A 269,344-nucleotide genomic window follows, 5' to 3' on the forward strand; every position below is an offset into this window, starting at 1 on the left:
GGGCTGGGCACCTCCGCTGGTGGCACTGTCGAGGGGGGAGCGGCAGTGGTTGGTCACGTTGAGCCTGTGGGCTTGCCGTCCCTACTCCCTGTTTTCTCCCAGCCCTGCCCCTGCCCAGGTGAAAGTTCTTGTCCAGTTAGGCGCGAAGGCCCGACCCTTGCGGAGGGAAAGCCTCTGCACCGCCGCCTCTCCACCTGGGCCCGAGACTCCCGGTGCTGGCGTGGCAGGGGTGCCCCCGCCGGGACAGGACAGCTGGGACCCGTGCAGCCGAGCCGGGGCAGCCACGTGGCGGCGGGGCGGGGCGGGGACCGGGCGGCCCGGCGCTGGGAGCTGGCTGTCCCGGGAGCAGGTGAGGGCGGAAGGGCTGTGGGGGGTGGAGAGGGTGGTCTCGGGACAGTTCCTCTCCCCGGCCCGCAGTTGGGAGCCAGGTCTGGGGTCACCTTTGCCCCCACCTCCCCGCCCAGGTGGATTCTCCCCTACCGCCGGTCACCCGCGCGCCGGCACACGGGCGTGGCCCCAGTACTCGGGGTGGGGGTTCGCGTCTGCGTGGGGTACCAAGGGGTCCGGGTCCCAGCGCGGCCCAGACGTGAGGGTGGGGGCTCCGCGGAGGAGCGGGCTCTGCGGGGCGGCGGGAAGGGCGGGTGGAAGCTTGGGGTCCCTTGCTCTGTGCGGCGCGGGCAGCCGGGGTCACGCGGGTGCTCTGGCCCCTTACCTTTACCTGTCACGCGGCTTTTGGCAGGACTGCAGTCTACGAAGTCCCCCAGCCTTCCCAGCTTCCCACTGGGCTAACCCTGTTCCCCCAACCCTCCACTCTCAGTGCCCGGGCGCCTTCCTTCCTCGCCAGCGCTGGCTGCTGTCCTTAGTCGCCTTCTTCCCAGGATGACCAGCTCTACCCTTCCCTCTTGCTCTCGTCCTACCCCTTCCTCCTTCTTCCAAAAGGTCCTGAGCCCCGTCTACCTTGCAGCACTGTGCTGGGGAGAAGGGCCACACAGATCAGGGGTACAAACTCCCCCCTCCCCTCAAGGAAAGCCAGGTCCAGCACGAAGGGGTGGGTGCCTGGGGGTGGACTGAGGAGCTGCCCTAGTCCTGTCCAGCCTTTTCTCACCCACCCTCTTCACTCCCCTACCCTTCTCTGGCCCTGCTCCAGAAGGGCCCCAAGACAGCCTCCTCATGGCCGCTCTCCCCTCTGCTCAGCTACATTCACTTACCACCTGCAGCCAGGTCTAGTGAGTCATGGTGCCCTCCGCCTGGAGAGAGGGGTTCACGAGGCACCTGAGGGCAGGAGAGGAGTGTGACTCTGTGTCCTCAAGGCTGGGCAGCTGGGCTGTGACCCTCACATATTTAAGGAGCTCAGGGAAGAAGGAGAGAGCTGGGAGTGCCTGAGGCTTTAGGGCAGCAACGCTTGAGCACAGGTGGGCTCTGAAGGACCAGCAGGATCTACTTGGGTACCAAAAAGGTAACCCGGCCAAGTTTTCAGATGAGGCAGACAAGGCTTCTTCCCCGGCCAGGGCCTCGCCTGGTAGTTTGAACAATTCTAGTAGAGGGAAAGGATGGACAACAAGAGCAGAGGAGAGGAGGAGCCAGCCTGACCAAGGATGCTGTTACCTTCCAGAGCAGTCTCCCTGTCCAGATCACCAGGATCCCGTTTGCTGGAGAATGACCCAGATGTCCCAGGTGCAGGAGCTCTTCCACGAGGCAGCCCAGCAGGTAGGCTCCGGATGTGCTGGGTCTGTGATGGAGGCCTGTGAGCACCGGGATCCCCAGAGGGTGGGCTGGATGCAAACATTACAGTGCACTCTTTAGACGTAATTAACTCCAAAGTCTTTTTTGGTCATCCAGTTTAATGAGAAAATATAGCCAAAATATTATAGCCGTTATTAACTGTTGATGTACAGAAAACTTTTGGCATTATCTGTGGTGGATTTTGAATCCTGAGATCTCGCACAACTCCAAACCCCATCCTGAGACGCCTTCCATGGACAGTCACAGTGAGGACTCACATAATATGAACTCATTTTAATTCTGGATCAAACCAATGTAAGAAGGTAAATTTATTTCTGAAAAAAACTCTTATGTTCTGAAGCCAAAAGGATTTCTGGATGCCCTAGTGTTTGCTGTTTGTTTGTTTTTTTTTTCCTTTATCTTCTTCCTGCTGATCATTAGTTATAGCAAATATGCATTCTGTAGATATGGAATTGAAGTGGCTCTCCCCAGAAACAGAGAACTGGTCCCTGAAGAAATAATAATAATAATACTAATACACCATACTAAGGTGTTTATCCAGAAACTACATGCACCCAGGGTCTTTGCCATCCATGATCACTCAACATGAATTTTTCCACTATCTCTTGGGCTTCTGCCCTGCTTTCTAGAGAGGGGCAGGAGGGTTTCCCAGCCTTATAACAGGGGAACAAGCCCCACCAGTGGGGAGAGAACCAACATGAAACAGAAACCCAGATGGAAAACGTGAGGCCCCAGGAATTCCCAAAGGAGACAAATAAGACATTCTGGGCTCTCCCCTGTGAGAGCATCTGTTCCTCTCTCCCCTGTTAAAAACCTTTGGTGTCTCCTCATGTGCACCACTCAGGGCTCAAACTCTCCAGCCTCAGCCCTACACAGTCTGACCCCGCCTGAGTCTCAAGTTGGGTTCCCCACGTCGTCTTCTTCCTGCCACACCTTCCAGCCAAACCACACCATTCCCCAAGGCTTATATCTTTCCCTTGATCTTTGCTGATGCTTCTTATCGACAATTTGTCATTGAAACCTTCACCCAAGGTAGGACCTGGTACTTAAGTGGACAGTAAACGTTAGTTGATTGACCACATGAACAAACAACAGAAAACTACAATGCAAGTTAAATTGTCCTCAGTGCCCTGAGAGAGTTGATTTCTAAAATGTAATGGATACAGTGACCTCTGTGTTGCCTCCTTCTCTCTTAATATCTAAACATAGAAGGATTGGACACTGCCCAATGCCCAATTTTAAGGCCTTCAGTGTTCATGATCTAGAAATCCATCCTTTCTTTCTCTCTCCTTCCCCTGCACTGTCTTGTTAAGGATACCATTTCTTGATTGGATGATTCATACTCTCTTAACTTCTTTTTCCACATTGCTACTAAAGCGATTCTTTTATGAAGCATACATCTGTACATTTGACCCCTCTGCTTAAATTCCTTCAATAGCTTCTCACTGTCTTCAGAATTCAGCTCAGACTCCTCATCTTGGCCCCCAGGGCCCTCCGTGGCGGTTAACTCACCCCTCCTGCTCCACAGCATCCTGTGTCACTGCACTTACTAGGTAGCATTGAAATGGGCTGTTTCTTTTCTGTCTCCCTTAAGGCTGTGAACTGAAATTCAAGGGCATGTCTTATTTATTTCTGTATCCCCAATACCTGGCGTGGTGGGTTGTGCGTAGAAGATGCTGCATCAGTGTTGCTTCTACTGAACTGAACTCACCTGGCTAGGAATTGGGTGAGCTGCCATTTGCATTAAGTCTTAAAGTAATGGTGGAAGTGGAACATATGGTGGACTTGGGAAGCATATTCCAGGTGGGAGGGTGAGAAAATGATAATAGCTACCAATTAGTGGGCACTTACTGTATACTGAGCACTTAATATGCATTACCTCATTTATCTCCACTATAACATTCTGAAGTTGATATGATTATTTTGGTTTGACAGAAGAAGAACTGTAGCACTGTAAAGCCAGGGACGTTTGATGCCAAGTCCCAAGCTTTCATCCTTTTTGCTATGTGCCTCCTGCTCCAAATGGTATAAGGAAAGCCACCCAGATGGTAAATCAAGGACCTCTGCGGGGGAACAGAGTAGGTTAGGTGGCTAACATGCTGGAAGCTGAACTCTAGGAGTGGCTGACCCTCAAGAAATTTCCTGTGAACCTTTGAAAAATTGTATTCCAGTCTTGGGGATCAGAAATTCTGCTAGGAGATTTGGGGCCTGCAGAACACAAGATGAGGAGGCAGTGCCCAGTGGGAAGACAGGCTAGTGAGTGTCATGCCACCTTCAGTCTTGACCTGCTCTTCTCTTGGTCACGGTGATTAGAAAGTAGCTCACAGGAAGTTTGGCAAGGGTGGGGACACTTGGAAGTTAGGTGGAGGGCGAATGAATTAACTCTTGGTTTGCTTTAATCATTTTAGGACCAGATAGGGTAGCTCTGTCTCTGTCTCTCTCTCTCTCTCTCTCTCTCTCTCTCTCTCTCTCTCTCTCTGTGTGTGTGTGTGTGTGTGTGTGTGTGTGTGTGTGTGTGTAGACTGGTCAGTAATAAGTGAACCAGCTAGGAAGGAGCTGTAGATCTGAATGTTAATGGTGTGGTGGTCGAGGGGGCATGTGCTACCTGGGTCAAGTCCTGGCTCTAATGCTTTGTGACCTTGAACAAGTTTTGTAACCTCACTAAGCCTCCATTTCCTCACCTACAAAATGACTGCCCGGTGATTGAAACTACTGTAGAGATTGAAGACAATTAAAAGAGATAATTTGCATAAATATTTGGTATAGTGCTTGGTTCCTGGTCAGCATTCAGCTTATGTTATATAAATGGCTAATAATAAAACTAAGGTGGGGAGTATGTATTTAATCCAGGGGGTACTGGTATAAATAAGCAGAAGAATCCATTGGCAAATAAATGCATGACTCAGCACAGCTGAGTCAGACGGAAGACCTAAGGCAGAAGTCTCAAACCCAGAATCATACCTTGAACCAACACTAGAATGTGGGACATTGTTCTGGACAACCTGCTGGGTGGGCAGTCTATTGAGGATGGTGGGTGCTTTCTAGGCCTGGGTGAGTCTGGAGTGGTTTGGGAATATGAGTGTGTGTTTGGAGACCCACCGAGCTGCTGGCAGGCCAAGTCTTGTTCCAGGGGCCTCTGTCCGGAGGCACTTTGTGTGCTTTGGTGGTAGACTCAAACCTGGGTTCTGGGTTTCCCATTCTGACCATGCTGCTGGATAGGCTGGGCCCTTGGGCAAATTACCCACGGGTTCCCAGTCTATTTCCACAACTATGTGATGGGGTCAGTGGACCTGATTCTCAGGGTTTTTATGAGATTAAAGGAGATGCCATATGTGGAAGGGTCTGGGCCAGTGCCTCTCACATGACAAGCACTAAGTAAAATGCTCGTTTGATGATTGGATGAAGCCGATTGCACACGGAAACCCAGCGGAGTAGGCTGTGAAACCTGGGGCTTAAAAACTAAGAAAGAAACAGCCGGTGCAGAGGGAGGTGAACGGAAGGCTAACGAGCCATGATTGGGTGCTTGTCTCTGCCAGGTACTGGACAGAGAGAACTGTTGCAATCTGGTTGTTTCAGGAAGACTGAGTTGGCAGGAGAAAGCAGGTAGCCTGAGACAAAAACAGATGGCAAGCTGACAAGCTGTGTGGAGGTCTGAAGTCCAGCAGAATCTCATGCTCTTAGCGTCAGGAATAGGGAGAAAACTCGGTTTCATTTACCAGGTGTTTATTGAATGACAGTTCTTGCCAGAATCTCCAGCTCCTGCTGGAGATATTAAAACAAACACAAAACAACAGCAATCTCCTAGTTCTTATGGAACAAGAAGTGCCTGCAGCTAGACTGAGGCTTTTGTCTTCCTTCTCTCAGGGTTGGAGAGTCTCAATAGCAACTTAAAAGGGAAGCTGGCCTGAGAATAAGTCACCAAAAGCCAGTTTACCTAGTATACCAGATTCATGCTCTTTCTTCTGCATTCTGCTTTACCACAGAGACTTGAAGTGTGGCACTAGTGGGTCCATGTGGACCCTTTTCAAGGAGGTCTGCAGGCCAAAGTCTGGCTAATTGTTCTAGGAAAAAACCCGCTGCCGGCCGTGGGAGTAGGCTCCCCATCAGGACCATGGTGTCTGGCCCCAGCGCAGGAGGAGGAGTTTCCAGGTCGCTGAGGCCTGCCTGGGTTCTGACTCTGCTCCCTGTCTTCTTGTGCAGCGTCCCAGCTCTTTCCCTTCTGTGTCCTCTCCTCCCTTGCTGTCTCATGGTTTGGATCTGTGTCCTCACCAAATCTTATGTTTCATTGTAATCCCTAGTGTTGGAGGTAGGGCCTGGTGGGAGGTGATAGGATCCTGGGGGTGGTTTCTCATGAATGGTTTAGCACCATTCCCTCGATGCTGTTCCGATAATGAGTGAGTTCTCATGAAATCTGGTTGTTTAAAAGTGTGCAGCACCTCCCAGGACCTCTTGCTCCTGCTCTGGCCGTGTAAGATGCCTGCCTCCCCTTTGCCTTCCACCATGATTGAAAGTTTCCTGAGGCCTCCCTGGAAGCAGAAGCTGCTATGCTTCCTGTACAGCCTGTGGAACCATGAGCCAATTCAACCTCTTTTCTTGATAAATTACCAGTCTCAGGTATTTCTTTATAGCAATGCAAGTACGGACTAATACACACTTTTTCTCTGTCTTTTCCTCTTTAATTAGATGGCTTACCCGAGTTAGCTTGACGTGGTAAGATAGAGTCTGGTCAAGTTTTGGGGCAATGGTGAATAGGGAGGTGGCACCGGCAAGAGAGGCAGATAGAAACAGAACCAAACAATCAAGACACAGAGGAGTCCTCAGAGATCCTCTGGCCTAGTCCCTTTGCTTGCCGTGTCAAGAAGCAAGCCCAGAAACTTGAGTTCCAGCAGTAGTGGGTCCAGGAGGACACAAATGTTGAATGACTTGCCCAGAGCCACACACAAACAGTGGCAGAACCAGATTAGAAGCAAGGCTACTGGCCCCAGAGCATAGCCCTGAGTTGACCCTGACACACCCAATTTTGAGTATGGGTGTCAGGCTTCATTACAAAAGCTTAGCTCTTATTTTCTGAGTGTTCATTAGCCAGTGTATGGTTAAGAACTGACTTTTATTTTTACGATGCATTTTTCAGGGCTTTTTAAACATCTTTAAAAAGCCATTATGCAAAGTGAGCCTCGGTAGCCACATGCCAGGTAATAGCATATTGCTTTATTAGTAGATGTAGAGAAATGAATGCAGCTGAGGAGGAAGGAAAAGGGAACTTCAGACAAGACGGTCTTGTTAGCCCCTCTTTTTCTTCTTTAAACATATTTCTATCTCTTGAAGCCCCTCTTTTTAAGATGAGGACACTGGGTCCCAAATGGTTGGGTGGAAGAGCAGGACTCGCTTCTGGGATTCCTAGGGCCATGACCCCCTCACTATCCCAGGTTTTGTAGGGCATGAAGCTCATACCATTTTTATGGACTCTCTTTAGTAGAAAGGATACAAATTGCAAATAGAAAATTTGGCATAATCTTTGGAAGGGACCAAATGCCAAGTGATGCGTCCTGAGGCTTAAGCTGTTAGCTTCACCATAAAACCACCTCTGGCCAAGGGACAGAAGCAGCTTTACAGGCAGCAGAAGACAAGAGGCTAATGCTCCTGGAGTTGGAGAGAAATGGCAGATCCTGTTCTCAGGATTGAGATGCGGCACAAGTATTTCATGTGCACACTGACATCCTTTCCTCTCTTTCTCCTCTGTCTTTCCCCCTTTCCATTTTATAGCCCCGTTGGTTACTTTGCCTGAAAATGACAACTGGGCCCCAAATGCTGCATATTTGTAAAAAATAGAGTGGGGACATTTTCTGGATAAAAGTGTCCTACCTAGAAACTGGAGTGACAGTGTTCTTCACTGAAATGAGTTAGGCAGGGTTCTGTGACTCATTTGTACCTGCAGGCTTTTAACTTACAGAGGTGAGAACATGGAGAGGTCAATGTCACTGAAAGAAGATTTTTATTACTTACCTTGCTTGAGAAAAGAGAATACACTATGCCACGCAGGGCCACAGGGGAAGCACTAGGGATGCTCAGGGGGCTGAAGACAGGAGTGAGGGGAATGCCCAGCCCAAAGCCTTTATTGGGTTTTTTTCAGGAGAGGAAAGGCAGGGCACGGTGAACAGCTTAGGATTGGCAGTTTGAACAATTCTAGTGGGCTCTGGGTTGTAGGGGTGGCCTCTGGTTGCCAGATGCGTGGCTCTGGAATGATTTGGATCAGGAGAAATCTTGGTGTGGTATGTGAGTTAGATGAGGAGGTGGTTTTTGGAGGTATAGACTCAGCATTGGTTATTTTGCTTAAGAAAGGTATGTTCATGGCTAAGCCTTTTGCTATCTCTGAGAATTGGCTAGGTCTGGGAGGGTCAGTCTTTCCTAGGCCAGCAAGATTTTAAAACATTTTGAAGTTGATATATAATAATTATACATATTTATGGGGTACATGTGATATTTTGGTACATATATACAATGTGTAATGATCAAATCAGGGTAATTGGGGTATCCATTGCCTCAAACATTGATCATTTCTTTGTTTTAGGAGCATTTCAAATCTACTCCTCCTGTTTTGAAATATACAATAAGTTACTGTTAACTATAGTTACCTTACTGTGTTATAGAACACTATAACTTACTCTTTTTATCTAACTATACAGTTGTACCCATTAACCAACCTCTCTTTATCCCCCAATCCCCTTCCCACCCTCGGATAACCATCATTCTACTATTGACCTCCATGAAGTCAACTGTTTTAGCTTCCACATATGAGTGAGAACATGTGATATCTGTCTTTCTGTTCCTGGTTTATTTCACTTAACCTAATGACCTCCAGTTCCATCCATGTTGCTGACATGATGGGATTTCATTCGTTTTTATGGCTAAATAGTTTTCCATTGTATACATTTACCATATTTTCTTTGTCCATTCATCTTTTGATGGACACTTAGGTTGACTCCTTTTGCTATTGTGAATAGGGCTGCAATAATCATGGGGGTGCAGGCATCCCTTTGATATACTCATTTCCTTTTCTTTGGATAAGTATATACAGTGGGATTGCTGGATCATATGGTAGTTCTATTTTTAATTTTTAAGGAGCTTCCATATTGTTTTTTATAATGCCTGTAATAATTTACATTTTCACCAACAGTGCACAAGGGTTTCCTTTTCTCCGAAGCCTCACAAACACTTGTTATCTTACATTTTTTGGGTAATAGTCATTCTAACAGGTGTGAGGTGGTATCTCATTGTGTTTTTGATTTGCATTTCCCTGATAATTAGTGCTGTTGAGCATTTTTTCATATGCCTGTTGGCTATTTGTATGTCTTCTTTTTTTTTTTTTTTTTTTTTTTTTGAGACGGAGTCTCGCTCTGTCGCCCAGGCTGGAGCGCAGTGGCCGCATCTCAGCTCACTGCAAGCTCCGCCTCCCGGGTCTATGCCATTCTCCTGCCTCAGCCTCCCGAGTAGCTGGGACTACAGGCGCCCGCCACCTCACCCGGCTAGTTTTTTGTATTTTTTAGTAGAGACGGGGTTTCACCTTATTAGCCAGGCTGGTCTCGATCTCCTGACCTTGTGATCCGCCCGTCTGGGCCTCCCAAAGTGCTGGGATTACAGGCTTGAGCCACCGCGCCCGGCCTGTATGTCTTCTTTTGAGGAATGTCTATTTAGATGTTTTGATCACTTTTTAATGGGATTAGTCATTTTATGCTGTTGAGTTGTTTGAGTTCCTTATATGTTCTGGATATTAGTCCCTTGTTGCATGAATATCTTGAAAATATTTTATCCCATTCTACAGGTTGTCTTTTCACTCTATTTACTGTTTCCTTTGCTGTACAGAAATTTTTTAGATCAATATGATCCCATTTGTCTGTTTTTGTTTTTGTTGCCTGTGCTTTTGAAATCTTAGCCATAAAACCTTTTCCCAGACCAATGTCCCAAAGCATGCCCCCTATGTTTTCTTCTAGTAGTTTTATAGTTTGGATGTTACGTTTATGTCTTTAATCCATTTTGTGTTGCTTTTTGTATAGGTCGAGAGATGGGGGTCTAGTTTCGTTCTTCTGCATGTGGATATACAGTTTTCCTAATACCATTTATTGAAGAGGGTGTCCTTTCCCCAATGTATGTCCTTGGCATCTTTGTTGAAAATCAGTTGGCTGTAAATATGTGGATTTATTTCCAGATTCTCTATTCTGCTCCTTTGGTCTATGTGTCTGCTTCTATACCAATACCATGCTGTTTTGGTTACCATGGCTTTGTAGTATATTTTGAAGTTGGGTGGTGTGATGCTTTCAGCTTTGTTCTTTTTGCTCAGGATGACTTTGCCTATTCTGGCTCTTTTTTGTTGTTGTTCCATACAAATTCTAGGGTTTTTTTTTTTTTTTTTTCTATTTATGTGAAGAATGTCATTGGTATTTTGATAGGGATTGTATTGACTCTGTAGATTGCTTTGCATAGTATGGTCATTTTAACAACAGTAATTCTTCTCATTAATAATTCTAAGCATGGGATGTCTTTCCATTTGTTTGTGTCCTCTATTTCATCAGTGTTTTGTAGTTCTCATTGTAGAGGTTTTTCATGTCCTTGGTCAGCAAGATTTTTAAGTTGTCATAACATCATTAGATACAGATTAAAAAAACAAAACAAAACATGGTTAATACATTCTGCCTAGCTATTAATAGAGGGATTAGGTAACTTCAAACCTTCTCACTGCCTTAAGGTAAATTTCATCCATAGTCAGATATAGACAAAATACTGCATTAGCCATCATTTAATCTTCTGGGCTTTGCAAGGAACACCTAGATGCTATGGTAATGCCTCTGAAGTACTATTCTTGTAATTTGAATAAGGTGCCATTAGGTGGTGCTTTTACTCTGGCCGCCTGGCCTCATTGAACACCCTAGCTTCCTGTAGGGGAGAGTAACTGAGTTTTAGCTTACTTTTTCATTCATTTTATACTTTCTCTGACCAAAATATCTCTCTTCAGAATAACAGTTAAAACATTAGACAGTTCTGTATTCCTAGAACATTATCAATTAATTGTAGTAGGATAAAGAGAAATATGCATATGGCTGGGCACGGTGGCTCACGCCTGTAATCCCAGCACTTTGGGAGGCCGAGGCAAGCAGACCACCTGAAGTCAGGAGTTCAAAATTAGCCTGGCCACCATGGTGAAACCCCGTCTCTACAAAAATACAAAAAAAATTTAACCCGGTGTGGTGGCGGCTGCCTGTAATCCCAGCTACTCAGGAGGCTGAGGTGGGAGAATCACTTGAACCCGGGAGGTGGAGATTGCAGTGAGCTGAGATCAAACAACTGCACTCCAGCCTGGGTGACAGAGTGAGACTCCATCTCAAAAAAATAAAATTAAATTAAAAAGAAATACACATACTTCAGTATAATTCAATTCAGTATCTCTTTTTGCTCTTCAATAATTATCAAGTATAATCGAATTCCTAAATTGTTTCTTTCTGAATTTTAACACCTTAATCAAAGGGTGGGTGTGCTTGACATGAAAAGTCTTTAGAGGTAGTACCTAGCTTTGATGCTTCTTCTTCTTATTATTTTTTTCAATCATGGCTTACTGCAGCCTCGACCTCCTGGGTCTGAGTAGCTGGGCCCACAGGTGCATGCCACCATGCCTGGCTATTTTAAAAATATTTTGTAGAGGCAGGGTTTTGCCATTTTGCCCAGGCTGGTCTCGAACTCTTGGGCTCAAGCAATCCTCCCACGGGCCTCCCAAAGTACTGAGATTACAGGTATCAGCCATCCACCCAGCTTTGATGCATTTCTAATACAATAATGCTTTAACATTTACCACTGCTTGGAAGAAAGGTCTTATTTACATTCCCTTTGTTTTGTGTTGTTTTGTTTTTAGAGACAGGGTGTCACTCTGTTACCCAGGCTGGGGTGCAGTGATGTGATCATAGCTCGCTGCAGACTTAAACTCCTGGGACTCAAGGGATCCTCTCGTCTCAACCTCCCAAGTAGCTAGGACCACAGCACGTGCCACCATGTCTGGCAAATTTTTAAATTGTTGTAGAGATGGGGTCTCACTATGTTTCCCAGGCTGGTGATGAACTCCTTGCCTGGCCTCAAGTGATATTCCCGCCTCAGCCTCTGAAAGCACTGGGATTACAAGTGTGAGCCACTGTGTCCAGCCTGTTTTTGATTTGCTGTGTGAATGTCTTCTTCCCCACATGAACAGCCAGAAAGAAAAAAAAAAGGGTAGTGTGGTAAAAATCACTCACCTGTGTAAAAATTCTAGCATGTTCTTTTCCCAATCTGCAGATATCCTGTAAATAACATCACTGTCCCTGGTTACAGGCTTTAGGGGCTTACTGATTAACTTGAGGCAATGGTGGCCGAGCAACCCTCACTAAGCCAAAAATAGTTGCGTTCCTGCTCTGCCATGAGTCTCTGCATTCACAGAATTTAACTTAAAACAAAAAGCCATGACTCATTTTGAGTCACTTTCCTTTTTAATTTTAGGTAGTTATTAGTAACGAATAACACAAAGCAAAAACAAATTTAAAAACTTAAAGATACACAAAAAATGTTGAGGTAGGCATTGATTTTACAAAAGGATTCACCATCTTTAAGTATTCCATTCATTCAATACATTTTAAAATGTGATTGAAATTACAGGAATCTTTTGGTGAATTCATCCACTGAATGAAATGACATATAGCCATAAATGGTATCCCTAATGCTAGGTCAGCCAAAAAACCCATTCTGGTTTAAAAATATTTCTAATAATGTGGTAATTTTTTCTTTAAATATAAAATAAGTTAGTTGTTGTTGTTGTTTTTCTTTGAGACAGAGCCTCTTTCTGTTCCCAGCTGGAGTCCAGTGGCACGATCGTGGCTCACTGGAGCCTTAACCTCCCAGGCTCAGATGATCCTCCCACCTCAGCCTCCTGAATAGCTAGGACCGCAAGGGCACACCACCATGCCTAGCTTATTTTTTTGTATTTTTAGTAGAGACGGGGTTTCGCCATGTTGCCCAGGCTGTTCTCAAACTCCTGGACTCAAGTGATCCACCTGCCTGGGCCTCCCAAAGTGCTGGGATTCCTGGTGTGAGCCACTGTGCATGGTCTAGGGTTTTTATCATAGAAGTACTACATGCATGCAGTGAGAAGGATTCACACAATACCGCATGACATGAAACGAAAAGCCTTCTTTCCCTCTTCCTTCACTTCCATTCCCCAGTGGCAGTCATTGCTAATGGCTTCTGGTTTTCATGTCTTCTAATTTTTCTCATTGTAACTTTAAATAATATCCTTATACCTCAGTTTCTTAGGTTCCTAATTTGTTATCATTTTACTTCCTATTTCCCATATGAAATATAGGACATTGGCACACATACACTTCCTTCCATTTCTCTCATTTCATTTCCATTTTTTAATAGTTGCTTTATTATTTTTACATTGTCAAGGTTTATACCATTTTTTTCTGTAACTGTATTTTTGTGTTTATTATAGTTGGTTATAAAAATTTATTTTATTTTATTTTATTTTTTGAGACAAAGTCTTGCTCTGTTGCCCAGGCTGGAGTGCAGTGGCGTGAGCATAGTTCACTGCAGCCTCGAACTCCTGGGCTCAAGCAATCCTCCCACCTCAGCCTCCCAAGTAGCTGGGACTACAGGCATGTGCCACCACACCTGCGTTTTTTCTCTTCTGCAGAAAGGTTCTGATTATGTTGCCCAGGCTGGTCTCGAACTCCTGGCTTCAAGTGACCCTCCTGCCTTGGCTTCCTAAAGTGTTGGAATTACAGGCATGAGCCACTGCCCCAGGCCTACTATCTTAACTATTTTTATGTGTAGAGTTCAATGGTATTAAATACATTCATAATGTTTTGCAACCTATTTATTTATTTTGACAAAATTTTACATTTATAGAAAAGTTGTAATAATACAATAAAAAACCCCACATACTCTTGACTCAGTCGATTCGAATTGACCACTTGTTAACACTTTGCCTTTTTGCTTTATCATTAGACCATTCTCTCTATACATATGTATATATTTTCTCTAAACCGTATAAAAATGATTTGCAGACATCATGTCCTTTTATCCATGAATACTTCAGAGTCTATTTCCTAAGAACAAGAATCTTCTTTTACCTAACCACAATATCTGTTTCAGGATCAGGACATATAACATTCAAAAATCCTATTGTCGGCTGACCGAGGCGGCTCACGCCTGTAATCCCAGCACTTTGGGAGGCTGAGGCGGGCAGATCATGAGGTCAGGAGCACAAGACCATCCTGGCTAACACAGTGAAACCCCGTCTCTACTAAAAATACAAAAAATTAGCCAGGCGTGGTGGCATGTGCCTGTAGTCCCAGCTACTTGGGACGCTGAGGCAAGAGAATGGCGTGAACTTGGGAGGCGGAGCTTGCAGTGAACCAAGATCATGCCACTGCACTCCAGCCTGGGTGACAGAGCGAGACTCCATCTCAACAACAAAAAAAAAAAATCCTATTTTCTAATCCATAACTCTACATTAAAATTTTGCCAGTTATCCCACTAACATCCCCTAGCTTCTCCGCCAGACCTCCTTCCAGGATCCAATCCAGGATCATACATGACCCTTAGTTGTGATAATTTCTCTCTCTTTATTTTATTTTATTTGAGACAGAGTTTCACTCTTCTCGCCCAGGCTGGAGTTCAGTGGTGCGATCTTGGCTCACTGCAACCTCTGCTTCCCAGGTTCAAGCGATGCTTCTGCCTCAGGCTCCTGAGTAGCTGTAATTACAGACATCCACCATCACACTCAGCTAATTTTTGTATTTTTAGTAGAGATGGGGTTTCACCATATTGGCCAGGCTGGTTTCGAACTCCTGATCTCAGGTGATCACCCACCTCAGCCTCCCAAAGTGCTGGGATTACAGGCGTGAGCCACCACACCTGGCCAGTTGTGATCATCTCTTTAGTCTCTTTTAATCTGGAGCAGTCCCTTGGCCTTTCTTTGTCTTTTATGACCTTGACTTTTTTTTTTTTTTTTTTTTTTTTAAGAACACATTTTGGTTATTTTGTAGACTGTCCTCAGGTTTTCTTATTTTTGTTTTTTGGTATTTTATAGGCAGAACTGGGGGTGATGTCCCTCAGTTTGGGGCATGATCTGTCACAGGTAGATTTAGGTTTTCTATTTTTGGTAGGAACACCACAGCAGTGATGGCGTGCTCTTCCCAGAACATCATAGTAGGAGCTACGTGATTTCCATTTGTCCCGTTGTTGGTGATGTTAACTTTGGCTATTTATTTAAGATGGTGTCCACTAGGTTAATCCACTCTAAAGTTACTAATTTCTCTTTGTAGTTAATAAGTAATTTGTAAAGGATGCTTTGAGACTATAGAAATACCCTGTTCCTCATTAATCCTTCACTCACTAGCATTAGTATCCATTGATGATCCTTGGCAGAACTGGCTATTGCTGTGATGGCTGCAAAATGGTGATTTTCTAACCCCCTAATTCCTTCCATATGGATCAGTTGGCTTGTCACTGTAAGGAAGGGCTTTCTCTTCTTGCTGCCACACGGGAATGATACCTTGGCCAGGGCCACATCAACATGAAAGGGGATATGTTTGGGACTACAGCAATTCCAGTTGCTCTTCCAGCCCTCAGCCTCCAGGTCCACTCAGTGACAATGAGCAGAAATAAATATATTATGATTAGTCATGGCCAGGTAGGGTGGCTCACACCTGTAATCCCAGCACTTTGCGGGGCAGAGGCAGGAGGATCACTTGAGCCAGGATTTTGAGACCAGCCTGGGCAACAGTGCAAAACTCTGTCTCTACAAAACATATAAAAAAATTAGCTGGGCATGGTGATACACGCCTGTAATCCCAGATACTCAGGAGGCTGAGGCGGGAGGATTGCTTCAGCCTAGGCAGTTGAGGCTGCAGTGAGCCATGATCACACCACTGTACTCCAGCCTGAGTGACAGAGCAAGACCCTGTCTCAAAGAAAAAAAAAAAAAAAAAAAAAAAAACCAGTTAATTTATTTATTTATGTCCATATGGACTCAGATTCTTATTCTATTCCTTGAATATTCTATTGCTATTGTTTACTTTCAGGACCAAATTGTGCCAGATTTGGCTAGTGGGAGCCCCTTCAAGTGGGCTCTTGTGTCCTTTTGACACATCCTTGTCATTTTTTTTCTTTTTAGCACTTCCCTACTTTCTGGCACAAGATATTCCAGACTCATTTTGTACGTTCTCCGCCCTAGCCTTGAATTAGTAACTTCCGCAAGGAGCCCTGGCTCCTTAAAGTGAAGAATGATAGATCATTCTATCATTCTTAGAAATCCTTCATTCTAAGATAGATAGAAAGATCTATCATTCTTAGAAATCAGATCTGGGTGCTAGGTACGTTCATTGCCACTGGGATGTCTTGGCTTATAGTCACTTTTTTTTGTTTGTTTGTTTGAGACAAGGTCTCCTCTGCAGCCCCGGCTGGAGTACAGGAGCATGATTGTAGCTCACTGTGACCTTGAATTCCTAGGCTCAAGCAGTCCTCTTGCCTCAGCCTCCTATGTAGCTAGGACTACAGGCACGCACCACCACACCTGGCTAATTTTTCTATTTTTTGTAGCGGTGTGGTCTCACTATGTTGCTCAGGCTGGTCTTAAACACCTGGCCTCAAGCAATTCTCCAGCCTCTGTCTCCCAAAGTGCTGGGATTACAGGTGTGAGCCACTGTGCCTGGCCTTATAGACACTTTAAGTGGGCAGAGGGAAGGAATGTAAATATAAATATGTACATTGATCTATCTGGGTCTCTGTATATTAAAAACCATAAATTCATACTAATACGTCTCCAATTCATCACTACGGGGGTTATTCTTCTCTTCTTTCCTTAGTTGGAATTCCTTCTCCAACCATGAGAAACTTCACTCCTATTCAATATATTTTGTTATTCGCTTACAATTCACAGAAAGCAGATTTAGAATTGGTAATTCATACTCCTACAAATACTCACATTTTCGATCCGGCCTTTAATATTAATTGCAGTTGTTTTTATTTTAGACTGTGATACATAGTCAAAGTACTATGTTCATAAGTTACTCCGGTTAGTTCTTTTTCCACTTTAAGTATGGTTATGGCATTCATTGGAAATACAGCTAGGATAATTTGTAGCTCTTTGCATTCTATTTAGATTTTGAACTCTCATCTTTGTTGATTTAATTGTATTTGATGTTGAGTATGTAAAATATTAACATGATTCCCAAAATTTTAACTATATGGATGGGTCTCCTCACTCCATACGAATTCTTAAATGTATAGAATATTGGCTGATCCACTGAAGCACCTGGAAGAATAACCTTTTTGCAGCTGATGTTTCAGTGGTTCGCCTGTTACTAGGGGGAGGGGGCATTAGGGTCTATGTTGCTCCGCAAGGTGGACTTCCTTGCGGCAGCCCGAGTCCAGCAGGAAAAGCTCTGCCCTTTTGCCAAGGAGGTTGGGAAGGGCAGAGGAAGCCCTTGTTTAGGTGGCCTTGGCATGGCTGCTGTGGCGTTTTGTTGTTTGCCAGATGACATCAGGTGTCCAGAGCTCATCTCTGGGCTCTGAGTTCTGAGGCTGCTGTGTGGTTCTGGGAGGCAGAACTTCGGCATCAATGTTTTCACAGCGTCTGACGGTCTTGCCACCTCGGATGCTGAGCCATGTGTGACCAGGTCATGCGCTTGTGAGAATCCCAGCCTTGAACAAGTGTGAAGATGCACAGGTATGGAGAAAAAAAAACAGATTGAGTCTGTGGGAACGACTAGATTTTGACCACAGCTTTCATACCCGCTCGGTGGTAGAAGAGACCAATACAGCCACGAAGATCTCACATTCCTAGGAATGACTAAATCTATACAGACCAAGGGTGCTGCCCAGATCCTAATCCAGGGAAATAAGACCTTGATGGCTCCAACTGGATCCTTGCTTCCTTGGCTGCAGAGCCATTTCATTTCCAGCATCAGTCGCGTGGCAGAGCACTCACTGGAGGTCCATTCTGGAACTCCCACTACAGAACAGAAGGGATGGGCTCTCTTTCACTCAGAATGCCTGGGCTGGGCAGGGGTTAGAGACACAGCTTTCAGGGCTGAGCTGTAGAGCAAGGATTCCACTTTAAACGTGAAGACAAGTTAGCAGGAGAAAACAGCAAATGCAGTCAAAAGACCTCTTTGTCTTCCTTCCAACTTCCCTGAAGAAATCCTCGTATGTATTTAAAATCCTCTGTTGTGTTTTGTGTTTACACAAGCTTTCACAACTATCATCTCATCTAAACTTTACAAACCCCTCCTGAGGCAGGCATGTAGCTGCACATATGGGCTGTAGCCCATGGAGCCCACGGCCATGCTGGCGCCCGGCCCAGCTCTCAATCCCTGTGGTCCAGCACATGGGGCCGGTTCAGAGGCAGGGGAAAGGAATGAGGCTCCTCAGTCTGCCCGTTGGATTGCAGTTCAGCAGCAGCTTGGGCATATTCTCTGATGTTTAATTAATAATCCAATAATTAACTTTGAGGAAGCCATCTGCTGGTTTGCATGTGTGTGTAATCCAGGTGGAACCAGTCTCTGCAGGTGCACTTGGAGAGAAAGGGGCAGGCCAGGTCTTGCTTTGACCTACCCCTGACCTGCATGGACAGAAGCAGAATTTCTCAACTGATTGCTTTTCCTCCAGCTCCCAGAAGGGAGAAAAGGTGTCATCTCACATTTCAAACGCGTTCATGAAGACTTAGCTGGTGACTGAGGCAAAAGGCCTCTGGGGCTGAGCTCATGTCACTGCCTCTGGCAGAACTTTCCAGCCTCTTACTCAGCTCTGCTTGCTGGATGCAGGATTGAGATACTTCCCACTCAGGTGCAACTTCCCCGCCTTTCTAGACAACCCCCTATCCCCCTCAACCTGCCCCCCACCTTGCTCAAGTATGGAGATTATTCACAGGAGAACGACTTCCCCTTCTGAACTAAAAACACCCACCAAGCAGTCATGGTTTTTCCAGCATGGGGCGCAGGCCCCCGGGCTTAGACGGACAGGAGTCTGGCTTCTTGTCCTGGGTGCTTGGGTAGGAAGACCCTAGCAAGGAGGAGCATGGCGGAGGGATCATCCTGGGCCAGGCGCCAAGTCGCCACACCGCTGGAACCTGTCAAGCTGGCCCTGCCAGGCTGAGGGTCTTCAGGGAGGAGAGGACTCTTGCCCTCAGGCATGTTTTATGCTGCCCTTTCTGAGGGACCGATTTGCCCCTTGCTTTTCTTATTTCCCTTATCCTCTATCTCTACTTCACAATAGACCCAGTGCTGAGTATAGGGGACATTCCATTTCCCCAGCCCATTATGTCTATGTAATAGGATGTTGAATGGGATGCATGTTATGCTGGAATTGATGACTGGGGCTCAAATCTGGGACACTAGGTCCTAAAGAGAGCAACCCATGGTTGGGACCAGACCTCTCTCCTGGTGTTTCACAAGAGAGCCTAGAACTGGCCTAACCTTCAGCAACCATCACCCCAGCCCTTCCATCCCCTCCTCCCCTGGGCGACAGAAATGACTGGGTGGTGGCACTCAGAGAATCTTAGCGTGGACTTCGCGGGAGGGCCTCTTTGGGGTGAGGCGTTCCTTCCTTCTGCCTTAGGGGAAGGAGTTGGGGATGCAGACTCAGGAGAATCCAGTACTTTGTGTGTATGTGGAGGGGAGCTGACGTTCTGTCTTCCTGTTGCATGTCTGCCCGTACTGCAGACTGTGGCCCTGCCCCTCAGCCTGTCAGAACAGGAGCTGAAGAGAACGGGAGAGCACGCAGGACAGAGCCAGAGCTCTCATGATGCAAGGGAGCCGCTTTGAGTTCTCCAGCCAGTCCTCTCCCGAGAGGCGAGCTCTGGGCACTAGCTAAAGTCTGAATGGCGTCACGAATGTGGCGAGGCTGGACAAGGGACCTGTGAGAAGAGCTGAGACACACAAGCTGCTACTTCTTTTTTTGAGACAGGGTCTCACTCTGTCACCCAGCCTGGAGTGCAGTGGTGAAATCTCGGCTCACAGCAACCTCCGCCTCCTGGGTTCAAGTGATTCTCATGCCTCAGCCTCCCGAGTAGCTGGGACTATAGGCACGCACCACCACGCCTGGCTAATTTTTGTAATTTTTAGCAGAAATGGGGTTTCACCATGTTAACCAGGCTGGTCTCAAACTCCTAACCTCAAGTGATCCACCCACCTCTGCCTCCCAAAGTGCTAGGATTACGGTCGTGAGCCACTGTGCCCAGCTCCAAGTTGCTACTTCTATGCGGATGCCTGGGAGGCAGCGTGGCATCTGGGAAATATCCCTTGGGGGACTATTTGGTATTTTATTCTGGGGCTTTCCATCTCATCCTCTTCCCCTTTCTCTCTGTTTTGGTTTCTTCTTTTTCCTTCTTTCTCTCTCTTTTGCTGAGCTTCCGTAGTGTCTCTCTCTTTCTCCAAGAACATCAGGGTTACTCCCTTGGGGTCAAACCTACGCTCTTCCCACCCAGTCTCTGATGAGCAGACTGTGGGAAGACTTAGTTATAGTTTTTTGTCACATGGTGAGAAAAGGTAGGCACACACCCCTAAATATCCTGAAACAAGCTGCCGGGGCTCAGTCACCAAACCCATTTTAAGTCAGTTATATTTTCATTCTCTGGGTAAAGGGTTTCCTGAAGTTTCTACCTGCTCTAAGTTTCTACCCTTGAGGCTGATTCACTAGTCCAGTAAGATCAAGGAAATGAAAGGCTTTTCATATACCAGCAGGTAAACAAACGCATATGCAAACCAGCCTTCAGAGTAGGAAAATGAAGGCGCGCATGAAAGAGGAATAAGGTTTCTATCATCACAAAGGCATTCATGGGTAAGGCAGATGTATTTGCTGTTATGCAAAGTCCAGAGTGTTAGAATTTGAAACCTGAAAGACTTAAATTTAGGGGCAAAAAGGGCAAGTAATGTTTAGCTGAGTGTGGTGCAGGGAAAATCACAGATCTTGCAAGTGCTAGGGGAAGCCCTGGCTGTGAGAAGCCCTAGCTGTGAGATTGGGCTGTCAGGTTTCTTCTCTCAGCCTCTGTCTCCTCAGCCCTCAGCGGGGCCCCCTCCCTGCCTGCCTCACAGGGCTGCTGTGAGGAGCAGAGCAGAGGGCTCCTGATGGCACTCTCTATAGTATTAGTCTTTCTATTGCTGAGAGTCACTGTTATTACTGAGGAACAGTAGGCCTGTAACAAGACACGATAGGAAGTGGAACACAAGCAGAGACAGGAAGTTGGGACCTATCCTGAATTTCGAGATTAGGATCCTGGGAAACAATCCTGCATTCCCCAGACAGGTCCTTTGGTACCATTTGCTCAAGGGCAAGCCTAGACTGGCAGAGTCTTTGTTCCGAACCCCGAGGACTGTTCTGACATTTATTGACTTTCAGGAGATTGCTCATTTGTGGTTTGCGAAGGACAGGCAAGCAGTCATGTACATGCATAAATGAAGCTTACGGAGTTGGAGACTGATGGGGACACAAGGGGTCCCCGGACTCAACAGTCCCATGTGGCTGAATTGAGATCCCTGAGTATTTCCCGAGGCCCCTTCTTGATCTGTGGATGTGTGTGTGATACAGGAGGTGGAAGAGGAGCTGGGATCCTCCCTTTTGGTTTTGAGCATGTGCCGTTGGCGTCAGCCTTTGGTCCTAGATCCTGGGCGCACCCATTGTACTCAACCATTCAGCAGCCATGCCCCGTGGACTCTGGATCTTAGATTTTCCCCTAAACTCTTGATTTTTCTGCCTTTTTATTGTGTTTATGGATAACATTTGCTCACTGGTCCAGAATCATTGCACATGGTGACTCCTAGCTTTGGATGCCTCCCTCTCCCCACCCACCCAACCCAGCTGAGAACAGTAATCACTCCTGTAGTCGTTTGCCGTCACTGGAAGACTCTGTTCATGCCTGAGTTTAGATTAATTGCCAGATCTACATAAGAGCGTTCACAGTGTGAGTTGCTACTGGTTTTGTTTAAGATCATTTTAGTATGTCCACAAAGTTATGGTTTTTTTAGTAAAGGGTTTCCATTTGAGTGTTTATAAGTGCCTTTGTTATTTGTGAATTGGAAAAACGAGCAAGGAATCTGTTGATGTGTTATTCGCCTCTGATTCCAATTGTCCAATAATGCTGTAGAATCCTGGGGTATCAGCAGAGATCACTGGTATCAGTGCTCAGTCGGAAAACAACTCCAGTCATTTTAAACAGGGAATCTCATCGACAGGGCTGATTGCAGAGGTGTTAGAAGGGCTGAAGGAGCAAAGAGCACCCAGTAAGGTTGGCCATAGGTTAGTAACTGCCGGAAGCTGCTGTCCCTGCTAGGACTGGAGGATGAAGAGGGCTCATGACCATGAGCCCCAGGAGGTGAAACCCAGAATCTTACACTCACTTAGAAGCATCATCTAGTGCTTCTGCCCGCATTCCATGGGCTGGAACTCAGTCACACAGCCACCTCTAGCTGCAAAGAGGCTGGGAGTCTACCTGACTCCCTGGCTACTTGAATGATGACTAGAGGGAAAGGACTAGGTTTGTGAACAATGAGTCTCTGCTACATGTGGGTACGGGAATCACTGTTGTTATGAGAGAACAGTGACCCTTTTGTAGAGGTATGCTTCAGGATATGTGCGCGTGTGTGTGTGTGTGTGCATGTGTGTATACACACACACTTGCCCTGGCACAATAAGACAGGATTGTTTTTAAGCTGAGTTCTCTGACCTCCCTCCTCCTGTTCCACTCTCACTCCCTCCCCATGCTATCCCTGGCCCTCCCCTCAGCTGATTTCTGTGTGTTCTGTTTGCAGGAGGCCCTGGCCCAGCCCCAGCCCTGGTGGAAGAGCCAGCTGTTCGTGTGGGAGCCTGTGCTGTTTGGGACCTGGGATGGTGTGTTCACATCCTGCATGATCAACATCTTTGGGGTTGTGCTCTTCCTGAGGACAGGCTGGCTGGTGGTGAGTGCTGAGCTAGTGGCCTGGGGCCTCTCACGGGCCTGAGACAGGAAAGCTCTGCCCCTCTTGGCATTCTACAGTGCAGGCCACAGATTCCTGAAGCACAGATACTCCTGAAACATGAAACAGAAGCAAGCACAGTGAATAGCTAGCATTGCTTGTTAAATGAGCATCCTACGAACATAGGCTTCTGAGGTTGCGATGGAAACCTCACGCTGTAGATTTAACTGTGGAATAGGAGCACAGAAGTCAGGGGTCATCATGGGCGGGACTCCAGATGGGTCAGAGAGATCATTGATGGCAATTTTGCCTCCAGCTTGTGGCCCTCTGTAGTTTTCCTGGTATTCTTCACTTCATCTTGGGCCCGCCCACAGGGTTGCCTTCCCCCACTGTACCGCAACCCTGTGGGTACGACTGTGCATGAGGATGCTTGGTCATAGGTGTGGGCCGCCTACCTCTAGGGATGGATCGCCTAGGACGCACTCTGCTGTGTGAGATCCTGGGGGTCAGTTCATCTCCCTCTGTAGAAGGAACAAAAGGCCTCTTCTTTAAGTCTTATGCAAAAGCATCCTAGGACCTTCCAAGCAGATGTGTGCCTGGAGCAGGTGTTCTCAGTCCCACACACAGTGCCATCTCATGCAGTGGGACTTCAGTAGACCACACAGGTGTGCAGAACAAAAGGCAAGCCAGTCACCATCTAAACATGGCTGAGCGCCTGCTGTGGGCCAAGCACTCCTTAGTGCTAATGGGATTACAAAAGACAAGACATGGCCTGGGGCCTCATCCCCTCTTCTCCTCCCCGCCCCGCCTCATGAGCTAACAACCATGATGGGTAGATATCACATTAGGAGAGTTCTCAAAACAGCATTAAGTCCCTTGGGGTGGAACAGGCTATGAGTGCTGCAGTCACTGAGGTGTCCAGGAAGGCTTCCTGGAGGAGATGTGGTTGAGCCAGGCTTTGAAGGGTGAGCTGGACTAGATGGGCGAAAGAGAGGAGGCCATTCAAGGTGTTGAATCTACTAGTCAGGATTCTCCAGAGAAATAGGCCAATGCCAGCAGGAGTTGTAAGTATATCAGGTATATATTAGCAGGTAAGGATTGATGCTGCAGTCTTGAGTCTGAAGGCTGGAAATGCAGGAAGAACTTCTGTGTTGCAGCCTGGAGGCAGAATTCATTCTTCTTTAGGAAACCAGTCTTTGCTTGTAAGGCCTTCAACTGATTAGATAAGGCCCACCCATACTATGGAGGGTAATCTCCTTTACTTAATTAAGGTCAACTGATAGTAAATATTAATCACATCCGAAAATCACTTTTACAGCAACATTGAGACTAGTGTTTGACTAAACAGTTAGTTGCCATAGTCTAGCCAAGTTGACATATAAAATTAACCATTACATGGGCAAATTTCGGGAGATATAAACTCCTTTATAGTGGGATGTACAGGATTCTTAGCCCCCATAAGAAGTCTGGGCAAGGTCAGATCTTCCTAAGCTCTCATTCTATGCCACACTCAGATCCTCAGCTCAGGGTTCAGCCTTAACCACAGCCAGGGTGGGTCTCAGATCAGCAGTGGAGCCCCTGAGCATTATATTATGAACACTGGAACAGAGTACAACTGACTTCCAGGGCAATTTTCCAGCTCATGTTAGGTCACCCAGCTCTTGAACTGGCTCTGCTCACTCCTAGTTCTCTCTCCAGCACCTGCAACACGTGGAGTCTTGACTATCAGGAGTCTTCCTTGCTTCCTATTGCAAAATATGTGACGTTACAGCTCCTTCTTAGATGTGCTGTGTCCATTTCCTCTCAGGAACTCTTGCTTTTCACACTGAAATGTATCTATCTACATGTGTTCATCTCCAGGCGTGCATGTGTTTGTTTATTCGCTCAACAAGCATTTAATGAACACCTATTTTGTGAAGGTTATGCTAAGCACTGAGAATATGAAGGGGAAGAAAACATGATCCTGCTCCGTATTAGTCCATGTTGCATTGCTATAAAGGAATACCTGAGGCTAATTTATAAAGAAAAGAGGTTTATTTAGCTCACAGTTCTGCAGAGTGTACAAGAAGCATGGCACCAGCATCTGCATCTGGTGAGGCCTCGGAAAGCTTTCACTCATGGGGGAAGGTGATGAGGGAGCAGGCGTGCCACATACCCAGACAGAAGGCAAGAGAGGTGCCAGCCTCTTTTAAACAACCAGCTCTCCTGCGAACGAACAGAGTGAGAACTCCCCCATTACCGTGGGAGGACACCAAGCCGTTCACAAGGGGTCCACCCCCATGACCCAAACACCTCCCACCAGGCCCCACCTCCAACAGTGGGATCACATTTTGACCTGAGATTTGGAGGGGATCCAAATCCAAACATCTAAACCATGCCATCCTTACCTGGAGCTCACAGTCCAGACGTCAAAACCGGCTTGGAAACAGACTCAGTTTGGCAAGTCCTGTGAAAAGCACTAAGCCCCGGCACTGGAGGAGCCCAGAGAAAGGGTTACAGGGCCAGCTTCCTGGTGAGAAATCCTAAACACAGGCCTAAAGGATATGCTGCAGATAACCTGACAAAGATAGAGAATGAGCAGGAGAGGCCTTCCAGGCAGGGAGTCAGCATAGGGAAGGGTGGGAGTGGGGAGAGAACTTGCCGCTGCCTGTTAGGCACAAAGCGAGATTAGGAGGCACCTTGTGGGGGCATCGGCAGCTCTGACTGTACTCTACAGTGCGAGTAGAGTGCGAGAGTCATTGAAGAATTTGCAGCCAGGACACTTCCCTTCAGTTAGAACTGCTTCCTGGCCTTGGCTCTTGTGGTGCTTGCTTTGTCCTTTTTAGTTGTCCTGACTCTGTGCCCTCACCCCCGGCCCCCATTCCAATGCTGTGGGAGGAGGGGAGGTGGTCAGTGCTCCCAGCAGGGAGCTGGCGGGGCCTTCTCGCCTAACCTAGTCTCGCTCCTTGCTATTCTGCTGCAGGGAAACACGGGAGTGCTCTTAGGCATGTTCCTGGTGTCCTTCGTCGTCCTGGTGGCCCTCGTCACGGTGCTGTCTGGCATTGGTGTCGGGGAGCGCAGCAGCATCGGCAGCGGTGGCGTCTACTCCATGATCTCCTCGGTCCTGGGTGGGCAGACGGGAGGCACCATCGGGCTGCTCTATGTGTTTGGCCAGGTGAGACCCGCGCCCGGGACACTTCCCCTGCCTGGCCCTCTGCCGCTTTCTTGTCCATTTCCTCACTTGACCTGGTGAGAGGCGAGGGTGGGGACGATTGCTCCATGTGACAGACGAGCAGGCTGGGGCTCTGAGGGGAACTCAGCAGAGAGCCAAGTCACCATCTGGGGCCTGATCCATTAGTCCAGCACTCCTTTCCCTCTGCCACTCCCGCCTCTGGGATGCCTGATGTGACCGCGGGGCAGGGCCTGGCCAGCACATTCTCGCTGTTCAATCTGGGGACCAGCGTGTATGACAGTGGCTGAAGCCCGGGTGGCAGCCAGGTGGTCTGGGCCCTGGGGTGCTTTTTTACTGAAAGCAGGTATTTTGCCTGTGCCAAAGGGCTTTGCTAGAAGCAGGCACTTCTCAAATGAGCTGGAGCTCCCCGACAGCATTTGATAGCTTGGGTGGCCTTTACAGGGAGGCCGGCAGCCCCTTGTGTGGACGCCCGGTCTGAGAGGAAGAATGTTAATGAGGAACCTGCTTCATCAGAATGGACGAAGGCACTCCGAAAACAAGCGAGTAGGGGGAAATCCTAAGGCTTTTTTAGCTAAAACACAGGCATGGTGACTTAATGCTGAGGGAACAAAGTACAGACATTAAGAAGCAGTTCTTTGTCAGCATTTCTTGGATTGAAAAAGGCTTTTATGAGAGTGCAAATGGTGGTGGGTGGTTGAAAAAACAGTTTAAAGAGAAGAATTTGTCTAAGTAAGAGTGTGCAAGAATCTCCCCAGAGAAAGCATCGGTTTTGTTTCTTTTCTTTTTAGGCAGCAGGAGCAGGGTGCTTCAGCATAAATACATCTGATTCTCAAACGGCACAGAGCCGCGTGTGTGCATGTGTGGGTGGTGGGGGTGCGTGTGTGTCTAGGACAGTGCAGGGAAGGCAAATGGATGGCCTCTGCACTCTTAAAAAGCACTTGCCTTGACTGCAGAAAGTTCTTTAAGTATAGTAGTTGGAAAGGGGAGTAATAAATGGTCAGTTTACTTTATTACCCTGGGGATTTGGGGTGTGTGTGTGTGTGTGTGTGTGTGTGTGTGTGTGTGTGTGTGTGTATATATATATATATTTTACTTCTCTGCTATTTTATAGCCAACCAGGCTGCAAGGTAGGCAAAGTCCTGCTTTCCCCCTCTCGGTGCAGACACCAAGTGAGCCTCTAGAAGCAGATGCCATGGGTGGACACCGGCGTGAACACCCCTGGACAAAGAGAGGGAGCTGGGCTGCTGAGAGTCCTCCTTATGTGGGCTGATTTGGAAAAAAGATGTTCACAAATAAGATGTTTTCTAAGCATTGGCAGCCACAGCCTGAGACACCATTGCACCAGCATCCCAGCTGTTTTGCCGCCTTTCCACTTGGGCCTTGGTCCCAAACATTAGAGTCCCCCGGTCACTTTCCTGGAGTGCCTGTGCTTTTAGCTGACGCAGGCCGGGAGTCCCTGATCAGGGTGTGGTTACTGTGTAATCCTTTTTATAAATTGCCGAGTTTGGATTGTTAACATTTTGTGGAGGATTTTCGTGTATATATTTATGAGGGATACTGGTCTGTAGTTTCCTTGTGATTCTTTGTCTAGTTTTGGTGTCAGGCTAATTCTGGCCTCACAGAGTGAGTTGGAAGGTGTTGCCTCCTTCTCTATTTTTTGGAAGAGTTTGTGAAGGGTTGGTGTTAATTCTTTAAACATATGGTAGAATTTTGCCATGAAGCCATCTGGTCCTGGGTTTTTTTTTGATAGAAACTTTTTTGGTTACTAATGGAATCTCTTTACTTATATAGGCATATTCTGATTTTCTACTTCTTCTTGATTCAGTTTTGATAGTTTGTATCTTTCTAGGATTTTGTCTATTTCTTTTTTCTTCTTCTTCTTTTTTTTAATCTGGGGGTTTTTTTGTTTTGTTTTTTTGAGACAGAGTTTTGCTCTTGCCTCCCAGGCTGGAGTGCAATGGTGTGATCTCAGCTCACCACAATCTCTGCCTCCCAGGTTCAAGCAATTCTCCTGCCTCAGCCTCCCGAGTAGCTGGGATTACAGGCATGCGCCACCATGCCCAGCTAATTTTGTATTTTCAGTAGAGACGGGGTTTCTCCATGTTGGTCAGGCTGGTCTTGAACTCCCGATCTGAGGTAATCCGCCCACCTCAACCTCCCAAAGTGCTGGGATTACAGGCATAAGCCACCACACTTGGCCATGAATTTGTTCACTTCATGTAGGTTATCTAATGCATTGGCATATTAATTGTCTATGGATTTTCTTATAATCCTTTTTATTTTTGTAAGGTTGGTGGTAATGTCTCCCCTTGCATTCCTAATTTAAATAATCGTCTGTTTCTTTTTTCTTGATCAGTCTAGATAAAGGTGTGTCTACCAAGAACTAATTATTGGTTTGCTGATTTTCTCTATTGTTTTTCTGGTCCCTCATTCATTTCTACCCCTAGACTCATTTTGAGAAGATGGTTTAATTTTGGGCTGTTATTGCTTTCCTTAAAGTAAGTCTCTTTGGTTTCAAGCATCCTTATTTACAACTTATATTGCAAATTTCCAGTGATGGTGCCATCATCTATTTAGCATCAACAAAGTATCTTATGATATTCACAGCTAGCTGCTGCTTCCTCTTCTTCAGCTGTGAATAATAACAAGGTCATAATGATAATGATGGTAGCTATTATTATTATTATTATTTTCTGCCCAGGCTGGAGTGCAGTGGCGTGATCTCGGCTTTCTGCAACCTCTGTCTCCTGGGTTCAAGTGATTTTCCTGCCTCAGCCTCCCAAGTAGCTGGGACTACAGGTGCGCACCACTGCGCCCGGCTTATTTTTAGTTTTAGTAGAGATGGAGTTTCACCACATTGCCCAGGCTAGTCTCAAACTTCTGGCCTTAGGTGATCTGCTCACCTTGGTCTCCCAAAGTGCTGGGATTACAGGTGGTAGCTATTGTTTCTACAACTCTATCAGTCAGATATTGTTCTAGGACTTTACATAAATCATCTCATTTAGTTCTTACAGTAACCTTCTGAAGGTTACTATCATTATCTGTGTTTCATGGAGAGGTTAAAACGCTTTCCCAAGTCAGCTAGGATTTGGCCTTAGATATTTTGGCTTCGCAGTTCATGCTCCTAACCACCATGCCCTTACAAGCCTCCTGAGGAGCTTCCCCTGCCCCCTACCCTGCCCCATCCCCTGTTGCTGGCATCTTTGGGCTAAAAAGCAATTTTAGATACAAACCAGAAAGATGAGATCCACTGGAGTTACTGGGAACAAAAGGCAGCATTTACAGCTTGGCTCACTTTGCATGAGCAAATTGTTCTACTGCTAGGAAAAAAAAATCAGTTTGGAAGCTTCAGATGCAAATGGTCCCATGGCATCATCCTCTGCATGTCAGAGGCGTCAGGTACCTGGGAAAATGGTGCCCATATTAATGGTATTCATTGCTACATTTTTGTCATTTCTTTTCTTTCTTTTGCTCAGATAATTTTGACCATGAGGAGTCCTGTTGACCTGGCCAAATACTGATGAAATAACCTCACTATCACACATCACACTCTTGGTGTTTAGTAAAGAGGAAGTTTGAGTTCTGAGATGAATGCAGGAAAATATTAGTCTCTCTCTCTCTCTCTTTCTCTTTCTCTCTCTCTCAGAAATGATTGTCATTCCTTCACATTTCTTGGGCTTTCCACCTCACCCTAATATGGATAGAAATGTTTGTCATTATGGGATGCTGGAATAACTGTTAAGCTAAGTGTGTAAATTTGGGGGATGCTGACAAACAGGACATGTGCCTAGTTGCAAAGTGAGCTGATCTCACTGAAGAATGGGGCTTTGTTCACAAGCTCCTCTCAAATCCAGAAGTTGTATTACTCTCTTGCCTTTACATGAAAGTGCTGGAACTCATGGAGCCTGCTTCCCAGAGCACCTTTTATATGATCAGCATATCACAAAATATTTATCGAATGCTTGCAACATACTTAGCAAATGCAAGTACTTGAAGAGGTACAATCAGCATAAACAATTTTTTAAGATATTTGCATTCTTGGTGGTGGGGTGAGCAGACAAACTTATGTGCATGACATGATAATAGAATATGGAACCAGATAATTAATTGTATGGCCCTAGCAGTTTGCTTACTATTTATTCAGAGGTTGAGGAATTCATGGAAAAGGAGGGACTTGAATGCATGAGGCCCTAATAGAATTTGTTCCCAGAGAATGGCAAGGGCAGGGCTACAGTGATAAGAGTGACCAGCTGGCCCTGGGGGCAGTGAAGGACAAACCCGAGGAGAGAAGGAGGCTGAAGCTGAGGAATTAGGAAAAGTGAGACTGATGTTATTTTCAACAATTTGATTTGAAATGATCTTTCAAATATTTCCTAAAAGATAAAATCATGACACTCAGGCAAATATAAGAAAAACATGTGCCAAGGATTTCATTTCATTTTTATTTTTTTAAAAAGATTATATAACAAATATTCATAGGAAGCCTCACCTGGACCAGGGATTTTATTTATGAATTAATAGAGGAGCCAATAAGATGTTAAAGAGCAGTTGTGAAGGATGCTGGGTGGATAGAGGTCAAATTTGTAAATTCATAGTTAGGCAGTTGAATAAATAAATGTTAGGATAAGATTGATGGGTTAGATAGAAAACCAGCTAATGTCTTACAGGACAACAAATCCTTATCTTTTGGGTTATATGTTCCACTGGACAGAAGTTATTTGCATCTGTACTGGAAAAAATCCATAAGGTAACATGTAACTTTATTAAATCTGGGGCATATAATGCATTTAATCAACAGCAAATAGTAAGTACAATGAAGTACATTCACCTAGATAGTCCTTGGGTAGCCTTTGTCACATATGACATTGAAAAAGATGTGCCACTCACTTTTTTTTTCTATTGCTAAGTTTTAGATAATTTTAAAAATAATACTGACCTACAGAGAAATGAAGAAAAATCTGGTTTACTGCAGTGCCCTTTTAAGGCTCTGTAGATGGGACCTCCTGTGTGTTCTTGTTCTATATTTAGTACTTGAATAACTCGGACCGAGAAATCTGGAGGCCTCTTTGGCCCAGTGTCCCATCTTCTTCCTCCCATAGTCTTTTCATCTTTGTTACCACTGACAGCCGGCTCTCAGCTTGGGTTCCTCCTTCATTCTTTAGTTGAGATGTAGACAAGCAGAAATGGGGCCTGAGGCAAGTTCACAGGTGGGAAGGGCTGCTTTAACCCCGTGCTGGTCCCAGGCGCTGAGCCTCGGTGCCAGTGAGCGCATCCGATGGGGGTGCAGGGTTCTCAGCGCTGAGTGGTTCTGCCTGTGGGCCCATGCCTTTCTGTCCTGCTGACTCTTCTACCTGGAATCGCGTGTCAGTGTGTTGCAGGTGCCATGTACATCACCGGCTTTGCTGAATCCATCTCAGATTTGCTGGGCCTCAGGAATATCTGGGCTGTGCGAGGAATTTCAGTTGCGGTGCTTCTGGCCTTGCTGGGCATTAACCTCGCGGGTGTCAAATGGATAATCCGCCTCCAGCTGCTGTTGCTGTTCCTGCTGGCTGTGTCCACACTGGACTTTGTGGTGGGTTCTTTCACCCACCTGGACCCAGGTAAGCCTTTCGGAGTCCAGTATGTGGCCTTATATATCTTCACTGCTTTATAGATGTTTGTAGGGTGAATTTGCCAACCCCATCTCCCCCTAACCCCCATAGGCTTTACCTACAATTGCTGTGGGCTGTTCCTGGATCAGGTGAGCGGGTGTGTCTTAGAGCAGCTTCATGAGGTTGGAAGCTCCTCTTCACACAGACGTCGCCTAGCACATTTTCTATGTGTCCTTTTATTTTCTTGCTATTAAAAAAACCAGGCCAGGCACGGTGGCTCATGCCTGTAATCCCAGCACTTTGGGAGGCCGAGGCAGGTGGATCATCTGAAGTCAGGAGTTTGAGACCAGCCTGACCAACGTGGTGAAACCCTGTCTCTACTAAATAAAAAAATATATATATTATTTAGCGAGATCTGTTTGATGCTAAAGCTGTTCCCTGAGGTGAGAAGCGGGGCCTGTTTTTGCATGATGACACGGTGTCTTTCTGTGACAGCAACTCTGCTTTTCCCTTTGGAGGCCACCCCGATGTGCCTCTACACAGTCCTGTCTTTTAGAAAAATGTTGGTTGTGGGAAGGTCAGCATTTGGTTGGCATCCACTCATCTGGCCTTATTACTTCTGAGCATGTTAAAATCTTCTGTTGGAAAATTGTCACTCCTCTGAACTCCCTGAGTATCCCCTACTCTCTGACATCCTAGTCCCTCCCCAGGAACCTTCAGACGGCCCAATGATCCGGCACCTAAAGGGTTAACCCTGGGGTCCACTCTTTGCTCGGGGCCAATGTGATGTCCATGCTGATCACCTGGAGCCCAGGCCTTGCAGCTTGCTAAATATTTGACGCATCTCCAGGAAGGAAACGGTGATTTTTTTTTTTTCCTGGCCGTGTACCACCCTGCAGAGATGGCCCATATATGGAGGGAGATTGCTGGCCTTTGGCCCATCAGACTGTCAGTGAAGGAAAGACAGAGTCCACTCAGGGTCCCTGATTCCTGGTACTTCCCCCTCCAGTGACACAGTTGCTGGAAGAGCTTAATTAGTTAAATTGCAAGGCGATACTACTGGCTTCTTTGAAACCTCACACTAGCCTGATGTATTTTCCTTCTTCTTGATTAGAAGTTTTCTTGGCTGCTCTTCTAAGTTACTCCAAATATTTTTCCTTCCTTCTGGTCAATACATTAGTAGAGTGTAGTGTGAAATGAAATTTATTTTCAGTCATTCCCATAGCAACTGGCCCCTCAAGAATCTGTTTTTGGTATCACTGATGTTTCATATGGGATATTTTCTTTGTGGTTAAAAATCCAAACTGAAACCAAACTATAAACCTTCAGAATGAATTTAGCAGAGTGATTTCAACTCTTAAAAAATGAGGACATATACATAGACATTTGAAAAAAAGACTGGAAGGAACTATGCCTAATAGTGACTATCTTTCTGTTGAGATTCTATGTGGCTAAATTATTTTATTTCTACTTTTCCTTCCATTGACCAGCGTTACTATTTTTTTTTAATTAATAGATTTACTTTTAGAGCAGTTTTAGGTTTATGGAAAATTAAGCAAATAGTACAAAAGTTCCCACATACCCCTTTTCTCCCTCCCCCACCACAGTTTCCCCTATTATTAATATCTTGTATTAATGTGGTACATTGATGGGAAGTGATGAACCAATATTGATATGTTATTGCTAATAGTTTAGGGTTCATTCATCGTTACACAGTCTATGGATTTTGACAATGTACAATGTTATGTATGCAACATTACAGCATCATACAGATGAGTTTCACTGCCTTAAAAATTCCCTGTGCCTTGCCTCTTAATGCTTCCCAACTTCTGGCAACCACTGATCTTTTTACTGTTTCCATAGTTTTGCCTTTTCCAGAATGTTGTATAGTTGGAACCATACAGTATGTAGCATTTTCAGTTTGGCTTCTTTCACTAGTAATATGCACTTAAGATTCCTCCATGTCTTTTTCTGGCTTGATAACCCATTTCCTTTTATTGCTGAATAAAAAGAAACTGGATGTAGCACAGTTTATCCATTCACCCACTGAAGGACATCTTGGTTACCTCCAGTTTTTGGCAATTATGAATAAAACTGATATAAACATCCATGTTCAGGTTTTTGTGAGGATACATTTTTAATTCATTTGGATAAATACCTAGATGCATCATTGTTGGAGCATATGGTAAGACTATGTTTGCAAGAAACTGTCAAACTGTCTTCTAAAGTGGCTGTACCATTTTGCATTCCCACTAACAATGAATGAGAGTTCCTGTTGCTCCACATCCTCATCAGCATTTGGTATTATCAGTTTTTTTGTTTTTGTTTTTGTTTTTCAGTAATTCTAGTAGATGCCCAGTAATAGCGCATCATTGTTTTAATTTGCAGTTCCCTAATGACATATGATATTGACTGTGTTTTTTATGCTTGTTTGCCATCTGTATATTACCTTTGGTGAAGTGTTTGTCAAGATCTTTTGCCCTTTTAAAAAACTGGTGTTTTTTTTTTTTTTTTTTTTTTCCTATCATTGAGTTGTTTTGTTTTGTTTTGAGACAGGGTCTTGCTCTGTCACCCAGGCTGGAGTACAGTGGCATGATTTTGGCTCACTGCAACCTCTGCCTCCCGGGTTTAAGAAATTCTTGTGCCTCAGCCTCCCAAGTTGCTGAGATTACAGGTGCACATCATCACACCTGACTAATTTTTTGTATTTTTATCAGAGATGGGGTTTCACCATGTCGGCCAGGCTGGTCTTGAACTCCTGGCCTCAAGAGATCCACCTGCTTCGGCCTCCCAAAGTGCTGGGATTATAGGCATGAGCCACCATGCCCAGCCACCATTGAGTTTTAAGAGTTCTTTGTATATTTTGGATTCAAGCCCTTTATCAGATGTGTGTGTTTTGCAATTTTTTTCTCCCCAGTCTGGGGTTCTTTCATTCTCTTAACAGTGTCTTTTGCAGAGCAGAAGTTTTAAACTGTAATGGAGTCTATCTTATCAATGTTTTTCCATGGATCATGTCTTGGGTCCTTGTGTGCTATACCTAAAATCTCTTTGCTAAATTCCTAGATTTTCTCATTCTAGAGGTTTTGTTTGACATTTAGGTCTATGATCCAGATTGAATTAACATTTTGTGAAGGGTGTAAGATGAGTGTCCTGATTGTTTTGGGTTTTTTGTTTTTTGTTTTTTTTGGCACATGAATATCCAGTTGTTCCAGCTTCAGTTGTTGAAAAGACTCTCCTGTCTCCATTGAGTTGCTTTTGTGCTTTTGTCAAATATCAGTTGACTGTATTTGTGTGTTTCTGGGCTCTCTTTTCTCTTCCATTGCTCTGTTTGTCTATTCTGTCTCCAATACCATACTGTCTTGATTACTACAGCTTTATAGTAAGTCTTAAAGTTGGTTAGCATCTATCCTCCAACTTTGTCCCTTTTTGCCAGTGGTTTTTTGGTTTTTTTGGTTTGTTTTTGAGACGGAGTTTCACCCTTGTTGCCCAGGCTGGAGTACAGTGGTGCAATCTTGGCTCACTACAACCTCCGTCTCCTGGGTTCAAGCAATTCTTCTGCCTCAGCCTCCCAAGTAGCTGGGATTACAGGCATGCACCATCACATCTGACTAATTTTTGTATTTTTAGTAGAGACAGTGTTTCACCATGTTGGCAAGGCTGGTCTCGAACTCCTGACTTTAGGTGATCCACCCGCCTCAGTCTCACAAAGTGCTGGGATTATAGGTGTGAGCCACCACACCTGACCAGTGTTACTTTTAAAATCAGAAAAAAAGTTTTTTAAAGTACACTTAAGCCTAACTTTATTTCTTCCCATTTCTTTAAATATAAAAAATGAAACAATTCCAAACAATCCTGAAATGTATAATGTATAATGTAAAAATGTAAAAAGTAAAGTAAAGAATGAAAGTCTCCTCCTTCACTCAGTTTCTCCACTTCTTTCCAGAGGGAGATTGGTCCATGTATTAGTTACCTATTATTGTCAAACAAATTACCCCAAAATTTAGTGGCATAAGATAACAAGAAACATTTGTTATCTCTGGCCTTTTCTGTGGGCCAGTAATTTGGGTGTGACTTGGTTGGCGGCCCTGGATCAGAATCTCTGGTGAGGTTCAGTCAGATGTCCTCAGGGGTTGTGGTCATCTGAAGGCTTAATTGGGGCTGGAGCGTCTCACTGGCAAGTTAGTATTGCTTCTTGTTAGGAGGCCTCAGTGGTCCATGTGGTCCTTTCCTGAGAGCTGTTTTAGTATCCTTAAGACAAGGGGTAACTGACTTCTCCCAGAGCAAACAATCAGAGAGAGAGAGAGACAGGCAGAGAGAGAGAGAGAACAGAGAAGATGAGAGCTTTTTTTTTTTTTTTTTTTTTAAAGAAGGAGTTTTGTGGTTGTCACCTGGGCTGGAATGCAGTGGCGGGATCTCAGCTCACTGCAACTGCCACCTCCCAGGTTCAGGTGATTCTCCTGCCTCAGCCTCTGGAGTAGCTGGGATTATAGGCACTTGGCATCATGCCTGGGTAATTTATATATTTTTAGTAGAGACAGGGTATCACCATGTTGGCCAGGCTGGTCTTGAACTCCTGACCTCAAGTGATCCCCCTGCCTCTGTCTCCCAAAGTGCTGGGATTACAGGCTTGAGCCACCATGCCCGGCCTAATTTTCACCTTTTCAATGGAAAAGTGTCAAAGAATTTGAAGGCACATTTAAAAACCACAATAGTTAATTTTAAAATCAGGAAAATGTTATAAATACACTTAAGTCAAACTGTATTTTTCTCTTTATTTTTATTTTAAAGACAAAATCAACGTCTTTGTTTCATAAAAATGAAAAAAATTCTGAAATTTTTCAAGTGAAAAGTGAAAGTTTCTTCCCTTCACTCCATTTTCCCACTCCTACTCCCCAGAGGGAGATCAGCACATAGCTTCCCAGTCTATTTTCTATACATGCACAAGCTCACATGCACACGTGCCTGTACCTAAACACACGCAGCACGGCTCTTTGTAAAAGTATAATTAAATTCCACATTGTTTTGCTACTCCCCACTCTTTAACATATCATGGATATCCTTCAATGTCAGTACATTTAGGATTTCCTATTCTTTTAAAACACCCACATACCATTCCATATTAGAGGTTTAAAATACTTTACATTTAAAGATTAACTTACTGATGAGTATTTAGATTTTTCCAGTTTGTTGCTGTCACAAATATTGCTGATGTGTACATTCTGTACAAAAGTTTGAGCTAATTGCTGCAGGATCTTTGCTTATAAATGGAATTCACAGGACAAAGGTCAAACACTTTTAAAACTTTGTTAGGTTCTACAAGATTGCCTTCCAACAAAGTTGTTGCATTCTGAATGACCACTAACAGGAGCTAAAAGTTACTGATTCCCCATACCTTGGAAAAGATTGAAGGGGCTCAATTTTTCAAGTTTCTGTCATGTGATGGGCAAAAAAATGTAACTTTTTCTTTTAATTTGCCTTTCTTGAAACATTAATGAGGATTTTTTTTTTTTTGTATTTTATTCCCACTTGTATTTTTTTTTTCTTTGAATCATTTATAATCTTTCTCTGTTTTTGCTTTCTATTTCCCTATTTTCTTTTCCAGATTTCTTTTTCTACAATCTTGTTTTGCTCTCCCTGTCAGGTGCTGCCAGCTTTCTCCAAATGTCTGGTAGTCCTTGGCTGCCCATCCATTGTTGGTAATGAGGCACCACAGAGCTGATTGGGAGTTCCATCCACAACCCGAGTGGGTGGCAGTTGTGACAGGTGGGCATCACAGTAGGGTGATCGGTGGCAAACTGCGTTGTTTCATTGGAAGTCTCGCAAATGTTCGTTTCTGCAGGTCTTTCTCTGGTATAGTCATATTCTCCAGAGAAGAATTCTCTCATCTCCTGCCAGGGACATGCCCAGCTGCCTCAGTTCGGGGAGCAGAGTGGAGGTGGGTGAAGGGGCTGGCAGCCTCATAGTCAGGTGCAGACTGTCATTCGTTAGATGCTTTTCCCTGGCACACCCTTCCCTCCAGTGTGTCCTTCCATCTCAAGTTGTCTTCCCCTGTCACCCTCACTCTATGTCTTGTCTCTCATCTCATCTCCAAACTTCCCATAACAGTGGGTCCTCCTCATCGCCCTCACTTCCTCATCTCCTGACTTTTTGATCTGCAGCCTGGCAACCTGGGCCCCTCTTCCTTTCTTCACCTCCTGTCCTGTCCTTCCAAAAACAAGCATCATTGCATAAGGCTCTCTGAAGACACAGAGCTTCTTCACTGTAAAAAGCTAAATAGCATGAAAACTTAATTTAAACAAGACCCTCTCAAGAATTTGTTTGGCTTAAAGCTACTAAAATGCCATTCTGTTGGCTCATATTTTCATTTATGTAAGATGAGTGTCATGCCAAAATGATTTTATTGCCATAGAAGTCAGGCAAATATAGAGGAAATACATTTTAGAAAATAAAGTGACATGTGGCACATTTGAATTCTATGTTCTGCTTTTAAAAATGAAATCATGCCTCTCCAAGCTTAAGTTTTTGGTTATCTAGGAAGACGGTAGCCTGGTCTCTACAGGGTTCCACTCCAGAGCCCACATTGCACACTCTCTGCCCTGCCATGGCACTCTGCCATCTGTGGGAAGTGGGTCAGTTGGGCCAGGCCAGGCACAGGTCCATCTCACGCTGAATGTAGCAGACGGGAGCTGCTTCTGCTGGCTGAGGGAGGGGGCTTGTGCTTGGCTGTGAGGACAAGGTCACTGCTTTGGAGCTGTAAAAGGGGTGGGGCAAGCATGACGGCCTCTGCTGTCTGCTGAGATTCCTTTGTCTCAGGTGCCCATAATCTCCTGATCTTCAACCCCCGGACCTTGACTCATTTCTTATTCTTGAAACTTTTTGCACTGTTGACCACCCATGCTAATTTGAAATGGTCTCTTCCTATTTATTCCACAACACAACACTGGCTTAGCTCGCTTCTTGGTTTTCCTGTTCCCTGATGTGGGCAGGGAGGCCACGGGGCTCAGTCCTCTGCTATCACAGCATTGTTTTTGTGCCTTTTTCCTCGGAAATAAACTTCCACCATTGCTGCACCAGTGCCTCTCCCCTGCTTCTCCAGCTTTCTTCAATATAGCTCTCATATCGCCAGCTCCTGTCGGATTTCTACCTGGCTGTCTGGTCACCATCTTGAATTCAAGTTTAAAATTTAAAAAACTGAATTTCTCACTCCTCTCTTTACTTAGTCTCTTCTTCCCCAACTGCCCTTTCACCAGTTAATCAACAAGCCAAGAATCAGCTCATCATCCGAGGCCTATCACCATTCCCCAAGCCTGGAAAACCTGGAAAAGAACTTTCATTTCTCTATCTAGTTTAAGCTCTTCTATCCTTTACAACCCCACAGTTCTCACCTTAGATCAGCAGATGTCATTTCCTCTGTGGGCCGTTTAGACAATGTCCAAATCCGAATTTATCCCTTGAGGATCTTCCCTTTGGTTGTCCCCAGCCATTTCCTAAGGGTGACTGACACCTATGCACTGAAGCCAGGTCAGTTTTCCTACAACAGTACTTTGTCTCGGTCACTCTCCAGCTTAAACAGCATCAGTGTCTTTCTATTGCTATAGGACAAAACCCAAACCCATTCTGTTTGCATTCAAAGAGCCACGTGGGCTATCCCTAAATTAATTACCCATTTGGTTGGATCTCCAATTCAGGCCCTTTCTGAACAATTCCCCCCAAAACATGTTTATTCACTGATTTATGAAGCATATGAATACAGCTCTGCTTCTAATTCTGGAATTCTCTTCACCATGCTCTGTTGGACCTAAGTTCTTGCTCTTGGATGAAGTAGTTCGGGAAATTGTACACGAAGAAGGCATGGTCTAAAATCCCGGATCCCCTGTGTGGTCTTGAGCCACGTTAGATGTTCTGAGCCTTGGTTTTCTCATTGGTTAAAAACAAGGATGAAAATCATATTTACATCTCCAGGCTGCCTTCCTGACTGCGCATGGCTGCCAGGCCCAAGGCCCGTGGAGATCCTTTGGGTGAGGGGCTGTAACAGTCTGCTCGGGCCACCAGGGACTTTAATGAGGACGTTTGGGACTCTGGTTCCTTGTTAAAATTTTTAAGGCTGGGCACAGTGTCTAACATCTATAATCCAGCACTTTGGGAGGCCGAGGTGGGTGGATGACCTGAGGTCAGGAGTTTGAGACCAGCCTGGCCAACATGGTGAAACCCTGTCTCTATGAAAAATATAAAAATTAGCCAGGTGCGGTGCATGCTTGTAGTTCCAGCTACTTGGGAGGCTGAGGCAGGAGAATCTCTTGAACCCAGGAGGCGGAGGTTGCAGTGAGCCAAGATTGTGCCATTGCACTCCAGCCTGGGCAATAGAGGGAGACTCTGTCTCCAAAAAAAAAAAAAGGTTTAAAAATGTACTGATGAACACTTCCAAGTATATAGGAAAGAATGTAACAGATATTCATTTCTCCACCACCTGAATTTAATGGATATTATTTTGCCAGTTTTGCTTCAGAGCTCTATTTAACATAAAATAAATAAAGTATTACAGATGTAGTTTAAGCTGTACCTTCACTGACCCCCTGCTGTCCCCCAAGGGACCACTGTCCGGAGGCTCATCTTCCCCATGTGTTTTTATTTTTCTACCATATGTAGATGGCCCTAAGTGCTGTCTGCTATTGTTTAGTGTTTGAAAATTTCATATACATTGTATCATACTGCATGGATCCTTTCATTTGATACATAATTTGAAAGGTGAATGAATGATTTTGCAATTTGCTTTCTTTCACCCAACGTATCTTTGCAATTTATCCATGTTAGTGCATGTCATGGCGCTTCATTCATTTTAACTGTTCTTCGTGTAAGGGAGACCCAGAAAAGTTACTGAGTGGTGAAGGTGGTGTGAGAGGGGTTTGCACAGGGCACCGGGGCTCCTGGCACTCCCCGTGCAGTCGGAGAGGCAGGAAAGACTTTTTAGAGGAGATTCCCTGGGAGCTGTTAAGGGGGACGGAGGCAGAGGCTTTGTCAGCCACCCAGCGGGGCTTGGGCTTTATTTTGGGAGCAGCGGGAAACCTGACTCAAGTTCACATTTAGAAAGATTGCTCTGGTCCCAGTACAGAAACTGGCCTTGGATAGGGATGAAGAAAGGAGGCAGGACTCACTTGAGAGGCTGCTACGGCAACCCAAAAGAGCCGGGCAGGGCCTCTGGGGTGGAAAAGAGATGAGATGGGGGTGGGGCATGGGGTGAGGCCAGGAAAAGGGATAAGGCTGACACGTGGCTGGCTGGCTGGTGGCTTCATGTTCTGGGACTCGGGAGGAATATGGCAGCTGGAACAGGTGTGGGGGAAATGGCGAGGCTAGTATGAGAGGTCAGCTGAAGATGGTGGCCCAGAGCTCGGAGGTGTGGTCACGGCTGGGGTGAAGCACCCTCAGCGTGGGAGCAGTAGAAGCGCTGGGCTGGGCGAAATGCTTGGCAGCGTGTGCTGGTTTGGAAGCGGAAAGAGCCATATTTGTTGAGTGAATTTGATTTACCAGAAGAGGCGTTTTCAGTGTTCTATATATTTTTTAAAAAACCTCTCTGACAAAATTCCAAACATACAAAGTGGGTAAGCTAAAAATTAATATTCTTTACCCAGAAACACACCCAGAATCTCCCCAGGTGGCTGTTCCATTCGGGATGCAGGGAACACATGGATGTTTTGGCTGCTCTCTGGGCCTCTCAGTTGGCCTGCACTGTGGCTACGGAGGGCCAGGCCTGGGGTCTTCCTTCCACGGTGCTGGCCTGTTGTAGGTATTCAGGAAATATTTGTGCAAGGAGCGAACACACTGCATGGAAGACTGTGAGGCCTGACTCAGCGGCCTCTTCTGCCTGGACAGGTGAGGATGGCTCATCCATGGGTGCCTGGAGGGAGCCCTCCACGCCCCCGTGGGGAACACCTGCCTGGGTCCCCCTTCGCTAGGGCTCTGTTATCCTCCTGAGATGAAGCGCCAGCAGTTAGCTATCACCAGAATTGTGTCCTCCCAGCGGGGCGTGTCCCTGAGCCTCCCTTGCGGCTCCCTTCGCTGTGTGATGGAAGAGCATCTGCGTGGCTTTGCCAGGAAGGGTCTTCTGGGCTCCGGTGAGCTAGAGCAGCCTGGAAGGGCCCTGCAGTGCCCAGGATGGCCTCTGTGTGGAGTAGTGATTCTGACTGTTTGTTTTCTGGCCTCTGATGGCTGGAAAGGCTCGTCCCAGGACAGCTGGCTCAACCCTTCCTCGCTGCCCACAGAGGTACTAAGAGGAAACACTCTTTTGTGTGAAATGGCTGTGGGATCCTGGCGTTCACACTCTGCTTCTGGGCTGGCGGGTGGGTGGTGCTACACAGCAAGGCCTTCCGCACGCTCTCATGTGACTTTCGTGATGACGGTGGCAGGGAGGTGTGCTGGGTTGCTCAAAGAAGCAGGACAGTGACTTAGAGAGGTGAAGTAACTTCAAAGCCCAGGCTTAGTCTCCAGCCCCTTTCCTGGCCCAGCAGAAAGGAACAAAGTCTCGGAATAGCTGATGAACTGTTTAAGTGGGGGCCCCAGCTTCGCAGCCTGGCCTCCATCCCTGGGGTTCTTAACCCTGTCTGCACATCAGAAGCACCAGGGAAGCCTCAGGTGCGGAGAAAAGAATCCCAAGCTCCACCCCAGACCAAGTAAATCAGCACTCTGGGGTGGGCCTGGTGGTCTGTATTTTCAAGTGCTCCCGGTGCTACTGTGCAGCCAGGGTTGAGAACCTTTGCCTTTCAGCCTCTACTCATGCAGGCTCTGCTCTGTTATCTGCAGAGATGGGCACCCAGGCTCAGTGGAGGAAACCAAAGCAATCCAGGCCAAGTACCTCATAGCTCAGGCTGGCAACACCCTGGAGACAAGACTGTCATCCCGTTTACACTGGACACGGGCTCAGGGCCGGGACTGGAACTCTTCTTCAGTTAGCCCCTGATGTAAGGACTGACTCCTTTTCCTCCTGTGTTTCCCACTCGACCTGCACTCAGCTGAGGGCCAAAAGTACAGCAAACACCTGCTTAGTTTTGGATACGGATGTGTGCGACGAACTGGGAAGGAGCGCCAACTCTGTGTCAGGCACTTTGCATAGATTATTTATCTTTGAAACAACTGAGTGAGATGGGTGAGATGGTTATTGCAGTTTTACAGACAGGGAAGTCAAAGTCCCAGAGAGGTTATGCAACTTTCTCGAGTTTGCATAGTCCATGGTTCATCCAGGATTGAAACCCAGAGGCACCTGACTCCAAAGCACCTGCTTCCCTGGTGCTCCCTGGCACCTGCTGGCTCTGGGGTGCCCTTGGAGGAATGTGGTGAACTCCTTACTGCTTCCTTTCTCCTTTCGGATCAAGGGGGTCTGAGAACCTGCCAGTCTCTGCTGGGCCCGTTCATGCCTGGTTAAAACTATTAGGGGTGAGCTTCTTGAAGGGAAAGCAGGAGATGAGGTGTGGACTGTGAGGACCAGCAGCTGAGGTGGCTAAAACATACCTCCCCAGTGCCACCAGGAACAGAGGCCATAGACACGCTCAGTTCAGGACCAAACTCAAGTCCCAAGTCAGGCAGGGAATGGTGTCCGGCCGGGCAGGGGCGCTCCTAGTTCAGCCCACCGGGCCTCAGCAGCACCTCCTCCTGGAGCACACAGGGTAAGGCCAGCTTGGGAGCCCAGCCGCTCGGCCCCAGCCCTCTGCATCCTTGGTCTCAGGCAGTCTGACCCCAGCATCACGGAGAATTTCTGCCCCTTTTTTGGATGATTCCTTGGAAGGTTGTGTTAATCAGAAGTACAAAGGGATCACAGGGCCCCTAAAGAGGCAGCAGACCTGCTGGAATTTGTGGCCACAATGAAAGAGATGGGAAGCACCAAGTAGCATTTCTTTTTTCTTTTCTTTCTTTTTTTTTCTTTTTTTTTTAATTTCTGAGACAGGGTCTCACTCTGTCACCCAGGCTAGAGTGCAGTGGTGTGATCTTGACCCACTGCAGCCTCGAGTTCCCCTTAAGCGATTCTCCCACTTCTCAGCCTCCTGAGTAGCTGGGACTACAGTTGTGCACCACCATGCCCAGCTAATTTTTGTGTCTTTTGTAGAGATGGGGTTTCGCCATATTGCCCAGACTGGTCTCGAACTCCTGGGCTCAAACAATCCCCCTGTCTTGGCCTCCCAAAGGGCTGGGATTATAGGCATGAGCCAATGTGCCCGGCCCCAAGTACCATTGCAAACCTTTATTAGGCTTCTCTGGTTTTGTTTTTTTTTTCCTTTTTCTTTCTCCCCATCCCTTTCTGACTCTTTTTCCTCTTCCTCTTTTTCTGGTTCTGATCTCTTTCCCTCTGCCTCTATTCCTGGCTGGACCCTTGGGATGAGCTACTGGGTGGGGGTTTCTGGCCAGGCCTGGGATGCTTCCTCTTACTGCCCTCATTCCTCTTTGTGAATCACCATTATGTGTATGTTATTTACTACCTAGGTAGGTTCTTCTTGTATTGCAGATGCCGATAATGAGCAGGTGTTTGGAGGATCCAGAGTGGGTAGCATTGATGGTTTAGTCTTGTAAAGTTTACTCATTCACTTGGTCCAAGCGCAACATAGGCCAGTCACCATGTCCCGCCTGCCACTTGGCTGTGGCAAGAAAGTTCTTAAGACCCAAAACAATCTGAATCTGGAAGTCCTTGCTGGTGCTAAGGGAGGGATGAAACCCAGGAGGTAAGGTTGGGCTGGTGGATCCACACCGTGCTCCTGTTGCTTTCACCCTCTGTTGGCTTTGTCTCTGGTGACGTGATCTAAGGGACGCTGCTGGTGGGATCGATACTGGGATTGTAGAAAGGTGGTTTCACTGGGGGTTCCAGGCTGTGGACACCAGGAAGCCATGAGGAGAAAGACCCCCTCAGCAAGGCCCAGGACTTGTGGACTTTTGGATGGAAAGAACTTCACTTGCAGATCGTTATCATGTGTAGTCAGACGCTGCTTATCTGTAATAGTGAGGACAGTGGTAGCTAACCTTTACTGAGCATTACTATATGCCAGGCACAGGTTTTTTGTACTTTATATGTATTAATTCATTTAACTCTTACAAAAGAAGTAGATACTATGATTCCCATTTTACAGTGGGGAAGCGGAGGTGGTGAGAGGTGAGTACCTCACCTACCATAGGTAGAGTTGAGAATCAAGTCACACTGGGTGCAGTGGCTCACCCCTGTAATCCCAGCAGTTTGGGAGGCCAGGGTAGGAGGATCACTTGAGCCCCGGAGTTTGAGACCAGCCTAGGCAATACAGTGAGACTTCATCTCTAGAAAACTTTTTAAAAATTAGCTGGGCATGGTGATGCACACCTGTTGTCTCAGCTACTCAGAAGGCTGAGGCAGGAGGAATCACTTGAGCCCAAGAGTTTGAGGTCACAGTGAGCTGTGTACTCCAGCCCGGGTAACAGAGCGAGAACCCTGACCCTAAGAAAGAAAGCAAAAAAGAAAGAAAGAGAGAAAGGGGGGGGGGGAGAGAGAGAGAGAGAGAGAGAGAGAGAGAGAGAGAAAGGAAGGAAGTAAAGGAGAGAAGAGAACATACCAGGAGTCCCAGGTGTCAGGGTTGCTCCCTGAGTGGCCTGTCTCAGCAACATGAGAGCCTTGAGGACAGGAATTTATCTCAGTCAACTCTGTGTCCCTGAACACCAGCACGGGGCTTGCTGTGGGCAGGAGCTCAATAGGTTTGCTAAGTGAATGAATGAAGGATGAATCAAAACCAGTAAAAGAAGTACAAGAGAAAGGCTCTGAAACCCACATGGAGGTGTGGAGAACCCTAGCCCCTTAGCTGCTTATCTGCAGTCGCCTGGGCCATGGATACTCCCCAGGCCTCCCTCCAGAGAGGCGCCGACCTTCCTGTGTTGGCAGCAGTTTGCAGGTATTCTGTCTGCACAGAATGGCAGAGGATCGCACAATGCCTGTGTGGAGGCCCAGCCCAGGGTGGGGCCAGCTTGCAAGCCCAGTCAGACCTTCTTGGGAAGAAGGAAGGAAGGAAGGGTTGCAACTGAGAAGAAACTGTGGCTTTGAAAGTTTTCCTCCAGGGTTTTTTTGTTTGCAAGGAAAGGAGATGCTTAGGGAGGCGTTATATACCGGACAAAAGAGTGCGGCTGGGTCAGTGGTAAAATCAGAGTGCGGGTCTTTCCCACAGCAGGTCGGCGGGGATAGCTTTGTCTGCGAATGCCCATGTGCTGGGAAGACGTTGCAGCCTCTGGTGATAACAGCTCTGTGTTTCCAGATTTCTTTTTTCTTTTTTGAGAAAAGTACATGTGCTTCATATTACCTGTGTCCACAGCGCAGATATAAGTGAGTAAAATGTAAACAAGGATCCAGATAGCTGGGACGAAGAGTCTCCTGACCTGTTCTTTCTGACTGTGCAGGTTTGAGAGAAAGACCAGGGATCTGGCAGTGTTGGCCAGACATTCCTGCAGGTCAGTTGGAATCCGGTTGGGGATTTGCTGATGTGAAACATACGTGGACACTCACACAACCCAACATATGGGGCCGAAAAGCAAGACCGACTTGACCTTAAACAAAATCCTCCTTTGCTTCTGAACTATGCATCAGGCAAGACAAATTCAGGGAAATGGGAGTATGGATTTCTATTTGTTAAAAAAGATATAGTTGTTTCTCATCAGGCTTTTCCAGTTATAGCACATAGGATTGCAGTGACCTCATTTTTGATCAATGGCCAATGCATTCAACTGTCTGGTGGAATAATCTATTAACTGGGCACCTGCCAATTGTCTAGAATAGGAACTAGTTTAGGCATATGCTTTAAAAAGTGATAACATTGTTACGAGCCCTGCCGAGACAAGGGGATGGGAAGCTCAAGCAGGTCAGCACTGGCTTTGAAGTCGGTTTGGGATGATGGACTGCGTTTTTCAGTAGACTCACTGCCCTGTAACTGACCTCCCTCTCTCCCTGCATTAATTACATGGTATTTAAAGGCAAACCAACAAACCACTTAAGAGTGCCAGAACCCGGGCGTGTGGAATCTGGATGAGTGACCTTCGCTGGGTCACACACAGCCACTGTTAGAACCCAGTTCTCCCAGTTCCCCACCCAGTGCTCTCTGCCCTGTGCCCCCGTGCAGCTCCCTCCGAGTCCCATGTGACCACCTGTGTTTATGATAAGTCATCACTCACTTCTGTGTATTGATTCTGCTGGGAAGAGGCCCCTTGTGGCACTGGCTGGTGGAGGAGGCAGCTCTGCAGTCTGACAGGCCACCAGCAGGCTAAGTTGGCCACTTTCAGGGATCCATGTCTTAATCCTGAGCGTGAAAAGACTTAAGGTGTTACAAGTGTCACCTGCTTCATCTAAACTCGCATCTGCAACCAGTGGCTGATTGAGAGATGGCAAAGGCTGTGGACACCAGGAAGCCATGAGGAGAAAGACCCCCTCAGCAAGGCCCAGGACTTGTGGACCTTTGGATGGAAAGAACTTCACTTGCAGATGGTTATCATGTGTAGTCAGACGCTACTTATCTGTAATAGTGAGGACAGTGGTAGCTAACCTTTACTGAGCATTACTATATGCCAGGCACTGGTTTTTTGTACTTTATATGTATTAATTCATTTAACTCTTACAAAAGAAGTAGATACTATGATTCCCATTTTACAGTGGGGAAGCGGAGGTGGTGAGAGGTGAGTACCTCACCTACCATAGGTAGAGTTGAGAATCAAGTCACACTGGGTGCAGTGGCTCACCCCTGTAATCCCAGCAGTTTGGGAGGCCAGGGTAGGAGGATCACTTGAGCCCCGGAGTTTGAGACCAGCCTAGGCAATACAGTGAGACTTCATCTCTAGAAAACTTTTTAAAAATTAGCTGGGCATGGTGATGCACACCTGTTGTCTCAGCTACTCAGAAGGCTGAGGCAGGAGGAATCACTTGAGCCCAAGAGTTTGAGGTCACAGTGAGCTGTGTACTCCAGCCCGGGTAACAGAGCGAGAACCCTGACCCTAAGAAAGAAAGCAAAAAAGAAAGAAAGAGAGAAAGAGAGAGGGGGAAAGAGAGAGAGAGAGAGAGAGAGAGAGAGAAAGGAAGGAAGTAAAGGAGAGAAAGAGAACATTACCAGTACTATTGCTTCTCTCCAGTTGCATCTCCACAGCAGTCACTCTTAGACTTTTGGTTATTTATTTACCTACTTTCTGTTCATAGAGTCAAATCTGAGTCCCAGGAAAGGGCATGTGTCTGGGCAGCTGGAGGGGCCGTTATAGGCCTGGGGTTCTAGATGACTGAAGGGAGTGCTTGGGAGAGCGAGCTGCTCTGTATTTTGCTTCTAACCTCCTCATTGCCTAGCTCTAGCCCTCGGGAGTTGGTCAAACCAGAACACTGCCTGGGGGCCAGTGGCTCACGCCTGTAATCCCAGCACTTTGGGAGGCCAAGGCCTCCATCTCTCACACCCACATCCAGAAATACCTGGTGCTGTCAGCTCCTGAGACCTCTGAGAATTTGGAGGGCTAAATCAGATTGGTTCTCAGATTTTCCCTCTGCTGACTTGACATTCCATTTTCTTGGGTCTGATATCTGTACCACTGGACCATCTACTTTTTAACTTCCAAAATTTTGTTGCTGTGTTCTCCTGTCTTCCCCATTCTTATGGATTTATATCCTTTAAAAAATGTCTTTGATGGGTGCAATGACTCGTGCCTCTAATCCCAGCACTTTGGGAGACCAAGGCGGGAGGGTTGCTTGAGTCCAGGAGTTTGAGACTAGCCTGGGCAACATGGTGAGACCCCACCTCTAAAAAAAAGTTCTTTGATATACATTGGTGGATGTGGGGAGGGAACAAAATTAGGTTCATGTATTCAGTCTGCCATCTTAACTGATAAGTCTGGTATTAATATTTTTCAATGACAAACTAACCATACTTAAAATTTTTTTAATTAGATAATTTTATTATTTTCCCTCCAAAAAGTATTATTTTTCATTTAGAAAGGTTTAGTAGTACATCTCTTCGTGACACATCATTGTCTATCTCGCTCTGGCAAACTTTACAGTCCTAGATTCAGGACTGTGATCACTGCGGATTCTACCCCTGATTCTAGGGACCGTTTGTGGAAATCTGAATAGTGCTTTGTAAACAGATTTCTGAGTCTTTTTGAAGTCATTTGGGATGATATCATGGAAGAGATATGAAGAAGGTATTTTCTCTTGGTGGGTTGCTGCAATATGATTTCTGACTTAGTGTCATAATAAATATTTGAGGCTACTTGTTATTTTCAGTAGGTGTTACCTTATGGGCTGATACTTAATCACAGCAGTCAGAAACTGAATTTGCATGGTGACACCCTTCCAAAGTGACTGTAAGAGCTTTCCTCCCTGACTTTTGAGGATATGCAAACAGCAGAGAAGCAAGTTTTAGGTATCGCTCCAGGGAAAATAGTGATTTCATGCTTGAAATATGTGGGAACAGTATCTAAAGAAAAAGCTTAAGTTGTCTAAAGAGGATCTTATAGTAGTTGGATACACTTATGATTAGAAAAGCCCACTGGGGGTCCAGGTACTGTGGCTCACACCTATAATCCGAGCACTTTGGGAGGCCAAAGTGTGCAGATCACTTGAGGTCAGGAGTTTGAGACCAGCCTCGGCAACATGGTGAAACCCCGTCGCTACTAAAAATACAAAAATTAACTGGGCGTGGTGGTGGGTGCCTGTAATCCCAGCTACCCGGGAGGCTGAGGCAGCAGAATTGCTTGAACCTGGAAGGCAGGGGCTGTAATGAGCCAAGACAGCGCCACTGCACTGTAGCCTGGGCAACAGAGTGAGACTGTCTCAGAAAAGAAAAAAAAAAGCTGATTTGACATTGGGGCTTACTAGGAACAAATAAAAGCAGAGAAATGGTCTACTTAGAAATGAAACCTTAGATTGAAACAAGAAAATGTATTTATTCCTGAAAAGATTTCCCACAGTGAGTCGTCAAGTTGTGTCTTACTAACATTCAGTCCCAGACTCCTTCATTTCCACTGTCCTTCCTTGGCTCGTTTGTCTCTTCATCTCTGTATTTCTTTGTCTCCTCCCCACCTTGATTTCTTTCTCTCTTCCACTCTAACCAGTTCACTGGAAAACTTTTCCTGAGTCCCACTGTGTGCAGACCCAAAGCTAGAAATCGAGGATACACACAAGAATAAGGCACAGTCTCTCCCCCAGCCAAACAATCACCATTTCCTGGGTCAGTATTTTAAAGGAAAATATGCAAGTTGCAGGTGGAGGAGAGTGGAAGAACCTTGACCTTGGGGTTTCAGAGAGGTCTTCAAGGAGAAGGTGATGTGAGTGTACCCCAGAGGTCACGCAAGGGTTCACCTGGTAGTAAACTGGGGATGGTGATCCCAAGGAATGGGAACAGCATATGTGAAGACTCAGAGTGCATGTAAGAGTTCAGAAAGTGCAGGAAGGTAGGTGTGCTGGAGCTGAGTGTGCGGGGACAGGAGGGTGTGGGGACAGAGGGCCAGAAGGGTACAAGGCCTTTTCAGGTTCAAGAGAGAGTTCTTCCCAGTTCCCTGAGGTGATGGTGCTTCAAAGCAAGGAGGCGGAGGGAAGCTCAGGGAACTCTCAGCTTCTAGGGCTTCCAGGACCGGCTTGTATCACAGACCTTGGTGAAAAGTGGAAGAGTAGCTTGTCTCTGTTCAGATCATAGCCATTATTTTTCATTTATCACAGGTTTATCGGGACATGGCCCCACTGAAGGTCAAGGAGCATCTGTATTTATAATTGGTATATTTCCTTCTGGTATTCTTGCCTTCCATATTTGTATTCATATTTGTGAGTAGAGAGTACCTACTAAATTATAATTTTAACTTATTTTTATTAAGAACAATAAATATTTAATTTAAAAATATGTCTAAAAGCTATTTCCTTATAGCTTTTTTCCATCCTTTTTGCTTTTAAAACATAATTGAGCTCACATAGTATATAATATTTTAAAAGTTAAAACTAATGTAGCAACATTCAGAAGTCCCAGATGGAATGTACTATAAACAGAGGCTTGATGACATATCTTGAGAATTTTCTTAGTCTCTCTAGTTAGAAAAGTAAACAAACAAACAAAATAACCAGGAATAAGTTTAAAATTCAGCATGTGTTTTAAAGATACAGAAATCATAAAAGCTGAGCAAAAGGTCAGTAGGCTTTTCTTTGAAGCAGGGAAGGGGTTGAATCAGATTTGCTCTTTGGAGCCCTGCCTAGGGTTAGGGTGGGCACACATGGGGAGGGACTGAGGCTGGGGACCTTCAGAGGTGGTTGCAATTGCCCAGTCTAGAGAAGACACAGCCTGGACTGATGCAGTTGAGGTGGGGTAGAGATGAAGACCAGACGCAGTTGGGGAGACAGTTTCGTGATCTCATGCTCTTGGTTTGTTTGTACATGCCTCTTAATTGTTTCCATTCCCGTCCTTCTCATCCCACCTCCCATCCTGTCTTTGGTCTACCATCGCCATTGGGAACATACACTCAGTTGTTAAACTCAAACAACATGTATTTTAACCAATGAGAACTTTGATTGATTTTTTGTCTCATTAGTTTAAAATCCAAAACATTGATGAAAAAATTAAAAAACGTCCAAGATCCTGCCGTAAGTATTTACTTTCCTCGCACCACTGGCTATGTGAGTGGGTGCACACATAGACCCATGCATGATCACACACACCGATGGCATGGCCCAGAGATACTGGAGAGAAAGCAGCCGGCACCATGTCTGGCGCATGAGCGCAAACACTTCACTTCCTCTGGTAAACCTTGGCCAGCCCCATCCATGATTCAGTGACGAAATGCCTTCTCACTCTGAACTAAATTCATTTGCATGGTTTCTAGTGTACTTTGTATTTTTAGTCTTTTTCCACACATGGCCTCTCCCATTGGATGGCAGACTGCCTCATCGCAGCACTACAGCTCAGCCACATGCCCCGTGAGAGCATGATGAGGCAGCCGGCCGGGGTCTGTGCCTGGCCCGGGGCCTGGATTATCTCTGTATGTGGCCACCATTTGCATGTGAAAATCATGTCTGGCTCACAAGTCTGTGGCCCAAACAATAGTCTCTTTCACCCTGAGCATACAGTCTAGGGATGTGAAGGGAAATTTCCCTTGCTTCTCTGAGAATATGTGCCACTTTTCTGAAAAATTAAAAATAATTGACTTATGAAGTTGAGATTTTATTTTTTGCAAGAGTAAGCAATACTGATTAAGAAAAGTGGTTCATCAACTGTTACCCAGCTCTTAGTCCTTTCAAACTGATTTCTAATAAGCCATCAGAAAATTATGTCAGATGTCTACATCAATTCCTGCATCAGAATCTCACGGTGTCCTTATCAGACATTCTTTACCAAACGGTCTGGATAAAATTAATACTTTTTGAAACACTGAGTATATTTCTGCTGTAAGCAGAGAATAAAGTTAAGTGGAATAATTTATTGAGATGAGAAAAAAGTCCTGGGTCCATTCATATTGCTATACATTTCTTGAATTTAAGATTTGAAGGTGGTGAGGTGAGCAAGGAAAGTAACACAGTAGCCCCCTCCCATCCACGGCTTCACTTTCCATGGTTTCCATTACCCGTGGTCAACCACAGTCTGAAAATACCAAATGGAAAATTCCAGAAACAAACAGTTCATAAGTTTTAAATTGCCCACCATTCTGAGTAAGTAGCATGATGAAATCTTGCACCATCTCACCCGAGAGGTGAACCCTGCTTTGTCCAGTGTGGCCACACAGTACACACTAACTGCCATCAGTCACTTAGTACCTGGCTTGGTTATCAGATCAGCTGTCAAGTAGCAGAGGACTTGAGCTCGAGGCCAGTAATAGCCAAGTGCTATGATGCCTGCATCATCCGCCTCACTTTTTCTCGTCATGTAGGCATTTTATCTTCTTACATCATCACAAGAAGAAGGGTGAATACAGCATGGTAAGCTATTTTGAGAGACAGATGTTCACATAACTTTTATTATAGTATATTGTTAGAGTTGTTCTGTTTTATTGTGAATTATTGTGGTTGATATCTTATTGTGCCTAATTTATAAATTAAACTTTACCCTAGGTATGTATATATAGGAAAAACACGGTATATATAGGGTTAGGCACTATCTGTGGTTTCAGGCATCCCCTGGGGGTCGTGGGATGTGCCCCTGATGGATAAGGGAGGGGGGGATACTGTAATAGCTAATGTTTATTGAGCATTCTCTATGTGCCAGGTGCTATACTCAGCATTATACATCTCATTATATCCTAACGATATCCACAGGGTCCCTATGCTGTTATTATCCCTATGGTAAAGATGAGATAACTGAGGTTCAGAGAGCTTATCTTGCCCAGCAGTTGTCCAGCTGGTAAGCAGTGGAGCCAGAATTTGAGCCCTGGCTTCTGACCTCAGGGTTCATGTCCTTAACCATCAAGCTCACATTGTTTCCAGCCGCTGGGGCCGCCTGCTCTTCACTGACTGAATTAGAAAACAAGCAGGACACCTAAGTCCCAGTAGGGCATGGCATTGAAAATGCAGTTTGCGAAGTTGCTAACTAGTGAAGTGAAAAGGGACGGTAGTTGAAGTATTTTGCACTGGGAGACTTGAAGCCAGTATTCTCTTTACCACTGTCTGTGGGACCCTAGGCCAGCACCCTAATATCTGTGGGTCTTCAGTTTCCCCATAATAAAACTTGATTTTAAAATTCATCCTCTGGCCGGGCACAGTGGCTCACTCCTGCAATCCCAGCACTTTGGGAGGCCGAGGTGGCTGGATCACCTGAGGTCAGGAGTTCGAGACCAGCCTGGCCAACATGGTAAAACACTGTCTCTACTAAAAATACAAAAATTAGCTGGATGTGGTGTTGCGCGCCTGTAACCCCAGCTAGTCCGGAGCTCAAGGCCAATAATAGCCAAGTGCTGTGTCACGATGCCTGCATCATCCGCCCCACATCATCTCATCTCCTGCTGAGGCAGGAGAATGGCTTGAACCTGGGAGGTGGAGGTTGCAGTGAGCCAAGGTCACACCACTGCACTCCAGCCTGGATGAGACAGTGAGAGCCCATCTCAAAAAAATATAAATAAATAAATACAAAAAAATTCATTATCTCTTGGAAGTCAGTGGGCTGCCCAGCCAGGGGCAGAACTTAGTGTGACACTTGCCCAACTCCTGGTATTTGTCTCGTACTTCCCAGCATGGGAGATGTGCCCTAAATGAAGAAGCACAAGAACATGCTATTGAGAAGAGTCCCTCAACTGGGACCATCATTTGGTGTCTCTGAAAGTAACAAAACAAGGCATCAGAAATAGCAGAAAGAAGCACTGGTGGTAGCTGAGAGTTTGATAGGCAGCTACAGAAAATCCCCATACCTTGGATGTTGAGGGCACGCGGTGCTGAGTAGGAAATGCAGAGGTCATTGTTTTTCAGGCTGTAAGAACCTCAAACACAGGAATCCCATCTTATTGCCATTTTATCCCAGCATCTTGGAAAGTACCATGCACATAGTTGGCTCTCAGTTGCACTTTGCTGAGTGACTGACTGGAAAACACAGCAGAGTGGATCAGCATCCAGTGAGGCAGATGGATGGACACAGTCCTAGGAAATGTAATCTGAGCAGCTTGTGAAAGTGTGATGAGAGTCGCAGGAGAATGGAGTTGATGGAACAGATTGTCAGAGCACTGTCTCCAAAGAAGAGGAGTGGCAGGGTGGACAGAGCACCTGGCTGCACACACACCTGTTCCGCCTCCTTTTCTTTCTTCCTCCCATCCATCCACCCCATAGGTAGTCATCGAAGCCAACGGGGTGACAGGAGGTAGGCTTTGGGTGAATAGGATAGCGATGGTCCCTCCCCTCATGAAACAGGGAATCCATGTCAGCAATATGTGCTTTTCTGATTAATGCTATCAGAACACATGCTTCTTGTTAGCTGTGTGGCTGTGGGCAAGTCACTGAAACCCTTTGAGTTTGTTCATCTGTCTAATGGAAAGAGATACCTTCCTGGAAGGGTGTTTTTTTAAGGATTAGAAAGAATATGTCCAAAGTAGTTATTTTTTCTTTGAGTTTTGGGGGGAGGGGTGGTTCCTTCTCCCCCTCCCCCTGCCAACTGTTTTCCAGAAAATAAGCACTTACTGGATATTGTAGAGAATAACTTTTGGGTTTTATTATTTTGAAGATGGTTTCTTCTGTTAAACTTCTTCTTGCATCCTCTTGGACTTGCAGAAATCAAAATGCTAGGTTTTTTTTTTTTTTTTTTTTTTTTTTTTTTTTTTTTTTTTTTTGAGACGGAGTCTCGCTCTGTCGCCCAGGCTGGAGTGCAGTGGCGGGATCTCGGCTCACTGCAAGCTCCGCCTCCTGGGTTTACGCCATTCTCCTGCCTCAGCCTCCTGAGTAACTGGGACTACAGGTGCCCGCCACCATGCCCGGCTAATTTTTTGTATTTTTTAGTAGAGATGGGGTTTCACCATGTTAGCCAGGATGGTCTCAATCTCCTGACCTCGTGATCTGCCTGCCTCAGCCTCCCAAAGTGCTGGGATTACAGGCGTGAGCCACTGTGCCTGGCCATGAGCACCATTTTAAACTCACACGTACCAGAGGTGATCGTGGCATGAGGAATGAGCATGGTACATTCTGAAGTCCCTAAAGTAATCAAGGGACTTTTGTTATTGCCTAAAGCAAACAAAGAACAGCCACCAAATAAACCTATATACATTTATATTTTTTTCCCTCAAATTTCTACTTGAAGCAAAAGGAAAGTCACTTCTTGCTTTCTCTGCCCCAGTAACTCTGGGTGGCAGTCACTTTTTGGAGCAGTTCTCCTGGAGCAATTACTCTGTAATCCCAAATTCCTACTGTATGAACAAATCTGCTCATACATTATCAGGGAAGAAATACTGGAACGTGGATTTTAGTCCCGGCTCTGCACTTTCTCCATCCTTGACCTTGGGGAAATCACCTAAGCATCAGTTTCCTCCTCTAGAAAATAGAGAATAATATATGTCTCACAGATTATTTAGAGATTAAATGAGGTAATAAAACATATTTCCTCAATTCCAAGTCACCATCAATTTTAAGTTACACCAAATTTTCAGGTGGAAAAAAGCGTTACATTAAGTCCTCGTGTTGCTTATAAGACATCCAAATTTCAGAAAATCAAAATGTTTTTAAAAAATTATACTCAAAATGAGCAACTACTATAAATACAATTGCCTTGGCAAAGGAAGATTCTAAATAAATGTAAGACAGTCTTATTATCGGGGTCATCCTCCCTGGGCGGAGGATTTGCAATCTGTGCCTGGGTTTCCCTGTTGCCACCAGTCTGCTAAGCAGCCTGAAGCAGGGCTGCCCCTTTAGCATTTCTCTTGAGACTCACCCCACCCCCTCACAATCCCAGATCAGATGCCAAACCCAGTGTGGATCAGGCACCATGACGAGTCCAAACCAATCCATGCTGGGCTTGGCATCTGATCTGGGATTCTCCACCTTGCAGAGAATTGGAAAGTATCTCCACAATTTCTTTTGGACCGAGCTGTTCTTCCCTTTCCATGAGTTTCTTTTACACCTGACCTAGAGCCTCTCAACCATTTTCATGTCACTGCACAGTCAGAAAATGATAATATTTTTATAGCACTCCAGGGAAAAGGGAGGAACAGTTGGGCCAAGAGGCCAATGACTTCACCATCTGGAACCCATTCAGGGCATTCCAGTGTGGCCCACCTTCTCCAATTAGTCTCCTCAATGAAAAAGAAAGAGGGGGAGGAAGAGAAAGAGAAAAGAAGAAGAAAACCCTGGTAATGTTCACTGTTTTTTGCTTTAGAATTATAAGGGCACTTTAGTTTTTTGAAGCCTCTTTATAATAGTGATCTGGTATCGTGATCAAAATACCCTTGGGCTTGAAGAGCCATAAACAAACAAGTTGTGATACTTGCATGTGTATCAGAATCCCTGAGGAAACTTGGGGGGTGTGTGTATGTGTGTACGTGTGTGTGTTTCCTAATAGCCTGAGGCCTGGGAATCTGGATTGTAAGAAGTGCTCCGGGTAGTTTTTTATCATGCTTTTTGAGTCAGATCTGGGAACTACTGCCTTCAAGGCCCTGGGAAGGTTTCACCGGGCACTATACCTTTCATGTTCTGCATTGCTCATTCTATTTTCCACTGTAAAGGTAGCCTTTTTGATGCAGTAGTCCAAACCTCGTCTTGCGGTGCCCTTGCATATGTGCTCAGTCCTGCCTCCTAGTGTACAAGAACTGCACTGCAAGGAGTAGAGAATCAGCTGACCTGTGGGACCAGAAGCTCAGCCTCTCAGACTTGGAATTTTCTCTGAGAACAGTGTGTCTCAGCGTTTGGTGTGGGAATTTCCTGTATCAGAATTATCTAGAAACTCATTAGAAAAACAGTCTGATCCATACTCTCAAATTTTGGACTAGTAATCTACATTTTAGATAAGCATACTGGAAATTCTTATGTATATTCAGATTTGGAAACTACTACATATATGGAATTTATTAATCCTATTGATCTGTAAAGGGTTAATATGACTCACACATTGTTACCTGGGTCAAACACAGGCCCTTTACTGCAAAATAACCATCCATGTACACAGTGGACCCCTTGGAGTAGCCAGCCTTGCTTCCAATACGACTGTTGGGGTAGTAACCAGGAAAAGGTGCTTAGGCCCCAAATTCTGTCACTGAAGCCAATGGTATAATTAAAGCTCAATGTGATGACGTGAATGCAACACATCCCACCCTCATTTTACTTTCATCTGGCAGTTGAGGTGTTTTTGCTTTTGCCATTATGGGTCTCCCAATCAGAGTGGAGCTTCTAGAATAAGTATTTTTAACATAGAGTCCTTGAGCTCTGAAGTTGCATGCAAAATTGTATGAAAATAAGTGTATTTTTCCAGCACAGGGTTCAGAAGTACTGCCAGATTCTCAAAGGCATTCTTGACCTGAAGAGAGAAAGATTAAGGATTAGAACAGAGGCATTTTAAAGGGTTAGAACAGTGAAGAATTATAAACAAAGGCTCATGTCCAGGTAAGGATTTCTGAACTTCTGCAGACCAAGCCTGACCAATTGTCCAGCATTCCCCCAAATCCACCTGCTCTCCCTCCTCTTTTCTTTCTGCCTCATCCTTTCTTCCTTTATGCTTGTCTGTCTCTGTTTTTTCACCCCAATCCTTTTGTCTCTCTTTTTCCCCTCTGCCCCCACTTTGCCATCTCCCCATCCCTCCTTGCTGTCCGTTTCTTCTCTTTCTCTCCCTTCATGGCCTGAATAGGAAGCAAAGCATGTTCTTTGACTTGTTCCACCTGTTGAATATTTTCAGTATTACACTTATTTTATGTTGGTGGTTCTTGTTTGTCAAATTATGTGAGTTGCACATTTAATATTTCTCTAGTTAGGTGAGAAACGAATGCTTTAGGCATCCTTGTTCCCTGATTGTTTGGATCCAGCCCTTGTTAGAAGGCTTTCTGTGGGCAGTGGTCCCCATCACCCCTGGCCAGCAGCAAGCATGCCTTAGGCCTCCCTCTTATTCTGAGATTGATTCTGATGAAGAAAAAATGGCTGACCAGAATCCCAGAGCCCTGGCTCTGAGCCCCTACCCTGATCCCACGAGCCAGCTGTCTCTGTTGAATTATTCTCATTTGCTGGCTTTGGCTTGGGGATCAGAGAAAGGAGCCATGGGTTGAGGAGGCCGTGTGTCCTGGTAAAGGTTGCAGAAGGAAGTGCAAGTGAGCGCTGCCCAGCTTTGACCCCTGAGTCTGCTCCCCCTCTGTGACTCTGTGAGCAGGAGGGATGGGCTGGCCCCGCTCCCTGGCTGGGTGTTCTGTTCCGGGGATGGATGCCTGACACATGAAATCACCAGCTGGGGAGGGCCCTTCCACACTTCTGAGCCTCGCCCACCTCAGCCCTGAGCAGCTGGGAGTTCCGAGGAGGCGGTGGGTGACCGCTGAGGGGTGGGCTGACACATCCCGCCTGTGCCCCCCGCTGCTGGTTTGTGTTCCTCTCACTGCACGTGGCCAGTGTCCCCCGGCTGTGGGGAATTTGCAGATTACTCGTCATGTGACTGTAGAAGCGTACCTGGAGGCACTTCTGGCTTCACCATTTTGGGGGTACCTCCTGGGGTAGGAGGCAGGATGGTGGGTCTGTATAAGGCACAAAGTGGGAGATGTGCCCTCAAGTCACTCACATTTGGGTGGGGAGCAAGGCGGCCAGACCCAGAGAACAAGGTGGGACGTCCTGGGCTGCGAGTGGGCTCTGTGGTGTGAGGAGCCTGTGAGTGCTGGCCGAGGGTGGGGGGTGGGAGGTAACCCAGAGGTAGAGCTGGCAGGAGAGTGCTGCCTCCTGAGGCTGGCAGGAGGTGATGCCCCAAATCGCAAATTTGAAAGTTAAATAATATACAAAGGACCCATGTGGGCTCCCACCCCCCACCCCCACTCTTCTCCTTGCTACCCTCACTCCAGGGCCCAGACAAGGCCAGTGCTAGAGCTTCCAGACCTGCTCACAATCCAACTTACATGTCCCTCTTGCCTGGATCTTCGTGCTCCCTGGGGACTGAGGCACGCACCTTCATCTTCAGGGATGTGTTCTGAAGAAATATCGAGGCCTCTGCCGTAGGGTCGACCTAACCCCAACACATAGGTGTCCACACCGTAGGCCAGCACTAAGCAAGGGGGCAGGCAGCCTCTAGACATCTGCCTGCGGATTGCCTTTGCCTTTAAACCTCTGGGCCCCATAGAGAGTTGGCAAGTGGCTGTCACTGCTGGCCTGATGTGAAAAATTGCATCACATATACTACAGTCGTCAGAGACATGGCTTTGGAGTCAGACCTCCAGCTTCAAGTTCCGCCTCAGCTGTAATTTGCTGCATGGATTTGATCAAGTTAGGTAACCTCTCTGACCTGCTCTCTTTGTTTCTGAAAAGCAGGTAATAGCACCTGCCTCGCTGGGTTGCTAAAGCATAAAATAAGATAATGTTTATAAGAGGCCTAGTGTCATGCCTGGCACAAAGTAGGTGCTCAATAAAAAATTATTGTCATTATCATTGCTTGTCCTGGAAGAATAGTTCCCTGGAGGCCCTGGGTTATACTCTAAGACAGTGCTTCAGGATCTGGGGAGCTTGTTAAAATGAAGGTTCCAATGCCGCAGGTTGGGGACTATACTTTGCATAGCAAGGTGGTTTCCTGGAGCGCCTCAATCACGTTCAGTCAAGAGCAGCAGCATCCTTTCTTCTCCTCTTGCTCTCCCCGCGTGCTCTCTGGGTTGATCAGTCATCAAAGCACTTCTCAGGCTGTCCAGGCAGGATGTGGGGCAGGATGTATGGTCACTGGACTCAGCCAGCACCCCAGTGATTGCAGCCACCTGGGGATGAGGAGGCGTTCCCGAGGGAGGCTTGAACTTGTCTCTGACCTTGAGGATTCCTAATCTGACGGGGAGATGGTACAAACACACCTCACTCTCCATAAGCGCCTGCAGAAAAGGCACACAATGGCTTGCAAAAGAACACACAGACACAGGAAGGGGCCACTTCTGGTTTCCTCCTCTCAGAGCCAGGAGGCCGAGAGCAGAGCGCCTCTGCCAGCCCCACAAAGGGAAGCGGGGTGCAGCCTGAAGCTGCAAGGTCAGGTGATATGGCACTAGCCCAGGGCAGCCCGGGTTAAAGGCACACTCACTCAAGGCCAGCTGTCATTTAGTGGGACCGCAGGTTAAATGCTGCTCCCAGGCCTTGGGTCCCAGTGACCAGGAAAGTTTTGAAATTGAGAACATGTGCTGACCATAGGACTAGGACAACAGCACCCTTGATTTTGCAGAAGTCTTCCCTGGGAGTTGGGCATGCTTGATATTGAGACGCTGCAGCTTGTATTTCTTGACAGCTTTGCTGCAAATGCTCACACACCTCACCCTTGAGTAAAACTCCACGGATTCCAGACGTCAGCAAACTCCTGAGCACAATGGTCCTTTCCACCTAAACCCCTGAGCACACAGTGAGTTCTGCCTACATTGGTGACTGGTGGTCAGAGGGCTTGCTGGACAGCTTCCCCGCCTCGCTTCTCGTGGAGGAAGGACCTTCCTGTGGTGAGAAGAGGTGTCCCCTGTGGCAACAAACTGAGACCTTGTCTCTACAAAAAATGTAAAAAATTAGCTGGGCATGGTGGCGCTGGCCTGTAGTCTCAGCTAGTCTGGAAGCTGAAGTGGGAGGATCACTTGAGCCCTGGGAGGTGGAGGCTGCAGTAAGCCGTGATCATGCCAATGCACTCCAGACGGGGCGACAGAGCAAGACCCTGTCCCCACTATCCCGCCAAAAAAGAAAGAAAAGAATAAAAAAGACATTTCGAGATGAGGGAGAGAGACCACATTCGTAAAATTTTTATTACAATATAATTGTGTTTTATTATTAGTCATTGTTGCTAGTCTCTTACTGAGCCTAATTTATAAGTTAAACTCGATCACAGGTATGTATATACAGGAAAAAACATAGTATATACAGGGTTTGGTATTATCTGCCATTTCAGGCATCCACTGAGGGTTTTGGAATGGATGCCCTGTGGATAAAGGGGAACTACTGTAAAGGGAATTATACAACATTTGTCCTTTTGCGTCTGGCTTCTTTCACTTAGCATGATGTCTTCAAAGTTCATCTGTGTTGCAGCATGCATCAGAAATTCATTCCTTCTTATAGTGGAATAATATTCCATTGTATCGATATACCACATTTTGTTTATCCATTCATCTGTGGATGGATATTTGGGTTGTTTCTATTGTTTGTTAATATTAATGTTTTATATTTTTTGCATGTCCCCTGGGGCTAGGTGCTGGAGATACCCCAGAAAATAAGAGAGCATGGTGCTTGCCCCCACCTGGCTCATAGTCTAGTGGAAAAAACAGGCAAGTAGCCAGCCAGTAACAGCAGAGAGATGGGGACCCATAGGACATATTGGACAAGGGCTTGGCCACACTGGGTTCTGGTCTCCCCTGAGCAGCTGCTAACTTTGTGATGTGGGCATCTCCTTTCTCAGGCCTTAGCTTTCCCATCAGTAAAATGGATTTAAGGCTAAAGAGTGCTGTGATGCTAACTTTCTACCGTTCTATGATACCGAATCTTTAGCCATGGGATTCTAAGGGAGGCCCTGCTCTGTTTCTTGGGTAGGACTTGGGGTGGGGGAGAGCTGCCTATGGCTGCAGAACTTGGTGGGGAAGGGGTCTGAGCATGTGAATATTTTCAGCCTGGTGCTTGGCAGGAGGGGGGCTCTGCTTACGTATCTGTGTGTTGATACTGACTGCCCCTTCCCTGCAGGGGCCACTTGACCTCCCACCCCCTCTCAGCTGCCTGCCTAGAGAGGATATCCAAGCAACAGTGGGGCAGGGCAGACTCCTTGACCAGCTTGGAGCTGTGCAGGGGCAGCTGATTTGAGGGGGCCATGAGTTGAGTTAGGATTATTTTGGGGGTGTTGGGGGTCAGGAGTTGAAGCGTGAGAAGTGGGATGCCAGAGGCAGAGACAGCCAGAAGGAATAAGTGGTGGCTGGGAGGGACCCACAGCCAGGGTGGAGACTTCCCGTTAAAACAGCCCCTTATCCTGGCGGGAGGGAGAGCGCATTCCTTTCCCCCAGGAGATAAGGAGGCCAGATTTTCCTTTCTTAGGGCTCCTTTCTAGGGCAGGCTAGTGGGGGCTCTATGGGCTGGGCTGGGGGCGGGGTCTCTCTGGACCCCTCTGCAGGGTCCCAGCTGGACCAGCTGGAGCCCCTGGCACTCGTCCAAGACTCCCTGCAGTCTTGGACAAGCACCGCCGCAGCAGTGGCAACACGATGTTTGAATCCCAGTTGCCTCTCTGTGCCTCAGTTTCCTTCCCTGAAAAAAAAATCCATCTACCTCATAGGGTAGTTGTGAGGCTTCCGTGAGTTAATACGGTAAAGCACTTGGAACGAATGGTGCACAGCGGAAGTGGACAGCACTGTTCTCACCCTGAGATGCCTCTTGTTTCCTGGGGCCCAGGTGAGAACCTAGTGGCTCCTCAAGTCAGATTCTTTTCACATTCTTGGACATTTGACAGCTCTTTCCGGCTGGAGGCCTCTCTAGGCAAAAATCCCCTCTCAGCTTACTGATCTCAAGGCCATTATGAGAAAAGGTTCATTAAGCATTTAAAATAGAGCCCGTGTTAACAGATGGAACAATTTCTTGGTTATCAGAAACCATTCTTCATGAAGAAAAAGCTTATCTTTCCTTTCACAAATGAGGAATCCTTAGCTCAGAAAGAGCCCCGGGACTGCCGTCCTAGACCACAGGGCGTGGCGGGAGCTGCTCTTTTTATGGGACACTTTCAACCGCTTCCCTCCCAGGCCAGGGAGGCTGCCCTGACATCCTCCAACCTGGCCCTTCATCCCCTGGGTTGCCCAGCCCTGGGGGTTCTTCCCGACAGCCAGCCCTCCCACAGGGTGGGGGCCCTCCCCATGGCCAGGCAGGGGTTCCAGGCTGCTCCTCCCTAGGCAGGCTGGGTGGGACTCCCCTGGCCCTCTGGGCAGGTCCAGCCCCACTTTAGATTTCCCTTCTGGCCATTGCTGGAATGCCCAGCCCTCCCTCTGTGTATTTTCTCTCTGGGTGGGGTCTTGGGCTGGAAACCCTGTGCATATCCTCTCTCCACCCTCTCTTTGGAGGACCAAAGTCAATAGGGCTGAAGCCAGAGAGGAGACTGTGGTCCGAGGAAGGCTCCAGGCTCACGCCCAGAACTCCGTGGGGACCTCTTCGAAACCTATTATTATTTCCTCTTCCAAATCTCCAGGCAGTGATCAATACAAAGCAATACAGCCCAATTCAGTTTAATTTCAAAACAGTCCGATGCAATACAGCCCGAGTCAGTTCTATTTCAAAACACTTTTATTGAACACCAATAGTTGTACCAGGATTGTTATGACCCAGTTCAATGGGAGAGCCCAACAGATTGGGACCTGATACTATCTGGACTCCAAACTGTACTCTCAATTAGGGTTACTGTTCCCCTTTTGACCCTGCATGTCTTTTGAACAATTGGCTCCAGCTTGCCCTTCGGTTTCCTCAGTTGTTAAAATAGGCCGATGAATGAGACCATGAAGGTTTCCTCATCTCTCTGTCTTTCCATATAATCTCTCATTATCGGCCAGTAAGGTTTTATTAACATACGAAACTGTGGTAGGGAGCTTGTTTCACGGTTCTGGAGCACATCCCCTATCAACAACCACAGAGTCAGGGTAGAGAGGGGGGCATGTTATGGAAGCTGGTTTGGGATTTTACCTCTGCCATTGGAAACCAACTGTGTATTTGGAGAGTGTGTCCTAAGAGGCCTGAGAGTGGGCTTCTGGCTGGGTAGACTTCAGAATTCGAAGGGTTCTGAAAAATTATCTCGTACTCCGCTATTGAGAGTGCGATCTGCAGGCAGGAGCGTGGCATCACCGGGGAGCTCATCAGGAAGGCTGGGTCTCTGGCCCATGCCAATCTCGCTGACTCAAAATTTGCGTTGCAAACCTCCAAGGGAAAAGGGCTTGTTTACAGTCCCACAGTGAGTCCTCGCATAACCAGGGCCCTAACCCAGCTGTCCTGATTCCTGGTTTTGCCGCTGTTCTTGCCTTCCTCCACCCAGAGATCTTCAGGGTCCTTGTGCCTGGAAGGGGGCCCTGTGCTTCATGCCGACGGAGGATGAGCATGGCGGGGACTTCTCCCACATCTATGCTTCTTGAGTTCAGTTTTGACTGGGCTCCTCCCTGATAACCTATAACTGCTTCACCCTTTGCAGCTCCCAGAAGAAAAACCCCACTCCCAGCCCAGGCAGACCGGTCCTGCTGTGTTTAATTGCCCATCTCTGTGCCTCTTAGCCCATCTGGGGCTGGGCAGTATCTGAGTGAGTGAGTGTCCGGGTGAGGGTGGGGCTGCTTGGGAAGGAACTCTTGTGGGTGACAAGTGGCAGGATGGGGCCTGTGGACACTCCCTTTCCTCCCCTTTCCTTGGACCCCCTGGGCCAGGCAGTTTCGGATTGGCTGCAGATCCCCGTCTCCGTGAGGCCGCGTCTGGCGAGGTGCAGGTGGAGAGACGCACTGGGCTGTCCAGAGGCTGCGCGCGAGGCCGGGTGCGAGGTCCCGCGTGCGCCCGCGCCCACTTCCTCTGCCGAGGAGCCTCGCACAGTCTCCGGGGCCTCCCACTTCCCCTGACGCCCCTCCGGCGTCGTCGTGCGGGTACCTTCCCAGAAGCGGCCTCTCCTTTCCCTTTCCTCGCAGAGCCGCTCTTCCTGCGCCCTCCGAGCCCCACCCTCCTTGCTCCGTCCGGAGCCCTTCCTCTGTGCTGGCTATTCTCGGTTGCGCCAGCCTCTCCTATTGTCCGTTCCCAGGAAAGGGCTGTCTGACTGGTCGTCGGTCGCTGGTCCAGAGGTGGGGGACCCAGAAGAGAGCGCCGCCGGAAGCCCCCGCCGCGGCAGGAGCCCGCAGCCCGCAGCCCCAGCATCATTTTTAGAAATCTCGCTTTCTAAGTTAGTCAGCAGTGCAACCCGACGCCCACAGGGAGGGGTATGACTTCCCGACTCCCTCTTCTAATTTCGGCAGCCCCCAGCGGCGTCGGTGGCGGGGGGGAAATGTCGGGGGCACCACAGGTGCCACCCAGAGCCCCCCAACAGCCACCTACCCAGGCCAAGGGCCCCATGCCCGGCTGCTGGGCACCCCAACAACCCTGCTGGAGCAGCTCTCGGTCCCACTAGTGACCCCCGCTGCCTGCCTTTGGCTAAGCGGAGGAGGGTAGGCTCCCGCGAGCACCCCTTGGGAGCAGATGGTGGGCCCTGAAGAGCCACAGCCCACTGGCCACATCACAAGAAGCCCGAGTTACCCGAATTCCGGGTGGTAAGATCAAACCTTTCTGCAGACAGAGCTTCAAGGACTTTCCCTCTGCCTGCTACTGCCTGAGTCTTGTCGTCATTTGTTCTCTCTCTTACCCGCCCCCCGTTTTGTTTTTGTTCTTCCTAAAAGCATACAGCTCAAACTGAACCAAAGTATTTTTATTCCTTGGATAGAGAAACAGATGTTCAGGTCAAACCCAGATCCATTCTCATGCAGCAGCTGCAGGGCCCAGGCATCCCACGCCTTTGAGAGTTGGAAGATGTCAGATGACAGGACCCCAGACCACAGTCTCAGTTTCACCAGCAGAGGAATGAAAGCCCAACAGAGAGGCAAAGAGACTCTTCCGAGGTCAAGAAACAAGTGTTGGAAATCCCTGGGGAGGCCAGACGTCGTGGCTCACACCTGTAATCCCAGTGCTTTGGGAGGCTAAGGTGGGAGGATTGCTTGAGGCTGGGAGTTTGAGGTTGCGGTGAGCTACGATAGTGCCACTGCACTCCAACCTGGGTGATAGAGTAAGACCCCATCTCTTTGAGAAAAAAAAAGGAAAGAAAGAAAAGAAAAGGAAATTCCTGGGGAATGACTTTGGGATGGATTACAGAGGGACAGTGTGGTAGATGGAGACCTGAATTCACTCAGATGTGGGGTCCAGGACGGGCTGTGTCCTCCCAGCTGTGTAAACTCCAGCAAGTCGCATGCCAGTTGGCACAGGATGGGACTCCTGCCTGCCCTACACAGATGGGGCCGGGGGAGATGCCGTGATCTCTGTGGGCATGTTTCCTGGGGCTGAAAGGCAACCTGTGCTGTAGGTATCTCTCTGTAAGGGGGTGCAGTGCCAGGGCCTGGGGACCCACCTCCTAGAGAAAGAGGCCTGGGTTCTGCCACCGGGAGAGGCAGTGGGTGAAATACAGACACATCTGGCTATGTGACCTCGAACAAGATTTTTCATCCGGATCCTCGGTGTCCTCAGTTAGTCGTTGTACAAGTATGACATTGTAAGGTCTTGGTGCTCAGTGGCTGGCACATAGGAAGGGTTCAGTCATTGGTTGCTTGGCATTATTTTCAGAAGTGAGGTTGCTCTGTGATGTTCTTGGGGTGACCTGCACAATCTCTGTGCACACAGTCGTGGCCATTGCTTGGCAAGGATTATGGCATTAAAACATTATTGGCTGCGTCACTCTCAGGGCTGCTGTCCATTCTGAGGCAGGGCACGGCGGCAGTCAGGGCTTGGGAAGTTGTGGGTGCCTCCTGGCGGGACAGTCTTAGGTGCAGATGTAGCTGCTAGAGTAGAGGTCTCGAACCTTAAGGTCCATGCCCTCCAGAGAGACTTCAGAAATCTGCCCTCTCCCAAAATGATATGCAAAATGTGGTGTCTATGGGGACAGGGACCATGGTTTTCATCAGACTCTCAAATGGGGCAACTAAAAGAATTAGGAACCTTTGGTCTGGGCATCAGCAAGTCAGGCATTAAGAGCCACTGTTGGAGGGCATGGCAGATGGCATGGACCTCAGCCCTAATCCTGGGTGTGACCTGCTGACCTCACACCGTGCTTAACTAGCCAGTACCGGCCAGTCAGAGCCATCAGTTCCTCCCCTGGGCACCCACTCTGCATAAGCCCAACAGAGAGTCAGCCATGCCTCAGGTCTGGCTGGGCCACCAGGTTCAGGGTGTGGGAAGGAGACCCAGGCCCCAGCAGGCAGGATGGGGACCAGTGAGGAAGACTCTTTGGGGACTGGCTTAGGATTGGGGGCCCTGAGGCGGGGTGGTGATAGGTGAGGGGTGCAAGTCATAAGGGCCTGGGAAGATAGGGGCAGAGGAAATGAGGCAGGGTCCACTGTGCCAGCTTTGGGGGCTCCTTTTTGTCCACTGGAAAGTGGCCCATGTGAGGGATGGGCCACCAGATCCAATGCCCTGCCTCAGTGGGCTTGGTCAAAACAGAAAATTCTCTCTGAATAAGGCCTCAGACTGTGGGTCATGCAGGTACAAGTGGGGGTGTTCTCACCCTCTCTCTCTTTTGCTCAGTTTCTTTCTTCCTTTGGTCCTTATTTTATTTTCCCTGTCTTGTTTATGTTTTTCTCATAAGCCACTCAAGTCATTTTGGGAAATAGAGTATAAACAGAAAGAAAAGCTCTTCATACATAGAAAAGCTTCCTGGAGAAAGTAGGCTTTCAATTGTGGGATGTTTTGTTTGTTTTCCTAAAAGGTATTATTTTTTGATGACAAGTAGATTATGTTCATTAAAAAAAATTATTTTGTCACCCAAACTGGAGTGCAGTAGCACAGTCACAGCTGACTACAGCCTTTACCTTCTGGGCTCAAGTGATTCTCCCACCCCAGCTTCTTGAGTAGCTAGTACCATGCCCAGATAAGAGTGTGTGTGTGTGTGTGTGTGTGTGTGTGTGTGTGTGTGTGTGTGTGTGTTTTGTAGAAGGGGTCTTTCTGTGTTGCCCAGGCTGGTCTAAAACTCCTGGGCTCAAGCAGTCCTCCTGCCTCAGCCTCCCAAAGTGCTGGAATTGCAGACATGAGCCACTGCACTCAGCCCATTAACTTAAATGTGGATATTTTGTAGAAATAAAAAAAAAGAAAGAATTGCCTGTAATTGCATTATACAAACAATCACAGTTAGTATTTCAGTGTTTTCTTCTAGCTGTTTCTTACATGTATAGATTAATACACCTTTTTTTTGTATTTATACTATAAATGGTATCCAGTTTTCTGAATTAACATATATTACATATAACATGGACAGTTTTCTCTCATACTAAAAACTCTTTATAAGCTTTTAAAATGTCTCAGTCTCACATAGTTAGACATTCAGAACCTCCTCTGATGTTTTTTATTTTATGTTTATTTTTAAATTTTAAAAAATTGAGATAGAGTCTTGCTCTGTTGCTCAGGCTGGACTGCAGTGGTGCAATCTTGGCTCATTGCAACCTCTACCTCCCGGGTTCAAGCAATCCTCTCGCCTCAGCCTCCAGAGTAGCTGGGACTACAGGCGTGCCCCATCACACCTGGCTAATTTTTGTAGTTTTAGTAGAGACGGAGTTTCAACTTTTGGCCAGGTTGGTCTCAAACTCCTGACCTCAAGTGATCCACCTGCCTCAGCCTCCCAAAGTGCTGGGATTATAGGCGTGAGCCACTGCACCCGGCCCCTCCCCCGATTTTACATTATTGTAAATAAAGCATTGACACGTATTTTTGTCCATAGTGTTCTTTGCAAAGTTAAGACTATTTCCTTGAGCAAGATTCAGTACTGAGCTTGGCTCCAGCTCAGAGCAGGCTGGGCCAGCAGCAGTGTGAGTGTGAGTGTGCACTTGCGAATGTGGCAGGGCTCCATTTCTCATTAGCCCTGCAACAGAGGGCAACTGAGGCAGGCCCACAGGCAGCCAAGTGACTCATTATCTCAGCCTGCGCGTCTTGCTGAAGGAACAGGCGAGAAAAGGCTTCCCAGTGACTCATCTGTTGGGCCTGAAATCCCTCTGAACCTTCAGGCTGGCCAGAGCAAAGCCCTTCAGGCCCGGTGACCAAATATTCCCATGTGTCAGGGCCGCCCTTGGGCCCTTGAAGATGAATGCGCCTGATGAAGTGTTTTATGTCCTGCAAAGCGGGCCTGCCGGGCACGTACAGCCCTCCGCTCAGATGTGCTTTCCGATCTGCACATCGGTCCAGCTTGGCTGAGCTCAGTTCCAAGGCAGGCTGGGCTGGTTTTCTCCTCCTTAAGACTCATCAGTGAGGTCAGCCAGCGGATAAGCTAAAGTTAACTTAGCTATTATTGCTTTTTTGTTAATGAGGGGAGGGCCAGCTATGAAGACGCCAAACCATTCAGAAAAGTTGTACAGCACTTAGGATTGAATATGCCAGAACAAATTCTGTATTCAGGCAAAATAAAGCAATTGACAATGATTTAAGTCCTGACTGAACTCTCAAGGGTCCCTTGTGCTTCCCTGAGGTTTCGTTTTATTGTTTTTTTAAAAAATGTTTTTCTTATGAAGTTGTGAATCTTGGAAGCTGTGTGAAGCACGGGCGACCTCACTGGACTCATCGGAGTGGCAGGAGCCTTCTTTTGTGGATGGAAGCTTGGGCTGTAATTAAGCTCCAAGTGGGTGGAGGATGAGGCTTGGGGAAATTCTGTCCCTGAAACCCTAGGGTTGGCTGTGGAGTGAGAGCTGAATACCCATCCTATGGCACCACAGGGGTTGAGGGAAAAGGAGTAGGGATTGGCTTCTCTTGGACAACAATTAATAGGAACAAACCAACTCCTTCTCAGAGATGAGATTCAGAAGCAGAGGCTGAATATCCTGGGTGTTCCTGAAACCAAGAACACTTGACTTGTGTCTTAAAATTCCACAGCTCACTAGCGTGTTCACAGATGCTGTTCAAAGTGACCTCCTTTGACAAAGAAGCAATGTGCCTGCAGGGTTGAAACCACTTGAAAAAACTTTGTTAAAGTCGATGTACAAAAATGTTTAAAATGCTTTGAGGAAATAAGATCTGAGATGTTCCTGCTATAAAGTAGTCTGTGAACAAGTCGAATTGAAAGTGTGGAAGCGAGATGTGCCCATAGGCTGAGAGATCTAAGAGAAAGGTTCTTTTCAGCGTGACCCATATTTGCAACCTAGCTACTGTGCACCAGTGCAGTGCTTAGCTCTGGGGGATAGAGACCTGCAGACCTGGATTTCGTGCCTCAAGGAATCTAGTTGGGGAAGGTCTTACTGTGGCCAGACCTAGCGCCAAGAGCAGTGAGGAGGGAGGAATAGATTCTGATTAGGGAGTCCTTATAAAGCCCAAAGGAGCACCATTTGAGCTGAGCTTGAAGAGTTGGCCCAATATGATGCTTAGAGATGTGGGAGAAGAGTCTGGAAGGCCAGGAGACTGCTTAACGAAGGCACGGGGGTGGGGGTGGTGGCCTTCCTCAGGGTATAGCTGCTGGGGAGGAGAAAAAGCAAGGGATGAGTAGGGAGTGGTGGCTGTTGCCAGGTTGTGGAGGCTTTGATAGGAGTTTGGACTTGATTCTGTAACTATTAGGGATTCGTTGAAGGTTTTTGAGTAGGGAAGTAACTTGCAAATATCGATTGATTTTTTAAATGGAAAACAAACACATAAATACATGCTCATTGAAAGATATTTCAGCTATATTAAAGTCTGTGAAGCAAAAGATGAAAATGCTCCCCTTCCCAGAACTAACCACTGCTTCCTTTCATGTTATTTCATCCACCTGTGTCTATGGGATCGGCACACAAAAGTCAACCCTAGAATTGGGAAGGAAGATGGTTCTGCAGAGCCGCTCTGTCACTCTGTGTCACATACATGCCCTACCTTTCCAACATTTAAAGTAATATATGAAGTAGTACTGTCATCTGGGGAAATGCCTCCTGTGTCTTCTCACTGGGCTCACGTTGCTCTCCATTGCATTATTTCAGAACATGGTTTCATTGGATATTCACCCGAACTGCTACAGAACAACACGCTGCCCGATTACAGCCCCGGGGAATCTTTTTTCACTGTGTTTGGGGTTTTCTTCCCAGCGGCTACAGGTATTGTAATCTGGGTTCCTTTTTGCTCTCAAATTTGGGATATAAGTTCTTGGTTCCACAATTCAGCATCATCATTGGCCTACATGTGCTCTTGGTATGTATATCCAACTTTAGATATGGGCTTAGCTTTGACTAAAATTTTGTTATTTTGTTTATTTTTGTATGTATTTTGTAGAGACAGGGTCTCACTATGTTGCCCAGGCTGGCCTTGAACCCCTGGCCTCAAACATAAAAATCTATTATTTTAGCAGAGTTTACCGAAGGCCCTCAATATGATTTAATCCTCCTCACTCCTTACACATTGCACCTCTTGTTCATAGAAAGGACACGTATCTCATAGGGCTGAACGGGACAGATTCCTCAGCAGGACAAGCTGCTCTTTTCACAGGTGGAATAAGTGCATGCCTGGAATGGAAGGGAATGGAATGGAAGGGAATGGAATGGAAGGGAATGGAATGGAAGGGAATGCCTTCCCTTCCCCCTGCCCATACCAGCACATCTTCTCCCAGAGGGCAGAGAAACACTATTGTCTTTTCTTGCTGTATCAGGTGTGAGCCAAAACAATATTCCAGGGGTGAGGAATGAATCTCCTCACCCTCCCTTCCCCAAGTTCCTGCTCTACAGTGACTGTAGAGGAGTCTCCCACAGCCAAGCTACCTGTAGGACCCCTGCCCCATGCTTGGGTCCCTGGCCTGGAAGGCAATAAGCTAACATGTTGACCAGATGCTCCATAAAAAATAACATTTACTAGTGACTGGATTTGTCCCAAGGGAACAGACTCTTACTGAAGAGAGAAAAGCATTTCACTCTTGATCAAGAGAGTTTTGATAGCCTGGAGTGTATTTGCCTCGTCTCCTTGTCTCTCTCCCCTTTCCCTCTGCCCTCCTATATGTGGCCATTTCCTTACTTGTTGTCCCCACCCCAAATGGGATAGGGACAGAAAAAGAAGGAGAAGCTACTAGAATGTCTAAGATTGAAAAGATTGTCCATACAAGTGTTAGCAAAGATGTGGAGACACCAGAACCCTCATGCGCTGCTGAAGGGAATGTAAAATGGTGCAATGACTTTGGAAAAAAGTTTGACAGTTTCTTAAAAATTACATCCAGCTATTCCATGCCTAGTTATCCACTGCAGAGGATCAAAGGCCTGTGTTCATCTGAAGATTTGTACATGAACTTTCAAAGCAGCTTAAATTTTAATAGCCCCCAAACTAGAAATAGCTTGAATGTTCATCAACAGATGAGTGCATAAACAAACTATGGTGTAGCCACACAATAGGAAAACACTTAACAATCAAAATAAATAACTGGCTGGGCGTGGTGCCTCATACCTATAATCCCAGCACTTTGGGAGGCTGAGGAAGGCGGATCACCTGAGGTCAGGAGTTCAAGACCAGCCTGGACAACATGGTGAAACCCCGTCTCTACTAAAAATACAAAAGAAAATTAGCCTGGCATGGTGGTGACAGGCATCTGTAGTCCCAGCTACTTAGGAGACTGAGGCAGGAGAACCACTTGAACATGGAAGGCAGAAGTTGCAGTTAGCCGAGATCGTGCCACTGCACTCCAGCCTGGGTGACAGAGCGAGACTCTGTCTCTAAAAAAAGAAAAAGAAATAACTATCGATACACACAATAATATAGGTGAATCTCAAAATAATTATGCTGAGTAAAAGAAGTCAGGTCAAAAAAAGAGCAAATAAATACGATTGTATACATCTCCATTTATATGCAGTTCTAGAAAATGCAAGCTATAGTGACAGATGCCTGGGAATGGGAGTGAGAGGAGCAGGAAGAAGGGATTACCAAAGTGCAGAAGGAAACTTTGGGGGGATGAAAAATATATTCCTGGTCTGGCATGGCGGCTCATGCCTATAATCCCAGCACTTTGGGAGGCCAAGGCAGGAGGGTCTCTCACGCTCAGGACTTTGAGACCAGCCTGGGCAACATGGTGAGACCCTGTGGGCTCTACAAAACATGATTAAAAAGTTAGCTTGGGCCGGGCTCAGTGACTCATGCCTACAATCTCAGAACTTTGGGAGGCCGAGGTAGGTGGATCATCTGAGTTCAGGAGTTCAAGACCAGCCTGGCCAACGTGGTGAAACCCCATCTCTACTAAAAATACAAAAACTACCTGGGTGTGGTGGCATGCACCTGTAGTCCCAGCAACTTGGGAGGCTGAGGCAGGAGAATCACCTGTAGTTCCAGCTACTTGGGGGTGGGTGGTGGGTGGCAGGAGGACTGCTTGATCCTGGGAAGTCAAGGCTGCGGTGAGCCTTGGTCACGCCATGGTACTCCAGCCTGAGTGACAGAGTGAGACCCTGTATCAAAAAAAAAAAATTTGTGTGTGTGTGTGTGTGTGTGTGTGTCTGTGTGTGTATTACTGATTATAGTGATGATTTTATGGGTATATTCATATAGCAAAGCTTTTCAAGTTGTTACACTTTAAACATGTACATCTTATAGTATGTTAGTTATACCTCAATAAAGCTGTTAAAATGAAAAGGATAATAACTTTAATCATCTTTAATTGATTTTCCTCGATCCCATTTCTCCTTATAGCAATAGCCTTTCCCTCTCCTCTTCATAGCCAAACATAACATGTCTCCCCATCTCCATTCTTTTATCGCCTGCTCAACTCTCCCACTCTGTCTTTTGGGAATTGCAAGCCTGTCTCTCCAACGACATGGCTCTGTCACCAGTGACTTCCTTGTTACTAAATGCAGCACGCATTTTTAGTTTCTCACTTTATTTGACCTCTCAGCAACAATGCACTTCCCTTTGCATTTCTCTTGCCTTCCATGGTGCAGCCTTCTCAGCTCCCTCCTACTCTCTGACTTGCCTTCATAGGTGCATCCCCTCTGCCTGACCATCCAATGTTGGGGATCTTCAGGCTATTCCTAGGCCCTCTCATCTCTTTCTCAACTATTTTCCTTGGAGTCTCATCCATGCTCATTGTTGAATAACCACCCTCAAAACTGATGACTCTAAAATTCACACTTCCAGCCCAGACTTCTCCAATCTTCACATCATGCATTCAGTTGCCCATGTGACATCTTCTCTTGAGTATCTTGGACCGAACAAGTTTGACCAAACCCATCTCACCTACCCCTCAACTCGTCCTCCTCCTGTACTCCTGATGTCAGTAAATGGCACCTCCACCCAGCCAATTGCTTATGCCAGTGATCAGACCAACCTGTTTCTTTCCAGTGCCCTCTAAGTCTTGTCAATTTTACCTCCTAAGAGTCACTAGATTCTCTCTACTTCTCCTTATCTCTACCACCTGACCACTCTGGTCCCAGCTTCATCTATCGCTTGTATCACTGCGTCAGCCTCCTGCCTGACTTTTCTTAAGGCTCAGCCATGGAAATGAGCCTGGAACTAGGACTTGAAAGTGGCAGGTCGAATCCTGATCCACAAATCCAGATTTGCCAGAAATAGTGCGTTTTCATTTTTATAAAACAGGAAGAGTCAGTCTCTGACTCTAAGCCTTCATTCTGCCGGGATGGCTTAAAATTAACATCAGTAATTCAGCATGCCTCCACCTGCTCCTGCCATGCTCTGCACCAGTTCCAGGGGCTTAGGGTTTTATACAGTACCCAGACATGTTTGGGGGGCTCTGCAACTCCTTATCTGTAAACAGAACCAGGCCTTCCCATCGTCCTATCCATAGGGCCTTTCAGGTTTGTGCTGCCTCTGAGCCACGTTCAGGGACCAGAAATCTGAGATTGGGAACCCTATGCTTAGGGTCTGTGTACTCCCCAAGTACATAGACTGGGGGTCTTACCAGCTCCTCACCAGTACTGCCAGGGAGTGGGGGGGTCCCAGGTCCTCATTTCCCCAGAACCTGTGAACAGCCTCTCTCTCCCCCTGCCCCAAACTCCAGAACCAGTTTTCTGTCAAATATAGGGGACACTCCTGTCCAGGGCCAGTGTTCTGGGTGTGTGACCTATGCGTTCACACTGTCCCTACCCTGAGAAGGGCCTCATGCTTGTTTTAAGGCTTTGCTGTTTCTAAAATTCTTGGACCGGGCACAGTGGCTCACGCCTCGTAATACCAGCACTTTGGGATGATGAGGTAGGCAGATCACTTGAGCCTGGGAGTTCGAGACCAGCCTGGCCAACATAGTGAAACTCCATCTCTGCTAAAAGTACAAAAATTAGCTGGGTGTCGTGGGACATGCCTGTAATCCCAGCTACTCAGTAAGCTGAGGCAGGAAAATCACTTGAACCTGGGAGGCAGAGGTTGCAGTGCGCCAAAATCGTGCCACTGCACTCCAGCCTGGGCGACAGAGTAAGACTCTGTCTCAAAAAAAAAAAAAAAAAAAAAAAACAACAACAACAACAAAAAAAACTTAATAATTTTTGATTCTGCATTTGTATTTTTATGTGGCCGCACTAACTATGTGATAGTTTTTCTCCTTGTCCCCCCATGTTTTCCCCAGCCATTCTGCTGTTTCTTTTCTGTTTCCCTCCAAAATCTTCTAAGGACCTAGGCTTTTGAGAAACAGAAGCCAAAACAGTGCACAGGCAAATTCTGCTTCCTCTCTGCCTCCTGTCTCCCACGAGGCAAGAGAATATAGGTCAGCTTCCTCTTGAATGGACAGAAAAGGAAAGGGGAAAAACAGAGGGAATTAAAACAAAATTAACATCTGTAGATGTTTCCCAGTCTCTCTTCCTCTCTCCTGCCACACACAAATTGAAAACCATCTGAGTGTTCCCCGGGGCCTGGCAGTGTCCCCACTGAGTGAAGACCCCTGGGCCGAGATGCCAGGTTAGCATTTACCCTAGAGGCAGGGGCAGAAGGCCTCTTTGCCTGGTCACACTGCGCAGGGAATGTCCCGGGCGTGCTCTGGTGCACCGGGGGTTGTCTTGGCAATGTGGCCCTGATGCGCCCCTCCAGCCTGCTCCCACGGCTGGCTTTCCTAAGAGAGAGGATGCCTGGTGTGAGTGGGGGTTGAAGCGATTCTCGTGCTTCAGCTTCGTAAGTAGCTGGGATTACAAAAGCATGCCACTGTGCCCAGCTAATTTTTGTATTTTTAGTAGAGATGGAGTTGAGATCAGCTAGGTTGGCCAGGCTGATCTCGAACTGCTGACCTCAAGTGATCCACCCGCTTCGGCCTCCCACCTCCCAAAGTGCTGGGATTAGAGGCATGAGCCACCATGCCTGGCCTATATTCCCTTTTGATAATGATACTAAAAGCCTCACAGACACGGGACATTCTGGCTCAGAGATGGAGTGTTGTCGTCCTTCCGCTGAGAAAGCTATAGCTACCTAAGACGATGAGTCAAGATTTGTTTTCTGTGGTTTAACTTATGAGTATTATTTTGTAAGATTTGAAATGCAGCCGGGCGCGGTGGCTCAAGCCTGTAATCCCAGCACTTTGGGAGGCCGAGACGGGCGGATCACAAGGTCAGGAGATCAAGACCATCCTGGCTAACATGGTGAAACCCCGTCTCTACTAAAAATACAAAAAAACTAGCCGGGCGAGGTGGCGGGCGCCTGTAGTCCCAGCTACTCGGGAGGCTGAGGCAGGAGAATGGCGTAAACCCGGGAGGCGGAGCTTGCAGTGAGCTGAGATCCGGCCACTGCACTCCAGCCTGGGCGACAGAGCGAGACTCCGTCTCAAAAAAAAAAAAAAAAAAAAAAAAAAAGATTTCAAATGTAAAATGATAATAGTGCATAGATTGTAACTACACAGGCCTCTCTGCCCCACCCCTTTTAGGGGACATGCTTTCCTGTCCCTCCCACTCTCCTTTGGCCCAACCAAGGCGAAGAATCATTGATCCAATCCTTTATTTTACCAGATGGGGGAGGAGGGGTGCAGAGGAGCTTGTGAAGGACCTGACAGAGGTTACGCAACTGATTAGTGGCCGGAGTTGGGCCGTCACCCTGCTGTGGAGAGCTGCCCTCCGTGTCTCTGTCTCTGTTTTTCAGGGCCCCAAATGTAAACACGATAGGCAGGACGAATGGTTTGTATGACTTGCTGTCTCCTGGCAGATGTTCAGTTAAGCTATGAAAAGCATGGATGATTGGCAGTTTCCATGGTGATAGATTTGCTAAGGATTAGCTCCAAGTGAGTCATGGCTGGGGCTCCCTCCAACGCCATCCTCTTCTGGAACAAGAGAACCTCCAGGCTGTGGCAAGGGGAGAGTTTTAAAGAACAAACCTTTCTGTCCCCCAGCCCCCCATCCTCCCGTCAGAGATATGATAGTTAAGGATGTTTTATCCCAAGGGCAGGCGACCTCCTGGGAGAGCGGCTGGAGATTTGGTCTGGGGGCTCCTCTGGATTTAGGAAGCTGTCCCCCTGCCCCCTCACTGCACTCTTCTCCATTACACCCTGTGCTGGTGGCTGCAGGGGTGGAGTGGGGGGCTTGGAGTGGACACTGTACTTGCTTTGCTTCTCAACATGTGTTCCTTCTCCAAGCTTCACTACCAAACTTTCCCTGAGAAACAGACATCCCCTCTCTAGGATTTCACACACACCACACGGATGCAGCCACTCCAGGGATCCGGGAACACCATTCTCGGAGGAACTAGGAAATGGAAATTCACTGAGAAGAACGTCAGTCATGTGAAGTCCTGTAACCCTTGTTCCCAGATTCCAAACTCTTACTGGAAGGGATAAGAGCCTCTTTGGCCACAGCCAACACATGGGCCTGTGGTTGACCTCACCCAGCACGAAAAAATGTGGTAGGAAACCTACAGCCTTTACTGAAATGTCCACAGTCACCTTCCTTTTCAAGAGCCCAGCTATTTCTGTGATGCCCTTTGACCTCCCTGGGCCTGACTCCTCTCTCCTGCTCATGTACACACTCTGAGAAGCTCTGGGAGTTTGCTGGGCCCTCCAGTTGGCTGGTTGTCTCCAGGCCCCTCAGCCCGGCTGTTAGTGCTCACCCCTCCTCTGGTCTACTTCCCCCATTCTCCCCTCCCAGGCGTCCCCTGGGTCTCCTCACAAGTTATGTGTCTTATGAGTGAGAGGACAAGAACTTGCTTAAACATGGGGATCAGAATGGGGTCCTCATGTTTAAGGACTAGAGAGCCCCAAGTAGGGACAGTCTGAAGATGGGGGCGCACTCCACTCCCTTCATTCTGATGGACTTGTGAGCAGAAACAGGAGACAAGATGGAAGCTTTGGCTGGGCTCAGTGGCTCAAGCCTGTAGTCCCAGCTACTGGGGAGGCTGAGGCAGGAAAATTGCTTGAACCCGGGAGGCAGAGGTTGCAGTGAGCTGAGATTGCATCACTGCACTCCAGCCTGGGTGACAGAGTGAGACCCTGTCTTTAAAAAAAAAAAAAAAAAAAAAAAAAGCTTAGGCCAGGTGTGCTGCTCACGCCTGTAACCCCAGCACTTTGGGAGGTCAAGGTGGGTAGATCACTAGGTCAAGAGATCGAGACCATCCTGGCCAACATGGTGAAACCCTGTCTTTACTAAAAATACAAAACTTAGCCAAGCGTGGTGCATGCCTGTAGTCCCAGCTACTCGGGAGGCTGAGGCAGGAGAATCACTTGAACCCAGGAGGTGGTTGCAGTGAGCCGAGATAGCACCACTGCACTCCAGTCTGGTGACAGAGTGAGACTCCATCTCAAAAAAAAAAAAGCTTTATAATTATTATACATGTCTATTTTTTGTGATTTTATTTATGGAATTAATTTATAATTGTTTTATCAAAATAATTATACATATCAACAGTTTGTATCAAAACAATTATAAATATCGACAATACTTATTATCATTACAGTAACCTATTATGTCAGGCACTAAGCACTTTGTGTATAGTTTTCCATTTAAACTTCTCCACAGCCTGACTGGTTCCATCAGACACAGGGCTGCCATGAAGTAGATGAAACCTGGGCTTCAAGGTCCCTCACTTGTGTGGGCTCCTTCCAAAGCCCTGTTCCTAATTTTATATTCATAATTTTGTACTTTCAAAAAAATTTCGGGCCCCACGGAACCTAGATCCTCCCACAGGTTCTATTATTTACCCATTTTACAGATGAGGAAGCAAAGACAGAGAGAGGTTATCTCCCCCAACATCTCCCAGCCAGTAAGCGGTAAACCCCGTTACTTCCCACGTACTGAGAGAGGATGCTGAAAGACAGAACACACAATGTTGGTGCCGCCCCTCATTCAGAAGCCAATAAATCTTGCCTGGGTCCTGGAGATGGCAAGTTGCATTATTTGACACTGTCTGTCCCAGCAGGATCTCTAAAACATTGAGAGGGAAGGAAACTCACAAGTTTTGCTCCAAGAACAGAGAAAGAGAGGTTTAGAGATTTTTGCAGGAACAGCTAAACAAACAAACCAACAAGCCAGGTATGGGAAAGGAGTGGGGTTTGGCAATCAGAAGGAAGGTAATGAGAGGCAGACCAGTCTTTAGGAATCTGAGGGATTTCTGAGTAAGGAGCAGAGCCCATCTCTCCTGGGTGAGCATTTATTTAGCACCTACAAGGTGCCAGCCACTATGCTAGGTGCTTGTGAATATCTGTTCCAACTTCACCACAGCCCTGCAAAGCAAATAGTATAATCCCCATTTACAGGTGAGGAAAGCAGGGCTTGGAGCCACATTGCCTCCAGACAGTAATAGATCCCTTTTGTTTTTTCAGTTAAAAAAAAAAAAAAAGGCAGCAGATGAGACTTGGGCACGTTAGTGCATGTGTAGTCTGCCTTCATAAGAAAGAAAAATAAAGTAACGAACTTAGAAAACAGGCAGCAGAGAAACAATTAGTTGTAAATGGAAAGAAAAAGTTGAAGAGTTTCTCAGGACACAGATTTGGATTGAAAAGTCCCCAGGAGGAAGCTTGGAAGTTCCTTGAGAAAGAGTCAGTTGTCCTTTGTGAACTAACAGGAACCTGAAAAGCCTAGAAAAACTGTTGGGCTTTTCTTTTCCTACGAATCTTCATTTTCAGGAACAGAAAAGGGAATTGGAGTGGGAAGTGGGCTTGTGGTAATTGGTGATAAGTAAGAACTTTGGTCTATGTGTGCCATTGGGTGATTCAGGGGGCAGGGAAGAAAAGAGATGAGCTGCCCACTTGCAAATGTTGGTAAGTGTTCATTGACATTTACATTGGTTATTTTACCCAAGGATGTGTATTTGAGAGCTGTAAGGGGTTGATTCATCTTCTGGCCATCTATGTCTTCTGTGAGACCAGACAACGGAACTAGGCGCTGACTCCAAGCCCCCTGTTCACCATCCATCGAAACTGTAGGCGTAATGTCAATGTCTAGGTGGCTACGGATGCCACTCGAGGTGTAGCCTCATAAACCTAAGCTGGTCAAGTGATGGCTGACACCATCAGACTTGCATATTACAGCTGAGATCATAAAGCTGTGCCTGAAGGCCCCAGGACTGGTGTGGAAGGCCAAGCCAGAAGGGTTTCCCCGTATTAAGGAAGCTGTTTACGTAAGTCACATGGTAACAGTGTGCAGACCAGACAGATCATCATTGTGATGCAGGGAGAAAAAACATTTTTGGGTAAAGCAATTAACTGCTTCCTGGAACTGGCGTTGAAAACTCAGAAATGCCATCAATCCAGCACGGTCTAGAGATGAGGAACTGGTGATGCAAGCGCCTGTGGGGAAATCAATACGCTGTGCCGATTGTAACTGATAAGCTCAGCCTTGTGGTGGGGATGTAACCCCACATTAATCATGCAATTACTGTTTCAGAAGGGGAAATCTACAAAGAGCAGGGGTGTTAGGAAGAAATGGAGAGGCTGTGTGATATAGTGGAAAGAACACTGATTTGGAATCAGGAAACTTGAGGATTAGTGCTGGTTCTGTTAGCAATTAGCTTGGAACACTTGAATCAAATGGCTTCCCTTCTTTGGGCCTCCGTTGCTTCATCTGTGAAATAAAAGGTTGGAGTAGATGATCGCTAGGGTACCATCTAGCCTTAAGAATTATGATTCTAAATAGCCGTTTTATTTTTTATTTTTATTGTTTTTGAGACGGAGTCTTGCTCTGTCGCCCAGGCTGGAGCGCAGTGGCGTGATCTCGGCTCACTGCAACCTACCCAGGTTCAAGTGATTCTCCTGCATTAGCCTTCCAAGTAGCTGGGACTACAGGTGCATGCCACCGTGCCTGGCTAAGTTTTTGTATTTTTAGTAGATACGGGGTTTCACAATGTTGGTCACACTGGTCTCGAACTCCTGACATCAGGTGATCCACCCACCTTAGCCTCCCAAAGTGCTGGGATTACAGGCACAAGCCACTACATCCAGCCCTAAATAGCCAAATATAAACAATTTTTGGAAGCCCACCAAGAAAAGTGTCAAGACCAAATAGTAATTATAAAATGGGCACTGAGTGTTTCCCAAACTGTGCTCTGTGGAACTTTAATAATGAACACAGTGTTTCATTTCTTTAAAAAAAAAAAAAGGGTTCAATGCCAAATAAGTTTTGTGAAACACTGTATGCTGTTCTTAGAGATAGACAGTGAGTATTAGCATATCATAAGCACTACAGTAGCCCAGCACTGAAAACCTCTCTAATTAAGGTTTTCCCAACCTTGTTTTCAATTGTGGAACTTTTTAAAAAATGTAATATTTGTAAAACACCTGGGCACTAATGCTCTGGGAAATAGTATTTGTTCTATTACGCCAACCCTAAATGTAACTCTAACCTTAACGATAGTGTTTTAAAATTGCACTGGATGCAAAAGGAAAGCAAACTAGAGAATTTCTGTAACACTTAACACAGATGGGAAAAAAAATACTAAGTTAAAATACTTTTTCTAGCTCTAACTAGCGAATCAGACATTTATAATTCACCGAAGCTAGAGAACATTGCCCAAGAATTGTGTGGTAACACAGAGGTAGAATTTTGGAAATGACAGTCACAGTGTGTGAGCCCCTATAACAAATGTGCAGGCCGGGCACGGTGGCTCATGCCTGTAATCCCAACACTTTGGAGGCCGAGGCAGTCGGATCACCTGAGGTCAGGAGTTTGAGACCAGCCTGGCCAACATGGTGAACCCATCTCTACTAAAAATACAAAAATTAGCCAGACATGGTGGCAGGTGCCTGTAATCCCAACTACTTGGGAGGCTGAGGCAGGAGAATCACTTGAACCCAGGAGGCGGAGATTGCAGTAAGCCAAGATTGCGCCATTGCACTCCAACTTGGGTGACAGCGGGAGACTCCATCTCAAAAAAAAAAAAATCCAAACAAACAAACAAAAAAAACACAAATGTACACTTTGCCATGGGAACCACCCACATTGCCCCAGCAGGAATCACCCATGAGACTTCTTGTCTGCAGTCCGAGTTGCCTGCATCTCCTTGTCTGTGACTCTTTGTGTCTGTGATACGATCTACTTTCTGGCTTCTCTGTTTTCTCTCAAAAGCCAGCTTTCTGGCCATATCTGGGCCTGGCTCATTCCCGTGCTACAGTCAGTCCTTTCTCCTCCCACTGACCAGCATCCTAATGTACTGCACATCAGGAAGCCTACACAGAACCTGGGGAAGGAGGATAGGGGGTTTGTTATGGAGACAGTATGTGTTTGGAAGCAGGAAGCAGTTAGGATCAATCAGTCACTTTCTTCCACAGAAGCATGTATTGCTGTAGTGTTCTCAGGGGTCTTCATGGGTTAACTTCTGTATAAATGATCTGAAGGAAGGTGTACAAAATGACCTGACAAACTGTAGGAGGTACAACAATGGCGAGGAATAAAGAGCACTATGTCATGATATGGTTAGGCTCTGTGTCCCCACCCAAATCTCACCTTGAATTGTAACAATTCCCACGTGTTGTGTGAGGGACCTGGTGTAAGGGAATTGAATCATGAGGGTGAGTCTTTCCCACGCTGTTCCCATGGCAGTGAATAAGTCTCACGAGATCTGATGGTTTTATAAATGGGAGTTCCCCTACACAAGCTCTCTCTTGCCTGCCGCCATTCAAGACGTGACTTTGCTCCTCCTTCACCTTCTGCCATGATTGTGATGCCTCCTCAGCCATGTGGAATTGTGAGTCAATTAAAGCTCTTTCCTTTATAAATTACCCAGTCTCAGGTATGTCTTTATTAGCAGGGAGAGAACAGAGGAATACAGCAGATCCTGGATATTCCTTTTTTTTTTTTTTTAATCCAAATAAGACCTGTACATGATACAAAATAAAACAGCACAGGGGCTTGAAATACAAAGCAATAGTCTCCCACCCCAACTTTCGCTATCCCCAATACTCCTCCACAGGGACAACCACTTTAATCATTTTTAGTACTTTGAGAGCTGTGTATAACCAGGCAACGTAAGTATACCTATAATTTGGTTAATCAAAGTCAGACATCGTCTGTTGACTTTATGCTAGGAAATATGAGAGTGAGCTCCCTCATCCACTTTCCAATGTTTGATAGTTATATTTGTAGTTATACTTATTTTGATGATTACATTGATAATTTTAAAGAATATACTTAAATCTCTGCTATTCTATCAGTTTTAGGTTACATCCCTTCAGTTCTTGCTGTTGGCGTGGGAAATTGAGATTCTGTGTTGTGTTTTAAGATTAATGTATTAGAATTATATTTATTTTATGTGTATCTTTATTTTCATAAGGAATGCTTTAGTTATTGTCCTAATTTTAAGGGAATCTACATAATCCTTTTGTACTTGAATTTTTAGAGCATTATCAGGAAAACTATAGATAGCAAGTTGATTATTAGCAGGCGAGTGGGCAAAATCCCATGAAAAATGTAGTTTAAAACTTTAACTGAACAAATAGTTTCTCTCATACACACACGCGCACATACAAACACACACACACTTATTAAAAATATTTTTTGCCTTAAGGTTACAAGTCAACTATCTTTGGAACTATGAAAACAAACTGCTTCATATATTTGACATTTCTTTGCTCTGCGTAGCAAACACTGAGAAACTCAACTTTATGATAACAAGATACAAAATAATTAACTTAAAATTTATTGCAACTGCTATGTAAATATTTGCTAGGTTTTTCCATAGCTACCTACCACATTTAACAGGTAGCTCAAAAGGCATGGCTTAGATTACCTTTTAAATTTGCTTATTAAACTAATTGAAGCTTGTAACATTCAAGTCAGGCCTAGTGAATGAACATGAGACTTATATATTTTTGTTTTCTACATTACTATGATGAAAATATTAGTGCTTTTTCTCTTCCCTTTCCTTCTCTTTCCTCTTTTCACTTCCTAATATCAGTTAGCTATAACCTTCTTTTACATTGTCAAGATAGATAATATTCATATTCTGTTTCATAACTATAGTTGCATTAGTTCATTCTGGCACTGCTATAAAGAAATGCCTGAGACTGGATAATATATAAAGAGGAGGTTTAATTGGCTCATGGTTCTGCAGGTGGTACAGGAAGCATGGCAGCATCTGCTTCTACGGAGGACTGAGGGAGCTTTTACTCATGGTGAAGGGGGAGCAGGTGTCTTCATATGGCAGGAGCAGGACCCAGAGAGAGGGCGAGGTGCCGCACACTTTTAAACAACCAGATCTTGTGAGAACTCTATCACAAGAACAGCACAAAAGGGATGGTGCTAAAGGTGCTAAACCATTCATGAAGGATTCACCCTCAAGATCCCATCACCTCCCACCAGGCCCCACCTCCAGCACTGGGGATTACAATTGAACATGAGATTTGGGCAGGGACACAGATCTAAACCATATTAATAGTTACGTCCTCTGTGCTCTGTCTATAGGCCAATTTTAGAAGCTAAAGAACAATAAGCAAATACACGATTATGACTGTGCAGCTGTTGCTCCCTGAAGAGCAAAGTGTTGGGCTGGAATTTCATTTTCTTCACTGTGATTCTCATATAGCGCTTGTGTCATTTAGGAGAGAAAGTTCCTATACCATGGTCAAATGGGAGAATTTTTCTAACATTTTATTAGTTGTTTAAAATCATGTCACATTTTGGTTTGCTTCATATTTAGACCTTAACTTTAATTTTTAAATTAAATTTTTATTTTTTAATTTATTTTTTAACTTTTAATTAAAAATTTTAAAATTGACACATAATGGCACATATTTTTGGGATATGTAGTGATACATATAATGTATAGTGATCAGATCAGAGTAATTAGCATATCATCTCAAACATTTACCATTTCTTTGTATAGGAGACATTCAATATCCCCCTTCTAGCTATTTGTAATCCTTAACTTTCTTGTTCACTTCTCCTGGAGTTTCAATAACTCTTTTAGCAGCCAAAATGATTTATTAATTGAAAATAAATAAGCATAGACATCATTCTTTTCATGTAGATATATATGGTCACAACTACCTTGCCTCTTGCCTACACAAAGGTTTTGTCATTAACATTTCTTCTAAGAGCATTGAGTATTTTGCTAGCAAATTTTGCTTCCTTCTCAGAGTAAGTTCTCTGGCCCCACATCAGGACAGCACTCTGTAAAATGTGGACCTGAAGATAAAATCCTGGTATATCATATTCTAAAGATGATTCTGAGTGGTAAAAATCACTCCACCTCGAACACAGCCAAGAGTTCACCACCACAGATTTAATGGTATACCTTTTCCCCATCTTTCCCATCTTCTACTAACTGTAACCCTTCCACAACCCTTTTTGCTGGACACAGTAGACTATATCTAACAATATAAATTTCTCCAATGCTCATAGGCTTACCTATACTGTGGTAACAGTTTGGACTCACAACTCTGAATCTCTGTAAAAAGAGTAAACTAAATGTATATCAAAATGAAAAATGCAAACTGAGATAACCTGTATTAACATGATTTAGTTCTTCCATGAAAACTTTACCCAGGAAAGATAAAGACTATAAACCACTAAATATTGTTTGCTTCAAGATATTAATGAAAATCAATTTATCTGATTCAGTAGTTTGATTTCTTGGACAAAGAGCTCACCTGTCAAATAATAGTTAATCAGTTCTTCCCATAAGATACTCACCTTATTCTGTCCACCAATACTAAACTACCATATCACAAATTTTACCCAATCTCTATCCTCCTTCCATCATGAAATACCTTAGACCCCAACATCCTGTGAACATGCACTCTCCCTTGGGAGGTACAGCTGATACCCTGGCAAGGTGGTGGTCTACCTCACTGCAGTGAGTTCTAATAAATATATTTGGCTTTGCTGTATTAAATGACTGTTTTGTGATATTTGAGGTAGTTCAGCAAAAGAGAATGTCAACGGTGCTCTACACGTTCAGAGAAACTTCTCTAATAACAAACTATAGAAATGATCCCTGAAAAGTTAGTCTTAATAACTCTTCTTTTTGTTGCCAAAATGTGCAGTCAGTATATCCTTAAAATCATTCAGTTTAATTTTATTGCCCATTGTGCTGGAAGCATTTCCTCTCCAGAGGCATCCCTCCAGGAGCCTCCAGTTTTTGCTTTAATCCCTGGCAGTTTCTCTGCTGTGCAACCCTTATTCTGGAACTTCACGCCATTCCTCAGTTATCAGCACTGATTTCTGAATCTCATGTTTTCCTTCTTCATGGTTTACATCCTCATTTTGCTGGAATACATACTTTAGTATCTTCCTTGGAAACAATATGGGGGAAGTAAATTTTCTGAACTCTTATCTGAAGGAGCTCTGTCACCCAGGCTGGAGTGAGTGGCATGATCTCCGCTCACTGCAACTTCTACCTCCTGGGCTCAAGTGATCCTCCCACCACAGCCTCCCAAGTAGCTGGGATTACAGGCATGCACCACCACACCTGCCTAATTTTTGCATTTTTAGTAGAGACAGAGTTTCACTACGTTGGTCAGGCTGGTCTTGAACTCCTGACCTCATAAGATCTGCCTGCCTTGGCCTCCCAGAATGCTGGGATTACAGATGTGAGCCATTACACCCGGCCTCAAGTGATCCTTCTGCATTGACCTCCCAAAGCGCCGGGAGTACAGGCATGAACCACCATGCCTGGCCCTTAAATCTATTACATTTTTAATTTTAGTGATCATATTTTTAATTTCCAAAAGTTCTTTCTTGTTCTTGGATTTTTTTTTTTTTTCACAGCACCTTGTTTTATAGATAGAATATATAGAATATTCTTCTTGGATGTATTTGGAGCTACTAATCAGTGTTTTCTTCCAAATTCTCTCTGTATCCTGATTTATATGTTTCTTCCAGCCTGGGTTGTTCTGTTTCTATTTATGCATGTATTTATTTATTTGTTGCTGGTTTTCCTCACACATTGGGCGACCTTGGTTGTGGGCGTGGATTTCCCTGGCTGCCATGCGTTTAGGTCTGTCTCCCTGCTGGGGCCCTATCTTGATGAGAAGTTTGTGAGTGCTGTTGATTCTTGAGCAGGGCTTCATTTGGGGTGCAAACGTCCAGCCCTGGTTTTCCTCGGTGTATTCAGATCTTGTAGAGAAGCATTCCGAGGCTTTCTTTCTTTCTCTTTTCCTCTGTGTTATGTTCTCCATTTTCTGTTCTATGTTCCAGACATTTATGTGAACCTTTCATCTACTTAGGGTCCCCTCCCAACTTCTCTTTACTTACAGGAATTTATCCACTTTTCCCTTTACTATGCTTTCTTTTTTTTTTGAGATGGAGTCTTGCTCTGTCGCCCAGACTAGAGTGCAGTGGCGCCATCTCGGCTCACTGCAAGCTCCGCCTCCCGGGTTCACACCATTCTCCTGCCTCAGCCTCCCTAGTAGGCAGAACTACAGGTGCCCATCACTATGCCCGGCTAATTTTTTTGTATTTTTGGTAGAGATGGGATTTCACCATGTTAGCCAGGATGGTCTCAATCTCCTGACCTCGTGATCCGCCTGTCTTGGCCTCCCAAAGTGCTGGGATTACAGGCGTGATTTACTATGCTTTTTATAGGATCTTGGAGAGGAGGGAATGAGAGGAAAGAAAATGTGCCTAACATGCCGTTAAAACAACAACAACAACAACAACAAAACCTTAGAAGTTAGTTTTCACGTGTTTCAAAATGATCATTGTAGAAAAGTGAGAAAATATAAACAGTCAAATAAAAATGACCTGTTCTTTTATCACCCAGAAATTACATTGTTAATGTTTTAAAACATGTTCTAGTTCCTTTTTCTATATATTTTTATAACAATGGGATCATACCAGATGTGTTCTGTTTTCTAATATGCTTCTTAAAACTAAGCAAAAGCTTCTAAACATCTTTCCATGTCACAACATATCCCTTACAATATTCTGAGACCTAGTATTTATTGAAAGCTATATCACTTATTTAGCCCATCCTCTATTTTTAGATGTTAGGTTGTTTCTAATTTCCACTATTCTAAACAAGCATTTATAAAAATGTTGGGCTAAATCTTCCCTCATAGCCTTGACTACCTACTTTGGGTAAAGTCCTCATAACGGAGTTGCTGGGTGACAGTATATGCACCCCCATCCATGGGCCAGCCATTCAGGGTTCTCTCTGAAATACACTCCCCTACTTTCACTTTCTGGTTCCAAACTGTCACTTCACTGCCCTTCACTTGGATTCTGTGAAGCATTATGGCAGAGACATTGAGAGCATAATTTTCAGAGTCAGACAGACCAGGGTTGAATCTTAGCTTTGCCACTTATTAAATGTGTGACCTTAGACTGTTTTAATTAACCTCTTTGAGCACTTTTCTATAATATGAGGAAATAATTCTACTTTTCTGATGAGGTTGTTATGAGAATTAAACAGGATAAAAAAGTGCCTGTAAAGCACTTGACACAGGCCCAGGCAGGTTGAAAGTGTTCGCAAATCATGGTGTTGGATTCATTCCCGTCCCTAAGCCTGTTCAAATCCCTCTTTCAAGGCCACATTCAAGCTGCACCCCCTCTACGGGGCTTTCCTGACCAGGGCAGCCCATCACACTGAGTTGTTATGGCACTTGTGGGCTGGATCCTCATCCGATGTTCAGAACACCCTGTCTTGTTGTTTTCATATATTTGTTTGTAAGGGAAGAGGCAACACCCCCACCTCACCATGCAGCACAGTGCTGTGGGTCCCTTATGGATTCATTCATTGTCATTAGTGTTCTTGCAGAAGAAAGGTGATGATGAAAAGGAGCTTGTGACTCCCATGTCAGTGGCATCAGGATTGGTTTTTCTGGAGTTTATTTCAAACCCTTTGGTAGCTCAGGGGCTTGGAGGATGGTACCTGACCCCAAGGACACAGGAAGCTCCCATGGAATCAGCGGGCAGCAGAGGCAGGGAAAGCCACTGAGCAGGAGGCTGCCAGACCTTTGTAACGCTGAGCCTCTCCAGGGCATTGTCCCAGCTCAGCACGCAGCGCAGGACCTCTGTGCGCCTTGCAAGCCGCCTTCCTCCCCCTGGTTGCTTTGCGCTGAGCGGTAGGATGCTTTTGGAGCCGGGAGGGCTTTCCTCCTGAGTCTCCTCCAACCCACAAAGGTCCCTTTCACGCCACAGGGATGCCTCCCTAGTTGCCAGGGGAGATGGAAAAGCAGCCTGTGCGCAGAGCTGCAGCTGGAGGGCTTGCTGTGGGACAGCTTCCAGGAGAGGGTCCGGGAGGAGAGGAAGGGGCAGCCCTGGGGAAGGTGATGCATGGAGAAGGCTGCTCACCCCATTCCCCATCTGGGTGTCTTTCAGGAGTCATGGCCGGTTTCAACATGGGGGGCGACCTCAGGGAGCCTGCCGCCAGCATCCCCCTGGGCTCCCTGGCAGCTGTTGGCATCTCGTAAGTTCCCCTCATGGCAATCAGTCCGAGCTGGAGAGTGGGAGAGAGAACCCCAGGCAGAAGAGGGATTGCCCCTTTTGTTCTGAGAGTGCCCCGACTGTGACCAATCTATTTCGTATTCCGATCCTTCTTTTAACACTCGGTGGGCTGGAAAATTCACGTCTGGTGGGTTCAGACACTGCCCTTTCATGCACCCTGCCTGGGAATGCTGCCGAGGAGGAGTGTCAGGACCCAGATCACAGATCAAATCCTTTCTTTCCTTTCCTCGGCCTCCCGCCCCCGTCCCTCCTCAACCTCCATTTTGAACTTGGGGACTTTTTTAACCACCAAGTTTCCAGGATCCCTGAAGGGAGCATAAAGATGAAGAGTTTTGCAGTCAGACAAATTCTGGTTTGCCTCTCAGCTCTGCCGTTGATTGGCTGCGTGACTCTCTGGATGATTTACTGAGTTCTCTGAGCCTCCATTTCCTTTCCTGTGAAATGGGGATGATGACAGTATATGTGCTTCATAGACTGTGGGGGAGAGAGTAGAAGGCACACAGTGGAAGCTTAGCACCCAGCTCTCCTTCTTCCCCCAGTGAGCCTCCCTTCCTACTCCCCCAGGCCATCAGGCCTCTGGGGTTTTAGTTCACACTGTGCCACCCACACAAGCAGGCTGGGTGACTTTGGGTCTGTTTCTGACTTTTTAGAATATTGTTTCTCTCTGTACCACAGGAAGAAGCTTCTCTGCCCTTCATTGGGTGGGTGTGAAGAGGCAATGAGATCAGAGACCAGAGACAATGACTTGAGAAGTTAAAAGGGCCTGTGTTATTGTAACCACAGTATTTAGAAAATATTAATGTATCTGTTTCACAAACACTGAATTTGCTCTTAGCTTATTGCAGTGACACCTTTGCTCTCAGCCTGGAATACAGCATCAGGGTATTTTGTGCAAAACAAGGCCATACCATTGGGAAGAAAACGAAGACAACAGAGATAGAATTGAGTGTTGGGAAGGAAATAAAAGAAAGAGGCTTCTGTATGAGGACCCTGTCTTGTTTCTGGTCCCAGCTGGGAGGTTCCAGGATGAACCCTTGGCCCATCGTCTTGCTACCCAGATGGGAGTGAGGAGACCACAGGAACCTGGGTCTTGTCCAAGGTTACAGGGCATCTTGGGGACAGAGCCAGGCCTCTGCTCCTGCCTTTTGACTTTAGTTTCCCTCTTTATTATCTGATCTAAAGATAACAGACCAGCAGGACTTAGAGGCCTGAAGGATCATCAGCCTGTTCTTTTGCTGGAGGAGGCTGGGATGTGAGGCTGCGGGGCAGCCCTGGCCTGAATCCTGACAACCTAGAGGCAACTGGGCCTCCCGCTTCCCTACTCAGAATGCTCGTTGTGTAGTTTTCTTTTTTAATGTAAGAAAGAGAAAAAACAGTGCTCACTTCAGCAATACATATACTAAAATTAAAACAATACAGAGATTTGTGTGGCCCGTGTGCAAGGATGACATGCAAATTCATGAAGCATTCCATATTTTTATATACGTTTAAAAGTAAAAAAATAAACAAAACAGTGGTACTCCTTTTTTGGTAAGAAATATGCCAGAAGAGAAATAGTACAAAAAGTGTCCTCCCAAGCCAGCTGGGGAAGCTTCATGACTGGCCTTTCTCTCATTCTGAGACAGGTTCCCTTTGGAAACAGAAGGTTGAGTCGGGGGAGTGGATGGGGCTGGGTGAGGTGAGTGGGGGGCAGCTCTGTTCTGCTCTTGGGTTTTCAGGTGGTTTCTGTACATTGTCTTCGTTTTCCTCCTGGGCGCCATCTGCACGCGAGAGGCCCTTCGCTATGACTTCCTGATAGCGGAAAAGGTGAGTAAGGCTTGCGCTCCTCGAAGGGCTCAGTCTGCTGGAGTCATTTGTTTGTTTTCACCAACAAATGGCCACCTTCCCCTTGCAGTACTGTCTGGGAATCCATATAGTCGTTTAAAAATTTAATTAATTTATTTTTTGAGACAGTGTCTCACTTTGTTGCCCAGGCTGGTGTGCAGTGTTGCAATCTCAGCTCACTGTAGCCTCAACCATCCAGGCGCAAGCAATTCTCCTGTCTCAGACTCCCAGGTAGCTGGGACTACAGGGGCATGCCATCATGCTGGGCTAATTTGTTTTTAATTTTTTGGTAGAGATGAGGTCTCACTGTGTTGCCCAGCCTGGTCATAAACACCTGGCCTCAAGTGATCCTCCCGCCTTGGCCTCCCAAAGTGCTGGGATTACAGGCTTGAGCCACTGCGCCCAGCCTCCCTATAGTCTCTAGCCCAGGAATGAAGTGTTGGGTTGTGATGGGGAAGAGAGATGGTGGAAAAGGTACAGGCTCTGCTTAGGGATTTCGAGAAACAGATAACGATGCCCAGAGAGATTCACAAACATGAGGGGCTAGATAATGGTGACATCTCTTCCTGTCAAAAATCAGGACAGAAACAGAAGAATTTGTTCACCCCAAATTCCCAGCTAAGCAAGTGCCTCACTTTTGCTAATAGCTTCACCTTGCATGATGAATAGAATGTGCTGTTCAGAAGTGGCAAGTGGAGAAGGAGGCTGGGAACAGACAGAGGTGGAGGGAGAGGGAGGAAGCCCAGCGCCAGGGTGAGGGCCAAGGCCCTCCTTGTCTCTGAGGTCCTTGACCCCTTTTGCTTTCCTGAGAATCTCAGACACTGCGGGTTGATTTGGCTGCAACATCTTTGTTTCTAGAGTCCGCACCCTGCCAGGAGAGGATTAATGAATTCCTGGCGTTCCTCCGTTAGCAGGCTGGAGGTCATGTGACATCAAGGACATTTATTTGGCATCCTAGAATCCACATAAGATTTCCAGATATTTTTCTGGAAATCCCCAAAAACTCCTACCCTCCTTTAAGTTCTTGGAGAAAAAGTAGACCCTGAGATTCCCATCATTTTTCGGAGAAATGTAGTTGGTTAGGGAGTTTTTCTGTTAACTCCTGAGTATCGCTGCTTATATTTTATGTATTTTTAAATTTAACTTAATATTTTAACTTTTTAAAGACAGGGTCTCACTCTGTCACCCAGGCTAGAGTACAGTGACATGAACATGGCTCATTAGAGCATCAACTTCCAGGGCTCAAGTGATTCTCCCACCTCAGCCCCCCAAGTAGCCAGGACTACAGACATGCACCACTACACCTAGCTAATTTTTTTTTTCAATTTTTTTGTAGAGACAGGGTTTTACCATGTTGCCCAGGCTGGTCTCAAACTCCTGGCTTTAAGTGATCCTCCCACGTCAGCCTTCCAAAGTGCTGGGGTTACAGGCGTGAGCCCCTGTGTTTGAGGATGGAGTACCATTTTCTCTTGGTGTGAGGCTTTGCACAGCAGCCCTGCTGATCTTCGTGGAGGGCCAGTGCCTGGGGCAACCTGGGCCAGGAAACTCTGAATTTTCTTTTGAGAGATACGTTTGAGCTTGGTTTTCACATTAGCACAGGTTTCTTTTTAAGGCTTGTAGGCACCCATGCAAAGGTGATTATTTGTTTTCAAGAGTTTTGACCTTAGTATAAAAGCAGGTTTTTTGAAAGGCGGTGCAGTTCAGGTAGTGAGAGAACTGATACCCACCTTTCAGCACCCAAGGTCACAGACCCCCAGGCGGCAAGGTGTGCTCTCGAGGCAGGAGTCTATAGCCCTCCTTTGTATCTACATGCACGCTTCCGTCTGGAGTTTCACTCCCAAGAGCCTGTTCTCTAGCTGCGGAATGAAAAGCTTGGCTGCATGACAGGAATTGAAGGCCTGAGGGAGCAGCCTGGGTGAGGCTGGTTTAACCGGGGGAAATGCTTCCTGCTCGTCTGCAGCTTGCCAGTGGCTGGCCAGCTCTGCCTGCTTCTAAAGTTCCTTTCTCGTGCTTTCCTTCACAGAGGTCCTTCCACCCTTTAGAGACTCTGATCTGATTATCCCCTGGGCCGCGGCTCCTCCTTCCTCTCCTTCCCCTGCTTTTCAAGGGAATGCTCAGAGTAGGTATATGGGAGGACAGACAGCTTTGTATCTAAGGCCACAAACAGCACTAGGGTAAAAACAGCCTGGAGACAGCATCTGAGAGCCTTTGTGGGTGGAAATTCCACACCTAATAATAGGCACACGAACCGGGGGAGCGTCCTTTGGAATGCCACCTATCCCGACAGTGAGCAGGTAGGCAAGCACTTAGCCAGCTGGGGGCACCTGCGGCACCAGGCCCAGCAATGACACTTGGGAATGTCATTATGCACACACTGGGATGAAAGGTGGAGATGTAGTTTTTGGAGAGGACAAGAGACCGTTCCCTGGAATAGGCCATTGTAAAGCCTATAAAGGAACAAAGCTACTGCTCTTGGTTCTCAGTAGAAATGGGCAGGTGCAGCAAGTCAGTGAGCCGTGATGGAACCGACCCTGATGACTTCAAAATAGCAGCACCTGGGTCTTCTGGTTCCCACTACCCACTCCCTAAAGGGGACCACACAGGAGTTTCCTCCCACACCTTTTGTGCTTTCCTGCTCCCTGGTGTCGCTCCTTGGGACTGACTCCGCTGCCGCTGCAGGAGCAGGTACCATGCTCAGGCGGTAGATTGGGCCACAGATGTTTTTACTGGCAGTGGCTGGAGAAGGGGAGGGTGCAACCTACACTGCTTGGGAGGTGCAAGTGCAGTCTCTTTACCTTGGTCACTTGACACAACCTGCCACCCTGATAACCTATTCACCTCAGCTTCCTGTCTTACCTGTGGCTTCAGTTCTGAGCCAGCGCATCTCTGAACTTTCCTGGGCCTGAAGAAAGGCCTCTTCTGTATGTGTGCCCCGTGCATTACCTCTGGACACTGAGACAGGGCGGGTCTCTGACCTACTCTCCTTGGCGCTCGTTCACACGCTGCTCCCCAACGCACTCCTCTCTCTCTCGGGGGCTTTCTGCCAGAACAATTATCTTCAATGGCTGCAGGCTGCCCTGGATTCCTTTCTACTGATTTGCAGCTGGTCAGTTAATCTGTTTCTGTCTGGGTTTCCTACAGCTTCTCTGATCTATTTCTAATTATTTGGCTTCTCAAATCAGTTTCTCTAAGAAGCGTCTTTTTACTTTTTCTTTTTTTTTTGAGACGGAGTTTCGCTCTTGTTGACCAAGTTGGAGTGCAATGGCATGATCTCGGCTCACTGCAACCTCCACCTCCCGGGTTCAAGCGATTCTCTGCCCTCAGCCCCCCAAGTAGCTGGGATTACAGGCACATGCCACCATGCCTGGTTAATTTTTTGTATTTTTAGTAGAAACGGGGTTTCACCATGTTAGCCAGGCTGGTCTCGAACTCCTGACCTCAGGTGATCCGCCTGCCTCAGCTTCCCAAAGTGCTGGGATTACAAGGGTGAGCCACTGTGCCTGGCCACATCTTTTTACTTTTTATCCCAACCACAGAGGAATTTTCTCCCAGCTCTCAGGTGTATGTGCATTCTTAAAAGTCTTGTATACAGTGGTGGCTCTGAGATAGCCCATGAAAGCACGTAGTAGGTGCTAATTATAATACATTTTACCTGGCACATAGCAGGTGCTAATTAAATTTTAACTCCCTTCCACACTCCTTATGGGCATACCCTTACAGATCAAAACATTTATTTTAGGAACACATTTTCTCCCCACAAATCCACCATATTTAATAGGAAAAGCCAAAATAGTCAATCTCAGTATTATTTAGTTAGAAAAGGAATTGTATAAACCACAATGTTAGTTGGGGTGAAATAGATTAAATGTTTCAAGATAAACTTGTATACAGTCCAGGAAACAGATGTTTATTACAAATAAAAAAGACCAAATATCTTAGGAGTCCTGGGGCTTGCTAACTAGCAAAATAAGAGCAATCTAAGAAGGAAAAATATCCCAAAAGTATTGTTGTTAAGACTAGGGAATCTGGCCAGCTCATGCCTGTAATCCCAGCACTTTGGGAGGCCGTGGTGGGCAGATCACTTGAGGTCAGGAGTTCAAGACCAGCCTGGCCAACACAGTGAAACCCCATCTCTACCAAAAAATACAAAAATAAGCCAGGCATGGTGGTGCATGCCTGTAGTCCTAGCTACTCAAGAGGCTGAGGCAAGAGAATCGCTAGAACCCGGGAAGTGGAGGTTGTAGTGAGCCAAGATCATGTCACTGAACACCAGCCTGGGCAATAGTACAAGACTCTGTTTAAAAAAAAACAAAAAGCCTAAAAAACTGGGTAATCCCACAGAGCAAACTCTGATTCCTGGATTTAATAGTCATGGTTTCACATATTCATGAGGGACCTTGGAAGCTCATGACACAAGCTGTACAGGGAAGATGGGGATGGGACAGCGCTGGTGACTAGGGAGTGAGTCCTAGTGGGCCACTCAGCACCTGGGAGTGGGTCAGCCTGAGTGTCCTCTGCCCTCCATCGTGGACACAGTCCTGCCTCTCAGGAAGGGAAGCAGACTAGGTCTCATTATGGAAAATGGCTTTCAAGTGAGAGGTAAAACTGAAAATGGCTTTCAAGTGAGATGTTGATCAGTTCGTGGAGCGTGGAGAGTGCTAGGAAAGTCATGACTGTGGAAATGAGACGTGGGAGGAAAAAACCAAAGCGTTGTTGAGACACGGCCTTATTAATACACTTGGGATTGTAAAGGTTTTTAGGGTGCGCTCCTCAGTGATGTCAGGGGCCACCGGAATTAGATGAGACAGAATGAGCCCCGTGCAAATGACTTTAAATCCTGTCCTTCAAGAGAAGAGAGCAGCCAATGAATGAGTGGAGTCCCTCAATGACCAAAGCTCAAGTGGGAGCTGGGAGAAAATACTAAGAGCAGAGAGATGGAAGTAATTATTTTAATCAGTAGTTACTGAAGAGAGAAATCAGGGTAGTTCGCACCCCATGTAATATTTTGGAAAGCTTTGAGGGGGATGGCTCAAACAGGTGTATGCCGGAAAAGAATCACTTTTTATTTAAAAAGAACTATTGACACACCTCTACACAAATAAATCCTCACTTCCACCTCCACTGGCACATTTAGCAAATTTTCAGTCTGATACGAATAGAGAAAGCAATTAGGTTCTTTTAGGGCTGGGAGCAGAGCTGTGTGGTTCACTGTTGTGTCTATAAGCCTTGCGCTGCCTAGCACTGTGCCAGGAACATAACCTGTCCTTGGGAAATGCTTCCTAAATGGGTGGATGGATGGATGACAAATGAAAGAAAGAGATAGGATTTAGGCAGGAGAGATGGAATGAAGTTTTTATAATTTGTCTAGATGTGGGGACCAACATTTCATATATTATTCAGAAAATAGACTGAATAATATTTTTATATTTTTTAAAAGTGGTAAGTGAACAGATCATTCTACACGATCGACAAACTGGACATAAACAAGTTGCTTTACTTGGCCCTGTCTGACCCCAGCTCTTAGGGCTCTGGAGGAATCCCAGGGTGTGTCTGTGGGAAGGCTGGCCAAAGACGGAAGCCACCATGTCGTGTACTCATGGTGCCAGGGGCTCAACCTAGTTCCTGAAGTCAGTCCAACTCTAGGAGTATGACAGGCTGGAGCATTCCCACTCATTCCTGCTCTGAGTAAATAGACAGGCTTTAAATGAAAAAGAGTTGTAAAAATTCAAATATACATAACCTTTTAGGTAAGAAGCAGTGAAATTTCTGCAAAGAGATGCCACGCCTGACTCTCCCAAAGAATTTTTTGAGGGGAGAATGCAATGGCTACAATGTGTTGTGTCCAGGGGTTCGCCACATTGGCTGCATATTAGAATCACCTGGGGCCGGGGGGCTTTCTTAACATCAACCACGTCTGTGTCTCACTCTACACTAATTAAATCAGAATCTCTGGGTGATTCTTATGTTTAGCCAGAGTGGGGAATTATTGACTTAACTTTTCAAAAGGCTCTTTCTTGATAAAATTTCATCATAGAATCTGTTTTTTTAAAAACCAGTCAACATAGGATGCATTTGGTAGAGAAGACAGAAATAAAGGTTATAGATGAATGATCACATCTCAGAATGGATTGAGGATTGATAATGGACCCAGCTTATCTAACAGTTTTGTAAGGCACCTAGGGCTCGATGACAGCAAAGTCGTGAAGCTGCATGAATTCAGCTGCTGAACTCTGCTTGCCTGATTCTGCATGAGCTGCTGGGGGAAGGGGGCCAGGATTCATGATACAGCTCTACCCGTGAGGCGCTCAGGGTGCTGGCAGGATAAGCCATGAGCATAACTATCCCACAGGATGGAAAGTAACAAAATGCCATCAGATCACACAAAGTGATGGAAACACTAGATGACATTGATTTTCTGTAGTAATAAAACGGTGAGTAGGGTGGGTAGGACAAACCCAAGAAACCTGTGACATTGAAAAAAGAGACAGGCGAGATTCTTTGGGGATAAGAGAGATGATAAAGATAGGGGAAAGGAATCAACACTGAATTAAAGACAAGGTGGGCTCCGTAGTGGACCTTAGTCTTGTTCATCAAGCCTCTGACCTTCCTGACCATTTGGGGGTTATTCTACCAATTGTCTTGAAGGGAGGGAGTACCCCTATTCTGCGTAATAGCAACCCAATGGACCAGACCTCTCTTGTCTGTCCCTCTGCAGCCCTGGTAGGGCACATGACCTACACTAGGCCATTGCGTGCTCCCATTGTAACCAACGAAGCAAAGATAAAGAGCTGGTGAGAATCCATCCACAGGGCAGCAGGGGTGCAGCAGCATCCTGGCCAAGCTGTTCCTGGGGAAGAGGCTGGGTATGCCTCCAGGCTTGGTCCTGCCCTTTTCTGAGCCTCATCCTTTAGCCTCCTGATGATTCTACAAACTGCCAGTGTCCTACAAATATATTCTTTTTTTAAGAAAAGTATTTTTTTCCCAATCAACTGTCCTGACTGATTCATCAGTCAGTCAAATTATTCCAGTGATAATTTATGAGCCAGGAAAGAAGTCTAGCTAGTGGCTTGTGTTCAGTGTAGCTTGATGACACGAATCCGGTGCTTTGCTGACACAAGGAAGTAAAAAATGGGGCAAGGAGAGCCTTCATCAAGAAGGGTGTAAGTGACAAAGCTGAATATTAACTCTAACCTATCTGTAAGCATTGGACACATGAGTACTCGGAATGTACAGTTCTGGCCACTGTGCCTAAAGTAAAGTAGAATGGAGAGGGCACCTCAAATAAGAAAACAAAGATGCTTCCCTATGGGTACAGATGAGGTCTGGCCCAGGAGGGTGAATTCATGAGTGAGAGCTTGGGACCTGGCTGCACATGGCAAGCAGTCATGCAGCCACCCAACCCCTTAGCACTTTTAGCACTGGGTTAGCTAGTAACATCTTAGACCCTGATCTTTTGTAAGTTGACACCAAGAAGAACAGCTGTGCCCTCTTATTCTATCTATTGTTGCCTTGTGGGTCATGGATCTCATTCATTCATTCGGCATTTATATTTCTGTGTTGGGCACCAATAATTCTAGGGTGAACAAGACAGAAGACCTGCTTAAATGAAGCCTCCAGATTAGTGGAGGGGTCACCATGATAGGTGCTGACCTAACGTCATGTTGGGGATGCTATGGAGCACTGAGAAGCGACTACTGTAGTCAGGGGAAGAGGGGATGGCCTCACAATGGAGGTGAGGTTGGTGCTGAGTTTTGTAGCACAATTAGGAGTTTAACAGACAATGAGTAGATTAGGGGGTGTGGACAGAGGCTTCCTACAGACAGAAAAATCATGCTGATCAGACTCTCAGTGTGCCAGGTGTGAAGCTAAAGAGGTCACAGACCATGAAGAGCCTTATATGTCAAGACAGGGGGAGCCTTTGATTTGTCTGCAACAGAGACATTGTGATTAGATTTGAGTTTAGAGAGGTCACTCCCGCAGAGGCTTAGGGGATGATTCAGAGTGAATCATCTGAATGGTTTAAACTCATCTTTAAGGGTGAGCTTAAAGGCAAGAGGCCAATGAGCATTATAGTTGGCCAGTTTGTTCTCAAAGTGTGGTCTCTGGGAACCTGTGGGGAATCCGAATTTCTAGGCCCCACCCCAAGCCTACTGAACCAGAAACTCTGAGGAGGGGGCCCAGAAATCTGTCTTTAGCAAGCACTGCTACTGAGTCTGGCAGACGCTTCATTTGAGGACCGCTGTGCAGTCCATATGAAATGTGGTGGCGGATTCAGCTGAAACCATGGAATGAATGGGGGTGAGGCTGGAGATGTAGAAACTGTATCCCAGAGATCAGATCCAGAGGACTCAGTGGATGATTGCATGGGTGCAGGTGGGTGGGTGCTGGGGGAGTAGAAAGGCACAGGAGCAGGTTCTGGCACTGGCGAATGAAACCACTTCTCACACAGGTGTCCCTCGTGGGCTTCCTGTTCCTTTTGGGCTTATACATCTCGTCCCTGGCTTCCTGTATGGGAGGACTTTATGGAGCTCCCCGCATCCTGCAGTGCATTGCCCAGGAGAAAGTGATCCCTGCACTTGCCTGTCTGGGACAAGGGGTGAGTAATCCTCTTTTTTGTTTGTTTGTTTTTTGAAACATGTTTTGCTGCTAACCTGATTGTTGGCCCATCAGTTGGTTAAGCTTTTCTGATCAGAGCCTCTGGTCAATTTCTTTGGGGTGACACAGAAAATAATGCAGAGGTCATTTCTTTCAGCCGTGTCCTCCGGCTGGCTTAGGTTAGGGCTAAGTAGATGAAGCATGTTAAATGTCACAGCCACCCAGCCCCTTAGCACTTTTAGCACTGGGTTAGCTAACCAGTCCTAGTAACATCTTGGACCCTGAGCAGCATGAAAATGCAGTGCCCCATCCTTTAATAAAAATGAATTCAGGATCCTCCAGGTTTAGCATAGAAGAAAGTATGTTTTGGTCAGGAGGCGAGCTGGTCCTTGAAGCTCTAACTCTGCCCTCAAGGCTCACCTGCCCCTTGGGGGTTGCTGTTTGATGATTTCCCACACCTCTGGCCTCTATACTTCCTGTTAACCGTCAAGAACCAAACCTTAACTGATACCTAAAGGACAGCTCAGTTGAGTTAAGGCTGGGATGATTAAAATAGACATTCTAAAGCCCAGGGGAGGACCAAAGAGACATAAACAGAGAATCCCACTTCCCAATAATATGGTTTGCAAGCTATAGTTCATTTTTGTCTTGTTGAGGTACCACAGAGGGCCTCCCCACCCGCTTCCAATTTTCACCCTCCCCCTGGTTTAGGGAACACATCATTGCAACTTATCCTTGATTTCTTCCTTTACCTTCCTTCAAAAATGCAGTTTGGTTTTGAACATTTTTCATTTGAGATCCTATTAGACATCCACTGGGAATGTTGTGTAGGCAGTTGGATATGTAAGCCTGGGTTTCAGGGGGAATGTTTTAGGCTGGAGATTCAAATTTGGAAGTTGTCGATATAATGCCGGTATTCAAAGCGTGAGTCTGGTTGAGCTCACCAAGGGAGGGAGTACAGACAGAGAAGAGGTCTGAGGATGGAGCCTGGGGCTGCTTTAAATGTGGAGTTCAGAGATGTGAAAAGCCAGCCATGGAAACCAAGAAGGAGCAGCCAGTGAAGTGGGAGGTCAGTCAGGAGAAGTGAGGTGAAGAAAGTGTTTCGAAGAGGAGGGCGTAGCCAGCTGGGTCAAAGAAGACAGGGACTGAGAAGTGACTGTTGCTTTTGGCTCAAGAACTATGTCAGTGACTGTGATGAAGAGCTCCTGAGAGTGGCAGCTAGCACCTGTTTTCCATTCCTGTCCGCCTGAAGGTCACCATAACCACCTTCATTAATAACATGTGTGTGTAATGTGTGTGCATGAACATTTGCTGATGTTTAGGGTCAGAATTCCCCTCCTCCAGCCACCAGTGATTCTGCTGTATCTTCCGGAATCTTCCTCTCCCTGGGAAGAATCAACTTTGCATCTCTTTGATTTTCTATGCTAGTATCAAAACCCAATGAAAGACAAAAGGAGAAAATCGTTGGGAAGCCAAAGTTCTACAATAATGCCCCATGTTCATAGTTATTCATACAGGCTGGGCGCGTTGGCTCACGCCTGTAATCCCAACACTTTGGGAGGCCGAGCTGGGCAGATTGCTTGAGCCCAGGAGTTTGTGACTGGCCTGGGCAATATAGCAAAACCATGTCTCTACAAAAAGCACAAAAATTAGCCATGCATGGTGGTGTACACCTGTAGTCCCAGCTATTCAAGATGCTGAGGTGGGAGGATGGCTTAAGCCCAGGAGGTGGAGGTTGCAATGAGCTGACATCACACCACTGCAGTCCAGCCTGGGCAACAAAGCCAGACCCTGTCTCAAAAAATAAAGTTACTAATGCAACTAATATCTGTGGAGCTTACTGCATATCAGTCTATGTGAAGCATTTCACATGCATGAACTCTGATCTCACAATAATCCCATGGCTAGGATACTATTATCTCAGTTTATAGATGAACAATCACATGGGGAGAAGTGGCTGAGTCATTATGAATTGTGTTTCTAGCCTATAACTTCTGAAATCTCTGAAGCATTCTATCTGAAATTTTATGGTCCTGCATGTTATTTTTGTTGCTGCAGAAGGGGCCAAACAAAACACCTGTGGCTGCCATCTGCCTGACCAGCTTGGTGACCATGGCCTTTGTCCTTGTGGGTCAAGTGAACGTTCTGGCCCCCATCGTCACCATCAACTTCATGCTGACATATGTCGCAGTGGACTACTCTTACTTCTCCCTGTCCATGTGTTCCTGCAGCCTGCCCCCGGCGCCTGAGCCAGTGCTCAGGGAGGGCCCGGAAGGCCTCCACTGCTCTGAGCACCTGCTCTTAGAGAAAGCTCCCAGCTACGGCTCTGAGGGACCTGCCCAAAGAGTCTTGGAGGGCACGCTGCTGGAATTCACCAAGGACATGGATCAGTTCCTCCAGCTAACCAGAAAGCTTGAGAGTAGCCGGCCCAGGCAAGGAGAGGGTAACAGGACTCCAGAAAGTCAGAAGAGGAAAAGCAAGGAGGCCACCAAGCAGACCCTACGAGATAGCTTCCTCTTGGACCTCAAACCCCCTCCTTTCCCTGTCGAGATACCTGACAGGTTGCCCGCTGCCTCCTGGGAGGGGCAGGAGTCCTGCTGGAACAAGCAGACTTCCAAGAGCCAAGAGACTCAACTTGGGGGAACATATGGAGAGCAACTGGTTCCTGACCTGTGCAACCAATCTGAGTCCAGTGGAGAAGGTGAGTGCTCTGGTGTCACACTGGGGCATCTTATTTGGGGATGACCACTGATTATCCTATCTACCCAGTTATTGTGAACCAGTTATAGCTGGGTTTAAAATCCTTGTTCATTTTGTGCAATATTTATTTTAAAACATTGTAGTCAGGTATCAGCTGAATTATTTGTAATTCTACTCTGTTGTAGATGGTTGATTTTAAACAGAAATTTCTATCTACTTCTGTATATTAGACCTGGGAGCCACAGCTAGTAATTGGATATCAATTTCTTTTCACTCAAAAATGAACTGAAGTATAAAGCCAGTGTGAGTAAAATCAGTCTCTCCTTACAAGGGAAGTGGAAATGTGTTGTGATAAACTACCTGTCAAGGATGCAATATGTTTTCTTTGTGGAAGACAGACCTCCCAAACCAGGCAAGAGGCGATGGAAAGAAGGTGGCTCAAACTTTGTTTTCTCAAACCTATAAACACAGAGACGCAGAGAGAGAGACACTCACAGAGAGGCTTAGAGGGCATGAGCAATTCTGAAAGTGAGAACTTGTATTTTCAAGGACCTACCATATTCCAGGTACTTTACGTCTATTACTTCATATAATATAATATATATTAGCATTTTCCATTTTACAAATGAAGACCTTGTGTCCCCATGAGGTCACAGAGAAGACCCTGAGCTGATTCTTTGCACAGCTGGACATCACCCTGCATTGTATTGTCTGTATTTGAGGCCCATGTACTTTCCTCTACATTATGCTCTCCCTGGAACTATATATAGACAGGTGTGGGCAAAGAGGAGGAGATGAGGGACATAGAAGGAGGTGTCTAAAAAATAGTGTTTTGGCCGGGCACAGTGGCTCACGTCTGTAATCCCAGCCTGACCAACATGGTGAAACCCTGTCTCTACTAAAACTACAAAGAATTAGCCAGGCGTGGTGGCGGGTGCCTGTAATCCCAGCTACTCATGAGGCTGAGGCAGGAGAATTGCTTGAACCCGGGAGGTGGAGGTTGCAGTGACAGAAGAATTGCTTGAGCCTGGGAGGCAGAGGTTGCAGTGAGCCAAGATCATGCCACTGCACTCCAGCCTGGGCGACAGAGTGAGACTCCGTCTCAAAACAAAAAAAAACAAAAACAAAACAAGAACAAAACAAGCCCCCAAAAACCTAGTGTTTTACGTTCTCCCAGAAACCTGTTTTTCCTTCTTTGCCTCTAAATTGCCAGGAACTTTTAATTAAAAATTAAAAATTATTTTATTTTAATCAATGTACTAAGTGTACGGTTTAGTAAGCCAAATAATATTAAAAGTCACATAATCAGAAACAGTAGTTCCTACTCTTTTATACCACCCCTTTTACCTTTCTCTACTTCCAGTCCCATTCCCAGAAAATCCTACTTTGAACCAAAAATTTTCCTCTTCTGTTAATCTGTCACTAAATGATGTATTTGCATTGCTACTTCTTGATATTTCAGTTTCTGACATCGTCTTTTGACTTCCTCTTATGATAAATGAGGATTTGATGCAATCTCAGCTCACTGCAACATCCAACTCCTGGGTTCAAGTTGTTCCCCTGCCTCAGCCTCCCAAGTAGCTGGGATTACAGGCACCCACCACCACACCCAGCTAATTTTTGTATTTTTAGTAGAGATGGGGTTTCACCATGTTGGCCAGGCTGGTCTTGAACTCCTGACCTCAAGTGATCTGCCCACCTCATCCTCCCAAAGTGCTGAAATTCCAGGCGTGAGCCACCACACCCTGCCTGGATTTAATTCTTGTATATGCCACTCTGACTTCTCCTTATCTAATGCCCCAGAGTAGTTATCCCACAGTTTTTTAAATTAAATTAAAAGCTAGCATTCTTGTTATCATGACTAAGTAAATATTGCTCAGTTCTGAGCCATATGTTACACTATGATTACATTTCCTTTTTTGCTCAACTTTTGCTGTTTCCTAGAATTAATAATTGCCTTAGTTTTTTCTTTGCTTGATTTTCTGTCATCATTTTTCCTTAAATGCTCTGGCAGATCTGTCAAATGTCTCTTTGCATTGTTTTCAAAATGCTCCAATTCTTCAGAAATATATTGTTTTCTTTTTTCCCCTCTGTCCTATGGCTCCATCTTTCTGTTCCACTCTAGATTGTTTGTTTGCTAGGTCTGCTACAAAGCTGTTGTCTTAGAATTCCTCTTGTTACCACACTTCTGTGTCAGATCCAGGAAACAAGAGATTTCTTACCAAATTGATGCTTTTACATAGTTTTTATTTGATAATTCCCCACCCCCATCCCTCCATTCCCACTCTATTATCTTGATTTTGTATCTTCTTAAATGGGTCTCTAATTTTCTTTCTTTTCTCTTTCCTATTCATTTATTTGTTGTTTTTTTTCTGGAATACTTCATGGATTTTCTCTCCCAAGTCTCTAATGATTTTTTTTGAAGGGTTGGTTGTTGTATCAATCATGATTAGTTTTGACTGAGGATAACAAAATTGCAAAATAATAGTGACTTCATCTAGCTCATACACAAGGATCCAGAGGTGGGCAGTCCTTGGATGCCATGGCAGCTCCATGGTCCTGAGTGACCCATGCTCCTTTATCATTTTCTTTACCATCATCCTTAGTATATTATTCTGTGATCCAACATGTGGTTGCTGGGGTCATGCCATTACATTTATATTGCAGGCACTAGAAAAAGGAGAGGGAAAAAGGGCAAAATGGTGAGCCTCTAAATTGAGTCATTTGGAGGAGGCTTCCTCAAAAGTCCCATTCCACACTTCTCATATTTCACTGGTTGGAATTTAGTCATGTGATTACAACAAACTGCAAAGAAGGCTGAGAAATTGTTTTTTAACTGGTCATATTACTACTTTACATAAAATTATGTGTTTTTTCTTTTTTTCCTAAGAAAAAAGGAGAGATAGGGTAGCAACTATCAGTCTATGCCACAATTATCCAGTTTTTAATTTCCAGGACCTCTTGGTTGTAATCTTAATTTGTCCCTGTCTTTTTTTTTTTTTTTCCTAATTTGAACATCATCTATTTTTGTTCTATGGGTACAATGGCTTATCTTCTGTCTCTGATAATATTATTTTTCTTCCCCCTTTAAAATTTTTTTCTGAGGCTGGACATGGTGGCTCATATCTGTAAACCCAGTGCTTTGGGAGGCTGGGGCAGGAGGATCACTTGAGGCCAGGAGTTCAAGATCAGCCTGGGAAACATAGTGAGACCCCATATTTACAAAAATTAAAAAGGAAGTTAACTGGGCATAGTGGCATGTGCCTGTAGCCCCAGCTACTCCAGAGGCTGAGGTCGGGGGGATCTCTTGAGCCCAAAAATTCGAAGTTACAATGAGCTGTGATCACTCCACCACACTCCAGCCTGGGTGACAGAGCAAAACCCTGTCTCTAAAAATAAAAGTGAAAATAATTTTAACAAGTTTTTCCGTTCCTTTCACTGTTCCTGTTTTCTTTAATTCTTTTCTCTTTGGTTTGGGCTCTCTCTCTCTCTCTCTTTTTTTTTTTTTAAATCTTGGAGGCTTTTTCTGAAATGTCCATTGATCTTTTGACTTCTTTTTGTACTTAAAAGTGAAGTACTGGCTGGGCACGGTGGCTCACACCTGTAATCCAGCCCTTTGGGAGGCTGAGACAGGAGGAATGCTTGAGCCAAGGAGTTCAAGACCAGCCTGGACATCATAGCGAGATCCGGCCACTACAAAAATTTAAAAATTGGTGAGGTATAGTGGCACATGCCTGTAGTCTCAGCTACTTGGGAGGCTGAGGTGGGAAGACAGCTTGAGCCTGGGAAGTTGAAGCTGCAGTGAGTGGTGATCGCATCACTACACTCCAGCCTAGGTAACATATTGAGACCCTGTGTCTGCAAAAAAAATCTTTTTAATGAGCCAAGTGTGATGGCACATGCCTGTAATTCCAGCTACTCAGGAGGCTGAGGTGAGAGGATTGCTTGAGCCTGGGAGATTGAGGTTACAGTGAGCCATCATCTCACTACTGTACTCCAGCCTTGGTGACAGGGTGGGACTCTGTCTCTGTCTTTTTTTTTTTTTTTTTTTTTAAGTGAAGTACTAAAAAACTGTTTAGAAGAGCTTTGTACATTAGCAGGGCTTGTTCATTGGGGCACCTTGTTGTAGAATAAGGAGGAGTGGGCTAGACTTTTTACTGGAGGACCCCCCAAATGTGAATATCTAGAGGTTTTCTCTTGGACTCTTCAGTATGTTCCTCTAGAGGAGGGTTCTGTAATCCCTTGCTCGAGGGACACACAGATAGGTACTTGCATTCTGGGAACAGGATGAGATGAGTGAGTTGGAGAGGGGTCCCACTGTTTAGGGTATAGATGTGCTTTTAATTCCCTGGCTCCAAGTTCCATTTCCCCACTCTTTGCTGTGCCTGCTGTGCCTGCTGTGCCAAGCTTGGGCACTCTCTGGCTTGATTGTTTCAGAGGAAAGCCCCCTTCGGGAGGGAATTGGGCAACAGAAGGGTTGTTACTTGGCTTCATAGGCAGAGAAAAGGATCTTGGTGTACATCAAATATAGACCTCCCATCAGCCCCCTACACCGCACCACTGCTTGGGCTGTGGTGCTTTGTGGTCCTGAACCTGGTCTGCCAGAGTGAACTGGGCTGCTCCCTGTTAGCACCCTCTCTGGAGGCCCTAGGGCTCATTCTCCTCTGCTGTGCTCAGTCTGTCACCACTGTCACCTTTCCATCTTCCAGGGCTTATTTTTATTTTTCCTCTCTCATTCTCTTTGTGTTTGTGGGTTTATGTCTGTCTCATTCCTTTTCTGTCTTCTCAGTGGGTTTTCAGGAGAGACATGAACAGTCTGCAATGTTTAATCAAGGAAGTGGTGGCTGTCCAGTTGCCTAGTCTTAGAAACGTCATAGGTGTTGCTGACCATTCCCTGTCTCCCACTCCCTGCTGTCTTTACTCTGGTGCAGACCCTCATCATCTTGTACCTGGACTCTTCCTAAGTCTCCAAAATGCTCCCCCATCCCATTTCTCCTTCATGCTGCCCACTGAATGATCTTTCTAAAATAAAACTCTCATCATGTGTCTCTTACTTAAAAACCCTTGCTGGAATCTAACCCCTTCCATGTGAAGTCCCAGATTGTGTGTGCGATGCAAGGTTCTTCGCAATCCAGCCCTAACCTACCTTCCTGGCCACCCTTCTCATGACAACCCATGCACTGTATGTTCCACTTTCACCCAAACTGATATCCTAAACACACCATGTTCTTATTCCTTCCTGCCTTCATACACCCTGTTCTGCCTCCTCCGATTGCTTCACCTCCCCCTTCTCCATCTGGAAAACTCTGACATCATTTCAAATCCATCTGACTTTTAACACCCACTTTGCCTCTTCTGGAGAAGGATTCTGTGATGTCTTCCACTGTGCAACCATAGCATTTGATTCATATTAGTAATATAAACTATTATATTTATATCACATCATATTTATGTCATATTTGTTTACACGTTTGTCTTTAGGTTTATTTGTCTATCTTAAGGAAATAAATATTAATCTCATTTGTTTGCCACTAGATTGTCAGATTCCTTTGTTTGCGAACTGTCTTTTCACCTCTGTACTCATCACCATATTCCCACACAGTACACGTAATGTAGCACTCAGTAAAGCCTACTTTAATTGATGAGCAATTGAGCAAATATTGGCTAAAACGTTGAAGCATTGATCAAATAGAAAGAGTTAAACTATTACAAGAACCTAATCGTTGACAAACCAGATGCTATAAAATAGTAATAATCAAATCACGATGAAATAAATATTCCTGAGAGCATGGATTTTAAAAATTAACTTGAGGCTGTATTTTATGCCTTATGTACACAAGAATTCTTTATTTACAACAGCTGTGCAAGAGAGATATTTCTGACTGTGTAGACGTCATCAAAGACAAGGTATCTGATTAAATAGAAATAAAAAACATTTGTACAACACAGTGTCACAGAAGGAAACAATTATTCTTACAAACACAACTGATAAAAGCATACCTTCCAAAGCATATTATTTTTAAAAACAGGAAGGTCCAAAATCTAGATTTTACTGAAAAGATGTCAGGTGAGATAAATACAAAGTTTAACATTTGAAAAATCAATGCTCACTCATTCATGTCGAGTCAACAAATGAATTCTTATTGTTAAGTATTATTAGTAGCTAAAAATAGCCAGCACTTATCGAGCACATCCTATGTGCCTGGCACTGAGATTAGCCTTTAATATGAGTTATTTCACTGGATCCCAGATTTAGGCATTGTTCTTTCTACAGATGATAAAACTGAGGCTCAGAGAAGTTAAACACTTGCTCATGATATGAGACAGTCAGAATTTGAACCCAGGTCAATCTGACTATCAAACCTGTGCTCTTAACCACTACACAATGTGTATGCCACCACTTGCAATGAGTATTTGTTTTGAACTAGGCCATGATATTGATTAAATGAACATAAATTAAATCATCTTTAAGATATCATTAAGCTGGGCATGGTGGCTCATGCCTGTAACCCCAGCACTTTGGGAGGCCAAGGTGGGCAGATCACCTGAGGTCAGGAGTTCAAGACCAGCCTGACCAACATGGAGAAACCCCATCTCTACTAAAAATACAAAAATTAGCCGGGCATGGTGGCACATGCCTGTAATCCCAGCTACTCAGGAGGCTGAGGCAGGAGAATCCCTTGAAACTGGGAGGTGGAGGTTGCGGTGAGCTGAGATCGCGCCATTGCACTCCAGCCTGGGCAATAAGAGTGAGACTCCATTTTTAAATAATAATAATAATAAATACATATATAAGTGCATATCTATTAAGCTATAAAAAAATAAAATAGCAGATTTGTGATAATTAGGTGTATGTACACATTTCTAGAGGCAACATCAATTGATTCATTCCTTTCCTATTGATTAAAGTTTTTCATCAAATTTGGGAAGTTTTTGGCTAATATTTCTTCAAATATTTTTTCTGGCCTTTCTTTTTCTCCTGTCCCTGTGAGACTCCCATTACATATTTGTTGATACACTTGACATTATCCCATTAGGCCTCTGAGACTCTCTTTCTTTTGCTTCCACCTTTCCTTCTCTGTTCTTCACTTTGGATTATTTTTGTCTTCAAGTTCACTGATTCTTTCCTCTGTCATCTCAAGTCTTCTGCCATCTAGTACATTTTTCATTTCTGTTAGTGTATTTTTTAACTGTAGAGTTTTCATTTGGTTATTTTTTATCGTTTATATTTCTCTCTCTCTCTCTCTCTGTCTGTCTTTTTTTTGGATGGAGTTTTGCTCTTATTGCCCAGGCTGGAGTGCAATGGTATCATCTTGGCTCACTGTAACCTCCACCTCCTGGGTTCAGGTGATTCTCCTGCCTCAGCCTCCTGAGTAGCTGGGATTACAGATGCCTATCACCATGCTCAGCTAATTTTTATTTTTAGTAGAGATGGGGTTTCACCATGTTGGCCAGGCTGGTCTCAAACTCTGACCTCAGGGGATCTGCATGCCTCAGCCTCCCAAAGTGCTGGGATTACAGGCGTGAGCCACTGTACCTGGCCTATAGTTTATATTTCTCTATTGGTATTCTTTATTTTTAAAGTCATTGTCATCCTAATTTTTTCTCACTAACATTATATTTTTCTTTAATTCTTTAAACATATTTTAACAGCTGTTTTGAAGTTTGAAGTCTTTGTCTGCTAAATACAATATGTGAACCTACTCAGTTTCTTTTACTTACGTTTTCCTTTCCTGAGCATGGATCACAGTTTTCTGGGACTTTTGCATGTCCTATAATTTTTGGTTGAAAACTAGACAATTTAAATAATGTATCTTTATTCTGATATATATTTTTGAGTTTTTCGTTTTTTGTTTATTTTAGTAAATTGCCTGGATTTAAACGGTGGCATCTGCCTCCCCTGTGGTGTGTGGCTGCTGATATCGTTAGTCTGCTTTTTATTCTTATTTTTATTTGTTTAGCCTGGTTTGCTAGGAGGTTGCCCCCTTTGTCTGCATAGCCCTTAAGGCTCTGCTCTCTGCCAGTGGATCTGTGTGTCATTTGGGAAGCAGTCAAAGTTGGATCCAATTAGTTCCCCAGTCTCCTCTGGGTTTTATGTTTTGCCAGGTTCTTTCAGGCCTCCCCAGGCATGGGCATAGTTTTCTAGTCATCCAGGGAAATGTGGGGAGGTTATCTAGTCTTTCTATGGTGCTCTCATTTCCAGGATCTCCCCCATTAGATTTCTGCTAGTCTTCTGCTCACCCTAGCTGGGTCTGCACTTTCAGGCTAGCAAGGATTTTCCCCATTCATTTTTCTACTGTGGTCATCATATTTAGCATATAAAGCCACAGCCTTTTGCCCTGGCTTCAAATCAAGTTTGCCCCGTTGACAGCAAACTGCTGGTTTCTGACCAGCTCCATGCTGAATGGGAGCAGCTTAGGCAAGAAGGCCACAGGCTTTCATATTTCTTACCCTCAGCTTTAGACATTTTTGAAAAATAAATACTTCTCAATTTGTTTTCTTCATCTGGTAAATTTCTGGAGCTCTGAAGTAACTGTTTTGGACTATTTTGTCTAGTATAATCTTTTGTGTGTATGTGTGTGGAGAAGATTCACTGACCTCTTCATACTGCCATGGCTAGAAGTCCCTCTGGTTCATTCTTTGTGGAGAATGATCTTTCAAGATGTAACAAGAAACACAAAACTGTTTAATTGCCCTGATTTAGTAAGTCTATTTGAGGGAAACGTTTGTCAAGGAAACAACCCCAAATCAGCCAAACAACAAACCAAAAAATATGTACAAGATTGTCATAGCTGCATTGTTTGTGCTAATGACAAATTAGAAATAACCTAAATGCTCAGCATTAAGTGGTTAAGCAAATTATAACATCAACAAGATAAAATACCACAGGGATTTTAAACATGATTCTGTGTGTACTATGGCAATATACATTATCAGTTTATACATGCTAATTAGAACTACGTGTTTATTTATTCTGATAAAGATATGAAGTGAATTTTCACAGAGGGTTTAATGTTTAAGTACTTTCTATAAAATTACTTACATTTATTATTTAAAAATTAACATAATTGGGGTTTCCCCCTTTATGCTTAAAGTGTTTATATCTGCTGTGAATATAGAACTTATACATATCACTAGATTTTAAAAGTCAATTTAATATTTGCATTATATTTGTTATGTTTGACATTTTTAACATGCACGATGCATGCTTGTTTATGAGTAGAGGCTTGATGTAACTTCCTAGTATTTCTAGCATGAGAAGCTGTCCCCTGCCCCCTTGACAAGTTTGTACAACTTGCTTTCTCTAGCAAAATTTGAGATGAGAAAAAAAATTCCTTTAGTCACTTTGGAAGAGTTTTGAAACCCTAGCTATTCAGAATTATGAATAATTGTCTATTTCATAGTACCTATTCAAAGAGTCATTGGGCATCTTCGCATAAATTCTCCCTTACATTGCTGATATATAAAACACCATTGTGGCTGCCTAGAGGACAAACCTTTCCTACTACTTCTGCCCAAGTTCCTCAGAACACACACACACGCACACAAAATTCCCTTTAGGTTCAGTAAAATTGAGGTTGTATAAGATCAAGTGTTGTAAAAGGGTGAGCTGAATAGGTGACAGATATCAGAGAAAGGCAAAAATGTAAGTTCTTAACCAATAGTGAATAGTGTTTCTTCTTCTTCTCCTTCTCCTTCTCCTCCTCCTTCTTCTCTTCCTCCTTCTCCTTCTTCTTCTTCTCCTTCTCCTTCTTCTTCTTCTCCTTCTTCTCCTTCTCCTTCTCCTTCTTCTTCTTCTTTTTTTTTTTTTTGAGACAGAGTCTTGCTCTGTCACCCGGGCTGGAGTGCAGTGGCCGGATCTCAGCTCACTGCAAGCTCCGCCTCCCAGGTTTACACCATTCTCCTGCCTCAGCCTCCCGAGTAGCTGGGACTACAGGCGCCTGCCACCTCGCCCGGCTAGTTTTTTGTATTTTTTTAGTAGAGACGGGTTTCACGGTGTTAGCCAGGATGGTCTCGATCTCCTGACCTCGCGATCCGCCTGTCTCAGCCTCCCAAAGTGCTGGGATTACAGGCTTGAGCCACCGCGCCCAGCCCTTCTCCTTCTTCTTCTTCTCCTTCTCCTCCTTCTCCTTATTCTTCTTCCTCCCCCTCCTCCTCCTCCTCCTCCTCCTTCTTCTCCTTCTCCTTCTTCTTCTCCTCCTCCTCCTTCTCCTTCTTCCTCCTCCTCCTCCTCCTCCTCCCCCTCCCCCTCTTCCTCCTCCTCCTCCTCCTCCTCCTCCTCCTCCTCCTCCTCCTCCTCCTCCGTTGCCCAGGCTGCGGTGCAGTGGCGTAATCTTGGCTCACTGCAACCTCAGCCTCCTGGGTTCAAGCAATTCTACTGCCTCAGCCTCCCAAGTAGTGGGGATTATAGGCACGTGCCACCATGCCCAGCTAATTTTTTATATTTTTTGTTTAGTAGAAACAGGGTTTCACCATGTTGGCCAGGATGGTCTCAATCTCCTGACCTTGTGATGTGCCAGCCTTGTCCTCCCAAAGTGCTGGGATTATGGGTGTGAGCCACTGTGCCCAGTCCAGTGTTCCTTCTTAACAACCAAGGGGGCAACTGTATTTTACTAAGCCTATGTTTGCCATTAATTAAATTGTTAAAATTAAACAATTTTAAAAATAATTCTGTTATGATTGCCATTAATTAAATTGTTAAAACTTCACAATTTAACATGCTGAATAGACATAGAAGGTTTTTGCTGTTATAGAGCTTACATTCTGGTAGGGGAAGACATATGATAAATAAGCAAATACACACTGTGATGTCAATAAGTGATAAGTACAATAACAACCAATTTAATTAAATTGTTAAAACTATATGATTTAATTAATGGCAATCATAACAGAATTTATTTTTTGAAAAGTACTAGAGCCATCCATTCAGATCAATCTTGCAGACTTTATTTTAATCCGTAATTATTAAGGAGACTTTTACCGAGCGCTTCCTATATACAAACTTCTAAATGCCTAGAGTTGGCATTTAGAATATAAAAGAGGGTCCTTGTCCCTGAAGGTGTAGATGTATAAAAAGATAAGCATAATACTTGGAGGCACATGATGAATGCAAATAGATGTTGAGAGGATGAAGTCTTCTCAAGGTATAGAATGATTTATTCATTTACCCACATTTATGGAACACCTTGTACATTCCAGACACTGTCCTAAGTGCTGGGGAAACATGCTGAATAGACATAGAAGGTTTTTGCTATTGTAGAGCTTACATTCTAGTAGGGGAAGACATCTGATAAACAAGCAAATACACACTGTGATGTCAATAAGTGATAAGTATAATGAAGAACAATAAAGTGGAGTAATGGGATAAAGAGAGACCAGGGTGGGGAGGAAGATGCACTGTTTCAGATAGATTTATTAGAAAAGATCTCACTGGGAAGATGATATTTTAATGGGGAACTGAATTGCATGAAGCAGTGAGCCATGCAGAGAGGTAGAAGAAGAGTTCCAGGTAGAGGAACTGGCATGTAAAAAGGTCCAGGTGGTAATTAGACTGGCAACTCATCAAGAATGGCAGAGGCCCAGTAGTGACTGGAGAGCGGTGAGCCAGGGAAGAGAGGTGAGAAGAGTCCAGTGAGGAAAGTGGGGGACAGCGCTGTATAGGGCCATGTGGGCCATTGTGAGTGTGATGGAAGGCTCGGAAAGTTCTAGCTACAGCTACAATGTGACCAGAGTCAGGCTTTAAGAAGATCAGTGACTTTTAGAGGTAAGAGAGAGAGCCAAGGCCAATTTGGAGGTATATTAATTAGGGTAGGCTAAACAAATAACCAAAAAATGTTATTTACTTGCATTACAGTGCAAGAAGGGTGTTCCAACTCCGTGGGAGGCTCTCTTCCATGCATCCACTCAGGGATCCAGGCTCCTGCCATTTGTACGACTTCACTCTGCCTTCGAACCTAGTCATGTGCACAGTCAAGACTGAGTTACCACATTCAGATTTAAGGCAGAGGAAGGGGAAAGTGCACAGAGAAGAGGCACACGTTCTCTTAAAGACCTTGGGCCAGAAGTGGCACTTACTGCTTCTGTTCACATTCTGTTGCTGAGAACTTAGTCACATGGTTACACCTAACAGTGAGAAATCCTGGGAACTGTACTCTCTAGCTGTGGTCTGTACCACAGGAGCCCACTACAGTAAATGGATGAAAGATGAAAGTGGGTTGTATTAGGACGGGAGCAATGGAGGCAGTGAGGAGTGATTGTATTCAGCATATATTTTGATAGTAGAATCAACAAGGTTTATGGACAGAATAAGTATAACTGTGAGAGAAAGAAGGGAGTCAGGATGAATCTTACATGTTTGTGTAAATGGTGGTATTATTTATTCAAATGAAGATTTGAGGTGAATAGATTTCTGTGTTAGTCATGTTAAATTTAAGGTGCTTATTAGGCAACTAATGTGTGATATTGAGAAGACAATGAACTATTCACAACTTAAGTTCAAGGGAGAGGTCAAGGATGATATAAACTTGGAGTCATCAATATATCAGTAGCATTTAAAGCCATGGGACTAGAAGAAATCTCTTAGGAGTGGGTATACATGGTAAAAAGGAGTGCTGAAGACAGAATGTTGGAATAGTCCAATATTTTCAGGCTGGAAGGAGGAGGCGAGTCAGCAAAGAAGACTGAGAGAGTGGGCAGTGACATAGAAAAATCAAGAGAGTGAGGCATCTTAGAGGTGAAAGTGTTTCAATAGGGAGAAAGTGATCACATGTATCAGATGCTGCTTGAAAGATCAAACGGAATGAGGACTAGGAGTTGACCACAGATTTTGAAAAGATTCAAATCATTGGCAACTTTGGTAAGAGTAGTTTTAGTGGAAAAGTGGATACAATCTTAAGAGTGGGTTGGGGAAATAATGGGATATAGAGACTGCATAGGCAATTCTTTTGAGGAGGTTTGCTATAAGGGAGACACAGAAATAGGGCAATAACTAGGGGTGACCTGTAGACGTTTGTTTAGGTGGGAGAGATGACAGTGTATTTGTATTTGATGGGAATGATTCAGTAGGGGATAGAAAAATTGATGATGTGAAAACAAAGTCCTTGAACAAGCCAAAAGGGATGGGATCACGGCACAAGTGGAGGGATGGGTCTTAGGATCAGAGGCTGTTCATCCACTGTGAAAGAAAGGAAGGCAGAATAGAGAGTATAGATGCAAGTGAATTGGCTGATTTGGTGATGAGAGAACATGAAAAGTTCTCTTTGGAGAAGAGAGCTTGTAAATTTGTTCCACCAGAGAGTAGAATGAGTTGCCTAGGTATGAGGCTGCTGAGTAATGCTGAAGCATGGGAGCAGATGTGTATGTAAGGGAATGCTGATAGTTTTAGATGGTGGAACCTAAGCTAGGTAAGAAGGTAGGGAAAGTGGGAGGTAGGTGATGGAAATAAAAAACATACTAAGGCAAATCATCTAAAGGTCCCTCTGTAGACTATGAATGGTTGGAATGAGGAACAGCAGAGCAAATGAGCTTAATATTGTTTTTAAAGGAGGTTATGGGCTGAGAGTAGATTGCTTAAAGTCATGATTTAGGAAGTGTAAGGTTACTGGTAATGGCACAGCGCAAGTGCAGCTAAGGGAGTCGATGGTTGGGATGAGTGAAAGAAAATGTTATTAGCATGAGGATTTCAAGGAATCGAGAAAGCAGGGCCTTGGATGAGTTGTTTTTATAGAAGTCACCAAGGATGACAATGGATGCTGATAGAGAAAAAGATGGTGAGCCAGGGGCTGAAATATTTAACAAGCAAGAGAAGAATGACAAGTTGGTAAAAGACTGTAATGATAAAGGGTAGGGTGTGAAATAGTCTGATGGCATGTGCTTCAAAGGGGCTAGGTCATAAAACCACAGTGACCAGAGAGGATGGGAGACTTGGTCTAGGAATACTTAGTGAGTTCTGCTGCATGCCAAGCCCTAGGCTCAAGATGGATGTGGACCCTGCCCCCATGAAGCATATAATCCAGTGGGCATGGAAACATGTAAATACGTATACAACTACAAATGATGGTAAGTGCTGTGAAGGAAATGGGTCATAAGAAAATATTAATGGTATGAGGGACTATATTTAGATTTTCCTGTGGGGGCTGATTTCCCCGAGGAAGTGATAACTGAGCTGAGACCTGAGGGATGCATAAGAGTTAGATAAGCAGAGGGGTAGGGGATTCATGAGTTGTGGATCCCAGAGAGATTCCAGGAACCAACACATCAGGGGTGGTTGAGGTGGGGAAAACTCTGGTATATGAGACAGGTTCTGGACTGTAGTGAAGAAGGAAGGACCGGGCGGAGGAGATGGCACAGTCAAGACAGTTTGGCTGAAGCAGGAATTTGATACTGGAGAACAGAGAAGGGCTATGTAGGGAGCTTTCTACTGCATTTCCTGAGCAACAAACTATGAAGTTGAGAACACCTGAAGTTTTAGTGTTGAAATGAAGTATAAACATACCGTGAAGTTAATCCAACATATCATTTGTTTGAAACATTATTGTGTGTTCATGGTGATTAGACCATATTGTTAAACAATCTAGATGCATTTTCATAGTTAAATTGAGCACTTCTGCAGAAATAGAAAGTCAACTGCCTCATGTTTTCACTTATAAGTGGGAGCTAAATAATGTGTACACATTGACACAGATTGTGAAGTAATAGACACTGGAGACTTGGAAAGGTAGGAGGGTGGGATGGTGAGATGGGAATTGAGAGATGAGAAATTGCCTAATAGGTACAGTGTACACTATTTGGGTGAGGCTTACACTAAAAGCCCAAACTTCATAACTCTGACATTAAAAAAAATTATTATTTTTTAAATTGAGTGCTTTTGGAACCAGCTGTAAACTGAGAATGCAGAGCCAAATAGAACATGGCATAGCTCTGAGAAGCCCGCTGTGCCTGAAAGGATGAGGCAGGACTATGCATTTGCTTATTGCTGGGCCCCTTTCCCCTCAGGCATTTCAATTGCCAGAGGAAGGAATCAGAGGAGCAATTCTCCCTCCATCTCTCTGCTTCATCACTTTCTGGTCGATACCTGAGACCAGTCGAACATGAGCTAACCTTCAGAGTCAGAAGGTAGCAAAGACCATCTCTCATTAGACAAAAGCCAACCTGCCCTAGCAGTCCCAGTGGTCACACCTGGGAGCCAAGAATACCAGATGTCTAGTTCTCCCACTCTAACCCCTTACATCCGAAAAAGAGGGGAAAGCTGAGTTTCCAATTCCCTCCCCCCAGATGACATATCTGGACAGATGTGCCTTGGGCATCAGAGGACCTTCCTCTCCACTCTGTCTCTCCCTTTCCTTTCTTTCTCAGATCATTGGCTGGTGGGAGGAGGCCATAAACACTTCTTTCTTCCTCCTCCAAGAGCAAGCCCTGGGAGTTGTCTTTCAGGCTAAGTTACAAAACTGGGGAAGACGAGCTCATAGGTATTTTCTCCTAAAAAATAGTAGAGGGTTGATAGCAATTTGGCAGCCAAATCTTTGGCTATTTTTTAGATTTCTTCTTGAAGTCCAGGCTCCAAGAACAAGATATCTTGAGAAGATCAACTTCTTTCTATACCCACATGTGCAACCCCTGGGTCTCCCTGTTGGGGGTGAGTAACTTCATCTCGATCTCAATTGTTCTTGGGACAGAGTTCAGGTGGACACATATGTGATCTTGGGCTGAGGGGGAGGAAAGATGGAGGGCCTAATTAGAAGCAATGTGATTTAATTGCCTGTTGTATTAGAATTTAGATGAGACTACATATGGCAAGATTACATTCAATGAACTGCTTATTTTAATCAATAATTTCCTTTTTAAATAATTGTCTATGATAACTTCTGGGTTACTAAATTTTAAGGTACACTAAGTTATACTTTCATCCTAATTTGTAGGGAAGAATGGGACAAGGAGGTAAGATAAAATATCTAATTGATAGTTTTAATTAAAGAGTTATTTTCAGAGGGTATCTGCCCAAATATCTGCTTAAATGAGGTTTTTTGAATTATTCATAAACTTCAGTTATTCAGACTTTTACAGTGATCAGAAGTTATTGAGAGGGAATGTTGCTGAAGACATTAGCCTTGTGGCTTGCTTACCATGTAGAAAGCCATTAGGTGATTTGCTCTTCCTATTCTGTTTTCACAGGCTGTCGGGTCCCTTCTCATCATGTTTGTGATACAGTGGGTGTATACCCTGGTTAACATGGGTGTTGCTGCCATCGTGTATTTCTACATTGGCCGGGCTAGTCCAGGGCTTCACCTTGGTAAGCAGCAGAGCCATTTTGCCACTGGTTCCCTCATTCTCTTTACCATTCATGGGAAACAACAAAAAAAGTTTTGAATGTCAATTGAATGCCAACACTGATTCATATGTGAATCCCGTTTTCAAATAGTTTATAGTCTAGGAGGAGAACTGTGACAAGCATATGAATGATTACAAATAAAAATAATAACTTAGTATGAGGTTTATAAGATATGTAGAAGTAAAATGGATAACAACAGTACAAGAGCCAGGAGTGAAATGAAAGTATACTGTTGTAAGTTTCTTATACTTTGTTAAATACTATAACATCACTTGATGATAGATTGTGGTAAATTTAAAATGTATACTATAAACCCTAAAGCAACCTAAGATAACACAACAGTTATAGTTCAGCCAATAAAGGAGATAAAAAGTAATCAAAATAAGGCAGAAAAAAAAGAAAAAGATGATAAAGGACAAATGAGACAAACAAAAAACAAATGACAAGATGGTTTATGTATATGTAATCCCAACCATATCAAGAATCACACTAGATATGGGTGGTCTAAACACCCTAATTGAATGCCAGAGATTGTCAGATTGAATGAAAAAGCATGACCCAACTATATGCTGCCTATAAGAATCCTCATTTAAATATAAAGACACAAACATATTACAAGTAAAAGGATGGAAAAAGATATATCAGGCTAACACTAATGAAAAACAAAGCCAGGGTAGCTATATTAACATTAGGCAAAGTAGAGTTTGGAGAAAGGGATATTACAGGGATAAAGAGGGTCATTTCATAAAGCTGAAGGGAAAAACACATCAGGAAGACATAACAAACCTTAACATTTATGCACTTAAAAACATAGCTTTGAAATACGCAAACCAAAACCTGATAGAATCACAAGAATAAATAGATAAGTTCACAATCGTAGTCAGAGATTTCAATACCTCTTTCCTAATAATTGATAAAACCAGTAAGTATACAATCAGTAAGTCTATAGAAGGCTTGAATAACACTATCAACAAACCTGGCTTAATTGAAGTTAGAGAACATTCTACCCCCAAACAGCAGAATATACGTTCTTTTCAATTATACATGAAACATTTACCAGGGGAGACTATATGCTAGTACATAAAAAACATTTCAATAAATTTAAAAGTATTCAAGTCCATTCAAAAACAGAGTATGCTCTCTGACCAAAGGGGGGAGTAATTAGAAATAAATAACAGAAAGATATCAGAAAATCCTTCAATAAGCCGGGCACAGTTGGCACACACCAGCTATTTGGGAGGCTAAGGCAGGAGAATTACTTGAGGCCAGGAGTTTGAGGCTAGCCTGGGCAAAATAAGAAGACTCTGTCTCCTAAATAAAAAATTTAAAAAAAGAAAAGAAAATCCCCAAATATTTAGAAACTAAAGAATATTACATAACCCTAATTAAAATACAGAAAATAAATAATCCATGATTCAAAGAAGAAAGCAGAGTGAAATTACAAAGTATCTTGAACTGAATAAAAGTGAAAATGGAACAGCAAAATTGTGGGATGTAGCTAAGGGAAATTTATAGCATCAAATGCTTACATTAGAAAAGAAGAGCATTTGCAAATCAATGATCCTAACATCCAACTTAAGAAACTAGAAAAAGAAGAGCAAATTAAACCTGAAGTAAGAAGAGAAAAGGAAATAATAAATCAGAATAGATCAGAGTAGAAATTAATAAAATGTAAAACAGAAAAAAATAGAGAAGGCAAATAAAGCAAAAACCTGATTATATTAGAAGATCAGTAAAATTGATAAACCTCTAGCCAGACTGATCAGAATAAAAGAAGAAGCACAAATTACCAATACCAGGAATGAGTGAGATGATATCATTAGAAATCCTATAGATATTAAAAGTGAAATAAACGAATAATATAAACAGCTTTCTCTTGATAAATTGACAACTTAGATGGATTGGACAAATTCCTTGAAACATACAAACTATCAAAGCTCACTCAAGAAGAAATAGATATGGGGCTATTCAGGTCATCTCTTAAAGAAATTAAACTGGTCATTAAAAACCTTACCAGAGAGAAAAGCCTATGCCCAGATGGCTTTACTAATAAATTCAACCAAACCTTTAAGGAAGAAAAAATACTCATTCTATAAAAACTCTTTGGAAAACTATAGACTGACATATCTCATGAATATAGATGCAAAAATTCTTAACAAAATTTTAACAAATTGAATGCAATAATATGTAAAAAGAATAATACAATATGATCAAGTGGGTTTATTCCAGGAATGCAAGGTTCATTTAGCATTTGAATTTAATCAATGTAATTCACCATATTTACAGAGGAGAAAAGGAAAACTACAAAGCGTTTCTGAAAAAAAAACTAAAGAGTAAATTAAAGAAATAAATGAAGAGATATACTATGTTCATGAATTGGAAGACTTAATATTCTTAAAATTTCAAGTATCTCCAAATTTTTATATAGATTTAACATAATCCCAGTCGAAATCTCAGCTGCCTTTTTATAGAAATTGTCAATCAGATTCTAGAATATTTATATGGAAATGCAAAGGACCTGATAGCCCAACCAATTTTGTAAAAGAAGAATAAGGTTGTAAGCCTTGCACTTTCTGATTTCAAGACTGATTTTAAAAGCTAAAGTCATCAAGACAGTATGGTGTGGAAAAGCTAGACATGTGAATCAATGGACAGGGTAGAGGATTCGGAAACTGACCCACACATATATGGTCAACTGATTTTTGAAAAAGATTCAAAGTTAATTCAGTGGGAGGAAAGAATAGTCTTGCAACAAATGGCACTGAAACAACTGGAAAGCCATATGCAGAAAGTAGGCTTCCACCCATATATCATACCATAAAAAAATATAACTCAAAATAGATATTAGAACTAAATGTGAAACCTAAGCCTATAAAATTTCTAGAGGGAAATGTAAGAGAAAAACCTTTGCTACTGTTAGTTAGCAAAGATTTCTTAAATACAACAAAAGCATAAAAACATTTATAAATTGGACTTTATCAAAATTAAGGACTTGGCCGGGCGCGGTGGCTCAAGCCTGTAATCCCAGCACTTTGGGAGGCCGAGGCGGGCGGATCACAAGGTCAGGAGATCGAGACCACAGTGAAACCCCGTCTCTACTAAAAATACAAAAAATTAGCCGGGCGCGGTGGCGGACGCCTGTAGTCCTAGCTACTCAGGAGGCTGAGGCAGGAGAATGGTGTGAACCCAGGAGGCGGAGCTTGCAGTGAGCCGAGATCGCGCCACTGCACTCCAGCCTGGGCAACAGCGTGAGACTCCGTCTCAAAAAAAAAAAAAAAAAATTAAGGACTTCTGAGCTTCAAAAAACACTTGTGAGACTGGGTTTAATTTATAGTGACAGCAGATCAGTGGATACTTTTGAATGGGAGTGGAGTAAGGATATATGGGAGAGAGATCTTATGAAGTAGCTTGAGGAAACTTTTGGAGGTGCTAGACATGTTCATTATCTTGCTTATATGATGGTTTCACAGTGTATATATGGTTAGATGTATGTATGTGTATATACACATGTAGACAAACTATCTAGACAAACACATGTGTATATACACATACACACATATACACACACAGACCAAATTGTATACTTTAAATATACTCCTTGACTTAATGATGGGATTATGTCCTGATAAACCAATCATAAAGAATAATTGCAAGTCATGGACTGTCTTTACATGCAGTTTGTTCTGCAGATGTACCTAGGATTTGTTTTAATCAGATGTGGTAAAACACACAGACCTGGAAATGACTGTCATGAAGGAGGAAGATCATTAGAAACAGGAGGTTTGGCATGACATGCAAGGCCAGGTGGGGATGGACCAGGGTCAGTCATGGGGCAGAAGAGGAAGAGGGGAGATCATGGCCTAGAGCCTTTTTTGGGTTTTTGTGAAAAGGAATGAGCAAGGCAGGGTAAGTACACTGTGTAAGGTTAGGATTGAATAATTTGAGTAATAGTAGCAGACTCTGGGCTATAGGGATGAACTATAGTTGTCTCGTCCTGGTGTGATTTAGGGCAGGGGTAATGTTGGCTTGGTGTGGGAGAGTTTGATAAAGAACCACATTAAGGAGAGGGTCCTGGATTGGTTGGTTTGTATATCAAAAGCCCACCCACTGGAGAATTGTTTGCTATTCAGTATCTGGGAATTAGCTAGACCCTCCAGGATCAAGATCCAAAATGCCCGAGCATCCAGAATATAGAAAACAAGAAAATATAGTCAATACACAGTTTATTGCATATCAATTATTCCTTAATAATAAAGCTCTTTAAAAATACATTAGAGAACCCTTTTCAGCAAAATTCTACGACGCCCCAATTTAAAATAAAGCAACTTGTTACAACTACTAACTAAATCAAATGGCCCATAACTATCTAGACAAACTTAAAAAAAAAAAAAAAAAAAGGGTCATGGTAGCTCATGCCTGTAATCCCAGCACTTTGGGAGGCCGAGGTGGGCAGATCACGAGGTCAGGAGTTCAAGACCAGCCTGACCAATACGGTGAAACCCCATCTCCACTAAAAATACAAAAATTAGCCAGGCATGGTGGCAGGCGCCTGTAATCCCAGCTACTCAGGAGGCTGAGGCAGGAGAATGGCGTGAACACGGTAGCTGGAGGTTGCAGTGAGCGGAGATCAAGCCAGTGCACTACAGAGTAAGACTCCGACTCAAAAAAAAAAAGAAAAGGTTCTTTAGAATTAGAATAATTAGAATAGTCTGATGCACTTCAAACACTTTGAAAGAAATGCACTTCAAACATTTTAAGTCGTGTGTATTAAAAATACTGATTTAGAAAAACAGTAATGTTAAGAAGAGGTCCTTATGTTAGCTGACTTCATGGATAGAATGTATTTTAATTAACAGTGATTACTTCAGTGATTGCTTCTGTATTTCTCAAAAAGTAGTTTAATCTTAAGAAATTTCAATATTTCCTAGAAATCTATTCATAGGAAAACATGAAATCAAATTTCAGGCCAATGTCCATGTAAAATTCAAATAATTTAGAATCTAAATTATCACACTTAAGTAGGGTGAGTTAATAAAATGTTTATGTTTATTTTCTTCCTTCTGACTATCTCAAAATATATTAGAAATCTTCTTTTTGCAATTGCAAATGCAGATCTAAAATTTATCATCCCTTTAGCCATAAGGGCCTAAATTATATTGAGGAAACATGTTATCAGCTGCATACTGTTGATATTTGTGGAGATTCTAACATAAGCCTCTTAAAATAATGCGATTTTCCTGATCGTATATTGAACATTATCTGGTCAATCAATTTGCAATCATATGTATGTATAATTTAGAAAAGCATTTTCTAAAATCACATTTGATTTGTTTCTCTAAAGTTATATATAATTTACTATGTGAATTTTTTTAAACCTACACCAAAGGAGGGATGGATTTTTATCAATTGATGAACCCTATTCTAATCAGTGTGTTTGATGTCAGGATTATTTGGCTAGAATCAATAACAGTGTCACTTCAAACTTCAGCTCTAACGTTTCTACATGTGGAACTATTTGATTCACTTAACACCTGTTAAAAAATTCTTACGTTCCACATCCCATGAGGTACTGTGATGATTATAAGGATGAAAAAGACATGTTCCCTATTCTCAATGACTGTATGGTCTAGTAGAAAATTTCATAGCGTGTATTCAACACTTGTCAGTATGAGTCTTAAAAAATTATCAAAGTTTTTTAATTGCTAGAACTAAAGTTAGCAAGTCTTCTGCATTTTTCCTTATAGCACTTTATCCAGTTTTTTGGGAGTGATTTTGGAGTTTAGAAATAAATTTTTGAAAGATTCACATGAGTAAAAGTCCTTAGTAGGCTGCTGTCATTGGAGGATTACAATGAATATTGTTTGGTTAGACTGAAAAAGGAAAACATTTGTGTTAATTCTGTGCGTGTGTGTGTACTGGGGTGTGCATTCACCCTATTAAAACTGAGCTTCTAGATGCGTATGTAGAACCTTCAAAAATGGTTATGTGTATGTCTTCCCTGCAGGATCAGCCTCCAACTTCAGCTTTTTCCGGTGGATGAGGTCTCTCTTGCTCCCCTCCTGCAGGTCTGTGCCAGTGTGGAGCCAGTACCAGAATGGATGAGTGTCCAGAGTCCTGGGAGGTGCCAAGGGTGTTCCATTCGTGGCTGGGCTTGGGCCTAGATTGTGGCATGGGAACCTAACAACTGGGCACCTCAGGGAGACCAGATATTGCTCTCGTCTGCACTCCACCACCCGGCCCCCAGATTCGGCTCATCAGAAGCTTCCTCTAGGCTCATGTCCTCTTCCCTTCTTGTCCTCAGTCATCAAGAACAGAGGCTTTATTTAGAATCTGGTTGCTGGGTTGATAAGTCATTACTCTCAGTGAGTTTATAGTCTGAGACACATTAGCATCAATGCATAATCACACACAAGATTAAAGCCCAAGGGAAATGTAACGCTAGGACGCACATTCTTCCATCTGAGTCAGAGGTAGTTGACATGATGGGGTTGGGGACAGTGCAGAGGCCAAGTATAGAAATAAAGTGGAGATCCTGGAGGATTTCTGTGGGACCTCCATGGTCAGATACACAGGAAAGAGGGAAAAAACTTTTCCTAAGAAATAGAAGCCTCCTAGAGAAGGTATATTTCACATGTGCCCTAATCTCACTCCTTCTCCTCCACTCTTGCAGTACCACTGCTTCTTACCTTTTAAGGCCCTGGGATTCTGGGGAATGACACCCTTCCGTCCCCTTTCAATATCAGTGAGGAGCTAGAGCTGCAGGCTAGGAAAATCCAGGCAAAACCCAACCCAGTGTTCATTTGGTTGCATTTTGTTGGTTTTCGAGACTCTAGATGTCCGAGTTGTACTTGCTAGTATTTCCACCCTCCATGTCCAGACATTGCTAGTGGATCATGGGATCCTTTGCCGTTGATCCCAGATGTAACTTCATAGCCCTATGAAGTTGGGTGCTGTGGCTCATGCCTGTAATCTCAGCACTTTGGGAGGCCGAGGCAGGCAGATCACCTGATGTCAGGAGTTCAAGACTAGCCTGGCCAATATGGTGAAACCCCATCTCCACTAAAAATACAAAACTTAGCTGGGCGTGGTGGTGTGCCTGGAATCCCAACTTCTAGGGAGGCTGAGGCAGGAGAATCGCTTGAACCCGGGAGGCAGAGGTTGCAGTGAGCTGAGATCACGCCACTGAACTCCAGCCTAGTTGACAAAGTGAGACGCCATCTCAAAAAAAAAAAAAAAAGGCCAAGTGCAGTGACTTACACCTGTAATCCCAGCACTTTGGGAGGCCGAGACGGGTGGGTCACCAGGTCAGGAGATCAAGACCATCCTGGCTAACACGGTGAAAACCCATCTCTACTAAAAATAGAAAAACTTAGCCAGGCGTGGTGGCGGGCACCTGTAGTCCCAGCTGCTCGGTAGGCTGAGGCAGGAGAATGGCGTGAACCCAGGAGGCAGAGCTTGCAGTGAGCTGAGATCGCGCCACTGCATTCCAGCCTGGGTGACAGAGCGAGACTCTATCTCAAAAAAAAAAAAAAAGTGAAATACATGTAACATGAGATGTACCATCCTAGCCATGTTTATGTGCAGTGTGCAGTTCAGTGGCATTAAGGACATTCACGTTGCTGTGCTATCATCACCACACCCATTAAACACTCTCCATTCCCAAGAATCCTTTTGAAGACAACTCTTCACGAACATTGCCATCTATTCAAGATGGCACAAGAGATAAAGCCTTCCTGCTGGAGCTTGGGATGACAAGAAGGGCTATAGAAACCAACAGGGAGAGGGCCCAGGGATGGAGGCTGGGGTGCATGGGGAGCATGCTGTCATCTGCTTACTTGGGCCATCTGGGCTCAATGTCCCTTGTGGAGCTGTAGGGAGGGTGAGTGATCTCTCTGCCTCTTGTCCTGTCTGATGCACAAGGTTGGGTGAGCCAGGTCACAACACATCTTCACTGATCTCTTCTCCCCTACAACCCAGTCCTGAGAAAGAGTAGAGTTTAAATGGAAATAGATTCTGTGTAAAAGCTGCCTACAGATTCTGGAGCTGCAAGTGGTGTGTGGGTGAGACTATTTTGCCTTGCCTGATTTACAGGAATATTTTTAGTCATTTCTGGTTTTAAAGCCTAAAAATGCCATGGAAGGTCACCGTTCCTTATGTTGTACTCCGAATTCCTAGGATTTCACCTTGGAGGCCACAGCAGTGCTATGTAGAAAGAAGAATGTACTAGGGGGAGATTATTCTTAGAAAAGGACAGTACTTTGGTTGGAGTAGAATCAGTCCACACCATTCATAACACAAAACCAGGCTCTGTAGGCTGTGAGGTGGGCGGCAGAGGCCTCAGCTAAATCAACATCAAACTTATTGGCCTCACCATGGCTGCTGGGTGATATTTTGGGATGGTTATTCAGGAGGGTGAAAGGACCAACAAAGGCTGGGTGCAGTGGCTCACACATGTAACCCCAGGACTTTGAGAGGCTGAGGCGGATAGATCACCTGAGGTCAGGAGTTCAAGACCAGCCTGGCCAACATGGCAAAACCCTGTCACCAGGCATGGTGACAGGTGCCTATAGTCCCAGGTACTGGGGAGGCTGAGGCAGGAGAATCGCTTGAACCCGGGAGGCAGACGGTGCAGTAAGCTGAGATCACAACATTGCACTTCAGTCTGAGCAATAGAGTGAGACCCTGTCTCCAAAAAAAAAAACAAGAACAAAAAAAACCCAAAAATGCTGATTTATTTTAAAATAGAGATTGGCCAGATGCACTGGCTCATACCTGTAATCCCAGCACTTTGGCAGTCTGAGGCAGGTGGATCACTTAGGCCAGGAGATTGAGACCAGCCTCAGCAACATGGCAAAACACCATCTCTACTAAAACTGCAAAAGTTAGCTGGGCATGGTGGTGCACACCTGTTCAAGCATGAGAATTGCTTGAACCTGGGAGGCAGAGGTTGCAGTAAGTTGAGATCAACCACTGCACTCCAGCCTGGGCAATAGAATGAGACTGTCTCAAATAATCAAAATAAGACAAAATAAAAAAAAATAGAGATTGGTAGCTGTGTTTCTGCTTTGTAGTTTTAAGTTCCCCTCCCAATCCCCAACTATAACCCCCAAAATGCTCTTCAAAACCAAAGAAGAAGAAGAAGAATGTAGAGTGTGTTTTGGCAGAAGAATTTGGCTAGGTTACTTCCTCCATTATGCCTACAATTCCTGTGAACTCTGTGAAGTTGAGCCTGTCGTTGAGAGGGCTTTCTTTCTTGAAGCACTAGCAACTGTCCAAATGAGGATTTGACAGTCATTCTAGACTAGAGAGTGAAGTATTTTATTTCTCCAGACTCAGAAGAATGTAATGGTTTCACCTAAAAATCAAAACAAAAGCATTAGCAAAAACACTTACATGTTGACTGGTATGACATTTTTGTCACCTCCTAACCTTTTTGGAGATTCAGACTTTATAGAAGTTAATTCAGTTCTCAAGAACCCTCAGAGACCTATGTAATTTATATATGTTCTGAACAACTGGCTGTAATGTAGTCATGTAATCTGAACTTCTATAGCAGGACCTTTGGCCACAATCCATTGAAACTTTCTGTTTAAGTTCCACAGATCTATAACATTAGATTTCTACCTTTTCGCAACTCTCAAATATATTCCATATTCAAACAATTAAAGCTTACTATTCATGAAGTAGATGATTCTTTTAGAGTAAAAATTTTAAGAGGAAATCCATGTCTAAGTTATGACTTAAGGACCTAACACAGACTATAGGAACTGGAAGAGACCCCGGAAGATGAGAAAATAGAGACACGAGGAGGTAAAGAGGCTTCCGGAGGCCACCTAGCTGATTAGGGACAGAGCTGTGACTGGGTCTGCCTTCTGTAGCAGCTGCCCGGACAGCCAAGCTGAGCTTTCCTCACTCCTTTCTTCCTCTTAGCACTTTCCCTATGCATCCCTAACATTTTTCTTTCCCAGTTTACCCCAACCAAAACTATATGCAGAGACTCCAGTGACAATGGGATCCACATGGGACTTGTTCTTCACTTGAGGCCACCTTGGTGTCAAAAGTCTTTGCAGTCCCTCTTAGCTGCTTGCTGTGTGAGCCTTAGCTCTTGAAATCATTCCTTATTCAACTTTATTTTCAATACATCTACGAGAAGTTTTCTCTTTCCACTCTTGTCAATGTTCCAGCCTCTCCATTCCATTATTTTTGACAAAAAAAAGCAAAGAAAAGCTACAGAGCCCCAGCATGATACCATTTGGAAGGCAAAACCTCTCTTTGTCAGTTATTTCCTATCAGGTAGGTACAGCTTTATACTTTCTACTTAGGGAGGGTAAATATCACACACTCTCTCTCTCCCTTTATTTTATTTGATACTTTGTATTTCTCGTGCTTTGAGTTCGTATATTCTTGTACATATACCTTTTAACAGTTATGTTTTAAACATTTAAATGTATGTGTGTTTACAAATAATTTCTCTATGCCCAGTAGACTCACCTCTACTGTTCAGTCTCTGTTCTGTCCTCCTCACCATCCTCTGTGTCTCTCTCACTGCAGGAGCTTGCGGTCCCCTCAGGAGCAGATCATCTTGGCGCCATCCCTGGCTAAGGTTGACATGGAGATGACTCAGCTCACCCAGGAGAACGCAGACTTTGCCACTCGGGATCGCTACCACCACTCCTCCCTCATGAGCCGGGAGCAGCTGATGCCTCCCTACTAGATGCAGCGCTGGGACCTTCCTCTTTCGGAGCGGTCCCACGCACAGTGGACCCAAGCCCGGAACCTTCGTGGGGCTGCTTCTCCTCCCTGAGAAACTCAAGGCCCATCCTTCCACTGTCACTTTGGACAATGGAAATCTACATTTTCTTTCTTTTTTTTTTTTGGAGACAGAGTCTTGCCCTGTCACCCAGGCTGGAGTCCAGTGGCACAATCTTGGCTCACTGCAACCTCCGCCTCCCGGGTTCAAGAGATTCTCCTGCCTCAGCCTCCTGAGTAGCTGGGATTACAGGCATGCACCACCACACCCAGCTATTTTTTGTATTTTTAGTAGAAGCAGGGTTTCACCATGTTGGCCAGGCTGGTCTTGAACTCCTGACCTCGTGATCCACCCACCTCAGCCTCCCAAAGTGCTGGGATTACAGGCGTGAGCCACCACACCTGGCCAGAAGTCTACGTTTTCTTAGAACATGTGGAAGAAGGAGAAAGAAAGACAAAAAAGGAAATCTGCATTCTGAGGACCACATCTCACCCAGGGTGACATCAGGAATGGTGCTAGCCTCTGCAACCTAAGACCCAGTCTGAAAAGCTCTACACAGCCACTAAAACTAGCAGAGGACACCAAAACTCCCAGGTGTGGAGAACTAGAACTGACCCACAACCAGGTTGCCTGTGCAGAGGGCCACAATAAATGTATGTTTTATATTTTATTGTATTATTTATTTTTTGAATAAATAATACACTCACATGGTTCCAAACCCAAAAGTTATAATTATGTATAGAGTGAAAAGTCTCCCTCCAATCCTTGTTCTCCACCTGCTCAGTTCCTGTCTACCCTGGCCTAGAGGTAACCACTGTTCTCATCCATACATCCAGCATTTCTTTATGGACACACAAGCAAAAATAGGAATGTAGGGTCTCACATGTTCTCTTTATACACAAAAGTTAGCATGTCATACACGTGTTCTGCACCTTTCTTCCCTTAACAATCTATCTTGGAGACATTTCATATCAATTCATATGCCATTTCTTCATTTTTCTTCATTGTATAAATGTGTTATAATTTATGTCACCACTTCTACAATGATGAGCGTTTGGATTCTTTCCAATCTTTTGCAATGACAATCAGCTCTGCAGCGAATAATCTTGTACAAATGTACAAGCATAAAGTGTATCTCTAGGATAAATTCCCAAAAGTGGAATTGCAGGATCAAAAGGTACATGCATTTGTAAACTACTATTGTTTAGTGAGGGTCTTTCTAATTAAAGAGTTAATATGAATTGCCTAATGGTGACTCATGTTCTCAAAAGAATCTGTGGTCCTCAACCCCTGGAATGCCTTTGCAGCTGTTTTGCAGCATGAAAGACATGAGGGGACAGTACTCTTTTGGTTTCCTTATGAGCTCTGCCTGACATTCATCACAAGCACCCAGTACCAGGGACTGTGGCAGTAGCTTTCCCCAGGAAAATTTAGCACTTGGCCCAGGGCCAGACGCTTTGCCATCGAGCCACAGAGGGAAGTATTGTTGGATCACTTCTGGCTCCTTCTATGGTGGAAGTTCTCATGAGTCAGTGTGCTAACAATCACCTGGGAGTCTTGTCAAAAGTGCAGATTTCAGGCCGGGCATTGGTTGTTCAGGCCTATAATCCCAGCACTTTGGGAGGCTGAGGTGGGTGGATCACCTCAGGTCAGGAGTTTGAGACCAGCCTGACCAACGTGGTGAAACCCCGTTTCTACTAAAAATACAAAAAATTAGCTGGGCGTGATGGCGGGCACCTGTAATCCCAGCTACTTGTGAGGTTGAGGCAGGAGAATTGCTTGAATCTGGAAGGCAGAGGTTGCAGTGAGCTGAGGTCGTGCCACTGTACCCCAGCCTGGGCAACAAAAGCGAAACTCCATCTCAGAAAAAAAAAAAAAAGTGCAGATTTCTGCACCTCACCCCTAAACTTTTTATTTGGCAAGTCTGGGATGGAGTCTTAGACTTTACATCTTTAACAAATGCCTCAGGTGATTCAATGCAGGCAATCCTTGGACCGCATTTTGAGAAACACTGAGCTGTTGAATGGAAGGGGCTTAGCGTGGGTGAGGGCTGGGAAGGTCAGGATGAAGGGTCAGCTAGATCCTAACGTTCTCTCCTGGAAGATGAGGTTTGATTTATGGTTACTGTTCTCGCAATCCGGCTTTGGTTAGATACCAGATTTCTGAGCATCATTAGAAAGCAGAGTCTGAATTGGCAGTAGGCATGTAGGAAGGAGAAATGCTGAAAAAGACAGATTGTAGCCATGAAGGGCTAAGTTGGGTGACCTTGGAGGACCTTTGTATTTATTTCTGAGACAGAGTCTCACTCTGTCATCCAGACTGGAGTGCAGTGGCATGATCATAGCTCACTGCAGCCTCCACCTCCTAGGCTCAAACGACCCTCCCACTTCAGCTTCCTAAGTAGCTGAGACTACAGGTACACACCCCCACGCCTGGCTAATTTTTTTGGTATATTACCCAGGCCCTTTTTAAAAAGAAGCTGTTCTAGTTTCCTATGGCTACTATACCAAATTACACAAATTGGATGGCTTAAAAACAACAGAAATTTATTCTTTCACAGTTCTGGAGGCCAGACGTCTGAAATCAGTAACACTTAGATGAAATCAAGGTGCCAGCAGGACCAAGCTCCCTTCAGAGGCTCCACGAGGGATTTATTCCCTGCCTCTTCCAGCTTCTGGTGGCTTGTGATCATATCACCCAAATCTTTAAGGCCAACATTTTCAAATCTTGCTGTTCCGTCTTTACATCACCCTCTCTTCTGTTTGTATGAAGTCTACCTCTGTCTCCTTTCTGTAAGGATACATGTGATTGCATTCAGGGACCACCCAGATGATCCAGGATCATCTCCACATGTCAAGAGCCGTACTTTAATCGCATCTGCAAAGGCTTTGCCAAATGAGGAAACATTCACAGGTTCCAGGGAATAGGATGTGGGTCTTTTGGGGGGTCCTTTTTCAGCCTATCACAGAACCTTTACTGAATCTGCTTTTTTGAATTCTATATAACAAGCTAAAAAAAGTAACCACTGTTAAGCCCTTTGGGGGCCCTTATTGCCTCCCCATTGACAGGTTAGGTAAGGACATGATACAACCTTGGCCAAGAGCACCTGAGATGGGGTCTCAGGGCTTTCAGAGATGGTTGCCCTTTCTTGTGGATATTGTTGGCTCCACACATGATGCCTATATGAGACTCATCGAGTTTCCAACTCTTCTAGCTCAGGAGTTGCCTGCCTTACACTGCCCTGGATTGTGTGACAAAGAGTTTAAGCCACTTCAATACTGGAGTTTCTGCTCATTGCATGGGATGGATTGAGAATAGAATCAGGCACTGCTGGCCTTAAGCACCAAGTGCAGGAGCCACCTGTGCTCCCAAGGTGTGTGCTTCAGTTGGTGCTTTGTCACAGTCATTTACTAGCAATAGTGTAATAGGGAAGGGAAGGCTTTTGTGGGGAGTCCTGACTTTGCTTCAGAGAGGACAGCAGAATGGTAGGGAATAGGTCAAAATTCAGGTGTGGTCTCATTTGCATTGTTGCCCAAGAGCTTCCTGGAAAGGGTACAGAGCTCTGTGGGCCAAATCTTGTGGCCTAGATATCATGACTACATATTGGGCCTAGAGCTCAGCCTGAGGGACCATAGTTGTTGTGACAGCCTCTAGTAGTTCCTGGAGCAGCAGGAATAAGGTCTCTTGTTTAGAGGATGTCCCACACTCCTCAGCAGTGTTGCAAAGAGGCTGTCTCTAGCACCTGCCCAGGAGACTGGTCTCGAAAGTCTAGAAACCAGTAATCAGATGTCACTGACTGTAGGATACAAGTGGAATGATATTCTACTAGGAAACAAGCATTTATAAAAAAAATTACAAAAATGTAAACTGGTAACTGTGATAAATGCTTAAAGCTGACATCTCTGATGGTGTCCATCTAGACTAAGCTTGATTCTCTCCATTTCAAGACCTCTGGGTCAGTCCTCAAATCTGTGTCCTGAGGGCTCGAGGTAATCACAGCAACTGGCCCTGACTTTTCAGTGGACAGATGCTTATCGTGTCTGCTCCTTTCCTTTTGTGCTGTTATGACTAATCTTTTTTTTTTTTTTTTTTGGCCTTTGAGACATGGTCTTACTCTGTCTCCCAGGCTAGAGTACAGCTCACTGCAGCGTCAACCTCTTGGGCTCCAGCCATCCTCCCGCCTCAGCCTCCCAAGTAGCTGGGAGTGCACCAGCATACCCAGCTAATCTTTGTAATTTTTGTAAAGATGGGATTTTGCCATGTTGCCATGCTGGTCTCAAATTTCTAGGCTCAAGTAATCCTCCTGCCTCAGCCTCACTAAGTGCTAGGATTACAGGTATGAGCCATCCCACTTGGCCATCACTAATCTTAATATATCTATTTCTGCTCCTTGTCATTGAGTGGACCTGGAGACTGAGGGCTGGAAGAGCAACTGGAATTGCTTTAGTGCCAAGTATATCCCCTTTCATGTTGATGCCACCCTGGCCAAGGTATCATTCTTGTGTGGCAGCCAAGAGAAATCTTTTCAAAAAGAAGCTGGAGCTCTAGTCTTGTGGCTGCCAGTTGTCTTCAGGTCCTGGCCTTTCCTGCCCCCAGGCTCATCTCTATCCAGGACTGCCTGGAAGTCCAGCTCGTCCAGTCCAGAGGTAACAAGCAATGTTATTGTAGCTTTATGTAAAATAACCAGAAAGTAGAAATGACCCAACTCTGTATTGACAAGAATGAATCAACATCCTGTTGCATCCATGCAATGGAATCCTAGTGAGTATTAAAATACTGACACAGGAAACCATGTAGCTGAATTTTAAAGCACTGGGTAAGTAAAGGAAGCCAGGCACAAAAGATAAAATACTTGAAGTTTTATTTGACCTCCAGGAAAGGCAGTAGCACAATTGACAGAAAGCTGGGTCTGGGTCTGGGAGGGGATCGATTGCCAAGGGCATGACATAACTTTTTGTGGTGAGGAAATTCTTCTTCTTCTTCTTCTTCTTTTTTTTTTTTTTGAGATGGAGTCTTACTTTGTCACCCAGGCTGGAGTGTAGTGGCATGATCTCGGCTCACTGCGACCTCTGCCTTACGGGTTCAAGTGATTCTCCTGCCTGAGCCTCCCGAGTAGCTGGCATTACAGGTGTGTACCACCACGCCCAGCTGATTTTTGTATTTTTAGTGGAGACAGGGTTTCACCATGTTGGCCAGGCTGGTCTCGAACTCATGACCTCAAGTGATCCTCCCACCTCAGCCTCCCAAAGTGCTGAGATTACAAGCATGAGCCATTGCACCTGGCTGGAGAAATTATTCTATAACTTGATTTTGGTGGTGGTTTTATGATTATATCCACTTATTAAACTCATTGAATTATACACTTAAGAAAGTAAGCACTCTGAAAAGGAGAATACTGAGTTTGAAAACCAGTAGTCTGAAAAAGATGGTACCAAGCTTAAAAACCAAATGCCGTAGAATATCCAAGTATCCAGGAAGAGCGTCCTCCTAATGTGATTGATTTTATGGAAAAGAATAAGAGAAGAATGGAGCATGATAAAGAATTCAAACATTATTTTCCACATTGGGGACCACCAAAATAAACGGCCCAGTCTAGTGTAGGAGGCAGGTGCTACACAGGCTGACTTTCTAATCAGGTCCAAAAATCTTGTATTTCACTCCAGCTAGATTGTGAAAATAGTAATAGTAACCAGGTCTTAGCCTGGGTTTCTCAGAAAGTGGAGGCTTATGAGCTATCCCTTGATTGGAGAGTGCAGCCAGGGAAGCAGGATGAGAGGAAAGAGGGGTAAAGCAGGGGAGGAGGGCTAGCAACCACTTAGTATCACATGCAAATGATGCTTCACCTCAAAGGACTCTGCTGAGAAACCACAGGAACCCTAGGGGTAGGAAGGGATCAGAATTCATCTACTGGCTTCTGCTTCCCATAAGCAAAAGTTAGCTCTGGGTGGGCACCAGCCACCCTGCCATTGTGACCTGTACAACGTGAGTGCTTAGCAGGCTGCAGCAAGAAGATACTTGCTGCAGCCCACCAGAACTGGTTCCAGTGGCGGCTGAGATGGAACAAGGCCTTACCCCAGAGATGGGTGGAGCAGAGAGGATCTGAGCTGGCACATTAAGAGGGATTATAAATAACCTGTATATTGACAGAGGTCAGTAGTAAGTACAGGTTGTCAGAAAGACAAAACATGCGTGTCATTGGATCATTCTTATGTAAAGGATGCCCCCAAAATGTCAGTACAGCCAGTATATGTGACAGTGAGACCAGCAACATTTTCTAAGATAGGGAGAGGGGCAGATTCCTGGCCTGAATTTTACCAAGAAGTCCACAGTTGTAGGTGAGAACGTCTGAATGAGTGAGTGCTGTAACAGACCTTCTGGGCCCATGAATGTCTCCCTTCAGAGCAAACAGTCTATAGATTGACTCATCCAATGATCCATCTACCCACCCACCCACCTACCCATTGACCTACCCATCCATCCATCCATCATTCCATCCACCCATCCATCCAAGGCTGGAGCAACTGTACTCATAACTTTGTAGATGGGTGCCTGAAACCATCTCATCTGAGTCAGATACACCTCACCAGTCTCAGAGCTCTATCATGTAAAAATATGATCATAGGCCATGCAGGTAAAAGCAGACTCCCCAGCCACCACCCTTAGACCTTAAGGATGAGTACAGCCCAATGCCAGAGCATTCTTAAACTCGGGTGATGAACCAGAACGGCGGTGATTTTCTCAGCTGTTTCCGGGAGTCATGCTAACAAGTCCTCTCACCTATACAATAGGGGGTATCCTGCACAATGATAAATTAGTGTGGGAGTTTCAGGTCCAGGATTCCATCATCCTTCCTTCTCTCTAGGTTTTCAACTGAGGGGATGGGAAACAATGTGTCTGTTAATGTATTAATACCAGGAAGAGGGTGCACAGTTTTTGTTAAGAGCTGTAGTGGAGAATGCAGTCGAGATCAGAGGGTTGACACAGGTCCTCTAGAGTCTACCTTTATTCCTCTTAAGTCTAAGAATCCAGAGACCCCATGAGGATGGATGAGAAGCTGGCACCAAGAGAAAGAATGCCCATCTGGGTGATGAGGGCAGCTGGTCTCATCACCCAGTGACAGATGGACGGAGACCATGTGGTGGCCACACATTACCTTTCAGCTCAGGGCCCTGCCTACCAATGCAGGGTGGTCCAGGCAGTGACCAATCAGATCGCCCCCCACCGTGGGGAGGAGGAAATACAGGATGGCAGAGGTGGAGCAGGGGACAAAGTGTTCCCTCTTCTTTGTCATGGAGGAAGGGAGTTGGGTGGGAGTTCCATCCTCTCCATAAGTAGAGGAGGGAAGTGAGGACTGAAGAAAGGAGTCCAGTGTGGTGACAGTGGAGAGAGCGGCAGAGCCAGGGTCCATGGGTGGGCAAAGGAGCCCCTAGCCCACTCTGACAATGGTCAGGGAGGGTTCCCTGGAGGAGGAGGTAAATGACCCACACCCAAGCAGTTAGCTGCAGAGAGGACGGCTGGGCATCTACACAGAGGGGACAGTGTGATCAAAGGCAAGGAGATGAGACACAGTGTGTGGGGACTGGCCATAATTTAGGCTTTCAGGAGCCTATGGGCTGCGGCAGCCTGAGGCAGGAGAGGTAGGCAAAGTCGGATCCTGAAGGGGCTTGCAGGCCACCCTGTGAGCCTAGAGAATGAGGAGGGAGGCTGGAGAGTGAGAGCAAAAATCAATCCTGTAAATGTTACAGGGTTTTATTTTTAAAATGAATTTGCATGATCCAGGTTCAGGAAAAATCCAGCTTCTGATCCCTTCTTTCCCTGACACATTGGTTGGTTCCTGTTTCTGCTCTCCTTGCTACACTGGAGAATGGGGGGAGGGCCAGCGGGGGCTTTCCACCCTGAGACTAGGCCAGTGGGAGGAGAGGCTGAGGAGCCAGCCCAGACCCCTGGAGGGGCAGGGGCCAGTCACTTGCGGTTCTCGGAGCCCCCAGTGTATGCTGAGCTCCAGTGGCATAGGAAGTGGTCTTGAGGGAGAGTAGAGACAGGAACCAAGTAGGCAGTACACCCAGCCCTGCAGTGTTACTTTCCTGTGACTGCTACAACAAACGTGTACACGTGTAGTGGCTTAAAGCAACACAGATTTGTTATCTTACAGTTCTAGAGGTCAGAAGGCTGAAATGGGTCTCACCGGCTAGAATCGAGGCGTCGGCAGAGCTGGGCTCCTGCTGCAGGCTCTGCGGGGTGGTCGGCTCCTTTCTTTCTCCAGCTTCTAGGGTGTCTGCTTTCCTTGATCGGGGCCCTTGCATCTCCAGCTCCAGCAGGCAGCAAGCACATCTCCTCCGGCCTCTGCTTCTGCCATCTCACCTCCTTCTCCGGCTCTCCTGCCTCCCTCTTCTGCCTTGAAGGACCCTTGTGATTAGATTGGGCCCACCTGGCTAATCCAGCACAGTCTCCCCGTCTCAAGATCTTTAATATAATCAAACCTGCTCAGTCCTTTTTGTCCTGTAAGTGACATCTTCACAGGCTTTGGGGATTAGGACCAGACCATTTTTGGAGGGGCATCCTTCTGCCTGCCATATGTGACTTGGGGGCATGCCGGAAATGGCTGGAGCGTAACCACAAAGCATACAGCACGCAGCCAAGCAACATGCTATAAGATGAATCCACAAGTGCCGGGGAGACAACCAGTGAGGGAGAAACCCAGGAGACTTCTTGGAGGAAGCGAGTTTCGAACCAGGTTGGTGAGAGGACATGGCAAGGCTTCTGAACCAAGAGAATGAGATGGACAGACACACGGGGCAGAAGGCTCCAGGCAGGAGAGGGCCGGCCTACCTGCAGCCCAGGCCTCTTGTTCCTGCCTTTTACTTTTAAGTGAGGTCACCTGAGAAGGAGGTTGGTGTAGCTGCAAATTCATGGGAATTGGGAAAGAAAATCTCTGGTTTCCATCTTGGCTGTGGCACTTACTAGCTCTGTGGCCTTGGGAGGGCTTCTTAATCTCCGAGCTTTGGTTCCCTTCTCTGTAACGTGGGAATTACAATCCTACCTTCCTCCACGTGGAGTTGTGAGTACTAAAACAGTGAGACACATTGTTTTGGAGGAGATAAAGATGGGGTGTTGGTGGGGGATGTGGAGGAGCATCTCAAGAATATTCTCCTACCACCCCTGCTCATTCCATGCCACTTACTGTAGGCAACACTATAAGAAAAAAACAAAAAGCCATGAAAACTGCAGTGTGTCTTGGCACCTGCTCACCTGGAATTTCGGAGCACGGTGGGGTTCTGCTTCAGCAGGTCATGCGGTATCGCGTGAGACACAGACACAGCGGCACATCCTCACTAGCCAGCACCAGGAAACCTGCAAGCCCAAATCAGAGAGGAGAAGCTGCAGAGCTGCCGCTCAACTGCCATTTCAGCTCTGCCCACCGCCCCACGCAGCCACCCCCTTGGCCTATCAAATTTATTTGGCCACTACCCTGTATCTCTCCTCTGCCCAGCCTTCTCCCTCCCTTCCCAGAGCCTTGGAAATTTTTTATTTTATTTTATTTTATTTAGAGACAGGAGCCTACCCTGTCACCTAGACTGGAGTGCAGTGGCACAGTCATAGTTCCCTGCAGCCTCAATCTTCCAAGCTCAAGCGATCCTCCCGCCTCAGCCTTCTGAGTAGCTGGGACCACAGACACTCACTACCATACTCAGGTAACTTAAAAAAATTTTTTATTCTTGTAGAGACAGGGTCTTACTCTGTTGCCCAGGCTGGTCTCGAACTCCTGGGCTCGGGCGATCCACCTACCTCATCCTCCCAAAGTGTTGGGATTACAGGCGTGAGTCATTGCACCTGGCTGGAAATGTTACTTAAAACCTACCTTGCTCTCCAGTTCTTTTGAACCGTGGCTTACCCGAGAGTAAACAACTCACGCCTTGCTCTGTCTTATCTCTTTGAGGTCCTCATAGACGTCTGAGAGGAGAGGATCCGCTGTGGAAGTGTGTGGGCTGGAGATTTTTCTACATTGCTTGCACTTCTCAATCGGCAGGGGGATTGCAGAAATCTGTGCTCACCAAATACTGCTGAGCAGTCCTGCATCTTGGAGATGTACCTGGGCTCCTTTGGGGAGGCTCACAGCAGAAACAGATGCCAGTTTGTCAGCTTGAGGCAGGAAGGAGAGGCTTAAGCCCCTGACTCTTGATAAGGCACTCTTCTTGGGAAGAAGGCCACATTCAAGTAGAAGGCAAAGCAGATGGTGAGAAAGGCCCACCAGCGTCAGGGGTCTCCAGCTGGCTGTGCTTCCGGGAATGCAGCCCATTCTGCAGCATCACGGCTGGCACCAGCTCCCCGTTCCCAACCTCCAACCAGCCAAAGGTAAGTGGAGGACGCAGGCTCACCACCATTCATTGGCGTGAAGGGGGACACAGCCACCTTCTAAAAGATGCAGAGTGATTCTCTAAATGACAGTCTCTAAAACATTGGAAAGCCTGGGTTTGTTTTTTTCTGTTTTATCTTGTTTTAAATAACATACACCAGTGCATGTGTATATGTGTGCACTTTCCTGTTTCTGTTAGAGAAGGTTGAACTCACCAAATGTGAAGCCTGGCTTAAAATATGGGCCATGTGGTATACATCAGATTCACTTTGGGGAGCTCTGAGGGCAGGTGGCATTTCAAAGAATTAGCAGTCATGCCCCAGCAGCCAGCAGGAGGGCTTGACAAGTGCTGATCTGTGTGATGTGACATATACCATATGTATTAAGAGGCTGACGATGGAGAAAACAACACTGGCTTCAAATATGAACCCCAAACTGAAAGTCATAAGGATAAATGCTCCAAATGGCAGTGTCAATTTCTATTCTACTTAAGCTGCTTCTCACATAGGCAACTCAGTGTAACTCTGTGTGTCTGTGTCAGTCAGGCCAGACTTGCTGCTGTAACAAACAGCCCCCACATTGCTGTGACTGAACACTATAAATTTATTCCTAGTTCATGTTACAGTCCAGTGCAAGTCAGAAGGGAATGAGAAGTTTTTCTTTACACTGTCATTCAGGGACCTGACCTCCTTCAGTTGCATGGCTTGAACATCTTCTGTGACCTCAGAGTCTTTCCCTGAATTCTCAGCACCCAGCTGGCAGGTGAAAGAAGAGGGACACATGGAGGAACCCAGAAAGGTTTTAGGGGCCAAGGCTGAAAGGGCTCCTGTCACTTCCTGCATTCAGTTGGCCAGAAGTAGACACATAATCTGTCAAACTGAAAGTCAGTCTGGGAGTTACAGAGCGGCTGTGTGCTCAGGAAGAAGAGGACTGTGTTTGGTGGGCATCTAGCCAGTTCCTGCCACCATGCTGCTGGATGAGAAAACTGGATGAGGTTCCTTATTAAGGGCAAATGAGTGAGTCTCCTGACTTGACTAAGTTTGTGCCTTCAGAGCTCTGTCTCCTGTGGTGAATCATACACTCCAGCCAACAATTCTGCCATTCTTCAAATCATGCTTGGGATTCCATTTTTGGTACTCTCTTCAGAGTCTTTGAATATTCTAATGAATGATAAATTTTTATCCTTTGAGAGTTCTTTTGATTCCTAGAAGGACCAGAAATCATTTGGAACCAAGCCTGGGAATAAGGGGACTGATCAAGCTAAATCACCTTCTTTGGGTCAAAAATGAGGAGTGACCATAAAGTAAACCAACTCTTTTTTTTTTTTTTTTTTGAGACAGAGTCTTGCTCTGTGCCCCAGGCTGGAGTGCAGTGGCACGATCTCGGCTCACTGCAAGCTCCGCCCCCCTGGGTTCACGCCATTCTCCTGCCTCAGCCTCCTGAGTAGCTGGGACTACAGGCGCCCGCCACGGTGCCCGGCTAATTTTCTTGTATTTTTAGTAGAGACGGGGTTTCACCGTGTTAGCCAGGATGGTCTCGATCTCCTGACCTCGTGATCCGCCCGTCTCGGCCTCCCAAAGTGCTGGGATTACAGGCTTGAGCCACCGCGCCCGGCCAGTAAACCAACTCTTGAGGCAAATTCCAAAGATGAGATACCCACGCAGCACATTTTGAGGACTGACTGTGTCACTGGAATAATTCTGTGAGGCTTCCCAAGGGGCTGATTTGGAAGGAACAACATTCATTTAGATGCAGTCTTATGCCACATGATGACATTTGGGTCAATGACAGAACACATATATGACAGTGGTCCCATAAGATTGTATAAGAAAATTCCTATCACCTAGTGATGTTATAGCCATTATAATGTCATAACATATTACTCATGTGTTTGTGGTGATGCTGGTGTAAACAAACCTACTTAACTGCCAGTTGTATAAAAGTATAGCACATATTAATACAATTATATACAATACATAATACTTGATAATAAGCAACCATGTTACTGGTTTATATATTTAGTATACATATATATTTAGTATATATATATTTTTTATTAGTTTATTTTTTATTTTTCATTTTGTTTGAGACAGAGTCTTGCTCCATCACCCAGGGTGGAGTGCAGTGGCACGATCTCGGCTTACTATAACCTCTGCCTCCCAGGTTCAAGCGATCCTCCTACCTCAGCTTCCCAAGTAGCTGGGATTACAGGCATGCACCACTACACCCAGCTAATTTTGTTTTGTGTTTTTAATAAAGACAGGGTTTCACCATGTTGGCCAGGCTGGTCTTGAACTCCTGACCTCAAGTAATCTGCCCTCCTTGGCCTCCCAAAGTGCTGGGATTACAGGTGTGAGCCACCACACTCAACCTTTTTATTGTTATTTTAGGGTGTACACCTGCTAATTATTAAAAAAGAGTTAAGTGGTGTAGAAAAAAGAAAAATTAAATCTGCTAAAATCTCTTTTTAAAATTTAAAGTAAACCGAATCTGGTATTTCCAGATTTAAAAAAAAAAAAAGAGTTAATTGTAAAACAGCCTCAGGCAGGTCATTCAGGAGGTATTCTAGAAGAAGGCATTGTTATCACAGGAGATGGCAGCTCCAAGTGTGTTATTGGCCCTGAAGACCCTCCAGTGGGGCAAGATGTGGAGGCGGAAGACGGTGATACTGATGATCCTGACCCTGTGTAGATCTAGGCTAATGTGTGTATCTTTGTTTTTAACAAAATAGTTTAAAAAGTAAAAACAAGTAAAAAAATTTTAAAAGTGGAAAAAAATTAGAAAATTAGAAAAATAATAGAAAAGTAGAAAAAAGCAGAAAATATAGAATAAGGATGTAAAGGATATAAAGAAAGAACATCTTTCTGTATAATACAATGTGTTTGTGTTTCAGCTAAATGTCAATACAAAAGAGACAAAAAGTTAAGTTAAAAAAATTAAGTTTATAAAGTAAAAATGTTACATTAAGGTTAATTTATTATTGAAGAAAGAAAAATATTTTTATAAATTTAGTGTAGCCTAAACACAGTGACTACATGAAGTCTACAGTCATGCACAAGAGTGTCCCAGGCCTTCACATTCACCCACCTCTCACTCACTGACTCGCCCAGAGCAACTTCCAGTCCTGCAAGATCCATTTACCATAAGTGCCCTGTACAGATGTACCTTTTCAGATCTTTTATACTGTATTTTGCTGCACCTTTTCCATGTTTAGATAAACGACTACCATTGGTTACAGTAGTCTACGGTATTCAGTACAGTAACATGGTGTATAGGTTTGTGGCATAGGAATAGTAGCCTATGACATACAGCCTAGGTGCATAGTAGGCAGTACCTTCTGGGTTTGTGTGAGTACACTCTATGATGCTCAAACAACACCACAATTGCCTAAGGATACATTTCTCAGAACGTATCCTTGTCATTAAATGCCACATGACTGTATATACATTTTGATAAATTGAGTGTGTGTGTGTGTGTGTGTGTGTGTGTAGTGGATGACTTTGTAGTTTAGGTTCCTACACTGTCATTTATTCATGATCTGTGTTGGTCTTTTTGCCCAATCAACTGAATCTGCAGGAGTAGAGGTGTATCTTCTGTAAGCAATCATCTCAATTTATGGTTTTAAGTATTCTTGACATGCTGTCAGCCTGTATAACCCATCATGGATTTGTTCCGTCACTCACTAAGTATGTATTAAATGTCTACATGTGCAAAGCTATTTTGCTTGATTCAGACAAACTGTGATACTAGATGACAGCAACCGCTTCCCTAGCAGCCTGAAGCTCAGTTTGTAGGTGCTAGCAACAGAGTGTTCTAGGATGAAGAAGCGAGAATCGGGCACAGACCTCTTGGATGGCCAGCATGAGAGCAAACTGGTCTTGGAATAGGCTGCACTTGATGGTTCAACTGAAGTGTTCTGAGAAGAGAGATTACCCATAACATTTTCTTACTGGCTGAAGAACACTGGATCAGCTCTTCTCTGGACTGGTGTTTTGCTTTTCTGGATAAACCCAGTGTCTTGGAACATCCTCACATTTATTTCAGAATTACTCATGTTACCCCAAGAAATACAACCTCAGATTATCTTTTTCTCATGAGCAATGAGGAAGCATAAGAGATAAGGGTGGACCCTGCCGTATAGCCGCAGTCCAGGAAGGAAGTTGGGGACCTCCTTGTACCATCATACGACTGCCTTGAAAGATGAGGAAGTAAAGCCTTGTGTCTGAAAGTGTAGTCCTCAGCTCACTGATGTAATAAAAAATCATCTGGGATGCTTCTAATATGCAGATTTGGGGCCCTTCCATTTAAGCAGCCCCTCCCCAGGTGATTCGTTAAAGCTTGAGAAGCACAGGTGGAAGGGCTTTGGGCTGCCCTGAGTCCGTGACTAGCTGTCTCCATCAGCTCCAGGCTCTGCAGTGAGCAGCAGGAGTCCCAGACCAGAGCTCCATGTGCTGGTGCCAGTGAGACACACTGGTCCACACTGGGGTCCAATACACCACATGGCAGCGAGGCCCGTCCCTGTGGGTCAAGTTGATGAGCTGGAGACAAAGCACTTCAGAACCTTGTTTTACTAAGCATGGTGGAGATGGGCTGCATCATCTTGCTGTGTATGTGTGCGTGAAGTTTGTGTTTGCACCTGTGGGGTCTATTTCTCTGTAGATCTGGAGATATACATTTTGTTCTCTCTGCCACTGACTAGTAGGGCCTCTTCCTTTACCTCCCACCCCAGCCCCAACTCCTCCCTTCTTTCCAGTCTCACCTCTCTGGCTGCTAGGGCTCCAAGCCCTGCCTGGACGCCAGTCCACAAAAGAGCTGATCCATGATCAGGGAGCCCAGGCAGGGCTTGGAGCCCTAGGAACAGCTAGGGTCTTGCAATTCATAGTCAATCCTAAAATTAAATAAGAAAATCTTTATTGACCCTTATGCTAGCCACCTACATTCATTATCTCATTTGATTCTCAGAACAATGCAATGAGTTAGGTACTCTTTTCCCTCATTTTATAGAAGAGGAAACTGAGGCTCGGGATAAGTAAATAAGTAATTTACTGAAAGTCCCATAGCTAGGAAGTGACAGAGCCAGATTTGAACTCAGATCACTCACTGGTCACTGTTCCTGGGACCCATGGAAGCCAGCCCAGCCCTTGTCTTCTCTAAGTCCCCAAGTGCTCCTCCCCCTCCTGCCCTTCACCCTTCTTGCCCCACTGTCTAGATAGAACAGGTGTTTGCAAACTACAGCCTCATGGGTCAAATCAAACCCATGGCCTGCTTTTGTTTTAATTGAGGTGAAATTCACATAATGTAAAATTAACAATAGTAATCACTGCCTGTTTTTGAAACGAAAGCTTTATTAGAACACAGCACACCCACTCACGCGTTGTCAGTGGCCACTTTTACGCTGCAGCAGCAGAGTTCTGCAGCTGTTGTGACAGACACCATAGGGCCTACAAAGCCTAAAATTTTACTGTCTTTCCTTTTACAGAAAATGTTTCCTGAGCCCCATTTTAGATAATTTTGATCTATTCTCTTTAGATAGGACCTGGGCCCTGGGGAATGTTTTCTCAGACATCTCTACCTCTATTAAGAAATGCCTGCCCTAGTCAGGCGTGGTGGCTCATGCCTAATCCCAGCACTTTGGGAGGCCGAGGCGAGGCGGATGCATCACTTGAGGTCAGCAGTTCGAGACCAGCCTGGCCAACATGTCAAAACCCCATCTCCAAAAATTAGCCAGATGTGATGGTGTGTTTGTAATCCCAGCTACTCGGGAGGCTGAGGCACGAGAATTGCTGGAGCCCAGAAGGCAGAGGTTGCAGTGAGCCAGATCATGCCACTGCACTCCAGCCTGGGCAACAGAGTGAGACTCTGTCTCAAAAAAATAAAAAAGAAAAAAGAAAAAGAAAAAAATAAAAAGACATGCCTGTCCTCTCTAAAGGCAAACTCTTCCCCCTCTGTTGGATGCCATGCTCCTGTGCCTTACGGACCATGTCCTCAGTGACTCCTGTTTCCCCCTCCTTTCTCTGGTCTCAACCCACACACAGGCCAGTCCTGGCAAATATGCTGGTACTTGATCTGCCAGGTGCCACCCGTTCTTTCCTTCTCCTGCCAAGTGCCTGGTGTATATAGTTTGTATCTGGATATTCCACTTTCTCTCCTTATATTTTCCTCCTTCACCTTCTACAATCCCACTTCGGTCCTTCTGCTAGCCTTTTGGATACATCTCCGTGTGGATGTCTTGGAGTTAAACAAAATTTAAGTCATCTACCCAGCGTCCTCAGTCTTTGCTATTGCTGTGTTATCTATCCCGTTGTCTCAAATTAGTCACTGTGGAGCCGTCTTCACCTCTCCCTCTTTCTTTATCTCTGTTCTGTTACCAAATTCCATTGCCTTTTTAGGAAATCTCTCTTGGGTTTCTCCCTTCCTCATTCCCATTGTCAATTCCTTGGTCCAGCCCTTCATCACCTTACATCTGAATCACTACCGTGGCTTCTCACTGGTCTACCTTCCTCTCTCTTTTCTGATCTGCCCTCTCTGTCTCATTGTTCAAATACTGAGAGCTCAGATAGAATTCAGGCCCTTGGCATTTATCTTCCCCATTCTTTCCAGCCTCCTGTCCCCCTCTCCCAATATTCCCTGAGCACACCTGGTCCCCATAGGACTCAGCACCTGTGTAGTACTCTGTCTTCCATTTATAATGTTCTCCTCCGTTTTCTTTGCTTGGGAAACTCCTAAACATCTCTGAGGAAAGAGTTCTAATATCTCTAAGAATGCTTTCTCTAGCAACTTTCAATGTCCTTAGAGCACTTGGTTCATACTTATGTGAAATAACTTCCCTTACATCACACATATTTATGGATCCAGTTTTTTCTCCTAATCTGTTGGCTGGACAAGGGCAGGCACTTACATATATTGTTGTGTCCAGGCCATATCTTCTTCATCTTTGGATAGCCAGAGTAGGTGCTCACTAAATGTTCTTCTAAACATTTTATTTTAGATTCAGGAAGCACATGTGCAGGTTTGTTACATAGGTATATTGTGTGATGCTGAGGTTTGGACTTCTCAGGATCTCATTGCCCAGTCAGCATAGTATCCAATAGGTAGTTTTTCAGCCTTGGCCCTCTCCCTTCAATAAATGTTTCTTGAGTGCCCTTTGATCATGTCCCTCTGCTGCTGAAAGCCTACACTGAGTCTCTGTTTCCTAGTGCAGTAAGTTTCAGTTCCAGGTGTGGCCGCACATTAGAACCACTTGGGAAGCTTTGGAAGAATACTGATGTCCAGACCCCACAGTCAGTGATTGTGATGGAGTAGGGGGGTTCCAGGCACTGGCATTTTGTGAAAGCTCCCCTGGCACGTGTGATGTCCAGCCAGGGCTGAGAATCACCAGTTTCATGTAGTTTTCAAGGCTCTCACTCATTTCCCTGTCTCCCCAGGAAGCTCTCAGGAGCTCTTGCCTCAGAACCCCTCTCACATGTTGCTCATCCTCAGAGCCCCCTGGCACTGTAGACCCTTCCTCACTCATATCACTCTCTGTCATTCAGGCTATACTTCTCCCCTCACCCAGGTGGGAGTGCCCCAAAGGCAGGGAGCCTGTAGCTTTGTATCCCCAGAGCACTGACCGCAGGGCTGCCGGTGTGGTGGGTAATCACAAAGAATCTGTGGGCTGGTTGCTCAAGGTCTCCCCTTGTAGAAACCATCTTGGCAAGGCCTGAGGAAACAACACATTTCAGGGCATGAGCCTCAGGACACTAGGTTTGTTTTGGGCGGATGAGGAGGAAGAACTTGGGTGGGAGGGCGCCCTGCCTATCTTCACCAGTGTGTGGACTCCCGCAGACTCCATAAACTAACAGATGATCCATGCTGGTGGAGAGTGAAGAGTCTTAGATTGGCTCTGATGGTCGTCAGACTTGGAGTCCTGTCTCCTACCCACACTCTCATCAGATCCTTGCTATATGAGGTTGGGCAGTGTAAGGTAAAGGATGGGGCACTGGCTGCTGTCTGAAGACAGGTCCAGACCTGGCCTTCTGTGCATCCTCTGTGGGTACATGGCTTCCCTTGAGGGGCTGGAGTCTACCCCTAAGGTCCCTTACAGCTCATTCGGTCGGTTTTTCCGTTGCTCATCTAGACCAGGAGTCCCCAGTTAATGAGAGACAAGGGCCACCTGGAAGGGGAAAAACATGGCACAGGCCACATGTTACCACTTGCTCATGCTAAACATAGACCTTTGGAGATTGGACATTTTGAGACATTTCTCTTTCGTGGCCCACAGTGGATCAGGGATTCAGGAGCTCTCATGTCTAATGAAAGTCACAAGTTCAAAATTTAAAACAGATAAATCAAGAGCATCACATTGTTGCTGTTAAATTTTTCTTTAATAAGAGAAATAAATACCATACATTATTATTATTATTATTATTAAACAGAGTCTTGCTCTGTTGCCCAGGCTAAAGTGCAGTTGCATGATCATGGCTCATGGTAACCTTGAACTTTTGGACTCAAGTGATCCTCCTGCCTCAGCCTCCAAAGTAGCTGAGACTACAGGTGCATGCCATCATGCCTGACTAATTTTTATTTCATTTTAGTTTTATAGAGACAGGGTCTCACTATGTTGCCCAGGCTAGTCTTGAACTCCTGGGCTCAAGAAATCCTCCTGCTTCAGCCTCCCAAAGTATTAGGATTACAGGCATGAGTCACCACACCTGGCCATTATTTTTTGCATGATACCTTAAAAAATTTTTTTTCCGGCCGGGCGCGGTGGCTCAAGCCTGTAATCCCAGCACTTTGGGAGGCCGAGACGGGCAGATCACGAGGTCAGGAGATCGAGACCAGCCTGGCTAACACGGTGAAACCCCGTCTCTACTAAAAAATACAAAAAAAAAAAACTAGCCGGGCGCGGTGGCGGGCGCCTGTAGTCCCAACTACTCGGGAGGCTGAGGCAGGAGAATGGTGTGAACCCGGGAGGCGGAGCTTGCAGTGAGCTGAGATCCGGCCACTGCACTCCAGCCTGGGCGGCAGAGCGAGACTCCGTCTCAAAAAAAAAAAAAAAAAAAAAAAAAAAAAAAAATTTTTTTTCCTCATGTCCATCATCTCATTTGATTGTTACAGTTACCCTGTGAGGTAGTAATGCCTACCAATGACAGGCATTACTGTTCTATTTTATAGATAAGAAAACTGAAACTCACTGAGGTTAACTGATTGGCCCAAAGTTGTAGAATCGAGAATGGAGAAGCCAGAATGAAGACTTGTGTTCTGTCTCCTACTCCAGAGTCCTTTTATGAAAACATCCCACTTGGCCATCCCCATCTTTCCAAATAGAAATAGTTTTCTTTTTTTCTTTCCTGATTATAACAGTAACACATGCCATTAAAAGACATGTACATGAATTTTAACCACAGCATATTTGTAACAGCTGCAAATGGAAACTACCCTAATACCTATTAACAATAGAAGAGAAAGTAAATTGCAGGATAGCCCCACAATGGCTACCACCTCACAAGGACAATGAAGAGTCCATGCCTAAATGCAACAAAGTGAGTGAAGCCCTGGACAGTAGAAGCTAGACCCAACTAATCAATATGACTGCATTTCACTTCCATAAAATACAAAACCAGGGATTTGGTCTTTTATCAAAGACAGGAATCCATGCTGAGAGAAGTCAGGGCAGTGGTGACACATGTGGAGGAGAATATTGAAAGGTAACATAAGCATCTTTTAGTCCAAGATGTGGCTACACAAGTGTGTTCAGTAAGTGAGATTCTTGGAGCTCTGCATGGCATGTTTTTGGCATTTCATGGGCACTTTTTCCCACAGGCATTGATATGGTTTGGCTTTGTCCCCACCCAAATCTCTTCTTGAATTGTAGCTCCCATAATCCCCGTGTGTCATGGGAGGGACCCAGTGGGAGGTAATTGAATCATGGGGGTGGGTTTTCTGTCCTCATGATAGTGAGTAAGTCTCACAAGATCTGATGGTTTTATAAAGGGCAGTTCTCCTGCACACACTCTTTTGCCTGACACCGCGTAAGACGTGACTTTGCTCCTCCTTTGCCTTCTGCCATGACTGTGAGGCCTCCCTAGCCATGTGGAACTATGAATTCATTAAACCTCTTTTTCTTTATAAATTGCCCTGTCTCATGTACTTCTTCACAGCAGGATGACAATGGACTAATACAGGCATTGTATTTTAATAAACAGTTTTAGAGAATTACACATACTGTTATAAGAAAATCAGACAACACTGAAGAATACAAACATTTTTCAATCAATTTTAGAACTAAACACTAGAGAATGTGAAAGCATATTCCACAAACCTAAGAAAAATGTATTTAGTTCTGTGTCAACAGTCACTTAAGGAGAAGAAACAGAAGAGGGAAGGAGAAAAAAAATGGGGATGAATTGATTGGAAGAAAGGCAGACTGATGGAGAGGTAGAGGAGTGGCTGGGCTGGGAGGCACTTGGTGACACAAAGGGAGACTTGAAGAATAGAGACTGCGAGACCCAGAAACAGGCTCAAGAAGAGACACCTGCAAACAGAAAGCAACAACAGAAAAGCCAACAGAATGAGGGCCCAGGGGGCTGGAGGGGAAGAATACATCCAGACTCACAGAGCGAGTGAGGTAGAGAGGCGTGTGGACATTGCCCCCGACTGTCAACCTGGACTGTGTGAGGAGAGGAAATCATCGCTGCTTTTTGCAGTCATGTGGAAACACCGTGTTTCCAGTGACTCCACCAGAGCCTGGCGCTTGGGACGTGTCTGGCAAATATTTGTTGAGTGAGTGATTGATGAACAGATGATTGAAAACCCAGGTCCCTCTGCCCACAATGGGAGCTCCACCTCTAGACGTTCTGCTCCTTCCCTGGGGCCCTGGACACTCTGCCCAGTGTTGTGGCATCCCAGGAATTTCCCTGCTTGCTGTGGGGAGGATGTTTCACACTGGAAGGTTTTGCAAAATAGGACTGCTTTATCAGAATCCTGTTGCACTGGAGAATGTTCCTGGCTCATTGATGTTTACGGTGTGTAACCAATTTTTATCAAAGGAATGTTGTTTGGAATGGAATGGTCCTTTCAGATGGGCAGACAAGAAACGGAAGGTCATTTGAGGACCTGCCCCAAGCTGTGTTAAGTTGGAGCTCCGGGATGCTGCGTATGATGTTTGGGAGCCTGGCCAGCCCATGAGCAACCCTTCCTCCCTGGAGGAGGTTCTAGACAGTTTTCAGAGGGATTGCGGTGTTTATATTCTCACCTTGGACCTGCAAGGCAGACTCCCCTGCAGCTCAGCACTGGTGGGTGGAGAAGCAGCAAGGGCTCCCTATGCCCAGGGTCCAGCAAAGAGGTCAATGCAGCCTGGACAAAATGACACTGTTTCTGACATTCCAGAAAGGAGAGAATAAGTCTTCTTCTGGGGGATTAAAAAATAAGGAGATGGGTTTATTCCTTTCATTCTTTGGTGAAAATCCCAATGCACCTGGTTCTTGGAGCTCTGAACAAAATAGTGTAGATGTAGCCCATGTGCCATGGAGGGCTGCAATTCTGCTCTTCTATGACATCTCTGGTGCTGTGGGGCCAGCTCTGCAGCTCCTGTCTGCAAGAGTTCTTCATGTATCTTGGGGCAGAGAAAGGGACTGAATGGGAGGTAGAGATGGAGGCTGAGGCAGGAAGGGAGGAGTCGTCAAGAGAGGTCAGAAGGTTCCGTTCTTGTGGGAGGGAAACCTGCCCTGCAGCAGGAGAGGGCTGGGGTGCCCCAGCTCTGCCCAAGGATGCCAGTGAGCAGAGAGGAGCAAGTGGGAGAGCAGCTGATGCTGCAGCGTACTCTCATTATTGGTTTATCTTCACCAGTCCCCACGGGCCTGTGACAGGGCTGGGCATGCTGGGACATTTCTCTCCCTCTCTACAACTGTTTCTAAATGTCTTAATGATGATGGATAGAATTATGTCTCCCCAAAAGATATGTTCAAGCCCTAACTTCTGGTATCCATGAATGTGACCTTATTTGAAAATAGCGTTTTTGCAGATGTGAATAAAATGAGATCAGACTGGATTATAGGGGGTCCTAAATCCAGTAACAGTGTCTTCTAAGAAGACCATGTGAAGACAGACACACACAGTGGGAAGAAGACCATATGATGATGGAGGCAGGGGCTACAAGCCAAGGAACAGCAAGCATTGCCAACCACCGCCAAAGCTAGGAAGAGGCAAAGAAGAGCTCTCTCCTGGAGCCTTCAGAGGGAGGACGGGTCTGTTGACATCTTGGTTTCAGAATTCCAGCCTCCGCAACAGTGAGAGGATACATTTCTGTTGTTTTAGGCTACCCAGTTTGTGGGACTTTGTTACAGCAGCCCTAGGAAAAGAATACATTGGTGTTTCTCAGAATTTTAAATCCCTCATGCCTGCCCCTTCGTTCCCTCCACTCACAGCAAGTCGCCTCTCTTACAAGTCAAGTCCCCTACTTTACCAAGAAAACTGAAGTCTCAGAGGGAAGTCCAGGCCCTGCAGTACCCCATGCTCTCCTCTTTTCCTCTTCCCAGGCCAGTCTGTCCACCTGGGCTAGGGATCCCATCACCTTTGACTTTCTCCCTCCCACACAGACCATTTCCACGTCCAAATGTTCCCCCTAAAAACAAGAACTCCCCTCTGCTCGTTCCCCTGTAGTTACTGTCCCAGCTCACTCTCCCACTTCAGAGCCAAACTCTCTTGAAATGTTATCTCCACCAGCTCCACTTCCTCGGCTCTCACTCCTCCCACTGTTCTCCATGTGGATTGTGCTCTGAACACTCCTCTGAAGTCACTTTTGTTAGGATCACTGGTGATTTCCACGTTGCTAAAACGAATGGCTATTTTCAGTCTTCACCTCACTTGACCTTTCGGCAGCGTTGCACACTGTGAGCCAGGATCTCCTTCCCTTTGCTGGGGTGATGTCACCTTCTCCTGGGTTTTCTCCTATCTCTCAGAGGCTCCTTTCCAGTCTTTTTTCTGGCTCAGCCTCCTCTCCCAGCCATTTCATGTTGTGTTCCCCAGGACTCATTTTCAGCCTGTCTTCTCTGACTATGATACTCTCTTCCCTATGTAATCCCATCCCCTTGTACTACAAACCTTAAACTGGGACCTCTCCCCGCAGCTCCAACTCTGCAGATTCAAATAGTTCTTGTCCACCGTTCCCTCGCCTTGTGAATGGTACCACCATCCATCCAATCATGCAAACCAGAAACCTGAGAAACCTTGCCACTCTCTCTCTCCCTCATCCTCCATGCCCATCAACATGTCTGGTGGATTTTACCTACTGCAATCTCTCAAATCCATACTTTCCTCTGAATTCACTTTCATTACCCTTATCTAAGAATTGTCACTTTCCTCTTGGACTCCAAGAGTCCAGGCATCAGTTCTTATTTCTTTCTAAATTATTCCTCTTATCATATTATTCCTCTTATCATTATCCTCTTATCATCTTAGAATGACGATTTCCAATCCCAAATCATGTCGCCCTCACCCCTTATCTCCTCCTCCTCTCCTCCACCTTCACCGTACTCTACCTTCTCTATTTAACACTTTATAATGACTTCCTTAAACTCTTAAAATAAATAAACAAATCCTTAAAATGAACTGTTAGGTCTCCCTGATTTAGTTCCTATCAAATCTCCAGGCTTACCTCCTTCCATGCTCTTCCTCACTCTCTATCTCAGTCACAATAGCTTTCTTCCAGTCCTTTCCATGTATCCCACTTCCTCCTGTCTCAAGGGCCTTGTACATCCTCTCCCCAGTCTGCTTTGCCTGGTTAACAGCCTACACAGCTTTCAGATCACGGTTCAATTTCATGTCCACGGGAAAACCCAACACACCCTCCTGAGTGCTCTCCTTCAGGCACTTACACATGACAAGTTTACATTTATACTCTTCTAATTACTGTCTGTCTCCTTCAAACCCTTAAGCTCTACGATGTCACAGACTTACCCAGCACTCAGCACAGTGCCGGGCACAGTGCAGTCACTCAGTAAATATTTGTTGAATGACTAAATAAAAGAAAGTCTTATGTTGGATTCTGAGGATATAAAGATGAATAAAGCACAGAGCATTCCAGAAAGCACCTTGTAGATTAAGAGTGGGAGGGGACAAGCAGATGAGAGGATGAGTAAACAGACTCAGGGTTTAATAGGATGATGAGCAGATAACAGAGAAGCCATCAGATGCCCCAGTGGAGACACTGATCCCTGGGCCCAACCTACCTGTCCCTAGGTGGAGCTCAGTCCAGGTGTCTATTAACTGATCTGTCAGCCCTCAGGTACCCCTGGGCATCAGAGTCCTGAGTGTCCCTGGGACATTACTGCTGTGCACCTGCCACTGCATCCCAGCCATGGCAATGCCAACCTGTGTGACCACAAATCCTGCACAGGCACCATCCTCAGGAACTGGGCACACCGTGGGGCCAGGTTAGAATGCAGTGTTATAAAAGTCTCTGGCTACCATAAGGGCACCATGCAGACCACTGTAGTCAGAAGAGTTCCTGGTACCTTCTGGGCAGTGATCTCATCATATCCTCAGACCAACCCCAAGAGGCAGCAGAGGGAAATGATTTTTCTCCCCGCTGGGCAGCGAAGGAGACAGATCAATAGAGATCACCTGACTTGGCCAAGGAATGAGAATAGCTTTGGAACAGAAGTTAGAGAGAACCCAAGGTCCTCTCTGTTGAGTCTACCAGTCAAGCTGCAGATCCGTTGTGGCAGGAAACTGTACAGTTTGTTCACTTTGGTGTGGAAGGACATTTCATGGCCCCTTCATACCACTGAATGTTAGATTAGGTGGCCTTGAGAGATCATTTGATTCAACACCCTCATAAAGAAGGAAACGGAGACCAAAAGATGAATCTTTTTACTCTCCCTTTCTTTCCCTGCTCTACTGATATCTAGAGGTAGGGCAGAGATTGTTAGCAGTCTACCCAAATCCCTTCTCCCCTTCTTTGCCTCTGTGGTTAGACTACATTTCCCAGCCTCCTGTGCAGTTGGGTGAGCCATGTGTCCATGCTCTCTCCAGTGGAATGTAAGAGGAGATGAGGCACTTCCAGACCGGGCCCACCAAAACCTCTGCTCACACCACCATGTTCTTTTCACCTCTGGCTGACTGGGATGCCAATTCCCAGAGCAACTTTGGAAGCCATAGTAGAGTATGGCAGACCCACCATAACATGGATTCATAATGTGGATTCCTGTTCCTTTAACAGCCTTACACACTGACGTTCAGCTCAATGGGACAGCTTCTTCACGCAGCCTATTGAGCTGAACATCAGCGTCTAAGGCTGTCAAGGGAACAAGAATGAAACACATATGGTGTTAAGCTGCTGCATCTGGGTGGCCTATTTGTTACTACAGCCTAGCCTAGTCTGACTAACACAAGTAGAGGCAGGAAAGCCCTGGCAAAAGCTCTGACTACATGAAGTTTCAGGTGGCAAAGACACTGGGCTCCCTGCTGATTTCACTCTCAGTTACATTGGGGTGCCCCCACTCCTACCTGTGGAGAGGTCAGGAATGCCTGTTAACTCACTCAGTCCTGGAATTTGTTCTGAGCTGTCTTCCCAGCTGTTTTATCCTAGATCAACAGATTCCCAGGGCTGGAATGGGTCTGAGAAGTCATCTGATTTATGACCCTGGCTCCAGATAGGAGCTCTCAAGCTATCTGAGATGGTCAAGAATCTTGTCTGGATTTTCACATCCCTGGGAAGGAAACACTACAAACGTTCTTAGATAATTGTTTTAGTCTATGGCCGTACCACCCTAAAAGTGCCTGATCTTTTCTGATCTTAGAAACTAAGCAGGCTTGAGTCTGGTCAGTACTTGGATGGGAGATACCTATTTCATACATCCTTGCTACTGTGCCGGAAGTTCTTCACTGAACTCTAAAACATCAGAGCTAGAATTCTCCTTAGCAAACATCTAGGACCATCTTTGTTTTAGAGATTGGAAACTGTGGCCCAGATCACACAATTAAACAGTGGTAAAGGCCAGAAAAGAAGCAAGGGCTCTAGCACCAAGTCAACTGTTCTTTCCAAGGTTCTATACTGCCTCCAGCTCTCTCTTGCTGTCTTGCTGTTTTCTCTTGTTCTGCCCTAGGAGGAGAAGAAAAAGAGCTGGAATCCATCTACACCGTGATCAATCTTTCCAAGTTCTCCCTGTGTGTCCCTCCCCTAATCTGCTGGTTAAGCCCTTTCTAGTTGGCAGTTACCCTGAACTTGGTCATTTCTCTTAGAAGGCAGAGAGAAGATTAGAGAGAGATAAACCTGTGGTACTTAAAGTGGGAAGGGATTGGGGGAGTGAGGTAGGATTGCAGGGAGGTGGCAGGTACATGTTTACTCCTTGGGTCTTAGTAGAGAAGGCAGATTCTCTCATAGGATCCCTGAATCCACACGAGAAGCCTGTAAGGGCCATTCTACCCTTAAACCTTCCTGCTTGCCTGGGAGTGCAACCAATACTATGTGACATGGTCTCCTTGGAGGGGAGGGAGTGGCAGTGACCAGAACCTCTGAGCACAGTCCTAGTCTGTTGGGGCTTGTCTGACTGGGTCTGGGCAGCTGTGCAGTCCTGCCTGTTAATGTGAGAGCAGCATCCAGAGAAGTTGAGCTCAGGCCATGAGAGCAAACCAAGTCAGTTTCAGGGGGGTTATTGTTTGGTACTTTCTTGGAGAGACCTGGAAGTTCTGTGTGAGAGCCCTGGAAAGCTAGTTTGTTTAAAAACAAAACAAAATAAAACCAAATCTTTACTCCTCATTCCCTCATTTAAGGTGAGTTTGTTTATACACAGCCTCCTTTATGGTTTTTTTTTGCCAAATGACTCACTTGTACTGAGTCACCAGAAAGTGGGCCTAGGCCCATCTGCAGCTGCCCTGAACACCACGATCTCATTCTCCTGGAGGTGGGTCATGGAGATCTGGAGACAGAGAAACAGAGAAGAGCAGAGAAACGGGATGGAGAGCCAGGCCTGAAAGTGAGGTGCATACTCATATTTTCATGAGCATTTGGTTGTCAGACAGGGGCCCCCAACAGAACTGGCAAGATCCCCAAGGAGCTGCAACATTTGTTTCTGTTGCAATACTATTTGTTTCTGTTTGCAAATTACTGCAAACTGTGAATTAGGAGACCAGAATTAACAATATCACACGGTCATTCACACATCAATCATTTCGTCTTCGGGTCTACCTTCAGAATCTTGAGCAAGTTATTTTCCCATCTGAGCCCCTCTTTCTTCACTTAATGAGGAGGCTTACAGTCCTAAACTTTAGACATTTTATTATTCATTTACTGGGGAGGGAGTGGTTATGGAAACAAATGGAACTTTATTTACCAAGAAAATTTGTTTACATGAAATCTTTGAATCTTTCCCCATAGGTTTCCATTTAAAATTCTGTGATCTCTGGGCATCATTTGGTTTAATTTGCAATCTGCAGCTCTTTTCCTGATGATGAGTTTGCCCTAGCCTGCCTGAATTCACAGTTTTCTTTTCCCTGCAGCCTGTTTGGGTGTCCTCGCGGTGACATCTCTGCAGAACTCTGGTGTGAGCCAAAGGCAGTGGTCGGATGGGAACAGCATCCAAGCTTGAGAGGGCGTGGGGGTTGGCCGGAGGGTGAGGTGTTAGGTTTGGCAAACACGAGTTCATCACCAGCCCTGGGGCCTGAAGAAGGGGAAGTGGGGGTGGGAGTGGGGACACTTCAAATCAATTAAGGGCGGTGACAGCGCGGGCTGGGGACCAGGGGACCATTCCCTTTCTCTCTCCTATCAAAGCACTTGGGATAATCTAGTCTGGTGCTAATCACATTACCCAGGACCTGCTTTTCACCTACTTCTTGTGCGTTTAAGGAGTTGGGAAAGTGGTGCCCGATTCAAAAGACTCTATGCGGAGCATGTGTGTGACAAAAGTTGCAGCACCGTGGCTCCGCTGACCTCATCCCGCTGTCCCGGGCCGGGCCGCTCTCCAGGCGCCGGGCCCCAGCCCCCTTCCTGCCCTCTCCCCGCCCCCGGGCCCGCCGCGCGGGGCCGGTGATGTCAACCGAGGAGGAGCCGCCCGCCCGCCAGCGACCCGCCCGGGCTAATTAGCATGTAGCGGCGCCGCGGGCCGCCTCCGCCCAGCCCGCCCGGCCCCCGGCCGCCCTCCCGCGGCTCCGGACAACTTTTGAGGCGGGGGAGCGCGCTCGCAACCTCACTCTGCTCACTTCCCCGGCCCCGCGCGGCCCCCGCCGCCCGCTGCCCGCTGCCCTCGCCTCGCGGCCGCCCCGCGCCCGCCCCGCGCGCCGGGCATGTGAGCGCGGGCGGGCGCCGTCACCATGGCCTCACCGCGCGCCTCGCGGTGGCCGCCGCTGCTCCTGCTGCTGTTGATGCCGCTGCTGCTGCTGCCGCCGGCGGCCCCCGGGACGCTGGACCCGCCGCCTTCCCCGGTCCGCCGCGCGCCCCTCGCGGGCGCGGGGCTGGAGCTGCAGCTGGAGCGCCGCCCGGAGCGCGAGCCGCCGCCGCCGCCCACGCCGCCCCGGGAGCGCCGCGGGCCCGCGACCCCCGGCCCCAACCACAGGGCCCCGGAGCCGGGCGCCGCGACACAGCGGGGACCCTCCAGCCGGGCCCCCAGAGGCGGGAGCGCGGGTGAGTGAGAGCCGGGAACGCGGCGCCGGGCCAGCCTGGGCTGGGGGCGTGGGCGCGCCCCGGGCCGTATCCCCAGCCGTAGGCCCCTCCGCGCCGCGCGACCCAGGGTGGGGGCTCCTCGCCCGGCGTGTGCGGGACCCTGAGGGTCGGCGGGTAGGGAGGGACGCTTTCGCCGTTGGCTGGACTGAGGGATGTGACCATCCCGTTCTCCCCCAACCCTTTGGAAGAAAACTTATTTCCTATGGGGTACCCTGTATCTCTTCCACCCCACTTTAAGAAAATGGAAAGGAAAGGAAAGCAAAAGGGAAAAAGGCTCCAAAGCATCTCTCACCTCTGATATCTGGTCAGCCTGTCCCCAGTTTCATTTTTTCCGCTATACAGAACTGGCCTCTCCAGGTACAGGGCTCGACTTTCTCATCTAAATAACTGATTTTTAAGGGGTTCTAGCACGGGATATTGTAAAGGACAAAGGATGTACGTAGTTTGAAACAAAACGCTCTACTGGTTCGACTTAAAAGCAAAGGAACGCGGTTGGGGTTGCATGGTTGAACCCCTACAAGGCACAGGCTGATATAGGACCATCCCTGAGCCTCCTCCCTCCCCTTTCCTTTCCCAATGAACTGTTGCTCCGTGATAGCCACTGCCCGTTCCACGCAGAGAGAAAGAACTGACCTCTTCTCCCTGCTACCTTTGTGTCCAGTTCCTTCTTATGAGCTGGAAAAATATGTCACAGACTGAGTGGAATTCTAACCGTAATACCATTATGACCTTGGGAATGTTGTTTCTTTGAGCTCACTTTCTCCATCTGTGAAATGGAAGTGATGATGCCTGTTCCTTCTAGCCTCCTAGTGATGATGTGACAAAATGAAAGTAAAAATAAATGGAAAGTGCTTTGAACAAAGTCAGCAACGTGGTGGTGTTAGCCTTTGCCTTCCTGTGCGTGACACAGGGCATATGCTCTGTCCCAGCTATTCAAAGAAGCTGGGTTGCTTGCAACACTGGACATTGATTTGGAGGTTCCCTGAAAGTTGAGTTTTTTGTCTGCGTAATTGACAATTCATTTAAGTTTCTCATATCATGCAGACTTTCTGGCACGTGAATTAGCTTGCTTCCTCCAACCTAGAGGTGCTTCTTAGAGTTAAATAAGAAAAAGTTTGGATTTTTAAAAATCAAGTTCTCCTGTAAAAACTCAATTTCATATTCAACAGTATTCCCATTATCGCAAAATGCCTTATTTTGTGAATTTTTAAATCACTGGTATAAGATTGAGAAACCGAGGAACAGTAAGAAAAGGGAGAGGAGCGATAAGCTTCTGAAGACTTGTAGGAGACACATCCCAGAGTGACCCTGACTTGAGATTACTTACAGCATACACTGTTTTGCTAAGTTCCATGGGAAGGAATCAAGAACATAAAAGAGCACATTTCCCGACTTTCTCCAACTAGAAAAGTAACTGAGGAACACTGTAGTATTTTGTGAGTTTTTCTAAACAGAAGATAGAGTGCAGAGAATTGAGAACATTTCAGAGGAGACACCCAAGAGCTGAAGGCAGATTTCTCTGGGTAGTAGTCAGGCTTTGTTAGCTGAATGGCCCCCATCTTGTTGTTAGGGGATAGGTGGGAGGGACACTGACTTGCAGGGGCCCTGGCTGGATGGGGCTGGCACATGAGTCTCTTTCCGTCTCTTAGGGGTAGGATCTCCAGAGACCGTAGAGAGGTAGGTATTACAGAGATAGGGACAGTGGAGGCAGCTAGCTTACAGGACTCAGCTGGTAAGAATTGGGGCCTTATGTGACCCAAACATCCCTCACAGGTGTGGCAGGTAGCACTGCTAGTCTTGGCTTTGTGGCTTTCCCAGTTTGATTCCTTTGCAGAGGTGAGTGATGGAGTCTTCAGGTATATGAGGTACTGGAAGGAATACGTGTGAGAGTCCCAGAAAGCAGCGAGAGAGTAGTTGGAATAGTGCCCACCTTCTCTTACCTAAGTAGGCTCTCCTGGTCTCCTGCTGTCCCACAGACACCACCCAAGGAGTGCCTCCTCATCAGTGGCTCGAAGGCCCAATCTCTGAAGAGATGTTAGAAAGGTGCGATTAGAAGAGATGAAATGAACACCTGTTGAAGCTGCTAGAAGCTACTCATATGGCCAAGGATCTAGGCATGACCTGTGCTTGTTTTTCTGGTAGTGGCTCAAGCAGTGTCATTTAGGGATAAAAAAGAAACAACACATAAGAAAACCAGTGTTCAGTGATTTCAGTGAGTCTGACTTTTCTAATAACCAGGATTGGGGGCCTTTTGGATTAGCCCTCATGTTTCACTAGATGCTATCACTTATTTCACAAGGCAGCAAGGTCTTGATGCTGAGAGGTCCTCCACAGGTCCTCCAGTCCACACTGTGTTGCAGCAGATGTCTGCCCCTGCAGCACCCCTGACAGATGGTCATCCCTGCTCTCCCTCAGCATTTTTGTGTTTGGGGAGGCGCCATGCTACTGCTGCTAACAAGCCCTGAGTCTCACAAGTAACGTGCTCCATTTGGTTGCTGGGGAAGCTGCCTGCAGCCCCTTCGTGCCATGGGGATGCTGGTAGTCAGGGCCTGGCCCCTGGGACTTCCAAATACACTAGTGTCAGCAGCAAGGGCCACAGATGTCCTTTTCTTCCCTGTGGGCCATTCCCAGCTCTTCTCTTCCTGGCAGAGTTCAACTTCTCATTGCTGAGTAACCGCATTTGCATTCTATTATGTGGGTTGTTTGCCTGTATTAGACTGTAAGTCCCTGGAGAGCAGCTCCCTGTTTATATAGCCATTGTTAAGCTTTTGCGCCCACCTGTCACCCTGCTGGCTGTTCAGTTGATGTTTATTGCTGATGTTTCAGCCAGTGGTGACAAGATGCTGAGACCTAGAGGTTTTCTTATTATGCGTGTGTTTTTCTGCCACTCAGGACTTCCGAGCCACAGTTCTAAGCTGAATGCAAAGTTTATGTGCCTTGATTTTGTGATCCATATGCTATGCTTTAATTGTGAGATCTGCAGATGAGAGGGAGAGAAGGCTTAAATCATAATGAAAATCAATGCAGAAGGAAAGAACTTTCCCACCCAAAGGGGAAATGACGCTGAGTAGCTGAGCAGCCAGCCCAAGAAATAATAATCTTAGAAAAATGCAGCTCCCTAGAGGAAAGGAAGTGCTTTGAGCGGAGCCCCTTCTGAACTGTTAAATAGCTGTCGCCTGAATTGCTCTAACTTTGTGGGCCAACTTCGTCATTTAGCTTGGCTGCTGGGAGAACCATTACAAGGTGCAGCGGGCAAAAGGCAGCCCCTCAGGGCAGGGAGAGTGGCTTTCCTCCAGAAAGCCGCTACCTCACTCCTGGCGGAGGCTTGCGGCGGGTGGTAGTGGGGATTCCTGAGAAGCCTGTTTGCTTTGATGGAGGGTGTCCCAAATAGAAGGGGGAAGGCGGGAGAGGGCAAGGGACTCTCCGTGGTGCATGAGTGTTTAAAAGCCACATCCTTTTTACTTTGCAAGAACCCTTTTATTGCTTTCCTCAGCCTGTGTGCACATGCTGAACTGTTATTTTTTGCCAGAGACCTGAATGGTGTGGACTGAGGGAGACTGAAAGGTATTTGCTGCCTAGGTGGGCAGTTTCTGCATCCTTGTCCTGGAGGCTGGGGAAGGAGCCTCTGCCCTCCCCGTGATCTCTCCTACCTTCCAGCAGCCCTGCCCAGCTGGCTGAAAACAGTGTTCCTGAGGTTTAACTTGTCCTTGTCCAGAGACACTCAGAAAGCAAAGAACAGATGGCAGTTGCGGTTTCGTTAGCCACTTACTGCCTTCTTCAGTGGCTTCCCTCTGTCTCCAGCGTCCTTTTTGTATGAATGGGAGGTTTCAGCTGCAGTAAATGTTCTCTTCTAAGAATCCTGGGGAGGCAACAAGGAAGGAAACTAGTTGGGGTCTGACTTTTGACTCCCTGGCCTTTGAGCACCTATGTGTGGTCAGTGCCTTCACGCTCCTTGTCCATTTAACCCCAAAACAAGCCTGTGAGGGATGTTATTTCCCTTTTACAGTTCTGGAAACAGTAGCCTGGAGAGGTTAGATCACACAGTAAATGGAGGCAGCAGGATTCAAAAAGATTTTGACCAAATCCATTTGCTAGTACCACAATATCAGGAGGTCTCCGTTTTCTCATCTGTAAAATGAGGTGCCAGTTGTCCTAGATCTCTAAGATCCTCTCCCGCTCATCATTCTTCTTCCTCCCTCCCTCCATTCCTTGCCTTGCTTTTTTGTAGAGATTAGGGGCCAGCGTTGGGGTGGGGAAAATATGAGGAGATGGTAGTAGCAATGAGTTTTTACACCTATTGAGTAAAAATGTTTTAAAAATTTTGTTTGAAATTGCCTGAGACAAGACCACAAGTCTTTAAAATGACATTTTATATAGAGATTGTAAATTATACCCTACTCATATGCCAATCCATAGGTCATTGATGCTAGAGGTTGCTGCATTAATTATAAGCCAAGCTGAAACGAATTGGTGACTTTCTGAATGGGCCCTCTCCTGGGAACGTGGAGCAGCGGCTGACATTGGGAGGCAGTTGTTATGAATACCTGCCCAGTAGGAGGCGAGGTTAAATGGTACTCCATGCAGATGCTGTCAAATTGCTTTCATTTGAACATCTATGTATGCTGTCTTCTACCCACTCACCATTCATCAGGCATAGACAGAAACAAAGACGTTTCTATCCTGGTTTTTCACTCTTCTTTTGTTGGAGTATGGCAGATGTCTCTGTGTCGAATTGGACTGATTTGTAAATCAGGAAATATTTGCGGAAGGCTTGCTATGTGGAAGAGTCACGCCAGGTGATGAGGTTGTATTGCATGTCTGTGATGCCCCCAGGGAACTTCAGTCTTGTTGGAGCACACACATCAAGGTTGTAAAAGGCGAACTAACGATGCATGAGTGATTCACAACTGAAGAAATGCCACGGGAGATCATACTGACCAAAGGAATGGTGAGGGTGGAGATGGGCATGCAGACGTGGAAACCACTGGGGGCTGGATAGTCCAGGGAGACTTCAGTGGGAAAGGGGGGAGTTGATTTAACTTTGAAAGTTGACGGGGATGTGGATAGACAGAGAGGTGAAGGATGGGCTGGGCACGATGGCTCATGCGTGTAATCTCAGCACTTTGGGAGGCCAAGGTGGGTGGATCACTTGAGGTCAGGAGTTCCAGACCAGCCTGACCAACATGGTAAAACCCTGTCGCTACTCAAAATACAAAAATTAGCTGGACATGGTGGCATGTGCCTGTAATCCCAGCTACTCAGGAGGCTGAGGCATGAGAATTGCTAGAACCTGGGAGCCGGAGGTTGCAGTTAGCCGAGAATGCCCCACTGCACTCTATCTTGGGCAACAAAGTGAGACTTCATCTCAAAATAAATAAATAAATAAATAAATAAATAAATAAATAAATAAAAGAGATGGAGGATGAATGGCATCTGCAAAATCCCAAATATTGAAAAGCTCAAGACTTTTCAAAATAGAGGTGATCAACAGCCAGTAAGGCTGGAGTAAAGGACTTGAAGAGGCCAGTTAGGCTCCCAAATCAACTAATCATTGAAGACAAGACTGGAAAGGAGGATTAGACCTGATTGTGGAGGCCTTTAGAGGCCTGTTAAGGTGTTTGTCTTCATCCCATCCACACCAAGGAGCCCCGGATGGCTTTTGAACAGGGAGAGCATAGTTTGCTTGTTCATTTCTGCTTGGATCTGGGGTCTCATAGATGAACCACATGCATATCTGCCCTCACTACAGCCCCGTACTTGTTTAAGAGACACCGGAATGCTGCTGGGCCTCGTATTGATGTGTTGGGAGGAAAGACTGAGGACAGAGCATAGGTTAGAGTGGAGGTAGTGGAAATTGAAAGGGACAGATGCAAGTGCCACTTAGAAGAGTAAGGCTGGAGTACTAGACTGCCTGGCCATGGGGATGACGGGACAGAATGGAGAGGAGCTCTTTGCTGTTAAAGAGGCTCCTTCAGTTTCAGCCTTTCACTGTAAAGATTGCATGTACCCTTGGAAGTATTCTGTGGATGGTTGAGAATGTGGAACTGAACTACAGGGAGGCCAGGACCAGATTCAGCCCTGAGGGGCAGTAGTTAAAGCCACAGAGGAAGAGGAAATCGCTCCAGTCAGGTGGAGAACATCCAGTGTGGATGGTCGGGAGGAAGGGATGCCAGCCCCGCATGAGGGCGCAATGAGAGGTGGGGGTGACTTGCAGGCTGGCTGTGGATTGGCAGATAATCTGAATGTAGCACGGTTTACACATCAAATGTGGAGGTCTGTGAAGGTCCGTGTAAGTTAACATATTTCTGCTTTCTGCTTTGACTTGTCTTCTCATCTGGAAACTATTCGAGTTAAAAGGCAGAGGGAGACTGGGGAGAATGAGGTCTGGGGACAGGCCACTGGCCTCCATTCTGAGCTGTTTAGTGGGACTCCTAAACGTGCGGGAAGAAGCCTGCCTACTGTATGATAGGCATGGGAGGCCTGTCTGTGACAAAGTTTGACGGTGAAAAAGAATAGGAAAATCAGAGAGAATCAGAATCCTTGATTCTCACCCTCTAATCCTGCGTCAACTCCTGCCTCTTCCCATGTCGGGAGTTAGCAACACCATGCACCTAGTTCCTTAAGCTAGAAGCCTAGAAGTCACCCTCTATTCCTCTCCTTTCCTCACCCGCTACCGTGATTCTTTCTTTGGCAACTCCAAGTGATTCTGTTTCCAGAATACATGGTGAATCTGCTCTCTTTCTCCCCACTGCTCTTTTCTGTTCTCTGCATCCACTTATGCTCTCTCTCTAATCTGTACTCAGAGAAGCCAGAGTGATCTTCTTAAAATGTAACTCAGGTCAACCTTACTTGGAGGCTTAACACCCTCCAAGAGCTTTGCATTGTACTTAGAATAAAATCCAGACCCCCTAAATTGGAATATGAGGCCTGCAGGATCTGACCGGCCACCTCTCTCACCCTCTCTTGCTCTGCTCCCCACTTACACCAGACAATTGTTAATACGTGCCAAACTCATTCCTGTCTTGGAGACTTGGCACATGGCGTCCCCCTGCCTATAGCAGCAAGAGCCTTCCAGGCAGGGGGAGCTGCCAGGGCAGATGATCTAAGATAGGACTCAGCTTGCCTTGTCTCAGGATTGGCAAGAAGGAAGGCCAGGGTGCCTGGATCACCCAGGGCCGTGAGAACCATGGTAAGGAGGTCAATTTTCCTCTAGGTGCCATGGAGGATCGTGCAGCAGGGTCTGTACCACCACATGGTATGGGGCTCTAGTTGCAAGGATTCTTAAGGAGCTGGAAGGACCATCTGCAAAGTCTACAGAGGCTATTAAAAATGGACAGTTTCCTTTTGCTTAATATTTTAGCTCTGAAGTACTTGAACTTCATTCTAGCTTTCCTGTCATGTAAACGTTTTTGAGGAAAGTTTACAGGTCAGATGGCATGGCAGGGAGGCAAGACCGTGTTCCCAACTCCTGGAATGTCTTGGGGGACTTGAGGGAGGATCTGACCTCACTGAAGACCCTGAATAACAGGAGCCCCCATCTATCTGTGCAGAGAAGGTGCTGAAGGCAAAGATGGATTTAAGTTGGCAAGTTTCTCCTTAATGTCTCTGATAGGCTGGGAAATGAAGATGGGAGAGGAAGAAAAGTGACAAGAAGAGGGCAGAGGCCAAGGTCAAGCTCTTCAGGTGGCCCTGCAGTTCCACCTTGGAACTGAAGAATCAAATTGGAGGAAGGAGTAGCAAGAGTCAGGAGAGAGATGCCTGCTTGTCATCTGGAGGGATGTTCCTTGTGCAGGGCTGTGACTAGTGATTATCATATGTTGGGCTAGAATTGAAAACCACTCCATTTTCCTTTTCTGGGTGATAGGAGATGGAGACACTTCAACTTAGGGACGGGTTTCACTCCTGCCACCTCCCTGGCCACCAGGACCTTTATTACGGCCATGTGGTGAGACTTTTTCGGGGGTCATCTTTTGCCAGGGTGTGGATGAGAGCCCTGCTGGTGTTGCAGTCACAGGCCACAGAGGTCCCGGCTTGGAAGGATCAGACAGTCTCAATTCAAACCCCAGCAGTGCCACTTGCCAGCTGTAGGACTGTGGTAGGTTATTTAGCCTCTCTGTGCGGTCAGTTTGTCATCTGTCAAATGGGCTGTTAATAGAAAGAACCCTGCTCAGAATGGATAAGTGCAGTATAACACCTATAAAGCAGACGGCTTGATGCCTGGGCAGGAGAGCTCTAGAAATGCTACTGAAACCAGTGCCCATTTACACTGGTCATTGTGTTAACAGCAACACCCCCCGCCACCCACCGCACCTTGCCCTCCAGGTATTTTATTGGACAGCGGGCAAGCTGCCTGCCTAGGGTTCAAGTCCATGTTCCAAAGACCTCTGTTACCTGGTCTTCCCCTCGTTGGACCCCTGCCAACCTCACCCTTTGGTATCCCTAGAACTCTCTCTTGCTTCTTAGCCTTAAACATAAAGAGGAAAGAGCCAACTTTCATGATTTGAAGTCAGAAAAACCAAGTGCAACAGCCCTCACCTATGGTCATCTGAGGAGACCAGATGACCACATAGAAGGCAACTAGGATTAAATAAAAGCAGTGTGCCAGGTGTGACCTCAAAATAAGAAGCCTTTGAAAATCAGTCCCACTTGGACCTCTGTGGTCAATGAATATTCTTCAGATCAGAACCTTTGGGGGTTATCAATACGTGCTTCACAAGTGTTTGAAGGAGTTGAGAGCCACCTTCAGAGTGTGTGTGAGCCACACGGGCAACTCCCTGTTGTTTCTTGCAGCAAACCTCCTGGATTGAAAATGGGGTCGCGGATCTCCATCTCCTGCGTCTTTCCTCAGATCGTCTTTGAAGTTTTGTGTTTCCAAAATAATCCAACATCATTATCAAGAGATGGAAATGTATCATTATTCAGGAAACTCAAGAGAATAATATTCTGCAGCCTCTATTGAAAATTAGCCAATTGGGTTGGGCACAGTGGCTCACACCTGTAAACCCAGCATTTTGGGAGCTGAGGCAGGAGAATTGCTTGAGGCCAGGCGTTCAAGACCAGCCTGGGCAACATAGTGAGACCTCATCTCTATAATTTTTATATATATATGTGTGTGTGTGTGTGTGTGTGTGTGTGTATGTGTATATATATATATATGCACATATATACGAAAAAAAGAAAAGTAGCAAATTTTAGAAAATGGTTTGAGCAATAACAGTATTGATGGAGTAAGTGTTATCTTATTGGGACCTCTTTGAAGAGGACCATATCCATTTGGGTAGGGGAATTCTTGTGGTTTGTTAGGAATTATTTCTAGTACAGTCATGCTTTATGGTAATGGAGTGCTACTGGCTGTAGCTGCTGGCAGAGTTGGGGAGAGATGCTGTGGAGCTCTGGCGGGGGTTGGAGGACCTGTGCTTAACCCCTTCCGCTCTCCGCCTCTGTGGCATTGGATAGCTGCCTAATGTCTCTAGGCCTTAATTAAAGACTTTCCTGCTCCTAACAAGATTTTTGAGGAGGAGCAAATACAATTATGGCTGTGAAAGCACTTGTAACTGGACAGAACAATGTTTTAGTTGTGATATAGTGAACTGGCTATGACCTTGGGCAAGTCATTTAACTTTTGTACCTGCTTCCATATCTGTAAAATGGAGACGATAACTGTTTTGTTGACTTCACAGTGTTGTTGGAAGGATGAATGGAACTGATCCACATGGACACGCTTTGTAAACATTCATGTGCTGTGTACGTGTTAGTCATGAATGCTTCCTGGGAACACATCAGGCGTTATGTCTGTAAGAGAGGCAGGCATCAGGAAGAGGTAGACATGGAAGGATGAGTGGAAAGTTGGAAAGGAGTTGGAGAAAGGGAGAACATTTCTGGGAAATCTCAATAGCCTTTTCAGTTGTTCGCCTCTGTCCTGTCATCTGTCTGTGATTGCCCTGGCTAACGCTTTCCCATCTCTTCTGCCTCCCACCAGATGGGATGTCCTTCACAACTCTACCCTTGACCTTCTGCCTCCCCCTCGGTTCAGTGAACATTTATGGAGTGCCTGCTATGAGCCACAGTCTCTCATAAGAGACCTAGGATTGCGAGAGAATAAGCTAGAATTGTGTAACAAGATAAAACAGTCCAGAGGGAGAGAGTTGTCTCTGGGGAAGATTTCTTGGAAGGGGTGATCTCTGAGCTGATTTTGCCAGGAGGCCAAGGGGAAGGAAGTAGGACAGTCTAGGTAGAGAGAACTGTGGGACAAAGGATTGGAGAGAAAACACAGTGTGGCTTCACTTGTTTGAGCGCTTCCAACTATAATCCAGTTCTGCGTCTTCAGCCATCTGCCAGCATTCACACAGGTCTAGTGAGCTTCACTTTAAACCAACAGGTAACAGTTATACCTGCAAATACGTCATCCCTTCCTCCTCCAAAACCTGACCTCCCTTTGCTTGCTAATGGTCCCAATAATCTCCCAATAATGCACTCAAACCCATCATCTTCGTCCTTTGCCGCCTTTTCTTACTTGCATGTAATCAGCATGGATTCCTCGCTCTCCCTTCCTCCCATCCTTGCTCCTTCCCTTTCTTCTAAATCGTATCAGAGTGCTGAATTCCATTTGGACAGTGAGTTACATAGGACATCAAGATGTCATATCCCTGTTTGTGGCAGGAAATTGCAATTTGGATCCCAGTGTCGTTAGTGAGACATCCCCAAAGCCCACAAGGAGGAAGCCTGGCTCTGTCCTTTCTGGCTTTTGCTCTCAGTCCATGTTACCCTTTCTCTGGAGCGCTCAGTCTTAGTTTTGCTCTTTCTTATTTCATTCTTTCTCTATTTCTGTATTTTTTTAAACTGGATTTTCTTTGCAGTCAGATGGACCTGGGTTTGGATCCAGTTTTACTATTTGCTGTGTAACCTTAGACAAATTACTTAATCTCACTACACCTCAGTTTCCTTATCAGAAAAGCAGGGATAATCATGGGAGGACCTCATAAGGCTGTCGTGAGGATGGATTGAGACAGTCCATGTGAAATGCTTAGCACAGTGGCTGGCGTGGAGTGGATGCTACCTATGTTTTGGCTGCAATATAACAATAATAATCATTATTATTGTCCTGTTCTGGTATGTCTTTTGAAAAAATTCCTTAGCTTTATTTCTTTTTGTCTTATTTCTCTTTTCAGCCTCCTTTCTTTCTTCCTCTTTCTCTGTTTTATCTCTTTCTTAACTGGCTATGGTATACAACTGATTTTTTAAAATACTGGTTATATTTGAACAGAATGTCAGGTTTCCCAATCTTGATATACAAAATGCATTCGCAGACTTTTCATTTCTCCCTTAACTAGATTTTAGCCTCTCCCCTCGGAGGCCCTGAGGCTCCCTCCCGTCAGCCAGCACAGGCCTCAGAGCCCTTCGTGCTGAAACATCACTCCACGGCTCCATTTTCTAGCAATCGTCAACGCTCCAGACAAATTATTTCTATGATTTCCTCAGAGTCCTGGGCCACTTCACAGAGGTCTGTCGAGTAAATTAACTGCAGAGCTTCTGAAAGTCAGCCTCCAGCCGTGTGGCCTCCGGGGCCCGGGCCCAGGCCGGGCTGCCCAGTGCGCAGACCCCCGGGAGCAGGCCCGTTTCCTCCCGCCCCTCCTGCGCCCGCCTCTCCCCCCTCTTCCTCCTCGGAACCAGGATGTTTTTCCTTGCCTTTTTATTGTTTCACTAACCTGGCAGGTCTCCTTTGGTGGAGCCCTGCCACCCAGCTTCCTCTCTGGGTGTGATCGAATGTGGCGGTGACAACACAGGAGACCCGGAGGCCTGCACCACCCCGCTGGCGCCCTTGGCCTTTGTGTCCAGCGGGGACTGGGAGCTACCGGCTTCAGCTTCTTTCTGGAAACTCCCCTTTTACCAAAGAGCCTCCTCTTCAGCCACTCTGTTGGATATTTATTTGTCAAAGGATGAGAGGGGCAAAGAAAATGGAGGCAGCAACGAAGGTGCTCCTAGAAACAAGGTAGACCCCCTTTCCTGCCTGCAGAAAGCCTTTTTGTTCACTTATTTAACCAAATGGGAATCTTGTGACCTTTGACCCTAGGACTTTTTCTCAAGGCCTTGGGGGGAAAAAACCTATAGAATTCTTTTTAAAGCAAAGAGCTTGAGGTCACCTCAAGGTCCTTCATCTTTCACTCCTGCTGGGTGCATCCCTCCTTCATGCCCAAGGCCACCTCAGAGCCGGTTCTATTTCTGGAAGGCTGACCCTGACTTGGGAGCTCCAGGCCAGGCCTCCCCTGGGTCTGGGTTCAGTCCAGCAGACGTCTGTCACCCGGAGAGAATGCTCAGCTGAACAAGAGCCGACCCCTCACGGGGAGGGGAGGTAGGTTTTACTTTCTTCGTCACTAGAGTGCTTGCAGGGGAAGCATTTAAAAAATCTGATCGTCAAATCTCAAGTCCAGCACTTTCCAACATGCTTGATTTTTCTTAGGGCTGCCTCTTTCAGGGCAAGAACAAGGAAGGAAACGAAACTCCCCGAGAGCCCTGGACAGTCCAGATCGAGGGCTGAGTCTTTTGTTCACACAAACTCATTTGGCTTCTAAACGTCCTCCACCCAAAATCATTACATCCGCAGCAGAGTTTCAAAACACAGCCCAGAGTGGCCTCGCTGAGTGGGTGGCTGCTTTTCTGGGGAGGCTGCAGCCACCTTCCCACAGGCCCCCAAGGTTCTTGCATGTCCCAGAATATCCCGCTGCTGGCCACTGGCCTGAAATCCCCCTCATCGGGAGGACCCTTGGGGGAAGGTATCAGGCCAAGAGGGCCTGCAGGGGAAGGGCTCCTGCTATCTGAAGGGGACTGGGACTGGCAGCCGTGGAAGGGAGGATGGGTTTGTAGTCCCAGCCTTGCCCCTTCCAAACTCCCAGGCACAGTCTCAGTCTCTACCCCTGGGGGGCCCCTTCTCATACCTCAGAAGCATCATAGAGACCTATTAACATGGTCCAGCTCTCCTGGAACTCCTGGAGGCAGATTCTGTACCTGATTCATCCTTGTAACCCTCACAGTGCCTTGCTTATGGTTGGTGTTCAGTAAATACATACTTTTTTTTTTTTTTGGAGACAGGGTCTTGCTCTGTCACCCAGGCTGGGGTGTAGTGGTATGCTCTTGGCTTACTGAAACCTCTGCCTCCCAGGTTCAAGCGATTCTTGTACCTCAGCCTCCTTAGTAGCTGAGATTACAGGCGCGTGCCACCATGCCTGGCTAATTTTTGTATTTTTAGTAGAGATAGGGTTTTGCCATGTTGGCCAGGCTGGTCTCGAACTCCTGACCTCAAGTGATCCACCCGCCTTGGCCTCCCAAAGTGCTGGGATTATAGGCATGAGCCACTGTGCTTGGCCTAGTAAATACATACATTTCTTATTGTAGTAAAATATGCACAACATAAACTTTACCATTTTAACCATTTTTAACTATACAGTTCAGTGGCATTGAGTATAATCACAATGTTGTTGCAATCATCATCACCATCTGTTTACTGAAATTTTTCATCATCCCAAATAGAAACTCATTAAATAATAACTTCCTGTTCCTCCCTGCTCCCAGCCCCTGAAAACCTTTATTCTGCTTTCTGTCTCTGTGATTTTGCCTATTCTTGATACCTCATGAAAATGGAATCATATAATATTTGTCCTTTTGTGGCTGGCTTATTTCACTTACCATCATGTTTTTAGGGTTTACCCATGTAGCATGTGTTAGAATTTCCCTCATTTTGAAGGCTGAATTATATCCCATTGTACATATATACCACATTTTGTTTATCCTTTCATCTACTGATAGATAGCTGGGTTGCTTTCATCTTTAGCTGTTGTGAATAATGCTATGAAAATGGGTGCATAAGTGTCTGTTTGAGTTCCTGCTTTCAATTCTTTTGGATATAGACCCAGAAGTGGGATTGCTGGATCAACTCATAACTCTTAAGGTTTTGAGGAACTGCCATACTGTTTTCTACAGTGGCTGCACCATCTTACATTCCCGCCAGCAATGCAGGAGTGTTCCGAGTTCTCCATATCCTTGCCAGCACTTCTTTTCCATTCTTCTTTTTTGATAATAGCCTTCCTAATGGGTGTGAAAGTATTTTTTGAGTTGATAAATGCTACTCATTGGTTGGATTGCAGATTTGAAACTGTTACTCTTCCTCTCGGACCTCAGTCCCGTGATGGTCAGGCTAGCTGGTTGCTTTGGTCCCTAAGGGTAGTGGTCACCTTTGCAGAGGGATGGGGGCACCAGAGACAATCCAGGTAACTTTGGCCAGAATGAAGGAAGTAAAGCAGTGTGGATGCTAGCTAGTAGAGCTTGCCACATGCTGAAAACCAGTTTAGCAAGAGCTTCTCTCTGCTCAGTCCTCACTGGTTTTCGTTTGAAAGTGGTCAGTTACTGGCCGGGCGTGGTTGCGCAAGCCTGTAATCCCAGCACTTTGGGAGGCTGAGACGGGTGGATCACGAGGTCAGGAGATCGAGACCATCCTGGCTAACATGGTGAAACCCCGTCTCTACTAAAAAATACAAAAAACTAGCCGGGCGAGGTGGCGGGCACCTGTAGTCCCAGCTACTCGGGAGGCTGAGGCAGGAGAATGGCGTAAACCCGGGAGGTGGAGCTTGCAGTGAGCTGAGATCCCGCCACTGCACTCCAGCCTGGGCGACAGAGCCAGACTCCGTCTCAAAAAAAAAAAAAAAAAAAGAAAGTGGTCAGTGAGGAAAGACACTGGAATGAAGGAGCTGGTCTCTAGTCTCCGCTCTGCCACCTATTTTCTGGGTTAACCCGGGCAGGTGACTTCTGTACGGAGCCTCAGTCTCCACTTCTGTAAGACAGGGCAAGAATTACCCTCCTGCCTGCCACTCAGAGGGTCAGAATCTAAAGGGATAATTTAGGCCGTGAAATTATCCCGTGAAAAGTACTTTGTCGATTGTAAAATGCGTGGGAATTTTTTTCTTAATTAGATCTGTGGGAAGAGAAGCACAGATTCACTCTCCTGGCAAGGACCTGTGAACAGTGCTGTGCCCCTCTTCAGTCTGTGGGCGTCCATCATACTCAAAGGGGATTTTTAAAGGAGGGTGCTGAAAGTCCTTTAAAAAAAAAAGAGAAAGAGTCTGTTTTCTCCCCTCCCTGTATGAACAATTAAATTTTAGGAAAATGTTTTAAAATGACAAAGAAACCCACTCTCATAGGTGTAAGGATCCGTTGCTGGTATCTACAACAGTGTAGGTATATTTTCATTTGAATGTGGTCCACCAGACCCCAAATTGAGGATCCCAGGAATGCTCTCCCGGGGAGGCAGGAACGGGGAATTCCGCAGCTGGGGATCGGTGTCTTACTGTTCTGGAACCTCTCCCTTTTAAGCAGTATGACTTTCATCTTTCTTCTACCAGGCAACACCCTAGAAAGGCCTAGGGACTTTCTGTAGGGCTGGTCTCACTGCCTTCCTCTTCACTGGCTCTTACCTTTAATTTCATCCTATCCTTCCCTTGTCATCTGTGTCTCTGTCACTGGCTCTTCTGCTGTCTCCACATTCGTTTTCCCCAAAATCAGTCCTTGATCCTTGATTTTTCCCTTCGTATGTCATATCCTGGCCTTCTCCTAATCAGCAGTCCTGAATCTTTAACTGTCTGCCAGACGTTTTCACTTGGAAGTTGTAACATCACCCCGAACGTCACATTTCAAAAACAGACTTTTCTTGTTCCTCAAGCTCGTTCTCCATTATGGCTCCACTCTTTCTCTCTTATTCTTTTGTTATGCATAAAAATCCTCTCTGAGTTAGAAGCTGATTTTGAAGTCCTCTTGCTCAGTCTTCTAGCTAATAACGTGCAGCTGTTGTCAAATCAAGTCTGTCTGATTCCAAAGCCCATGTGATAGGCAGCATTTCATTCCTCTTAGGGAGAAACAAGGTCAGCACAGTTGTGTTTCAAGCTGCAGTTTGGCTTTTTGTGGGGGGCTTTTTTTTTTTTTTTTGGCTCTGCTCTTCTGGCCAGTGCCTTAAAGCCTCACGGAATAAGCTGCAGTGTGATGGAATGAGCCCTGGGTTCAGACTGTGTCTGTACTGCTATTGAGTGCGTGACCTGGAACAATCACTTAATCTTTCTGACCCTCAGTTTCCCCATGTGCCGTATGAGGATAATAATACCCGCTTGACAGGGTATTAATGAGATAATGCATGTGAAAATGTTTAGCACGTGGTAAGCCCTAAATAGATGTTAGTGAAATCTGAATCCAAATGGAGGGAAAAGAAAATAAAGGGCTTGTTCTTCAACTGTGTGCCTCAGAAACACAAGCTTGTAGCTGGCAGTGCTTGTCATTTGGCCCGCTGCGGGGGTTGACGCCGAGGTGTGGGGGTGGGGTGGACCCTCCAGGAGGAAATTGCCTCTTTGGATAACACAGCACACTCCCTGTATGCTCCTACTCACTCCACTGCTCCGAAACAATGCAAGTTGAAAAGCCCCAAATCACGGGCAGGGAGTGGAGGGTGGCAAGGAGTTGACTCTGTAGCAGCTGCTAATTAGGAAATCCTATTCTTGGGCTGTGCTAGCATCCCTGATGATGCTGGTTCACAAACAGATGTTTTGGAACATTAAGACGCTACAGAAGTGGAAGTTGTCAATTAGGAGGAAAAAAAAACAGGCAAAGCAAGCAATAAAACTCTCTTGTTAATTTAATCTCCGTTCATGGTACAAGGGAAAGTTACAGCCCAGCACAGGGGGCTAAGTACAGAGGGAAGGATGGTATTTTCAGCTCAAAAGATACCTGAGAAATGGGATGTCTCGTCTCCAACATGAAGAGGGTTGGTGTGAATGGGGTTTGAATGATCATCTCCGACCATCTGCGAAGCTGGCCCGGGTGAGGTGCACAGCACCAGTCTACTGAGCCTCCAGGGTGCCCCCTCCCACCCCATGAATGTCTGAGGGGGCACAGCCTCTTCTCCTTACTCCTGACTTCATTGGGCGCAGGCTCTGAAGCTTGAGGAATCTTGTCTCCTTTCCATTTCTCCATGGTCATTTCTCTTCTCCACCAAGAATAAGAGCAGGTTCTTTGACACCTCGCCCCCCATGTGGCAGGTTTATTCCAAATTACTCTCTATTCAGGGTTTACACAGGTGCTGAATAGGGAGCCATGCCCTCAACAGAATTCATCCACAGCGGCCCTAACTCACTCAGGGCTTCAGAAAGGATTAGTCATTGGACTTCAGTACATATTTTAGCATTTGACCCGTTGTCCCTGCTGAGATGCCGCTGGGAATGGTGTAAAGCACTTGGATGTTCACAGTCAAACAAGACCTCCAGTGGCAGTAGGGGTGGGCTGGGGGTGTTGCCTGCCCCAGCTGTGTGGTTTATTAATCCCTTTCCTAAGGAAAAGTTCGTAGGCAATAAGAGATATAGAGGGGCACCCGGAGTTCAATAGGGGACAGTGGGATGTCTTTCATATTGTTTCATATTGTTTCCCAAGGATCAGTGAGGAAACTCATCAGTCTTTCAGCTATGCCATCAAAAGCTACTCACATGCTTACATTATGTTTCAGAAATGTCACTGGAACTCCTACCTACACACTTGGTTAGTAGCAAATTGCATGAGCCAGTGACTTCAAGAGCTTGCTGTGCTGGAGGTGGTCCCAGGTCTCACCCTGTGCACCCTAAGCTCTCCCTACACCTCCTAGGAGAGGTGTCGTGGAGTGGAAGTCAGCGAGGCCCAGACTGTTCCTGCAGCCATTTGTCTAGCCTCAGTGCTTTTGTCAGAGTGGATTCCTAGCTTCCAAGAGGGCTTGGGAGCCTGGGGCCGCTCTGGTATGGGCTCTGGTCCACTACCTGAAGAAGGATTAGGACACTGAGCTTTGATTGATTAGCAGTGCCTGCCAAGGTCGTCTACCCAAATCTATTTCTTAAAAGTTGACAACCCTAAATCCATTTAATAGCTATGACATATGTAGCATTCACTATGTACCAGGTACTCTTCCTATGCTCTTACATGTCTACATTCCACTGGTTTTCACAACCACCCAGTGAGGGAGATACTGTTAATATCCTCATTTACAAAAGGCAAGCTGGGGCATGGAGAAATTAACAATCTCACTTAAGATCATAGGGTATGAAAGAGGTGGAGCCAGAAGTCTAACCTCCATGGTCTCACTTGAACTACAGTCTGTGCATTCCCCCACTGCCTCTCTTATTAAGAATTGAATTTCTAGAGACACGGAAAGCAGTAGCTTCTCACCAGTGGAGGCGACTCTGGTGCCCGCTGACTAAGGAGAAGAAGTGGAGGTGGAACCACAGAAGGCAGGTCTCTAGGGCCAGCAGGGGCCAGCAGTGGCTGCACTGGCCAAGGGTGTATCTTGTGTCTGACTGCTCTGGGGAGGTGGTCATGAGCCACCAGTTACGGCCAGGACTGTTACTGAGAGTAGTTAGGCATCCAGGGGCAGAGCAGCCAAGGCACAAGGAAACTCATCAGTCTTTCAGCTATGCCATCAAAAGCCACTCACATGCTTATATTATGTTTCAGAAATGTCACTGGAACTCCTACCTGCACACTTGGTTACTAGCAAGTTGCATGAGCCAACTTTCTATAAAAGGTCTACAGACTTCACCTACCTTAGGAGGCAGTCTGGGGATCCCAGAAAGCCCATTCCTAAGTGGCTTCTCCAGGTCCGTAGACCTGGGATCCTTTTATCAAGATACCAACCATTTTTGTTCTTTTTCTTAGGAGACACATTTGTCATAGATATATTTTTAATAACATGGAATCATATGATACATACTATTTTGTAATTTGTGTTTGCATTTAACAATATAGTGTGAGCATAATACATAAGAAAAACTGTATCAACAATATATTTTGGTCAGTCCTTTAAAATGTTGTTGTCTCGTAATTAAGTTAACTAACTCCCTATTGTCGAAATTTAGGTTGTTTCCACTTTTCATTATTATAAACAATTCTGTGATAAACTTCCTTATACCCGAAACTTTGCACACTTCCTAATCATTTCCTTAGAACTCATTTCCAGAAATGGAATTCTTGGGCCAAAATATATACCTATTTTTAATGCTTTTGCAATGGATTGCTAAATTCCTCGCCAAAAAGACTGTTAATTGTATTTTTACCAATATCGTATGAAAGTACCTGTAACGACATTAGATATTATTCTTAAATCTTTGCCAATTTGATATGCAAAAATAAGTAATATAAAAGGTCTTTTCTAGTTTGGGTTTGTACCTTGCTTTTCAACAACACTTTCATGTATTTATTCTCCACTTATATATTTCCTTTTGTGAATTGCACATTCATGTTCTTTGTCTACGAGGGGTACATCTTAGGGATTTGAAAAAGTTCTTTGTGTGTTAAGGATGCTAAACATTTTTATCAGGCACTGCAGACATTTACCCTTGTTTGTCATTCAACTTTTTACAAATATAGCTTTTATTTTTGTCAGACTTATACATAGTTTGAAGATCAAATAGATTGTATAAAGCTGTAATAAAACTCTGATTACTCCTATCATCATCATTTTTTGTTCCCCACAATCAAACATTCTCAACCCTTTTAACTGATTATCTTAGTATTTTTTTCCATATCTCTAACCTGCTTATGTTGCTATCTATTATTGATTTTTTTTAATATTTGGTTTTAGGCAGTATTCATTTTCTATCATTCCAAGCTCTACCAATTTGGAAGTGACACATTCTATTTCTATTCTTTTTTTTTTTTTTTTTTTGAAACAGGGTCTTGCTCTGTCATCCAGGCTGAAGTGCAGTGGCACCATCACAGCTCACTGCAGCCTTGACCTCCTGGGCTCAAGCGATCCTCCCACCCTAGCCTCCCAAGTAGCTGCAACTACAGGCATGTACCACCATGCCTGGTTAATTTTTTTTATTTGATAGAGACAGTATCTCACTATGTGGCCCAGGCTGGTTTCAAACTCCTGGCCTCAAGTAATCCTCCCACCTCAGCCTCCCAAAGTGCTGAGATTACAGACGTGAGCCACCATGCCAGGCCTCTATTTCTATTCTTTAGAGAGATATTTTAAATGCGTTTTTCACAGAACTCAAAGTTAACCTTCTCCTACGCAACATGATTCTAATTATCCCATGCCAGACTTATGAGCTATTGTTATGCAGGATTTGTTCCATCTTGTTTTATTTCACAAATGAGAAATTATTGTTATTATTTCATAAATTCAGTGTTCCTTTAGATTTATTCACACATGTGTTGTTTTCTTTGCTCATTACATTGACTTGCATCTGATATCTTTCATTAAGGATTGTTTTTCTTCTGCTTGAAAGAAATTTGTTATAATTTCCTTTGATAGGAATGGTTGAAAAGCTTAATTTTGACTGAACGTGTTTTTATTTGATAGTCTGAAGATGTTTCTGAAAGATAGCTTTGCTGAATGTACGATTATAGTTTTCTCTCTCAGCACGTTGAAAATATTTATCCACTGTCTTTTGGCTTCCATTGTCACTGCTGAGAAATCAGCTGTAATTGTCACCTTCTATAGATGATTTATCATTTCTTTCCCCTCTGGTTGCTTTTAAGACCTAGTCTTAGTCTGTGGTTTTTGTGCAGTTTCACTATGATAGAGGTATATGTTTCTTTTTCAATTTAGTCTCCTAAGAAGCCGCCATAAAATGAAGGTTTATAGTTCTCATTAGTTTGGGAAATTTTTCAGCCATTACCTTTTGAAATATTACCACTTCTATAAGCCCCACACTTTGGGAGGCTGAGGTGGGCAGATCACCTGAGGTCAGGAGTTTGAGACCAGCCTGGCCAACATGGTGAAACCCCATCTCTACTAAAAATACAAAAAAATTAACCAGGTGTGTGGCACACCTGTAATCCCAGCTACTCAGGAAGCTGGGGCATGAGAATTGCTTGAACCCAGGAGGTGGAGGTTGCAGTGAGCTGAGATGTACTCCAGCCTGGGTGACAAAGTGAGACTCTGTCTCAAATAAAAAATAAAACAATAAAAATTAAAGAAATATTTTCACTTCTACTTTCTCTGTTTTCTCCTCCTAAACTCCAATCCATTGTGTGTTGGACTTTCTCATTCTTTTTGTCTCTTAACCTCTTTTTCTTTTTTTTTTTTTTTGAGACGGAGTCTCGCTCTGTTGCCCAGGCTGGAGTGCAGTGGTGCAATCTCGGCGCACTGCAAGCTCCGCCTCCCGGGTTCACGCCATTCTCCTGCCTCAGCCTCCCGAGTAGCTGGGACTACAGGCGCCCGCCCCTGCGCCCGGCTAATTTTTTCTATTTTTAGTAGAGACGGGGTTTCACCATGGTCTCGATCTCCTGACCTTGTGATCCGCCCACCTCGGCCTCCCAAAGTGCTGGGATTACAGGCGTGAGCCACCACGCCCGGCCAACCTCTTTTTCATATTTTTCTGTTTTTAAATCTCATTTTGAGCATTCTATTATCATTTATTTTCTAACTCTTTTTTTTTTTCTTTCGAGATGGTCTCACTCTGTTGTCCAAGCTGGAGTATAGTGGCACAATCACAGCTCACTGCAACCTTCATCTCCCGGGCTCAAGCGATCCTTCCACCTCAGCCTTCCAAGTAGCTGGGACCACGGGTATGCACCACCATACCCAGCTAATTTTGTTTATTATTTGTAGAGACAAGGTCTCACTATGTTGCTCAGGCTGGTCTTGAACTCATGGGCTCAAGTGATCCTCCTGCCTTGGTCTCCCAAAGTGCTAGAATTATAAGTGTGAGCCACCATGCCTAGTGAATTATAATTATTTTCTAATTCTCACTTTGGTCATATCTAATCTGCTGTTGAGTTTTTAAAATTTCAATTACTACTTTTTTATTTCTAGAATTTCCATCTAGCTTTGTTTCAAATATTTTGGGTTATTATTTATAGTCTCTTTTTTAAACATTTTTTTCTAATGTAGTTTTGTATACTTCTTTGTCTGGTAATTCTAGCATTTGAAGTCTTTGCTTGTCTAATTTGTTGGCAATTGTTTAACAAGCAAAGACTTTAAATACTAGAGTTACCAGACAAAGAGGTATGGATGTCTTGTTTCCTCATGGATGCCTCATTTTCTCATGTATTTTGTGATTTTTGACTGTGGTCTCTTATTCCTTAGAATGTTATCAATAAGTGATAACAACTGGTTTGAAGATATGTTTATCTGGAGAGCATTTGTATTTGTGTCTACACAGTACAGGTACCTGAAGGCACTATCCATCAGGACCGCCCCTGCTCCATTATTAACAGGATGTGTGTGTGTTGGAGATATAATTTACATCAGTGGTCCCCAACCTTTTTGGCACCAGAGACCGGTTTCATGGAAGACAATTTTTCCACAGATAGGGTGGAGTGGGGTGGGCTGGGGGTTGGGATGAAACTCTTCCACCTCAGATCATATCAGGCGTTAGATTCTCAGACAGAGCATGCAACTTAGATCTTTCGGACATGCACAGTTCACAATAAGGTTCTTGCTCCTTTGAGAATCTGATGCCACTGCTTAGCTGGCAGGAGGCGGAGCTAAGGTGGCAATGCTCGCCTGCCCACTGCTCACCTCCTCCTGTGCAGCCTGGTTCCTAATATCCCATGGACCGCTACCAGTCCGTGGCCTGGGTGTGGAGGCCCCTGATTCACATGCCATAAAGTTTACCCTTTGAAAGTATACAATTCGGTGGTTTTTAGTACATTCGCAGGATTCAGGACCACTCGTAAATACATCCTTAGTTTAGACCACAGAGGTAATGTGACATGCGGCACACCCATACGAGGGCTAGCTTTATGGTTATATATTCTTGGGTGAGATTTATTTCTTCTTTCACTTGAAACCAAGATTGAAGGGCCAGGTTTCTTTGCTGTGCCCTTCTGTGGGGCAGGTTTGTTTCTATTTGCCTTACACCCAAGGCATAGCTGTGTAAAGTCCCAGCTTTACACAGTGGTTTCCTGTTGGATTCCCTCCTTGAGAATCGTGTCTCCCATCTCCTGATTCTCGGCAGCCATCAGAACAGAAATTCAAGGTCACAAATGTTGAACAGGTGCCTCCAGGGCAGCTGCCAGCCTCAACATTAGCTCATTTCTCTGGATTCCTAGTCATGGTTCATTTTTGGCCTCAGAAGATTTGATTCTTTACTTACTTGCCAGCTCAGCAATGCTTTCAGAAATTTTTTTAAAAATATATTTTGTTCAGCATTTTGAGTTGTTTTTAGTGGCAGGGTCATTGAGGATACTGCAGGACTATTGTCTGCCTTTTAGTTTTGTTTATAGCGTGCATTTTTTCTTTCTTACATCCTTAGTCACCCCTCCAGGAAGAGAGCGCAGGTCAGTGTGGGTCCTGCACTGTCTGCATGTGGCCGTTCTTTTCCCCTCAGAGACTACACTGGAGTTCCCTGAGCTGACTGGGCTCTGGGACCTCCACTCCTGGTCCCTGGAGAGGAAGGGAACAAAGCTGCCTCCTCAAAGGCCCCGTCACACTCACCAATGGCTGAGTCTCACCTTGTCTGAAGGTTGTAATGGAGCCAAGTTCATTGCCTTCCCTTTGCTCACAGCTGGCCAGCTTTGGGGCATGGGTTTCGAGTCCCTTCTGCTTCCCCACAATTGCTTCTCTCTGGCTTCCTTGGGGAATAATTTCTCATTGTGTACAGTTAACCAAGAGGAGAGAGAAAGCATCCTCAGACCTTTCACCTCCTCCCAGGAGACCAGCTTGCCTTTGTAGCTCCCAGAGGTAGAACAAAGGGAGCGTGTCCTGTGGGCCACTGCTGTCTGTAACCCCAGGCTCTCAAGTTGAACTTGGAGGCCTTGTGGCTACCCCTGGAAACGCCCTTCCACGTCCCATTTCTAGCTGCACGTGGGTCTTGCCTGTCTGGAACTGGGCCCCAGAGGAGCCCAGATGCATGGCAACTTCCCTCCCCCTCCAGGAAGCCTCTGTTAATTATCACCCACAGGAAACAGAACAAGAGACATAAAAACAGTAACTCTCAAGGGATTTGGGGAGGAAGTGATTCTCTCAGGAAGGTTTGTCAGAATGTCTTCTGGAAGTTTTTTGCAATCATCACCCCCTAACCCCAAATAAGTGAGCCACTGCTTCTAGAAGGAGTGAATCAGGGTGGAGAAATGTTCAGAACCATCGATCTAGAACTGCACTGGCAAGTGATGCAGCCACCAGCCACGTGTGGCTATGGAACTCTTGAGATGTGGTTCCCAAAACACGTTTAATACCAAAAAAAGAATATAAAATATCTCAATATTTTTATATCAATTACACATTGAGTGATAATATTTTGGATATGCTGAGTGAAATAAAATATTAATATTGAAATTAATTTCACATTTTTTAATTTTAAAAATGCAGCTACTAGAAAATTTAAAGTGTACACTTGTAGATTGTGTTTGTGACTCAGTATCGCTTAGGCAGCACTGATCTGAGAGATAACTTGTTCCGTGCGTGTGTGTGCGTGTGTGCGTGTGCGTGTGTGTATGTGTGTATGTGTGCGTGTGTATGTGTGCATGTGTATGTGTGTGCATGTGTATGTGTGTGTGTGTGCGGTTCTGCCTGCAACTTCTGCTTGTCTGATGGTTTGCCATTTTTGTTTGATTCATATAAATAGAAGTGATTCCATTCATCCCCACAGAGGTTTCTCACCAGTGCCCACAGTCCCCATTCCCAAGCAGAAAGAGAAATACCATTTCCAAGTGGGGAAAATTAAATGTTGTTTTCAGGGAGTCATGTAATCGGCGACAACGTCACGTGGCCCTGTCCTCACCCTTTCTCAGTGTCCCTCAATTGGCACCCATATTTGATATTGGATTCCATATTGTTTTGGATGTATGGGGAAAGGGCAGTGTTCTCAGAATCCTGGTTGGTTTTGGTGCTATTTTTTAGGGGCCCAGCACCCAGCAGTGGCCCAGCTTTGGCTTCTGAGCAGTGGCCAGGCTGGGTACAGACTTTTCCAGAGTAACAGGGCAGCTTTCTTGGACTGGACTTGGGCATCCCACACACCTGCTCTGACCCTGAACCTCCTGCCTTGACAAATGGCATTTGATGCTACACATGACTTACTCTTGCCCAATTTAACCCCCAACTTTAACTTTATCCTCAGAACATTTTTAACTAATACCCTCTTTGCCACCATCTTGGGCATTATGGAAGTTAACTATCATTTAAATGTATTTTCTGACTAATATAAATACATTCCTAATATACAAGCTTCAAGTAACAGTCCATACTCAAGAGCATTATTTCCTCAGCACTCCCAACTGGAAACCATACTCCTTTCCACCATTTTCCCTTCCAGCTGAGCACAGCTGGCGGGTGAAGGGCCTGGGTTTGGAGCAGGCCGCCTGGCCCTCCTGCTTTTTGACTGTGCGACTTGGGCAAGATGCATGACCCTCCCCCGCTGAAAGAGTTTTAGGTTTGTTCTTTCTTTTCCTTTTTCTATTGTAAACAATGCTGTAATGAACATCTATGCAGCTAAATCTTTGTCCACATTCTTGACTATCTCCTTCAGATAAATTCAATTTGGAATTACTGCCTCAAACCCATTCATATCACACAAGTTTTAGTAATATTGCCAGAGTCTTCATGTTTTATCAGAATTGTGCATTACACCTCCCACCTGCAAGAGTAGGTGTCAGGGTCAAGGGCTGCCAGCTTGTATAATAGCTTCCTACCACCCCAGGAGGCAGACTTAGCAACTTTGGCAAATATGGGATGCTTCTTGCCTTATGCTTACACCCAATCTTCCTTCTCCAGTTCCCTCTCTGACCTGCACAGGTGCCAGCGGTTCAGTTGCTCTTCCATGAGCCCCATGCTGATCTCTTTCTATCAATAAATTTTTATCATTTATTCTATGTAAAATGAAATTTAATCCTGTATTGTATTGTTGCTTTATAATTCCTTCCTCTGGATTATAAGAATAATTAATATGGGGAAAAAAGAAAGGAGAAATTATTATTATTATTTTTTTTTTTTGAGATTGAGTTTCACTCTTGTTGCCCAGGCTGGAGTGCAATGGCACATTCTTGGCTCACTGCAACCTCCACCTCTCAGGTTCAAGTGATTCTCCTGCCTCAGCCTCCCTAGTAGCTGGGATTACAGGTGCCTGCCATCACGACTGGCTAATTTTTTTGTATTTTCAGTAGAGACAGGGTTTCACCATGTTGGCCAGGCTGGTCTTGAACTCCTGACTTCAGGTGATCCTCCCGCCTCAGCCTCCCAAAGTGCTGGGATTACAGGCGTGAGCCACCACACCTGGCCAAAATTCTTTTATTTGCATTCCCTCTCTACTGATGTGTCTCATAGTATCTTTTCTGAAGGTTTACTTTTCTTTTCAGAAGCCAGCAAGTTCTCCCTGATGCATCCTCTTCTTGTTTCAGATGCTGCCTGGAAACACTGGCCAGAAAGTAACACTGAGTCCCTCATAGAAAACATCACCTTCTATCAGAATCAAGAGGACTTTTCAACAGTGTCCTCCAAAGAGGGCGTGATGGTTCAGACCTCCGGGAAGAGCTATGCTGCTTTGGATGCTCCAGAAAACCTCACTCTACTTGCTGAAACAGCAGAGGCTAGAGGAAGGAATGGCTCTTCAAGTAGAACAAACTTCACCAATTTGCCTGTTGGGTACTCGCTGGAGATTGCAACAGCTCTGACTTCCCAGAGTAGCACCTTAGGTGAGCTTGTGCTGATGATGTGCGTTTCATGCATGCGTGTCCAGTCCTGGAAAACAAAGTTTCTGCCATTCCCCACAACCCCCATTCTGAACCATTGTGCCCTTCCAAGGTTCCTAGGCTGGGGTGGGTCAGACCTGTGACTTAGGCCTCATTTGTATTATGCTTGTCAATACAGACCAGACAAGGATGCAGATTTGCTGAGCAGCCTCGCTGGTCCTGTGGTATCTGTGATCCACGGCCAGTGGAATCCAAACTTTGTGCCTTTTCCAGGGAGCCTGCCACACCCGAGGGTCTCAGAGACACTATATTTTGTGGGATTCATAGCTGGGACAGGCTTGGGTTTGGTTTGTGTTCATGTGGCCCAAACGGTTGTTCTTGCTCTGGTGTGCACAGCCTGGTGGTTTGCTATTTTTAGCAAAGAATGTCAAGAAGGTGCTGGGGCTCAGTGGGCGAGATTTCATCGAGGAAGAGAAGTCTAAGAAAAACTGGCATTAATTAGGGACCTACTACATACCACCGTGTCTGTTCTTTCAATCCTTCCAGCAAGCCCGTTAGATCATGTTGTTCTCCTTTTAGGCATTTGGAAACTGAAGTTAGTTGACCCAATACGTGTGGGTCAAACAGTTAACAGGTTTCCAAACTGGGATTAGAGCTTATGTGTGTGTATCTGAGCAAGGTGGCGGGGGTGCTGAGGTGTGGAATGCCTGGACAACAAAAGTGAAGTGCAGAGGAGAGAAAGACAGGTGTGGCCTGTCTGTAGGGTGGCAAGGCCAGCAGCCTCCCTTGGGAAGGGTATCAGTTGCCCACAGAGGAGAGGAGGAGCAGGCAGGACCATTGTGTGGATGGGGTTAGGGACAATCACAGAGGACTTTAGAAACCTGGCAGTTTAGATTTGGTGTGGTAGGAAGAGTCAGTGAAGGTTTCTGAGCAAGTAAGTGACATAGCTAAAGTGAATTTGAGGAGGATTCACCCGGCAGGCAGGTACAGGATGTCTAGCATGGGGGGGTGGGAGGATGGAGGGAACCTGGAATCAAAAGGACCACCCAGGCAGACAGAGAAATTCAGACATCAGGTGCTGCAATGTGGCCTGGTGGCCACAGGGATAAAGAGGAGGGGATTGGTAGAGACTTCACCAAGGAAAAGTGATAGGATCTGTTGATGGCCTGAAAGTAAAGGATGAAGCCGTCAGAGATGACTCCATGGTTTCAGGTCCTAGTGGCAGGAGATCTGGTTGGGAGGGGCTTGATCCTGTAAAGATGCATATGAAAGTCTTTTGTATTCATAAATGATTCTTACAGAGCTTAGAAACTCTGCACGTGATATTCCCTGGTCTTCTTGGTCACCTAGATATTGGGAATTTTGTTTATATTGCATTCAGGTAAATTCTGGGACCAATTTGGTGGAATGTGGATGCTGGGTCCTAATGATCAGAATCCTGATCTCCGATTCCATACTTACCTCCAGTGAGCCCCTTTTCTGAGAATTTTACCACAATACACACAATCTTTGTGAGATCTAATAACAGTCTCTGGCTTGGTTTGTGGTCTCTTTCAGGAGTTTATTTTTTGTAGAATGAATTATTATCCTAATTTCTTCTCATGTGTGTATATTTTGTAGGTGTCAGAACTGAGCCCCCTAAAAGCATATTAAGACATTTTGAAGTCTGCTGGTGGAATTCTAATTGTAGCTGTCTGTTTTCAGCCTCGGAAAGTCTTCACCTGCCATCCAGCAGTTCAGAGTTCGATGAAAGAATTGCCCCTTTTCAAACAAAGAGCGGAACAACCTTGGAGATGGGAACAGAGAGGTTGATGGGGCTGTCAGAAGAAGTGACTGTGCACAGCCAAGAGGCCACCACTTCGGCTTGGAGCCCGTCCTCTCTTCATGCTTTGGAGATGGGAGAGCTGACCATGCCCTCTAGGAAGAGAAATTCCTCAGGACCAGATCTCTCCTGGATGCATTTCTATAGGACAGCAGCTTCCTCTCCTCTCTCAGACCATTCCTCATGTGAGTGCCACATACCCAACTTAACACTCAGAAGTCACCCAAAGTAGACATAAATCAATGTGCATAGCCAGCTAGTTACATACTCATAATAGGGAGTAAGGGGAAAAGACATCAAGCCAAAATGCTCTTCCTCTAATGCCAGGTACTTGGGGTGGAAGTAGGTACAACCTACCCAGTTTATCTCAGTATTGAGGCCCACGTTTAACATAGTTTTTCTTTTTTTGTCGCCCAGGCTGGAGTACAGTGACGCAATCTCAGCTCACTGCAACCTCTGCCTCCCAGGTTCAAGTGATTCTCCTGCCTCAGTCTCCTAAGTAGCTGGGATTACAGGCGCCCATCCGCATGCCCGGCTAATTTTTGTATTTTTAGTAGAGATGAGGTTTCAGCATGTTGGCCAGGCTGGTCTTGAACTCCTGACCTCAGGGAATCCCCCCGCCTCGGCCTCCCAAATTGCTGGGATTACAGGCGTGAGCCACCGCACCCAGCTCTTGGTATCTATTCTCAAACAAGAGACCTTATCTTGGGGTGCATGAAATGGTGAGCATTGTACCATTTGATTAGGAGTGAGATTTTATTTCTTCATTATTGCGAAAATGTTTCCTTTGGTGGTAAAGAAAACAGGAGTGTACATTTTTCTAGGTGCCATTTTGAAAAAAAACAAAAACAAAAACAGATATAACGCAGGAGTTTGCAAGGTGTGGTATTAGTAACTACAGCTGTGGAGTGCTCACCTCTCTCTCTGCTGTTCCAATTACTACTCATCAGTTAAGTCTCAGCTCAGGGATTCTCGAGCCTTTCTTCAACCATCTGGTCCTCTGTGCTGTACACCTTGTCACAGCAGGTCATCTAATGCCTCTCTGCCCAGAGAGACTGTAATCCTCTTGAGGACATGGGCTGTGTCTGTTACTTCTTTTAGGTTCCCCCTCGCCCCAGAACAAGGTGTAGCCGATAAGACATAGGGATTAGCATGTGCCCAGATACCCTCACAGGGCACATCATGCCATGGGCCAAAGAGAATATTGGAAGCTCTGACCATCTTTTTTCTTCTCTGAGGTTTTATTCAGTGTTTGTTTGTGCTGCTTATGTTTTCGTCCTCGTACCGTAGGGAGCAGGACAGAGAGGGCTGGAAATATTCTTGGAAAATAGAGGTTAGGTTGCCTCTGAAATTGCCATTGCAAAATTTTTATAGGTCAGAGGTTTTTAGAAAGTGCCTTGTGAGACTGGGAGTTTGGGTTTGTGTCATCAAAGCCAAAACTAAAGCCAGAAGTCCCTTCTAGAGTGCCCGTTTAAAGCAGCCAGTTCCTCTTCCACATACCCTGTACACAGTTTCCTGCTGACTGGATTTGGATATAATTTATGATTCATGTTTTTAGAAGATTGCTTTTTAACATTATTCGTAAACATTGGTTGGATTGGATAAAAGCTGCAATTCTTCCAGCCTCAAAGCTCTGTGGTTCAGTGATTTACAACTTTACTAAACGGTAGAAAGGAAGCATTTTCTAGGAAGCTATGCTTTGATTCTGGTCAGGATCATTTAATATTTATAATTTAAATTCAACCTACTTTGGTGGTATATTTGAAAAATCAGCCTATGTTTCCAACTTTACTGGACTTGACTCTATGACTCTATATCCACCTATATATTTTTTTCATCTATATTTTTCAACACTAAAAAATATAATTGTTCCTGAAATTCTTTTACCATCCATCCTTTTAAAAGCTTATACTTTTAACTGCTGGTGAGTTTCATCATATCTTTCATATCTCTTGAGTCTTTTACTGAGCATTTCTCTTCCTTTTTAGTGAACTGTGTGTGCAGTTTGAGGTAGAGTCCCACTACCCTTTTAGATATTAGAAATGGCTCTGGGTGCTGTTAAATGGGGTTCTCACCAGGCATCCAAGTATGTCTGAATCCATCCTGCCAACCTCCCCTCCTCCCTGTGGGGATGCAGAGGGTATATGCACAAGGATCTGAAGTTACATGGGAAACAAAGTTCTGCTCTGTTTTTAAAGCTGGGCTGGCATCTGCTAACCCACTAACCAGAGTCTTCCCCTTGAATCTGATTGTTGAGACATGACTGTCCCTTTCTGACTACACGATACAGGAGCTCTAGGCACTCAGGCAAGAGTGCTGAGAGCGAGCCAGCAGGACCTGCCAGGCAGACCTGGAGTCGACTCAGCCTGGTTGGCCAGCTCTGGAAAAACAAAAGCAAAGGGGGAATGCAGCGGGGCTTGTGAACACTTGGCCACTCCACCCACTAGGAAATATGACCCTGTGAAAAGCCTGGCACTTGCACCAGTCCGATGAGTGATGCGCCTCACTAGGTGAACACAAGGAAGATAGCTAGGAGCCTGGCACAGAGAGGAGGGGCCTCCTTATTTGGAACATGAAGGGATTTGAGCAGATGATCTGAAAGATTCTTTCTAGTTTCAGCATCTGTGATTCCACGTGTATCCAGCCTTTGTATTCTGTGCCTCGTTTCACTCTTCACTCAGCTACACAGACACACGCATGCAACATAACCTTTTCCGAGGCTGGGATAGCCAGGAGTTACCTGCTTCCAAAACCAAATTGTATGCTTTACAGTGTTAAAGCAAGTATAGGCCTAGGGAATGGAATCAGATTTTTAAAAAGAGATCAGAAACCATTGGAAGTTGTTTTTCTTGCTGCTTTACATCTTTTGCTGCTTTATATCTTTCTATACATTCCATATTTTTAAATAATGACCATTGTATTGTTTGATCATCGGAGGGAAAAGCAAACAAAGCAACAAATGGGAAAAAAGCTCCCTTTTGAAGGTGGAAAGAGATATGTGTATGTTGAATTGTGTGAGAGTGGCTACAATTGAGCACTAAATTTAGTACTGAGCTTCCTGGAAACCAGGGCACAAAGGGAAACTGGGTGGGGCATGCGATTGTTTTCAGATAAAGTAAGCATACAATTTCATCCATAGGCATAAGTGTTTGGGGGCAGTACATTTTAAGAGGACGGTTTATATAAGAAACGTTGAGAATCATAATGCAAAATGCCTTCAATTGCTGTTTTGTGGAAATTGTGCTAATGTTCTTTAAAAGCTGATATTTTATATAGATTGTCAATAGGAGCTGAGGGTATACTAATGGATCTCAACTCATGAAAGTATTTCTGTGGGTAGCTAAGCTACTGTGGTCAGGTAAATTGCTTTGTGGTGATTTCACTTTGTAAAGAAAGAGAGCATAAATAACTCTGAAGATTGTAGATGTGGCGTATCTTTCTCAAATATCAGCTGCTTCAGCTGCACTTCTGGCAAGTTCTGGATTGCGGTCAGGTCAAGGTTGAGCATTCCGACGTGTTCCTGAGGTTCTAGTGTTTTGTGCTATGATTGAAGAGAGACCCATGTACTTTTAGCAGACGAGCAGGCATTCTTGCAACCTCCCATTATAAAGATCAGGAATTTGGCTTGTTTCTGCCCCCAGATGGATGGTCTTTCCATCTTTGAATGGCTGCTTTAGGGGTAGAAATGAGCAAGAAGGGCAATTATTAAATAACCAAGAATCTAGCCTGTTGATTAGAAATGTGGTACATTTCCCCCTAGATTTATTTAACAGGTGCTCATTTAGTAATATAAGTGGTGTTTGTAGATTAGTTTGACCAAACATTTTTTCTTTTTACAAAGAGTCACCAACTCTGTCAAAGTATTCACACACATTTCATAGCTTTCCCGTGAGGACTAAGTGAGATTTGTACATAATGTACTTAGCCCAATTCCTTGCAAGTCATAATTGGTCAGTGAATGGTAGTTTTTGATAATGATGATAATGATGAGATAATGAGATAAAGAAGCAATGTTCTGCAGAGCTCTCAGAGTCAGGGAAAAACAGAGCCGTTTTCCTTTCCTGACTTTCAGCATTTGTGACTTTTGTAATTATATTTCATTTCCATTGATTTGCTAAATCCACTAGAGGTGGACAGGCCTGGGTTTTTCAGGCTGAATTCAGTATCACCATTGGAGTTTTTTGTTTGTTTGGTTTGGTTTGGTTTGGTTTGGTTGGTTGTTTGTTTGAGACCAAGTCTCTCTTTGTCGCTCAGGCTGGAGTGCAGTGGCACAATCTCAGCTCACTGCAACCTTCACCTCCCGAGTTCAAGCAATTCTCCTGCCTCAACCTCCTGAGTAGCTGGGATTACAGGCACCCACCACCACAGCCAGCTAATTTTTGTATTTTTAGTAGAGATGGTGTTTCACCATGTTGGCCAGGCTGGTCTCAAACACCTGTCCTCAGGTGATCCACCCACCTCGACCTCCCAAAGTGCTGAGATTACAGGCATGAGCCACTGCACCAGGTCAATCACTTGATTTTGATGGGAATGTTGAATGGATGAAATTCATGCAGTTTCCTGGGAATAGAAGTGTTTTGAAAGAACCTCCAGAAAGCTGATGAGGCTGTAATTTGGTGGATATAAATGATGACTCTAATGAAGTTAGGGCTGAGAAGCCATGTGGTTGAGTGAGGATTTGGGGCATGTCTATTATGCTTTCTTTTCTTTTTTTCTTTTTCTTTTTTTAAATACTGAAATATGTTTTGTTGGTTTGGTTTGGTTTGGTTTATGTTTTTAAGTAGAGGTGGATTTTGGTGGTCTGGGACTCTATTTTTGTGTCCAGGTCTTTCTGTTTCTTGTTTCCATTACTAGTTTTATAGATTGCCTGCATCTTCATTTTGTCTCCATTAAGGTGGGGTGACCAGAGCTGCTGGCTGTGTTCTAGATATAGCTGGTTTTATGGTTTTGCACAAGAGTGAGAGGAACCTTTTTGTTTCCCATGCTTGCTCGCTCTCTTTCTCTCTCTCTCTCTCTCTCTTGCTGTAGTGATATTTAAAATTTATTTGTGGTTGTGGTCACAACTACACATAGGACTGGTCTTCAAGGAATTGTTTGTAATGACAACTTCCTTTTTCCCTTTTCTAGGCCATAATTAACAGCTCAAAGCCTTTTATTGTATAGGTGTAGAATACTTTTTATTATTTTTAGGCTAAAAAGAAGAAAGACACTCTCTTTTTGTGCCTTTAGTCTTACCCACCATGTTTCTTTCCATTCCCTAAGCTTTCCTGCAGTTTATTCCCGTTTGGAGTGAAGATTTTAATAGACCTTTCTGGAGGTCAGTTCTCAGGGCATCCTTTAGAAAGTTATTTATGGAAGGGAGCCACCTGTACTTATGTGGAGCAGACTATGCCTTTTGACCAATAGTATCTGATTCACTCCTTGAGGTTCTTGACAGTTTCCCCGTGGCTGCCGTGCATCAATGAGAGAAACTGCTTGTGGAGTCCTTGATCTCCAAGGGGCCCACTGGAGTAGTATGAAGATTTGAGAGCTGGTCTCTAAAGCTTAATGGGGCAAAGTATGACAATGAAGCCTATTTGCTTTTGGGTGGAATTAAATTTGTGGGGTAATAATAAGTATTTCCTGCTGGTTAGAAATTCTGTTACTTAATAAATGCAGTTTGGTGAATAGTCTTTCAAAACATAAGGCTTAGGGTGGCCATGAGGTGGGGAATATAAAGAACCCTTGATGGTGACAAGGCTGGGAGTTACTGCTCTAGGCCATGAGCGTTCCAGCTGTGTTCTGCAAAACCCTAGGCCTCCTTAGTAGTGACCTGGGGTGGGCCACCTTGCAGCAGCTTCACTTTTATTCATTTTATGTATGAGATTTTAATCAATAACAGCATTTGAACAAAAGCATTACATTGCTAAAACAAAACAGAGCAAAATAACAAAAACCTTATCACAGTGGCCAGTCCTGTTTAAGCTGTCATGTAAAATTCAGCAGACATTTTCATCTTCCTTTTTAAAAAACAAATAATGCAAATAACATATAAGCTTCTCATTGTGCCTGGTGAGGGATCTCGGTGTTCTCCACCTTCCTCTGTGAGAATTAGAACTAGTAAGGGGAGAGTGAGGGCATGTGTCCTGGTCACATGTGTGTGTATAGATATGTTTGTATCTATATTAGGTCCATGGTATTTAGATGTATCCACCAAAATGTAAGAAACATCATTTGTATCTCTAATACAGTGATTTTCTTACACTCCTGAGTAATTTTGAAGCGTATCTTTTTCCGTTGTAGCTTCTGAAAGTACAGAGAAGCTTAACAGCTCCACTGGCCTCCAGAGCTCCTCAGTCCGTCAGACAAAGACAATGCACGCTGCCACGGTGTTCACTGATGGTGGCCCGAGAACACTCCGATCTTTGACGGTCAGTCTGGGACCTGTGAGCAAGACAGAAGGTTTCCCTAAGGACTCCAAAATTGCCACGACTTCAGCTTCAGTCCATCTTTCACCCTCTGCCGTGGAATCAAGAAGAAACAGTACAGTAACTGGGAATCCAGGGGATGGGGAATTCATTGAACCATCTACAGAAAATGAATTTGGACGTACATCTTTGCATTGGCAAAATGATTCCCCAAGTAAGTATTCCATCTTTACTTGATCTATTAGGGACATTTGTAAATTGTTGAATTTTCTTAGGGGATCTCTTCAAGACCATTTGTAATCTCCAGAGAAAAGTATGCTTTTTAATGGCACTATTGCATTTTCATGGTCACTCTTATGAGAACATTGTGAAGTTAGTCAGACAGGTGTCATTCCTCCTGCTTTCTTATAGATGAGAAAACTATGGCTCTGAGGATTTAAGTAATGGGTGCCTGGCCATCTGGCTCACTCAGTAGAGTTGAGACCTTAGCCTCAGCGTTCTCAGTTCCATCTTCTTTTCACTCTACAGCATGGTCTTCAAGCTGAGAGCTGGCCTGCTCTTTATGTTTTATTTTGTTTTGAAGACAACATCTGGCTCTGTCACCCAGGCTAGAGTGCAGTGGCATGATCACGGCGCACTGCAGCCTCAACCTCCCCAGGCTCAGATGATCTCTCACCTCAGCCTCCGGAGTAGCTAGGACTACAGGTGCATGCCACTCCACCCAGCTAACTTTTCTGTTTTTTGTAGAGATGGAGTCTTGCAATGTTGCCCAGGCTGGCCTTGGGCTCTGGCCCTAAGCAATCCTCCCGCCTTGCCCTCCCAAAGTGCTGGGATTACAGGCATGAGCCACTGTGCCCAGCCTGGCCCACTCTTTAAACTAGCTTCAGTTATTTTGTGTACACATTGTCTTTCCACATAAATGTGCAGACGTAAATATTGTTCCCAAATTCGTGGTTTAGCTTGATCCTTATAATTGATTTTTGTTTCTGCTATACTTTGGTATTAGAATAACCTTTATTCATATGAGAACGGCTTTAGGAAAGTGCTCTGACTGTGCGCTATGTTTATGTGCATTGTATTTGTTGTATGTAACCACACACTCACTCTCTCAAACACTTTCTATGGGAAAGAGAATGAAACACTCAAGCCTATAGGTTACTCTGCTACTTGCACATGCTGTTTCAAAGGTCCCCTATTCAGCAAGTTATCTTTTTTTGTATTGCTACCTTGCTGCCACCCAAGAGTTTTGAAATAATTATTTAGAATATGATAATGCATAATACATTTAATAAACACCATACCAGGTTCCTTGGCAAAGAATCTTTCCCTAGAGAGGTCTCACTTCTTTGTTGCCAAGGGATCTCTTTCATATCTATGTCATGGCCTTTTTTCCTATGATATCTTACAGCCTTTGGAGAACATCAGCTTGCCAGCAGCTCTGACGTGCAAAATGGAAGTCCCATGTCTCAGACCGAGACTGTGTCTAGGTCAGTCGCACCCACAAGAGGTGGAGCGAGCACTGAACACTGGCTCTTGACCAACAGCACAACATCTGCAGATGTGACAGGAAGCTCTGCTTCATACCCTGAAGGTGTGAATGCATCAGTGTTGACCCATTTCTCAGACTCTACTGTACAGTCTGGAGGAAGTCACACAGCGTTGGGAGATAGGAATTATTCAGAGTCTTCATCTACATCTTCCTCGGAAAGCTTGAATTCATCAGCACCACGTGGAGAACGTTCGAGTGAGTTTTTCCATTGCATGCAACTGTGCCCCATGGAGGAGAGAGGGACTCACAATGCTTATGAAATCCGTGGCATATTAAAACCATGCATGAGGGCCAGGCATGGTGGCTCACGCCTGTAATCCCAGCACTTTGGGAGGTCGAGGCGGGTGGATCACCTGAGGTCAGGAGTTTGAGACCAGACTGACCAACTTGATGAAACCCCATCTCTACTAACAATACAAAAAATTAGCCAGGTGTGGTGGCGGGCACCTGTAATCCCAGCTACTTGGGAGGCTGAGGCAGGAGAATTGTTTGAACCCAGGAGGTGGAGGTTGCAGTGAGCTGAGATCACACCACTGCACTCCAGTCTGGGCAATCAAAGTGAAACTCTCCCCCCGCCCCCCCGTAAAAAAGCATGAGTGAATGAAAGAACTCCTCAGGCCCCTCCACCTTTCTTCCTTATTTCCCAGGCCCTTATTCTGGCTGGTTGATACAGATACACCTATATATCCCCCAGTTTTTTCTGGTACATCTCTGAGAAGCTGTTCTTGCCACTTCCTCTTCCCACACATAGCTCAGGGACTTCTCTGTCCACATCCTCTCATTCCCTGTGGCCAACCCATAACTCCATACCTGCCTCAGTCACAGAGCTTCTGGAAGGTGAAAATCTCACCTTCTTGTTAGTAGTTGTCGGCGCATTCATTCAGATAAATTCTCTCTTTTTAAAAAAACAGCTTTATTGAGGTATTTCACATTCCATAGTATTTGCCCATTTAAAGTACACAATTCAGTGATTTTTAGTGTAGTCACAAAGTTGTGCAGCATCACCACTGTCTAATTCCGGAACATTTCCATCACCCCACAAAGAAACTCCAAACTCATCAGCAGTCACCTCCCATTCTCCCCTCTTCCAGTCCCTGGCAATCACTCCTGTGTTTTCTGTCTCTGTAGATTTGTCCATTCGAGACATTTCCTGTAAATGAAATCATACAATATGTGGTCCTTTGTGTCTTTCCCTTAGTGTCATGTTTTCAGGGTTCATTCATGTTGTATCACAACTTCGTTCCTTTTCGTGGCTTACTAATATGCCATGGCAGGGATATGCCACACTTCGTTTATCAATTGTCATCGATTGATGGATGTTTAGGTTGTTCCCACCTTTTGACTATGATGAGTAATGCTTTGGTGAACGTTCGGGTGCAAGTGTATATGTGGTCGTAAATTTTCAATTCTTTAGGAAGGGCCAGGTTATGTGGCTGTGGCTGTTCTATTTTTAACCTTCTGAGGAACTGCCGAACTTGTTTCCAAAGTGGCTGCATCATTTTATTTTCCCACCAGCAGTGTACAAGTGTTCTAATGTTGCTACATCTTTACCAACACTTGTAATTATCCATCTTTTCTGATTATAGCCATCTGAGTGGGGGTGAAGGCATCTCATTGTGGTTTTGACTTGTATTTCCCAGTTGACTAATAATGCTGAGCATCTTTTCATGTGCTTCTTGGCCACTTGTATGTCCTCTTTGAATATGTCTATTCCAACCTTTTGACTATTAAAATTGGGTTGACTCTTTATTATTAAATTGTAAGAGTTCTTTGTGGCTGGCTGTGGTGGCTCACACCTGTAATTCCAGCAGTTTAGCAGGCTGCGGCGGGCGAATCACTTAAGGTCAGAAGTTCAAGACCAGCCTGGCCAACATGGCAAAACCCTGTCTCTACTAAAAATACAGAAATTAGCCAGACACAGTGGCACATGCCTATAATCCCAGCTATTCGGGAGGCTGAGGCAGGAGAATCGCTTGAACCTGTGAGGCGGAGGTTGCAGTGAGCTGAGATCGTGCCACTGCACTCTAGCCTGGGTGACAGAGACACTCTGTCTCAAAAAAAAAAAAAAGTTCTTTGCATAATCTGGATACAGTCCTTTATCAAATATATAATTTGCAGACATTCTCCTGTGGGTTGTCTTTTCTCTTTCTTGATGGAATCATTTGTAGCACAAAAGTTTTTAAATTTGAAGAAGTCCAATTTGACAATTTGAGAAAATTTTTCTTTTGATGTTTCTTTTTAATAATGCTTTGGGATAATTTTTTAAAACAATTCTCAGAAGTCTTTTATCAATGTAAAGTATATTCTGACTAAAGTATATTCAAAAATGTATTAGCTTATCATTTAAGCTTTGAATAGGTTTAAATTCTTACTTCTCAAGTCACTAGTAATAGCTTCATTTCCCCCATATGAGAATCCTAATTGATGAGGAAGATTAGCATTTATTAATACTCATGTGATGTGGAAAAGCATGCATTTATCATGAAAGAATATCACACGTACGAGCGGGGGATATTTATGCTCTTTTATGTCTGTGCCTGGAAAACGCATTATCTGTCTCCTAAGCAAAAGGAATCGTTTTTCACCCTCACTACTGTGGGGGTCAGGACTTCCACCTTCTCAAACCAGGATCTTGAGTTTCATAGCCTTTCCCTTTTACATCTCTTCAGTACCCTCTTCTCTACAATTAATGCTCAGTTGGTTCAAGAGGAAAATATGATTTCAGTGTGATCAGATCTTGGAGTTCAGTTACAAAGAGCTAGATAGAAAGTAGCCACATTCCTGAAACCATCTCACTGTGGGTTAACACAATGCTTTATCTCGTTCCCTCAGAGTCACCCAAAGCTGACGGGTTCTGGACTCCAGCCTTTTAGAGTTCTTGACCCGCTGCCTTTTTTGCATTCAGATTCAGCCCCTCCATTTCATGTCTGACTCTCTCTCTACCTTGTTGAGCCTGTAACCCTGATGTGGTCATTGGCCTAAATTTCATTTAGCAGAGAGTTTAGGATCTCCCTATCCAAGGCCTTTTTCTCTTTGCCCAGAGAAATCATACTCAGATCCTGCTCTTGAGCCTCTCCTGGTTGGCTCTCCACAGGTCTCGAGCCCTTCAGCCTGGCTTGAGTTGCATCCCTCTCTGGCTTCTGGCTTTCTCAGTGATGCTCGTGGCCCATGCTCATTCCTGTCTCTTGTCGTTTCAAACCTATCCCAAAATGAATTTAGCCAACACTCAGCTTTACACTGTTTTCCATCAAAGCATGGCCGTGGGGTACTGACAACCAGTCTGGGCTGGGAATGTGAATAAGAACCAGAAAAGAGCCTGTTTGTTTGTTTGTTTGTTTTGTTTTGTTTTGTTTTTGTACAGCCAGATTAGGAAGGATTTAGGCCAAGGAGAATTGGACCTCATTTTCATCATTTCTGAAAAGAAGGGTTTATCTGATAATCTAACAATCTAAGATTAGTTCTAAGACCCTTTAGATTTGTAGCATAAACATATACCCAAAAGAGAATGAAAAGAACATTTATTCATGTGTCATCTTCCCTATTCCATCCCCATCAATGGAATAAAACACATGCATTTTAAAAAATGAAAGAAGACAAAAAACAAGCCCACCTTTCACCCCCAACCCCAGGCTATTTCTTTGCCATTGTACTAATGCTCTGGAATGACCGGCCCTGTGGCCATTCATGTATTCCTGGTCCTTCCAGAAGGAAGATCCTTCCAAGGAGGACTATGGCCTTCCTCCTGGGCCTTGTGCAAATGTCTAAAGCCCCAGTAGGGTTATTAGTCTTTCACCCACTGTTTACCTCCTCACCACCACTACCAATTTCTCTGACATAAACTCTATTTATTATGTATCACTGAGCAAAAATCCAGTATCAATCCTATTACTAAAGTAATGTACCCTCCTATAAATCCAGGGTGCCTGAACAGATGTGCTGATCCACAATTCCTCTTGAGGTTTCAATCACTGAGCCATGTTTACAAGAGCAACAGACATCTCAGATAAAGACCCTAAGAGTACAGGGAAGTGTCTTGGCTCCCATGGCCCAGGAAGTGAGGCTTGGTGCACAATCCTGTTGCTGCAGCCCTGCATTTTTCAGCCATCCTCTTTCGCTCTACTTTTAGCCTTGGAAGACAGCCAAGAGCCGGGCCAAGCGCTTGGTAACAGTTCCACCAATGCAGAGGACAGGACTTCTGGGGTGCCCTCTCCCGGCACCCACACCTTGGCTACTGTCACTGGAAACGGGGAACGCACACTGCGGTCTATCACCCTCACCAACACCAGCATGAGCATGACTTCTGGGGAAGCGGGCAGCCATGCAGCGACCATGCCCCAAGGAACAGAGAGCGCCTCTCTGCACGTGAACGTGACGGACGACATGGGCCTGGTCTCACGGTCACTGGCTGCCTCCAGTGCCCTAGGAGGTGGGATGTCTTCCACAGTCTCTTTTAACACATCCCTTCAGCTCATCTATTAATTTACTCACAGTCCTGGGATGATTCAGTTAGCTGTCAAGCCAGAAAGTGCCTTATAAGCTCTTTATGGAGAGAACTTTCTAGGTTCTCCCACGTCAGGAAGGTGAACACCCCTCCCCAATTCCCACCCCCAGCCCTCCACACACACTCACCTAAGGAATTTGGGATAGTGTCTGCTGGGAGACTTAAAATAAGAGACTAACCACTTGTGGCTGAGGTCAATCTCCTAGGAAAGAAATATCTCATTCTACAGAATGGCAAGTTGGGAAGGTTTTCATTTTTTCATTTAGACATAACAGTTATTCTATTTGGGGTCTTAAGAGCTTTTCAGATAGCAGTTTGCTTTTATCGAAAAAGGCATGTGGAGGGAATTTGGAACTCCTCTCCATTTTTAGACTCTTAGTCCCCACTTCTCTTTTGTTACCATTTCCACTGCCACTACCACTGCTTCTGTCAGAAGGTCAGTCTGCTCAGAGGAGACACTGACCACTCCTGCCTGCCCACAATGTCTTTGTTCAGAGTGCTCACCATTGAAAGCCACCTCTCCAAAGCAAGTGTTTCACCCACTTGAATTCATTGAGTTCCAGGACACTGAAAGTCTGTTTGATAGTGTATATTTCAGAGATTTGTTGTTCTTTTATTTGACCTAACTTTGGCTTTTCCCTTTACAGTCACTGGGATTAGCTACGGTCAAGTGAGTGGCACAGCTACTGAACAAAGGACTTCCAGTGACCACACAGACCACACCTACCTGTCATCTACTTTCACCAAAGGAGAACGGGCATTACTGTCCATTACAGATAACAGTTCATCCTCAGACATCGTGGAGAGCTCAACTTCTTATATTAAGATCTCAAACTCTTCACATTCAGACTATTCCTCCTTTTCTCATACTCAGACTGAGAGAAGTAACATCTCATCCTATGACGGGGAATATGCTCAGCCTTCTACTGAGTCGCCAGTTCTGCATACATCCAACCTTCCATCCTACACACCCACCATTAATATGCCAAACACTTCGGTTGTTCTGGACACTGATGCTGAGTTTGTTAGTGACTCCTCCTCTTCTTCCCCCTCCTCCTCTTCCTCCTCCTCCTCCTCTTCTTCTTCTTCTTCTTCAGGACCTCCTTTGCCTCTGCCCTCTGTGTCACAAACCCACCATTTATTTTCATCAATTTTGCCATCAACTGGGGCCTCTGTGCATCTACTAAAGTCTACCTCTGATGCATTCACACTATTGTCTTCCTCACCATCACCTTTACCAGTATCCTTAACAACATCTACATCTGCCCCCCTTTCTGTCTCACAAACAACCTTACCACAGTCATCTTCTACCCTAGTCCTGCCCAGGGTAACGGAGACTCCTGTGACTTCAGTTCAGACATCAACTATGACATCATTTATGACAATGCTCCATAGTAGTCAAACTGCAGACCTTAAGAACTGGAGCACCCCACACCAAGAGAAAGTCATTACAGAATCAAAGTCACCAAGCCTGGTGTCTCTGCCCACAGAGTCCACCAAAGCTATAACAACGAGCTCTCCTTTGCCTCCATCCTTAACAGAGTCCTCCACAGAGCAAACCCTTCTAGCCACAAGCACCAACTTAGCACAAATGTCTCTAGCTTTCACCACCACCATTCTGAAGACCTCTCATCCTCTTAGGACCACTCCTGGCACCCTGTCAAGCACAGCATCTCTGGTCACTGGTCTTACAGCCATACAGACTACAGCTGGAAAACAGCTCTCGCTGACCCATCCTGAAATTCTAGTTCCTCAGATCTCAACGGAAGGTGGCATCAGCACAGAAAGGAACCAAGCGAATGTAGATGCTACCACTGGATTGATCCCTCTGACCAGTATACCCACATCAGCAAAAGAATTGACCACAAAACTTGGCGTTACAGCAGAGTACAGCCCAGCTTCACATTCCCTCGGAACATCTCCTTCTCCCCAAACCACAGTTGTTTCCACAGCTGAAGTCTTGGCTTCCAAATCTGCCACCTTTGCTGTTCAGAGCAGCACACAGTCACCAACAACACTGTCCTCTTCAGCCTCAGGTAAAACACAGTCACGCAAGCACATGTTAACTGCAAGGCCCAGTCCAGCACTGAGAGCTACATGGGGCTCGGGGTTCATGTGAATTTGTAGAAATGGCTGGCATTTGAAATAGCCTCTGTTTTGTGACCTAAAATGCTTCCTGTTTAAACACTTAAAGTGTAAAAGAAGGTCATGGGTAGGCCTAATTTTCTCACCCCTGTGTTGCATAATGCTTCCTGAATAAAGAGGAAAGGATGCATTGGCCGTGTGTCACATCAGTAGATGGTACAATTGCAGCTTTTAGTGTCCTGTAGTTGTAAGAGCTTTTCAAGCATGCCTTTAACTCCTCAGAGGTCAGAGGAGGGTAGTGAAGCAGGATTGCAGGGTGGAGAAACTCAAGTAAAGAAGCTTAGATGGCCTGGCTGGACAGGGATCAACTGGGTATCTGCTTCTGGATTAGATCTCAGAGTCTCTTGAGTCAGGGGCTCCCCAGTCACCAGGGGGCTTCTTGGTATCACTGGGTTTCTCTTGATCCAGGGAAGCCCAAGCTCCTTTGTCTCCCAAAGAGTGTGTGGCTAGTTGATAAATGGGAGTGGGGAGACATGTAAATGAAAAGATGGTGAACTAACCTTTTCCCACAGTGACTGCACGGCCAGGGCTCCTTTATATCACACTTAGGGTTGTTTTTATAGCCATGTTGAAGTTGCTGGTACCAGGAAAGTAAAGTCAGCCCAATAATCCTTTGTCATTTAAGGAACAGTAGAAGGAAGTAGGATGATGCATCTTTTCATGTCATGTTCAAAATTACACTTTTGGCTTGTCCAGACACGGGAAAGGAAAACTGCTGTTGGAGAAGGAGTGAAATGGAAACTGGCGTCTTAGGGAAGAAGGAAAGAAGAGATGATGCTTTGTAGTGGCTGGAGCAGAAAGCTCAGTGAGCAGTACAGTTCCAACCCGTCAACCACAATCAACCTGGACTGGAGGCTCATAAGCAAACCATCCCCATGCCAGCCCAAGAGAAAGGACAGGGCACGTGTGCACACACGCACACAGAGTAAATCTTCTAGCAGGGGGATGAGTTGATCAGAGATCCTTTTCCCCCCTAAAGTGTGCTTTCAGTTGACATTGATTCAAGTTGAATTTTCTAAGTGTCACCAAAGCGATATAATCATCAATCCTGAATGGAGTGACCTGTAAGCTGCATTTGATTAGAATCAGTTCTTGCATTCAGAGATCCCATTGTCTAACATTTATATCTGAACACAAACTAGTACCAGGACGCAGTCCCACTGCACCTCTGGGAAACCCATTTTAGTTTTGTAATGTTGCCTTTCAGGGCAAGTAAACAAAAATAAGTAAGAATCAAATATTAGCTGGGAGAATTAAATATTTACCTAGAGCCGCCTTTACATTTCCTGTGTGGTTAACTGCTTTACTCCTGGAATGTGTTTGCAGTCAACAGCTGTGCCACAAACCCTTGTCTTCATGATGGCGAATGCATCGCAGACAACACCAGCCGTGGCTACCACTGCAGGTGCCCGCCTTCCTGGCAAGGGGATGATTGCAGTGTAGGTAAGAGAAAAAGTAATGCCCAGTGGTCTACACTATAGTAGCACATTAGGCTACCCAATAAACTCCTTTTTCCTCCAAAATGTGGACGAATACACTGTTTTAGTTAATACCCTGCTTACTCGAGAGTTAGCACGCTTGTAGGTTGTGATCTGCAGGAGAATGTCAGGAACTGTAGTGTGGCATGGACTGTAGTGTGGCACTGACAGACTTCCTGATCTGTGTCTGTTCCCGACACTTCTGCCACACTGGACCCTGTTCCTGCCCCTGGACTTTACTGTGCTGATGCCTCAGCCTGGAATCCGCCTGCTGCCGCCCTAATCTATTGATTAAAGTCCTTCCAGTTGTAGTCCAGATGTTATGTGAAACAGTCTTTAATTCTCCCCTCCATTAAAATTTGCTGTTTTCCCCGTATATGCAAATCTTGTCTTGTATTTACAGTTGTTTATATGGCCACCTCCACCCTCAATAGATGGCAAGCCCCCTGAGGGCAAGGGTGTTCTCATATTTATCCTTTGGGGTCTCACCACACCTAGCACATTTGGCCCTTACTAAGTACTTGCTATACTGGGTTATGGTTTTGCTGTTTGCTACAGATTCAAGATGGTCTTCTTTTCTCCTCTACAGATGTGGATGAATGCCTGTCGAACCCCTGCCCATCCACGGCCACATGCAACAATACTCAGGGATCCTTTATCTGCAAATGCCCGGTTGGGTACCAGTTGGAAAAAGGGATATGCAATTTGGGTAAGAGACTTGGTCTATTTCGGACTTTATTCTGTACCATAATATATTTTACAAGGTAACGTTTGTTATTTTTCTTCCTAATCAAAATCAGTAGTTGTCCAAGGTACAAACTTAAGGAATATAGAAAAAAGTGGAAGCTATTGTCCGTTATTCTACTACCTGGAGATAAAGCACCCTACTTTGCGTTATGGTTTTGATGTGCAGTATATTTTTACATAGTTGAAATCATAGGACATTTGTATAAACTTTATATCTTAAACATTTTCCTATGTTGTTAAAAACATTGTACAAACATCTTAATGAATGCATATTATGCCATCATTTGTGTATAATATTATTTGCTTAACCACTCCACCCTGGAGCTAGGAAAAAAAAAAATCAAAAGGATTATTCTGACTACATAGTAAAAAAAGAAAAAAGAAAGAAAGAAAAGGAGAGTAAAACTCTGATTGTCCTACCACATTCACACATTCTTTCGGTTTTTAAAAGTGACCTTCGTGCTCTTGCTCACAGGCAGATGCGTTCTGAGTAAGCTGCTATCCTAATTGTATCGCACAATTTGTCATATTTTGTTCGCTAATTTGATAGATTCATGAAGCTGTTTGATTTTGAAAATAATCTCCATTTTACAAGTTAAAAAGCAAACAAACAAACCAAACCAAAGCCAAGGCCCTCACAAGGTGCTGAGTGGCCAAGCTTACTTAACGCGTTGGTGGGAAGCCTAGTTTCCAGCCCACAGCTCTTTCTATTACACCATAATGTGTTAATTTCAGGAGCTTTCTTGCTTGCAGGGTGTGACCCTTGTTAGAATATCAAGTTTAATGCATAACTTATTGAAGAAGTTAGAAATGAAAGATACAGAGTTTTTTTTTTTTTCTTTTTTTTTTTTTTTTTTTGAGACAGAGTCTCACTCTGTTGCCCAGGCTGCAGTGCAGTGGCACCATCTCAGCTCTCTGCAACCTCTACCTCCCAGGTTCAAGCGATTTTCATGCCTCAGCCTCCGCATACCTGGGGTTACAAGTGTGCACCACCATGCCTGGCTGATTTTTGTAGTTTTAGTATAGAAGGGGCTTCGCCACGTTGGCCATGCTCTCGAACTCCTAACCTCAAGTGATCTGCCTGCCTTGACCTCCCAAAGTACTGGGATTACAGGTGTGAGCCACTGTGCCTGGCCAGATACAGAATTTCTAAGCTCAGTAAGGAAACTGGCAGATAAAATAACTCATCTTTCAATTGTCTTAAATTGCCCAGTGTGACACTTAACACACAAAAAGCGCTCAGTGTTTTTGAGAGAGCAAATGTCTGTATCCTTTGAAAGTGCTATTAGCTGTGGGCTGAAGGGAATTTTTAAGAAGTACCCTACGAAAATCATGGTAGAATTTTGAAATTTGTTTAAAATACAAAGATCAAGTCAAAACATTATTTCAAAAAGAAGGATCTAGAAATAGAGACATCAGTCAAAATCAAGAATTTCTCTCATTCTGGCCTGGCGCAGTGGCTGATGCCTGTAATCCCAACACTTTGGGAGGCCGAGGCGGGCTGAACCCTTGAGATCGGGAATTCAAGACCAGCCTGGTCAACATGCTCAAACCCTGACTCTACTAAAATTACAAAAATTAGCCAGGCATGGTGTTACACACCCAAGTAGTCCTAGCTACTTGGGAGGTTGAGGCATGAGAATTGCTTGAACCCGGGAGGCGAAGGTTGTAATGAGTCGAGATTGCACCACTGCACTCCAGCCTGGGCCATACAGCAAGACTCAGTCTCAAAAAATAAAAAATAAAAAAAATAAAAAGAATTTCTTTTATTCTAATAATGCACTTGCGTTTTAGTAAACTATTTAGCCACACCCTAAGAAATAGCCAGGAGTTTTCAGGCCGGGCGCGGTGGCTCAAGCCTGTAATCCCAGCACTTTGGGAGGCCGAGACGGGCGGATCACGAGGTCAGGAGATCGAGACCATCCTGGCTAACACAGTGAAACCCCGTCTCTACAAAAAAATACAAAAAACTAGCCGGGCGAGGTGGCGGGCGCCTGTAGTCCCAGCTACTCGGGAGGCTGAGGCAGGAGAATGGCGTAAACCCGGGAGGCGGAGCTTGCAGTGAGCTGAGATCCGGCCACTGCACTCCAGCCTGGGCGACAGAGCGAGACTCCGTCACAAAAAAAAAAAAAAAAAAAGAAATAGCCAGGAGTTTTCAGTTTAAGAACAGAGAAGCTGGAAATGATTTTGTTTTTAAGGATTGTGGGGAAAGTATATTTGCCCAGGACTCAAAAGATTTGCTTCCAGCTCAAGGGCCACTACCTATAGCACATGGCTCCTGAGCCCTAATTTCCTCATCTGTAAAATCAGATTACCATTGGTCCTGCTTCCCACTCAAGATTATTGTGAAGATCAAATAAAGTAATATATTTGAGCAAGCTTTGAAAATGGTAAAGAGCTGTCCAGATGGGAGGTATCATTTAACTTTAGTCTTCAAACTCTCGGACCAGAATTGAAAGCATTGAAAACAATAAACTGCTCTGAGTGCAAAGTAATAATTATGGCTCTTTCCCAAAAAAATCATTTAGATAACATATGGAAATCAACATTTCAATTGTAAGTAAAAATTCTACTTAAAGCCAGGTGCTGTAACTGCAGGCATAAAGGTGTAATAAGTGTCTTTAAGAACAACAACAACAACAAAAAACCCTGCCTGGAGTGAGTGCAGGGTTTGGAATGAAACCGATATATCTTTATATTCACACAGAAAGCAGAGGCCACATTTACTGTCCTGACTCAGAATAGACCTATGAACCTGACATTTGCAATATGAATTTCTATACAGAGAGTCTGGGTATCAACCTAGACATGTGAGATGGAAAAATGAAGAAGCGGGACCGTAGTTCTGGAAGCCTGTGTGCAGAGGGTCCCACAGGTAGCATGGCTCAGGAGGAGGACAGCACTATGGCATTCACAATCATCTTTCCCTTTTCAAGTCATTTAGCTTCATTGTTCATAAACCTCAGAGGAACATGCAAATTAGAGCATGCTGAAATGCTTTCATTTGGCCAAGAATGTTTTCAGAGAGCTCCCTGCTGCTCAGAAAGAGTCCTAAGCAGCTGGCTTCACTGAACTGTAGAACAAGCAAAAAGATGTTAAGTAAGGATTAAGCGCTTTAGACAGTAAGTGTAAGATGTTAAATGTTTTCCCTGGCTCATTTGTGGGTCTTTTTCTCAATTCAGCATGCAAGCTTTTGGGGAAAGAGCAGCTTCATGGACTTCTGTGTCTTGAGTTTTTTTTTTTTTTTCCATCTGGAGGGAAAGATAAGCATTTAATATCAAGGAAGATAAGAGCCAGCAATAAAACACGCCATACTAAATTTTGGTTGCCTGCCCATTTGTAAGTCCCATTCTCCTCTGGCCCAATCAGCACAAATTGATGTTAACTGGAATTTTATTTTTTGAGTGAAATGGGCCTTGAAAATGAGGCTGCTTTTTTTCATTTCCGAACCCAACAGTGTCTTGAATATGGGCTGTTTTCATTATGTGGCTTCTAATCACGGAGTTGGCAGCCCCATGGAGTATAGGCCCAAGACAAATGCTTGGCACCTTTCTTTCTCTCAAGCCCCTTGGGTGTCCTTAGGATATCAGATTCCTCAGGGCACAGAGGTTATAGGGGAAAGAAGAGCTTTGAAGATGGACACGCATATGCTCCAATGCCAGTGGTGGCCCTTGGGAGCCTGGGTGAACTTTCTTAGGAAGTTGCCCCCTTTATCAATGATAAAATGGGAATTTCCTCTGACCAAGCGGAATGGGGTTTTGGATGGGGGTGGCTCTAAGGACAAGAGAAACCTGAAGCACCCCCTTGAAGTGGAGGGCATGACTCAGTTGGAGACCTCGGAGGACAAGAGCTTTCTTCTGTCGAAAGCCTGATGAGGCCTGAGGAGCATTTTTAGTGTCTAACACATCTCCCTCCCTCCACCTAGGATGACATTGTTTAGACCTGTTCGTTTTTCTTCTTTGTAGCAGCTTTCTTGGGCATCTATTATGTGGGAGGCCATCCTAGGGACATTGCAAAGGGTCCTTCTCTTAGCAGCCTTGCACATACACAAAAGGCTCTTTGGAGTTTCTCTCTCTCAAAAGTTTGCTCAGTCTAAGCCTTTAGCACTGTCCAGTAGATGCTCACTTTGCTAGAGAAAAACCTAGAAGAGGGAGAGCAGGTCTCCACCCATAAGGAGAAAGAAATGCACAGAGATTGTCCTGTGAGGCAGAGTAAAGCCAGACACCCCAGAGATTTACAAACACACAGCCTTGTGTAGGTTCTTCTGTTGTGTAATCTAACAAGTTACGTTCTCATTTTCAGTTAGAACCTTTGTGACGGAGTTTAAATTAAAGAGAACTTTTCTTAATACTACTGTGGAAAAACATTCAGACCTACAAGGAGTTGAAAATGAGATCACCAAAACGGTAAGTGTCCTGAATGGCATCTTTCTACTAGTCTTTTGTTTCCTAGAACAGATTTTATTCCAAGAGGGAACTGCCTAGGGGTCAGCTCTATCTCCTGGGCTCTTCACTTTTGTTATATTTGGAAGGAAAACTTCACGGTAAAATAAAAAGCCTTTCAGAAATGGAAGCAAGGTGTGGGTGCCCAGTAGAAGAGTTTCTTCAGATGTGTCCTCATGCACAGTCTTTATCTGCACCTTGGTGTTTCTTTTCCATGTGCAAACTCATAGTCACAGACATGCAGATGACAGGCACCAGCAGGAGCTGTTGGTGAGGAAGAAGGACCCAGAAAATCTTACGGTCCCATCTGCTGTTGACAGGCTGTGTGACTTTCCCCTTGTATTTTGGAGCTCGGGGGAATGATACTCTTTCCTCAAAGGAATGCCAAAGGTGCAACAGTTAATCCTGATGCCCTAGGGTTTGAGAACTCACTATATAGATGACTGAGGGGCCTTTGATTCTGCTTCTTTCCCTCTTTGCCTGCTTTTGATCAGACATTAAAAAAAAAGAAAAGAAAAGAAAAATGCCATCCTGGGCAGCATGGCAAGACCCCGTCTCTACAAAAAAGACAAAAATTAGCTAGGGTTGGTGGCATGCACGTGTGGTCCCAGCTACTCAGGAGACTGAGGTGGGAGGACCATGTGAGCCCCGGAGGTTGAGGCTGTGGTGAGCTGTGATCAAACCACTGCGCTCCAGCCTGGGTGACAGAGCGAGACCGTGTCTGAAAAACAAAAGAAACCCCCCAAAACAGCAACAACTAAAAAGGAAAATGGAGAGGAAGAAAGAAGAGAGGAAAATGAAGCTCATATAATAAACTTTGCTTCTCAACTGCTATCTGAGTCAGAGATTTGACTCGTCTATACAGTGAGTTTTTAAACCCTAGGTTCAGAAAATTGAAATTTACCATTAAAAAACTTTAGAGATGAATTGATTTCCAATCTCAATGTTACTTGTTCTTTGTGGATAGGGGTTAGTATATTAGCCAGGAATTATACATTTCTATGGGACTTTGGACTTTATTTATGTAAAATGTGGATCCAGTTCTATTTCTCTATCTCCTGAGCATTCCCTTCATGATAGGGATGATGTCAGATGGCGCACTCCTGTGACAGGCATTGCCAGCACGTCTACAGAGAGAAACCCGGGAGGTCTGGAAGTGAATGACATTGCCTGAGTCCACTCACAGCAGGTGCAAAGTTGGGGAGCAGTGCATTAACCCACCCTCACTACTGATACCAACTTCAAGTTCAGGCATCCCCAAGATCACCCTTAGTTTCAATATTCACTAGAGGAGTCACAGAGCTTACTAAAAGCAATTATATTTGCAGCTACAGTTTATTACAGTGCAAGTCAACAGGTTTAAATCAGCCAAGGAAAGAGATGCACGGGGCAGAGAGGGCAGAGAGTCCGGGAGAGTTCCAAACACAGAGCTTCCAGCTGTCCTCCCGCTGAGGAGTCATGCACAGTGTTAACTCCTCCTGGCAACAGTGTGTCCAGTATGCAGGGAGTTCTGCCAACCATGGAAGCTCTCCAGAGCCTTGACTGGGGCTTTGTCATGTGGCTGACCTCAATCTCTAGCCCCTCTAGAGGTTGAGCTGATACCATGTTACCCAACCCCACCATAAATCACATTGTTGGACTCTGGCATGGCCCAGCACCCCCAGGTAAACAAAGAAGTTTTTATTAGACAGCACATTCCGAGGGCTTAGAGATGGCCTCCCAGGATCTAAGAGCAAAGGCCTGACTTCCCTGGGGCCAAGGTTAAATTCTTTACTACACAGCAGAATTTTATGTCTACTAATCCTACGCCTTGTCCCTTCGCCATAGCTGCCCCTTGGTCGTGCTGCAGGTGGATATCTCCTGCTAAGACAGTTTAGGAGTTTAGAACCCTATGCAGAAGTGCAGTCCTTCACATTACATGGCGCTCAGTGACTCATTTGACTTGCTATTTTTTGCCCAGTATCAATGTATAATTTACTGGTGATGTGACGCACCTGTCCCCAAGAACGAGTGAAGATTAATGAATCATTGGCTGGGAAAGCCACTCACATGGTCTTTCCCGAGATGTTATTCTGTTTACCAAACCTGGAAAAACAGGTTAATAATAAAACAACAGTAATAAATCATTGCTATTAGGCTATAAAATGATGTCATAGGAAGCCAGAAAGGGTTTGATAATGTCCCATGTTTGCCCCCATCTTCTATAGAGTGGCATGTAGACAGGTGCGTCTGCACTGGGCCCAGTACTGAGACCCTCCACTCTGGGAAGGGAGTCTCGGTAGCTCCTATTGTGCAGGGCAGCAGGGAAGCAGGCCTGATATTTCATGCTGTAGAGGGATTTTCTACTGTCTCCAAGGGCACAAGGCAAACATTGGGAGAGTAGCTCTTAATTTGCTCTCAACAAAAGGGCTCTTGACCCACGTAATGTAATTTCTCACGGAGAGCCTTTTTGAAGAAGACCTGTCTTTGAGTTAGGTCAACTCATTGTAGATTATAAGGCGTCTATGTAGGGCCTGTCAGAGCTAGGGTAGCAAAAGGAGCCTTTCCAATGCAGCTCGTTCACTATGCAAAGTCCAAATAAACAGTTGCCTCTGAGTTGTTTGAAACCCTGGGCCTTAGAAGAGAGCTGCTCCTTTGAAGATGTTTTGCATCCAAGGGTGCTATTCTGAACATCATTTCCTGCCAAGATTTTCCCCACTGATTTACTCTCTGCCTCTTTCTCTTTGTACTCGTGGAACAACAGAAAGGCATTTAAGAGGGGAACAAAAAAAGGACACCACTTCTGTGCAAAGCCGCCTGCTGATAACTTGATGGCTGGAAAATGCCTGTTTTATCCTGAAAATAGGAAACTGGTTCTAGGTCCAAGGCTTTTGTCTAACTCACAGTTAACGACAGACTTGTTCTTCCTTTCAGTTAAATATGTGTTTTTCAGCGTTACCTAGTTACATCCGATCTACAGTTCACGCCTCTAGGTAAGTAACAGATTACATTTGCTTGTGAACTAGTCTGTAGAAAGGGGAGGCTGTTCTAACGTGGGTGATAGCAACAAAACCGGGCTGTTTTCACCCAGCCATGGGGCGATCCAGGGACAAGGTCACTGACCTTCGTGCTCTCCCGTTCTGTCGCTGGAGAATGGTGATGACACTCATTTCCAAAAGCCTTGGGACCTACGTGTCATTTCAGGGCTATTAGAAACCCACAAACTTTGCCTATAGGGAGTCCAACGCGGTGGTGATCTCACTGCAAACAACCTTTTCCCTGGCCTCCAATGTGACGCTGTTTGACCTGGCTGATAGGATGCAGAAATGTGTCAACTCCTGCAAGTCCTCTGCCGAGATCTGCCAGCTCTTGGGATCTCAGAGGCGGATCTTCAGAGGTAAGAGGGCAGCCCTCTGGGAGGACCCTACCCATATTGTTAGGCAAGACCTAAGATGGAAATGCAAGGCATCCAGGGCTCAGACCAAGGAAAGGCCCTCACAGAGCCTATTTTTGGCATGGGTGTTAAGTCAAAGACCTTTGTGCACATGCGTCTTCCTTTGTGTGTGCATGCATGTACAGACACATGCACACACACACCCAGAGTCCTGTACACAAGCCTTGAAGACACCTGGTCCTTGGCATGCAACTCCTTCTATTTTTTTATCCAGTGTTGATGTGGGAGGGGGAGGGGTATAGGAGCTGATGTGACAAAGCAGAAATCACTCTTTTTCCCTTGAAAAGTTCCAGCTCTCTTTGGGGAAATAGAATGTACATGCTTGTCAATGATCCAAAAAAACCTTCATCTGGCCAGAAGCAGTGGCTCACATCTGTAATCCCAGCACTATGGGAGGCTGAGGTGCCCTTAAGCCCAGGAGTTCGAGGCTATGATTGCATCGCTGCACCCCAGCCTGGGCCACAGAGTGAGACCCTGCCTCAAAAAGCAAAATAAACAACCACCACCAAAACCTTCATCATGATACATTATTAGGTTAAAAAAAAAACACAAAACAAACCCATGTGCGTTATTACCCATTGTTTGTGTTTGTTTGCACATTATAAATGCACAGAAACGAGACCAGAAGAATGGAGGCCAGAATGCCCACAGTGGCGCCATAAACAGTTATTTTCCTTTTCTCATTCTTGCTTTGTCTGTTTTGTCAAAAGCTTCTATAGTGCCTCTGGTGTGAGGCAAATGAAGAAAGGATTAGAGACAAGTTCAAAAGGGAAGTTTGGGTCTTGGAGGGGAAGTTTCACCTCCAGGACAGGAAAACTCAACTGGAATCTAAAGTACTTCTTTGCAAAGGGGGCTTGTCCCTGTTGCCACATGCTATATGATCAAAGTTAGCTCATTTTACTGCACAAGTAGGGCTGGCAAAGGATGGAGAATCTAGTCTAAACCTCCCATCTGGCATTCAGATGCTGGACATGAGTAGAAGATATCAGATTGTAACAGTCTGCTGCTAGATCCATGACATTGACATTCCCAGTGGGCCTGGGTTCCGTAACTGCCGGTCAAGAGAGCTTTCTGGAGTGGGCCTGTATATTACAGAGCTTGGGAGCCAGATTGTTAGCCCTTCATTCTAGGATAAGAGCTGGAGCTTGGCCCATTTAAGGCTAGTTATTAATTTGAAAAAAAAAAAAAAAAAAGCTAAACCTCTGAAGTTGAAGTTACTATTGATGGGGGAGTGAGGTAGAAAGGTCATGCCCCATTATATCATGGTCATGCCCCATTATATCATGCTCGAAACTTTGAGACTCTGTGGTTTTACTTTTTTGTTTCTCTTGCCACGGATTCAAGGGTACCAAGTTGTCCTCCCCACTGCAGTAGGAAAGTCACCTTTCAGTTCACTAAAATTTATGGAGTACATTCTATGTGATCAATATTGTACCAGGTTACTTTTTGTGCCCCATAAATGCATTCGTGCCTTTACAATTCAAATGCCAGTCATTTGGATTTGAAAGAGCCTGCTCATGGCAGCCCTACCCACCCTCTGACTCCCATTCTTCCAACTGCTTGTATATGGTTTATGGGAAAGTACCTCTCACCCTTGCTGCCTTGCTGAAGTTCCTATTTACTTCTCCTTTCAGAGCCCATGAGAACAAAGACAGCTATGCATGTCAACTGAGAAAAACAGGCTTGTTTCCCTGTTTTTCCTCCCAGGTCTTCTTCAGGTTTTGCCAAGACCAGCCTGGTCTCATGCTAACCTTTCTGAGTGCTAGAGAGGTGGCCTTGACAGCTTCTGACATCTGGGTGTTTCCAGCACGTGGGCAGTGCTGGGCTACTCTGGACACTGCCGTTGGAAAGGAGGGTTTTCTGTCTTCACTTCGTAAAACATCCACTTCCTTGCCTTTCAAAGAAGTGCAGCTCTTGTCGTCTCCAGAGGTTTAGTCTTTGGAAATCCCCCATGGAATGTCTCAGCTTTAGATTTACTTAGAGTCTCATTGTCTGTGTTGGCGGATGTTATGCCCAGGAAAGACCATGGGAATTGTGAATGTAGCAAAATCACATCGCCGGGCTTTACATGAAAATGGGGTTCTATGTGGTCCTATTGGATGGATTTATGGTAGAATATTCTTTGAGAATTTGCAGGGTAGCGACTCCTCCACTGCAGAGGCGGGCCCCGTGTCCCATGCTTTTGCGTAGATCTGCTTCTGTGCAGGGCACAGTTGCTGCAGCAGAGTGTCCTTTTTGCCAACGGGCTGGATTAATGGGCAGGGTGGAAGGAAGACGTGGCATTGGCTTCCAGAAAATATCTAATCAGGCCAGGCGACTCTGGCTGGCCGCTGGACAAGGCAAGTGTCAGCCTGGACAGGTTTCTGCCCTGGAGGAATTTCTTTATATTAAGGCTTGAGGACTGGCAAAGCCTTCAAAGAGTGGAGATGAGGGATTGTGGAAGTTCATTACCTCCCTGGTGCCAGCTTCGCAGTGTTTGCCTGGTGAGATTTTCCATTTTTAATTTTTCTCCCTTAAATACAAACTTTTTACAATAAACAAAGGAAATTCTATCGCACACACAAATGTGGTTCTGGTTGAGCACGCCAGCTTCCACTGATAAAGGCAGGAAATTCAGCTTTGAGAACTAGAGTTGTGTCCTAAGCTTACCTCGTGTGACCAGGCTGTCCACCGGCCCTGAGCTCTCAGGACTCACAAAAGGGGGCAGATGTGAGGAACCCCATGTGGGGTGGCAGCTCATGTCACCAAAACCTGCCTGGGCAGGGGCAGTTTTGCACTTTTAAAAGGGGTACCTGGCTTCTGAATAGGTTGGCTTCCTCCTTTGGGTGGGAAATGGGAGACCATGGCTGGAAAATTGGCAGTCATTCCTCCCTGCACAATAGCTACATGGCCCTTCCTCTTGCATCTTTCTTCCCATTCTGAACTTGAGCTTGCCCCTCAATAACAGCAGCAAGTATCTAGCTTGCCTTGCCCTGCACATGGGTGTAAATAAGGTACTATCCACTATCCAGTTGGTTTCCTATTTTTGTTCCATTCTCTGTGTACCCCATATACACAGTAGGCCTATGTACCCTTATTGTGTCTGCTGTAGACAACTTCACAGAGGGCCATATGCCCCATAGGAAATGCTTTCTGATAATAATGAAATGATTCTTTGTCATCCATAAAATGAATAAGGCCCTAAAGTGAATGAGGTAGCAAGCCTGAAAGATGGGCTCCTTCTCTGCCTGCCTCTGTTTCTCTCTGCCTGGTCAGTGACAGGCTGCCATGTGTACCAACCAATCCCTGTGCAAGGCACTGGAGACCCAGAGATGAAGAAGCCTCAAGAACCCATCAGTGGAGTGGGGGAGACTGCCTGATAAACAGAATTACACTGCAGCCCAGGGCAAGTAGATTGTCTTTCAGACCCCTCCTCCTCACCAGTGGGCAGGGTGATGTAGGCAGCACGCTGTCAGGACAGCAAGCCACCCTGCCACAGGGAGTGGTGCTAGGTCCCTTTTTAGGCCATGCAGAGACGCAGAGCTGAGATGCACTTCCACCTGAGATAGGTGTGGCCTGCACTCCTGTTCTTAGCTTGAGTCTCGGCTTCCTAAGAACTTGGCCGTATTTTCTGGTTGTGCTGATCCTTCCTCTGCAGTCCTTTGGAAGATACCGGGTCATTAAGGGCTGTATTTGCAGTGAGCACCAGAGGAGGGAACAGGGCCCTGTTGATTCCAATTTGGTTTTTCAGTTGGTCCGTGGCCCGCCGTGAGGGTGTTTTCAATGGGGAAGGCTGGTGCACAGCCTGCGGCTGATCAGAGAAGGAGTGGCAGAAGGCAGTGCAGATGGACTCCTGAGAGGAGTGTTGCTCTGTGGAGACTTTCTGGAAAACTGTTCTCAGCCTCTTGAAATAGAAAGTTCATGCAGACACACGAGCTTTGAAGTGGAGGAGGTTTTGTTTTATTTCACCGTCTTGTTTTTCCATTCCAGCGGGCAGCTTGTGCAAGCGGAAGAGTCCCGAATGTGACAAAGACACCTCCATCTGCACTGACCTGGATGGCGTTGCCCTGTGCCAGTGCAAGTCGGGATACTTTCAGTTCAACAAGATGGACCACTCCTGCCGAGGTAGCCACAGCTTCGCCTGGGGTTCTGTGCCCCATCCTGGGACTCTGCCTGGTGCTCTGTCTCTCTCTTTCTCGCTCTCTCTCTCTCTTGCTCTCTCTCTCTGCTTAGGCGTGACCATTCTAAACTGAGGGTAACTGGTTCTTGTTATTTTGCTCGTGGCAAGATTGAATACATTATCTCCTTGGAATAATAGCATTATCTTTGACTGGTGCATGCTGGTCTGGCCAATTAAATTCAAAGGAAGAGAGAATGGAGTGCCTGTGGTAGCAGTGCCTTTTCTTTTTTTTTCCACTTAAAGGAAGTTAGAAAAATTATTGTTTTAATTCCCAAAGCTTTATCTATTGTCTGCTAATCTTTTAAAGTGGAAGTACAGGCATAGAGTCAGGCTTATATCTTTCAGAGGCAGCTGAGGCCAGAGTCAAAGCCTGACTCTGCCTCACTGATCGTGTATCCCCTTGGGCAAGTTACTTTGTTTCTCTGAGCCTCAGTTTCCTCTTCTGAGATATGGGTATGGTGATCCTCTATTGGATATTTATTCTAAGAGTTAAGGAAAGCAGTGGATATAGAGGCCCTTTGTAAGCCGTCAGCATCTGCTCTTGTATTTGGTCCAGGTTGTTGTTGAATTAATGAGTTCTGGTTTTAAAGGTCTCATGCAGTGTTTGAGAGCAGAAATCTAATGCTACTAACCTTTAAGATGAGGCTTAAATTCATTTAGTTTGAGGGAAAAACTGCTCAAAGAATGTAGTCCAAGAATACTGCTTTAAAATAAAATTAATTCAGGTCCAGAGTACCACGCACCCTGACTTATAAAAAGGCTGCTGCAACTTGCAATCACCAGAAAAACTAATGATATAAAGGCCATCGTGGATGGCCAGTTTGCCTATTCAGTCAACACCTTGTTGGTGATAGATGTCAATGGATGTTACTGGAATCTAATAAAAATCACATACTGGGGCGAGGTGACATGCCAGTTTTCTCTATCAGGACTTCCCATTGGAGGACTTGTTCATCACAGATAAAAATATATTTCAGGGCAGCACTCTTATCCTGAGCTTCAGACCCTCTGACTTTTTTAGGTCTGGATACAGAGTTCTCAGGTGCTCATCATTAGCTCTCCAGGTGAGACCTGTGATGGGTTTTGAAGGGGAGGGCCAACTCTCTGTTGGGCCTAGGTCCTGATGTGTGACTAGCACACAGCATGTCTCAATGCCGTGCCAGACTGCCACATTGCTACAAAGAGATGATGCTTCCTCATGCCATCTTATCTGCTTTAATGCAGAGGGTTCCTTGCACCTCTTAGAAATGGGGAGTTGAACCGGGAGCAGTGACTCACGCCTGTAATCTCAGCACTTTGGGAGGCCAAGATGGGCGGATCACCTGAGGTCAGGAGTTCAAGACCAGCCTGACCAACACGGAGAAACCCCATCTCTACAACAAGTACAAAATTAGCTGGGTGTGATGGCACTTGCCTGTAATCCCAGCTACTTGGGAGGCTGAGGCAGGATAATCTCTTGACTCGGTGGAGCGGAGGTTGCAGTGAGCTGAGATCACGCCATTACACCACTGCAGCCTGGGCAACATCCGTCTCAAAAAAAAAAAAAGAAATGGGGAGTTGAGCCTATCTTCATGTGGGAAGGGGGTTGGGCTAACATCCATGTGTGTTGGGGTGCTGTGCTGCTGACAGGGGATGATACAAGATAGGCAGAGGATGGGCATGGTGCTGTGGTGTTCCCTGTGAAGAGTATCTCAACAATGGCCCTATCACCTTTGCTTCTGGCTGGCCTGCGCCACTTCCTCTGTTTCCAAGTCAGCAATTTTATAATCGTTTCACTTACAGGCTAGCATTAACAATAGCTGTTAAAGATTTACCAAGTGTGCTGACACAGGCACCAGCCACCTTATGTTGACCAAGTAAGGACCCAAGAAGCAGCATAAGGAAACCTTAGTTTGCCTTTGGGCTTGTTGCTGAGACCCGGTGAAGCCCTTTCTTGGCAGTATTTGCACCATCAGGCCTCTGATGAGTGGATCCTGGAGCTTCTTGGGCCATAGCCCTTTAGGCTGGATTCTGATGGGTTAACAGTGACATCTTCTGGCCATCAGTGCTGGAGCACTGACACCTCAAATCAAGGCTCAAACCTGTGTATAAATAGAGGATAGAGGAGTGTGTGTTCTCTAAATCACTGCAGTTCAAGCTATACATTAGCAAGTCTCTATGTTCTCTGCTGCGTGTGCATGCATACACACACACACACACACACACACACACACACACACAATGTGTTTGGTGTCTCACAGAAAATGTCTTTACCAGACTTTCAAAGCTACCTATAAAATCAAAGTAGATACCCCTCTCAATCCCTCTCATAGGTTTCTTAGCTTCCTTCCATCATGCAGGCATCATGATTAATTCTTTTTTTGTTTGTTTGTTTTTAGAGACAAAGCCTTGCTCTGTCACTCAGGCTGGAGTGCAGTGGTACAATCAGGTCTCACTGCCGCCTTGACCTCCTGGGCTCAAGTGATCCTCCCACCTCATCTCCCAAGTAGGTGGGACTACAGGTCCTTGCCACTATATCCAGCTAATTTTTGTATTCTTTGTAGAGATGGACTTTTGCCATGTTGCCGAGGCTGGTCTCAAATTCCTAGGCTCAAGCAATCCACCCACCTCGGCCTCCCAAAGTGCTAGGATTACAGGCGTGAGCCACCACATCTGGCAATGAATTCGCACAACCTGTTTGCATGTCTCTTTCTTTAATCAGACTGCCAGTGCCTTAGGTGCCAGAACCGTGTCCTGAACAGTGCAGGGTTCAGCAAATGTCTGTTGAATAGATGAATGGATAAGGCAGCAAATAAGATAGGAAAAGATTGGCATGGCTAGATACAATTTCCCACAAGGGAACACAAGAGTTTTTAAGAAGCCACTGGCAGCTGGGCACTGTGGCTCATCATGCCTATAATCCCAGCACTTTGGGAGGCCAAGGTGGGAGGATCATGAGGTCAGGAGTTCGAGGCCAGCTTGGCCAATATGGTGAAACTCTGTCTCTACTAAAAATGCAAAAATTAGCTGGGTGTGGTGGTGCACGCCTGTAGTCCCAGCTTCTCAGGAGTCTGAGGCAGAAGAATCGCTTCAACCCAGGAGGCAGAGGTTGCAGTGAGCCGAGATCCCGCCACTGCACTCCAGCCTGGGTGACAGAGCGAGACTCCATCTCAAAAAGAAAAAAAAAAAAAAAAAGATGTCACTATCCACTTATTTCTATTTTTAAGTCCAGAAGACTTGAATTCACTTGTGCCTTATGGCAATAGGGGAAGCCCAGTTTGTGAATATGTACTAGCTGTTGCCACATTCATTTCATCTTCAGTGCTCTGGGTCAGAATACCTCTGGGGCAGGAGTCTCCAACCCTACTGGTTTGTGGTCTATTAGGAACCGGGCTGCATAGCAGGAGGTGCAGTTAGGAACCGGGCTGCACAGCTGAGCTCCACCTCCTGTCACATCAGCGGTGGCATTAGATTCTCGTAGAAGTATGGACCCTATTGTGAACTGCACACGCGAGGGATCTAGGTTACGTGGTCCTTATGAGAATCTAATGCCTGATGATCTGAGGTGGAACAGCTTCATTCCTAGACCATCTCCCCGAGACCGCCACCTTGCTGGTCCATGGAAAAATTGTTTTCCATGAAACCGGTCACTGGTGCCAAAAATGTGGGGACTGCTGCTCTAGGGTGAGTGAGATGAGAAGCTGGGTTCTAAGGAGCACAGTAGCACCTCACTGACAAGTTTCCCCAGAACAGCTCCACAGCATAGTAGCACTCAACCACCAATGAATGACGGAATGAGCGCATTTGAAATAGAGAAATATCATGACATCAGGGAGCCAGGTCACTCCTGAAACAAAATGGAAACAGCCCATCCCATCAGCTTGTGGCAGGACAACAGATGGACCTTACATCTGGCTGGATGACAGCCATGGAGTGGACCGCCTCCACCCAGCAGATGAAATCTCATGTTGGGTGGGGAGATTGGATGTAAAAACATTTCCAGGAAGAAGTGTTCAAAATAGAACAGGCTGGTGTGACATCACCCTGCCTCAGTGCCGAGATGGGTGGGGAGGAGTTACTAAGAAGCAAGCAATCCCCAGTGGCTGCCCTGCAGCCTTAGCCATCCACAGATCATCCAGGGCAGCTTTCCCCACTCCCATGACCTGCTGCAGCATGAGGCAGAGGCACACACAGGAGGAGGGCCACCGGACACGGGAGAGGCAGGAGCACTCAGCTGCCCCCTTGGAGAAGACCCCACCTGAGTGAGGCCAGCCGAGAACTCAGGTATCAAAAATTGGGAGATGGGGCCTCGTTACTCCTTCCCTAAACGGGATGCAATTATGCTCTACCCGTGGCATGAAGTGAAAGCACCTAGTGAAAATTGATTTGATAAAATAAGATTGAAAAATATGTAAAAGGTAAATCAGGTTGAAGGGGAAATTAACAGACTGTTTTGTTGAAGCCAGAAGGAAAGTGAATATGCAGAATGAGACACAGCAGGGTCCTGCACGCTTGGTAAAAGAAGGCCCCTCACTTAAGTGCTGCTGAGGTTCCTGGACACTGAGGCAAAAAGAGAAACATGACTTTGAAAAGAGTCAGGGTCCCTAAAATAAAGAACGGCTGTTCAGGAGCATCCCTGTCTTTTAAAATAATGGGGCCAAGAGAAATTTCTCTGGGGCATCCTCATCAAGAGGTTACTGCGTGATATTGTAGCAAAGCAGTCCATGACATCCCCAAATAAATACCACAGGGACTTTCCATGGCTGCTGCTTATAACAAAAAGGCCTTTAATACAAGAGATTGTAGCTCGGAAAAGTGATTCTGTGGGGCCAAAACAGTGCAGTCCAGGTGCACAGCTCCCTAATATCTTCCGTGAGATACATTACAGTTGATTTTGGTTTTGAAACTGTATTCCACAACCCTCTAGTGATATGTTAATAGAAAGTCTGTAACAATAAAGCAGATGCCAGAGATGTTCAACTGCTAACATTAAGAAAGTAGGAGGAGGGGCCGGGCGCGGTGGCTCACACCTGTAATCCCAGCCCTTTGGGAGGCCGATGCGGGCGGATCACGAGGTCAGGAGATCGAGACCATCCTGGCAAACACAGTGAAACCCCATCTCTACTAAAAATACCAAAAAAAATTAGCCGGGCGTGGTGGCGGGCGCCTGTAGTCCCAGCTTCTCGGGAGGCTGAGGCAGGAGAATGGCGTGAACTCGGGAAGCAGCAGAGCTTGCAGTGAGCAGAGATCGCACCACTGCACTTCAGCCTGGGCGACAGAGTGAGACTCCGTCTCAAAAAAAAAAAAAAAAAAAAAAAAGGAGGAGGAAGAACATTCAACACATCGTCATGAGGAAAGTTATCATGCACAAGGATGCTGGACCCAGCCCACAGGGCCCCTCTCGCCAGCCCCCTGTCCCTCCTCACCCCCAGCCATGCATGCTGCTGGCCCCCCTAACCCACCATTAGCATGTCTGCTATCCCATCAAGTATTGCAGCTCTACCACTCTGTACCTTTTCTTATTCGGGATCTTTTATGCTATGTATCTCATACATTAACCCTGAATCACATTTTTATCATTCCTTGCAGCAGAGAATTTGTCTGTGAGGCCATTTTTCATTGTCTGCTTTCATTCAAGCATGCATTATAGCTCATGGTGTTCTGTCATCTTATCGTTGTGTTGAAAATGTTCTGTGATCACAGAAATTTAGGAACTGCTGATCCAGGGAAATGGCCGGGCCACAACTGCTTCAGTGAAGTAGTGTTCCAGGAGCCGCACCACCCAAGGGTTCAAAGTTCTGTTCTTGGGCAAGGTGCCAATTAACACACATCTAGATATGTCCAAAATTCCCTACACAGACTACAGGGTGAGCATTCTGTTATGAAAACCTGGGCACACACCAGAACTGTGCCCCAGAAGATGTCACCCAAAGCTCCCCCCTTCTCATCGAAGGGTGGCAGCAGGGCCGTTATCAGGTTACAGGTTTGATTTACATTAAGAAGGTGAGCCATATGTTTTTGCGATGGAAGGAGGTTCCCCAGGGGACATTCTTCAGCTATAGAGAGCTTCTAAATGAATTGCATTGGTCATATAATAATTACAACTACATGCCTGACACACGGTGGCTCACGCCTTTAATCCTAGTACTTTGGGAGGTGGAGGTGGGCGGATCATCTGAGGTCAGGAGTTTGAGCAGCCTGGCCAACAGGGCGAAACCTCATCTCTCCTACAAATACAAAAATTAGCCAGGCTTCATGGCGGGCCCCTGTATTCCCAGCTACTTGGGAGGCTGAAGCAGGAGAATCACTTGAACCCAGGAGGTGGAGGTTGCAGTGAGCCAAGATAGTGCCACTGCACTCCAGCCTGGGCGACAAAACAAGACTCCATCTCAAAAAATAATAATAATTACAACTACAAAACATTGATTTAGTGGTTACTGTGTACCAGACCTGTACTAAGCCATTTGAATGCCTTAATTTCACTTAATCACCTCCAATAAAATACTTTTTATAGCTGGGAGATTGAGAGCCACAAAGAGGTTAAGAAAAGTTTCTTGAGGTTAAGATTTGAGGCCGGGCATAGTGACTTACGCCTGTAATCCCAGCACTTTGGGAGGCAGAGGCGGGCAGATCACTTTCAACTCAGGAGTTCAAGACAAGCCTGAGCAACAGGGTGAAACCCCATCTCTACTAAAAATACAAAAATTAGCTGGGCATGATGGCACATGCCTGTAATCCCAGCTACTTGGGAGGCTGAGCCTGGAGAATCCCTTGAACCCAGGAGGTGGAGGTTGCGGTGAGCCAAGATGGCACCACCGCACTCCAGCCTGGGCAGCAGAGTGAGACTGTGTCTCAAAAAAAAAAAAAAAAAGTTACGCTGGCAACAGTATTTAAGTGAGGATCATTCCAAACCAATTTGCAGGCTTCTGGTACTAGAATAATCTTGTGGACTTTAGGGTGGCTGGCATTTAATTAACTGGGAGTTTGGGAGAGGTAAACAGACACACTCATGCATTTTCCTTTTCTTTTTCAGCATGTGAAGATGGATATAGGCTTGAAAATGAAACCTGCATGAGGTAGGCTCAAAGTTCATTTAGTCTCATTTTGTTACAAATCTTATCTAGAAGTTATTTAGATAAATTGCCTCACTTATTTCTTTTGAGATTTGAAACTAATTCTTACCCTTTTTTCTTTCTTGGCTTGCAGTTGCCCATTTGGCCTTGGTGGTCTCAATTGCGGAAACCGTAAGTGTACAAAAGTGGACCATTATGCGTGGGCAGGGGCCTGGCCCTGTTGTTAGTGCACAGGTGTCAGTCTCCTCCCACTTCCCTCAGTTCACACCCGCTGTCTTCTTAGGTTCTGTGCCAATGGCATGGGGGCAACAAAGAGAAAGGCTGGGCATGGTGGCTCACGCCTGTAATCCCAGCACTTTGGAAGACGGAGGCAGGAGGATCACTTAAGGCCAGGAGTTAGAGACCATTTTGGCCAACCTGGTGAAACCCCATCTCTAGTAAAAATAAAAAATTAGCTGGGTGTGATGGCACGTGCCTGTAATCCTAGCTACTTGGGAAGCTGAGGTGAGAGAATCACTTGAACCTTTGAGGCGGAGGTTGCAGTGAGCTGAGATCACACTACGACACTTCAGCCTGGATGACAGAGGAAGACTTCATTTAAAAAACAACCCCAAAAAAAAAAAAGAGAGAAAGATTTGACTGGTGCTGTTTAGGGGCTCAAGGTCTGGGCAGGAAGAGAAAGACTTACTCCTAAATAGCCCTGCTGTGTACTGAGTGTTACTGTGATAACTAGACATGGGGTGTGGGACGGGGAGGTAGGGACTGTGCCCAGAGAAGAATGGGAGGACAGTCAACAGTACTTCTTGGAGGGAGTGGAATTAGAGGAACAGTTGGAAAGATTTAAACTGACGGGTATGAGGGGAGGACATCCCAGGCAGAGGGAACAACTTAGACAAAGGTCTTGAGGCAGCCATGGATCCTTGGTGTTCTGGGGCCAGTATGTAAGTGGGCGTGGCTGGAGGATAGGAAGATAGGAAGGCAGAAAGTAGAGGATTTGGGCTGGCAGAGTATATGGGGTCTGAACTGTTGGCGTTGGGATCACCAGGCTGAAGAGTGTAGACTAACCAATAACTGTCAGGCAGGGCAAAAGTCTTAGAGCAGGAAAGCAGTTTGATCAAGGAAAGCAATTTGGGCTGCGTTGAGAACAGACTGTACGGAGGAGAATGTGGGGGTGCAGCTTAGAGATTTCCAGCATAGTCCCCCAGGCATGCTAGAGACACACTTAGGAATCCTCTCTGCTCCACGTGGAAGTAGAGGGTGGAACTCCAAGCAGCCAAGAGTGTTGGTGGGGACTGTGAGCGTGGTGTGTTTTGCAACCTAATCCAGTTCTTGGAGAAAAGCAACTGTGATTCATTTAAGATTGCTTGCACTGACATTTTCTTATATTGATACATTAGAAATGGAAATTATCAGCAAAATTAAATTTGGGGATATAGCGTATCATAGGATGTAACAGAAATACTAACAATGAAGATTTTAGTTTAGGACAGCTTTGTCTCTCATCCTACAGACAAATGTGCCAGGGGACTGTATTCTCAGTTTACTAGAAGGAAAGTAGACACGATTTTATTGAATGTGTGTAAAAAGCCCCCTGTTTCTATTCCCCAATGGTATACCTTACATCTGATTTCTTCAGTGGTGTTTTCTTTGTTCGTAGAGGTTTTCTATTAGCAAGTTTCATTATTGACCTTCTTTGAGCATAACTAAAAAATAAAAATAATGAAATAAAATCAAACACATTCAATGCTGAATATAAAACTGACATAAAACTCTCTTGGTGCACCCAGCATGGAGCTACTCTCAGGCCAGAGTCTAGAGACTTAGAATTACATATCCATTTAGGATTACTGAGGACTTTGGTCATCTGATTTATTTTGACTGCAAACTAGCAAGAGGTTACAGAAGATAGTCTCAGAGGAAGACTAGGGAGGCACTTCTAGAAGCAATTATATGTATAGTCTTATTGAGTAGAGAGGGAGGAGCTCACAGAATTGATATTTGTTTTTTTGTTTGTTTGTTTGTTTTTTTGAGATGGAGTCTTGTTCTGTCTCCTGGCTGAAGTGCAGTGGCGTGATCTCGGCTCACTGCAACCTCCGCCTCCTGGGTTCAAGCGATTTTCTTGCCTCAGTCTCCCAAGTAGCTGGGAAAACAGGCACACACCACCACGCCCAGCTAATTTTTCTATTTTTATTAGAGACGGGGTTTCACCATGATGGCCAGGATGGTCCCGATCTCTTGACCTCGTAATCTGCCCACCTTGGCCTCCCAAAGTGCTGGGATTACAGGTGTGAGCCACCGTGCCCTGCCGATGTTTGTTTTTTAAGTAGCAACCTGCAACCCTAAGTGGTGTAGTAAACAAGCCTGTACTCTTTAGAAGTCCCCGAGGACAATGTGGGGCCATAGCACCGTGTGAGCACGACCCTTCACTCCAATGGACCCCAGTCATCACCCGCTAAATGGTATTTGGTGCACTCAGTTTAATAAGGCAAGGAAGTTATCATGGTTTAGGCTTTTTTGTTTAATAAAGAATAGTCAGAATTCTTTCTAGGTGTCAATGCTTCACAGGGTAGGCTTGAGTATTTTGGAGATTTGGCTTATGTAAAACAGTATGGATGGCAGTACATGTCCTTTTCTAAAGATCAGTATTTAGGCACGTCAGTTTCGCAGCTGGGCTCAGGATCTTTATGCTTTCGTCTTTAGGAGGCTATCTGTGCCTTAAAGGGGCTGCCTAGTCTACAGAGTGGTGTGTGTTCACTTTTTTGTGTGAATCTCATTTCTCACTTGAAACCAGAACAGAGTCACGGAGAGCTCGTAAACTGATCAGAGAATGGAGTAGCCTGTGCACAAAAATAGATAAGAAAATCTATAACGTTTCAATGTGGAAAAAGGAGGCTGAACAATCAGAAATTTAAGATGTTTGAGACTTGTTTCTCAAATGCTGGAATACTAGAACTACATGGTATATATATATATGTGTGTGTGTGTGTGTGTGTGTGTATACATATATAGTCTTTCAGAAGAGATGCTTCAAGGCTAAGAGTAGAGGTTGCATCACAAGCCTGCAGACTTGATCCTAAGATATTATAATATTAGGAACAGAGGCTGAGACAATTTTATGCAGCATGGATTAAAAATAATGTGAGGGAAGCAGGCTCAAGGTGCAGCAGACCTGTATCACGTGTGCAAGAAACTCATCTGAATGCAATCCACCTGATGGCAGAGAAAGAGAGATCCAGTGAGACAGGTGAGAGGTGTGGAGGTGTGGCCACCCTGTTCTCCACGTGTGCCCCTTGGGTGAGCCAGGGAGCAGGAGGTAAGAGATATGACCTGCTCAGTCCTCTTGGGGCCTCTCATCCCTGACAGGCCTCTCATAGAATGAGCTACTGCTTTAACCCTGCGTTGGTCAGACAGCTCCCTAGTTTTTAATTTTTATTTTTAGGGATGAGGTCTGTCTCTGTTGCCCAGGCTGGAGTGCAGTGGCCTGCCTGATCATGGCTCACTGTAGCCTCAATCTCTCAGGCTCAAGCAATCCTCCCATGCTGGTCTCCCAAAGTGTTAGGATTACAGGCGTGAGCCACCGCACCTGACCCCTAAATAAGTTTTATTAGAAAATGCTTCATGTTTCTCATCGAATGGAAGAGTGATCCATCGAGGGAACATGAGTCTATAAAGGGTTGCAGGACAGGGGTGTGAGCTGCAGGGCATTATTCTGAGTGGCACTGGTAATTTTTCTCGGAGATTATTAAGCACTATACATGTTTGGGGATGCTATTTCCCTATGTCATTGACTAGTCTGTAAATTCTTAAGTCAGGAAAAAGTCAAGCCCTCCCCATTATGTTTGTGGGGTTCTGGAAGTAGCCAAGATTTCTCTCTGATGCCTCAGACTTCCTTTTCCTTCCCATTAGTCCAAGTCACTGTGTCCAGCAGAGGGCAGAGGCCTGTCTGGATGGTTTGCTCCTGGCCACCTTTTGGAACTGGCAGCTTATCATTAGTGTGGTAACTGTTGTTATTCTGTGATGGCGTGTAAATATCACTTTATCATTTTGATATCTCTATTAGTTTCAGTGTTGCAAGGCAGTTAATATTATAGTGGCTGATAATAAGTAGCACTTGCCACCTGCCTCTTTCTCTGAGGTCTGGGCCCAGACCTGGGTGTTGGTTAAGGAGTTGGGAATTCATCCCTCTCTATGGTGATAGCATCTTGGGAGTCTGTGACTCAGAATTCAATGTTTTGTGCCAAATATCAGCGTTCTGACCGCCCACCACCGTTACTCCCATTATTGCCACCTAAGACAGCAGGGGCCTTCCTGGGGCTGTGACTCAGGCTGGATTTTTCATAGGCAAGAAATGCTTCTCTATGCAGACTTCTTAGGGCACGTACTCTACCCAAGCCCAGTGAGGCTGGGGAGGCTGGCTTTTTCCAGCCAAGCACACAGTCTTAAGATTTTCTTGCTCCTACATTCCTTGCAATCATCCAACTCCAGTAGATTTGGGCATTAGGCATAACCTGTGTCCTACCCCTGTAAAAGTTTCTGTTCGCTTTCTAGTTGTGCCCAGAGTTCAGTCCTTACTCCTTACAGAGAAACTGGAAAGGGCAGGGCACGGTGGCTCACGCCTTTAATCCCAGCACTTTGGGATGCTGAGGCAGGAGAGTCGCTCGAGGTCAGGAGTTCGAGACCAGACTGGCCAACATGGTGAAACCTCGTCTCTACTAAAAATAAAAAAATTAGCTGGGAGTGGTGGCATGTACCTGTAATCCCAGCTACTCGGGAGGCTGAGGCAGGAGAATCACTTGAACCTGGGAGGCAGAGGCTACAGTGAGCTGAGATCGCACCATTGCACTCCAGCCTGGGCGATAAAGTGAGACTCTGTCTCAAAAAATAAATAAATGAATAAATAACTGGAAAGGGCAGGACAAGCCTTTCTCTCAAGTCTTCACCACCTGTGGAAGAGCAGGCCCTGCTGGAGCAGGGGCCCCGCTCCTGGGCAGCGCAGGTCTGCACCTTTCTTATCACTGCTCTCCTTTTAATTTTCTAAACATGTAAAATATCTCTCTGTTTATATCCCAGATTCCACCAATTCCAACAGCAAATATACCATTTGCCAGATGGCCCCAGAATTCTTTTAGGAATGTGTCATCAGTCGTGTCTCTCTCTCCCCGAGCCTCCACCCTTTTCTTAGGGCATGCGCATTTCCTCTGTTGCTGGAAGCTTAGGTTGGTTCCTCCTCACAGTTTCATAATTGCTCTCATGACACTTTGGGTTGTTTAGCCTTTTTTCTGTTTTTAAAATAAACTCCTTTTTTAAAAAATAACAATACAGCACATGCCCATTAATTTCCCCTATTTTAACCCAAATTAATTAGAAAATAGAAGTTAAGGGAAGAGGAGAGTAAAGTAAACAATCTCACCACCCGTTAAACACTATGTTCACCACGTTTCCTTACTACTAAGTGTGGGGCATAGGCCAGCAGGATCCATGTCACCTTGGAGCTTGTTGGAAATGCACAGCTTTGGACTCCCGACTCCAGACCCACTGAATCCAAATCTGAATTTTCACCAGGCCCATAAATTTAGTTAATAGGCAGATTCATATGCATATTAAAGTTTGAGAAACACTGGTATTACGTATTTTTCCAGAGATATATATGTGTGTGTCTTTTTAACAGAAATTGAATCTCACTGAATATACTGTTCTGTGACCTGCTTTTAAAACTAGTAAACTGTGGAATGTTTTCACTTACATGATTTTATAATGTCACTTTTGATAGTCCTGTGGAATTCTGCTCTATGGACATACTGTAATTTGCTTAACCATTTCTCTCACTGCCTTTCAAAAGTCTCTTTTTAAAATATTCTTGTCATCTAAGCCATTTTTTTTCTGTTTTTTTGTTTGTTTTTGTTTTATTTTTTGGTTTTCTCTTCTTTCTTTTTTTTTTTTTTTTTTTTTTTTTTGAGATGGAGTTTCACTCTTGTTGCCCAGGCTGGAGTGTAATGGCACGATCATGGCTCACTGCAACCTCCGCCTCTGGGATTCAAGGGATTCTCCTGCCTCAGCCTCCCGAGTAGCTGGAATTACAGGCGCTCGCCACCACACCTGGCTAACTTTTTGTATTTTTAGCAGAGACACGGTTTTATCATGTTGGCCAGGCTGGTATCAAACTCCTGAACTCAGGTGATCCACCTGCCTCAGCCTTCCATAGTGCTGGGATTACAGGCGTGAGCCACCGCGCCTGGCCCCATTTTTCTGTTTCATGGTTATTGTCATTTTGTGATTATAGAGCTCACGTAATTCTCCTAGATTACTTTTTTCTGACCACAGACTTTTTTTCCATCCCTCTGTCATATTTGCCACATGTCTCTTTTGTAGGTCATCCTTTCGTTCAAATGGTCTGCACCTCTTCAGAGGAGAACTCTTCCCCACAGCCTCCCAGCACAGCCAGCAGGGAGTGACAGTCTGCCTTCCCCACTGACAGCCCTCTTCCCGTGAAGTCAGACATTCCGCTTAAATGTCAGTCTGCACTGTCTCCCCAGCCCAACCCATGGTCTCACGGCAGGTGTAGAAGGTGTCTTCAGTTGTGTTCACCCAGTCGTTGCCTTGTGTTATAAAAGACTTAAACCAGTAGAAGTGCTGCGTGGTGGTGGGAGTCACTCAGAACATACATCCAGGAAGACAGCACTAAACTGCTTAGGAGGAAGGAGGGAGAATCTATTAATATTACCCAGAAGGCAACTGGAAGTCTCATTCAGCTAAAAGCAGTCATTTTATTCGGTCTTGACTGGCCTCCCTTCACTTCAAACGGGGGAAGGCAGGGATTGGGGAGAAGGAACTGCTGCTCTGTACCCAGCCCTCCTACTAGCGAGGACTGTTTGGTGAGGTGGAAGGGATAGAGTTGTGTAAAACATCAGGAGAAAGTGACAGAATCGTGTGGGGCACTGTCACAGTGGAGAGTGGTGGGCACTGGGTATGTTCACACCCTGCCTGTAGACTTGAAAAAGGTGAATTTCAGAAGGTGCAGGGGAAAAGAAGAACGCTGTGAACAGAGATGGAAGAGGAATGGAAAGATTTTAAAGGCAAAAATTGTCTGAGTGCAGTGGCTCACACCTGTAATCCCAGCACTTTAGGAGGCCGAGGAGGGAGGGTTGCTTGAACCCAGAAATTTGAGACCAACCTGGACAACACAGCGAGACCAAAAAAAAAAAAAAAAAAAATTCAGCCAGGCATGGTGGCATGCACTTAGTGTCCCAGCCACTCGGGAAACTGAGGTGGGAGGATCACTTGAGCTGGGGAGGTTGAGGTTGCAGTGAGCTGTGATCATGCCACTGCACTGCAGCCTGGGTGACAGAGCAAGACCCTGTCTCAAAAAAAGATTAAAAAATAAAGGGCAAAATTCTAACTATAAATCACGAGTGAGCTCAGTGAGGAAAATATGGAGAGAACTGAATGCATTGTAAGATAAAAACTAATGTGGCTACCTAGAAAGTTCTGTAATGTGTTCAAGAATCTTAAAGGAAGGTTGGCTAAGGTTCTCCTGGAGTAAGTGAGCCTAGGTAGCCTAAGCGACAAAGAGAGTTTATTGGAAGGATCCTGGCATCAGGAGTGGCAGGAACCAAGGAAGTGGGGGAAGGAAGCTCAGCAGCTGAGGGTAGCAAGGGGCTTCCTGTGAGAGCACACGTTGCCATGACTGCATCCTCATGTCTCATCTCCGCTCTTCACCGTGTGTCTGTACACAGGCTGTCCTTCCCAGACAACATGATGGAAAATAGGGTCACCGAGCAGCTCTTGGTCAGGGGTGGGGAGGTCACTAGCTCACAATTTTGAGAGCGATGGCCCTCTTTCCCACATTCCTGGGAAGTAACTAATGGATCCAGTTTGGATGGTGGGTTTATTCCCAGCCCAGCCAGCTGTGTCCAGGGGATGGTGTTACATGTCGGAGTGTGCCCACCCCCAGCTGCAGTTGGAAGGGGTGCACAGTTCTCAGAAGGGGGGTGGCTAAGCAGATAGTCCAGTAGATCCCATCCAAATAAGCATATAAACATAGACAAATATGGCTCTGAGGAAAGGCTAAGGCCCAGAATGTGCTGTTGGTTTGATGAAAGATGCTAACAGTGATGACAACAATGTCAAGCTGTGAAGAATCAGGGAAACATGGAGGCATTGCTTGAGAAAGACTGAAATGTCAACAAATGCCAAGAAGAAAGTAGGACTAAGAATTCCAAGCTCTTCATTCTGGAAAATCTTTTCACACTAGAAAGGATAGGACAGACAAACCTAAGATGACATTCACTGCCTCTGTCTCACCTAAATAAATATTCAGAGCACCTCTGAAGCAGGAAACACTTCAGCTGGCACTTATTCAAATCCGTGCACTTCTACATCATCATAAATCTAAAATCAGTACTTAACCCCAAAAGATCATTTGTAGAGTGATTTTAAGAAGATCTGTGGGGGATATTACAAGGTTACAGTGACATGGCTGCCCAAGAACCTCAAATGAACTCTTTAAAAAATATGTGTGTGTATCTATACACAATGTCAAGATTTCAGGGAGGGGTGTCTGTATGTGTGTGTGTGTGCGTGTGCACGTATGTAAATATGTAAATAAAATTTGGGAAATGCAGAAAAGCACAAAGAAGAAAGCAAGTTCTCCACCATTACCCAAGGCAGTACTAACTTGTGCAAACATTTTGGTGAGCTCCCTCCCAGGCTCTTTCTCTCTGCTTGTGTGCTGGGTGGTCCCCTGGCTTTCAGCTCAGTGCTCTTTCCTCTCCTGTGTAATCAAAACCAGTGCTACCCACGGTCTGGTCCATTGGCTGGCAGCAGCACCATCCCATAGAAGCCTCTAGAAGTGCAGGTTCTGAGCCCCTGCCCAGTACGACTGAACCAAATCCCTTGGAGCAGGGACCAGGAATCTGGGTTTTAACAAGGCTTGTGGGTGACTGAGATGCAGACGGGAGTTTGAGAAGCCCTCATCTATGCCAGTGCTACGCAACTGGTGGTCTGCCGTGGGAAGTGTTACTGGACTGTGGCAAGATGACACAGAAGTTGAGAGTGAGCACTTAGAAATGTTTATATTAACTTGACATAACTGTGACATCCAAGCATGGGAGCCTTGGAAAAGAGTTTTATTATATTTTACAAATATACCAGCCCACAGTCAACTCCTTTAAAAAAAAATGAGAAAGTTAAATTTATGATAGTTGGTACCTGTGGGGACAGATGAGGGGAGGAGCACATGGGACTTTATTTTCTTTATTTAAAAAGAATATCAGGCTGGGTGCAGTGGCTCACACCTGTAATCCCAGCACTTTGGGAGGCCAGGGTGAGAGGACCACTTGAGACCAGGAGTTCAAGACCAGCCTGGACAACATAGTGATACCCTGTCCCTACAAAACCCAAAAATTAGCTGCGCCTGTGGTCCCAGCTGCTTGGCAGGCGTCCATGGTCCCAGCTGCTTGGCAGACTGAGACAGAAGGATTGCTTGAGCCCAGGAATTGAAGGCTACAGTGAACTGTGATTGTGCCACTGCACTCCAGTGTGGGCAACATAGTGAGACCTGTCTCAAAAAAAAAAAAAGGATAACCAGAAGCACAAACAAGCAAGCAAAAACTGGTCCTCAGGCCAGGCGTGGTGGCTCACACCTGTAATCCCAGCACCGTGGGAGGCCAAGGTGAGCGGATCACTGGAGGCCAAGAGTTCAAGACCAGCCTGGCCAACATAGCGAAACCTCGTCTCTATTAAAAATACCAAAAAATGAGCTGGGCATGCTAGCACCTGCCTGTAATCCCAGCTACTCAGGAGGTTGAGGCATGAGGATTCCTTGAACTTGGGAGGAAGAGGTTGCAGTGAGCCAAGATCACACCATTGCACTCCAGCCTGAGCGATGGAGCCAGACTCTGTAAAAATAAAAAAACCAAAAAACTGGTCCTTGACCACAGATAGTTTGAGAAGCACTGCTCTACACCATCTGTGTCTCTTTTTAGACAAAACTGCTTGTTTCAAACAGGAACCTGCCACAGCTGCAGCCACTTGCAAGGGTCACTTCTAAAATGGATACTTACTTCTTTTGTTGGAAATGAGAAAATTTAACTTGGTGTGGAAGGATAAGCAGGAGCTAGACTCTGGTCTTTAGGAAAAAAGGGAGCCACGGAGGGTTTTTTAAAGCAGGGAAATGGCAAGATCAGATTTGCTTTCTGTAGTGAGTGGACAAGACTGGGCACAGGTAGATGTTTTGGGAAGCAGCTACAGTTGTCCAGACAAGGGATGATGGTAGCTCAGAGCCATGATGGGGGAGATGAAGAAAAGTGGATAAATTCAAGAGGTTTGTTTTCTGTCTTCACTTTTGTTAAAAAAGAAACTTTCAAATATATGTGTTGGGAGGTAAGGAAGAGAATGTGTTTATTCTGTGGCTTGGCTTTGTTTCCTGTGTATCCTAATACTGATGGTTTTACATAATAGTCAGGTTTCTATGCTATTTATTTAAATAAAAGGATAGGTAAATTGTTGCATGGCTTGTATTTGCTCACAGTCTGCCTGCTGCCTGTCTTCACTCTCAACCAGCACCTAGTGCTCTGGAAGCTTGGTGAGGAGGGGAGGAGCGTGTCAGCCCTGTACCTCATCCTTGTTTACAAGGACAAGAGAGCATGAGACCCTAGACAGCATGGCTCCAATCTTAATTTACTATCGAGAATCCGGCTACTGGTGTTTCATCCTGGATCCTACAACTAGAGAACACAATTTTCATTATATTTCCACAATCAAAAAATCAACCGGAATATTTAATAGAATTTATTGAATATATGATTTTGCCAGAAATACATAGATATAAAAGCAACTAAAGCTTTTAATATTGCTTTCTACATATGATATGTACTTGCTTAATCACTGCTAATTTCTGGTAATTAAATTTGATGTGTATTTATTGAGGAGCTACTCAGTCCCTAGCATGATTGATGCAGTGATTCCCAGACTCTGGACTTAACTGATCAGTAATGTTCCTTATAAAATTGGGGAGTCTAACCTAGGGTTGCCTCCTTTTTATTTTATGAAGTAAAAATCTAGAACTGAATCAAGAATTTTTAGGCCAGGCATGGTGGTCAAGCCTGTAATCCCAGCACTTTGGGAAGCCAAGGCGGGCAGATCTTCTGAGGTTAGGAGTTCGAGATCAGCCTGGCCAACATTGTGAAACCCCATCTCTACTAAAAATACAAAAAAATTAGCAGGGCATGGTGGCATGTGTCTGTAATCCAAGCTACTCGGGAGGCTGAGGCAGAAGAATCGCTTGAACCCAGGAGGCGGAGGTTCAGTGAACTGGGATGGCACCGTTGCACTCCAGCCTGGGCAACAAGAGCAAGACTCCGTCTAGGGAAAAAAAAAAAAAGAATTTTTATATCTACTATTACCATTAACTCAAAAAATTAAACAACACCAAAGGGTGGGAAGTGGCCAAGAAAAGATTCTGCGTTATCTGCATTACTTTTTTATTTAGTTTTATTTTTTTGAGACAGAGTCTCACTGTATCGCCCAGGCTGGAGTGCAGTGGCGGGATCTCGGCTCACTGCAAGCTCCGCCTCCCAGTTTCACTCCATTCTCCTGCCTCAGCCTCCCAAGTAGCTGGGACTACAGGCGCCCGCCACCGTGCCTGTAGTTTTTGTATTTTTAGTAGAGACGGGATTTCACTGTAGTCTGGATCTCCTAACCTTGTGATCCGCCCGCCTCGGCCTCCCAACGTGCTGGGATTACAGGCGTCAGCCACTGCACCCAGCCCAAAAAATGGAGCTTTTTGGCCGGGCGCGGTGGCTCACGCCTGTAATCCCAGCACGTTGGGAGGCCGAGGCGGGCGGATCACGAGGTCAGGAGATTGAGACCATCCTGGCTAACACGCTGAATCCCCGTCTCTACTGAAAATACAAAAAATTCACCAGGTATGGTGGCAGGCGCCTGTAGTCCCAGCTACTCGGGAGGCTGAGGCAGGAGAATCGCTTGAACCTGGGAGGCGGAGGTTGCAGTGAGCAGAGATCGCACCACTGCACTCCAGCCTGGGTGACAGGGTGAGACTCTGTCTCCAAAAAAAAAAAAAAAAGAACCTTTCTCAATACGGAGAGGCTTGGAGATAGCCATTGAGGATCCCTTGCCAGAGAGTAGGAAGTTGTAGGCACGGGCACCCCTCAAGGCAGGGTGGCGACTGTAGAGTCAGGGGAGACCATTCTTGAGAACTCACTCATTCCTTCATTACCTCCAGCCAATCCGCCTTTTTGTTTGTTTTACGTTTAGCCTATCAGCTTATCACTGTGGTGATCGCAGCTGCCGGAGGTGGGCTCCTGCTCATCCTAGGCATCGCACTGATTGTTACCTGTTGCAGGTAAGTGATGAGAGTTCAGATTCCAGTCCTGTTCCTTTGCCTGTGCTATACAAGGGTCAGATTCTATTCTCTTACAGAATACTTGAGATGGTTCACAATATTAAATCGTAATGTGACTAACCCATTTTAATAAAAGGAAAAAGGGAATTCACGATAGTTGGTGCCTGTGAGGAAAAAGAAGGGTAGTAAATGAAACTTCATTTTCTTTATTAGAAAAGAATAGCTGAAAGCACAAGCAGGAAATGAGAAAGTAAATAAATTAGGCTTCATCAGAATTAAAAACTTTTATACTCTGAAGAACACTATCAAGAAAGTGAAAAGACAACCCATACTTGCAAATATGGATTGCATGAGAAAATACTTGCAAATTATATGTCTAATAAGGGACTTGTATCTAGAATATAGAAGGAACTCTTATAACTCAACAACCTAATTTTAAAAATGGACAAAAAACTTGAATAGACATTTCTTCAAAGAAGATATACAGATGGCCAGTAAGCACGTTGTCTTAGTCCATTTTGTGTTGCTGTAAAGGAATGCCTGAGGCTGCATATATTAGTCCATTTTCTTACGGCTGATAAAGACATACCCAAGACTGGGCAATTTGCAAAAGAAAGAGGTTTAATGGACTTACAGTTCCTCATGGCTGGGGAAGCCTCACAATCATGGTGGAAGGCAAGGAGGAGCAAGATACATCTTACATAAATGCAGCAGGCAAAGAGAGAGAACTTGTGCAGGGGATCTCCCCCTTATAGAACCATCAGATCTCATGAGACTTGTTTACTATCATGAGAACAGCATGGGAAAGACCCTCCCCCGTGATTCAGCCACCTCCCACCAGGTCCCTCCCGCAACACGTGGGAATTAAAGCTGAGATTTGGGTGGGGACACAGCCAAACCATATCACTGGGTAATTTCTCAAGAAAAAGGTTTATTTGGCTCACAATTCTGATGGTTGGAAAGTTTGAGACTGGGCATCTGCATCTGGTGAGGGCCTCAGGCTGCTTCCACTCCTGAAGGAAGATGAAGGGAGCCACCTGATGAGAAAGGAAGCGAGAGGTGGGGGACTGGGGGAGAGGTATCAGGCTCTTTTGAACAACCAGCTGTCCCAGGAAAGGCATTAGTCCTTTCATGAGAGATCTGCCCTCATGGCCCAAACACCTCCCTGTAGGCCCCATCCCCCAGCACCTCCACACTGGGGATTAAATTTCAGCATGAGACTGGGTGGGGACAAACCATATCCTGATCATAGCACACACAAAAGGATGGTCAACATCATTAGTCACCTAGGAAATGCAAATCGAAACCACCGTGAGACACCACTTCACACCCACTAAGATGGCTATTAAAAACAAACAAAACCCCAGAAAATAGCAGCTGGGCACAGTGGCTCAGCCTGTAATCTCAGCACTTTGGGAGGTTGAGGCGGGTGGATCACTTCAGGTCAGGAGTCCGAGACCAGCCTGGCCAACATGGTGAAACCCCTGTCTGTACCAAAAATATAAAAAATTAGCCGGGCGTAGTGGCGGGCACCCGTAATTCCAGCTACTCGGGAGGCTGAGGCAGGAGAATTGCTTGAACCCGGGAGGCAGAAGTTGCCATGAGCTGAGATCATGCCACTGCACTCCAGCCTGGGCTACAGAGCCAGACTCCATCTCAAAAAAAAAAAAAAAAGAAAAGAAAAAACCCAAAATAACAAGCACTGGTGAGGATGTGGAAAAATTAGAACCCCTGTACACTGCTGGTGGCAATGTAAAATGGTGCAGCTGCTTTGAAAAAGTCTGAAAGTTAAAGACAGAGTTACCATTTGACCCAGCACTTCCACTCTTAGGTATATCAAGAGAAGTGAAAAGGTGTACTCACACAAAAACTTTACATGAATGTTCACAGCAACATTATTTACAATAGCCAAAATGTGAAAACTCTACCAATGTTTGTCAGTAGATAAACAAAATATGATGTATTTCTACAATGGAATATGATTCCAGCATAAAATGAATGAAGTACTGATACATACTATAACAGGGGTGAACCTTGAAAATATGCTAAGTGAAACAAGCCAGTCCCAAAAGACCACCTATTGTGTGATTCTATTTGTATGACTCATCTGAAATAGGCAAATCTAATAGAGTTGGAAAGTAGATTAATCGTTGTCTAGGGCCAGGGTCGTGGGAAAAAGGGGAGAATTGGAAGATGGTGGCTAGGGGATATGGAGTTTCTTCTTGGGGTGATGAAACTGTTCTAAAATTGTGATGATGGTTGCACAAGTCTGAATATGCTAGAAACCATTAAATGAGTGAATTGTATGACATGTGAACGGTTTCTCTGTAAAGCTATATACAGAGAGAAAGAGAAGCAGACAAAGAAAGATGAAATATTTTTGCAGTAGAGAGGTTGTAGCAGCAATGTGGGATGCTTTGGGCTTCCTGGAAGCCATTGAGATTGGGTTACTATTGGAAAAGGAAGGGAGAGGAGGAAATTGATTCCCCTTCTCCATGATGATCTATTCAGATAGGGGAAAATTATTACCTCTGACTTAGATGATAATAATGGCAGGAATTATCTAGATGTAACAGATGAGGGGAACCTCCCAAAATAGCTAGTTATCTTTTCTACCGCTGACATAAAGGACATTTTCAGATATCCTCTGTCTCCAGAAAGGCAGCAGAGAGCAATGTGCTCTAACTACCCAACTAGGAATGCAGGCCTTGTGGTATAGCCTTTGCCCGTCATTTTCCAAATTGCTAGCAAATCATCAAGGATAAACCATATGAGTGATAAACTTCAGGGGATGAGACTAGTAATGGTTACCTAGAGGGACATAACCTGAGCACTCAAGGGACAGAAGCCTCATATCTGCTATGTGTTCTGTACTATATGGTGTACCCATTTGGGGAAGGAGCCTGTACCTGCTGGCTCCTGAGAAGAGAAGATAGTTGCGCATGAGTATATCTCTGTCTGAGCCCAGGTACCCCACCCACCAGGAAGCAACGCAGTGCCAGGTCTGTTCCCAACTTCCACAAAGAGCCAGCACCTAAGCCACACGCTGGGCATTCGGTTTTATGACCCCGAGTCACTTTATGCCTTCCCTGGAAAACTTATTTGTAGATTAATGAGGTAGAAAGAAAAGACTTCGGATTATCCTATCCGTGACAAATATAATTTAAAACTTCTGGTCCTGGGCCGGTTAGACAGGTGAAGAACACAGATTTCAACAATTTGCCATCAGTGAAATCTCACAAGTAGCGTTTCTCTAACCTGCTGAAATGAGAATTGTACAGGTATATAAATAGGTGGACTTTTTCATAAACAAACCGTTCTGTTTTTATGACTTGTGAAATATTTGCTTCTTGTAGTAGAAAGAGCACTGCCCAGAGAGTTGGAGGCTTGAATTCTAGTTCCAAGCCTTCTAGTAGTAAAAGGTGACCAAGAGGACAAGTCAGGTCTCTTTACTGAGCTGGAGCTGCCGTATCCTATCCCCAGAGCTCCTGCTTCAGTCAATCTGGGGGACACCCAGACTCTTCATGTAAATTCTGATGTTTGGGCAGCTCGGGATCCACTGGACTAGAATGAGTCTAAGGGCCCCTCTGGCTCCAGCATTCTGTGAATTTATGACCCTTGTTTTCCTGGCCACCCCCAAGACACAGTAATCTCTGTCCTGTAGAAGAGTCTAGATCTGCTCTGTTGCCACTGTTTTTGTCCCCCTACCCCTGATAATCTGGTCCTTTGGGATTGGAAGACTTTTTGCATCTTTTTTTGCACCTAACTGCATATTTACTTGTTGTAGGCAAATACCAAATAAAACAATACTAATAATACTCAGCGGGCAGCTACAAAGAAATATAATGGTAGCTTTCAGTTGAATTTACATTATAAAATCATAGTTGGTGCTTTCACAGATATCACTTCCTTACAGAATTGAGCTTTACAAATATTTTTGTATCCCACAGAAAGAATAAAAACGACATAAGCAAACTCATCTTCAAAAGTGGAGATTTCCAAATGTCCCCATATGCTGAATACCCCAAAAATCCTCGCTCACAGGAATGGGGCCGAGAAGCTATTGAAATGCATGAGAATGGAAGTACCAAAAACCTCCTCCAGATGACGGATGTGTACTACTCGGTGTGTATTCCTGTGTCAGGATGACCCCAGGGCCCCTGGTTCCTCTGAGAAGTAAAATAATTCTGTTTTGTTGTAGTAAAAGCATTACAGTTAGTTAAGGGTTAAAGAGTAGTGGCACGTACCTCTGATTTGCTATTCAGTTTACCTGCAGTCTATTTGCATGATACTTATCAGTGTTGCTATGAAGGATATTTCCATAAAGCACATTATATTTATGTGGTTGTAACAGTAACCTTCTTGTTACTAAACTTGCTTTTAAGTTATAGGAATGGAAACTGAAAGGTAGAGCAAGAATTTGGTGATATTTAGGCTTTGGCCCTTTCATTTTTATCTCCTGTCTGCCATGCTTACCTTGTGTGGTTAAGTATTTAAAACTAGGGGATTGGTGGCTGGGTACAGTGGCTCACACTTATAATCCCTGCACTTTGGGAGGCCAAGGTGGGAGGATCTTGTGAGTCCAGGAGTTTGAGACCAGTCTAGGCAACATGGTGAAACCATGTCTCTACAGAAACCACACTCATCTCTACAAAAAGCCTGGCATGGTGGTGCTTGCCTGTGGTTCCAGCTACTTGAGAAGCTAAGATGGGAGGATTGCTTGAGTCGGGGAGGTGGAGGTTGCAGTGAGCTGAAATTGCACCACTGCACTCCAGCCTGGGCAACAGAGTGAGATCCTATCTCAAAATAATAATAATAATAATAATAAAATAAACAACCAGAAAAACCAACTAGGGGATGGGGAAAAGGTATAAAGAGAACAACAATTCAATGTCATCCTCAACAAGCACTTCTCAGGTTTAGAATATTGTATACTCAGTAGGCCTTTAATAGTTTGCTATGTCCAGCCTGGACTGCATCATTTGGAAAGGTAGGAGACAACCTTGAACTCTTGCTGCTTCTCTTCCACGTTGAATTTAACCTGTGTCATATTCCTGTAAACTGTTCAGCTCATTTCATATCACTGTATCAACCATAAAGCAAACATTAACAGGCTTATCTCAGCTGAAAAGTAAATGGTTATCAGGTGACTTCTCGTGTCGTGTGCAGCTGTTTGAGGTTAATGGTGTTAGACAATCTTGTTACAGAAACCGTAGTCCCTCTGGGTTGCTGTGGGAATTAACCATGAGGATTCAGACTTTGGATGGGAGGGACAAGTTTGTTCATGCTAAGGAGCTGTTTATTTCCATGGACTCTTTGTGAAAATTTTGAACCTAAAGGAAGAACAAAAAGTTATAAATAAGGATAAAAACATAAAGAGATACAAACTTAGCTCTAGCGAAAATATTCCCATTAATATTTCTGCATAGGGCTTTGTTTCTCTGTTCATCAGGAAAGTCCTTTTCCTTTACTAACTGAAGCCATAACTGAGCAGGTATTTTACCCCAGTGTGTCCCCACACTGACATCCTTTGCTCAGGACCCCTCAGCCCCGACACGTTACAATAACCAGCAACAAACAGGCCTGTGGCATCATAGGAACCAACTTCACTGCATGTTTCCATGGTATTAAAGAGTTGCCTTAAATAAATATAGTCAAGAATGTAAATGAACCCCATTTTTATTCCAAAAATAGCAGGCTGGCCAGGCACAGTGGCTCATGCCTGTAATCCCTGTAATCACTTTGGGAGGCCAAGGTGTGGGGATTGCTTGACCCCAGGAGTTCAAGACCAGCCTGGGCAACATGGTGAGCCCCTGTCTCTACAGATTTTTTTTTTTTTTTAATTAGCCAGGCATGGTGGTGGACCCCTGTAGTCCCAGCTACTCAGGAAGCTAAGGCAGGAGGATCACTTAAACCCAGGAGGTCAAGGCTACAGTGAACAGTGTTTGTGCCATCGCACTCCAGGCTGGGCAACAGAGCAAGACCCTGTCTCAAAGAGAAAAAAAAAAGGCCGGGCACAGTGGCTCATGCCTGTAATCCCAGCACTTTGGGAGGCCGAGGCGGGTGGATCACGAGGTCAAGAGATCGAGACCATCCTGGCTAACACGGTGAAACCCCGTCTCTACTAAAAATGCAAAAATTAGCTGGGCTTGGTAGTGTGTGCCTGTAGCCCAGCTACTCGGGAGGCTGAGGCAGGAGAATCACTCGAACCCAGGAGGCAGAAGTTGCAGTGAGCCAAGATCGCGCCTCTGCACTCCAGCCTGGCGACAGAGTGAGAATCCATCTAAAAAAAAAGAAAGAGAAAGAAAAAGAAAAGAAAAGAAAGAAAGAGAGGGAAAGGTAAAAAAAGAAAGAAAGAAAAAGAAAAGAAAGGGGAAGAGAAGAGAAGAGAAAAAAGAAAAGAGCTGGCTGAGCAGTCTGTAGAGGCAGAGCCTAAGCTTAGGGCATGAAACTGTCACCTGGGTAGACAAGCTGTTCCACACAGTGGGCTCAGGTGTCGTCCAGGTGATTCCCACACTGGGCTCTCCTGCAACTCATTTATGATACACAGTACCTAGTATTTTATTTCTGCCAAGAAATAATTTACCTTTGGTGCTACTATGAAGGCCTCCTCAAAGTAGCCCCTCTTATTCCCAGAGAGCCTTTTTTTGAGATCAAACTGGTCACTTGAGGATTGCTGTTGGCCTCCTGGTTTGGGGTCCTAACTCCACCTGCAACTAGGTGGTCGTAGGACTTTACAAAGGTCATTTCCTCCAGTTGCATTAGTCGCCTTCTGCATGGTGGCAGGGACAGGAAAGATTTAAAGCAGGTTGTGCTCCAGAGAGAAAGACACTTTAAAAAAATTAGAAATAATCAGTAGAACCACATCATACAGAATAAACCCAGATCTTTTCCTACATTGGTCTAAAATCATTGGGATTTAACACTGTAATTTAAACCCAAGAAAGATAAATTGACTTTTCTTCTTTTCTCTTTGGCCACCAGCCCACAAGTGTAAGGAATCCAGAACTTGAACGAAACGGACTCTACCCGGCCTACACTGGACTGCCAGGATCACGGCATTCTTGCATTTTCCCCGGACAGTATAACCCGTCTTTCATCAGTGATGAAAGCAGAAGAAGAGACTACTTTTAAGTCCAGGAGAGAGAGGGACTCGTTGCTCTGAGCCAGTCGCCTGGGACCTCTGACTCAGAGGACCGCACCAGGAGGCTGCGCACAGGATTTGTCGGAGCCACGCTGAGTGGCAAGCAGGAAGAGGGACAGGCATGCGGGGCGTGACCACAGTGGAGGGGACAGGTGGATGTGGAACCACAGGCTGCTCATTCGGCACCTTTGTTGTTACTGTGAACGTGAATGTGGGCCAGTATCAAGAGAGTCTCTCTGACTGCACCATGGCACTGGCACCAGGGCGACTATTAGCCAGGGCAGACCACTAGACATCAGTGCAGGGACCTGGTTTTCCCTTCATTTGCACTTTAGTAAATTGGATGGGAGGTTTCCTTTTGGATCTGTTTCAAGACTGTTCCAGAAAGAAGGCTTCCTTTCCTGAGACACTTCCATAGGCAGCAATTTGGTGATTCATTTGCAGCAAAATACTGGCTTGTTAATTACTTTCCTGCCCAGCGCCTGTGTGCTAAACAACAGATGAGGATGAGCGTACCACTAGAGTCTGAAGACGTCGCCGCTGAACGGACAGTGTTTTCATACGTTTCTAGGTTGTCGTATGCTACAGTTTCCAAGCCAACCCCCACAATGAGGAAATGTGTGAGGCACAGCACACAATTGCAATGTGTTTTTTTTAAGTCAAGGTGACACATTTATTTAAGATTTTTTTTTAATCTCTTTGCAGTTAAATCTCACTTTTTCAAACAAGCCTGGATCAAGGCAAAACAAATTACATTTGGTTTCAGCTGGAGGCTCTGCAGGCCGATTGCAGGCAGGGGGGCATTTTTCATCCATGAGGGTCCAGCCTGGGACCTGGGACTCTGACCACCATCGTGGAGGCCAGAGGCAGCTGCGTAAGGAGGAGAAATGGCAAACTGAATGCAGGTTTCACCACTCTGGGAAAGTAGCTTAATGAGCCCCTGCAGCTGGATGTGTTTAGAGGGACGGGCTGAATAGGCAGGTTAGATTTCCTGCATCGACAGTGCTTTGGGAAGCTGCGTGGATTCCTGAGGAAGAACAGGGAGCCGAGATGGAGCCACATGTGAGTTTGCTCACCTGCTACTGCAGCACTTTGTACCCAGAATCTCGTCCACAAACCCCATGTAAACTTTCAACCACTCAAAGCTGTTTATTTGGCTGAAGAAATAACTATTTTTTTCCTCACCCAGTCATTTGTACCTCTTTATATGGCTGTGTCGCACCCTCCAGAAATGTGGTTCTGCTTCCAGTCAGTGTGGGAGAACTGAAGACTTCCGGTTGGTCGAGGAAGTGAGGGTTGACCTTCGGGAAGGAAGTTCCACTCGTCTTATTTATTATGCCTGTGACGTGGGTCCTGCCAGGGAGACATCCAGTACTCGGTGTCTTTAATTGCCACCTGTGGAACTGTCTGTTGGCCTGCTTTGGGGCATCGTGGTTGTGGATGAAGTGAAGGGATACAGAGGTAAAAGAATTGTCTCCACCCTGAGGCGGGGAGCACCGCAGCACACACATTTCTGGAAATGGTGCAGCCACTGGGACAGTTCTGCCCCGGGCATGGTTGTTTCTTCAAAGTCCTCTAAATATAATCCCTATTCTTACATAATCCTTGGCCCTGATGGTTTTAAGCGTGAACTCCTGTGTCCCGTGGTCTCCACCACTCACCATCACCCTGCTGTAGCAAGAGCCCTAGTTAGGGGAGGTGCATTTTAGTAGTTAAATTGCACTCATCCATGAGATAAATCAAAAGAGAACTGCTTTTATCAGTGGAGGCTAACCTAAAATTTCAAAGTATCGCCTTTTTGAAATCTTGGGCCTTGCCTCTCTCTGTCTCTCTGTAGAACCAGTGGCCCTTTGTGGCTCACGGCCTCGCACCTAACTGGAGAGCTCCGAGCTCCTGCAGCTCACCTGAGCCCACAGACTTGGCTTCTTGGCTCCTTCCACAGCACGCCTGCTCATCCCCAGGACCCGCAGCTGTGGGAAGAGCCTTGCAGGGAGGCTATTCCCAGGCACACACTCCTGCTGCCTTCAGCTGACATCACAGCTGACAAATCATCTCCTCTATCGGAGCCAGAAACCTTCAGCTCCACAAAATGAAGTGTTCTGTCCCAAAAGCATTCTTGGGAAGAATCCCAACCTCCAGAAAACGGTGTCCTGTGAGTTCCAAGAATGCTGCTTCTTCATGGGTTTCTTCCGTATGGAGTGGATTATTTATTTTGTTGTTGTTTTAACTGAGAAAAAAAGGAGGCACCCACAAGGTTGAGTTCACACCGTCTCCACAGTTTCCAGGAGGCGTGTGGGGCGGGGAAGGCACCTCCAGAGCATGAGGCTCTAAGGGGACATGAATAAAGCATGGCTGTGAGCCTGTGAGGAAGGGAGGGCCAGCTGCACTCCTGCATGGGGTTCCTAGCTGCAGAAGGGTCCTGCCTAGGCCGAGGGGAAACAGCCGGTAGCAGAAGAGGCCTGGATGCACACTTGGCACACCAAGGCTCTCCGCCCAGACACTGCTCCATGTCAGCCCCTGCAGCTGGGGTGTGTGATTCACGTGCACAGATGCCACAATCCTGCAGCAATATCCCACAGCTGGGGGAAGGTGAGAGGACGGGGCAAGTGATGTGTAACTGCTCAAATGATGCTTAAACCTCTGTAGAGCAGAGCTGGGCGCAGGGCATCTGTGTGTCCTATCACACACTGCAGTAGGGAAGGGTGGCTGGCTGGCTCCCTGGCATCAGTGGTTTGGTTTAAGCTCCAGAGGGTCTTATTGCATTGTCTTTTCCTCTGCCCCTTGAGCCAGCCCAAGGCCCTGGAGTCTGTGTCTTTAGGCAGATGAACTGACATGCTCCTACCATGACCAGGCTCTGGGCAAGGCTCCTCACAGCATCCTCGAGAGGTGGGCATGGAAGTGCCCATTTCTCAGATACAGAAACCTTCAGAGAGGATACATAGCTTGCCTTGTAGAAGCAGGACTGAAATCCTTGTCTGCCTGACTCCCCCAGCTGCTCTGCCCACTGTAGCCCCTGCCTCACTGTCCTGGCACACCCGTCACCATCCTGTGTACCTTAAATATCAAAGAGGGCAAGGGAGAAAGGGCTTTTAAAATAAGTTTCTTTTAAGGAACCTTAATATTATTTTTAAGGAGTAACCAAACTAATGATATGAAATTCAAAACAAAAAAAAGCTGAATACCCTTTTGAAAATGTGCTTTCAGATTGGCTTTTACATATCTTTCTTAGACACTTGTCATTAAGAAAATAGTGGCTGGCTTGTGCTCAGCAAGAAGCACACCGGCACGTGGCTTTGGTATAGGAAGTGTAAGGCGAGGACCTGGGTTTCTGACAAGCGCAGTCAGACATACACATCCATCTGAGAGCTGCTTGCCGTGTTCCCATGGTAAGGCCATGGCTCCCACCTACTGGAAGCATATTTTTGTGAACTGTTTTCAGAATTGGGAACATATTCAGTGGAATGTCTTAAACGCTGACACATCTTCCTCCTTTGAGGGGAAGTATATTTTCAGAAGCAGCTAAGTCATTTAGAGCCAAAATTGCTGATAGGTGGTTCAGTCAAGCTGGCTGATGGCATCTGAGGTCAAAAACTTCAAGATGTGAGGATTGAGTTCTTAAAGAGGTAACTCTTAAAGTGGGCCCAAGGCAGAAGGCAGCATCTTTGGACTCCTAGGCTGGATGGCTAGCCAAGAATATGCTGTTGAAGGATGACACCTATTCAGATGTGAAAGTTCCCAGAGCGGGCACCTTTGGGTCACCCACCTCGCATGGCTTTTTGATGCCTGTGTGAAACTGTGTTGCCCCCTGGTGAAGTGCCCGGGTGTCCTGTAAGCTGATTTAACTCTGCCTGAAGAAGAGGAGCTGTCCAGTCCAGTTGCCCTTGGCTAAGTTTAGCCTAACACACCCAAAACTAGGGTTTTGACCCATAGTTCTAAAATACACCAATTTTGAGACTACAGCACTTCTTTGGAAAGAGGAAGAACGCAAAGTTCAGTATTTCAATATTTTGTATTTTACTTGAAATTACCCCTAGTATCATCTTTTTTTTTCCTATCTGAAAGCTTTTGTGTGGATGAGAAGGGACATTTCATTTCCTCCCTTAACAAAGTGTCATTCTGAGGTTCTCATGTGTGTTTTTGGAAACAGAGATACTGGTTTTGTAGAGTTTGCCTTTGGGTATGTTTTCTTTTTTCTTTTTCTTAAATCTCCAAGGAAGAGAACTGGCTAAAATAGTAGGAACATGAAAGTATTAAATGCCAATTAATTGTTGTAGTAAAGTATCCTCAGTAGCGTTACACTCCATCATATCTGGACCCTGTGAAACCAAAGGGGACCATTTAGGTCTAAAAAGAGACAGGTCTGAGACTGGGTCTGTCACCTGGGCATTTTCAAAGAGGACATTTTGAAGAATTTGCATATTCTGATTTTTAAATTGCACTTAACCATACTTCATTACAGATTTTTTGGGTAGGGAGGATGGGATAGGCCAGGGATGGGATGGAATCAGTTCTGCCTGGGAAACTAATCCGACTCATTTACCTTTCTTTATTAACCTTGGCCTGTCCTAAAAACAGAATGACTATTTTATCATGAGTTGCTCTGAGTTTTGTTAATGTTTGTGTTGGTGGATTGATGGTTAAATGAAGCATGTAGCTGGAATATGAACTTTTGGAGTTTTCATGTTGTCCTGGATTTCTCTTTGTAAACCTTTAAACCTTAGCCCCTGATTGATTGTGTTAAACCTATTATGAGAATGTTATTTAAAGTTGTATTATAATTGCAACCTCCACTAATTATTCAGTACTGTAGCAGCAAAGTATTATTTGTAAGAATTTGGTTATTTTTATACTTATATCCACTATAAGTCTGGCGTTCTAGTCAGCAAAATGATGCAATAAAATTAATATCATTTTCATTGTGTGTTTTCCTCTTACAAACAAGAAAACCAGACTAGAATGCAACAGTTACTTTACAGGAGGGCATCACTTAAACAATGGAACAGTTGTACAGTGAGCTTCCACATGGCAAATGTGGAGGCTGAGTCATTTCTATATTCTCAGTGCCCAGCACGGGGGAAGTACACTTTTGGTGATGGATGGATGGATAGATGGATGGATGGATGGAGGGAGGGAGGGATGGACAAACAGACCTAAATGGCAGAAAGCCAAACTTAGATATCACATCTGCTTTTATTTATGTGAATTGGAGAGCATAAGTGACCAATTCAGAAACTTACAATTTCCTCCTCAATGTCTCCCACTACGCCTTCCATGCCAACTCTTCATGGGTTGGAGGAACGAGGGGAAAGTAAGCCTTTGTGTGCTCTGGTGGGGAGAATCTGCAGAACTTTAAGATAGTGGGCCATGGACCTTACACTCATGGTGGCCGAGGGATGTGGGTGCCTGTCTAGATACACATTCATGAATGAATTGCTTCCTTGGATACCTTGCAGGTCGGGGATGATGAGCCTCTCATATGCTTTATGGCAAAAACCTTGGCACTGGGGGAGGCCAATAATGGCAGTTTGGGGCATGAAGGTGACCTTTTGGCAGGTTGGATCAGGGCTACGGCTTTCCAAATGAATGGAGGTGGCCAGTAGCGCTCTCCTCTCCTGAGCCAGCCCCACCCACTCAGCTCTCCAAGCCCCACAGCTCACAATCCCAGCGGAGGTCTGAGCAGGAACCCAGGACTGACCCCTTTCTTGCTGCCGCTCAGCTTAGGCAGACTTATAAACATCACATCATTTTCAGACTTTCTCTCCTCTCATACTAGTTTTTTTTTGTATTTTATTTTTTTAATTGTATATATTTAAGGTATACATCATGGTGTTTTAATATACACAGTGAAATGGCTATTATAGTCAAGCAAATTATTATATCCTCGTGTGTGTGTGTATGTGTGTGTGTGTGTATGTGTGTTAAGAGCACCCGAAATCTATTCTCTTAGCAAATTTTCAGTATACAACACAGTATTACTAACTGTGGTACTCAGACCATACATTAGATCTCGAGGCTGATTCATCTTACATAACTGCACGTATGTACCCTTTGATCTATTTCTTCCCATTTCTGTACTCTCCCACCGTTCCACTCTCTGTTTCTATGAGTTCACCTTGTTTCTAGATTCCACGTGGAAGTGAGATCATTCAGTGTTTGTCTTTCTGAGCCTGGCTGACTTCACTTGATAATGTCCTCCAGGTTCCTTGTTGCCCACATTGTTGCAAATGGCAGGATCTCTGTTTTTAATACTAAATAATATTCCACATGTGGTAATATACGCCACAGTTTCTTTATCCATTCATCGGTTGATAGGTACTTATGTTGTTTCCATATTTTGGCTATTGTGAATAATGCTGCACCCTGGTAATTGTTGTGAACCTAAAATGGAAGGAACTTCTGCTGTGCACGATAAGCTGGCCTGAGTGCTTATCCTGCTTGTGCCACTGACCTGGCAACACAGAACCTCCACCTCAGGCTTTGATTGCCAGCAAATAAAGAGCCAAAAAGTGGTTTTAGACTGTTGGGCTAAACCTCAGCAATGCGCAATGAGCCATTTTCCGGTTGCTTGGGAAGTCAAAGGTAAGGGGCACAATGCGTAGATCACACAGGTCAGAGTCCTCTCCCATACTGGATATTGAACGGCTGTGGCAGCTTTCAGTTCCTAGGGCTGGATTGTGGTAGCCACTTGGCACAGTGAGCAGGAATTTCAGGTCAGAAAGATAAAAAGATGCCAGGCATAAAGGTATTTATGTTGATGTGTATTGACCCCATGCATACTTGCAGCACCATCAACTGGTACAAGACACTCTCCAGCCATTTTGTGGCTGTTTTCCCAGATCATGACATCAGGCCTAAGAGGCTGCCCAGTTCTTTGACCCTCAGTGTCCTGATCAGTAAAGTGGGGATAATAATCTTTGCCTCACAGAGTTACCATGAGGGTTAAAGGGGAGAATTCATAGGAAAACACGATGAGTATCTCCTATGATTTCAATACAAATCAACATAAATATCGTTACTCCTGGGATCTTTTTATCTTTCTGACCTGTAGTTCCTGCTCATTGTGCCAAGTGGCTACCACAATCCAGCCCTAGGAATTGAAAACTATGAAGAAATAGCACATTGGTTCTCTTCAGTAGGGCCCTCCTGTTACCAAAAGAAGAAAAGATGACACTTTGGGAAGCCGAAGTGGGAGAATCGCTTGAAGCCCAGAGTTCAAGACACCAGCCTGGACAACAAAGCAAGACCCTGTCTCTACAATTTTTTTTTTTTTTAATTGACCAGCCATGGTGGCTCATGCCTGTAGTCTCAGTACTCAGGAGTCTGAGGCTGGAGGATCACTTGAGCCCAGGAGTTCAAGGCTGCAGTGAGTTAGGATCAAGCCACTGTACTCCAGCTTGGGTGACAGAGTAAGACACCACCACCGCCAACAAAACAATAACAACAACAAAGTAGAGGAAAGACAGTTGCAGAATTGAATGTCCTCTCCATACTGATATGCTAGTAACTGCCCCTAAAGACCTTGGACTTGTAGTCAAAGTGTTCTCATCATCTCCCCTTTACTCCTTCTCCAACCTGTTTCCTATGTCATGAAGGGATTAATGAGCTCAAAATCATAAATCCTGTGGGGATAGGAACCAATCCTATCCTTATTAAATACTATCTGCTCAGTGCCTGGCACTCAGTTGGCATTCACTAAAATAAAGAACGAGTGAGTGGGCAGACTGATCAGCCAACAAAACAAATAAATCATGACAATTAAAGATTCTGGAGTTCTAGCTCCTCTAGTAGCTGCAGGCCGATGACTGGCTGATGGTGGAAAAATATATAGCTATGACATATCACTGAACAGGAGCACTTAGCAAAGATCTCTTGTAGCAAAGCCCAGGCAAACATTTGTGGAGGAAAGACTTTTAAAACACACTAGAAAGTCCTTTCCCTGGGGAATTGTGGAAGTGTGCAACAGAATCTCACTCAGCAATTTAAAGGAACAAAGTACTACAACAGGCAACGACATAGATGAATCTCAAAGTATTGTGCTAAGTGAAAAAAGCTGGACACAAAAAGTCCCAAAGCAATGTGCTAAGTGAAAAAAGCTGGACACAAAAAGTCTCAAAGCAGTGTGCTAAGTGAAAAAAGCTGGACACAAAAAGGACACAAAAGGCTTTTCCATTTACATTGCATTTTGGAAAAGATAAAACTATAGGAACTGATTGCCTGGAGGTAGAGAAGGAGATTTCTGCTATTTACCAAATATGTCCAGCTTTCTTCCTTCCAGGCACATGGTAGGATGCACTTTTCTACCCCTTTGAAATGTGGCCACGTGAATCGCTTTGACCAAAGAAATGTAGATGGGAGTGAAATGTGTCACTTCTGGGAAGATGCTTTTTATTTATTTTTATTTTATTTTATTTTTTTGAGACGGCATCTCTGTCGCCCAGGCTGGAGTGCAATGGCATGATCTTGGCTTACTGCAACCTCTGCCTTCTAGATTCAAGCAATTCTCCTGCCTCAGCTTCCTGAGTAGCTGGGATTACAGGCATGCGCCACCAAGCCCAGCTAATTTTTTTGTTTTTTTTTTTAGTAGAGACGAGGTTTCACCATATTGGCCAGGCTGGTCTCGAACTCCTGACCTTGTGATCCACCTGCCTCGGCCTCCCAAAGTGCTGGGATTACAGGCGTGATCCACCGCGCCCGACCCCGAGAAGATGCTTTAAGAGCCTGTGTGTGATGTTCACTTCTCTAGCTTCAGCAATCATGGAACTATGTGCTGGGATGGAGCCGTTGGTGGCCTAGGACACTGACTGCCTCAGACGAACATAGTGGCTTGCTGACCAGAGTTGGACTGGTATGAGAAATGTTGTTATGTTAAGGTACTGAGACTTAGGCATCACTTGACTTGTTACTGCAGCATTACTTAGCTGGAGTGCTGATGAGTACAGCTCTCCAAAAGTAACCCTAGTTACTATAGTTCATGCAGATTGTTTGATTCCTAGTTCAATGCCATGGGACATTTATGTTATCTTTTTTTTTTTTTTTTTTTTTTGGGACAGATGATTTTTTTTTTTTGAGACAGGGTCTTATTATATTGCCCAGGATGAAGTGCAGTAGTGCAATCATAGCTAGCTGTAGCCTCAAACTCCTGGGCTCAAGCAGTTCTCCCATCCCACCACAGCCTCCTGAGTAGCTTAGACTACAGGCATGCACCACCATACCCACCTAATTAAGAAAATATATATAGATATAAGTCAAGCCTGTAATCCCAGCACTTTGGGAGGCCGAGGCGGGCGGATCACAAGGTCAGGAGATCGAGACCACAGTGAAACCCCGTCTCTACTAAAAATACAAAAAATTAGCCGGGCGCGGTGGTGGGCGCCTGTAGTCCTAGCTACTCAGGAGGCTGAGGCAGGAGAATGGCGTGAACCCAGGAGGTGGAGCTTGCAGTGAGCCGAGATCGCGCCACTGCACTCCAGCCTGGGCAACAGCGTGAGACTCCGTCTCAAAAAAAAAAAAAAGATCTTGCCATATTGCCCAGGCTGGTCTTGAACTCTTGGCCTCAAGCGATCCTCCTGCCTTGGCCTCCCAAAGTGTTGAGATTATAGGCATGAGCCACCATGCCCAGCTACATTTATGATTATCATTAACATTCTTCAAGTTGTTTTAATTTGTTTTTAAAAATTTAAATCAGAAGCACTTATTGTATGTCTAATATTTGTCAAAGCTGCTGTGTGAAGCTTTGTGATGTGAGTGGGCTGTTGAACCACAAGGACCGAGATTTGAAACTCCCCTCTACTGCAGTGAGACCTTGATTAATTTCTTAACCACTCGGCATTCGTTTCCTCCTGTATAATATAGAAGCAATGAAAACTAGAGAATTTAGATGTATGCTGAGGGATTGAATGATAGGATGTCTCTAAATTGTGTCTAAATGATGGGTGCATCTAAGGCTCTAGGCCTGAAAGGAAGCAGGTGTGAGGAACTGTGTATTAGGCTCTGTGGCAGGCACACTTGAAGTAGCTGTCTTGTTATATAACAGAAAAAAATAAAATATTAATTCCTCTGCCCTTCCCTCCTGCTTACTTCACAGTTGCACAAGTAAGGCATTATCACTGTGATACTATTATCATCAATAAGATAAGAGCAGCTGGGCATGGTGGCTCACACCTATAATCCCAGCAGTTTGGGAGGCCCAGGTGGGAGGATTGCTTGAGCCCAGGAGTTCGAGACCAGCCTGGCCAACATGGCAAAACCTTGTCTCTACAAAAAATACAAAAGTTAGTCAGGCATGGTGGTGTGCGCCTGTAGTTCCAGCTACTCAGGAGGCTGAGGTGGGAGAATCGCTTGAGCCCAGGAGGCGGACGGTGCAGTGAGCCAAGATCATGCCACTGCGCTCTAGCCTGGGCAACAGAGTCAGTACCTGTCTTAAGAAAAAAAAAAAAGACAAAAGCTGTATTGGACAATACGTCATAATTTGATAATCCATGTAGAACTCAATCTATATTTAGCCTGGTGATAATTAAGTTACCAGGAGCAAGGTCCAAGTTTCCTGACTGTCCGTACCCACCACTCCCCATGTGGAGTCCCTTGTCCCTCATTTCCTTTCTGGTTGCTTCATATCTTGCACTGAGGCTAATTCCTTTGTAAAGATCAAGGGACAGATTATAGCCATCTTAGCCTGCAAAATAGGAGCAGCTTTCCCTTTACTCAAAGTATCAGAATGTGAGACCTGGACAACGTTTTAGAGAGGTCATGTGGGCCAAGGCTTTAAAAATCCTGCTCATAGAGAGAGAGACAGATGCTGATTCAGGAAGACGTTATCACTGGGCAGAGGTCAAATGCATAAAATAAGTAGGGAGATTTTCTAAAAGCAATATTTACTCAATTTAAATGCTACCTCATTGATATGAGATAATATCCTTTCTACTTTTTTGGTAATAAAAATGTTCCTTATAATGGTGATAGAAGATGGTAGTTTTCTGTACCTACACTTAGTCAGCAGCTCCATGTCAGTCCCCTCCACAATCAGTTTTTTTTTTTTTTTTGACATGTCACTAATTTTTCTAAGCCTTTAAATCTATGAGCCACTAATGTGGTCCAGGTCTGCCATGTTACAAAAGAGGATTTTCAGGCCCAGTGAGGCTGAATGACTTTATCCAAAGCTTCCTAATATCCCTGGTTGTATTTTCCCCAGCAGGACAGAAACATCCTCATATGGTGGAATAGAAGAAAGCAGGCTTCACAGACAGATCTAGATGCAAATCCTGGGCTCAAATGAGCTATTTACTAGGATAGGACCTTGGCAAGGCCATGGAATTCTCAGATCTTAGTTGTTGCTTTTGTTGGCTACTTTTAAAACCAGGACAGTTTAAAACCAGGCATTAAAAGGAAGTCCTGGCCGGGCACGGTAGCTCACACCTGTAATCCCAGCACTTTGGGAGGCTGAGGCAGGTGGATCACCTGAGTTCAGGAGTTCGATACCAGCCTGGCCAACATGGTGAAACCCTGTCTCTGCAAAAATACAAAAAGTTAGCCAGGTATAGTGGCAGGTGCCTGTAATTGCAGCTACTTGTTAGGCTGAGGCAGGAGAATCACTTGAATCTGGGAGACGGAGGTTGCAGTGAGCCAAAATCATGCTACTGCATTCCAGCCTGGGCAACAACAGCAAAACTCTGTCTCAAAAAACTCTGCCCTTTGAAAGGGCAGAATCAGACTTCTTCACAGCAGCATGCAAAGCCAGAAGACAATGAGTCAACATCTATAAGGTTATTAATTTAATCATGAAAGCAATAGGCAGATTTCGTCCAATAGAAATGATTTGAGGGAACCTGGCATGCAAGGAAAAGCACTCCATGGGGACATCTGCCAACTAAGAGAGGAATCAAAATGCAAAATTTGGGAATGAAAAAGCTATGAGGGATAAGTATTGGATGTGTTTAGATATAGAATTAATGCTAAAAACTGAATGCATTAAGATTTGGAAATAGAATATGTTATAAAACCCTGATAGAGTAAAAATAATATAGGCAACACAACAGGAGGTATGGAAAGAAGAATACGATGTTCTTCTGCTTATTTTCGGTGTATATCTATATATATCCTAGCACAGTTCCTGGCATATTGTAGGCACTCAATAGATGCTGAGGGCTATTATTATGGCTTTCTTGAGGAGGCAAATAAGAGCTGTAAATTCTAACTATCATACCCCCCTGTATTAGTTGGGTTCTTCGTTGCAGACGTAAGCATCCAATCTGTTTGATTTAAAGGATATCAGATGACTCACAGAATTACCAGAGGGTCTTGGAAGATCTGCAGACAGGAACAGGGGTCAAGTCACTCCGCAGGAGGGCTCTAGTGAAGACAGCCCCACTGCCACCACCAAAGGGCATGGACCACACAGCACCCACCACTGACCCTGGCAAAAAAAAAAAAAAAAAAAAAGGACTCTGTTTGGGTCCGCTTCCTTTCTCTCTTCTTCTTTTTTTTTTTTTTTTTTTTTTTGAGACAGAGGCTCACTGTCACCCAGGCTGGAGTGCAGTGGCATGATCTTGGCTCACTGCAACCTCTGCCTCCCAAGTTCAAGTGATTCTCCTGCCTCAGCCACCTGAGTAGCTGGGATTATAGGCATGAACCACCATGCTCAGATAATTTTTGTATTTTTAGTAGAGACGGGGTTTCACTATGTTGGCCAGGCTGGTCTCAAACTCCTGACCTCAGGTGATCTGCCTGCCTCATCATCTTGAAGTGCTGGGATTACAGGCGTGAGCCACCGCATCCGGCCCCTTTCTCTCTTCTAAATACAAGTCCTAGGCAGGTGCCTCTGACTTAGGGTGCCAAATCACAGGCCATTCATGCAGGCTTCCTGGGTGCACCTCCCCCACTTACTAGCTCCGTGGCCCTGGGCACATTATTTTGCATCGCTTTGTGCCTTAGTTTCTTCAAATGTTAACAATAATAGAATCTACCTGTTGGAGTTATGAGAATTGAACGAGTCAATATTCACTAAATACAGCATTTACTAATACAATCATATGTATTAAATTACATGTATAATGTACCTATTTGTTAAATGTAATACATTTTGTAGTTCACACTGTGAATCAGTTCAACTGAACTGTGACTTGGGTTTCACCATTTATGTAGCTGATTTCACATAATAACGTGTTTCTTTTTTTTTTTTTTTAGCATATTCCCAACAACCTCCTAAACTGTGAAACAAGTTGAGAAGCACACTGTAATGAGAGGAGCACATCCTACTCACTCTCTTGCCCCCCAACACTGTGCTTGTGTCCAAAGAATTAAGTCAGAGTAACCTTCAATGGTAATGAACTTTGAGGCCATGAATGTTCACTGAGCCTCTCTCTGTCCCCTTGTTAATAGGCATCACAATAAAGCAAATTTTCTCCTCCTACTTCTCTACAGTGGCAGATAGGTCAAAAGACTCACTGACATCAATGCTATTCATTCATAAATGTGTATTATTCTTAAATTTCTATTGTTAGCTTCTTGGTCATCACCCACTAGACTGTGGACTCCTCAAGAACAAAGACCTCAGTCTTACTTATCTATTTGTTTTGGTATCAACCTCTGCTCCCCGCTGTTAACACATGGTAGGTGCTTAATAAGTACTTGTAAAATTGGCTTTCATTTCAGTCCCTCCCCATTCCATAATGCCCCATTCTCTACCCTCTTTAGTTCATGCATTTGGCTAAAGATCAAAGATCAAGTTGGCCTCTGACTAATTTATTCTTTTTTTTTTTTTTGACGCCCAACAGGAAACACAGTTAATTTATCCTTAAATACCCTTGTGAATGTGCCAACCAGTTGACATTTCAGGGGTGGCATGTTTATTAATAGACAATTGTGTCATATACCTGAAACAAGGTTCAGGGTCTATGCTACTCTAGTCTATCAGCAGTAATAGCTTTCTGTAAGTTACTAATAGTGTGACGTTGCAATAAGTGGGTAATAAAACAGGGAATCAATTGACTCATGGAAGGCTAAAATTAGAAATGAGCTCAGGAAATGTTGGTATCGCTCAACTCCCCAGTCCTCCTTTACAGAAAAGAAAACTAAAGATCAGAGAGGGCAAAGTATTTTGCGGGTTACATAGCTGGTTTATAGAAGGATTGGAATAAAAGTCCAGTTTATTATCCTTTCTGCGATACACGTAGTCATTGAAAGTGTGTCTCATAAAAGCACGTAAGCTACAGAAGTGTATGGAAGAGGGCAGGCCCGCAAGCACAGCTATGTTGACTGACTAGGCAGGATACAGGCAGATGTCATTGGTGATTCTAGAAGAAGGCCTGGTTGGAGAACATGGGCAGAGATGAGGGGCAGGTGTAGATTAAGTGTCTAGATTAAATAGTAATAGTGTGGCCTGGTGAGTACAGCATGGCTTTGAAACCTGGGAATCCCAGATCTGACACATATCCCTTTGTTACTTAACTTCTCTATTGCTGAATTTTTTAATCAGTAAAAATGTGCCCATAAAACTGACTTCTCAGAGTTGAGTTAAAGGAGACAATGGATGTCTTATAATATTCAACCTAGCCTCAGGAAAGAGTTCTGAGAGATGGTGGTTTCTGACATCCTAATGGAGGTCAAGCCTTGTGGTCATTCTAGGAGGTTAAAATTGAGAGCCTATTTCCCCTGTCAATCTTTGGGACACTGCTGGGCAATGATGAGCTCTTATGTTGGTGAGGGAGGACCTATCCTCATTGAGCTGATAACTCTCTAGATCAGGGGTTGGCAACCTATAACGCCATGAGTTAGAATCAGTCAGCTGCCTATTTTTGTAGGATCCACAAGCTAAGAATGATTTTTGCATTTTAAATCACTAAAATAAAATTTTAAAGTAATAATTTGTAAAATGTGAAAATTATATAGAATCCAAATTTTAGTGTCCACAAAATTTTATTAGAGCACAGCCACACCCATTTGTGTGCATATAATCTGTAGCTGTATTTGTGCTGTAATAGCAGAGTATAGTAGTCATGACAGAGATTGTATGTGATGCTCTCATCACTGCACGCTGAAACAGAACACCACACATCCCATGATGCAGCTATGGCTCAACAATATTTCAAATGCCATGCATATGGTCATACTGTGACATTCTCTATCTTTCTTTCTTTTTTTTTCTTTTTTAAGACAGAGTCTCACTCTGTCACTGAGGCTGGAGTGTAGTGACACGATCTTGACTCGCTGCAACCTCTGCCTCCTGGGTTCAAGTGATTCTCCTGCCTCAGCCTCCCAAGTAGCTGGGATTACAGGTGCCTGCCACCACACCCAGCTAATTTTTGTATTTTTTGTAGAGACAGGGTTTCACCATGTTGGCCAGGCTGGTCTCGAACCCCTGGCCTCAAGCAATCTGCCCGCCTTGGCCTCTGAAAGTGCTGGAATTACAGGCATAAGCCACAGTGCCTAGCCCATTTTCTTTTCTTTTTATTAAATTACCAATGCATACCCATCGTGTCAAAAGAAGAAAAGAAGAGAAAAGGGGACTTTAAATGTCATGCATTTAAGTCACAGTATGAATTATTTTGGGGTGTGGAACAGGGATTATTTTATTATCAAAATAGATGGCAAAGCATTGTGTGTACTATGCAATGACAGTATAGGTAGGCTAAAATAATAGTTCATGTTAATATTACTACACTAAGCACATATCACAATATTCCCAAGTCACAGGAAAGCAGCCATAGAAAAAAACAGAAAATGTAAAATGGAATGTCTTTTCCTAGCGGAATGTCTTCTTAAAATTAAATATTGAAAATGAGACTGCAACCAAAGCAAGTTTCTGAGTGCTTCATTTGTAAGCCAAGCAAGGAAAGCCATTTAGGGATGAGTTGATTACATTATGTTTGATTGCAGCAGCCAAAGAAATGTATCCAGAGGAAAGAAACTTGTTCAAGACCATGCAAAACTTGCTTAAGACTGCTTTGGAAAGAATAGTTGCTCGGAGAGTTGAAATCACTGGGAACAGTATCAATAGTTAATTTAAAAACAAGGCAAATGACTTTGAGTGGTTTTCTTTGAATCTTGATGAGCTGACAGTTGCTACCAATACTACTCTGCTGTTTATTTGAGTCAATGAGAAGTTTGAAGTGACTAAAGAATTAGCCTATATAACTTCTGTGGAACAACTATAGGCAAGAATAATTTTAATGAAATTATACAGTTTAAATGGGTGAATTTTATAATATGTGGATTAAATCTCAATAAAGCTGGGTTTTTTGTTGTTTAATGAATATTTTCAAAGAACAGAAATGCAATATTTCAGTATAAACTGAAGTAGGATCCTCTAAGATGTATGACAATTGACAGTGGTAGAAATATGTTGGAACAGAACCATCTGTAGTTGGGCATATTTGCAAAGCTTGTAAAATTGTGAGGCATTTAAAATATATGGTTATTCACTGCACGCATGAGCAAGTATTTTGCAGAAAATATTTGAATATATCATGTGTTATTGAACCAGTAGTGTCAAGAGTGAGCCTTATACCCTCTAAATAGATTTAACCATCATTGGTTCCATGAATTTTTGTCAGATAGAGAAGCTGAATACTGTCACTCACCCTACTGTACAGCAGTTTCGTGGCTTAGTAGTGGCAACATTTTATTGCAAGTTTTTGAGCACAGGGCTAAGATTAAAATTTTCAGTGAGAAGAACCACTTTCAACCACTGTTATTAAACACTGGATGGCTTTTGAAATAATCTTTTGTTGAAGGTTAGATAATGCTTCTTTTTTTTTTCTTTCTTTTTTTTTTTTTTCCTTGAGATGGAGTCTTGCTGTCGCCCGGGTTGGAGTGCAGTGGGCCGATCTTGGCTCACTGCAACCTCTGCCTCCTGGATTCAAGTGATTCTCCTGCCTCAGCCTTCTGAGTAACTGGGACTACGTGTGTGCCACCACACCTGGCTATTTTTGTATTTATAGTAGCGACGGGGTTTCACCATGTTGGCCAGGTTGGTCTCAAACTCCTGACCTCAAGTGATCTGCCCTCCTCAGCCTCCCAAAGTGCTGGAATGACAGGCATGAGCCACTGCGCCTCACCTGACCAGATAATAATGCTTCTTAATGAATTCAACTTACAATTACAAGGCAAAACAGCACTTACATGCAAATTTTATCCTGCGGTAAAGTCATTTTAACAACTAATGTTGTATGACTCACAAGTAATGTAAAACAGTTTTCCTTACTTACCAGGTGGTCAAAAGTTACAATGAGAAGCAAGATCTCCCTTCCCACACAAATTTGCAGCAGACATATTTTATGAAGTTAAACTATCGTCTCAACAGCTGCTTTTTGGCCCCCAATGCAAGCGCAAAGAAAATTTTTTGAAATTTCCGTATCTCAAAATCTATTTTCTGTGGTCATTGCAAAAGATTATGTGTAGCAGAGGGAGGCCTTTTCTGAGTAAAAATTTCCTTTAAGACAGTCCTCTCTCAAATTGCCCTGGAGGGGTTTCCATCTAATCAGTCCTAACTCATAAAAAGAAAAAAATTCTTTTTTTTTTTTTGGTAACAGCTTTATTAGATATCATTCACGCACCAAACAATTTAATTCACTCATTTAAATTCAGTGCATCAGCCAGGTATAGTGGCTCACACTGCACTTTGGGACGCCAAGGCGGGAGAATCACTTGAGGTCAGGAGTTTGAGACCAGCCTGGCCAACATGGTGAAACCCCATCTCTACTAAAAACACAAAAATTAGAAGGATGTGGTGGTGAGAACCTGTAATCCCAGCTACTCGGGAGTCTGAGGCAGGAGAATCACTTGAGCTCAGGAGGCGGAGGTTGTAGTAAGCCAACATCATGCCACTGCACTCCAGTCTGAGTAACAAAGTGAGATTCCATCTCAAAATTAAAAAATAAAAATAAAAAGTAAATTCAGTGCATCACCACAATCATTAACACAATCAATTTTAAAACATTTCCATCATTCCAACAAGAAACCTGAACTTCTCCGTCATCATACTCCAAACCTCCCATGTCCCCCAATCCCTAGACAACTGCTAGACTGCATTTGGCCTCTGTGGATTTGCTTATACTGAACATTTATTATAAAAGGAATCATACAACATGTCGTCTTTTTGTCTGGCTCCTTTCACTGAGCATAATATTTTTGAAGTTCATCTATGTTGTAGCCTGCGTTAGTATTTCATTCCTTTTTATGGTCAAATAATATAGATGGTCTTGACTTGTAATCATTTGACTTGTGATCTTTTGACTTTACAGTGGTACCCATACTGTTTTCACTTTCAATACCAGCATTCAAGAAATTACATGAGATATTCAAAACTTATTATAAAATGGACTTTGTGTTAGATGGTTTTACCCAACCATAGACTGATGTAACTGTTCTGAGCATGTGTAAGGTAGGCTAGATTAAGTAATGATGTGTGGTAGGTTAGATGTATTAAATGCACTTTCAACTTATGATGTTTTCAACTTATAATGGGTTTATTGGAACGTAACTCTGTTGTAAGTTGAAGAGCACCTGTATTCCATTATATAGATATACCACATTTTGTTTATCTGTTCATCAATTGATGGACATTGGGTTGTTTCTACCTTTTGTCTATCATGAATAATGCTGCTATGAGTTTTCTGTGTGGACATATTTTCATTTCTCTTGAGTATATACTTAGGAATGGAATTACTGCATCAAAATGATAACTCTATGTCTAACTTTTTGAGGAACTGTCATACTGTTTTCCAGATTGGCTGAACCATTTTACATTCTTACTAGCAGTATATCACAGTTCCAATTTCACCACGTACCCACCAACACTTGCAATTACCTTTTTGTTGATAGTTATTCTAGCAACTATGAAATGGTATCCAGCGCACTCTTAATTCTCCAAGTTGGGGCAATGGGGAAAGCGATCATTCATACTACTCCATACTTGGTCCATGTGAGGACACCACCCTGGGAGCTCAGCTCTGTAAGAACATCAGGTCATTTCCTTTGAAAATGTAAGTTTTATTCAAGGTAGGGAAGAATTCCAAAGATTATGTCCTATTGGTAACTAGTTTTTCTTTTCTTTTCTGGGATTATAGTTGTGAGCCACTGTGCCAGGCCAAACTTAATTTTAAAATAAACGTTACAGCTTGGTGTGGTGATTCACACCTGTAATCTCAGCGCTTCGGGAGGCCAAGATGGAGGATCACTTGAGCCCAGGAGTTTGAGATGAACTTGGGCAAGATGCTGAGACCCTGTCTCTATGAAAAAAAAATTGTTTATGATTTAGCCAAGCATGGTGGTACATGCCTGTAGTTCCAGCTACTCAAGGGGCTGAGGTGGGAGGCTCTCTTGAGCCCAGCAGTTTGAGGCTGCAGTGAGCTGTGACTGTGCCACTGTACTCCGGCTTGGGTGATAGAGCAGGACCCTGTCTCCAGAAAATAGATAAATAAATAAAATTAAATTAAATTGTCATCACCATCCCAAATTTAGAAGAAAAAAAAAACTAGTTTCCTTTGCCATGGATAGAAAATAGCCATAAGAAACATAAACAAAAATAAAGTGTTATTAGATTACCAGGAGTTTGATTGCCAAAGCCTCTGTGTCTGGGGCCTGATCTCTATTCCTCACAAAAAGGAATGTGTAATTATTAGAGAAGAGTTAAAGATATCTTAGCAATACATGAGATTTTCTCATTGTGTAATCAGAATGACTGAAATTTGAAAAGGCATAACTTTCCCCTCCAGGTGAATCACTGTTATCTAATGCTGTGTCCGTGGACACTTAAAATCATCTTGTGTGTCACAAAGGCAGTGGTCCTCAGAGCAGAGCACAAGCAGAGTCACACTAAAAATACAAAAATTACCCGGGTGTGGTGGCGCATGCCTGTAATCCTAGCTACTCAGCAGGTTGAGGCAGGAGAATCGCTTGAACCCAGGAGGCCAAGGTTGCAGTGAGCCAAGATCGCACCATTGCACTCCAACCTGGGCAACAAGAGTGAAACTCCATCTCAAAACAAACCAAAACAAAACAAACAAAAAAACACAGATTGCTGATTCAGTAGGCCTAGGTGGGGGCCTGAAAATATGCATTTCTAAAAAGTTTCCAGGTCATGCTGGTGCTGCTGGTCTGGGGAACACATTTTTGAGGACCGATGCCCTAGATGTGTCATCTCTCATTTTAGGAATAACTGGACTGGGTAAGGTTGAGAGGTACAAACCCCAAAGAGGGGCAAACCTATTCCCACCCATTGTTTTCAATTTTCCTCTTAAAGAGCAACAAGTCCAGGCCTGGTGCTAGCATCTCTGGGGACAATGTTTTAATCTCTGGAACCACTCGCTTCCTCTCTGAAGAGATGTGAATTACAATTTGTGGCCACTGCAAGAGCTTTCTGATCTCAGTCAAACCTCCCATAGTCTTGATGGGTGAGTAGAGGAGGAAGTAGGTGAGAAATCAAACTCCTTCCTGGGGAAAATCTCTTTATAGAACTCCAAGAGTTTCATTCCAAAAGATAATAAATAAAATAAAATAATAAAATAAGAAGACCACAAAATCTCTTATGATGTGAAATATATTTTTAGAGCTGACTAAATTCAGTGAGGTGAGTAGATAAGCAATTGTGAAATTTTATAAACCAAGACTCAAAAAGCCAATGCCTGCTCCTTTCGAAGGTCAAGGTGTTTTGGAACACATCTCCAGTGGTTAAACACATGGCTGGGCGCAGTGGCTCTCATCTGTAATCCGAACACTTTGGGAGGCCAAGGTGGGCAGACCCCTTGAGCTAAGGAGTTCAAGACAAGCCTGGGCAACATAGTGAGACCCCATCTCTACTAAAAATACAAAATTTAGGCAGGCATGATGGTGCACTGCCTGTAGTCCCAGTTACTTGGGAGGCTGAGGTGGGAGGATTAGGCAGAGGTTGCAGTGAAGACAGATTGCACTACTGCACTCTAGCCTGGGCAACAGAGTGAGACCATGTCTCTTAAAGAAAAAGAAAATCTTTACGTTGGTACTTGACCCTTTCTCTGAGCCCATTACATTGTTTGTGTACGAAGAGGAAGTTGCCACAGGAGTGCTCAACTGCTGTCCTGCCACCCAACAAAGCAAGTCATTTTCGTGTGTTCATGTTTCCTTCCAGCGCTTATCTTTATGGAGGCATGGTTTTTACATAATTAGAGATATAACGAGAATCCTGCCTCTTCAACTTCTATCATAGTAGAATAAGCACTTCCCGTCAATGCTGTGGTCTTCTGCATCGTTCTGTGTGTGGATAGTCATACCTCTCATCAAGGGTGGTCACCACATTTAAACCTCTGTTGTTGGGTAAGTTTGTTTTCAATTTTTTATACTGTATATATGTAATACTGCAGCAAATTATTTGTACATATAATGTTCCCTTCATTTGAAATTATTCCTTGACCAGGCACTGTAGCTCACGCCTGTAATCCTAGCACTTCGCGAAGCCAAGGCAGGAAGATTGCTTGAGGCCAGAATTCAAGACCCCCGTCTCTACAAAACTCAAAAAAAATTTTTTTGAAGAAATTATTTAAGATAAAGTTCCAGAAGTAAATTTCTCGATCACAGGGTAAAAACATTTTGTTTTGTTTTGTTTTGTTTTAAGAGAGGGTCTGGCTCTGTCACCCAGGCTGGAGTGCAGTGGCATAATCACAGCTCCCTGCAGCCTCACCCTCCTTGGCTCAAGCAATCCTCCCACCGCAGCCTCCTGACTAGCTGGGACCGCAGGCATGCGACACCATGCTCAACTAATTTTTTAATTTTTTGTAGAGATAGGGTCTCACTATATTGCCCAGACTTGTCTCAAACTCATGGACTCAAGCGATCCTCCCCCATTGGCCTCTCAAAATCATGCCCAGCCAAGAACATTTTTAAATTGCTCTTAATACCTGTTGCCAAAGTGTAGCATATTACTATGTAGCAATTGTAAAGCATATTGAATTATTTGCACCTACACCAGAGTTGGATATATCATTGTACACATTTTTTAAATATGTAAAATATTACACCAGTGTAGTGGCTCACACCTGTAATCCCAGCACTTTGGGAGGCCGAAGCAGGTGGATCACTAGAGGTCAGGAGTTCAAGACCAGCCTGGCCAATTTGATGAAACCCATCTCTACTAAAAATACAAACATTAGTCAGGTGGGGTGGTACAAACCTATAATCCCAGCTACTCAGGAGGCTGAGGCAGGAGAATTGCTTGAACCCAGTAGGTGGAGGTTGCAGTGAGCAGAGATTGTGCCACTGCATACTAGCCTGGGTGGCAGAGCGAGACTCCATCTCAAAAAAAAAAAGAAAGGTAAAATATAATCTCACTTTTGTTTTAGTTGTAGTGTCTTTAAAATGAGTAAAAAATTAAATATTTTCCCCCACACATTTATTTAATAATAATATTTTCTCTTTTGTGAATAATTTGATCATGACAACCAACTTTTGGAAGTTAAATTGTCTGAATGCACTGTGGGTCTGAAGACCCCGGACTGTGTCTTACTTACTTTGCATTCCCTGTTCCTTGCACCTAGAACAAATTGGACGGCCTTCATTCATTCCTTCCTTTCTTCCATAAATCTTTACTGAGCACCTGCCATGTGCCAGCTGTTCTGGATGCTGGAGACAGAGGAGTGGACAGGGAAGAGAAACTCTCATGGAAGTTAGGCAACAGGTAGCTAAGCCAGCAAAGAGACAGAGTAATTACATATCGTGATGAGGGCCATGGAGGAAACGAACTGAGGCGGATGGTCAGGTGAGTAGACCAGCTCCTTTAGATAAGGCCCCCAAGGAAGATCTGGCCTGTTCTCCTGCTTAAATGTTCCCATGGCTTCTGCCATTGTGCTTAGAATAAAATCCACCCTCCTTTCCACAGCCTCTAAGATACTGCAGCATCAGGCCCCAGCCTGTCTCTCTGACAACATCTCCCCACAATCTCCTCCTAGATCATGGTGCTCTTCAAACACACCAGACTTGTTCTGGCCTCAGGGCCTTTGCACTTACTGCTCTTCTAGCTGGAATGCCCCTTTTCTGATGTATATATGGCAGGCTTCCCTTCAGTAGCAGCTCTCAGTTCTGATATCAGCTCCTGCAAGATTTTGCTGACCATCCTATTTAAAGTAGCATCTCATACCCCACAAGTCACTATCCCATTGTTGTGTTTTTATTTTCTTCAGAGCGTTGATCACTGTCTAAAATCATTGTATTTAATTACTTTTTTACCCACCCCCACTACCCATCAGCTTACAGAAGCTCCGGGAGAGCAGCGACCTTCATCGTCTTGTTCACTGCTTCATCCTCGATACCTGATGGATGTGTAGAGATGCCTCGAGTACCAGGGATCGATTGAACAGCCCCCTCCTGAACATTACTCATGTAAAGCAACCATTTGCTGAAAAGTTAATTTCAGAGGGTATAAAAAACAAGAGTGGAAATGGTTCTGTCAATGTGTCATCAATTAGACATTTGAGTTGGGAATATTGCTTTCCACAAGTCATTTCTCTGGGAATGGTCTTCTGAATTAGAGAGGAAAATGCTGATCAGCTTCATGTAGTATCTAAATGTGATATCAATAAATGGTAGTAGTGACTCTAGGAAAGCTATATTCACACCTCTGTTGAGGGGCTGGAATTAGAGAGAAGGAGATAGGAGCTTAACAAGTATTTACATCTGGTTCTATAGACAGAAAAAAATCTTTGGGTCTAACTATTTAATCTTGATAGAAATGTTATGTTTTGATGATGCTCTAGAGCCTTATCATGGTGTTGCAGTGTTGCAGAATCAAAGTAGCTGAAGAGGGGCTCTTTTGCTTGAGACAGGGTCTCACTCTGTCACCCACGCTGTGGTGCAGCAGTGCAATCTCAGATCACTGCAACCTCCACCTCCAGGGCTTAAGGGATCCTCCTGCCCCAGCCTCCCAAGTATCTGGTACTATAGGCATGTGTCACCGTGGTCAGATAATTATTTTAAAATAGTTTTGTAGAGACAAGGTCTCACTATACTGCTTAGGCTGGTCTCGAATTCCTGGGCTCAAGCAACCCTCCCACTTCGGCCTCCCAAAGTGCTGAGATTACAGATGTGAGCCACTGCACCTGGCTAGAGGGGCTCTTGATGGATTGAATTCTAATTCTAAAAGGCTCTGATATAGCTCTCTTGAGTTTACTTTATGCCTATATAACTGGATATTACTTTAGATTAATGGGCATGTCCCATTCCTTTGCATAGTGAATAGAATCATTGAAAAGCTCACCCTGAACAGTAGTTCTTTTGCAACCAGGTAATTATGGGTAAAGAGCTTTTCGTTTAACTGACTTGGTGACAACGTTACCAACATATAACATTGTTTCTATGGGAAAATGGAGTCTGTGTTCTTGACTTATAGATAAATACTTAGAATCTAGCCATTTCATACTAATAAATATCACCCCTTTTTCCTATCCAGGTTTTGAGTTCTGTGAGAAGTAAAATAAAGAGTACAACAGATGGACACAAAATATTACTTTTATAGAAGCTTATTTTTGAGAATGTGGCTTAGGCCTTCCTCCTACTGGATCATTACCTTCTTGGCACAACAATCCTGAATCCAGGTTCTCTCCCCAAAGGGAAACCGCAGGATCTGAGGTGAGTATTCCCAGTTTATTCTGAAATAAGTCACTACTCTTCATTTAGGGCAAAATGAATAAAGACATGCCAAGAGGCCAGGAGTGTTTCAGGAATTAAACTCCCTCCATATGCAAGGAAACATCAGCCCTGAGGAAGAAGCTGTTCCCCTCATGAAAGCTCTGTGCATTGTCTCTGTCATCCTGCAGTACTGAAGTCCAGTGTGGATTGAGTTAGGAGGGGGCATAACAGTGATTGCTGATTTATACTTTGAGGACTGCCTGACTTTCTTGCTGCCCATATTTTTCCAGATGATAAAGCCAGGGAAGAGTCAGGGAGCCAGATGCTTGGCAGTCCTCCATGCCTTCCTGGTTATACTTTTCATTCTATGCTCAGCAGATAAGTAATATAGAAAACCATGGAAATATTGACACTGTTATAATATGGTGGCATCAGTAGACACTGGTGATAGAGCACTGTGGGCACTACTCACTTGATATCTTGAACCTAAGACGTGAAGGGGTGTGATAGGCTCCTCCCAGTTTAGGAGACAGGATTTGAGACCCTGCATTTGAGATCCTGCTGCTACTTACGTGACCCCAGGCCACTTTTTCAATTTTTCTAGATTCCTGGTTAGGCTTTTATAAAGTGAATATAGTAAGTTTAAAATGCCATATAAAAATGGCAGAAAAGGAGAAAAGATTAGCAATACATATGTGAAGAACTTTTACCATTAAAAACCAAGAAGAAAACCAACTCAATTTTACAATGTGCAAATTATTTGAACAGGTACTTTACAAAAGAAGAGACATGAGTGTCTAATATGCACATAAAAAGATGTTCAACATCATTTGTCATCAGGAGATGCAAATTAAAACAAAAGTGAGATGCCACTACATACCCTTTAGCATAGCTAATATAAAGACTGACAATACCAAGTGTTGACAAAGATAGGGAACAACTGGAATTCTCATATATTGCTGATGGAAAATGGCATAACAACTTAGGAAAACCATTTGACCATTTATTAAAAAGTTATATACCTACCATGTGATGCAGCCATTCTATTCTAAATATTTACCCTAAAGAAATGAAAGTGTGTGTTCATAAAAAAATGTGTACATGAATACTTATAACTTTTTTTTTTTTTTTTGAGATGGAGTCCCACTCTGTTGCCCAGGCTGGAGTGCAGTGACGTGATCTTGGCTCACTGCAAATTCTACTTCCAGGGTTCAAGGGATTCTCCTGCCTCACTCTCCTGAGTAGCTGGGTTACAGGTGCCCGCCACCATACCTGGCTAATTTTTGTATTTTTAGTACAGATGAGGTTTTGCCACGTTGGCCAGGCTGATCTCCAACTCCTGATCTCAGGTGATCCACCTGCCTCAGCCTTCCAAAGTGCTGGGATTATAGGCATGAGCCACCACATCTGGCCTTATTTATAATATTTTTATTTGTAATAGTCAAAACTAGAAACAACTCAAATGTCCATCGACAGACGAATTGATAAACAAGCCATGGTGCATCGATACAGTGGAGTAGTGTTCAGATATAAGAAGAAACAAACTATGAATACACACAGCAAGGATGAATCTCAAAATGATTATGTTAAGTGAAAGAAACTGGCCCAAAAAAACAAAACAAAACAAAAAACTACATCTGTATGATTCCATTTACATAAAACGCTAGAAAATACAGACTAATCTCTAGAGACAGAAAGCAGATCAACGGTTGCCTGGAGTTGGGGTGGAGTGTGGGGGATGCAGCACTAAAAAGGGACAAGAGGAAAGTCTTGGGTGTGTCGGGAATGCCTGGTATCTTGGTTGCAATGGTAGCTACACATGTATATACATCAATCAAAACTCGTTGAACTGTACACTGTAAATAGGTCAGTTTATTGACATAAATTATAGCTCAATAAAGCTAGTTTAAAAAGAAAAGAAAAACAAGCCTTTGTTTAAATACTGATTCCAGGAGTTATTCAAGCTGAGAATAATAGCACAACATAATGGGTCTTAGACATGTCTTTGTTTTGGAAAAAGTGTTTAAATGGACCTCTCAGCTATGTAAGAACAAACCCCTGTCTTATTCTTGAATGGAGACTCTAGGACAAAAAGCACTTATGGGTGATCATACAAAAATGTTTTGTTTTCATCAAGGTCAGAGTTAAAAATTTAAACCCAAAGGCCAGGCGTGGTGGCACATGTGCTTGTAATCACAGCACTTTGGGAGGCTGAGTGGGGGATTGCTTG

The 269,344-nt window shown here is 45.1% G+C and overlaps 2 protein-coding genes, 1 non-coding gene and 1 pseudogene across 7 annotated transcripts; 3 read left to right on the forward strand and 1 right to left on the reverse strand.

The window, feature by feature from the left end:
- The first annotated feature begins 303 nt into the window (after positions 1 to 303).
- SLC12A8 (solute carrier family 12 member 8) lies at positions 304 to 130,385 on the forward strand. 4 transcript variants are annotated; one of them, XM_005547929.5, is made up of 14 exons: positions 304 to 349; positions 1,613 to 1,707; positions 22,566 to 22,712; positions 25,672 to 25,863; positions 31,250 to 31,481; positions 70,695 to 70,808; positions 89,346 to 89,433; positions 91,190 to 91,277; positions 99,745 to 99,891; positions 101,949 to 102,591; positions 118,127 to 118,224; positions 118,761 to 118,878; positions 124,922 to 124,982; positions 129,469 to 130,385. In XM_005547929.5, the coding sequence occupies exons 2-14, from the start codon at positions 1,657 to 1,659 to the stop codon at positions 129,629 to 129,631; spliced, it is 2,142 nt and encodes a 713-aa protein (XP_005547986.3). In that variant the 5' UTR covers positions 304 to 349; positions 1,613 to 1,656; the 3' UTR covers positions 129,632 to 130,385. The 4 variants fall into 4 exon arrangements, 3 of the variants coding, with proteins under 3 accessions (XP_005547986.3, XP_073889364.1, XP_073889365.1); XR_010584636.2 differs by lacking the exon at positions 118,127 to 118,224; XM_074033263.1 differs by lacking the exons at positions 31,250 to 31,481; positions 89,346 to 89,433; positions 91,190 to 91,277; positions 99,745 to 99,891.
- LOC123572144 (small nucleolar RNA U3) lies at positions 85,963 to 86,036 on the reverse strand (annotated as a pseudogene).
- On the forward strand, positions 90,847 to 90,950 carry LOC123571998 (U6 spliceosomal RNA). Its single transcript, XR_006696352.1, has one exon. It is a non-coding gene; the product is annotated as a U6 spliceosomal RNA (small nuclear RNA).
- Positions 130,386 to 158,187: 27,802 nt separating the features above from the next.
- Positions 158,188 to 247,442, forward strand: HEG1 (heart development protein with EGF like domains 1). 2 transcript variants are annotated; one of them, XM_065539121.2, is made up of 18 exons: positions 158,188 to 158,619; positions 184,996 to 185,289; positions 186,991 to 187,293; positions 193,391 to 193,729; positions 194,924 to 195,259; positions 199,191 to 199,490; positions 200,213 to 201,601; positions 203,037 to 203,153; positions 203,778 to 203,897; positions 208,238 to 208,341; positions 211,291 to 211,349; positions 211,593 to 211,753; positions 215,780 to 215,914; positions 222,982 to 223,024; positions 223,155 to 223,192; positions 235,295 to 235,382; positions 239,333 to 239,507; positions 242,367 to 247,442. In XM_065539121.2, exons 1-18 carry the CDS (start codon positions 158,310 to 158,312, stop codon positions 242,514 to 242,516), a joined length of 4,461 nt encoding a protein of 1,486 aa, XP_065395193.1. In that variant the 5' UTR covers positions 158,188 to 158,309; the 3' UTR covers positions 242,517 to 247,442. The 2 variants fall into 2 exon arrangements, with proteins under 2 accessions (XP_065395193.1, XP_065395194.1); XM_065539122.1 differs by lacking the exon at positions 158,188 to 158,619 and adding an exon at positions 161,853 to 161,901.
- Positions 247,443 to 269,344: the final 21,902 nt, after the last annotated feature.

The sequence above is a fragment of the Macaca fascicularis genome, chromosome 2, assembly GCF_037993035.2.
Source record: "Macaca fascicularis isolate 582-1 chromosome 2, T2T-MFA8v1.1".
NCBI classification, from domain to species: domain Eukaryota; kingdom Metazoa; phylum Chordata; class Mammalia; order Primates; family Cercopithecidae; genus Macaca; species Macaca fascicularis.

Coding starts and splice junctions, on each gene's coding strand:
- SLC12A8 (XM_005547929.5), top strand. CDS start 1,657: ATGACCCAGATGTCCCAGGTGCAGGAGCTCTTCCACGAGGCAGCCCAG. Junction 70,809..89,345: donor TTTCTTCCCAGCGGCTACAG/GTATTGTAATCT, acceptor GGTGTCTTTCAG/GAGTCATGGCCGGTTTCAAC. Junction 118,225..118,760: donor CCTGGGTCTCCCTGTTGGGG/GTGAGTAACTTC, acceptor CTGTTTTCACAG/GCTGTCGGGTCCCTTCTCAT.
- HEG1 (XM_065539121.2), top strand. CDS start 158,310: ATGGCCTCACCGCGCGCCTCGCGGTGGCCGCCGCTGCTCCTGCTGCTG. Junction 187,294..193,390: donor TCTCTCAGACCATTCCTCAT/GTGAGTGCCACA, acceptor TTTCCGTTGTAG/CTTCTGAAAGTACAGAGAAG. Junction 193,730..194,923: donor TTGGCAAAATGATTCCCCAA/GTAAGTATTCCA, acceptor GATATCTTACAG/CCTTTGGAGAACATCAGCTT.